The sequence below is a fragment of the Mus caroli genome, unplaced genomic scaffold (genome assembly GCF_978045245.1).
Source record: "Mus caroli unplaced genomic scaffold, Mus_caroli_1 scaffold_4, whole genome shotgun sequence".
Taxonomy (NCBI): Eukaryota; Metazoa; Chordata; class Mammalia; order Rodentia; family Muridae; genus Mus; species Mus caroli.
The window spans coordinates 55,993,851-56,282,208 of NW_028227259.1; the positions used below are offsets into that span (position 1 = coordinate 55,993,851).

General features: G+C 43.7%; 3 protein-coding genes across 6 annotated transcripts; 2 read left to right on the forward strand and 1 right to left on the reverse strand.

The window, feature by feature from the left end:
• Window positions 1–39,317: 39,317 nt before the first annotated feature.
• Rbpj (recombination signal binding protein for immunoglobulin kappa J region) lies at window positions 39,318–228,631 on the forward strand. 4 transcript variants are annotated; one of them, XM_029477020.2, is made up of 11 exons: window positions 39,318–39,399; window positions 200,341–200,379; window positions 207,185–207,280; window positions 213,153–213,318; window positions 217,238–217,412; window positions 220,734–220,871; window positions 221,028–221,140; window positions 222,718–222,858; window positions 223,862–224,017; window positions 224,341–224,444; window positions 224,563–228,631. In XM_029477020.2, the coding sequence occupies exons 1-11, from the start codon at window positions 39,368–39,370 to the stop codon at window positions 224,876–224,878; spliced, it is 1,476 nt and encodes a 491-aa protein (XP_029332880.1). In that variant the 5' UTR covers window positions 39,318–39,367; the 3' UTR covers window positions 224,879–228,631. The 4 variants fall into 4 exon arrangements, with proteins under 4 accessions (XP_029332880.1, XP_029332879.1, XP_021018177.1 ...); XM_029477019.2 differs by lacking the exon at window positions 39,318–39,399 and adding an exon at window positions 163,637–163,788; XM_021162518.3 differs by lacking the exon at window positions 39,318–39,399 and adding an exon at window positions 163,928–164,023.
• LOC110295188 (small ribosomal subunit protein eS21) lies at window positions 48,763–49,108 on the forward strand. The gene has a single exon (XM_021163667.2). The coding sequence runs from the start codon at window positions 48,807–48,809 to the stop codon at window positions 49,056–49,058; it is 252 nt and encodes an 83-aa protein (XP_021019326.1). The 5' UTR covers window positions 48,763–48,806; the 3' UTR covers window positions 49,059–49,108.
• Window positions 228,632–274,436: 45,805 nt separating the features above from the next.
• Cckar (cholecystokinin A receptor) lies at window positions 274,437–283,335 on the reverse strand. The gene is made up of 5 exons (XM_021163581.2): window positions 282,989–283,335; window positions 282,026–282,277; window positions 278,763–279,024; window positions 277,129–277,256; window positions 274,437–276,304 (listed from the first exon to the last, which is right to left on the reverse strand). Exons 1-5 carry the CDS (start codon window positions 283,098–283,100, stop codon window positions 275,760–275,762), a joined length of 1,299 nt encoding a protein of 432 aa, XP_021019240.1. The 5' UTR covers window positions 283,101–283,335; the 3' UTR covers window positions 274,437–275,759.
• Between the last annotated feature and the right edge of the window lie 5,023 nt (window positions 283,336–288,358).

Genomic DNA, 288,358 nt, shown 5'->3' on the forward strand with positions numbered 1-288,358 from the left:
ATGGGCGAGAAAGCTTCCATGAGCTAATAATGTTGGTGCCCACAAGGCACCTTGGTCCTAGAATCAGTACTGGACCATTTTCAGCCCCTTTCTCAGGCCGTTCTTTCTGGGAGGACTTGCTGCTGTGACATTAAACTGAAGTTTCATCCAAAGATTTTGTAAGTTGCTATGGTGGTTTGAATGGAAATGCCCCCCCGCCCCGCCCCTTACAGGCTTAGAGAGTGACACTATTAGAAGTTGTGGCTTTGTTGAAGTAGGTGTGGCCTTGTTGGAGGAGGTGTGCCACTAGGGGTCTGCTTTAAGGTTTCAAGTGCTCAAGTCAGCCGCAGGGACTCTGCCTCGTTGCTTCCTGTGGACCAGGATGTAGTATTCTCAGTTCCTTCTCCAGCATCATGTTGGCCTATGTGCAATGCTCATGGTGTCTCTTCACAGTGATAGAAACCCTAACTAAGACAGTTGTTAATGTCTTTTACGCAATCTCAGTATATTTAGACTGATTGGTAGGGTTCTATCATTAATGGCCAGTAACTCTTACCAAGACAGGCTGCTCACCCCTCCGGGAAGGCTATTATAGAGTTCCCATATTTTTTTTAAATATACTGCCCTGATGACAGACTATTTTATTTATTTATTTATTTATTTATTTATTTATTTATTTATTTATTTATTTTGTTTTTTCGAGACAGGGTTTCTCTGTGTAGCCCTGGCTATCCTGGAACTCACTTTGTAGACCAGGCTGGCCTCGAACTCAGAAATCCGCCGGCCTCTACCTCCCAAGTGCTGGGATTAAAGGCATGTGCCACCACGCCCGGCGAGTTCCCATTTTTAATAAATAAATAAATAAATAAATAAATAAAATTTAAAAAAGACTTCCTTCCAGGGGCAACAACAACAACAACAACACTTGGTTAGATACAACCATTTGCTTTCACTGTTGTCATAGAGAAGACAATTGGTCTAGCTTCACACTTTCAGGTTGTCACACACCAGCACTGTACCCCAAGCTCTAGGAGCATTCTCTGTGCAAGCAGCTTCTCCCATTTTTTTTACCTTCTGTACCCCCATGCCACAAGCACAGAAATTCTTCATACTCCCATAAGGCATGGTCATGTTCTCCATCTTAAATGTTCCCCCAAAGGCTCCTGGGTCGAAGGCTTGGCCCACATGTGGCAGTAATGTTGTGAGGAGGTAGAGATGTCAGGAGGCAGGTCTGAGTGGAAGGAACTAGGTCATCAGAAACACTCCCTTGAAGGAGCTATGGTGGAGTTGGGCCCACAGCTACTGGGCCACCATGTAATGACTGGCTTTCTTTTCCTTTTTTCAAGTGCTTCTTCTTCCATGATGTATGGTCTCACTATGGGCCATATGACAATTGGCTGATAATTTTGAAACTATGAGGCAAATTAAGACATTCCTTCTTTCAAGTGATCTTCTTAGATATCTTATCACAATAGGAAACCGACTACCACAACCCCAGGAATTTCATTCTCCATTGGCTTCCCCACATCTCTTTTCTTTTCCCCTGTAGCCAAGGATGGGCTAAAGTTGGCCAATCAAACATTGTAATTCTATGGCTTATTCTGCAAGGTGGTTTTAGACCTTTGCTGCTAAGTTATCTGATGTGCTAGTCTCAGCTTTGAGGGTTTCTGAAAAAAGCTGTGTGATAGAGTCATACTCTTCTTACCATCCTGTCTAAAATAGACTAGTATTATGATCAGAAATTTTCCTAAGAAAACCATACCAGATGTTAGAGACTTTTTTGTTTGGTTGTTTTGTTTTGTTTTGTTTTGTTTTTTGAGACAGGGTTTCTCTGTGTAGCCCTGGCTGTCCTGGAACTCACTTTGTAGACCAGGCTAGCCTCTAACTCAGAAATTCTCCTGCCTCTGCCTCCCAAGTGCTGGGATTAAAGGTGTGTGCCACCATGCCTGGCTTAGGGTTTTTTTGTTGGTTTGTTTGTCTGCTTTGCATTTTGTTGTTGTTTGTTGGTTAACCTTTTTGTTGAGTTGGTTTTGGTGGCCATCAGAGAGCTGAGGAATGCTGCAAAGATCATACCATGCAACAGACTTCATGCAAGAGATTTATTGGGGCTAAAGGAATATATGAAAGACTGCCTTGCCAGGCATGGTGGCGCACACCTTTAATCCCAGCACTTGGGAGGCAGAGGCAGGTGGATTTTTTAGTTCAAGGATAGCCTGGTCTACAAAGTGAGTTCCAGGACAGCCAGGGCTATACAGAGGAACCCTGTCTCAAAAAAAAGAAAAAGAAAAAAGAAAAAAAAGAAAGAAAGAAAGAAAGAAAGAAAAGAGAAGAGAAGAGAAGAGAAGAGAAGAGAAGAGAAGAGAAGAGAAGAGAAGAGAAAAGAAAAGAAAAGAAAAGAAAAGAAAAGAAAAGAAAAGAAAAGAAAAAAGAAAAGAAAAGAAAGGAAGGAAGGAAGAAAGCCTGCCTCTGAGCAAGGATGAAAGGGAAGGGACAGGCCATGAAGGTGTGGGCTTTAAAAGGGTATAGCACATGTGCATAGGGAGAATACACAACTCAACTTGTGGGGACTGTGGAAATATGTCACATTTAGTGACTGGTAACTCCTGGACAATGAGTTGTATCACTAAAGTTGAGGCTCTGGAATGTGAATGGGTCTCAGTTTTACCAATGCTAGGGCTTAGCAGTTAAGAGCATTTGTTGCTCTTTCAGAGGGCCCAGGTTCAGTTCTCAGCAACCATACAGTGGCTTGCAACCATCAGTAACTTCAGTTCTAGGGTATGTGATGCCCTTTTCTGACCTCTGTGGAGTATGTGAGATATATATGTGTGTGTGTATACACACACACACACACACACACACACACACACACACACACATACATGCAGGCAAAACATTCAGACACATAAAAGTTAAATAGAGCTACAGATAATTTTAATAAATAAAAAGCAGGAGGTGCAGGCGAATTTCTGAGTTCGAGGCCAGCCTGGTCTACAAAGTGAGTTCCAGGACAGCCAGGGCTATACAGAGAAACCCTGTCTTGAAAAACCAAAAAAAAAAAAAAAAAAAAAAAGCAGGAGGTAAAAAAACAAAAAACAAAAAAACCTACATGTTTTTTAAGGAAGAAAGAAAACCATTCCAAAGTTAATTTGTCATTCCGTTTCCATAGTTTCATCAAATTCTCATCCAATAAAACAGAATGAACCAAGATTTCCCACTTGTGCTATCCACACTTTTTAGTTGTACTTTTTAGATATACAGGTTCATGTTGATGGGTTCCATTAGATTGCCTCAGGCAGAAACGTTGACAGTCTGAACTGAGCAGACAGATTGTCATGGCAATGGCTGGGCAGGGACGATTCTGAAAGAGTGTTCTGATACTGTTGCCCACAGCTGTTCCTCATCACATTAATGCCAAGGATGCTGAAAGAAGCTAATAGAAGCAAACCTTTCCAGACTCTTGTCTGTGAGTCAAGCAGTGGGGAGGGCCAGACGTTCCTCTATTGTTTAATTGCATTCCACCATTGTGAGACCCACCAAACAACTGACTTGGTCCTTTATTTGCATAAAGAATTTTTCTACACTGTTCTATAGAATGAAACATTCTTCTAAAAATGGAGATGACAGAAGACATTCTGTTGTTTGTTGACACTCCTGCTCTAGGTGGCTGACATACACATCTCTACAGTCTTTCCTGATCACAAGCTAGAGTACACACAAATCCCTATATTCCAACTTCTGGCCACAGATATCTCATTTTACCCCTTTGAACCCCAAATTCTAGTTTTCTTCCCCATTTCACATGACCTGTAATACTCCTAACAAATCAGGACCTGCCATAGCACATGTTATATTATAGACGATATAGTTCATTTTAGTCAAATTTAAAAGAAAACACAATTCAGCACTACACCTGTATTGGCAACCTAATAGATAACATGTGTTAGGATTGTAAGAGGTAGGACCAATAAGATATCTCAGCAGGGAAAATCATTTGCTTTGAAAGCCAACAACCTGAATTCAATCCCCGGCACGGATAATGGAAGGAGAAACCAGACTCCCAAAAGTTGTCCTCTGGCATGTGGGCAACCTCACCTCATGCATACACACATTAAAAACCACTTGCCACACCAACTGTCATAACCTTATTGATTCCCAGAACCCACATAGAGGTGAAAGGAAAAACAGAGACCACAAGATAACACAAAGTTGTTTTCTGGCCTCCACATGTACACTGTGACACTTTTACTTACACAACAATAATAATAGTGTCCCATCATTTGGAAAAGGGTAGCATGGCCAGAGAATTGGAGGTGCAGACTAGATTCTCATAGTCACCAGCAAACAGATGAATGTCACTTATGTTGACTTATCCTTAACACGGGCTTAAGAGACATGGTCTTATGAAGAGGTATATAGCTATGTGTAATTGTGCCTAACACCTTCAGTATTTATAGTAATCATTATTATTAATGGAGACAGATGTTAGCCTCTGACATGACAAAAGAAATTAGAAATACAACAAAAGTCCAAATCACAACCACATACAAATATATCCTTGTTTAAGCCAGAGCGATATCCACTGCTGAGATTCAAACATGCATCCATCCATATTTATTGATTTGTCTATAATGTACTAGATGCTGTGTTGGACCCGGAGGACAGAGTGAAAAGAAGGGTGCATTAAGTCCCAGCCCTAGACTGATGTGGTGATTCACACATGTAATCTCAGGAGGAGAAAAAGGATGTTTGCCTTGAGTTTGGGATTAGCCTGGGCTACATAATGAGTTCTGGGCCAGTCTGAGCTACAGTGTCTGACTTTCAGGAAAAAGAAAAAAAAAGGAAAGAAACTCAGCCCAGACCTCAAGACACAAAGGGATTAGCCAACAGTTGTCTACTGAATGAGAAACACAGGTCGACCAGATGTTTATTTGTATGGACTAAATCAAGCACCTCTTAGTTCCTTGTTCAGTATTATTCATCTACCAGGTGGAAATAAGCTCCTTCTTTGCCAGTGCTTTGTCACTCCTCAGCCAGCTGTGACCTTGTGAATGGGATCACCTGGTGGAAAACATGGTGGTGGCCTCCTCTGCTGTAGGCAGGCTTACACTCTTGCTCAGTGCTTAGACCGGGCCCACGTGTTGACATAGTTTGACTTGAGTGGGCAGGTGTGAAAGATCGATAGGTGTCAAAGGACAATGTGCTGTGAGGCCCAGGGAACAGAGTGGCCACCTGTGCCAGTCTAAACACAAGGGACTAGATGGAACAGCTGACTGGTCCACTCTTGTAACAATGCCTCTTCTGACCTCTAACAACCTCTAGTTTCCTCTAGTTTGCTCTTGCATCTTGCCTGAGGAAAAGCCATATCAAGCTCACTAGCCAACTCATCCTTCCAAATTTCCTCCCGGGCTATCAAGAAAAAGGAACTCTTTTGATTGACTTCTTCATTTCTTCCTTGCCACTCCTGTGACTCTCCACCATCACCCACTCCGAAAACCTGGAACCTCTCTGAACCTGGAACCTCTCTCTTCCTTGTTAGTTAAGTCAGTTGCCATTAAGACAGACCAGAACAGTCCACTAAGCATGGCTTTGGAGTTCTCTAGTACTGACCACTACCTCCAACCATGTCAATCCATAAACAAGCAAGAGCTTGGTCAGTTTCAGTCTATGAAATGAGTCTAGTACCTGCCGTATACTCTCGCTGTGGATTAAGTAGACTGCTATAAGGAAGTCCCTCAGCTGGAGGCTGGCTGTGCTGAGTGAATCTTCATGAAGCACCAGTAGCTGCCATCTGCCTTTGACAAGTATTTTGCTCCATTGTTTCATTGTGCTTTCTCGGACACACCCTAAAAGTCAATAAGAACCTCCTTGTCTTGCACTGTTTCCGTTCCCAGCTCATGTGATGTGGTCAGCTGTCAAAGGTGCTCTCCCAAGAATACTTGCTGGTCTCTCACAGCCCACATAAGCACATTTTCTTGGCCTTACCAATGCCAACCTAATAAAAGTTCAGACTCTAGCTGTATTTTAATGTCTCAGCTTCCGATGGTGCTTTTCCCTCATCATGAGTGTCTCTGACCTTCCCAAACCAGTTGAATCACTAGCTCCTTCCAAGGCCTCCCAGGCCTGCCCCTTTGTTTAAGGCTTCTCTCTGTCTAGAACATCAGCTTCCTCCTCCTTTTCTGTTAGCGTTTCGTCCTTCTCTCCGTCCTCTCATAGTCGTTTTATTTTCATCTTACCCATGATACGCTTTTGGCTCGATAGTAGGCTTAAGTTTTCTGATTCTCCATAGATTACTGTAGCCCCTCCCCTCACTTGATACTAAGCCAGATGTTGGGTTTTTTCAGGGGTTGGGTGGGTGGGGAGGATGTTCCTTCATTTCTTGTCTCCTTGAAGGAATGAATTCAGTCAGGAGACAGTTAAAGCAGAAGTTTACTTAACAAAGCGGCAGTTTAGTTAAAGCTAAGCAGAACACTCCAGTGAGGGATTACAGCGGGGTTGCCGAAGGCGGGCTTCTTCACAGTGTGCAGATAACATTGTGGGACTCAGCCCTAGTAGGTTCTGCAATATAGACTTTAAAGAAGTTTTATGAATATTTTATGAATATTTAAGGCGCTTTAGGCTGAAAGTAGTGAACTCTGTAGGGAAGCCTGGTCCTATCCCTGCAGCTGCCAGCAGGGAACAAACCTACCTCACTACTTCCCAGGGCCCAAGGCAACCTGAATTATAGTCACACATCAGTCAGCCCTGTTTCCACTCACCTGTTCAGCTTGGCTATCTCATACCCAGCTACAAGCCAACTGATCTACCTTCTTCAGTGTTTCCAACCTTGCTGGTTTTAACCTAACATTTGGGGCTGGCAAGATGGCTTACTGTATAAAAGTGCTTGCCACCAACCCTACTGACTTGAGCTCGATCTCCTGGAACCCACATGGTAGAAGGAAAGAACCAATTTCTACAGCCGTCCTTTGTCTTCCTCGTGTATGCACACAAACACTCTTAGATTTCACAGTACACATTACCTTTATACTGCAGTGGTTTCTCAGTTAAATAACTTTAACTTTGTGATACACAGATTAAATATTAACAATATAAAAAGTACACTGGACTACTAGATACAGCAAGACTTTAGCAGGCCAGAGAGGACTTGGTTTCCTTTCTCCATTGGTAACTTTGCCCTTTTTGAAATGAATGATGCCACTACAGTGGCTGCAAATGACTTTGAGAAGGGCTTTGCCCCTGAGACAAAGACATCTGTTTCCTAGACTGTCTTTTCTAGTAGGTGTGTGTTTGATCCACATGGAACAAGAGTAGTTGGCCTTGTGGGGCAGCAGAGGCCTCTCATCTCAGCACTGTGGAGGCTGAAGTATTTGTGAGAGGCCAACGCAGCTTCACGAAAGGCTTGTGAAAAGACACCATGGGATAGCAGTGCTTCCAACTTTTCAACAGAGACGTAGACAGCTAATGCTTGCAGATGAGCTGTGGTTAAGAAGGAAAATCGTCATTTAGAATTCCTGGGTGTCCTAGCTAGTCTTCTTCGGTCCTTACGGGATTTAGACTGAGAAGAATGAACATAATAGAGATAGAAGTAGAGACAGATGATAGACAGACAGACAGGCAGACAGACAGATGATTGATGCTTGGATGCATGGCTAGTGAAGGAAAGAGAGAAGGAAAAACTCCAAGTATATAGAAATTGATGGAGCAACTTAATAAGGTGACCAACTGCTTCCTAGACAATCTTTCAAAATTCCCAGAAAGTAGACTTCAAGTACTTACTTAGCGTGGTGAGCTCCCTGGACCCATCAGACTTCTTCTGACAACATAATGTGGATCTCCAGCCAGCTGGCTACCCTGACTTTTCACCTCTCAGTTGTATTTCATCAACACATTTCTCCTTCCAAATCTTGGTCTGTTGCCTATCAGTAACTTGAGAGCCAAGCAGACAGAGACCAGTTCACACTCAAACCACTGCAAGCCAGGAGTGAAAAACCTTGCAGGGAGAGAGTCTGCATCCCGAAAGAGAACCTAAACCTTAGCATCCTTGTCTTATTAACTGGATTGTGTTGTTTATGGTCTCATTTTACTAGAGACGGTCTCACTGTGTGGCTCTGTATTCTCTGAAACTTGCTGTGTAGACCAGGCTGACCTCAAATTTGTAGCGAACTTCCAGTCTGCTTGGATTATAGATGTGTACACCTAGCCTTATCCTCCTTTTAGAAGAAGTAAAAGAATCTCAAAAGCTTGAAGTATTTGTTCAAGACCCCCCAGGAGCTAGGGAAAACAGACTTCAAATCCAGGGCTGACCTCTCTTGGCAGCACTTTGTCTGCTGCTACATAGCTTTTTACAATCTGTCATTTGGACAAAGCTGATTACTGACTATATTTCAGTTTTCCAACAGACTTTTAAACTCTCTAATCCATACAGACTCAGTGTTCACTTGGGCACTGTGATATACTGGGTTGGTGTTGTAAAGGAAATGATAATTGTGTAGCACCCAAATCAGAAAACAGAAGTGCATAGCTTTGAAATGCACAGAAGCACTTAAACTCCATGCAAGAACTCAAATTACCTGGAATAACCAGCCATTGTTCTCTGTCTGTCTGTCTGTCTGTCTCTCTCTCTCTCTCTCTCTCTCTCTCTCTCATGTGTGTGTGTTTGTATGTGTGTGTGTGTGCACACGAACGTTCACGCAAGAGGCCAGAGGACAACCACTGGATAGGTGTGGGTCTTCATCTTTTCATCTTATTGAGATAGTGTCTCTGTTCTGTTTAAGCCATGCCTAGGATCATGTCTTCATGTACGTAGTCAGAACTACTACCATGGCCATAATCCAGCCACCAGAAGGGTAAAAGGATTGGGGTAGAGAAGCAAAGAAGAGAAGCCTTCCTTGCTTTCACAGGGGACTGTCAGGAATTTCACACAGAGCTCACACTCACATCCTATTGGCACAACCTTAATCAAATGACCACACTTATTACCTGCCAAAGGATTCTGGGAAATGGAAACTAAGCAATGTGTGGCTGCTGCAAGTTGATGGTGGGCCATCCATACTGCACACGCTGAAGTTAGGCAGTATATCTGAACGTGTCACACTCCTAGGAAGAGAATGAAGGCCGCACTGGAGTGCACTGGTTGGTCTACTCTGACTCAGAAAAGAATTTTAGGTTAACCTTTCCACGGAGGACGTGTGCTGCATGTGTCAGAGACAACAGTCAAGGCAGTATATGAAACTGGGGAGAGCAGCCCCCTCCTTAGGGAGTCCTCAGGCTGGGTCAGAGAGCACTGAGGACACCAGCCTTCTTCTAGTGGCAGAGTAGCAGAGGCTCCCACTGCTGTCTCCTGGACAGCCTGGGGTATGGAGCATAGTCATCATAGACGGATCCCTGGATGTGGATCCTGGCCCCACCTCTAGGCTTTTAAGCCCATTAAGAAGTATTTTAAATCCATTTCTGACTCCTGAAAGAGCAAGCACTACCATCTCTAGATGTGCTTGAGCCTTTGAGCTTCACTGAATCCACCATTCTTAAGTCACAGTGATGCTTCTGTGAAGACCACACACGAGGAATTTGGGATACAAATATTGAAATGTATAGCCTATGTCTTAAAGGGTTTCAGCCTTGGAACGAGACACACAGCAGCAGGTATTCATTGTTGTTTGTTTGTTTGTTTGTTTGTATTTTACCTCTAGCCCCAAAGTCTTCTTCCTCTTAGAATATCATCACCCTCCGTGGGAAAATTTCCCATGGTGTACTTTGAGGTGAGCAGTCATCTCTTTATAGAAGTCAGAGAAACCATAAGCTCCTCCCCCTTTCTCTTTCATTCTTCACAGTGTAGGGGTGGGCACATGGCTTGGCTCAGCCAATCAGATGGTCTCTATGTGCTCTCGATGGGCATATAAAAACCTTAGCCATGGGGCTGGAGAGATGGCTTAGTGGTTAATAGCACTGACTGCTCTTCCAAAGGTCCTGAGTTCAAATCCTAGCAACCACATGGTGGCTCACAACCATCTGTACAGCTACAGTACACTCACATACATTAAATAAGTAAATAAATAAATAAATTCTACAAAAACAAAAACAAAACCCAAAACCTTAGCCATGGCTGTAGGCTATTAGTAACCACAATGATAGTAGTTGGTCAAGATGAGGCCAAGCTCATTTTCCAACACTGCTCTACAGTCTTGCGTTTCTTTCTTTCCCTTAAGATGGCCGGAATTGACTTCTGTACTCAACAACCAAACTCCTTGAATATAGAACTGCTGCTTCAAAATCCAAAGCTAAAAAAATCTTCTCAAGATATCTCATATAAAGGGAGGATTTTTGGTAAAGGACACGGAAAGCATCATGGGAAGCAGAGATATGTAGCGATTTAGATCTGGGTTCTAGGGGACTGAACTTAAACTATAGTTCTGTCCTTTCTGTCCTTTTTTTGGGGGGGGGGCGTGTTTTGTTTGTTTTGTTTTGTTGGCTTTTTTTCGAGACAGGGTTTCTCTGTGTAGCCCTGGCTGTCCTGTAACTCACTTTGTAGACCAGGCTGGCCTCGAACTCAGAAATCTGCCTGCTTCTGCCTCCCAAGTGCTGGGATTAAAGGCATAAGCTACCACTGCCCGGCTCTATAGTTCTGTCTTAAAGAACACATCTGAAGGTAATGGGGGGTGGCGGTTGCCTAATGGTCCTCCAGTCTTGATGAGTACTTCAGCTGATTGTACAAGTTACTCTGAAGCCAAGGCAGTGGCTCAGTACTTTTCAAAAGGGCTAACCCTACTCTGCCAACCAGTTATCAGCCACTGGCTTCCTGGGAAAGACCTATGATGTTTATGAGGCTAAGTTTCCTCAATAGATGCAATTCCCAAAGTGGCTGAGGTTTGAGGGCTGAATCCTAGCTGGTGGGAGAATAAATTCAACACTCCTAGAAGGAACATTCATGAGCAGCACAGTGCAGCTTCTACTTGGGGGGCTTTCTATAGTACTGAACCTCTAAGTCCAGTTCTTATTGCTTAGGGCAGGGGTCATCCAACAGAAATCATTGATGATAAGAGTGTGGTTTGAGCCAGACGTGGTGGCGCACACCTTTAATCCCAGCACTCAGGAGACAGAGGCAGGAGGATTTCTGAGTTCGAGGCCAGCCTGGTCTACAAAGTGAGTTCCAGGACAGCCAGGGCTTATACAGAGAAACCCTGTCTCGAAAAACAGACAAACAACAACAACAAAAAAAAGAGTCTGGTGTTTGGCCTGGCCTTTATCAGTTTATCTGAGATGGCTTGGGAACGTTTCTTGGTTTCGCCCTCAAAAACACCTAAACAACAGTTCTTCATTCAAGAAGCTTGACTGTGAACCATGGAAGGCAGCTCTGGATATCTTAAGAGAATTTGTTTATTAGTATGAGGTGAAAGGTTCTCAAAATCACAGGTCAGCATTATCCAGAGATGAGTTCTCCTATCCTCTCAACTGTGTCTAGAAAGCAAGATCATACAGGAACGACATGTATCTTACACCTACCACTTCACAGGGTCAGTGGTCAAGGGGCCACAGGGATACATCCTGTGTATGACACCTTAGATGACATGTCTGACTTATGCTCAAGCTGGAAATTGTATACACTGGGAAGAGGTGTTTAAGATGGTTTATGTTTATGTTTGGTAAACACACACATACATTTACATATATTCCAGTATGTGTGTTAAGCAAAGCAACTTTGTCTGCCAGAAAGGACCCAAAAAACGTTCCTCATAGATCTAAATTACACCTTGGAGCAAGCAGTCAGAAAAGGGTTGTGCCCACCAGTGAGACAGAGTCAGCTATCGCAAGCAGAAGGAACCACATACGCAAAGGCCAGAGGTGAGAGAGAAGCTGGAGCAACACCAAAGAGCTTGGCCCTCCTGCCACCCTGTGGACTTTTTGCCTCTTACCCAGGTGCCTGGGAGGCATCTTTGGCAGCTGTTCAGAGGGAAACCGGCCAGATGTTGAGTCATCAGAGGCACTCCCAGTCTCCCACCTTTTGTGAGCCAATGCCAGCAGTTCCTCTGGGCCAAGACGGGCCCCACCTGGTCCTGTTTGACTTGTATGCTCTGCCAGGATTTCCACCAGGGGTGGTACAGCCGGGGGCCCCCCAGTGCCTTCCATATGATATAGCAGTGTCCAGGTCAGTACGAAAGGCAGGACCTGTTTCATGCACTTGAGGCTTCCCCTGATGCCAGCCAGTCCCAGGAAACAGGTGGCAGGTGCTTGTTGCTGCCAGTTTGGCTCTGGAACATAGCTCTGCTGGTCCTACTTCAGCATCGAACACGGAAGGTCTCTGAGAGGGATGTGGAGTTTCCACTGACAGTTCAGAGGTGATGAAGTTTGTCGATTTCTAAACCATCACTTGGCAACAATAAGGAAACCATCTAACACAATTTAAAAAACAAAAAAACCAAAAATTTTTCACTTGTAGCATGCAAGTTAACAGGTGCTGGCATTTACTGAACCCTGAGAATGTGCCTAGCCATGGCTTTATAGGAACTAAACCGTGGCATCGATATAAAGACCCTAAAACACAGCCCCCACTGAAGTTAAGTAGTTCAGGCAGTCTCCTCTACTATAATCTCTGCATTAGCCCAGCATGTGGTAATATCTAAAAATGCTCTAGATTCTGTGAGTTGGTGATATCCATCCAAGGGAGGTCTTCTACTTTCAAGTAATTGTCTCAGAAAACATCCTTACAGGAACATTTAGAAGTGAGCCTCACCAATCTCCTAGGTGATTCTAGATCCAGTCAAGTTGACATATGAGAGTTTAGGAAAATATGCAAGAGTAGCAGCATTGTATCAGCTTTGGGGCAACAACAAAGACAGCTAGTCTGGTAGGCTGAATCATGGGCCCTAAAGATGTCAGCTTTTGGTTCTGAGACCTGGTCAATGTTGTTTTCTAAAGTTAAAAAAAAAAAAAAAAAGGCCTTTGCATATGATTATTGAACAATATGAGATGAAGACTGGGTTATCCTGGATTACAGGGTTTGGGGGTATACAATCCCAGATGATCTTATTTTTGCACATGTGTGTATGTTCAGTATATGTGTGTGTATGCATATGTGCATTGTGCATGTGTTTTGTGTGTGTGTGTGTGTGTATGTAGTGTGTGTATGAAGGCCTGAGGTTGACATCAGTGTCTTCTTCAGTACTACTGAGACATGGTCATACTCTGAACTTGAAGCTCAACAGTTCAGCTAATCTAACTAGCCACAGTACCCTAAGGATGCCCTGTCTCTGCCTCTTCTGTATGGGACTATATGTAGGCCACCATGACCACCTAGATTTAATGTGGGCTCCAAATCCTGCTCCTCACACTCACGTGACAAGGTCTTTACTTACTGAGCTATCTCCCCAGTCCTGCGGGCATGCATGTAAAAGAAAGGTGAAGGAAATTAACCCAGGCGGAAGTGTGGCCTGTTGATACCTTGGTATGAGCCCTGTGAATCTGACTTCAGGCTTTTTGCATCTAGAACTGAAAGAATATATTTCTCCTGTTTCAAACCACCAAGTTTGCCATAACGTGTTACAGTATCACAGGAAACTACTACCCCTCCCAGAGGAAGCACTAGGACTTTGTAGAGAGGTGATGTTACGGTGGCAGCTGGCTAAAGTCATTTAACAATCACCTTGGACTCTTTCTGTATTTTCACACCTGGTCCAGCTGTTCTGCTCTGGGCTGGGTGCCCTTCAGTACTGTTTGTGTGTGCACAGCAGTGTATGGAAACCAGGTCACTGTGTGAGATGGATTCCTTCTGTGACTACCCAAAAGAAGGTCAACTGACTCATATAACCTACAGTGTGCTTGGACAAACTCTCTGTTTAGGTCACTAGCACCATGCAAATCCCAAGGTTGAATGTTTTCATGGAGAATCAATGAACACCCAGGATCCGTTTATAAACACAGAAGAGCCTATGGACCCTGGTTTGAGAAACTTGATCGAAACCTTTTCCTTCTAGGCCCTGCCAAGGAACCTGTCTCTTACACCTTAGGTCTGCTCTGTGTGGGCTCATCCCTCATGGGTTGTACCCACCTGTCCTCCCTCCTCCTACTGTTCTTGGCTCTTATTTTCTACCATGGTGCCACCCACACAAGGTTTCAGACTCCCGAGGAACCCACCCTTGGCTGGGCAGGCTGGGATCCACCCTGACCACCGGTCCTCACCCTATATTCCCCTTCTTTCTGCTTCCCAGGCATGAGGCAGAACTCCAGTGAATCCCCAGCCCATTGTGGGCCAGAGTCTCAGAGCACTTGAATTATTCTAAACCTGGGGTCTTAGGGACAATGCTATTTGCTTTTATCTTCTAGTTTTAAAAACAAACCAAATGAGAACACATTCTCTGAGATCTAAAGAGTGTCTTTCTCTGGGACTCATTTTCAGTTCTTCATTACATCTCAGCTCCCACCCCATCCCACTCTGACAAAAAGTTACCCAAATCCTTACCCAACAAGTAAGGGCTGCACTCGCACCTAAAACACTTTAATCTTGACTAAAAACCCTTGTCAGCAGTGAGCCCTTTCTGCCCTGCTCCAATCCAGGTGAGCTGCTTGTTATTAAATGTTGTTATGCCTCTCTTACAGCAGAAGCACCTTGAGCAACGAGCCCCTGATTGCTTCCCAAGCCTTCCCACATATTTCTCACCTCAGGTCACGCCTGATCCAACTCTATCTTGAGTCTACCTGAAGTGGCTTTCCTAAGTCAAAGCCGCTGCATGGCCCAGATATCCTTTCTGGAAAGATCATGTCCTTGCACATGCACCTGCCAAGCACAATAGCGATGAACATTGCCCAAGTGTCTCTACCTCTTCATACGCTTTCATTTACATCTGCTCATCTGATCCTACCAAATCCTTGGGAATTGTTTGTGTTTGCATAATCCCATTTTATAGGTTAAAAATGGCACTCGAGAGTTCAATGGATTCATTATACTTCTGGTGTAGTACATAGAAGAGCTAGCCTTTGGACTCTATTCTCTGACTGCAGACCATATCTACTCTCTACTCCACCTCTGCCTTAGGCTTTCTGTACAGTAAAGCTAAAGTGAAGGAAAGAGAAAAGAGATTCTGTCTGTCTCTCCAACAGGGCTGTCAGCCTGAGTTACGTAAAATCACATTTGCCCTGAAGTTGAATAAGCTTTTACAGCAGACACCCCTCCCTTACGGGTCGATAGCACAGATGAAAGCCTACGCATCCAGAACAGAAGATGGGTTCCTGAGACTATCTCCCCACTACTCTGAGACATCTTAGGTCTTGGCAAGGTTAATGGATGAATTCTGAAACTCTACTATTTAGACTCCAGTCCTATGCATCTCAAAGTCATAAGGTTTGGGGTCAGACACACCCAGATAGCAAACTCATTCACAAGTAGACTGTCCTTTCTGTACGTCTCACCTATTTAGAGGACAAGGAGCCGAGGCATCGTTTTTTCAGGACTCCCTAGTCCAGAAGCTTTGAAAGACTTCAAGATGGCAAAAACAGAACATTAAAGGGGCTTGATGGGTACAGGGGCTTCTGTCCACTTTCTGTACTTTTAATGTGTCCCGAAGGGTTGGTGGGTACAGGGGGTCAATCTTCCCCTTTTGTGACTTCAGTGTGCCATGTGGGTAGACTCAGATTCATGAGCAAAGCTCTCCCAATTACTGAAGGAAAAATGAGCTTTCTCTCACAAGGCTGGGTATCCACACAGCATGGGGTTGGCAAATCCTGCCAACCTCTGAAGAGCTGTCTGCAGTCATCATTTCACTAGACCTCCATTCACTACAGCTCTTAAAGGGGGCATTTGGTCCCCAGGGAGAGATGCTGAGGCTGACTTGTGGTTTTATCACTTGTGGCTTATTCTCATAGGAAGTGGTAGGCAGAAGACTTAAGTACAATCCCACCAGACAGGTGGAAATATTACACAATGGAGGAAGCTCAGATGGGTTAGGCAGTTACCTCTAGTCATAAACGCTGCAAGCAGGTACCTGAAATGTGGTTCCCCAGTGACTTTTCCTTCCCACAGTCCCTCTTCTTGCCTGCCCATGCTTTTCCCTTGACAACAGCTTTGAACTGGGAGCTGAGTTCAGGTATTATTAAGGAAAGCTCCACTGCTTGTTGAATGTTGGTTCCCTATGTGCTGACCATCAAGGTTCCCAAAGGCTGTCAAAGCCTGTGACATAGAAATGGCTCCACCAGCAGATGACCTGAGGTAGAAAGCCCAAGTATGTTAAGCCATGGCCATTCAGAGCCATTCTTTGCAAGTCAGACTTGGGCCACATTTCATAATCCAAGGAGCCAAAGGATGCTCTCCCCTCTCATAGCCTCCCTCCCAACATCCCTCTTACCTCCACCCCATACCTAACCCCACCTCCATGCTTGGCATGCCATCTAGGCTTGTTTGGTAAACCAGTCCCTGTCACTCCCCTATCCTGGCCTCCAAGCCACAGTGAAGAAACCAGAGCACTAATCCTCTTTGAATGCCCCAGAAATGGATGACTCTGGGGACATTTCAATATGTATGGAGGAGGTGACTTTAGAGGACACAGCTGGCTCTCCCAAGGCAAGCCTGTGCCCTGATTGCCAGCATCCTATATTATACCCTCAGACCTGTAAGATTTAAGTGACTTGATTATAAAATTGTGATAATTGGACACGCCGTGGTCATCGTTTTCGTCACAAGCAATGGTGTGTCTGTTCTTAATTTCCTTTTCTTTCTCCCCATTCTCTCTTTCGTTCCTATGGTACAGAAACTCATCTTGCCCTTCATCACTGAGCTTCACCCCAGCCCAACTGTTTTACTTTGGTTTTTAACTGTGATCTTTTGTGCCACGCCCTGCCCCATACATTCTCACACATTACTCTGCTGCTTGAGCCCAGCACATTTAATCTCTTTATCTCTCTTATCCCCACTGCTCCTCAGGGGCTGACTATGGCTCGCTCGTTTTTTAAAGATGAGAAAGCACAGGTTTTGAAACCTAAAATCACTGTATTGGCCAACAAGTCGTGGATTTGAGGTTCCAAACTAAGATCTCTGACCGTCAGAACCATCTTCATACACACACACACACACACATACACACACACATCTGACCGTCAGAACCATCTTCATACACACACACACACACACACACACATACACACACACGGGGGTGGGGGTGGGGGAAGAGAGAGAGAGAAGCCTTTAGAAAGATTTTTTAAAATCTTCATTGCAAATGATCCTGGATGGGGCTGGTGAGATGGCTCAGTGGGTAGGAGCACCCGACTGCTCTTCCGAAGGTCCGGAGTTCAAATCCCAGCAACCACATGGTGGCTCACAACCATCTGTAATGAGATCTGACTCCCTCTTCTGGAGTGTCTGAAGACAGTTACAGTGTACTCACATAGAATAAATAAATAAATAAATCTTAAAAAAAAAAAAAAGAAAAAACAAATGATCCTGGATTACACAAGAACAGTTCCATATTTGCATATATTATATATTAGACACATTTCCTCCTTACCCCTCCCATTTATTAGTTGCTGCAAGGGATGAGATTTCACCTCTACTTTAGGGCTGAGGATATAGCACAGTTGGTAGAATGCTTGACTTGCATAGATGGCTCCATCTCCAACATCACCAAACGAAACTGCCTAGATTTGTGTGGCCGGGAATCTCCTTTCATTCACATTTTTCTATATTAGCTTTTTTTAAATTAATTAATGAAAAATAGTCTAAACATTGTATCTTACAGCAGTGCTCCCATGGACCCACCGGGCACTCCTATTCTCTCTCTCTAGGTCACTGGATAGTAAGGCAGAGGCTGAGAGCACGTCCAGGGCTCAACAGCTCCATGGCAATGCATCCTGACTTAGGGTGTGTGAGTTTGCGTATACTCTTCCTCTCTGTGCCTCTGATTCCCATCTTCACAGACAGTGTTGACATAGATGAATGAAGAGAACCAGAGCCCTCGCAACGGGACTTGGGAAATGTCACACAAGTATGTGCCAACCCAAGTGTCCATGGCCTTGAATCACATTCTCCAGATACTGAAGCTGCTCCAGTATGGAATTAGAGACCTATACAGTTGCTCAGTGGCAGGCACGATGCATGAGTGACCACAGTGTCACTGAAGGGGTACTGTGTGTGGCCTTTCAGTTCCACATGGCAGTAAGCCTGCACCGAACAGACCTTGGCAGAAATGTGATTTTTATAAGGGTGCCTGACTCGAATATGCACGGCCTGGTTCAGGTGGTCACAGGGTGAGATCAGGATCAAACTCATGTTGTCTCTCTAGGATTGGTTGTCTTTCATGTGTTGATTCCACTCCAGGGTTTGTACTCCACTCATGGTCACAAGATGGCTGCCAATAAGTGCCGGAGTTATCTCGTCTTCCCTGGAGGCTCAAAGGCTCCGTCCAATCCAGTCCCATTTCTACTAATTCTATAATTGTCTCCAACATCCTGATTAGCTGGGTGTGTGCCAGCTGCCACCCCTGAAATCTGAAATGAGCCACAGAGTGAAGAGAGTGCTTAAACAGAAGTCGTACTTCTAGTCCCAGCCCCAACTTCCAAAGTTTGCAATGTTTGAAAATGTCCAAGGAACATTATTATACAGAAAGGTCTGTTTACCTCTTCCTAATACCTCTGAATAGCCTGCCTCCTCTTTCTGTCCCAATAATGAGCACCAGGGACCCAAGGCAATGTTGACCCAATGCTCCAGGCTTCAGGCTTCTGTCATCTTGTGTACACACACACACACACACACACACACACACGAGAGAGAGAGAGAGAGAGAGAGAGAGAGAGAGAGAGAGAGAGAGAGTTCCTGACCATGTCTCAATGTGGGAGAAGAAGCTGGGAGCAGAGGCCCAGGAGGGTCCATGTTCACAAGACCTGAGTTTGGGAACTGACCCATGCCCATGATGATGGGAAATGCCTGAGGGGAGCTCTTTTAGACAGCTGACCAGAAAACCAGAGCAGCTTGCCTAGCTCAGAACCCAACTTCCTGTGAGAGGCAGTCAGAAACTCCAACCAAATAAGGCCCCAAGCTGGGTGGGAATTTGATCACCGGGTGTTTATATAGATTAGAAGGTCTCCGTTGACTCTCAGCTTAACTCTCCCAGGCTTTGCAGTTCATCAAAGCTCAATGTTCCGTTTCATGATGTTCCTTGCCCACTGCTGAGAGGCTCTGTCAGCTCTTAGAAGGGAAACTTCCCCTTCAGAGTACGTTTCCCCTGTCCTGAGCCCGAAAGCACCAGTTGCTAGCGGCATCTGCTTAGGAGCGGTGCAGATGTGGAGAGTCACCACATCATCTTTTGTTGCGCTCATCTGCCAGCCAGAGCAGCCAGTTCTTGGAACAGCTGCGGAGCACTCAGGGCTCCCAGCAGGGAGCTAAGAAGAGCCAAATGAAACCCGGAATGATGTGCCAGCACACACAGGCCCCCAGAGGTGGGTCTATTCATGGGAAGTTCAATTCTGTAGCCCCATAACCAGAGTGGACTGGTGGGAACTTCTCACACACTGGTCAGTAGTCTTGGGAACTGCTGGTGAGAGCCAGGGATTGATAGTTTAAAAAAAAATGATCCTAGAGATATGGGTTTTGCCCAGCGCAAGATCACACAAGCAACTTCTACACTGAAGACTTCAAGTTGGGGAAGAGCCAGTGGGTGATGAAGGATAAATCGCAAAGGGCATGCAACTGTCTCATCCCCTTCACAGTTAAAGCGTTTGTGGTTCTCAAAACAACACTAAGGAAAAAGGAAAGACAAACAATAGCCTGAGAGAAAATACTTGCAAATAAAACTCATGGGATCTCGGAGTAAGGGCACACAGGAAGCAACTCGATAAGAAAAAAAATTCATGATAATGAAATGAGCAGTAGAAAGTCAGACTCTGTGGGGTGTCAGCTATCTTAGATAGCATAGTTAGGAAAGAGTCTCCCGTAATAAAGTTATTGTCTGTGAAGCAAGGCCAATCATGAGAGGATCCAAATGGAACGATCTCCATAAAGAAACAACAGCCAGTCAAAGGCCCAGAAGGGGGAACAAGCTTGTGTGCTCAAGACGTGAGCAGTAGCTCTGTCAGAGGAGGCAGGGGCATCACACTTAACGGGAGCTTAAGTCTTGACAGGAGCAGGCCCAGGAGGTCTGGTCCTCTAGGGGACTGTGAGCCAGAGCAGCAGTCTGTGCACAAGCGATTGCATCACGTAAGCATGTGAGAGGCCTGTACTCACTGCCATGCGGAAGGATGAACCACACAGAGTTCTTGGTTGCAAACGGTAAAGCTGAGTCACTGGTTTTGTGGGTCAGCGAGGGGACTCAGTGGGTAAAGGCGCTTGCTGCCAAGCCTGGGGAAACTGAGTTCAATCCCCAGTACCCACACAGACAGAACTGACTCCTCTTGCAAACAGTCCTCTGGCCTCCACAGGCATGCTGTGACAAAAGCCCAAGCGCACACGCATGCGCACAAGCATCCATGCACGCACACAGAGAGTAAGATAAATAATTATAATAACTTCTTCCCCAAATAATATTGGACAGCTCATAGATATTTTGAAGGTTCTGGAAAAACAAAACAAAACAAAAACAATAGAAAACAGCCAAGCAAACAACAGCAAATCCAAGAACTCAGTGTCAAAGGTAAAGCCAATTCCTGAGCAACAGAAGGAAAATCCATTAAAATGTCCCCAGGTAAGTGTGTGTGGAATCTACTCCAGCCTTCCCCAATGACCTCGAAAAGGATTTTACCCAAAAAGTCTATTCTTTTTTAGGTTTCCCTGAAGTGGTCACACACGTGGGAAGGTCCAGCAGGAGGAAAGGAAAGAGAGAAATGATAAACTATAATCCCCCAAAATTAATTTCCAACTAGCCTTTTGCAGTAATTCAAGTGAGAAATGATGGAAGTCCCGATGGGCCCAGACATGCTGCAAGAGAGGGGCTCTCAGAGCAAGGGCCGTGACCGGCAGCTCCCATGGCTTCTGGGAACTGCAAATGTCAGGTGCTAACCTGACCCCACTTAACGCTGACTCTTGGAGAGGAAGGGGCACAGCCAATGTGCCGTGTGTGTGTGTGTGTGTGTGTGTGTGTGTGTGTGTGTGTGTGTGTGTGTGTGTGTGTGTGTTGTCTGTTTGTCTGTCCGCCTGTGTCTCTGTGTGTAGGCCAGTGGTGGATGTTAGGGGTCTTCTTCCAACTCTCCAAGACAGGACAGAAAGGAAAAGGCCTGCAGATGCCTCTCAGCCCAGGAACAGGGGAAATTCCAGCACAACCAACCCCTGGGTGAGGCTCTTCTCCCTTTTCAGTCACAAACCAGCAACTTTCTAGGAATCTCTCTCGGGATACCCCATTTGCATGGCAAGCACCAGTTGTGCTAAACCCCTTGTACAACCCCAAGGATCCTGAGTCACCTTATCAGACCACAACTCCAGCCAGGCATGTCCAGAGCCCCCTCACTTCTCCCACTTTCAAAGAAAAGGTCGAAGGGGGATTCCTTAGCAACCGGCAGAGAAGGAACCTGAGAGCAACCAAACCTGTACCTATGGTTAATGATTAGACGCCAATTGCTCCATGTCCCCTGAGAAGTCTCATGTATCCCTCTCTTTCTTTTCTTCTCTTTCTTCCTTCCTTCCTTCCTTCCTTCCTTCCTTCCTTCCTTCCTTCCTTCCTTCCTTCCTTCCTTCCTTTCTCTCTCTCTCTCTCTCTCTCTCTCTCTCTCTCTCTCTCTCTCTCTCTCTCTCTCTCTCTCTCTCTCTCTCTCTCTCTCTCTTGAATTTTTGGAGACAGGGTTTCTTTGTATAGCCCTGGCTGTCCTGGAACTCACTCTGTAGACCAGGCTGGCCTTGAACTCAGAAATCCGCCTGCCTCTGCCTCCCAAGTGCTGGGATCAAAGGTGTGCACCACCACTGCCTGGCGAGCCTGATGTTTTATATATTCCTATAGCCTATGTTCATTTATCTTTAAATCTCTAATAAAACATCCATCTCTCCTTTACAAAATGGCTAATCCTAAAATTCTTTCAGCAATAAAGCCACCAATCCTGGTGGAGTCTCAGTTGAGGCCCCTTAAATGTCTGGGCAAACTAGTCTGGCTTCCTGTCGTGTCCCATGAAGTGTCTCTGCCTCCTCACAGTTAACACCATCCACCTGATCTGTAAGATGAAGTCTCTCATTGAACCTGTAGCCTACCAGCTTGCCAAGACTGGCCCACTGGGCTTCTGAATCCTTTCCCCTGACTGAGGACCTAAGAGAACCCATCTCCCACAGAAAGAGATGGAGCCCCAAGTTACAGTCTCACCCTGCAGGGAAGGGAGGCTGCCTGCTTCCAGAGAGAAAGCCCTTCTAGAGCAGGCAAACCTGTACTGCCCGCAGAAGATCTTCCCCACAAGCAAGCCACTTCTGTCTCTTGGAGGAAAGAGAAGAATGCAGTAGAAGTAATTTCTTTTCTGCGTATTTCTCTCCTGGGAATTCAATGTCACCAACTTCCCACAAACACATGAAGAAAAGGACACATGCTTTCCTCACAGGCCCCTCCATGAGAGGATCTAGGGAAGGTCTAAAGGGAAGGGAGTCAGGCTATAGAAGGAGATGAGTAACTTTCTCAAAGTCAACGCGATCACATCATGTGAACCTTGGAAAGCTGAGAAAGGACTTGCATCAGAGACCATTCTATTGTGTGAAGTTTGTCCTAACAGGGTCACCATACACCTTTTACGTGTCTTCTAAAAGGTACTCTCGACATAGTAAACAGTCAGCCAGCTTGGTGGCAGTTCTTACACCCTATTCTTACAAAGCTCCAAACTGGACAACCTTAGAGGAAGCTGCTCAGTCTTCCTGTATCTTCCAGGCTGAGGGAAGATAAAATCAACACCTCTGTGACGATTGCCATTGCAGCACATGGTTGACATTAAAGCACTAAAGGCACGCCTGGTAAACAGCAAGTGCCACACGACTTAGTGCTTGCAATGGCAGTGGCAAGGGTAACAACAATGATGGCCTCACCTTAGGGACCGAAGGCTTTCAGGAGGCCATTCTCTTGGTAACTGGCTACAACATCTTGATGTTAGTGTAACAAACCTCATCCTACCCTTGCTCTGAGCCCTGCCAGCTTGCTAAAAGTACACACTGCAAACCCTTGAGATGCTGAGATGTTTCCTACCCCTTCCTTCCAGGCATCCCAACAGCAGACAACTCGTGTTCCCCCTTCTGATCAGCCCTGAGAACAATGCCAACCATTTCCTGTAATGAAAGCAACTAAAAATACTTTTTGATGATGGAGCCGGCAAAGGTTGAGCAACACAGAGTGGAATACGGAAATGATACCGAGAAGCACCCAGCCAACAAATCGTGCAGCCCACCTGGCTTCCATCTCCCAGAATTGAGCAGAGACTAGATACTTGTCTTTCCTTTTCCTGGAGGCTGCACCACATCTCTCTATGTACTCACTCCATCTAATTTTGGAGAGAGAGAGAGAGGAAAAAAAAAAGTAGTCAGCCATGACTAATGGCGAATGGTTACATCAAATGATTGCCAGCAATTTAAGCAGCATAAGAGCATAACTTGCTCTTCTTCATGAGCTTAGGAGACGCTCCAATGACTCAAGGAGTGTTCCACAATCTAGACACTCAACTGTCTCTTTTGTGTTTATGACCAAATTACTATTAATGTTATAATCAGATATATTCCATAATAGTATCAAAGAGAAATACGATGGTTCTATTAAACAAAACTATGCACTAATATATTTTTACTCTTGCAGCCATTATGTGGGACACAGTCATGTCCCCAAACCCCTCTTCAGTTGAAGAAACTGAGGCTCAGAGAGAAGAAGGAACTGTCTGAGATCATGTCGCCAACCAGTAACAGCCTTCCATTCCCCAAGGTCCCACTTGTCCCATGCCATGGTATTCAACACAGTCTCCTTTTAGGGTATGGCCCATCTCCAAAGGAGGCCTCAGCCTTGCCATGAAGAACCCTTTCTTTTTCTTTACAAATAAATTTTTCCTCTTTGCCTGTCTGGAAAAGGTGGCTGGGCAGCCAACTCAGTGAGCAGCTCTATGACAAATATGTAGCCGGCCTGAGTCTCTCCAGATGTTGAGCTAAATAAGTCACAAGAGGACCGCCTGGATCTGACAACTCTTCAAGCCAAACTGGGAGCAGAGGAGACACCAGAACACTCAAGAGGATAAATTCACATTGTTATTCAAGAGCCCCTATCATGTGCCAGAAATCTTACAGAACACAAGAGTCAGGGATAAAGAGCAGACCCACTGTGTGATTAAACATGACCATTTTCTGCTTTTCACTGCCCCACCCTGTAGGAATACTATCTACCCCTGGACTACTGAACTCAAGAGTGGCTATTTGCCTGTGTTGGCTAATAAAATGTAGACAGAGTTGACACATCCCTTCCAGTTTGTGGTGTGCCATGATAGACTGGCAATGCTTCCAAGAGAGGCTGCCCCAGATCTCGGCGATCTAAAGAAGTCAAGCTGAGTGAAAGTGTGATGTGTGAGCTGCTGTTTTCAGATAACTGTTATAACAGCTTAGCCTAGCCTTGCCGCCCAGGGAAGCCTGAAGGACATCCCAGAGCTGATACCAGGTAGAGCCAAAAGGACTCCCCACTAACTCTAACACCGGCTTCACAAGCCCACAGACTATGCAAGTGCTATGCATGTATCATCTCCGCTGCCACAGGGAGCTTGTAACTTCTATATAAAGTTCTTCCCAGCATTTGAATGAAGGGATGGCATAGTCTTGTTTCCTGTTATTTGAACAAAATACCTGAAATCAGACCATCTGGACAGAGCAGAGGCTTAGCTGTCCTATGAATTCAGAGATGGGGAAGCCTGTGAACATGGTACTGCCATATGTCTGGTACCTTGTAGGGACTTCTTGCTGCCCCATAACCTAGTATAGGATGTCACATGGCCAAACGGGGCAAGCGTATTCCCACCCATCTATTATCCCCTCCCTATAAGCCACTAATGCGATGCTGGGGCCCCATCCTCACATCCTCTTCTAATCCTAGAACCCCTGGAAGGGAGGAACCTGGCCATGCCAGGGTACACTTGTGATTCCAGAGATGGGGAGGAAACAGGAAGCAGGAAATAGTCATAGGCAGATGATCCCTGTGGCTCTCCGCTCAGCTAGACAAGCCTAATCATCAAGTTCTAAGTAAAAGTGAGACTCTATCTCAAAACAACAAAGTGGAGATGAGCTACGGGAGACACAGGAGATTAACCTCTGGCCTCCATATGAATGCTCATGCATGCATGTGTACACACACACACAAACACATGCATACACACATACCTGTTTACACATGCATGCAAATAAATGAATAAAGGAAGGAAAAAAAGGAAGGAAGGAAAGGAGGAAGGGAGGGAGAACAAAGATCAATGATTAGAAATCTCGTTGGGATACCGTTGATTCATGCTTTGGAGTGGACTAAATTTGGCAGCACCGGCAAGTTGCTTCTCTCTGCACATCATAATGAGAGAAGTGAGAAAAAAATTTGATGACTCACGTGACTATTTATGAAGGGGAAATGGGATCATTTCAAGTATTGTGTGCATGGCCTAATATTCCACCGGAGCCTGATGAATGTTCCCGGTCTTAGAAACTATTGTGCTTGTCCTTCTGACTTACCTGTCTTGCCTTTGTCCCTACCCACCATGCCCTCCCATGCTCAAGCCAAAGTAACTGCTGGGCCCCTGGAGAGATGTGTTTCCTATCTGACTTTGACCTGAAAACAGGACTTCTTCCTGGGATATGCCTTGGAAACAGAGGTTAGGAGGTTGGAGAACAGGGCCTACATGTGAAGAATATTAAGTGTTAAGAATACCACAGTTTGGGCGGTGGTGGCACACACCTTTAGTCCCAGCACTTGGGAGGCAGAGGCAGGCAGATTTCTGAGTTTGAGGCCAGCCTGGTCTACAAAGTGAGTTCCAGGACAGCCATGGCTATACAGAGAAACCCTGTCTTGTAAAACCAACCAAACAAACAAACAAAAAACCAACCAAACAAAAAAAGAATACCACAGTTACAGACTTGAAAACTAGTGAATTATCTGTTCCAGGAGAAAATGCAAACAGCTTCTGGTGTGCATGTGAGTGGCCATCTTCCAGGATGTCTATTCACCTCACAGTCAGGAGGAAAGACTCCCTAACTTTCCAAGGGCTCATACCCAGCGACCCAAAGCCCCACCCCAGCCAGATCTCCCCTCCTGAAGCTTCTGCTCCCTGTCATCTGTACCACCATGGAGTACAACTGTGTGTGTGTGTGTGTGTGTGTGTGTGTGTGTGGTGTATCTGTTCATGTGTGCAAATATACATGTGTGTACCTAGGTGTGGAGGCCAGAGGCATTCTCATCTTGTAGCCTAGAATGTATATGTTGTGCCTGTCTGTCCTCTTCCCAGTCCTGGGATTTTAAGTGTATGTCATAATGCTCTTCCCCTTTTTGTTGTTGTTCGTTTGTTTGTTTTCTTTTTCTTTTTTCCAAGATCGGGTCTCACTATGTAGCTCTGGCTGTCCTGGAACTCACTGTGTAGACCAGGTTGGCCTTGAACTCACAGAGATGCACCTGCCTCTGCCTCCAGAGTGCTGGGACTAATGGTATGTGCTATGACACCCAGCTTGGCTGTTGATGTTCAAATCAGGCTCCCCAAGTTGCCTGCCAAGTACTTCATCAACTAGCACTGCAATTCTTTTAACACGTGGACCTTTGGGGACTGCTGTCTGTTCTGTGGCAATGGAGGCAGGAAGCTTAACCTGTGGGCTGCAGTTCCTCAACTCCAAAATAGGAGCAGCAATCCTCGCTTGACACTATTGCAAGAATGAGAAATACAGCTCAAGCTCTTCCAGCCAGAAAAGCACCGGGGTAGCTAGGGCGCAGGGTCGGCTGACACTTGCCAGCTACCCACAACACCCGCCACAGGATCTTAAGACTTCTGGAGAGTGGAACACAGCTTCTGCTCCAATCCAATTGCGCGCGGGACCTGAGACTGCATTAGTTAGGGAAGCAGAAAACCGGCCTGAGTAGGACCACAGGCCTCTTCCGGCTGGACCAGCACCGGGGTACTGCCAGCTACCCACGACCCCCGCCACAGGATTTTGAGACTGCTGGTGAGTGGAACACAGCTTCTGCTCCAATCTTTAAACAGTGACAACGGCAACAACTAACCCCAGAGATTACCAGATGGCGAAAGGTAAACGTAATAATCTTACTAACAGAAACCAAGACCACTCACCATCATCAGAACCCAGCACTCCCACTTCGCCCAGTCCAGGGCACCCCAACACACCGGAAAAGCTAGACACGGATCTAAAAGCATATCTCATGATGATGGTTGAGGACTTCAAGAAGGACTTTAATAACACACTTAAAGAAATACAAAGGAACACTGGTAAACAGGTAGAAGACAATAAAGAGGAAGCACAAAAATCCCTTAAAGAATTGCAGGAGAACACTGCTAAAGAGTTACAAATCCTTAAAGAAAAACAGGATAACCTAATCAAACAGGTAGAAGTCCTTAATGAAAAACAGGAAAACACATCCAAACAGATGATGGAAATGAACAAAACCATACTAGACCTAAAAAGGGAAGTAGACACAATAAAGAAAACCCAAAATGAGGCAACACTGGAGATAGAAACCCTAGGAAAGAAATCTGGAACCATACATACGAGCATCAGCAACAGAATACAAGAGGTGGAAGATAGAATCTCAGGTGCAGAAGATTCCATAGAGAACATCGGCACAACAATCAAGGAAAATGTAAAATGCAAAAAGATCCTAACTGAAAACATCCAAGAAATACAGGACACAATGAGAAGACCAAACCTACGGATAATAGGAGTGGATGAGAATGAAGATTTTCAACTCAAAGGACCAGCAAACATCTTCAACAAAATTATAGAAGAAAACTTCCCAAATCTAAAGAAAGAGATGCCCATGAACATACAAGAAGCCTACAGAACTCCAAATACACTGGACCAGAAAAGAAATACCTCCCGACACATAATAATCAGAACAACAAATGCTCTAAATAAAGATAGAATACTAAAAGCAGTAAGAGAAAAAGGCCAAGTAACATATAAAGGCAAGCCTATCAGAATTACACCAGATTTCTCACCAGAGACTATGAAAGCCAGAAGATCCTGGACGGATGTTATACAGACACTAAAAGAACACAAACTCCAGCCCAGGCTACTATACCCAGCCAAACTCTCAATTAACATAGATGGAGAAACCAAAGTATTCCACGACAAAACCAAATTCACACATTATCTCTCCATGAATCCAGCCCTTCAAAGGATAATAACAGAAAAAAACCAATACAAGGACAGGAACCACGCCCTAGAAACAACAAGAAGGTAATCCCTCAACAAACCTAAAAGAAGACAGCCACAAGAACAGAATGCCAACTTTAACAACAAAAATAACAGGAAACAACAATTACTTTTCCTTAATATCTCTTAATATCAATGGACTCAACTCCCCGATAAAAAGACATAGACTAACAAACTGGCTACACAAACAAGACCCAACATTTTGCTGCTTACAGGAAACTCATCTCAGAGAAAAAGATAGACACTACCTCAGAATGAAAGGCTGGAAAACAATTTTCCAAGCAAATGGTATGAGGAAACAAGCTGGAGTAGCCATTCTAATATCTGATAAGATTGACTTCCAACCCAAAGTCATTAAAAAAGACAGGGAGGGACACTTCATACTCATCAAAGGTAAAATCCTCCAAGAGGAACTATCAATCCTGAATATCTATGCTCCAAATACAAAGGCAGCCACATTCATTAAAGAAACTTTAGTAAATCTCAAAGCACACATTGCACCTCATACAATAATAGTGGGAGACTTCAACACACCACTTTCACCAATGGACAGATCATGGAAACAGAAACTAAACAAGGACACAGAGAAACTAAGAGAAATTATGAATCAAATGGATCTGGCAGATATCTACAGAACATTCTATCCTAAAACAAAAGGATATACCTTCTTCTCAGCACCTCATGGTACCTTCTCCAAAATTGACCACATAATTGGTCACAAAACAGGCCTCAACAGATACAAAAATATTGAAATTGTCCCATGCATCCTATCAGATCACCATGGACTAAGGCTGATCTTCAATAACAAAACAAATAATAGAAAGCCAACCTTCACGTGGAAACTGAACAACACTCTTCTCAATGATACCTTGGTCAAGGAAGGAATAAAGAAAGAAATTAAGGACGTTTTAGAGTTCAATGAAAATGAAGCCACAACATACCCAAACTTATGGGACGCAATGAAAGCATTTCTAAGAGGAAAACTCATAGCTCTGAGTGCCTCCAAAAGGAAACTAGAGAGAGCACACATTAGCAGCTTGACAACATACCTAAAAGCACTAGAACAAAAGGAAGCAAATTCACCCAAGAGGAGTAGACGGCAGGAAATGATCAAACTCAGGGGCGAAATCAACCAAGTGGAAACAAGAAAAACTATTCAAAGAATCAACCAATCAAGGAGCTGGTTCTTTGAGAAAATCAACAAGATAGATAAACCCTTAGCCAGACTCACTAGAGGGCACAGGGAAAGCATCCTAATTAACAAAATCAGAAATGAAAAAGGAGACATAACAACAGATCCTGAAGACATCCAAAACACCATCAGATCCTTCTACCAAAGGCTATACTCAACAAAAATGGAGAACCTGGATGAAATGGAGAAGTTCCTAGACAGATACCAGGTACCAAAGTTGAATCAAGATCAGGTTAATGATCTAAACAGCCCTATATCCCCCAAAGAAATAGAAGCAGTCATTAATAGTCTCCCAACTAAAAAAAGCCCTGGACCAGATGGGTTTAGTGCAGAGTTCTATCAGACCTTCAAAGAAGATCTAATCCCAGTTCTTCACAAACTATTCCACAAAATAGAAACAGAAGGTACTCTACCCAACTCATTCTATGAAGCCACAATTACTCTGATACCTAAACCACAAAAAGACCCAACAAAGATAGAAAACTTCAGACCAATATCCCTTATGAATATTGATGCAAAAATCCTCAATAAAGTTCTTGCTAACCGAATCCAAGAACACATCAAAACAATCATCCATCCTGACCAAGTAGGTTTCATCCCAGGGATGCAGGGATGGTTCAATATACGGAAATCCATCAATGTAATCCAGTATATAAACAAACTCAAAGACAAAAACCACATGGTCATCTCGTTAGATGGGGAAAAAGCATTTGACAAGATCCAACACCCATTCATGATAAAAGTCTTGGAAAGATCAGGAATTCAAGGCCCATACCTAAACATGATAAAAGCAATCTACAGCAAACCAGTAGCCAACATCAAAGTAAATGGTGAGAAGCTTGAAGCAATCCCTCTAAAATCAGGGACTAGACAAGGCTGTCCACTTTCTCCATACCTATTCAACATTGTACTTGAAGTCCTAGCCAGAGCAATTCGACAACAAAAGGAGATCAAAGGGATACAAATTGGAAAAGATTAAGTCAAAATATCACTCTTTGCACATGATATGTAAGGGACTAATATCCAATATATATAAAGAACTCAAGAAGGTGGACTCCAGAAAGTCAAATAACCCCATTAAAAAATGGGGCTCAGAACTGAACAAAGAATTCTCACCTGAGGAATACCGAATGGCAGAGAAACACCTGAAAAAATGTTCAACATCCTTAATCATCAGGGAAATGCAAATCAAAACAACCCTGAGATTCCACCTCACACCAGTCAGAATGGCTAAGATCAAAAATTCAGGTGACAGCAGATGCTGGCGAGGATGTGGAGAAAGAGGAACACTCCTCCATTGTTGGTGGGATTGCAAGCTTGTACAACCACTCTGGAAATCAGTCTGGCGGTTCCTCAGAAAATTGGACATAGTACTACCAGAGGATCCAGCAATACCTCTCCTGGGCATATATCCAGAAGATGTCCCAACCGGTAAAAAGGACACATGCTCCACTATGTTCATAGCAGCCCTATTTATAATAGCCAGAAGCTGGAAAGAACCCAGATGTCCCTCAACAGAGGAATGGATACAGAAATTATGGTACATTTACACAATGGAGTACTACTCAGCTATTAAAAAGAATGAATTTATGAAATTCCTAGCCAAATGGATGGACCTGGAGGGCATCATCTTGAGTGAAGTAACACAATCACAAAAGAACTCACACAATATGTATTCATTGATAAGTGGATATTAGCCCAAAACTTAGGATACCCAAGATATAAGATACAATTTGATAAACGCATGAAACTCAAGAAGAATGAAGACCAAAGTGTGGACACTGTGCACCTTCTTAGAATTGGGAACAAAACACCCAGGGAAGGAGTTACAGAGACAAAGTTTGTAGCTGTGATGAAAGGATGGGCCATTTAGAGACTGCCGTATCCAGGGATCCATCACATAATCAGCTTCTAAACGCTGACACCATTGCATACACTAGCAAGATTTTGCTGAAAGGACCCAAATATAGCTGTCTCTTGTGAGACGATGCCGGGGCCTAGCAAACACAGGAGTGGATGTTCACAGTCAGCTATTGGATGTATCAAAGGGCTCCCAATGGAGAAGCTAGAGAAAGTACCCAAGGAGCTAAAGGGATCTGCAACCCTATTGTTGGAACAACATGATGTACTAACCAGAACCCCGGAGCTCTTGTCTCTAGCTGCATATGTATTGAGAGATGGTCTAGTCGGCCATCAATGGAAAGAGAGGCCCATTGGACTTGCAAACTTTATATGCCCCAATAAAGGGGAAAGCCAGGGCCAAAAGAATGGGAATGGGTGGGTAGGGAAGTGGGGGGCGCTATGGGGGACTTTTGGGATAGCATTGGAAATGTAATTGAGGAACATATGTAATAAAAATATTAAAAATTAAAAAAAAAAAAAGAAATACAGCTCAAAAACATTCTACTATGAAGGAAGTAGTCATCCCGTGGTTACTGCTGCCTTTATTGGAGTCCACCACAGTCTGAATGCCAAGTGTCCCTCTAACCCCCCACAGAAACCCATGTGGCCTCCAGCACGCTGCTCTAGGAAGACTAAGAACTTTTACTACATGGGGAAGGGACAGATGAGTGTGCCCTTGATGGGGGCTGTGAGACCTTGGCCCCTCCTGCTGTTGATTCACTTCTCGGCCACAAGATGAGCAGTTTGTTCTACTCCAAGTTCCTGCCGTGTCAAATGCCTTGTCATAGACCCAGAGACCACAGGTCCTACCTTCTAGGACTGAAGTATAGAAAGCCCAATCAACTTCTCTGTGCCAGTCACTTACCTCAGGCATTTGTTCAAATGATGGGCACCTGATTTATCCTAAAACTAAAACTAAGGTGGCATCTGATGCTGTGAATATCAGCTGGGCAAGAGTCACGTTTTGCAGGGCATGGTAGTGTGTGACCTATAGCCTCATCTGAGATGCTGAGGCAGGAGAATTTTCAGTTTAAAGACCGTTGAAGGCAGAAGTAAGAAAGAAAAAAAAAACAGCCAGGCGGTGGTGGTGCATGCCTTAAATCCCAGCACTCGGGAGGCAGAGGCAGGGGGATTTCTGAGTTCGAGGCCAGCCTGGTCTACAGAGTGAGTTCCAGGACAGCTAGGGCTATACAGAGAAACCCTGTCTAGAAAACAAAACAAAACAAAAAAGAAAGAAAGAAACTTCTTAAAATTGGATCTGTGCACTGGAGAGATGCCCCAGCAGTTAAAAACACTTGTTGCTCATGCAGAGGGTCAGGCTTAATCCCCAGCACCCGTATGGGAGCTTACAACCATCAGAAACTCCTACCACTCCTGCAGTATGACTTTATATATTTATAAAGTCTAAAAGATTTTTTTAATTAGACCTAATGCTGTGACCCTTTAATACAGTTACCATGCTGTGGTAATCCCAACCCTGAAATTATTTTTATTCTACTTCACAACTGTTATGTTGCTACGGTTATGAATCATAATGTAAATATCTGATATGCAGGATATCTGATATGTGACCCCCAGTAAAGGGTTTTTTTGACCCCCCAAAAGGGATTGTGAACCACAGGCTGAGAACCACTGCTCTAGATGATATGAAAGGACTCAGTACATGGCTGAGCTTCTCACCTGCAGAGCGCCATGCTGGTCTTGCAGAGGAAGGGAGCAGGAAGCTCAGTCATCATGGGGTGTCCCGTGCAGGAGCCCTTCCAGCCCAAGTTTCTACTCGACTTTTCCCCTCAATCCACAGACTCAGCAACTAGGGAGAGTTCTGCCAACACAGTAGACACTGAATTATTCCTAGTTAGCTTGAATTCTAAAGCCATGTGTCATCTGCTAGGAAAAACCAGTAAGCAGGTCCCACTCTTCACTGCTGCCCTAAAGATATCCAGATGCTGGGGGAAAAAAAAAATGAAGAAGTGAAAGTCGCTTTCCCTGAATATCCCAGAGCACAAAGGACAGTGAATGGTTTTCCTGTGGCTATCGTGTGTGTGTGTGAATTTGATGAAAGTATACGAATGTGTGTGTGTGTGTGTTTGGGTGCAGATGTGTGTTTGTGCGTGTACGTGAGTTCAAGGGATAAGACTTGTGAAATCAGGCTTTCAAACTAAGTGTTTTCACCTGCTAAGCCAACTCACTGGCCTCAGGGTCTGTCTTTTCAGTATTTGCTGCTCCATATATCAGGCTACCTGGTTCACAAGCTTGCAGTGATTCTCCTCTCTCCGTCCCTCATCTTGCCACAGAAATCCTGGAATCCCACGGGCATGCTACTGGAATTCCAGGTTACCCACAGAATACTCTCGCAAGGTCTTTCTGGTGACAATTAGGACTTAGTTTCTCTATCTCTTTTTAAATTTAGTCACTTGCAGACCACAGGTGATAGAAGGGAGAGTGTTTGCTGAACTGAGCTTTGCTTCTGCTGAGAGAGAACCAGTTGAGCAGAACCCTCGGGAGAAGCTCTGTTAGGGTCATGGAGCTCAAATACCAACTGCAAGGAGAAATGAGCAGAGTGGGGAGAAGAAGACAGTAAACCAAGTGCTCCAACCAGAGTCATCTCTACAACCCCCAAACAAACTGATTTTAAACAACAACCATTATGCTTTCTCATGACTCTCTGAGCCAACAATTGGGCTGGGTGCAACTGAGTGGTTCATCTGTCGGTTTCTCTTGGGATCACGGTCCAGGTTGTAGCTATGTGGTTTGTTCTTTTAGCCACTTTCACACGCAAGATCCAAGCAAAAGAACCCTACATTTGTCTTCACTTTGCAAATGGGAAAACAGAGGACTGGAGGGATTGATGGTGATGGCAATGGTCACAGGAGCCTTGATTCAAGTTTACCAGTCTTGTTGCCCAGCTCCTGCTTGATTCCTTCCTTCCTTCCTTCCTTCCTTCCTTCCTTCCTTCCTTCCTTCTTTCCTTCCTTCCTTCTTTCCTTCCTTCCTTCTTTCCTTCCTTCTTTCCTTCTTTCCTTCCTTCCTTTCTTCCTTCCTTCTTTCCTTCATTCCTTCCTTCATTCCTTCTTTCCTTCCTTTCTTCTTTTCTTCCTTCCTTCCTTTCTTCTTTCTTTCTTTCTTTCTTTCTTTCTTTCTTCCTTCCTTCCTTCTTTCCTTCCTTCCTTCCTTCCTTCTTTCCTTCCTTCTTTCCTTCCTTCCTTCTTTCCTTCCTTCCTTCATTCCTTCTTTCCTTCCTTTCTTCTTTTCTTCCTTCCTTCCTTCCTTCCTTTCTTCTTTCTTTCTTTCTTTCTTTCTTTCTTTCTTCCTTCCTTCCTTCCTTCCTTTCTTTCTTTCTTCCTTCCTTCCTCTCTCTCTCTCTCTCTCTCTCTCTCATTTTTAGCTCTTCAGCAGTTTTTCCAAGAAGAAAACAGTAGGAACTGAGTTGGGGTGAGGGTGGAGAGTGTCATGCCCCTTAATAAATAACTCCACGGCTTCCCCAGCTCTCAGGATGTCTCTATTCTAACACCCCCACCAAAGAGAAACGTGAGGAATACTTCCCAACATGTACATCAAAAAAAAAAAAAAAGTTACATACACCCAGGGTGGGGCAGTGGGGGGGACTGTGAGGAGGACAGTCCATCAGTGGGTAAAATTTGAACTGTTTCCTTTCCTGAAGGATGCCTCAGTGTGTTTGCAGAGTGCCATGAACGTCTTGGGGAAGGGTCTATATAGTATGTTATTAGTCAGCCACTGCCCTAGGCCACTGTATTGAAGTGTTCCTAAAGTAGAGAGGTAAAGTGCAGGGTGGAGTTAACTTCTCTTCCATGCATCCAAATTCAGAGCAGTGAATGCAAAGCTGGCAACCTCGCCTCGTATCTTCTAGGCTGGTACTCAGCTCTCACCTTTCTCAGCTGGGGCAAGGTGGCCTAGAGAACACGAAGCAATAGGGCAGCCACTGGCTCTGTGCTCCTTCCACTGGCCTGAGTTTGACCACACAGACTGCTATGGTTTGGACCCATGGCCTGTAATGTTATTCAAGGGTCCATGTGTGAAAAGCTTGTCACTCAGAATGGTGAAGTCGGGAAGTGCTAGGACCGTTAAGAAGTGCGGCTTAGTAGATGTTGGGTCATTGAGGACATTCCCTTGAAAGGTACCGAGGATCTGCTGTATCCTTCTTTATCCCAAGCCATGATGGGGAGAGTTTGATTTGTTTGCTCAGTTATTGCCATCTGGCTCAAAAGCAAAGTGTCCTCCTGATCACCGACTGAAACTCCTACAACTGCGAGCCAGTGTAAACCTTTTTCTCTTCATAATTTGATTACCCGAGGTATTTGTTATGGTAATGAAAAGCAGATCAGCGTCTGGATATAACCAGATACAAGAGAAACTTGGAAAGGAGATCTTTGGTTGGTTATCTAAGTGTCTGGCTAAAACTCTTGAATCAAGACTCCTGTGTTCTGTTATCCAAATTCACAAAGGGAATGCAAAAACCAAGCACCACTTCTCAGTGTTTGCTGCTCCATGTATCAGGCTACCTCAAAAGTATCTCAGAGCTGGGCGGTGATGGCGCACACCTTTAATCCCAGCACTTGGGAGGCAGAGGCAGGCAGATTTTTGAGTTCGAGGCCAGCCTGGTCTACAGAGTGAGTTCCAGGACAGCCAGGGCTACACAGAGAAACCCTGTCTCAGAAAAAAAAAAAAAAAAAGTATCTCAGAAGTGTTTATCTGCAAAAAGTGGTCTTTTTAATATAACATCTCACAGGACTTGTGTCCTATTATATACTGTATATATCAAGCCAGGAGAGTTAATCACACAGTAACAAAACCCCCACCCCCGCCAAATCTAAAACAAAGGCTTAGCAGTTAGGGTCTTATCCATGTCCACAGTAGGACGGAGAAGCTGTCTACCCTTCTCTTTGGGATCAAGTGTGATGATCAAGCTTGAGCCCATCTGCTTGCTGGAGGATGACAGGCCACACAGATTAGACATGAGCCATCCAGCTAAGCTCCTCCAGGATCATCTCTGCCAACCTAGCAGCCAAGTGCAGGCGTGCGATGAACCCAGGCGAGCCCAGCCCAGGCTAATGACTCATCGCTAGGTAAATGCTTGTCTTGCGCTTAAGTTTAGGGTGGCGTAAAGCATGCAAAAGCTGGCAGCGTTAGCATAGTTTTTTAAGCTTAAAGGGGATTTACTAAATGGCTGTATCCTTGAAAGACTCAGACACTCTGTGCCTTTGCCCAAATCGCACCATGGGAACTGCCTTGCCAGATCTACTTACTGTGCCTGCCACTGTGGACAGTACTGCCGCTGCACCTTTACCTGGGCTCTAGCTCCTGCACAGAGGAGCGTGGCCCCGAGAGAGTAGATCAGCTTACTGTTGTGGCCACCTGGCTGCAGAAGCAGAGCATACTAAAGTGAACCATCTTACAAAGTATAAGATACAAAGGCGGGGGCACTGAGCCAACAAAACTGTAGGCCCAGGCTCAGAAGCCCCTCTTTGGTACTCTGCATTCACCCATTCAGGAATGATGAGGAGTTTCAGCCCAGGAATCCTAAGACAAGGGCAACACCAACCCTCATTGTAGCATTTTATTGCTCTAACAACCAATGGCAGTGCACCAGTGTAAGCCAGCTCTCTCTGCTAACTCAGTCTGGTTACAAAATGCAAATATGGATATGGTCTGTCTCCTCTGAGACTTATGTTGCAATTAGACTGCATTAAGAAGGGATGGGGGGGGGGTGAGGGCTCTTTACAAGGGTTGTGGGCCATGAGGAATGACCGAAACCTTTCGAGAGCAGATCAACCAGCGTGACCACTTTGGTAGGAATCGAGGCTGGGCCTCGGGGCTTTGCCTTTTCTTTACCTCTTTTGCCTTTACTTTCTCCTCCAGTATCCACCAGGAATGACGCTCACAATTCTTCATTAGCAGCTGCACAGACACAGACGCGAGCGTCTTGTCCTTGGTGTTCCCAGCCTCCAGAAACATGGGTCGCTCCAGCTCAGATGTTCTGCTACAAATGGGCTTGAGAGGAGAGATTAGAACATCATGTTCAACTTAAGATTAATTATTGTGACAGCTTCCTGGCATCTGGCAGTAATGTCTTGTCTAACAAAATCTATAAGCCACCACAACTTTTTTTTTTTAACAACAAAAAATGGAAGAATGAAAAAAACAAATGATTTGCTCCACCTTAGTACACTGGATGGACTGGGGCTTGGTCACCTTCTTGGGCTAGAGATGAAGATTAAATAAGAGAAGAAGACTAAATAGCGCTAGTGAGGAAGGCTTGAGGAAGAGCTAGCAAAGCAAAGCCATCGGTCTTTTCTGTGACAATCACTGACCTACTCCAAAGTAGTGATGCACAATCCATTCACTCTCTAATGGTCACATGAAGTTAGGAAGCAGCGCTCGAAGGTATGGTCATTAGTGAACCCTGGAAAGGGCAATGACCCCAGAGGCCCCAGGGAACAGTCAACCGAGCATGTCTAGAGTGGGTTTTACAGGGCATGGTATTTGCCACATTACCACTGGCAAAGCCCCAGGAAAACCAAGGCAAACTGGTCACCTATACCAAGGCCGGTAAACACGTGGTCTGTATTATGTTCCTTAGCAGGAGCTACAGAGAACCCAAGAAGTCTGACTGAGGTTGTACTCCTAATTTAGTCATCTCCCTTCTTGAACTAGTCATGTGTGTGAAATCCCTAAGTGTTCCAGCCCTGTGACATGGCCATTGTTGGCTGGGAGAAGAAGATGAAACCATAGTTCACAGTGGTGCTGATGAGAGAGAGCTTGTCATTATCCAGGCCAAGTCTAGGTGCTTTACAAGGATTCGTTTACTTAATCCTTCCCAAACCCTTGGAAAGAGGCATCACCATCATTCCTATCGTACAGAGCAAACTGAGCCACACAGAGATTCAGTAACTTGATAAATGTCACCTCGCTTCTTCACATCACAGCTCTATGCCACTGTGCACAGTTAAGCTCCACATTGTGTGGTTCAGTGGTTACTGCAGAATGCCTGGCCTATGGGTAGAGACTGCACCACAATTTTAACTCCAAAGCCAGCAGACTGCCCCTTCCCATCCCCCACTCCAGATGAAATATCTGTTGTGCCGGCTAGCGAGCTAGAAGCCTGCAGGACTCAGAAAGGAACAACTATGTTGTACCCAGATGCACCTCTGTTTAAGAAGCTAAGTTTGGGGATAGGATACCGTGGGGGATAGCATGCTATAGGTTTAGTGCAACTTCTGAATGTCATGTCACATCACTGTACCTCAGCTACCAGAGCCACAGGCCTGAAAATCATCCCAAATTATGGGTGAGTTTCCAGCTAGGATTTGGAGGACCCAATATTCACTCACCAGTTTCATGTCAACAGAAATAACTGGTTAGAACGTGCAAGGCGACCTCTAAACACAAAAGCAAAGCAGGCTGGCCTGAATGACTTGTAGTACATCTTAGCCTCTTTCTCCCCCCGTAATTTATTTCCTGACTATTAAAACAAAACAAGCCGGGCAGTGGTGGCACATGCCTTTAATCCCAGCACTTGGGAGGCAGAGGCAGGCGGATTTCTGAGTTCAAGGCCAGCCTGGTTTACAGAGTGAGTTCCAAGACAGCCAGGCCTATACAGAGATACCCTGCCTTCAAAAACAAAAACAAAAAACAAAAATACAAAATGCAAAACAAAAACAGGCCTCAGGTTTCAGGATGTACCGAGGGAGGGAAAGCAAGTAAGGGTGACTGAGTCCTGTTTGTCCTTATAGAGACTCCACCATCAAGAAACCTACTTCCTAAGCCTCCAACCCACACTGGGAAAACGGCTTGTGTCTGCACTTTACCCTTACTGGGAATGTTCGGTTTTTCCCCCTCTCGGATGGACGCTTTCACTTCCTTTACTATAAGCCCAGTGTCCCCTACACACGGGTGGACAACACTGCCTCTTTCCAGGGCATCTCAAGACCTGTTTCCAGAGGGGTCTAGGCTGAGAGCTTCTCTTCAAGATGACTGGATTATTTTACCCACAACTGCTGAGGTGAGTGACTACCGGGTCATCTGTGTCATACTGGTCATGGGGGACCTTGCATATGCCTCAGTTCAAGACTTGTATGTGTGGGATACTGGGCCTGGAGCCCAGGGCCCCACACGTGCTAGGTAAGCATTCTGCTGTGAGCGCCTGCCTGCTCTTGGCTCAATAAATAAATAAATAAGTAAATTCTCTTTGGATGCTCCTATCTCAGGATGTGTGGAATAATCATTTCTTTTGCCATGTAAATCTCTGCCTAGAGTGTTCTATCGTCTCTCCTTCTCTCTGATGAGATCATACTTGACACGGCTGAAGATGAAGCATGGTCTGCAATCGCTATCTGTTCTAGGAGCAAGCTCCTCCTCGGGGGCTGCTGAAGCCTCGGCTTCCTTCAGCTCTCCTCACGTTCTGCTTAGCACAGTGCTTCCCTCTACTCAGCCACCCTGACAAGTTTCCTGAAACCAAAGGCATCTATGGTCCCTTGGGATAGTTAAAGTTGTAAATGTTTCTTTTGATATAAGTTTCGCCTCTCGAAATAGATGCTGGGAGATGATGCTGAGGAAGATGGCTATTTGCCTAAAACAGGCCACTTCTTTTTTTTTTTGTTTTTTTTTTGTTTTTTTTTGTTTTAAGCACTGAAGGTTGCTAGGCTAGATCCCAGCAGGGACTCAAAAGAGCCAACCTCAAATCTGCTCTCCTTCAAATGTAAACTACTTGCGAGAGTATAGTATTCATTTGTTCTTTTGTCCATACATACATTCCAGCACTTACTTACAATACTTACAACATACCTACTGTATCCTGAGTATTTAGGAAACAAAGCAAGCATTTTCCCAAGCCCAAGGGAGTATGGGGGTGGGGGGGGAGGGGGTGTTAGAGCACTTGAGAATGAAGAGTGGATTAGACAGACATAGTGGACAAGAGTGAGCCAGGAACAATGGATTATGCCTGCACACAGAATGACCCTGGGCTCTGCAGCCTGTACAGCAGGTGATCGATCGGCTTCTCTCTGGATCATTCTGATCTATTCCAAGGTTGCTGCCTTCGCTCCAAATGCCGATGCTTAGCATTAAAGTGGAGCCGTTTAGGAAAGGTGTGGTGGTGGGGTGTGGGGACAATGTTTTTTTTTTTTTTTTTTTTTTTTTTGGTTTTTCGAGACAGGGTTTCTCTGTGTAGCCCTGGCTGTCCTGGAACTCACTCTGTAGACCAGGCTGGCCTCGAACTCAGAAATCCGCCTGCCTCTGCCTCCCGAGTGCTGGGATTAAAGGCGTGCGCCACCAACGCCCGGCGTGGGGACAATGTTTTAAACCATGGGCAGAAAAGAAAAGTCTAAGTAGCAAAGCAATGCCTCACAGGCAGGAAAGTTCAAGGGTGCTTAGCCGGGTAGCGGTGGTATCCATCTTTCATGCCAGCACTTGGGAGGCAGAGGCAGGTGGATGTTTATGAGTTTGAAGCTATCCTGGTTTACAGAAAGAAACCCTGTCTTGAAAATGAACAGAAAAGTGCTCAAAGAGTTTGAGCAAGGTGGAATTTAGTGAATGTGATTCCGAAGTTGAATTTTTGTTAGCTACATTTTTTTCAATAAACAGTAATGAATGGGACCCTGAAATCTCCTGAAGATTCAAGTATTTGGGTTCTTTGTTTTGCGCGATGTGTGTTTAAGCAAGTGGCTTTCTGAGGAACAGGCTTGCGCCAGGTCTGGGTGGTGCACACCTTTAATCCTCACACTCCGGAAGCAAAGGCAGGCAGGTTTCTGAGTTGAAGAACCATCTGGTCTGCATATCTAGCGCCAGCCAGTGCTGCATAACAAAAGCCTGTCTCTTAGCAGAAACAGAAACAGAAAAACAGATTTGGGATTAAATTTTGCTTTCAGCGCCCGCCCGTAGGGTACAGACAAATTCTTAATGCTTCTTTTCTTTGAGCCTCAGTTATTCCCACACTAAACGGAACATGACACTCTCCACTAGAGCCCAGTTGCTCCGAAGATATGAGACAGTTGTGCATACCTCAGTAGTAAGGTAAATAAATACCTAAATACAAAGGTCCTGCTCGTGGGTCCTGCCTCTTCCTCTTGGCGACGGCATGATATATTTTTTAAGGTTTTTAGGCTCAAAATCCTGAAATGCCTCATAGGTAGCAATGAACATTTTGCTTGCCCCTTCCTAAATTTATTTTGATGTTCACTTAATGGTTTTTAAATGGAAACGCTATATACAAACCAATCACGAAGCCTTTGAGAATTAACCACATAGGATAAAGAGCATTCTTTGCTCTAGACAGTATACACAGGAGGCTGTAACTAATCCGGGGTGGGATGCTCCACACTTTTCAGATTAAGAACAACCACACATATGACACATACACCAAGAATTTTACAGTGAGTATTCGGGGGCGGGGGTGGGGGGGGGTGGGAGAAGGCTCTGCTCTAAGGAGGAAGGACGCTTTGAACAGGCTTACAGCAAACAGTTCCAAGGGCTATACACCCATGGGTGACAGGGAAAAGTATGAACAGACAGATGTTCCAGGTAATTCACCAGAGAGACAGTGGCCGGGGCCCATGAAGGCAGAGGAGGAGTGCATGACTTGATCTGCTCCCTCTGAGCTTGCCAGGCGAGGAAACTGAGGCTGGAGAAGAAAGACTGTTTATCCCCCAAGAACACCCACAGTGAAAATTCACAGGATCAGTCCGTCACCTGCCTTCTGCGGGGGAGGGGGGGACCCTACAACTCCTTGTCTGTACTACTTGGCTCCATCTTTCCCAGGATGCACTGCTTAGCTCTAGGGTCTCTGCAATGCGTGGGTGGGAAGGAACAGAGAGCAAGCTCAACGCTGTCTGCTGGGCCACAAAACAGACGTCTTAGTAAAAGACTGAAAGGCAGCAAGGGTCTGGAACCCAGATCTCAAGGCTCCTCCTATCCTCTGCATTCATGATCCCATGCGCAAAACTTTCAAACATGGATGGAACTAAACATCTTGCTAGGTGGCGGCTTGTGATATATATACAAACAGCCCCTGACTTACAAAGGGAAATGACAGAGAACCCATACATGCAAACAGCTGCCGCCATCCGCCGACCCCCACTACCCTGCAGCTGTTGTGAGCTGTGTGGAGGAAAAAAAAGGAAAGGAAAGAAAGGGACAGGGGGAAAAAAATCTTGGACCACTTGCAGATTCATAAAGTCAAGGCAGAGAAAGAGAGAAAGCTGTGGACACGGGAATTAAAGAAGGGAATGGACTCCCGGGATCCATCTTCAGCCTCAGGTGACTGGGCAGCATCCTTGCTTGGCTCTGAAAGTCACATCATAGGGCCGACCACTCTCCCTCTCCCATCCACACAATCAGACACTCACATCAGGTTGCATACTGGCTTCACAGCAGTTTGAGAAGAAGGAAGGAAGGAACCGATCATAATTTCAAATCTCTTGAAATGTTACTCTCCTTTATGATATTTAGAAATGTATACTTTGTGGTTTGTACCGAATTTAAAAAAAAAAAGAATCCATAAAGGAAAAGTCCTTCACACTCTGACTGATACAGGGTATATTACCAGAGTAACAAAAGCATTATATATATTTTTTTTTTCTTTATAATGATTCCTATTTTACAGATGAGGCTCAAAGAAGTCACATGACTAGACCTTGTAAATTAGAGGTAGAATCAGGTCTCAAATCCTGGTCTGTCTTTAAATCTCACAGCCTTACCAACTATTCCGAAGACTCCTACCCACCTAGCTGAAGTGCAGCTGAAGGGATAGTAGGCAATCGTTAACAAAGTAGCAAGAAGCAATCCCAACAGACCACTTCCCTCCTAAAAGTCAGTAAACTGTGCTCAGCTGTTCTGGGGAAGCAAGAATTCTGTGTAGAGAACAGGGAAAATTCCGGGCTGCAGATCTATAGCAGAATTTCAGCATGAAGCATGGAGACAGCCATGTTCTCGGGTGGGAGGTGTGGGGGATGGGACACAGAGCGGGGAAATCTGAAAGGAACCAGCGCTGAACTCTGTCCCAGGTAAAATTCCATCTAAATTTAACCACACTCCCTGCGTGGGGACTGGAAGAAAAATTCCTGTTGCCCCACCTACTGCTGGCAGCCCAATGCCTCCAGATAACTTATTAGCAGCCTTAGTAGGCTAGGGATGGGTTCCACGCATGTTTGTGAGTTCCAACATGTAGTCATGTGAGAAGCATAATCCTTCCCCTACAGTCTGCAATGAATTTCATCAGAGAAAGAAGCTTCAGGGACCCCACTTGCGGTCCAACACGTATATGTTCTCTGGGCTTCTTTAAATGGGCACCGTCTTGGCGGTTGAAAAAGGCGGGGACCTGCCATGAAGAGAGGTAGCAATCAGTAGACAGCGTGGTGGGTGAGTGTGGGACACTCAGCAACGCAGCTTGGGAAGCCCTGGCGGTGGATGGGTGGGGACTGGAAAACAGCTTAGAAATGAACTCTGGGACTCCAGCGCTTGACTTGTTGGGAACTGCGTTGTGGTAGAAGTCTGGGGAAAGACCAGCTAACCATTCAGTACTAAATGAACTCATTTTTCAACAGATGATTGTTAGCTTTGTTTTCTTTCCTGGCAAGCAGACTCTCCATCTATACCTGCGGTTGCTTTTGTGTCCTCCCCACCCCCACCCCGGAAGGTTTAGTGGGAGTTGGTTGCAAGGACTCTGAATTCCTACAGCTGGGGGGTGAGAGTCTGGTTGTCTGTGACTAAGGATAGGGTCTTCTTTGACCACTAACTCAGGGCTCTCATCTCTATAGTCTTATCTTACAGCTCTCCTAGGAGGATAGAGAGCTCATGAGTCCAAAGTCTATAGTCTCGCAGGACATGGGGGAAACTTTCAAATGTAGCCACTGGTACCTGCATAATAAGCCGGGAAGCTCTGGCCTCAGGGAACTCCAGGCAAAAGAGATGTGTGCTGACCTGCAGCTTCCAGGAACACACCGAGGAGTGTTTTCCAAGCTTGGGTCACGCAAATGCATGGCGGGGACCTGCCATGAAGAGAGGTAGCAATCAGTAGACAGCGTGGTGGGTCTAGAAGCCATGGCAAAGACCAGACAGTTCAGCAAGCCCTGCTCTTTCTTCTAATGTTTTCTTAGGGCAATGAAAGTCCAAGTTTTCATCTCCAACTCAAGGTAAAGACAGCATTTCCTGAGGCCCAAAGTAAAAGCAAAAGCCATCCGAGTCACAGGGAACAATGCCTTCTACAGACCCATGTTTTCTTGGCCCGGTTTTCAGTCCTGGTTGGAAAAAAAAAAAAAAAAAATTCCCTGAGGCTGATGACAGCTGAGCTCCCTGCCTGGAATTCACAAGTGGAGAAGGGAAAAATTACACCCTGAGGCTTGGAGGGCGCCTGCCTGGGCAGCCTTCATTCACACAAAGGCGGGATGGTGGTGGGCCTGCCACCTGTCCACCTCCAGGCTGGAGCCGAGCCTAGGAACTTAAGTGAGAGAGGGGATGTGAGTTCAGGGAGACTGCAAGCCACTGAGAGGAGACACAGGAGACCAGAAAGAGGGCTCTGTGTCAGCTCGTACCCCTGTGCCTGTTCCCCTCACCCTACAGAAAGATCTCTAGGTGACCTTTGTCCCCACCACCCCCCTATCTCTCTCCTCCTCCTCCCTTCAAAAATAACCTTTAGGAAAGTCCCCATGTCTAATAAACCGTTGACCTTTGGGTCTGGTCAAATAGTCATGCCTTGAAGGGGGTTCCCTGGGGTTAGTGTCGCTATCTGAGTTCCTCTTAACCAGCCTACCTTCACTGGCAGGTTTACATAGAGCAAGCCTAGTGTACCTAGATGCACCACAGAACACCGTTTGCTAAGGTCTTCAAGGATGTCCATTATGCAGAAGCTTAGCTGCCAATCCTCCCCCCTCACTTCCTGGGCAAGAGTTCTACCCCCAACAGAGCAACCTCAGTCCCTCCATCCTGAACAAGACTATGGCTTCCTCTGGCCTGAAAGGGAAAGTGTTAGGACCACCCCCTACCCCCACCCCCACCCAGGTGCAGAAAATATGGCAGGCATCACTGTCTCCTTCTCTTCAGCTTCAAGAACAGGCTTGTCTGATCAAATGCAGGACCCCAGTTCAACAGAATGACACAGGGGTAACTTCCCTAGTAGCCTATGTATTCTCTGGGATATACTTACGTATAGTATAATCATACCTGAAGTATTACATGGGATATGCTTTTAATTTCTTCAGATTTATTTATTTTATGTATGTGAATATACTGTCACTCTCTTCCTACACACCAGAAGAGGGCATCGGATCCCATTACAGATGGTTGTAAGCCACCATGTGGTTGCTGGGATTTGAACTCAGGACTTCTGGAAGAGCACTCTTAACCAATGAGCCATCTCTCCAGACCTGGAATATACTTTTTAAAAATGTCATTTCTAGGACACTCCAGTGCCCCTGGGCTTGTATGTTTTATATTTTAGAAATTTAAAAACCATATTTAAGAATAATCCCACACCACTGGCATTCCTGCTTTAAAGGTGGGAAAATGGAATGTGAGATTTTTCCATGCTTCTGGAAACACTGTGATTTGGGGGGGTGGTAAGCAAGGAAGAGCTGAGACATTTCTTGGGAAGCCTTGACTTCAAGAACAGCGATGACTGGACAAAACTAAGGTGTCCTTCCTCTAAGACAGTGATTCTCAGCTTTCCTAATGCTTTGACCTTTTAATCTAGTTCCTTATGTGATCCCCCAGCCATGAAAACATTTTTGTTGCTACTTCATAACTGTAATTTTGCCACTGTTATGAACTGTAATGTAAATATCCGTGCTTTCTGACCAGTCTTAGTTGACCCCTGTGAAAGAGTCATTTCACAACCCACTGGGCTGAGAACCACTGGTCTAAGGAATCTAGGAAGTTCCCTTACACCATGCCTGTAAGTAATGCTGATAATAAATGAGTGAGTTCTCACTGTGCTTGGTTAGCTGGCAAGCTGCTCCCACAAAGACTCAAGCACCTTCCACACCACACTTCTGTGGGACGCGGAGGGAGCACTTCACCCCTGTGGAACGGCAGAGGCAGATGAGGTCACGGCACACAGCTCCAAGAGCAGCTTCGAATCGTATTACATTCATCTAACACATGGAGGAAACCCACAAGGACGGAAGGGGTTGGCTGGCCAGAGAAACCAGACGGGCCTCTCTTGGCTGGCTAGCCTTCCAAGCTTAGCCTGTGCAGCCCCGTCGCCTCGCTTGAACCAGGCTACCTTGCCAGGCCTTACAGATAACATGCTACATGTCCACCAGTGGTGTTTCAGGGGAGTAGGAGCCTTAGGAAGATAGGAGAGAAGGGGCATCCTGTGAGAGCCTCTCAGGGGAACATGAATGACCTGGCAGAGGCAAAGCAACTCCTTACTTTGCTTTTCTTCTCAGCCTGAGGAGAAGTCTGAGTTTGCACACAGAAGGCTGGATGGAGTGTAGACAGCTTACTAACATCCAGGAACCTCTAGGCCCTGAGGAGAAAACTGCTATAGCTCTGGGCACCAGAGAAGGTCTTATTCTCCCTCCCCGCCCCTGTCCCCACCATCCGGACAAGAGAGTGCACTTTTCATGCCAGCCCCCTCCTCTCAGTCAGAGCCAGGGGAAGGCAGAGAGTGGCGAGCAAGTTGATTTCTAAAGAACATGTCAACTGAGAAAGTCGACCACCTTGTAATTATCGTTTCTTTTCGGACCAAGTGATAAATGCTCTCTATAGGAAGCTTTGAGGATCCTGAAAGGTGTAGCTAAAGTGGTGACAACCCATAATTCCACCACACAGAGATAGATACTCTCCTGAGATGATGGTGTACAGCCTAAGAACATACGACGAACTTAATTATTCCCATTCATCATGTGTGGCTTCCCAGTCTGCTTTTCTAAACCTAACATACCATGACACTTCCCTCACATCGGAAAAGGCGCGTCAAAGACTCCATCAGGGACTCCATCTATGTCCTTGACAGACCTTTTGGTACCTGTTGCTGCTTGTATAGAGGCTAACATAAAATGGTATCTGTTCTGACCCAAAGATGCATGTCTTCTCGTGTGTTTAGTCTGGGCTTGCTCTGTAAAAAGCTTCATGGTTTCCAGGAGTTTTTGAAAATGCATAGGTCAAAAGCCTTTGCGGACTCTTCTAGAATGGGGACCTCTCCTCCCCATTTCAACTCCCAGTCAAACAAACAGAGGTACTGCTGTTGCATAGCAGAGTCTCAGGGCTGTCAGGTCCAGGCTGGTGAACTCAGGCTATTGTTGAAGAGACAGAGAAAAAGCCCCAGGGACCAATCTCAGGCATTGTAATATTAGCTGCATCAGGGATAGGATGATACGAGCCGTCGGGATGTTGCTGTTTGGAGTTTTTACAGGACCACCGCTTGCTAATTTAGTTAATGACAGTGTTGGACTCCAAATTCCCTCTAAAAGGCGGTCTTAAGTGTTCTCAAGTTGGACAGGGCTGGCCTTAAAAATAAACAAATAAGTTACATAAGCCCAAATTTTGGAGGCTCGGGTTCTGGAAGCCAAGGCTGGGGTCAGGATGAAAGGAAGCCACGGAGTCATCTTGTGGCTGGGCCTCACGTGCTGTGCGCAGGGTGGAGCAGCAGGGAGATTTGGCTTCTAATTTGAATGGCAACATCCATTGGGTGGGGGTGGGGGCGGGGGAGCAAGCGCGCTGCTGGCAGCGATGCCCATCTTTCTCTTCTTCCCTTCCCTTCCAAGGTTGGATGCTCCAGGAGGTTCTGCGGTTAATTGAGAGCTATCATCTTTGTGCTTCAGAGCTGGCTGACTCAGAGGGAAGTGAGGGGATCGCTCTGAATTACCCTTGTTGAAAGCTTTTAAGGCTTCTCTGGAAAGATAGGCATCAGATGTCTCACAGTCAGCGGTGTGAACGGAGCCCACCTGCTCCTAGTGTTCTGCGAGGGTGCAGAGGATTCAGAGGATTCCTGAACTTCCAGAGTAATGCACACAGTGAAATATCCCCGCAGGCCACTCCTGTGAGAATCTATGCAATGTGAACCCAAAGGTCTCAGGGAAGAGGAAGTACTGAGGCCGGTCACATACCATTTAGGCAACCTTGAGGCTGGGTCTAAAGTGTCCCCCAAAGTCTTACATGTTAAAAACATGGTTAGCAACACAACTGGAAGGTACTAGAATCTTTAGGAGGTGGGAATAGCGGATCACTAAAGGCATACCCTTGAAAGATTAATTGGGACCCTCACCCCTTGCCCTCTTTGCTTCCAGGCTGCTAGGAAGTGAGTGGCTGGAATGCCCACTGCCTTGCCACAGACCCAGAGCAATGAGGCCCAAAATATTAGGGAGCCTGAGGTTAAAAGATGAATTAGGATAGGCCCTGTCCTCAAGTTGCTGATTCTGGTTGAAGAAAATAGATCAAATAACAAATAGCGCAGTGAGCAGGGACGACCTCAGGATGCAGAACGACGCCGGCGAGTTTGTGGACCTGTACGTGCCGCGGAAATGCTCCGCAAGCAACCGCATCATTGCTGCCAAGGACCACGCGTCCATCCAGATGAATGTGGCCGAGGTTGATAGGACCACAGGCCGGTTTAATGGCCACTTTAAAACTTACGGCATCTGCGGGGCCATTCGCAGGATGGGCGAGTCAGATGATTCTATTCTCCGATTGGCTAAGGCTGATGGAATTGTCTCAAAGAACTTTTGAGCAGAAGAAATCGGGAATTTGTTACAAATAATAGTTTTAAGTACCTGTGACAGTTAAAAAAAAAAAAAAAAAACAAATAGCCATAATAACTAGAAAATGCTACTTGTCAGCCCTGCAGCTAGCATCCTGGAACACTGGGCGATTGTGGCCAGGGAGTTAGAGGAGTTTTCCAAAGTCGTAGAGTACAGTGATTTTTAAACTAGTTTCTGGATTTGTATGAAACTATACAACTAAAACTGCAGGCTGGATCAGAGTAAGTCTTTACTGTGAACATCCTAAGGCGACAAGATTTGCCAGTTTATACAGCCAGCTTTTCCCATGGAAAGCACTACACACCAGTGGGTATGCTTAATATAATTCTTTGTGCTTCAAAATCATGTGAGTTTGTACATATGAAAAAATAGAAAGATGTATACACGCATGTTAATAGGGAGTATCCCAGCTGGCAGAATTGTGATATTTTTCCCCTCTTTGCTTTATTCTGCTTTTATGAAGTTTTTTTTCAATAAGTATATATTACTTTAATAATCATAAAAGTTTACGTTTTTATTCTAAAAGATACCCCTGTGTTATTAGATTAGATAAAAGATTGTGAAGAGGAGCCGGGCATGGTGGCACACTCTTTTAATCCCAGCACTTGGGAGGCAGAGGCAGGCAGATTTCTGAGTTCCAGGCCAGCCTGGTCTACAGAGTGAGTTCCAGGACAGCCAGGGCTATACAGAGAAACCCTGTCTCGAAAAGCCAAAAACAGAAGAAGAAAAGATTGTGAAGCTTTGAAAACAAAACAAAAAAACAAGTTAAGAGCTGGATGTAGTGGCTCCTGCCTGCAATGCCAGCATTCAGAGACACTAAGTCAGGATGAGAGCCACAAATGCAAGACCATTCTGGGCCACTGCCCTACACACACAAAGAGAGACAAATGCATGGAAAGAAGAATTGAAAATTTAATTTCAAATGAGATTTGAAACAGCAAGACAATAGTGCTCATTGGCCACAGGCAGTACTGAGGAAGAACACGTATTGTGGTTTCTCAGACATTATTATATTTTCCTTCCCAGTTTTAGTGTAATGAACCTATTATTACCCCAGAGCACCAGGGAAGAAAGAAGGGAACAAGCCAGGCAGTGGTGGTGCACGCCTTTAATCCCAGAACTTGGGAGGCAGAGGCAGGTGGATTTCTGAGTTCGAGGCCAGCCTGGTCTACAGAGTGAATTCCAGGACAGCCAGGGTGTCACAGAGAAAACCTGTCTCAGAAAACAAACAAACAAACAAACAAAAAAACAAAAAAAGAAAAAGAGGGGAACAAAGGTTTAGTGACTTGTCCAAGGTCACACATCGTACATGGAGAAGAACCAGAATTAGGAACCAGGGCATCTGCCTTCTGAGGCTGTATGCAGCGCATCGCAAGAGAGAGAAAGAGAGAAGGGTGGGGGAGAGAGGAGTCAGCACAATGGTGGTGTTGGAGACAGGAAGGAAATACAGCCAAGAAAGAAGCAGTAACAGCCAGGAAGAAGTCCTGGCAAGCTGAGTGATGTTCTCAACACAGTCCCAAAGACATGGGTTAAATAATCTTGATTCAAAAAACAAAAGACTGGAATGGGCATGTAGCTCAGTCGGCAGACTGTTTACCTAGAATGCACAAAGCCCTGGGTTCAGTCCTCAGCACCACATAACCAGGCGTGGCAGTGCAATCCTATAACCCAGCCCTATCTCTATAACAAGCTGAAGACCAGCCCGAGTTGCAGGATGCCCTGTCTCATGGGATACCTGCAACTGTGATTACATGTGGTCCCTTAACCCTATTAAGCATCATCTTTCTTTAAAACAGCCACCACATCATCCTTTTCTCTCCCCAAGAACAACCCAGAAAGCATACCTTAGCTCAGTGCACAGCTCGAATAAAGGAATACATGGGAAGGTGCTGTGAACTATTTGGGGGGGGTGGGGCATGTCTTCACCAGCAATCAGAGTAGCCCTTTGCCAATAGACCTCACTGGTCTGCATGGAGCCAGACCTCAGATGCATGCTAAATGAATAAATGAGGTTTAGGGAAACAACATTTGATGCTGGTATGGAAAGAGGCAGAAAGGGCTTCCTGCCATGGGACCCGGAAGCATTTCAAATATATTTGATTAAGCTAGTTTGTAAAGAAGATTGACCAACTTGTGTCTCCGTTGGATAGCTTTGAACTAACTGAAAAGTAGGATCAGAATAATGTCCGCATCTGGAATGTACACTCATTCCAAAACATTGTGGGTCACAGTCAAACATTGAATGGAGCTTGGTTACCCTTAGGGGAAAGATTGGGGGCCCTGAAGGGGATAGGAACTCCACAGGAAGACCAACAGAGTCAACTAACCTGGACCATTGAGGGCTCTCAGAGACCGAACCACCAACCAAAGAGCATACAGGGCTGGTCTTAGGCTTCCCCAACACATATATAGCAGATGTGCAGCTTGGTCTTCATGTGGGTCTGGAACAACTGGAGCACAGGCTATCCCTAAAGCTGTTGACTGTCTGTGGGATCCATCCTCCTAACTCAACTGTCTTGTTTGGCCTTAGCAGGAGAAGAAGTTCCTAGCCCTGCAAAGGCTTGCTGTGCCAGGGGGAAAAAAAAAAGTGCCTGCCCTACTTGTACTTCTTCATAAACACATACTGAGTGTGTATAACCTGGAATGCTTTGGGATAAGCACTGAGTTTCCCTGGGCTTGTTTGTCTAAACCAGTGCAATGTGGAAACAGCCTGGCATGACTGAATCAATGTGACTGTTAGCACAGGCCAAGGTGGGGTTTGATTGTGGGTACCCTGACCTGATATCCTCTCACCCACAGGCCTCAGTTCCTTAACAGCCTACCAGAGCCAGCAAGCCACCCCTGTCCCCCAAACTCTAAGACATTACCTCTTTTCAGTGGTAGCAAGGATTTACCTGTGCATTTCCAGAAAGACTATATGATCAAGGTTCTTTGAGGTTGGCCTGGCGTTTGCACAAGTTCATATCCAGAAAAGCAGGACAAACAAATTTAAAAAATTAATTGTAATTTCTGATTTATAGCTTGAGGTTTGGAGCTTGTTTGTTTGTTTGTTTGTTTGTTGTACTGGGGATGTAACCTTGGCCTTGGGTCTCCTGGAAAACAGTTCTACAACTGAGTGGAAGCTGCAGCCCATCCATTTCATATCTTTTAAAATTATGGAGGACCTCAACTGATGACCCTCATAGAGTCTGTCTCACGATTAAAACTTCTACTTCACTCTTAGATCACAATGAAGCCCCACCCCCACCCTCCTGCATCCATTCTGCTTCCCTCAGTATCCCAGCTTTTGTGGTTTAATTCCTTTGCACAGGCCAGGGAAGAGGAAACCCTCAGGTTCCAGCACAGCTGTCCCCCTCACCGTATGCAGATGTGTGCCCAGCCTCCACACCACACCACCCCAACCCCTGCCCCCAGCGCTGCTGCTGGACCTGACCTAACTCTGTAAAAACAACCTTTTCCTCTCCAGTTCTGTCTTGTTTTGATTTGATTTGCAGTGCTGAGAACTGACCCCTGGGCCTGCTGTCCTATGCTAGGCAAGTGATCCCTGCACTGAGCCATACATACCCCAGCCCTATCTTTGATCATCCCAACAAATGAGATGCCTGGATGGTAGCAGCTTCAGCTTTGGGGGAGGTGGAGGGGGGATCTTTGTGGAGAAACTTTGTATTAGCATATTCAAATATGCATCATAATGTTTCTTCTGGTGATGCTTTCATTCGAGTATGTAATACCTTTTGATCATACTCAGCCCTGTGATCCTGTCCTCTTCCTTTCCCTCCCATCAAACCTCTTCCTCTTCCCACCTGGTCAATCTTCGACTTTCATTCGTTTATATATTTGTTTATTTTTGATAACCTAAGAGGTTTCGTTGGGGTTGCTTACAGAGTCCTGGGTTAAAGATAATCTGTAGGAGCATCAACTCCTGACGGGTCACTGTCTATGCTACTGAAGAAGATGTCTTTCTCTCTGCTATCACCTACTAACTAGTTATAGATACTCGGGGGGGGGGTGTGGAGCCCATGAGATCCTGCCTGGGGAGAGTTTTAAAACAGGTTTAAGTCTGGTCCAGGGTGGAACAGCACCTGGTCACCGCCAATTTTCTATTTCCTCCTGCCAATGTTACAACGTGTAATGATTTACCCAGACACTTAAGATGATGTGGCAGACTTGGCCATAGAAACAGAGACCCCTGCACTGGGTCCCAAAGCAAGAGCAAGAGGTTGGATGGGACTCTACAAAGTAGAGATTTACAACCAATGAGAGTGGAGTCAGGGACTTCAGAGAGGGAACATCAAAGAATGGCTGCCGTTGTAACAGACTTGGAGAAGCCTTCTCTGAGGGTGGTCAGGCTCCAGGGACCAGAGATTTTGATAAACGGATCTAGCAGGATTCTACAAAGACAGCGAGAAAAGGCCAAGGTCATAGCTCAGCAAGCAGTAGACTGAAAAGAGGCTGAGTAAGGCTTTGCTCAAATGAGAGCATCGTTATCAGTCGAATAGGAGGCTGGTGTGCAAAGGCAGGGCAAGGTTGTGGGGGCTGCTACAATTCTGAAGTGCTCTAGACGATAATGAGTATATTAGAATGCTCCAGGGTCACCTAAAGTCTGTGGTAGCTTCCCAAGAAGAAAGATATCAAGCAAGCTATAAAGGAGCTTTAGAGCAAGAACACATGTTCTTGGGGTGCATGCGTGAGCATGGCAAGGAGTGGGTATATGTTGCAAGAGGTTTGGTTTCCTTCTATAACGCAGCAGGAGCAGGATGCTAAGGATGTCATTCGCAGCCTCTGCCTATGTCAGAGCCTTCAGTGAGGTCATTTGAGAGACAGGGGCACGGAAAAAGCTCCTGTCTTCCACTGGGCTGCCTAGGGCCCACGTTGTTTTCTTTGTTGCTGTAAAGCAAATCTCAAGGGCATTTTTGCTCAGGCCAAACATCTGAAATTAGAATTATGAGGTTTGATGCAGGAGGCCAGGAAAAATCATTTCTTGGGATGGTTTGTTGCTTTCTGGTTTGCAGCTTTTTACCAGCAACCTGTAATAGCAATTACCCAGCCTTCCCCAGTCCCTTCATCTCGCCTTCTGAATAAGCCGTTATGCAATGACTCAGACAGAGGCCATAGCAGCCAGTGTCAAGCAGGTCACTGAATTCAATTCCCTCTCCATCTCAGTACTGGGTTCTTAGCATCCCCACAAGTAAATGCAATCTGCTTCTGAGCTGGACAAGGGCTGGGTATAGAAACAGGAGTGTGAGTTCCGAGGGCACGTTGGGACAGCCAAACGTGATGAGCCTCCGATGAGCGTGAAGAATCTGCTTCCTTGTTCAAAACAGATCCGTACAAAAGGATCCCAGTTCTAGCACATACTGTTTGTGATTCAGGCTTTCCGTACCTTGGCTTCCTCATCTGTTTAATGGGGGCAACACCAGCACCTACCACATGTTTTATGAGGTTTATAGAGTTAAGTATATTACAGATGCTCTATGTGTGTTTAATAAATTACTTGAAGGAAAAAAAAAGACATGTTTCAGAAAATCAAAAGAAGTCATCAAAAGGGCAGTAGTGGCTGGCCATGTCCTACTGAGGTGACCACTCTCTGTCCTGCAGATGGAGCTGAACAGGAGCACTCTGAGGCCAGGGGCAGGGGTCAAAGCATTTGCTTGCACAGACCAGCTAGTATATTTTCCTGGAAACCAAATAAGTAAAATTCGACCATTTTCACATTAATCCTCTCCTTAAAAAGAGGTGTGAAAGCCGTACTTCTCATATGTTCTTAATTTACTTAAGCTTGACTTTATCTTTTCTGTTTCAGATTAAATGCCTTCAAAGATTTAAAATATATTAGGCCATTTGGTAGTTGGAAGGAAAGCAGACTCAAGGATGTTTTAGATGAAGCTGATGGATTTATTGTTTAGGCAACACCCTGGTAATTCACTGCCCACCATGAACCACAACCCTCCCCCAAACCAAAAAACCAAACACATACACACACACACACACACACACGCACACACACACACACTTACAAGCTTTTCTAAGGCAGAACATGTCTGTTCTTGCATCTCCTCATCCATCCTTTCCTTTGTTTTAAGTCTCCCTCAGAATTTTACCCCAACACATGTACTTTTTGTCTTCAGGTCCTTTGCTAATCATCCCAGTTCATTCTAAGATGCACATGTGAGTCTATGGTCTTACCTGTTCCTTCTAATTGTTTACTCAAACAACATTTGTGGGGCAGTCAAGATGACTCATCAGGAAAAGGCACTTGATGCCAAGAGAGATGACCTGAGTTTGATCCCTGGGAGAGAGAGCCACCTCCCACAAGTTGTCCTCTGATCTGCACAAGTGTGCCATGACATGAGCATGTCTGTACACACACACACACACACGCACACACACACACACACACTGGTGTGAATGAACAAAAATATTTTTAAAAATATTTTAAAAAATATTTTTGTAGGTTTAAATAAAATTATTAGTTGTACTCAACTGATTAAAAAAACAGCATGAATATATTTTTTATACACAGCCAGCCATGAATTCTTTATTGATGAGATACTTTTTGAGAAACACATTGTTCAGCAGTGATGACATTGCAACATCAGAGTATCCTTACACAAACATACGTGGTCTAGATCACTATACACCTCAGCTCTATGCCATTCCCTCTTGTTCCTAGGGTGTGAAGTCTCACCGTTCTGCATGCTGTAGCACATAGGTACCTAGGCATCTAAACATCTCTAAGAATGGGCTGGGCACAGGAAGAGCACTAAGTGACAAGGATGTTTCAGATCTCTTCGTAAGCTCAAGAGACTATTGCATATGCAGTCCATGGCCATTACCCAGAGCAAGTGGTACACACTTGAAACTATATTAAAAGCAATCACCTGAGAGACGGATGGAGAGGCATCCTTGAAGGATGCCTTGTGGATCCATGTATCCACAAATGTCAGTGGCTGCCAGGAAGAGCAGTACCTCCTGTCTTCTGTGAGGGGATCGCAGAGACCTCTCAGTCACAGAAGAGGTTGGTGAGACAGGAATGCGTCTTCTTGAATTCCTTCTGCACTACCTGCCCCAAACACAAACACTTCTCAAGGATTAACGAGTTCCGCTGGGTCATTCTCCAACTTTGCTGAAGGCAAAGGCTGGAGCTGTCCACGATTTATTATTAAGTCACGTCCTTCCGGGAAGCCTAGGAAAAGGCCAGGACTTGCTAAGAACTTGATCCTTCTGCTCTGAGACTCCTTGTTGTCTCTGTCTCAAAACCAGTTGAGCAAAGCGAATCCTTTATTTCTGTCCATCTTTTATCAGTGACCCCTACTGGTGCAGATTCTCGTTGTTGTTGTTTTTATTCTTTTTGTTCATGTTACATCTTGGAGCAACAGGTGTCGCTCATTCAACTGATAAATATTCAATCATATGAATTAGTTTTCAGACCAATTGGTCAAATTATACATTAAAATTTAAGTTCATTTCTCAGTGTTTTACTATTCATTTTGAAGAACATTATAGATGCCACTGAGAAAGAAGTTTCAAAATGCACCGTAAGAATAAATGAGCGTCAAGTTCACACTGACAAGGAGCTGATGGAATTGAGCCTGTAAATGTGAAACAGGGCCAGAGCATGGCTTCTTGTTATTTAATTTGGAAAAAAAAAAAAGACACACTATGTTACAGAAGTATGTAGGTGGACTACTTAGAAGCCAGAAATGTCGTAGAAGGCAGAATATTCTGTCCTCAAACTGTGAGTGTCCACATAACTCTGATGGGTAACTTTGGGACTAAGTAGGGATCGTGTTCAAAAGTCAAAAATACTTTCAATTGTTCCAATCCTCAATTTTTTTTTACTTAGTACAGTTATTTAATTTTTAAAAATGAAGTATATGTGCATCATGCTAAGAGTAACTGGGGCAGCATAGATCAGCACTTAAGTTATTAGGAAGAAGTTCAGAATATGTGATTTCATAGATTCAGTCTTAACTAACAGCACACACTATGAAAGACATGACAGAGTTTGTTTGAGAGCCAGTGGCAGGGGAAGGGAGAGAGGTCGGGGTTGAGACACAACTTAGTGGGTAAATCACACAAATTCCCTACACACACACACACACACATGTGTGTGGTATAGGTGGGGGTGCCATTACTAATTAAATTCAACCACAAGAGGAAAAGTCAGTTATATGATATCTGTCCACTAGTCAGTCACATAGTAAGCATCATGTCATAACACGTTTTGTGGTACAGCTACCATAGACCAATTATAACTGCCATAGAGAAGAAACATATTTCTTATAGTCCATGCTAAAAAGTGCAGCCCCAAGATGCCAGCTGTTGAGAGTCTTCTAGCTCTGTCATACAACTTGAGAGTCAGTGGTGCAGAGGAACACGTGTGAGCCAGGGCTGGATCCTGCACTGCAGCCAAGTGCTCTTCTATAATTGATACAAATCCATTCATGAGAACAGAGCTCCAAGATCCTTAGCCCACCCCAACACTGCTGCATTGGGGATTAAGCCTCCAATATATCACATAGGGGGACACTAAATACCAATCCCCCCGACAGAAAAATGTTGAGTCGTTTGCCATGTTGTGCCTAGAAATGACTGCTTCTAGCAATCACTGCTGACTTGGCCAGCTTGGCTTCACTGTCTCACAAATCTCCCTCGAGAACAGCAAACCTTTGGCAGTAATACCAGTTTCCAATCTGTGGCAGCCTTGGGCACCCCCACTCTACTATTTGTGTTCATATAGAATGTCTACTTCACAGGCCAAAGTACAATGCTGGCCGCTAAGGAAACTCAAAAGGGGGCAAACCTGAGTTTTTGGTTTTTTGAGACAGGGTTTCTCTGTGTAGCCCTGGCTGTCCTGGAACTCTCTTTGTAGACCAGGCTAGCCTCGAACTCAGAAATCCACCTGCCTCTCAAACCTGAGTTCTAGACATGTTTATGAGCCCTTATTAATTACATGAGGATTCTCTGAATGGGTAATTCAAATTATGCCTCGGTTCTGTAGCCAGGAGACTGTCACACCATGAAACAATGCACTATGAAGAGGTGGGAAGTGGGCCGAGACCCCTGCCTCCCAAGTACATATAAGAAAAGATGAGGAGATGGGCCTTTCCTTTGGGTCTAGGAACAGGTCTCAGAAAATTGTCCCTACCCAAGCACTTCATGGCCAATTTTTAGTAGGGAAAAGCCATCAGTCCATGTCTAATTTTAATTTTCTTGACTGCAGGAACCCTGGGTTGTTGTTTTGTTTCTCCTCTGTTTTCTTTCTCAGAGAGATAACATTCAAAAGCGTTGTGTAAGGTAGGACACCAAGGGATACCTGTGGTGATGACCTATGACTGAGAGTGTCAGAAGCTTTGCACATCAGCCTTTAAAGAACTAGCACTCATTCAGGAAAGGAGTGAAACGATTCCTGTCAAGTTTACTACTTGGTGACTCTGCTTGGATGTGTCCATACTCAGCTACCAAATCAAAAGAGAGACCGGCCCCAGCTTCACAAAGGATGTTCTTGTGTTCCTTTTCAACCCTTTGTCCATCTCCTGACCCCCTCCCAGGTGACCATCCATGTTGGGGGGAATCCCCCAGACCACGCCCAGTTTGCTGATACATTAGAAGAAAGAACTCGTGGGACCCAGCACAGTCTTAGGTGCGTGACTGTCATTTGTTATGGTGGAATATTGTAAAACAGCATCAACAAGGGAAAGGTTGTTGGGGCAAATTCCTATGAAACCTGTATCCACAAACCAAGTTCCTCCCAGGAGAACCCAGCAAGGCCTGAATAGTCTTCCCCTTAGTGAATGTTGTCTGCTGGAAAAACTCATTAAGATGGAGTCCTGGAGCGTGTGGTGGCAGCACTTGGGAGGCAGAGGCAGGAGGATTTCTGAGTTCAAGTCCAGCCTGGTCTACAAAGTGAGTTCAAGGACAGCCAGGGCTATACAGAGCAACCCTGTCTCGAAAAACAAAAAAAAAAAAAGATAGAGTCCTGGGTTTAATTGGGGTGTGGTCAGACAGGCACCCCTTCCTGCCACCTAGATACTCAGCATAAATGATGTTGTCTATATGCCGTGAACCTCTCCTGTCAGCAAACTGATCACTGGGAATACTGGGATAGCCAGGCTCCCAGATGTTAACAGCTGGAGTGAACTGCCAGGCACAAAGCTGACCCTCATTTGTAAAATTTGGCCTAAAGGTTTTTTCTGTACAGAGTGAACTGTAACCTAAGTTGATGCTCACACAGATTGAGATCAACACTCGTAGAAGGATCCAAATCTAAGCCAGTCACAAGTAGTAAAGTGGACAGTCTGTTTCCAAAGGCTCTGTAGCTCACTCCATTTTTCTATAGCTCACTTCATTTCCTCTGGCTCTAAATATAGATTGTCCACGTGGTCATGCAGAGCATTTTACATTTTTTTTTAAAATCTAAACTGATGCTTGAATCTAGAAACAAAAAGCTAGCTATTGTCTGCTCATCGCTAGCTATAGGAGTTAGGCCAACTTTGTGAGCCAAACTTCATAAGGACACCATCACAGAAGCCTGCTATGTGGCTATGTGAATGGCTTTCTCATATCACCATCCCCAGAATCTCTGTTTCCCACCTTCACGGGCTCTTTTGCAATGCTCTTCTTTCACTTAACACAGTATTATATTTACCCTCATATTTTTCTTAAACATATGAATTCCTTCAACACACTCAAAACGGACATTGCCATTCATCATCAAAATCAACCATAGCAGGGTAAAAGACTATATAAAATCCATCTTTCAGATAATAACGCAATGTTTGGTGAGCTCTAGCATGTGTTAGTTACTATTCAAAGTTACTGACATCACATGTACACATGTGTGTGCCCTTGTATACTATACATGCAAGTAACTGGTCCTCACCATGACTTGATGAGGTGAGTGTGATTACTGCCGCACCACCAGATGAGGAAACAGACACTCAGGAGCCACAGGGCTGGCACTTGGGAAGGGGTAGCATGAAAATCTAATGTGCTTGGCCACAAAGCTTGAGTTTAACCACCACACATATTGCCTCACTGGCTTCTATTCTGTCTGTAATAAGCACAAGCACTGTGGTAGGCAGAATATAGGCCTCCCACTCAGACGCCCACACCCTAACCCCCAGAACCCTAGAACGTGTGACACAAGGACTTGGCAGATGGGGATGTGACTCTTCAGACAATGGCCCTGAGTATCCAGGTCAGCGCAGTAACTCTTGACAGGCTTTATAAATGATGAAAGCGGGAGGCAGGGAGAGCAGAGTCCGAGGATGTAATGACAGAAGCAGATCTCACAGTGAGACAGTTGCTGGCTTCGAAGATGGAGGCAGAGGCCATGAGCCAAGGAATGCAGGCGACCACTAGAACTGGAAAGGGCTAAGCAAGAGATTTTCCCCTAGAGCATTCAGAAAGAAACAAAGCCCTGCAGGCCTGTTAACTGTAGTTCTATAAGACCCAAACCGGGGCTCCTGACCCCCCAAACTGTAAAATACAACTTTCTGTTGATTTAAGCCACTCTATTAATAGCAAGTGACTCCAATAGCAATAGGAAATGAATCCAATCAGCCAAGTGCTAATAGAAGGCATTGATGAGAGAACAGATGAGCTTTCCTGAGACGTTTCAGAGAAGCCAATCAAAACTGTCCACGTGGCCAGGAAACCAGCTGAGAGGATGCAAGGCAGCAAAGGTTCTGGGTTCCATATTCAGAATGGCAATGCCCTGTATCTGAGTGGGTGTGTATGTGCATGTGTGTGTGTGTATGTGTGTGTATATGTGTGTGTATGTGTGTGTGTATGTGTGTGTGTGTATGTGTATGTGTGTGTGCGTATGTGTGTGTGTGTATGTATGTGTGTGTGTGTGTGTATGTATGTGTGTGTGTGTGTGTTTGTGTGTATGTGTATAAGACACTTGAAAGGTTTCAGAGCTTTCCCTTTCTGAACCTGTTCCATAGGAGCCCAGCTCTGCCATCTAGCTCTCTGCACGACATTGGAATCACTATTTTTGTTTGTCTAATAAATCACACAGGAATTACACATGTCTCCTGCATGCTACTTTTCCACCCTTACCTAAGTGCACCGGTTGTTGCTGCCTCAGCCTCACCACAGCCAGAGGAAAGTTTTGGATTAAAACCCTGACCCTGTAGCTCCTACCTTCAGACTCCTCCTCTGGCCCCCTGTGGCTCTCAGATGCTAACCCTGACACAGAGCCTCTTGGGATCAGTTGCCCTGCCTCACCTTCCCAGCCTTACCTCACTCTCTCCCACGCCCAGGTTCTATGTAGCCACTCATTGCTCAAAAACTTGGTAGGTCCCGCTCTGCCCCTGCGTGGTTTGCTTTCTTTACCGCGGGCATCGGCTGATCCCTCTCCAATCACACTGATTCCTGTCGCTCCTTCTTTAGCTCATCGATACAGCTTGTTAAACTGGCAGACAGCCAGAGCACTTGTTAGGCAGCAGGTGTTTGCCTGGAGCATCCTCCTTGCTTACTTTACAACCTACCTCCCTATGTGGTCTTTTTTCTAACTTTTTGGACAGGCATCGACCCATCAAAAGCTCTGTTATCTAGCTCTTTGACGGTGGTCTTTCCTGCCGGACAGTGTGGCCATATCAATCTCCTGAAGCTGGTACTATTCAGTCTCAGGTCAGAGGCCTCTGAGAGTCCTTCCCACAGTCCCTAAAAGGCCCCTGCTAACACATGCAAGTTTAGACACAAGAGAAAATACAGACAGGATCTGATACAGTAACAGGAGCCAAAGAAGGAGCAACCAGAATCAATGTGATTGGATACACTAATGTGTGCTGAGCACCTACCCCATGGCAGACTCTTCTCAGGTACTCTCCAATTCAAAACCTTGCCTGTAAAGCAGGTAGTTTGGTCTCTACTGAGAGATGAGGAAACTGGACTTTTAAAGATGTAATCGTGTGCTTAACACCGCCCAGCCCATTAGTGGCAACATCACTGTATCATATCACATTGGAGAACTGGGAAGAACCGTTAGATTTCATTACTTTTCTCTTGTTTGATGTCTTTTGTTGTCATGCTTCAAAAGCACCTCTCTGAGCTACCAATGTGACCTTGGCATTGAGCGTATTGGTTTCTATAGTGGGAACGCATGTGTCCACCTAGAAGGGAGACTGTGCTCTCATCCCTGAGCACAGAAGAGGACGTCTTCCTGGGACAGTGACAACTACCAGTATCCTCAAGACACATCTGTTGCCCTGGCTGCTAACACCATTTAAACTGCACTTGTGCCTGTGGGTACATCACCAGGAAGCTAGGCACAGAGAGTAAGTTCCCAAGTGACCCTCTTGCCTCGTATTCCTGGTCCAGCTAGGAATTCTCTTTCTGAATTGATTCTAACTGTTGTCTCAGGTTTTTTAAATCATCTCAAGAATATGGGTCAGCTGGGCGTGGTGGTGCACACCTTTAATCCCAGCACTCGGGAGGCAGAGGCAGGCAGATTTCTGAGTTCGAGGCCAGCCTGGTCTACAAAGTGAGTTCTGGGACAGCCAGGGCTACAGAGAAACCCTGTCTCGAAAACAAAACAAAACAAAACAAACAAACAAACAAACAAAAGAATATGGCTCAAGTGGAGAGGGCTTCCTAGCAGTCACAGGCTCTGGGTTCAATCTCCTGTGTCACAACCAAGAAGACAAAAAAAAAAAAAAAGATTAAAAAAAAGTTGGCTTTGATGTCTATATGTCTCACAACATTTAACAAGTGCAGCCTTAAGACAAGAAAGAAAGAAGAGGGAGAGAGGAAGAAGAGAAGGGGAAAAGGAAGAAAGGGAGGGAAAGAAGAAGGGAGGGAGAAAATTTGCATTAAGTAAATGCAAAGATTTATTAAACTCCTGGGAAAGGTGAAAATCCACAAGGATTCAGGAGTGTCAGCTACAAAAAAAAAAAAAAAAAAAAAATCCTATGCCAACATTTGAGAGTTATTCTCTGATGTTCTGTGGCTGATCCATATGATTTTTTGAGAGGGTGGTGTTAGGGAAGACCTGTTCTGTGAAATATTGAGCTATTCCTGTGTGCCCCTGAGTACGGACCCAATAGAAGGGAAATCATCTGCACAAGAAGTTGTACGCAAACGCTTGCCGCAGCCTGACTCGCAGCTACTCCCAACCTGGAAATGACTAAACATTCATCAGGCAGTGAAGGGGGTAGAGATGAGATATAACAACACGACAGAATATTCCTCAGCAAGAAAGAGAGATGGAGCACCCATGTGTGCCCTGGCGTGATGGACCCGGGAAACATGATGCTAAGTGGAAGCAGCCGTTGGCTGAAGGCCCCAAAGTGCGTGACTTGTTCATGTCCAATTCCAGAAGAGGCAAATGCTCAGAGACAGAAAGCAAGTTAGCGTTTGCCTGAGACTGAGGCAAGGAGACATGCGGCTGTGGGTGGGTCTGGTGTCATAGAGACAGTCCTTGATTTATTGTTATAATTTTTCACACTTCTTGAGCATATCAAGATATTGACTTATTAAGATATACACCCATTTACATGCATAGATAGATTGTATAATTACAGTAAATGATAGATGTTGATAGATAAGTAATTGGTGGGTGATATGTAGAGGGATAGATAGGTAGATGGATGGATGAATAGATAGATAGATAATAGACACATACAGCCAGGTGCATATATCAGCTGGGAAATTCTAGTTATCCAAGGGTTATAGCTACATAACATCTCCCCCTTTTAAATAAGGTATGCATCTAGCTTTTCACAGTCTGCTTCATTCCCATAGCCCAACTTACAAACGTGTGCACTTGCTCAAAGAATGTTGATGTTAGAACAGATGTCAGTAGATCACCCAAGCTACCTGAAAAGGTGCCTTCCTGAGACCTGAGACGTTCTGAACATGAACTCTCTCACCCATCACTGCCATGGATGATGTCACTATCACCACTGACCGCATGTATATGACGACTCCAAGATTACGAACTGTTTCAAATACTATCTCTTGGGTGTCATCTACCTGGAAATTACGTATCAAGGCTTGTCCTAGGAGGTAGGATTCAACTCCCATGCTTTCTGTGTAGGAAAGACTTTCAAAAACCACATGGAGTTAAGTCACAAAACAGATACCAGCACTGAGATGCAGTGGGTATGTGGCTGTTCACCAAGTATCTTCAACATCACAGTATCCTCGTTTAGCCTGCGCCAGGCTATGTTATCCTGGACCGGTCACCACATTACTACTCTGTCATGGAAAACCCTTCCTCCTTCATGATAAATCCATGCACAGAAAGATCTCTTGATACACAGGAGCCCCAAGGGGTGATGATTTACATACACACTGATGTTATCTAACTGTCTCTGCAAAGATTCCGTAAGATTTCTTATTTATTTCATTACACAGGAGGATAGAGAATAGCCGTATAAATAAGGTGAACTATAACCTAATTTTCCTTTTGCGATGTATGGTAAAGAGTTTGGTTGTCCCAAGACTGGTTACAACAGTCTCTGCTCAGTAGCTGGAGAGAGAGAGAGAGAGTGAAGTAGTTAGAGCAGGTCTCTGACTCCAGCAGGTCTCTGACTCCAGTGAGGATACGCATGCCTGACCTCTGTTCTAGCGTCTGTACCAGGCAGGCAACCACACAGGATGGACCCTCCATCCTGGCCCAAACTGCTCCAGATGTGCTCCTCCATCCAACCCAGCTAAGGAAGAGTCACCAGAGGCCAGGAAATTCTACTCATTTCACGAGATGAATGTAATCAGGAGAAAGACAGCCGAAGAGCCAGCTCACCGTGACTCATCTGGCTTCAGAGAACATTGTCAGTGGTCCTAGCAACACACTCCACTGCCAAGAGCCATTTCATTTGATCTCTGAACTGATGCTTAAACCACAGATTTCCTGGGCCTGAGGCCTCCCAGGAAATGGAACCAAACAGTGGCTGATTCATGTTTCCTCTGAGGGCAACAGGAAAAGTACCTGCTACAGAAACTGCAGGCTGCCCTGAGCTGTGGCTTAGGCCTCCTCAGCGGGCAGGGGCCCCATTAGTCACAGTCTTCCTCAGAACGAGTAGACTGAGAGGGCAGGCCAGGGGCATCAATGTTCATGATTGGCTGTGTTAAGTCAGCCTCTGACTGTACCAGGAGAAGATTCTCTCTCTCTCTCTCTCTCTCTCTCTCTCTCTCTCTCTCTCTCTCTCTCTCTCTCTCTCTCTCTCTCTCTTGTTCTCTCACTGTTTCTTTTTCTCTTTCTATCCTCCCCTCCTTTCCCTTCCCCTCTCTCTTCCTCCCCCAACCCTGTTTACATGTTTCTGATAAGGCTATAGGTCCTTGTCTTACACACAGCATCAGTGTACTCTGACTGCTGACTAGATCTACAACCCACATTTGCATATTTGTTGTCTGCTCCAGGACAGCAGGACTTTGGACAGATAATAAGTATAGGTGATGCTTCTACCAGATTTTTGACACATTAATTCATTTATTTCTTGCAACCTTATAATGAAGAAACAATAGTTTTCATTTTCCAGGTGACAAAACCTAGGCATAGAGAAAGACTTGGCTTACCCATTTCCCCAAACCCTGGGAGCTGTGCAATCCCAGGCCACCAGCCTCCAGCCTGAACTTTCTTTTTTTTTTTTTTTGTTTTTTTTTTTGTTTGTTTGTTTGTTTTTTGTTTTTCGAGACAGGGTTTCTCTTTATAGCTCTGGCTGTCCTGGAGCTCACTTTGTAGACCAGGCTGGCCTTGAACTCAGAAATCCGCCTGCCTCTGCCTCCCGAGTGCTGGGATTAAAGGCGTGCACCACCACGCCTGGCTCAGCCTGAACTTTCAACCAGAGTGACTGCTCTGGAGCTAATTTTTAAAAATTAATTAAAAGGTCACACTCATTTCACAGAGGACATTCAAATTCTTGCTAAGGTACCCCAACTATAAGACCTTCTAGAATTCAGGGAGCTGCTTAGCCATAAAGCTAGCATAATCATATTACTCCTTAACCTGTTAAAGAAAAAAAATGTATAGCATACAATATGCCATCCTAACTGCTGTGAGGCACACAGTTTGTGACACTAGGCACATGCGCATTGTTGTGCAACCATCATCTCTTCCCTTACCTTTTGACTTTTCAAGGCACAGTTTCTTTGTGTAACTGCCCTGACTGTCCTAGAACTTCCTATGTTGATCAGGCTGACCTTGAACTATATAGAGATCCTCCTATCTCTGATGAGATTAAGACTTATCACATCCAGCTGTAACCATCACCTCTTTAGAATGTTTTCATCTTCCCCAGCTGGAACTCTGTATGCCTTGAACCCCCTATTTCTATAAAATCTAAATAAGGAAAAGAGGGGAAGAATCAACCATGTGGGAGAACTTGAAAGGGTCATGGTAAATCTTGCCTTGGAAATGTGTCCTCTTGTCCTTCTCAGAAAATGGATGTTCTTGTGATGTTGGAAATCTTAGTGTCTTTGAGAACCTAAAGAGAGGGGGAGAGCTTATATTCATTGTGTGTCTTGTTGCCGTAACAGAATACTTGACATAGATTCTCAGTCGTTAGACCAGAAGCCAGGATGCTATGACTGTGAGGTAACCCATGGGCAGTAGAGGTGGGGGAGGGGGTCTCAAGTGGAGCTGTAGGAAACGGGGGAGGCAAGGGATTCCCTGAAAATGAGCTCTTTACTCCAGATCCACAATGCTTATGAATTTCCTGATTATAGATCCTCAATTTCTGCAACAGAAACTCTGCCTCAGACCTGCACCTCCAAAAGCCTGGCAAATGTTTTGTTTTTAAGGTAATGAAGACATTTAGGAATCAGATAGCAGTGCTGGTCATATAGCCTGGGACAGTACGGAAAGCCACAGAACTCTGCGCCCATGGAGAGAGTAATATGTAAACTCATTATCAGAGCCTGTGCCCTGGGAATTAATTCTGCTGCCCACTGGAAACTGGGATGGTGCCTCAGACCCTCCAGCAAATTCCCACATCAACTTTAAGCAGTTCTCCCCTTAAAAGTTTTAAAATTGCATTTATATTTATATTTATTTTTATGTGTGTCTGCACATGTGTACATGCCATGGCATGTGTGTGAGATAAGAGGACAGCCTGTGGTGAGCTATGATCTCCTACCATGTGGGTCCCATGGATCAAACTCAGGTCCGCAGGCATTGCAGCCCATTCCTGTACCTTCTGAGCCATCTTGCCAGTCCATGGTTTTCACTTAAGCCCTGGCACCCTTTCTCTACCTCAAGGGCAGAGCCTATAGATCTGGTGGTGGGTACATTTGCCATCCAGAAGCCTGAGACAGTGCCGGGAAATAGGGTCTGGGATTCGGTAGAAAAGCCCTAGGAAATACATTTTCTAATCACAGTTCTGAAACAGATTTCGAACTTAGGTGGCATCGCTGGCACCTTCCTCAGCTTCCTCGGCCTCTTGGCTATGAGTAGGTTAGTACTTGGTGTGCTGCAGCCTGTTTAGTCCTTGAGACTCCTTGAAATTGGCAGTGTTGTTATTGCGTGAGGATACTGAAGCAGAGGACAGCTAACTCAATGCCCAGAGCTCTTGGAAGCTCCAAGACATAAGCCTTAGCAATTGGCTGCTGATGTCTGTAGGATTCTCCCCTCTCCGTGGTAGGGACACACAAGTCCCTTGACTGTCCTGGCCTTCAGACAATAGCTGAGATGCTGTTTCACTTCAAAAGCCTTCTGACCCTTGATCATGCTGCCTCTCTTTGATCTTCTGGTGCCCGAGTTCCCCCTCTGACATGGTCACAGCAGGAGACATCCTATTTTTCAGCTACGGCTTAGACTGTAAGTGCTGGGAGGAAAGATATCACTCCTATCTCTTCTCAGATACACAAAGTGTTCCAAAATCAAATTGGGCGAATGAATGAATGAATGAATATTACTTGCTATCTTTACTTTCAAGAGCCTTTTCAGTGTCTGTCTATACTATAACTTCAAAAACAATTTTTGGAACCTCATTCAGCTCCTTACCAACAATGTCCAGAGTTTAAAGACCCCCATACCCAAGTAGGCTCTCTTTCCAAATGCCTGGTGCTTTTCTAATTCAGTGACTCAGACTGGTTGGCTGGTTTCTGCCTCTGGGGTCCTGCTTCTGGTTCTAATTGTGGTCCCAACGCTGTAGTGCAATTAGGATGCTGGAGATGGAAAAGGGATGGTGTAACTCGTGCTTCACTGGGTGACATAGCTGGGGAGGTATTTCCTAATTCCCTCTGTGGTACTCAAGGTTCGGGAGCATCTGCTCTTTCCTGACAACTTATTGCCAAAAGCATGTCAGGAACCTCCCTTCACATGTGCCGCAGCCCTCTCCCCTCAAGGTGACGTCAGCAGGACCCTAAGGACTAGGTGGGCTTTGCCTCCAATTCCCACTTTCACTCCCGTAGTTGCTTTGCTCTGAAGTAATTTTCAGTGCAGTGGGCTGACTGCTCTGTGACAGGCAGGCATCACAAAAAGGTAACATTTCCTTCAAGCTCCAAACAAAATCACATTGATCTCAATCCTACAACCCAAAAGGTGAAGAGCTGCCAGGTTGCCCAGATGGCCCGTGCTCAAACAGGGCTTGCACCATTCTGAAATTTGGGAGGGCCGTGACCTCCCACCACAGCCTGTTCTTTCTTTTCATGTTACCAGAGGATTGGTAAACCCCAGTGCTCAGGTTTCTCAGGTGCTCAAATCACCTCAGCGACTTGGTTTCAAGCCCTTCCCGGACAGTTTTCTCTCTTCCTCAGCCTCCCTCTCTTGAGTCACTCCTTTCTGGTCATTTTGTCAGTCGCCCTCCTCATCTCTAAATTGAAGCTTGGGAAACCCTAGGCTTCCATCTTTAGATATCCTATTTTTTTCTCTCGTGGTATCCGTGAGCTGATCTGGATCGCAAGACCAAATGCCAGTTCTAAATCGGTCTCCACCTCCCACTTCTCCCTGAGACTCTGAAGCTGACAGTCTACTGAATAGACACCTCGATGACTTCATGTGATTTGTCCCCTTTGGTGGTATTATCAATTTGCCTAGATGTAGAATAAGCTACAAGACTCATCTCTGGGCGTGTGTGTGAGAGTGTTTCCAGAGAGATTTAACCGAGCAGGGAAGACCCACATGAATATGGGCAGCACTGTCTAATGAGTTGGAGCTCGTACTGAAAATGATTCAAGAGGCCAGTGAGATGGCTCAGCAGGCAATGGCGCTTCCTGCCAAGGCTGGCCTCCTGATTTCAGTTCTCAGAACCTACAAGGCAGAAGGAGAAAGTGGCTTCCACAAGTTGTCTTCTGACTGCCATAGCATCCCAGAGCACTGGAGAAGGACCTTGTGACTATATGTCATGCGGGACTCACTCCAACAGGGAAAGAAGGTTTGATTTATTTTCTTCTAAGGCACAGGTCAGTGTCACACCTGCCATTCCCTCAAAAATGCCTTCATCTCCACAAGGCTAGGGAATGTCGTGCCACAGTGGCAGTGATAGGACAATTTAGGTCACCCTGCCTCCCCCCAAAATTATGTCTCTCTCTTATTACTCCTCATTCTGCCCTCACAGGTCAGTTTGCATCCCTTTGAACAGATGTACTCTATGTGCCAGTCATACAGGTGATGTTCTGGTCTTGAAGTAACCTGTCCCTTGCTGTGTAGCTTTAACTGTGTTATTTAGACATTTTCTCTAAAAATGATCACATTGAGTCAAATATAATGAGGATTCTTTCGTGTCCTGAGAGTCAATGACTAATCTATTCTTTTTGTTGCGGAAACAATCAAAACCACAGTTGTGCTTTGGGAATGATGACGGTCTCAGGAGAAACAATCTGTTCAGAGAAATGAGGCCCTTGAAGGCAGGACATGGGGGCAGGGTCTTGAGTGTTCTGTGGAATAGACTTGAAGAGTTGGAGAATGATTGGCAGAGGAGGCCAGCCCACAGGTCTTGGGACTCGTGAATGAGCAGCATCTGTGCTGGTGACCATGTGTTTATGGGCATGGGAGACTCTGCCAGTCATCCACTAGGGGTGGGACTCTGGGCAATCCTGATAGGGATGGTCTTGAAGAGAGGTAGCACAGTAGGAGAAAGTGACCTGGGAGAGATTCACTGTTGCATCCATGCTAGAAATGGTTCTGCTGTGCCATAAGGACCCACAGCAGAGTCTACAAGGTGTTTCTTCTCGGTTTCTTCAATACAAACACTGTGAGTATGGTTAGATACAGCATACAAAGTTCCTTATGCAAGTATGGCAGACAGTCAGTACTCAATATCAGCAGAAATCATATTTTCTCTCTACCATATGGAGCATAGCACATCCTTACCGAGTAGAGCTAAAAAGTAGTCCCAGACATAACAGCGACATGGTCAGAAAGCTGTGGGAATCTGGCAGGCATGGAGTTGGTCACCTCTGCAAAGGGATGTGCCAAGATCGCAGCCTCACTGTCAGGGGTGTGTTTCTAGTGGCAGTGTGGCAGTGTAACATTGATGCAAAGGCCAAGGGCTCCTGCTGCCCACCAGGAGCCCAAGGATGGAGTCAGCCAACAGACCCTCAGAAGACAGACACATGCAGTGAGAGTTCTTTATTTGGCCTTTCCCAGGCAATGGCAAGGGTGTGCCCAAATGTAGCAAAGACAGCGAGCACTGTGCCAACTGCTGAAGTGTACCACGATGCTCTCATAGTGCTGGTGGGGCAGCACTTAGTTTGTAAGGCAAACAGGTGGGACACACCTTCAGTGATGGGGCCAAAAGCAGAATAGGGATTCCTGTTGAGCTTTTCTTACTAGCCTTCCCCTCCCCAACCTCCTCAGGCCTATGTAACAAAGGAACATCCGCAACTTGGGTCTGCAAAGGCGATTCAACACATAAGTAGATGAGTAGATTTGTTTGTTTTGTTTTGTTTTGTTTTGTTTTGTTTTGTTTTGTTTTTACAAATACACTAGTGGGTGGGTTTGGAAGATAGGTCAGTGAATAAAGTATTACAAGGCAGACAGAAAAGATGGATGCCTGTGGTTCTATGGCAAGCCAGCCAGCCCAGTCTACTTGGAGAGTTTGAGATTAATGACAGACTCTGTCTCAAAAAAAGGGGGGCGGGGTGAAAAGCAACGAAGGTCATCCTCCGGCCTCTACACACACACATACACACACACACACACACACATACACACACACACACACACACACACACACACACTCTTATCCATAGGTAAACATGTGTCAAAGACTTCTGGACTCTGTGTTAAGTCTAAAATGAAACACCAAAAGTTTACTACTGATGTTCCTTAAAGCTTCCACGCCCACTCCCAGTTCCGTGAGACTTAAGACATTCTGACACGTCCGTTGTCTTGACTTCGCAATTCTAAGATGGACTGACTGGATTTGGTTTCTTTTTTTTTTTCACCCTCTGTGGGACAAATCACAGTGGAAGCTGTGTGGGGAGAAGAGCAAGAGCCTTGAGGTGCCCAGGCCCTCACCCTCTCCTCCTCCCTCCCTCCCTTCCAGAAGCTCACCAGGCCAGGATGCTTTCTGAGAGCTCATGTGTAACTTCCTTGACCAGGGAGGCCAGGCTCTAGGCTGACTTCTGGAAGTGTCTTTGGAAACTAATTCCCAGGCAAAATGCCAAGAAAAAGATATGCATGGTGAGGAACTGACATAATTTTTTAACACCACAACCCGCATATTTCTGCGGCAGCAGCCAATACAAGCTGCCAAGACCAATATTGATCTAGTCCTTCATCCAATCAACAAACGCCATTGTTTAGAAGATGTAATTTTTCTTGGTTAAAGTTCAAAGTTAAACTCCAAGGATTTTCAAAACTATAAAAATAAGAGGCTTTCATAGCCTCAAAAAAAAAAAAAAAATCCTGGCCAGTTTTCCTCGTTCATGGGTTTTCATAGTCATTAAAAGAAACTTAACCAAGTAAACATTTTTTTGGTCTTCTGAGTTGTGGTAGTTTTTAAAGCAGGATTATTTTAAATATCCACATAAAAGGCCCCTAAATCTTTATACTTCTCCTGAAAGTCATGGCCATTGGCAACGCCGGCGACCAGGGTTTGCTCTTCTGTCTGAAGGTTGTCCACCTGTGGAGCCCATCGGTCTGCTCATCTTCCTGATGGAGTCTCTCCCCCCCCACTCCTCTTCTTCATGTGGAAATGGCGGAGTCTTTACTAAGACCTTCGGAGGAAGACGAATGGCTCTGTGGTTCCGTTTCTGATTCTGAAATGGAAAACCATAGCAAACAAATGGTCGACATATGGGGCTTTGTAAACCAATCCCTTGTGCTTCTCCGAGATCCAAGAAAGTATTTACTTTGGGGAACTGGAGGAAGCGATGAGTGGGTCAGGTTTAGAAGGTGAGATTAAGGTGGAAAAGTACTGAGATCTCAACTTGGGCTGTTTCTTGGTTGGTTGGTTGGTTGGTTGGTTGGTTGGTGGTTGGTTGGTTGGTTTTTTTTTAAATAAACAGAGATCATACCTTTTCTGTACCTACCTCTCCTCAAAGGCCCTGGCCAAGTTCTATGTACATATGATACTATGTGCTAGCTAATTTATGGGCTGATGTTGCAAAGCTTTTAATAAGAGTGTTTCCCCATAGGCTTTGACCCTTGAATACTTGGTCCCCTGTTGGTGGCACTGTGGAGAATTTAGGAGGTTCCATCTTGCTGGAGGAAGTATGTGGGGGACAGGGGTAGAGCTTTGAGGGTTTAAAAGATTCCCAGCATCCCCAACTTGTTCCCTTCTTCCTGCGTGAGGTTCGAGATGTAAGCTCTCAGCTTCCAGCTGCAGCCAGCATGTGTGCTGCCTGCTGCCATATTCGTCTTACCATTCGGGATCATAACCCTCCGGGAACCATAAGCCTCAAATGAGTCGAGTTGATTTTGGTGCTTTATCACATAATAGCAAAGTAATTAATACAGGTGGGTTCTCTTTAAACATCTGCAGTGTACTGGTTGATCCATGCCTTTTGAGATGTCCTTTGGAGAGGTCTCTCGGTTCACTCCTCTGGTTAGGAGGCAATGCTGGCTAAGGATAAAGACAAGTACCTACCATGCCCTGCTGTAGGTGGGGCTTCTCCTGATCAGGCTGCTGTCTAGACACTTGGGGTGCAAATCTCTGCGGAGCTCGCGCTCTGCAGGGAGAGGAGGGGGTGGATTTAAGCATAGTTTTCCTACTCATGACTCCTTTTTACCTGAGCAATTTTCATAAGATCCTATTTATATAGCCATATTAAAATAGCAGACAAAATCAAATGTTTACTGAGAATCAATCATGAAGAAACTTACTTAAAGCAATTATTTGAGACATAAACCATTCTACCTTTTGTTAAATATTGAGGCAATTTGCATATTAATGAGATGGGTGGACTTGTTTAGCTTTACCTGAAGAGTTTAATGCTGGATACAATTGTTGATGCTGCGAGCCAGAGTACATCTCCAGTGCTTTTAGGAGTTGACTAATATTTTGATTTTGGAATCACCAATGCTGAGAACACATAAATACCTTACAAAAAAAGGGAACAGAAGCATCTTTTTAAAAAAGGTTTTAGAGCTTTATTGTATAAAGGCAGAGAGAAAGAGAGAAGGTAGAAAGAAAGAGAGAGGCCAGCCATGGCCATGTGGAGGGAAAGGGAAAGGGAGGGCTAGAGATGAGAGTAAGAAAGGTGAGAGCTTAAAGAAAAGAGCAGAAGCATCTTTAAGGGCATTGCAGAAACTGTTGGAGGCTCTGTCCTAACATTTTAATGAATTGTTTATAAAGCTTAAGCAACCCAAAGAGCAATCTTTAAAAGCAAACATTCTAACCAATGCAATGCAAAGTTGTAGTCATTGGATATTTACATGTTGAGGGATGGTGATAGGAAAACATCAAGCTTTTGCTTTCTGTAACCAGATTACAGTGTTTCTAGAAGAGCAGATAATATCACATCAGCACACACACACACACACACACACACACACAGCCATTCATAACACACAGCAGTGTGCAGTGTGAGCCAGGGTGTTCCAGGCAGTGTGCACAGGCATCATGTTGCATGATGATGTGTTTAGGGCAAGTGTTGTCACGGACATCTCAGATTCATTACACACTTGATTTCGTACTCGTTTTAGCTGTGCTCAGAAATCTTTCCACTATTGCCAGACTTCTTTCAACCCTCACATTTAGTTATATGAACCCCATATGAGATCTTGACCCAAAGTTTAATAAGCTGGAGGCTAAATTATAAACAGAAAATGAATCCTTTAGATGAGATATTCTATGATGGGCTCTTTGAAGAAACAAGCCAGCCATTACTCCGTGCATTTAGGCACAGAGATGGAGTTCTGGAATGCACAGGGAGGGGCCCATCAAACGTGTAGCCACCATAAGGCTGGCAGCCAGCTTGCTCAGTTCTTGCTCTGACTCTGTAGCTCACACTGGAGAGAATGTTCCAGTTTGCCAAGAGCTTTGCACAGCTAGTTCTCTTCAGTCCTCATGACAGCCCCGCAGGTGAATAGTGGTGACCATTGCAGTCCTGCAAATGAGGAACCAGGGTACGAGATCATACATGACTCCACAAGACCATGCCACATGGCAAGGCCAGCAGACAAGGGCAATACTAATAAATGCTGTGTTTGCTAAATGTGTGACACTCTCCTAACTATCATGTATGAGGGAACACATTTCACTCCTCAAAATATCTCAGTGAGAGGGATATGAAAATCTCCCACCATATTGAAGACAATTAAGCAACAACTCATTGAGTCACTAACAAGTACCAGAGCTCAGACCTAAACTGCCTCACCCAGAGATAGCTGCATTCAAACCTAAACTGCCTCACCCAGCGATAGCTGCAGTCCAAGGACCCAGGACAGCTATCTCTCTTCTTTTCTTGGCAATAAAGAAGACCAATCCATTGATCAAGTGGCAGAAATTCATGAGTAGCTACCCTGACAGAGATGTCACCATCTGCCACAATGAACAATGGGCTTCTGTGCCAATACTACATCCAAGAGTGGGACTGTTATTAAGTAAGAGGGAGCCAAGCTCAAAGGGTTTTTTAATTGTCTAAGGATCCCTTTGCCACAAGCCAAACATCCCATTATGGGAAAACCAGTTATCTCTTACTTCTATCAATTAGCAAGAACCATGATTTGCACAATTTTCCTGCTTAATTTTAGTCACCCTATAATCTGTCTTTCCTCTGAACTCTTGCCATATTCAGTTCATAAGACAATATTACATGGAATTACACGGGCTTTGTGTTCTGACATAATTATTCTGCGCACGCCCATTCTGTCTCCCCAAACAAATCCCGATGCACTCAGCGACCAGGACCGACATCATCAGTCACTCCTGGCTCTTCAGCATCAGCCTAGCGTGGCAGCGACAAGACTGTAGGTACTTAGAATCTGCTGAGGATTTCATGACAGTCCCTGACGTGAGTTCTCAGTTGTTCTTCGCAAGTGCTTGTTCCTAGCCCTTGTTGCTTACTGAGAAATGTTTTGTTTTGTTTCTTGGTTTTTATTGCAGTTAGGGCTGCCAACTGGTAACTATTTAGCAATTAGCAGAGATTTTTTTTAAGGTTTTACAGAATTTTGCAGAATCAATGTGCAGTATTTACCATCACACAATGCTCTCACTTGGCCTGTGACAAGCTACCAGCATGTTGTCAATTGTCTTGCTAAGTTCTGGGAAGTTTAACAATTGGGTATTAAAATGGTGGTCTCGGCTCTAAAGCACTAGGTTTTTCCTCCTAAAATGAATTTTGGGCAGATGCAGTAGTTTTTGGTTTTCTGTCTTAAGAAAATCTTTCTTAGTAGGAAGGAGATTGTTTCCAGGTTGGTCCAAACCGCGAGGCTCTGGATTGTGTTAATGACCGTGTGAAAACAAACCTTACTAACTTAGCCATCATTCACCTGGTCATTCCGAGGGCGAGTTGTAAACAGGGTTTGATGTTCAAATTGATGAAGCTAAAAAATTAACGAAGCTGAAAATACACTACTAAGCCAACCAAAGAAGCAGAGAGTATCCTGTCCTCCCCTCTCTCCTTCCCTCCCTTCCTTTCCCCCACCCCAGCCCCCTTCACCATTTTATCATGCATACTAATCTCACTTGGAGACATTTTCTTCGGGTTCAGAGGATGTCTCTGAGGTTAAAAAAAACAAACAAACCTGTTGAGGCCTAGGACCCGAGCAACCTAAAGCCACGTGACAACTTCCTGGAAGATACAAAACGCTGTGGGAAGAGCTTTCCTGGTGGCCAGCCTTCCAGAAAACCTTTAACCTCCTTCTCCCTTTTTTTTTTTTTTTTTTTTCTGTCAGGGTTTTTAAAGATCATAACGTAGCAGGAAAATGACACCACTTGGCACAGACCTGAGAGTCCAGTCTGCTGGACTGTTCCCTTCCTTGGACTTACAAAATCTTAGCTGCCAGTTTCTTCCCCTCTCCCCCTACCCCCAGGCTACTCTCTCTCTCCTTTATCAAAACCATCATTGTGAGAATTTCTGTTTGGTGTGGAGCCGAGGGTGGGAGAGAATAGAAAAGAACTGTTTGTAGGAATTGGCTCCTCTGAAACAGGCGAATGGAGCCTGACTAGATCTGTAGTGCTACAGAAACACTGCCGTGGATTCGAAACCATTCTGTCCAAAAACCACTGTGAGTATTGTGTACCAGAGGCTGGACGACGTTAGATGTGTCCTAAAGAAACCTAGTAACGCTCATTTTGTAGGGGCTGGAGATGCGGAGCAAAGCTTAAAAGTACTTGTTGCTCTTGCAGAAGACCAAAAGACGGTCCACAACCTTCCGTAAATCCACTTCCAGGGGATCTCATACCTAACTCTGGCCTCTATGTGTGTGCTCACTTGTGATACACATTCATGCAGGCAATCACTCGTACATATAAAATAAATCAATCTTTAAAAAAAAAATAATGTATAGCCAGACAGTTGGGTGGTGCACACCTTTCACACCAGCACTGGGAGGTAGATGCAGGTGGATCTTTGTGAGTTCAAGGTCAACCTAGTCTACAGCGTGAGTTCCAGGACAGCCCAGGCTACACAGAAAAATTCTGTCTCCAGAGGAATAAAAGAGCAGAAATTTTATTTAAAATATCAATGAGACTCCAAATTTTTAAAATTGGAAATTTATATAGAAAGGCCCACTTTTCTCTTGAAACATTATCTCACTTTGTATGCCTAGTTGGTCTGGGAGTTGCTGTGTAGACCAGGCAGGCTTCAAATTTACAATGGTCTCTCTGCCTCTGCTTCTGGGATTAAAGGTATGCACCACCACACCTGACCAAAGCCCACTTTCTATTGATTATATTGATTTCCTTTTTTTTTTTTCCTGATTTCCTTTCTGAGCTAAGGTCCTGCTATGTAGCTTGGGTTGGCCTTGACGTCCTGTTCCTCCCGTGTCAGCCTCCCCATGTGCTGTGACTGAAGGTGGGAGCTCCTTGCTTCACTTCCATCGGCTTCTAACCCCCAAAGCTTGCTTACTTGCTGTCTCTGTCTAATTCAGTGACCAGTGGGGACCCTCGAGAGTAGTACCTTCAACCTGAGAGCTTCTGGTGGCTTTCTCTGCAGCTTCTACTTCTTCCCATCGCTTCCTACTGCCTAGGTTGTTGTTCTGTTTCGCCCCCCCCACCTCCCACTTCAAGTGGATCCTGAGCTCCTTGCAAGCAGAAGCAAAGTGTTTCACTTCCCCATAGGCCCTTGTGCTTTGCAGAGCACAGTTGTGTAGAATCCCATACTCTCCGGAGTAGCAACCCGCACACCGCTACTGTTGTAAGGAGGGACAGTCTTACTCAGGGTGTCTGTAAACAATCCTTCAAATACACAAAAGGTGCTTTCAGCAGTTACTTGTCTGTGGTGATGACAAATTACCCGACTGAAGCAACTCAAGAGTGGAAGGATTTCTTTTTGCTTGTGCCTTAAAGGGCATCAGTGCATCACAGGGGGAAGGAATGAGCAGCTTGAGCTTTGTCAATGGAAGCACAAGGCAGCTGGTTCTTTGGCCTTAGCTCTAGGCAAGCAGTGACGGAGCGCTTGGCACCACGGTAGCTTAACCTTGTGAGGCTATTCCTTAGTGACGTGTTTCCTCCAGTTAGGTCCCCTACCCTAGATTCTACAGTCTCACCAAACAGAACCACCACCTGGGAGCAACTGTTCAGTCGTGGAATGCCTCTCTCCCCGAGTCTGTGGGGGACACTCTATACTCAGTCAGCAGTACTATAGGCAGAGGGTTATGTGTATCTATTGGCATATTTCAGTGATCTGTTTCATAGTGAATACCTTGGATTGGGCAAGTTCATAAGGGAAGACGTTTGTTTTAGCTCTAAAGGTCTCAGGTTTAAGGATCATCCGATGACCTTTTGGTTATATAATCCAAATAAAGTGTGTGTGTGTGTGGGGGGGGTTGTCTCACAGTAAGAGACAGCAAATGCCTAAGTATAAATTCTTAATACCCCTCTCCCTTTTCTTAGAAGGCCTCCACTATTAATCACCAAGTTCCACCACGCTGACCAGATTGCCTACCACTACTCACTCCCCAAAGTCCCACCTCCACATACCAGGGTTAAATTAATACCTTAATATATCAAATGGAGATGACACCTCGACAATTGAGCCCTTGGGAGACCCACTCAAATCACTTGATGTTTATCAAGTTCTTGAAAACGTCGAAGATTTATCAGAGTCAGGATCTCCCGCCCACAACCTCAAAGAATCACCCCCCCCCAAAAAAAGAATGCTGAGCAGTCAGCAAACCTGTGAGAAATTAGGATTGTGACTCAGAAAGGAGGATGAACAATAGTCATTGCATTGGCTGGGATTTCTTGAGAGATTTTATTTAAGGTGCTTTTTACATACCATAAACGTATAGCTCAGTGATGGAGAGGTGGCTCAGCAGTTAAGAGCACTGGCTGCTCTTCCAGAGGACTAGGATTCAATTCCCAGCATCCTCATGGCAGCTCAAAACTGTCTGTAACTCCAGTTCTAGGGAATCTGACATTCTCACACAGTTAGGTAAATGAGATCAACCTGAAACAATGGACTCTCATCCACCATGATGGTGTCTTTATAAAATTGGGGAATTCGAGCACATGGAGAACATTGTGTGAAGGTGAGGGCAGAGGTGGTGACGGAGCAGAAGCCAGGTATTTACACAGATGGCAAGCAAGCAAGCATCAGAATCTAGGAGAAGCACATGAAACACATCTGTCCCTCACCATCCCGAGCGGGCTAACCCTGCCCTTACTGTAGACTTAGACTTCTAATCACCCCTCCTGTGCACTCTAGCAAACTAATACATACCTTTGTTTCAGCTTCCAGGTGGTCAGTGGGAAGTGAAGGTAATCTCTTGTCTTCTATTCTATTCTCTCTCTCTCCATATCCCCATCTCTCTCTTTTTGTGAGACTGAGTCCCACCTAGTGCTGGTTGGCCTCAAACTGAGATTACATATTGAAGAATGATATTGAAATTCTGGTGATCTTGTCTCCACCTCCTAAGTAGTAGTATAAATACCACCACCAAAGTAACTTATAGAAGAAAAAGGATATTTGGACTGAAGGTTCCAGAAAGATTAGGCTTCATCTTAGGAGGGAGGCATGGCAACAGGAGTGATACCAAGGGCATGGAGCCCAAAGCTCACATCTTAAACACAAGCAGAGTTGAGACAGTGAACTGAGCATGACAGGGAGCGATACTCACAAAGCCTGCCACCAGTGGCACGTACTTCCTCCAGCAAGACCACACCTCTTAAACCTTCCTCAGCACTGGTGGGGAAAATGGACCACAGAGAGATAAAGGTGAAAATTTGGGGCAGTACCATTTTTGTGCAAACTGGGTCAAGACCTCCAGGGACTGACCCTATGATCCTGTGACCTTTACAATAAGAATGAATTCTATTGACAGACAGAGCTCAGTCTAGGGCCTACGGAAGTATCTGTGATAAGCATAAGGACAGATTCTATTGGTGGAGGATGCAAAGTACATGGGACTTCTTTTATAGGGGCTTGTTCTAGTCACTTCCGAGACAAAGTTTAGGATTAGGACCTAAATAATGCTCAGGATATTGGGGGATTTAGGAAGGCAGGCTCATAGAATAGCAAGAAGATCATCAGGTTAATTGGCCACTTTACACTCTGGTATTCCAGGCATCATTCATTTCCTTCCGTTGAAGAAAGGGGCCCAAGCAATTGACAATCCTAGTTTCTCCACTGCTTATTCCAAGCTGTGTTCCCTACAGGTAGGGATGAAGAGCTCTAATTCCTCAGCCTGTAGAGGACATTCACATTTAAACCATCACAGCAGGTATGTGCCACCAAACCTAGTTTCTGCTGTACTGGTAACCAAAGCAAGGGATTTGAGCTCACTAGACAAGTATTTGACCAACTGAGCTACATCCCCAACCCTGGAGTTACTTGCAATTTACAAACTGGTTGATGAGTCCTTTCTGAAAAGTGTGGAATAGAACCAACTATGAGAAGGGATCTCTTCAAGTGCTTTTGAAGAGAACATAGCTCTTGCAGATGTCCCTAGAGCAGAGGTCTGAACTTTAAAGGAACAACAGATTGACAGGTGAGGCTACTGTGCAAAGATTACAGAAGAGGCTTTTAGAGATAGAAATATTGCAAATAGAAATATTGGTAGGGGCTAGAGCCACCGTAGCTTGGGAGCCATGGTCATGGGTTTAAGTATATTGAAAATCCATTAAAGGATCTTTTTAAACAGGGCATTGTTGAGATTAGATTTATTTCTGGAAAAATGACTCTGGGTAAGAAGCCATCCATGAGAGGAAGCCGTGGACCAAGAAGGAAGGCTATCCAAGACAGAGGACAACATCCTAGCTTAGGGAGAGGTGTGGAAGTGAGGAAGGTGGGCCACCCGGATGGAGGTTCATTCTGAAAATACAACTAGCAAAGATGGCTGTTGGGAGTGGTGGCAAAGGAGAACAGGAGATTGTTACTTGAATCTTGGACTTTTGCAAAGTCATGTGCTTTATTGAGATAAAAAGACTAGAAATGCACAGATTTCATTGGGGGGAATCAAGGGACTATTCCATTTGTGGAAGGGCCAAAGGGGCTGTTACAGAGCCTGACTGAACCGTGTTTCCAGTTGCATTCTGCCTGATTAAGGTGGAAGTGGATCTCATTTTGCCCTGGGAGCATTTGCATGACATTTAAACACCCCCTGAGATTCTAAGAGTCACATGCTGAGAAAACTGGGGACTGCTTCACTTTGAATATGCTTCCCCCAAAAGCCATGCTTGGGAATCATCCCTGGAGTCCTGTGTTCATGGAATTTGAAAATGGGGTCTTTGGGGGAAGAAAAAGAAATCAGGCCCTTGTGGTGACATTAATAGCTCCATTAGAAGAGTGAGTGTGAGAGTGGCATTAACACACTTAGTCTATCTCCATCCAGGATACCCTCAAGCACCATTCGAATGCACCAAAGAAGATAGTCACTGGGTGCCGAGTCATGTCCCGGACTTCCCCGTGCTCAGAACCATGGGCTAAATAAACGAGTTTTTAAAAAATTGCCTGTACTTAAGCATTTAGGAACGCAAAACACTAAGACGACTTAAATCTTCTGGGAACTTCATGTAAGAGGAGAATGACCCCCATAAATTGCTAGCGCCTATTTGTGCATCTCCCCATGCCCATCTCCCCTCATTAATATCTTTAATGCTATCAGGAAACGGTTGGGCAGTTTGTGGGTTGAGCTGGTGTCACAAGCTGCTCAGTTGAGCATCTTAACAGCGGAAGAAAGGAAAGGAAAGGAAAGGAAAGGAAAGGAAAGGAAAGGAAAGGAAAGGAAAGGAAAGGAAAGGAAAGGAAAGGAAAGGAAAGGAAAGGAAAGGAAAGGAAAGGAAAGGAAAGGAAAGGAAAGGAAAGGAAAGGAAAGGATTCTCTCACAGTTCAGAAAGCCCCTGATCTGAAATCGGGTATCAGCAGGGTTAATTTGCCCCTTTCTCAAGGCTTCTTTCCTGTTTGAGCTTATAGTGGCCCATGCTCCTTTTGCCCATGGCTGCATGGCTCCATTCTCAGCTGCTGTATGCGTACGGCCTCTGCCATGTGTGAGTCCGATCGTTTAGATACTCTGAGAAGGCACCTAACTGTTGGATTTAGGACCTACCTGGCTAATCTCTTCTCAAAATCTTTTTTTTTTTTAAGATTTATTTATTTATTATATGTAAGTACACTGTAGCTGTCTTCAGACACACCAGAAGAGGGAGTCAGATCTCATTACAGATGGTTGTGAGCCACCATGTGGTTGCTGGGATTTGAACTCTGGACCTTTGGAAGAGCAGTCGGGTGCTCTTACCCACTGAGCCATCTCACCAGCCCTCTTCTCAAAATCTTTAAGGTGGGTACTGTTCCAGTTTCATTTGGTTGTCATGGTAAACACTTTGACCAAAGGCGGTTTCAGGGAAGAATGGCTTCATGTCAGCCAATCATCGTTGAGGGAAGCCAGGGCAGGAAGTTAAAGCTGAAACCTTGGAGGAATGCTGCTTTGCTGACTTGTTTACAGGTTCAGCTTAGCTAAACTTCATACACAGCTAAGGTCCACCCGCCCAGGGAATGGTGCTGCCCACAGTGGGTTGCCCCCTTCAACACCAATTAACAATCAAGACAACATAAAGGCGAGTTTGATGTGGAAAGTACTTTAACGGAGACTCCCTTCTCAAAGGACTTTGTCAAGTTGACAGTCAAAGCTAAGTAGGGCAATTATATCTGTCAAAATCTGTTTGTCCAAACCGTGCCATATCTTACAGGTCCTAGATACATATATTTCTGGGGTACTATGGTTCAACTACCCCAAGTGTACATAGGGATCCAATTGCTTTTATTCCGCAATTATTTTCTAACTAGGACATGGAAAATGAGCGTGATTTAGGAAGTAAATGGAATTGAAGGAAAAAAGAGGCAAGTCAGAAGAGAATGCACAGAGCCTCCCAGGACATGTATGAAGATAAGTGGCACACAATAAAGGCTGAACCCTACTGCTGTGGGCCCCCAGGCTCTGGAAAGATGTTTAAACTTGGTAGCAGTGGGAAGTTACTACAGTGTACTAATCTGAAGGAGGTCATAACTGGTGTACATTGGAAGGGGGGGGGGAGGAATGAATGCTTTGTAGAGAACAGAGGAGAGGAGAGAAGTAGGGTTGGACAGGCCAGGTGAAGTGCTCTTTGGAAGTCTGGGGAAACATGGCGTTGGTCTAGACTGGATGAGAAGCAGAGTGATTTTAGAGTAGAATGGGTGGGTCAGAACCGCCAAGCTTTATGGGATCTCCTCTCTCCCAGCCACATATTTAATTAGTCATATTGAGAAAGGCAATACGGAAAGTCCGGGCTTTACTGTGGCCTGAAAAAAAGTCATTTTAAAAAAGAAGTCAACCTTTATAAATTATTCCAAAAGGCTCCAAGGAGGTTTTGTTGAGGAGGAGAAAGGAAACTTACACTGATTGGTGCTGAATCCGCTCTGAAAATATCCCTTCCTTTTCCATTCAGCTCTATGGTCTCGTGGCCTTGAAGAACGGCGCTGGTGTAATTTGGAAGTTTTACTAGCCTCTGCATGGAATATGTGGCTGTGCGGTTATTTCAAGTATTCTCATTCTGTTATTTTTATGGTCTGAGCTATTTTAGCCAACAGTCCAGTGCTAGGAGGACAGAAGCCCAATTAGGGTCTTCAGGAATCTTAGGACCCAGCAACTTGGATGTAACTCACCCTGACCCCAGCCAGAGTTCAGGGCAGAACATCAGTCTTCTATGAATAACTGGGAATGGGCTTCTAAGCCACAGCAGAGAGCCCTTCATCTTGGTGATGCTATTTGCATTCAATGTAAAACTTAAAGTGGATGGAAAATTTGCCTGGCTGGAAAAAAAAAAAAAAACAACAAAAATGCATCCCAAGTATTTGGTATTTTCACCCAATTCCTTCCACTATGACATATAACTTCTGAATTTCCACCTCCCCTCTAAGGGTCTGTCTGCTCCGTGGCCAAACTCCATTCAGGGTTAGCTCTGGGTTGGAACTGACCTTATAGTATTATGGGTTGACCTGATCTGCCCTCACTGTTCCCTCAGAGGACTAAGCTCAGGTCTTTGGATATGTGTGGCTTCTACAGAGCGTTAGTGGTGTTGGGCTTGGTGATCTATTCTATAAATTCTCCTGTGTAGGAGATCTGTGCTCAAAGGCGCTGGGAAAGGCAAGTAAACCAGAACAGGGCAGGCCCTCTCTGCTTCATTAAAAGGCTGCAGGCTCATGCTGATGGAAGTGGGGAACTGGGGAGACATGAGCAAGTCTCACCTCCTGACCTTCAGGGTGGGGGTGTCCCTAGCTCTGGAGCTGGGGCTCAGTTCTGTTTAAGTGAGGATTTATTTGGGTTAGGAGACTCCATGGTAATCAGGATGCCTGTCCCCACCCAGCTACGTGCAGACAGAGCTCCCTACCGCTCATGGGGAAATAACCACAGACGGATTCTGGATGATGTAACCTAGAGAGAATCGAGCAGATGATTCTAGCGACGGAAGTGAAAGTTGATCCCGGCCCTGTGGCCGAGCTTTTGGAAACTCCCTGAGAAGCACCCTGTAGTACTAAGAACCCAAAGGACACATTCCAAGTCCAAGCAAGGTCACAGCACCAGGCTTGGTGAACTCTGCTGTTCTCGGTGCTATTGTCACCGTTTTTAGATGTACAGTTCCCTATGGGCTGAACTTCTCATCACTGTGCAAGCAGTCCCATGTCTTCCCTGTCATGCCCTCAGTCTTTTACACGGTAACCATTTAACAACCCTCATAGCAGAGGGAAAATCAGCTTTTGCTAGGCAAAGGCCCTAGAAGAGTTTCTATATGGGGGTGGGACAAATTGGCCACAGAGATGCCAAGAGATGACACCCTAAGGAGCCACAGACCTTGCAGCACAGAGTCTGATGGCCTGCTTCTGCTCACCAGCCAATGTACTCAGAGTGGGCTCTTGGAGAGCTCAGAAACAGCTGCAGGGTAGGTGTCCCTGCCTCCCCCGCTCTGGCATCTCCATTTCCAACTCTCAACTGGAAAGATACAGAAGTCACGGAGAACTAACCTGATCCCAAAAAGGACTTGGAGAAAATTTCAGAGATAATGGTGTTAGATAAAGTAAATTTAGGAAAAAAATTAAAATAAAGGAAAATAAGGGTGGAAATTCAAGTTGGGGGGTCAAACAGAGAGGGAAGGGATTCTACATTCTTTGTTATGTCACTAGGAGATGGTCCTTATGGCACTGGGAAGCAAGAATTGCTAGTCATCCATCTATAACTATGATAAAATAAAATAGGCAGCTTCAGAAGAGGGAAAGCTTGCTGGCTCTTGGTATCAGAGGAATTATTCCATGTCTACTTCATCCTGTTGTGACTGGGTGTGTGGCAGCACTGTGCATCTGGAAGCAAAATGAGAGGGAGGAAGAAGCTGGGGTCCTATTATCCCCTCTGAGACCTGCCTCCAATGACCCAACTTCCTACCTCTAGACCCTGCCTCCCAAGGTTGCATCTCATCCCATAGTAGCACAAACAGTTTGGTCTAAAACACATCTGTCTGGCAAGAGCAATCCATAGGTGGCCTAAAGTACAAGGGATAGTGACACTTGTGTGTTTCTTTAGCCCCAGAATACTTGGGAAACATAGATGAGGCCAAAAATATGCCCCAGGAAGGGACTATCTTGGTATCCATGATACCCTGAGGTTTGAAGTGTTTCTGCCCACTGAGCACTAGGTGACCAGACAAGAGTCCACATTCCTACTTCTCGTCTGACTATGGATACCGTTATTATTTAAATTTTCTGAGCTTCAGGGATAACATTAAGGGCCATTGTGAGCATCTAACTCCCCAAGAGTAAAATGTGAACATGCGTGACTCCTTATACACCAAGTAATATTCTGACTGCCTACATGTTTTTAAAACTTCTGAAACAGGTAGGGGCTTCTGTGATACATGTTCTGCAAACAAGGAAAATACTGAAGTGTATCTTCTACTGCAGTTTTGATTTTGTAAATTTGAATGCTGACTGAACATAAAGCCACTGGGCATTGCGGAAGGCACTGAGATGCATTAGTGGAAAGAAACAGAGCCTGGGCTTTATCAGAACTTACCTGCAGGGTATTTAGGGGACTTAGTGACAAGTCCAGTGATAGACGGTGGTCACAGTGCCTCCTGCCCTCCCCACCCCACCCCACCCCCGCGCAGGACTGAGAGAAGGAGGGATCAGGTTGAGTTGTCCTTCACTGAGCCACAGGCCCAGGCTTCTGTTACTCCCTGAGAGCCTTCACACACTTAGACAGGAGCACTTAGGACAGCCATCTCCATCATTAGGAAAGAGGAACTCGAGGATGAAGGGGTTAAGGTGTTTCTTCCAGATGGTCCACCCAGTGCTCAGGGACACAGCCAGGAGCTGAGCATCACTGGCCAGTGGTTAGGTCACTAGGAGGAAATTCTTCAGAGGCCCAACGCATATTTTGGCCCTTATTCCTATACTATCTAGCAATTGCATCATCCGCTGGGAACAGTATGCTTGCTTGATTTTGTGTGTGTGTGTGTGTGTGTGTGTGTGTGTGTGTGTGTGTTTGTGTGTGTGTATATACCTTTTTTCATTAATTTTTAACTAATGTATCAAAATTTTTCCCTTTAGAGTCTAGATTGGGAAGATTCTAGTTTTCTGGGTATTCTAAAAAATGACTCATCTAGGGGAACCCTATTAGTAGACAAGTAGAGAAACACTGAAGAGGCCAGGAAGGCTGAAGTATCTTCAGAACTAAGATCAGCATGAGCCCATTACGAGAGGGAATCTTATGATCCCTGGGCTAGAAATCTGCAGTAGATGATGAGATTTAAAGTGAGAGTAGGTCACACTATTGGGCAGTGAGAGACCAACACTGAACAGACTGCCTGGAAGCTGGTAGGTTTCCAGGACATGCTTGCTTATTGGAACGATGAGTGAACCAGTGGATCCAGTAAGAACCCTGCCACCCTGGCAGCAGCTCCTGAAAGCTGCAGAGTAAGAAGCGATCTACAAGAGGCATTGTGGGGCATAAAACATGTTAGCTGTTTCCTGCGCAGACTTAAGCAGTAGGGAACTTGACTAATTCTAGATGGCCGATGTGTTTGTATGAGGTCCACTACATCTTGATGGACAGACACACAGGATGTGAGTGTGTATACATATGTGTGTGTGTGTAGTTCATTCATTTTAACTATGCAAAGTGAAGTATGAAGACAAATGAGGCACACATCATGACACCAAGGCAGTGTCACCCACGGTAAAGTCTGTCTCACTTTGTCAAGAACTGAGAGAGTGGACTAGATCCTCTGAGAAAAGAACTATTTTTACTTCATCTGACAGTCAAAGGAAAGCTGAATCAAAGGGGTGTGTTTGAAAGGAGCATAAGCAGAGAGCACCAGCCTGACAAGGCAGGGACAAAGGGAATAGAAGATTTAGAAAAGCGGAGTTAAAGTAGAGGAGCCAGTGCTAGAGATAGCTGAGCTGGGTGCTAAAGGGATTTGGGCTCTGTCAGAGTTCAATCCTGAATGTCTCCCACTGGCCCCTGTAGTAAAAGCTTCACCCCCCAGCCCATGGCACTGTTCAGGGTGATGGACTCTGTCACTGGTGAATTCCACTGGGAAGAAGTTAAAGCTTTGAACATACTCTTCAACAGGATATGGGGACTCAGTTTCCTTTCTTTCTCTTCCTGGCTGCCTCAAGCTTTCTTTCTCCACTGTGCTATCCTGCTATGATATACTCTACGGTCACCAGCTCAAAGCAACAAGCCACCCTACTGTCAACTGAACCCTCCCAAACTGGCAATACTAACAAACCCTTCTCTTCTCTTCTCTTCTCTTCTCTTCTCTTCTCTTCTCTTCTCTTCTCTTCTCTTCTCTTCTCTTCTCTTCTCTTCCTCTTCCTCTTCCTCTTCCTCTTCCTCTTCCTCTTCCTCTTCCTCTTCTCTCCTCTCCTCTTCCTTTCCTTTCCTTTCTTTCCTTTCCTTTTCCTCTTTCTTTCTTTCTTTCTTTCTTTCTTTCTTTCTTTCTTTCTTTCTTTCTTTCTTTCCTTCCTTCTTCCTTCCTTCCTTCCTTCCTTTTTTTTTTTTTTTTTTTGGTTTTTCGAGACAGGGTTTCTCTGTATAGCCCTGGCTGTCCTGGAACTCACTTTGTAGACCAGGCTGGCCTCGAACTCAGAAATCTGCCTGCCTCTGCCTCCCAAGTTCTGGGATTAAAGGCGTGTGCCACCACGCCCAGCTCCTTCCTTTTTTTTTTTTTGAGTTCATTGTCCACAGCAACTGGGATACAAGACCCAAGAGCTACTTCAGTCTTGGTGCTTTAGGTGATTCAAGCCTCTTGGTACGTGCTTCCTAAAATATTCTCCCAATCAGGACCATAAGGATCATTTTCAGTAAATCAAAAGTAAAACAGTTCTCCAGAAGCAGCCACAGGATGTTGAAGTTCAAAGCTCGGTGCTACCTTCAAGTTGGAAAGTCAACCTCTAAGACATTTCTGGTCCTGTCTGTTACAGTTCTGTTCACTAGACACCCCCCCCCCAAAAGCCCTAGAAAAGTCTCAGCCAAATCTAAAGCAATATGGTATATAAGAAATGGTGGGATATAAAAGCGGTGATGATAATTGAAGAATAGAGATTACCTAAACAATGAGTGACCGTGGTCGAGTACGCTTCAGATATTAAATAAGAAATATGTGTCCCATGAAGAGGCATAAAGTATAAATGAAGTTCTTAATATCAATTTTTTTTAAAGTTGATAAAGCCTCTGAGATGAAAGAAGACAGAATTTCAGAGTACATGCTGTGTGATGGGGAGGTTGCCTGGGTGGTGGGCACTGATGAAATTGCCCTCTTTTGTTTCAGTTACTGTAGTTCTGGGGGATGAACCCAGGACCTTGTGCATGCTAGGCAAGTGCTCTGCCACCGAAATACACCCCAGCCATGGGACTTTATTGATATAAGCTGTATGTTGACATGTTTGCTTAAAAGACATGAAGAAATTTTCATTGCATTTAGCTAAGTGGGGGCACTAATGCAGCAGATCTATGTGGTCTGTGATGTTAATTCCATGGCAGGCTGGAAAAGGCAATACTATGGAGACCATTGAGAGGTATCTATTTTCTGAGATAGGAACAGGGAAAGGCAGGAGCACAGAGGATTTTCAGGACAATGAAAATGTTCATTATGATACTGCAGTGGTGTCCTTACAGTGTTGATGTGATAAAATACTCTGATCAATATATATATCAGGAAAAGGAGTTTATATCAGCTCACAGTTCCACTTACAGGATAGAGTCCATCACTGGGGGAAAGTCAAGAAGGAACTTTAAGCAGCTGATCACATTATATCTAAGAACATCTCAAGAGCAGAGAGAGAATGAATGAACACATTCTCATGTACATGTTTCTGCTCAGCATAATTTCTCTATGCTTATACCTTTCAAGACCCAAGGCCTAGGACATGTTGCTACCCCCAGTGGACTGGGTCTTCCTAATCATGAAGACAATCTCACATAGACATGCCAGTGTAGGCTAGGCCAATGTAGACACTTCCTCACTGGACTTGGTTCCCAGGTGATCATAAGCTATGTTTGACTGGCAATTTGGCATATACACGCATTTGTGACCCAGGAACTATACAACACAAAGAGTGAACCTTACTATAACCACAGGATTGTAGTTTATCATAATGTATCAATAACATTCCATCAGTTGAAAGATCTAGACATCAATATTAGTAATAAGAGAAACCAGGGAGAGGTGCACAGAAAACTGCAGAAACCAGTGGCCGCTTAATTTCTCTACAAGCCTAAACCTCCTATAAAGATTGTTTATTACTTTAAAATAATCAAATACTAAAATTGGAAATCAGTTATTTTCAACAGTCACGCCAGTTCCTGAGAGCAAAAAGAATAAAACGAAAAGTTTTGAGCAGGCCAATAAAACCTGGGAGAAGAGGGTGCTCAGAGGAGTTTACCACCCAACCTCTGTGGCTCTAAAGTGAGGAAATGGAGATTCCAAACGGCTCTGTAGTGATCATCCGCCTGATACGTGGGCCAGCCCTACAGGCATGCAATTTCCAAAATAGGCATGAAAAAAAAAAAAACAAAACCCTACTACTCTGCTTCTGTCTATGGTTAGCTCCTTTATCTAGAATGTCAGGCACAGAGTGGTCTGGTTAATGTCATATTCTGTTTAAATGAGGGTTGTCATGGCTACCCAGCATAGGCATCTAGTTTTCTCAGAATTAGGATGCATGCAATAGAAGTGGTTTAATGAAAAAAATTTTACTAGGCTGAATGAAATTTAAATCTATTTGATCATAGATCCTGAGTAATGCGGAAGGCATGCCAGGACTCAGCACACATCAACTGAGTATCTTTTCAGATAGTATCTCTGGTCGAGAGAGGCAGAGACACAGGGTCAAGAGCGGTAGAGGTACTTATCCTTGGTGACCATGGCAACACCCCAGGTGTGGCTTTTTTCTTGACTCCCAGGCTGTCACCTGTGCTGCTCTTTGAGGTGAAACCTTCTGGGTGTTTACAGAGCAGCATAAGAATACAAACCCAGCCTGGTGTGGTGGCGCACACCTTTAATCCCAGCACTTGGGAGGCAGAGGCAGGCGGATTTCTGAGTTCGAGGCCAGCCTGGTCTACAAAGTGAGTTCCAGGACAGCCAGAGCTATACAGAGAAACCCTGTCTCGAAAAACCAAAAAAAAAAAAAAAAAAAAAAAAAAAGAATACAAACCCTTGGCTGCAGTTACTAGTGATTAGGTCAGTGTAATCAGCAGCCATGTAATTTGACTTGGTTGCTTTTCCTGTATCCTTTGTCATCACAAAGACTTGGGGAGTTTCCTAAGTCATGAAGAATCCAGGACCTCAGTCTTTTACAGGACTGTTAAGGAGATCCTATGGTAAAGAGAACTGCTGCTTAGGTCCAGTCCTGCCAGGTTCTAGCTTTTGTGACTTGGCTAACGGCTGGACATCTATGGATCGTAGATGGCTCTTTTTTTGTTTGTTTGTTTTTTGGTTTGGGGGGGGGTTGAGATAGGGTTTCCCCGGCTGTCCTGGAACTCACTCTGTAGATCAGGCTAGCCTCAAACTCAGAAATCTGCCCTGCCTCTGCCCCCAAGTGCTGGGATTAAAGATGTGCACCACCATTGCCCAGCAAGATAGATCTTTTTAATGGCTACTTTATAGGAGAGTTGAGAGGAATGACCATGAACACACACATAACAAGCCAGACATGGTAGCATGTGCCTGCAATCCCAGCACTTGGGAAGCTGAGGCAAGGCTGTTGCCATGAGTTGAGTTGCCAGACTGAGCAACAGTGAGTTCCAGGCTGATCTACGTTGTCATAGGAGACTGTCTAGAAAACAGAACAACAAGAAAGAAAAGAAAAGAAAAGAAAAGAAAAGAAAAGAAAAGAAAAGAAAAGAAAAGGGGAGAAGAGAAGTGAGAAGATAATAAAAGAAACAAAAGCTAATAAAGAAGGGAAAGAAGGGAGAGTGGGATGGAGGGAGAGAAGGGGAGGAAGGAAGGAAGAAAGGAGGAAAGAAGGGGAAAAGGAAGGAAGGAAGGAAGGAAGGAAGGAAGGAAGGAAGGAAGGAAGGAAGGAACATTGGTATTACTGAAAGGGCTCAAGATGTGAGTCCACCAGGATCTAAGAGAGGTTGAGATTCTGTTCTCCGTGACGGAGGGGAGCTTCATCCATCCTGAATGCAGCGTCCACTCCTTTGCTGCAGCTGCTGCTTCAGGACATCTGCGTGGTAAAGCCCCAGCATGTGAGCTCATGCGCCCATCACTCAGCCTCTGCAGCTTTCCATGTGGAGATTCATCTGTGGGAAGCTTTGGTCACAGCACACACGTGCAGGCCACACACATGCTGGTGTCTCCTTGCTGGCTGCTTTCATTTCTTGCTGCCTTAAATACATCACTCTCAAGGGGAAGACTCCATAGCATCCCTGTTCCTGCCTGCTTCTATCTCTCAGCCTTGTAGGAGGTCTAACTCCTGAGTCACTCTGAGCAGGATGAGCTATCCCTTGTGCCTCCCCAAGACAGTTCAATGTTTATCCTGTCCTTGTGTCCCGCAAGATACTGGTCCCCCCACCCCTCCTCCTCCTCCTCCTCCTCCTCCTCCCTTCCTCCCTCTCCCTCTCTCCCTTCCTCATTTTTCATCTGGAAGAAGGTCTTGACAGTACCTCAGGCGTATGCTTGTAGAAGAAATCCTGACACTGCGCTCAGCAATCTGGCTGCAGTTTCAGCTGGGCTTGGCACTTCCATCGATCCTCATTTGCCATGTTCCCTGGTTACTGCTCTGCAGACCATCTCTTTCTGGTAGGGTTATTCTTTTTAAAAAGAGGCACACAAGCATGCATCTGTGTACACTCATCCCACACGCAGAGACTCTCAGCCTCTCTTCAGCGTGGAATTCTAGGAACTCTGTATGGCCATTTTTATTGCCGCGAGCATCTGTCATTAACTGTTGCTTTGTTTTGGAACTCTGTGATTTACACAGCTTTCAGCGTTCCTTCCAGCTCATATTTTGTTCCGTGTTTCAGAAAGTTCCCATTTCCAGCATCTCTTTTCTGATTAGCATCCTGTTTTCAAGTCCCGGTCATCTTTCATTTTGGAAAGCAAGAGAAGACAAACAGCACCCAGAAGCACACACTATTACCAAATCAATATAATTCTAGGTAAGACTCAAGTCTAAACAATGAAATTGGACAACATTCAAGGAACTGTCCATCCCAGGAGACTTCTGGGAGGGTAAGCCATGAACACTCATCTTTCTCCCTTTGCTGAGTCTCGGACTAGTTTGACTGCTTGGTTGTAGACTGTTCTCCGTTGACTGACAGTGAACATGGCCCAGCAGGACTTGCTACAGAAACTACTGTTACCTTTATATTTTGAATACCACATCTGAATGGCTCCTTGTTTGAGCCTGATTTTTTCCCCACCTTCATTAACTCAGCTCCACGGGAGGGAATCAGCACTTAATAAAACAACTATTGGCCAATGGTCCAAGTCACGGGAGCCACAGAGCTAGCTCTTCTTGACTTTGTTTTTCTAAAAAGTACCCGTGACTGTGGCCAAGCAAATCAGCAAATACCCATGGACTCCCTCAGGAGGAATTAAAACGAGTTAGGCAGCAGGGTGGAGAGCAGGCAGGGAGCCTGAAAGAAATTTAATAAAATAAGCCTATGCCTCTCTTCTCTTTCCTTTTGGCTAGATTTTTCCATAATGTAGTGGGATGTTCTATGGTATCTGTGGTAGGCCGATTGCCCCCTTGGCTGAGTTGGGGGGGGGGGCGAGGGACGAGCTGGAAAGAGGGTGTACCTTGAGCTTGTGGGGGTGCTTCTGGATTACAGCGCCAGAGCCTGTCATGAATGAACACTTCCACTTGCATGGCTTCTGTCTTCCACCATAGACTCCTGCCCTCTTCCAGTAAGGCCAGTACTAACTGCAGGTTTGAAACAAGGGCACTCCCACCCCAGTGACTCTCAGCAAGAGGTGTTTACTTTCTTAGTGCTTCTCTTTTTACTCAGCTTACTAGGAGGCAAAATATAAATGTGAAGAAAGACACAGGGCTGGATGTGACTGGACACGGGTTCATATCCCAGCTTGGTCACTCTCTTCCTCTGTGAAGAGTGAATCTCTAGCCACATAAAGACTGTATGGGTTTAAAGAGTAGAGTAAAAGGAGTGATAAGTGTTCTCAGACAGCTGGACTGTGGGGTCCACATTTGACAGCTTTGCTATGCCACTTCATGTGCATGTTCACAGCATTCTATTCTCCATTGCTGAAGGCTCGAAACAAACTGGTTAACTGGCTTTCCTAAAGTCCTATGTATCATATTTCAGGGGGATTTTTTTTTAATGCAGAATTTCATTTAACCAGGGTGGCCTTGAATTCCCTATGTAGGCGATATGACCTTGACCTTGTTTCTTGTGTCCCTACTTCCTGAATGCTGGGATTACAGATGTAAGCCCCCATGCCTGGTTTATACAAATGCCAGAGATTCAGTTCTAGGCTCTCTGCATGCTAGCTACACACACTCCAAACTGATCGACATCCTCAGCCCATTTTCGCTCATTTGTTTTAAAAATCATACCTCCTGGCTGGTAGTCTGCCAAATGTTAGAAGCATAGAGTCCATTGGGCACCTGCTAGGGTTTCCAGCTTCTTCTGTCCTGACACAAAGACTGAGATCAGAGGAACATGGACAGTAAAATGGAGAGATGTCTTTAATCGAGTGCTTCCAGGGAAGGAAGTGTGGAAAGTGTGACCTTTCTGAGCGCTGGGAAAGGTCAGCACAGTGGTCAGCATTTTGTTTCTAACTCGTGTGCACATAAATGTAATGTCCATAACAATAAGAATATATAACTAACACATGAAATGGTTCATGGCATGTGCTGGGTGTTTGCATGTACTAATGGCTTAAATAGTCATCCAATTCTGTATGCTGGGCAGTGCTTTTGTTCCTGTGTAGAGATGAAGAAATAAGCCTGGTGAGTTTAGTAATACCTTTATTCATGCATAACGAATAAGTGACGGCCAGAGGTTGAAATTGAAAGGCTCCAAAGAGTCCTGCTCCAGCCACTAGACTGCTCTGCCCACGCATAACTGATCCATTACCTACAGTCCTTTGTTTCATTAAAGGCTTTTGATTTTGCATGCAACCAATAGCATATTTTAATTTCCTTATAAATAAATTCCATTCATTTCTCTTCTCATTTTCTCTCCCCTGCTAATATCCATTGGCTCCTATACTTTTTTTCCAAACATCAAAATAGTCCGTGAACATAATTCATAATTAAAAAAAAACAAAACAGAAAACATGGCTTTTGGAGATTTTTGGTGCCTTGTAACAAACTATTGGTATGTTTGAATTGCTCGAGTAAAGTGCTTCATTTGGCTGCCATATTTATTATGTCTCCCAGAGATGGTAGAATGTAACCCTGCCCCAGGCTCTCTGGTAATGGCTGAAAGGAAACCACCTGTCAATCAGCTCCGTAAACCTCAGCAAAAGTGATGGAGCATTTCAGAGTGGCAGTGAGTCTCTGGTGTCACGTCTACCATTGAGTGGCTGTGGAAAATGACTTGGATCTCTGCGCTCGGTTCTCTCCTTTGTAATTTATGATTCTGCCATCGTCGGACTATTGTCAGGATTAGAACTTAGGCACATAAAGAGTTAAAAGTGAACCTGGCCTCATTTGTCTGTCTGTAAGGTCCCAGGCATCATCTAAGGTCTGTATTATTGCCTCTGCCTTAGTTAAAGGAAGTAAGGCTTACAATGGCAAACGGTTTGATCAAGGTCTTATGCAGAGAGAAACCTCTGCTGTCCCTCATCAGCACACCTGGGTCCTGTAGTAGAAAGAATGAGGACAGTGCTCTCAACTGTATCTAACATCTTGAAGTGTTGATGAGCCTGACTAGCTGCCACTTGATGGGAATAAAGCATCCGCAGGATCACGCTTGAAAACTGTCGCTGAGATAATGCATGGAGCAATGAACGGAAAGATCGCAAGTGAACGGCGAATCAGGATGCGCACGTGTCAGCAAACCCTGAATCAGGATGCACTCGTGCCATTATCCTATCTGCCTTTGTACCCCCATCTGAACAAGCTCTTAGGAGTGGCTGTTCTCATCCACTTATCGTTGGGTCCAGTTGACCTTCAGGAATGACCCTCTCTGCCTTCCCCAACCCTCAGCTTCATTATTAGTATGGTGCCTTGTCTCCATCCCCTGCGTGTCACATTAACTCAGCTGCGGCCACCGTCTTCTGGCCTTGACTTTCCGTTCAATTTTCAAACCACCATTGTCCTCGGAGCCTAGAGGATCCTCTGCCTCTGCGGTGTTGTAACTTCTTTTCATTTTCAATCTCTCTCTTCAAAACAAAAGTCAGAGCAAATAAAATAAGTACGAGTTATATCTTCTAATGAAAAGCGCTAAGATCAAGCAAGGTCAAGGTTTCATTGAGAGCGAAAGCAAGAATCCTGTTCTAAAAGGAAATTGGAAAGCAGAGCTGTGAGCTGTGAAGCATATTTTTTTTTCTTCTTTTTTTTTCTTTTCTAACTCAAAGAAGGACAAGTTATGAGACATGGACTGTTCTGTCCCTATGTACTCAGGACACCTTCATACTAGGTCACATAGAATATTATTAAAAATAAAAAGATATCTCTAGGATAGGCAAGAGATTGTGTCAAAGGATGTCAGCTCTTCTAGTCCCAAAAGAGCATAATTGCTAAAACTAATGGTGGGCTCCAATCTGGGATTTGGAGGTGAATAAATACAGTTTAGAGGCTGTAGAGGCTTCCTGCTTTGAATTTAAGAAAAGCCAGGACATTTGCAAATATTTTTAGCTGTGATGTTTATGGAGGGCTAAGAATATTAGCCCAGAATGTTGGGTTCTGCAACTAACTGTTGGTTTGTACACTGTAAGTAATTTAGGCTATTGGATAGAACCCTGATCTACTGCAGTTTCTTCCTTCGTTTCTTGCCTTAAAAGGGCAATAGTGAGGAAAATCACTTTAACCAGAATGATCTACAAGCACTTAGTAAAAACGTGTGGCACAAGACCGTGGTGCCAAAGGCATTTATAGTGTACCCAAAGGAAGCAGAAGATAAAACAGACACATGTGACAATTTAGTACATCACAGAAGAAGAATCCATCAAACGGAAGGCAGGAGACCCAGAGACTAACTCCAGCCATACAACAGCTTTTTTTTTTTTTTTTTTTTGGTTTTTTCGAGACAGGGTTTCTCTGTATAGCTCTGGCTGTCCTGGAACTCACTTTGTAGACCAGGCTGGCCTCGAACTCAGAAATCCGCCTGCCTCTGCCTCCCAAGTGCTGGGATTAAAGGCGTGCGCCACCACGCCCGGCCATACAACAGCTTTATGCTCATGTCCTTACGCCTCCTGGATCTGGGAAAGTGTTATCTCTCCAGGGAGATTGTTCCTACACAAACTGGATCAGTGTTTCCCCCCCTACATTGCGTCTTAGCTTAACATGTAATTTAATTTATCATCTATCATGAACTGAATGCCACCTTCCATCTACCACGAGTCAAGCCTTCTTAAAGTCAGAGAGTCTTGCATTTCATCTATTACCAACTCCTTAACAACTAGGACAGTGTTTTTAGCACATACTAGGTATTCAAGAAAATTTGGTTGGTGAAGTGCTGAAGTGAATAGTATTATATGCTATCAATAGTCAGAATATCTATTAACATGAACAATTCAAACTAGGTAATAAGAAAATTCTTCTTGGGGCTGGAGAGATGGCTCAGTGGTTAAGAGCACTGACTGCTCTTCGGAAGGTCCTTAGTTTAAATCCCAGCAACCACATGGTGGCTCACAACCATCTGTAATGAGATCTGATGCCTTCTTCTGGTGTGTCTGAGAACAGCTACAGTGTACTGGCATATATAGTAATACAGTGTATACATAGTAATAAATACATTTTTAAAGATATTTTCTTTATTTACATTTCAAATGTTATCCCCTTTCCTAGTTTCCCCTCTGAAAATCCCCTATCCCCTCCCTCTCCCACTGATCACCAACCCACCCACTCCCGCTTCCTGGCCCTGGCATTCCCCTATACTGAGGCATAGTACCTTCACAGGACCACGGGCCTCTCCTCCCATTGATGACTGACAAGGCCATCCTCAATAAATAAATCTTTAAAAGAGAAAAGAAAAAAAAGAAAGAAAAGAAAAGTCTTCTTGGAATATGTGAGGTGATTGGTTTTCAAACCAAAACAAATTGATCTAATCAAATATAGCAATAACAACACTGGTTTTGAATTTTAGGCTGAATCTTACTTCCATTTAACTTAGTGACTAGATCAAGACATTAACTTTGGTTTACATGGATGTCTTAAAGTACTGATTCCAGGGGCCAAAGATGCATCTCTAAATGAGTTTAAATAATTAAAACATACCTACTGGAGTGCATTGGTTACTTCGTGTTCTCGTGACAGTGCCTGATAGGAACAAGGGAAGTGTATTCTCTTCTAACTCAGGGTCTCAGAGGCCTCAGTCCATCGCCACAGCAAGTCAGAAAGGATAGCCCACTTCGTGGTAGCAGGACTGAGTGCTGGAAGCTGTCCATACCTCAAGAGACCAGAAACCAGAGAGCAAGGAGGGCATACAATGACCAAGGTCCACCCCTAATGACTTATCTCCACCAGCAAGTTTCCAGAGTCTCCCACAATAGTGCCAGAGCTAAGGAACGGACATTCAAAACGTAAGCCCACAAAAAGCTGTTTCAATTCAACCCACAGCATTTTCTACACTCTTCTCTTGGTCCCTCCTAGCCGAACCTGAAGCGTGGGGAGGATGCTTAGCACAAAGGCACAAAGTCATCTATGTTAATAGGATGTGGTAGGGTAACCTTGCCATTGCTAGGGAACCCTCTCTCTGTCTTTATCTCTGTCTCTGTGTGTGTCTCTGTCTCTCTCTCCTGCTCACTCTTGCTCTCTTTCTCTCTGGACTCTCAAATACTATTAAGAAAAGCTCAGTGGGGCACCCAGCCAAGCCTGCCTGCTCCCAGTGTAACACACACTCAGAAATTATGTCTTTCTGTCCTTTGCTCTTCAAGCAAAGAGTCTGCCTCCTCAGCCTCCTGCCAGCTAGGACTGGATCCTGATGAGCTAATTCCCTTCAGGGTGGGAATGACAGATTGTTGGCTAGGCTGGCCTTCTGTTTTCTTTACCACCAGTGTGAGGCCCCAGTTAGGGAAAATTGGGAGAGAAGAGAACTTCCAAATAGCCAGTGCCTAGAATCTGCCTGAACGTTTAATGTATTAAACAATGTCAACTCCAAGCAGGTAGATGCTATCACTCCCTAAAGAGCTGAAGTTTATGAGAGATAAGTACAGACAGGCTCAAAAACCTTTCTGTATTATCGTGTCGTTCCACGACTAGATAAGACCAGAGATAGAATTCTGGAGACTGATGCAGGATTTCCAGAGCAGAATTTTGTAGCACAGAAAGAAAAGACCTCTCTATGCCCTGTGAGCTTAAGGAGGTCCGCTCCTCCTTACAATTTCCATTTCCTCATTTGCAAAAGGAGAGAGTATAATGGCATCAGTACTCCTAATTTCCTGCTAGAAAATCACTCTGATACTCAGTTGCTTAGAACAGTGGTCATCCCTCCAGACCAGGAAGTTAGGAACAGCTTTGGTTGGGAAACCGTCACTGGGGTCCTTTATGAGGTCTCAATCAGATGTCAGCTGGTGTTTGCCCTCCTCTGAAAGTCTATTTAGAGCAGCAGGACCCCGTTTAAGATTGTCCACCTACACACAACCTAACTTCTCTCCAATGGCCGGTGTGCATATTAAGAAAATGGTACCATCTTCACCCAGCCAGCAACTCCAAGAGACCAAGATAGCAGCTGCAGGGGCTTTACACCTAAGTGCAGCCCCCAATTCTTTGCTGGGAGGGACCACATCAGGACCTCTTTAGAGATGTCTATATGAGTGCTTACAGTTGTAGGACAGAGCAAGTGAAACACTTGTGTTAAGTGAAGTAATGAAAAACCACTAAATGATAGTTACCAACCTGTGTTATCTGCCTGCGAGGTCTCAGGTTGGTGCTCTCTCCTAGTTCTCTTTTATTGGGTTTTAACAAGATCCTACCTTGTGAAATACTCAAGCTCCCATTAGAAACCGGCAATAAGAAACCCCAAATCCACAAAGTTGAGACAGAGTAGCAAACACCAGTGCAGGCAGCTCTTCCAGCTAATTGCTCCTGGCTACTGGGTTGCTTGGTGCTGAGTAGATTGCACAATTTACCAGCCTCAGAAACTCCTGGAAACCTTGTTACTACCTGGGAACTCCTACAGCCGCAGTAACAAGGAATGTCCCTTTCGTAGTCACCAGCACGTTACCAAAGGTGTTCAGTTTATATTCTGCAAATGGTTCTGAGTTTATACTTTGCAAAATGCTACTGCAAAAAGAAAAACAAAGCAGTAATAACTATATATATATATATATATATATGTTGCATTGTTTTGTTTTGTTTAAAACTTTATAGCCAAATAAAATTTCAAGAGACTGCCTAGTAAGCCCTTTTCTGAAGACTGCCAGTGCCCACAGAGTCCCGTGTTAAAGGCTCTAAGAAGTCCTACGATTTGAAGCAAACATTCATGTTTAGTGGGATTGGGGTCAGCGTTTTGCTGCTTCTTAGAGCCTCACACACCCGTTCCTCCACCTCAGGACAAGTGACAGTCAACCTTCCTCCATGGAAGGGGACAGCGCTCCATGGGGCTGAATCCAACCTCCCACCAAGATCTGAACGTTTCACCCACGGGAAGAGTTTACCTCTGTGATCTGCTGCCTCGGCCTCGTATCACAATGTGCATTGTGTTGGGCCATTGAGAGAGTTAAGTAAGGAAGCTCTCTAGGCTTATGTGTAGATCACATGCCAGGCTGAGAGGAGCAGGGAGTGGGAGGGAGGTGTGAGCAGAGGCAGGCAAATCTCTGAGTTTGAGGCCAGCCTGGTTTACAGAACAAGTTCCAGGATAGCTGAGGCTTCACAGAAAAACCCTGTCCAAAAAAAAAAAAAGAGAGAGAGAGAGATATTCTGGACGCTCAGCTTGACCCTTTGGGTCTGATCTTATTAGCTTTATCATTGAGGAGCAAATATATTTGATCTTTTTCACGTTCCTTAGCTTCCCAGCCTCTGCTTTCTTGTTTGTGGAACAAGGAGGGTGACTGTGTATCTCATAGCTTTCACATGGGGTTAAAACAAAATTAGCCATGTCCGGTGTGGGATACAGGCTTTGCACACCGCAAGAACTCTGAGCATTGTTCAGACTGCTGGGGCCAGAGGTTACTGAGCTGCTAAGTGACAATGTCAGTAAATGGCAAGCTGACTCTGGTCAAATGCATGCTTTCCGCTTGTACAGAAAAATGAGATGCAGGCATTTTTGTTGCAGCTTGGGAGAGCCCATTGTGGCAGCAGTTGGAGGCCCGTGGGTGGGGTTACAGGGAGATATTTAAAGACAAGGAGGCAGGTGGCTGGGCAGATGGGGGCGGCAGGGTTTATACACTCAGGACAGCCGGGGACAACGAGTGGCAGCGGCTGCAAGACGCCAGCTTTGTCCCCACAAAGCAGCAGGTGAAGCCACAGAGCGTCCACACTCCAGATACCCAGAGAGAGCCCAGCCAGAAGCAAACACTTGGCAGGGATGGGCGGCCACATTTGCCTTTTTCAATCAATCAGCCAACAATTGAGGACAGTCCTTGAAGCAAATCTTCGCCTCCTGCCCGTCCGCCATGAGCACACAGATAATAGTCTCACTTCGGAGACTCTTCCATCCTCCCAAAGCCAGCGGCAGGGCCGTGCTCAGTCACACAGAAATGCATTTGCCTGTGGGACTCCTATTTCTCCTTTGCCATCAGGGCAGATCCGCTTGGGGTTTGTGTACCAGCCAAGTACTTACCATATTTTCCACATCACTCAAAAGTCTGTATCTGCTGCCTGGAGCAGGTTTAAGGAACAATCTGAGATTTCTTTCTGAATAAGCACTTAGTTGTACTTTGTTTTTTTTTTTTTTTTTTGCTTTTCTTGGTTACTGAAGAGAAACAGTGACATACAGCAAACGCTGGTAACACTTTGTGCAGAGCTGCACAAATAATAGTTACATTGTTAGGTCACAAAAGTCTCATTGAGGAGATCTGTACCTGGACTAGTAACAGGTTGATACTTTAGGCTCAGCTTAATTGAGGAAAAATCCTTAGAAATTTGGCCCAAAGTGACTTGGATCTCCAGTAAAAGCCAGTGCCAAGCATCGCTCCCAGGTTGGGAGAGACAGAGACCAGACAAAAAAAGCAGAGGGCATAGACAAGACCTGAGAAGGGAAACCTGGAGAGAGGAGAACTTTGTTTATGGGAAAATCTCAGCTTAACTGTCTCCCTGATAGTGTTATAATGTTTCAATCTACATTTCCATCCTGGTGCCCTTAAAAGGCAAGCAATTTTTTTTAAGGAAATGTAAAATGTAGTTTACAGCTGTGCAATATTTTTCTTGTAAAGGATGTTATCCTAAGGAAAATCAAATCCCCTCAGCAGAAATTTAAGTGACTGAATACAGAGTTCCCATGAGCCTTTCCTGTGAGCCTTGGCAAGTGACAGTGTGGGCAAAGCCTGTCTATCCTTTCCTTCTTGGAGCTGCCAGATTTAGCAAATAAAAAGATGGGACAAAAGAAAGCAAGAGAGCAAAAAGAAAGGAGAGCCTGACCTAGGTTGTGCTTCAGATGAATTATCAATAATTCTTATATGACTGTCCCCAAAGCACTGCATGGGACCTGTTCGTTTATCTGAAATGCAGCTATCACTCAGCTTTTTTTTTTTTTTTTTTCCTGTCTGACACCATTACCCCTTTCCTTTCCTCTCCTGGGACATTCATTGCTTTTTGTCACTCAGAGACCTGGCTCATCCCCGTTTTCAAAATTACTTTATGTACCAAACTTCTGCCTCTGAACCTTAGGCAGACATGAGAAGAACTCCAGTCAGGTGGGTTTAGGATTACTGAATAAGTGCCAATTGAAGTGTGAGAGTTAGTGCTGGGATAGTTAGCCCCCAGGAGCTATGTAAGCAAGGAAGGGCACATAGAAGAGGTAGTTGAGAGGTGTTTAGGTTGTGGCTTAGTGGTAGGGTTCTTACCCAGCATACGTGAGGTTCTGGGTTCAGTTCCCAGCCCTGGAGTAGAGGAAGGGAGAAAAAAATCTTAAGACCTCTGAAAGGTTGAGAGATCTGAAATCATCTTTCATGATGATTTCTTGAGCAAGGGCCTAGGCTCACAATGCTACCATCAATTAATTGATTGATTGATTAAAGTGATTAGGACAGAGCATGTTGGAATGGGTTCAGCCTTGAGTGTTTGCGTGTAGCACACTGATGATATAAGTTCCAGAAACATCTGTTAAAGCCTGCTGTATTTCTAGACTGGGCCTTTTGCCCAATCTCACTGGTCCTCTTCTTGAAGTTTTCACACAGGGTATGAATTAGTGCGGGGCTGTAGTACTGTTGTCGATTGGGTCTCCGATGTCTTCAGAGGCCCATGTTTTTAGAAGTAGGGTCCAGGGTGGTGCCACTGGCATTGACAAAGTAACAGTAGGCATGTAATTTGTCTGACTGCAACACATGTAGCCACAGAGCTGTGGGAAAAGCAGAACCCCAAGAAAAAATGTATGGGCCCTTCTGTCCTGTAATTGCTGGGTCCTCACAAACAGGAATGGTGCCCTTGCACCGTATTCTTTCTCTAAATCACAGTGTAGCACCTATGTGTGTTGTCTGACCCTCTCTCTGACTAGAGGGAAGAAAGAATGGGATAGCTCAGGGCCACAAAGATGATGCTCAAAGGGGAATCCTTTAGGAGTGCCTGGTCTCTGAAATTGTCCAGTTATTATCTACTACCTATGGGGCAAACTTTGTCTGAGATAGCATCTCCTGTAGCTCAGGCTGGTCTCTCCCACATGATCTTCTTGCCTCCCTCTCCTGGATACAGTCATTAGGCTCTCGGTTGCCTAATTCCTCTGCTATTTGTATTACAGACACTTCACAGTGCATTTTAAAAATAAATGGTAAGGCCAGCTGTCCTTATTAATCTTTTCTGATGCAGAAAAATTTACTCCAAGTAGAAACTTCTAATAAATAAGTTTTACGAATACATACAACATTGTACTAAACGTCTGCTACAAAGAATACGATGCCATATGGATACAGAAATATGATTATAAAGTATATTAAATGTAAAAGCAAGATGCTCTCAAGAAAATTGTTGGGATTATTGGTCCCAGTGGTTGAGAAACATTTTTCCCACCAGACTGTATACTGAGTTTTTATAAAGAAAAATATATGTAGATTAAGAAAGAAAATGATGGGATAAAAACTAACCTGATGAATAGCAGCCCAGAGGCTGCAGCTCACTGCCCTTCGCTGCACGGGGAGTATTTGTTTCGGATTTATTATTTTGTTCAACATTCTCTTGACAACTTTTGAGCTAGCTTGCTTGCTTGCTTTCTTTCTTTCTTTCTTTCTTTCTTTCTTTCTTTCTTTTTCCTTTTCATTTACCAGATCCTCAGTGGGATCTTTTTACTTGATTCAATAACATTTCTCTATTAAATGGGGAAAGATTTTATTTCCATGGTATTTTTCCAGCCCAGCATTTTGGAATGTGTATCCAGTTATTCAGAATAGGCTTCATTTCCCACAATGAAATTTTACTGCTTTCTTCAGACAGAGCCTAGGCTTTTCTTATTAAATGTTGTCATAATGCTATTTTAGAGCATTTTTAATAATTTCGATGTATAACTGTTACTCACATAAGAATTTGTTGATTTAAAAAATATTTATCTCGCCGGGCGTGGTGGCGCACGCCTTTAATCCCAGCACTCGGGAGGCAGAGGCAGGCGGATTTCTGAGTTCGAGGCCAGCCTGGTCTACAAAGTGAGTTCCAGGACAGCCAGGGCTGTACAGAGAAACCCTGTCTCGAAAAACCAAAAAAAAAAAAAAAAAAAAAAAAAAAAAAATATTTATCTCACCAGGCGTGGTGGCACACACCTTTAATCCCAGCACTCGGGAGGCAGAGGCAGGCAGACTTTTGAGTTCGAGGCCAGCCTGATCTACAAAGTGAGCTCCGGGACAGCCAGGGCTACACAGAGAAACCCTGTCTCGAACCCCTCCCCCCCAAAAAAAATTTATCTCGTTCTCGCTCTGCCAAGCCTGCTATTGGCTCCAGCATTTTTAATTGGGTCACTTAAGATTTCTAACTTAGTCGAGTACTAGTAACATCCCTCTTCTTTTCCTTCTTTCTTTCTTGGTGGGGGGACTTGTCATAGTGCACAGGTGGTGGTCAGAGGACTGTGAATGGACACTGGTTCTTTCCTTCTGTTCCATGGGTTCTAGGGAGCAGGGGTCAGGCCTGGTAGCAAGAGCCTTTACCCACTGAGCCACCTCACCAGCTTGTCTTTTCTTTTTCCATGTTGAAATTCCAATTTACTTTTCTTGCCTTATTACATAGGCAGTTCCTCCCCGTAAGGCAGAATGGTAGTGGTGGTATTTGTTTACCTGTTATTGAAGTCAGAAATGTTCTCGAGGGCTGGTGAGATGGCTCAGTGGGTAAGAGCACCCGACTACTCTTCCAAAGGTCCAGAGTTCAAATCCCAGCAACCACATGGTGGCTCACAACCATCCGTAATGAGATCTGACTCCCTCTTCTGGAGTGTCTGAAGACAGCTACAGTGTACTTACATATAATCAATAAATAAATCTTTAAAAAAAAAAAGAAAAGAAATGTTCTCGAAGATTTGTAACTCAATACAAATGTTATCTATACAAAAAGGAGAAAGCAAACTTTATTGTGTCGGGATGTAACAATACTCATATTTAGAATGTATGGTAGTGAATGGTGCCCATGAACTACACATAGAGATTTAACAAATTTTCCTTTTCTTGCACTCTTAAGGAAATGATGGGCGAAGGGAGCCAGGAAGAATCCAATGTATCCAAAATGGCAGATTGAGAGTTCAAAGATTAAGAGCAGCTGGGGAAAGCAAGAGACCAGAGATCAACAAGTAGGATTTTCTTGGGTTAAAGCCAGAAACACCAGCTGGGAGGTAACCACTATGTCAAAACAGTTTCCTGCAGAAGCCAAAGAGGGAATGTGAAGCCCTGATAGGAAGGAGCCTTGGGGATTCATAGAAAGCTGTGACAGTTTCTAGATAGTTCTCCAAGGCTTCAAAATAGCTGTCCTACAGGGAAGGTAGATTCTGTTACCTGGATGCTTTGTAGCAGGATTTCAATACATTTTTAAATAAAGAAGAGCAGAGATGAGAGCTATGGGCCCTTAGGGATTCTCAGGGACTAAAGAGACTAAAGAAAACCAGCAAAGTCTCACATCAAAACAAATGATTTTTAAATGTCCTTTTAAAATAGTCATTTTATTGAATTGTAACCTGCATGTAGAATAGTGCTCAAATGACACAGATCAGCAAATCATTTCTCATATGTTCTATCTCCCCCTTAAAAGAGTAGCCATATAGGAACACCAAAAGATAGTTCTTAACTACATTTAAACTCTGTATAATCGAAATTGTGTAGTGTATATATATATATATTTTTTTTTTGCCTCCAGTTTCTTTTGTTCAACAAAATGTTGACCAACTTTGTGGGCTTCCTCCTTGTTGTCTTGTGGAACATTAGCCGTTTGTTTCTTACCCTACATGGTATTCAGGCCTGCGAATATGCCACAGTTTATTTATGCATTGCTGCCCATCGGGTTGCTGGTGGGCTCTAGGGCATCCCCTGCTCTAAGCAGTTTTATGTGCTTTAGGGGGAACCTGGAGAATGTGTCTGTCCCTTTAAGAATGACATTGGTAAGCCGGGCGTGGTGGCGCACGCCTTTAATCCCAGCACTCGGGAGGCAGAGGCAGGCGGATTTCTGAGTTCGAGGCCAGCCTGGTCTACAAAGTGAGTTCCAGGAGAGCCAGGGCTATACAGAGAAACCCTGTCTCGAAAAAGAATGGCATTGGTGCAGGCTGGTGGTAGAACACGCCTTTAATCCCAGCAGCTGGGAGAGAGAGAATGGTGGAGCTCTGATTTTGAGGACAGCCTGGTCTACAGAGTAAGTTTGAGAAATCCTGTCTCTAAAAAAGAAAAATAAAAAAGTGGGGGGTGGGGATGGTGAGACACTAGTGTTTTTGTGCTCAGTGTTCTCAGCATCATTGGCTCCCTGGTGATCACACATATCTGTTTATGGATCCAGTGCAGGACAGTCCCCCTCCAGTGCATGGGGATTCCAGCTCTTCTGCCTTCCCACTAACCTCGGTTGGTCCTCTGCATTTAGCCATTCTGACAGATGCATAGTGCTATCACGTTGCGGATTTATTTTTCTTATTGTAGAAAAGACTTGTGCCACTGTGCTTGGTAGAGGTCAGAGGACAATTTTGCAGAGTTGAGAAATCCCCTTCCACGTTTACGTAGGGGTTGGGGATGAAACTCAGGTCACAGGCTTGCTCCGTAACTGAGCCATTTCAGCAGCCCTTATGTCGAAGCGTGAACTTTCACGTCCTTGTGAGTTTTAGAGGAGCTAGAAGAAGAAAACATATCCACTATTCAACACCCAATAACACAAATGTAAGCAAAAAATAAAGCCCACGATGTTGATTTCCTAGGGCTCTTCCAGCACAGTATCCCAGAACAGGCAACTTATAAAAACAGATAGAGCCGGGCGTGGTGGCGCACGCCTTTGATCACAGCACTCGGGAGGCAGAGGCAGGCGGATTTCTGAATTCGAGACCAGCCTGGTCTACAAAGTGAGTTCCAGGACAGCCAGGGCTACACAGAGAAACCCCGTCTCGAAAAACAAAACAACAACAACAACAAAACAACAACAACAACAAAACAGACACTTGTTCAGTAGCTCATGGTTCTGAACCTTAGAAAGCTGAAATCCCTGGCAATAGGACCACTCTCAGGCAGCCTTTCCTTGCTCTGCCTGGTTTAGGGAGAACTTCTGACAACCCTGGACCTTCCTCTGTTTATTAATACAACACCTTGCTTCCTCATCATCTCAACTGTCTTTCAACTCTCATGGTCATGTTTTCTTACAGACAGAGGCCATCCTGAAATACAGACCTATTCAATCCCAGAGTGAACTCATAAGTAACATACAGGCACATTTGGTGAGGGATTATTTATCTAGGGTTGTCTGTAGAGGAAAGTCTTTTTTGTTGATTTGTTTGTTTGAGCCAGATTTTCTCTGTACAGCTCTAGCTGTCCTGAAACCTTGCTCTGTAGACCAGACTGTCCTTAAACTCATAGAGATCCAAATGCCTATGGTTCCCAAGTGCTGGGGGTTAAAGGCCTGTGCCACCACCACCTGGATGAAGAAAGTCTCAAGACTTTGTGGGTTCCATTGTGGATGGCATCACCCCCTAAGGAGGGCTCCTGAATCAAATAATAGTGGACAGATAAAGCTGATCATATGCAAGCAAGCACAAAGCATGCATGCGTGTATATCTCGTCACTCTTGGCTGTGGATGTGACAGGACTGGCTGCTCTGAGCTTCTGCTACTGTGACTTTCCTGCTGTGGTGAGCTGTATGAACAGTGAGTAGAAATAAGGCCCTCTTCCCCTAGGTTGTTTTATCAGGGTATTTTATCACTGCAACAGAAATGAAACCAGGACAGAGGTTATTATACCTTTGCTATCTTAGAGGTGTGGATTCAACTGCTAGCATCCTCTTTCACTCCTTAGCAAACGAGAATATACCCCACAGAAATTTTCCTATACATTCACTAATGTATATGTGTAATTTGCACACACTGAAGACACACACACACATACACACACATGTAAATATCTATTGCTCCATTTCTCCTCATAACGTTTTATTGTGGTAAACTATATCAAGCTATATCAGATTTATCATTTTAAGTGTTTTTGTGTGGACAGCTCAGTGATGTTTATCATATCTATAATATGATATAAGTTTTCTCCAGTCCTTCCAAATGTCTTTATTATCACAAACAGAAACTCTATACCCACTAAGCAGTAACTGCCAGTTCTCCTCGGCTCTCAGTAGTGTCTATACTGTTTTTGTTTCTGTAAATCTAACAGTTCTATATACCTCATAGAAGTGGATGCATGTGGTCTTTGCTATCTGTATGCCTTATTCCACTTAGCCTGGTATTCAAGGCTCGTCCTTATTATGGCTGATTGATATTCCATTGTGTGTGTAGGCCACATTTTGTTTATCCGTTCATTTGGTGATGGGCATTTGGGTCGCTTCCAGCTTTCAGGTCCAATGAACTAGGCTGCTGTGAACAACGGTAGGCAAGGAGTTGTTGGAGTCCTGTTGCTGATTCCGATGTGTGCCTTTTGCCCCTTAGTAGATGTTGGTATCTTTCCAAACCAATGCAAATAAGATTAATGTATTCTTTGAGCTAATTGTTTTGTGCTCCATGCTATGGTATGAGGGAGACATTCCATGGAAGAAAACCATCTCTTCCTTAAACCTGAGACTATTTAGCACAACAGCAACTTTTCCCTAAATGGAGTTTGTTAAATACATAGTAACCTAGATGTGTAGCTCAACAAACTGTCTTCATAAAATGAAATTTATTTTTGTTTTCATTCTTGAGATATCTAAGATACAGTTGCCAGTGTTGACTAGATCAGCTGAATGACCAGGCACTAGTTAACCTGGTTAACCAGTCTTGGTACGACCGTTTGCTGCTCTGAGTTTTTGTCTCAACTTGTTTTTGTTGTTGTTGTTGTTTTTTGGTTTTGTTTTTGTTTTTGCCTACTCATGGGGGTAACACATGAAAACACACAAAAGAATGGTGTCAAATAATAAGTCTGAGTTGTTTCAGACCAAATGGTACTACACTAGACATTGGGATAAAACTTTGTAGGTAGAAAGAAGGGGAAAAAATGGTGGTGGAGCTGCATCACAGGAGCCAAATGGGAAACCCTTGTAATGATGCTTGCCTCCCACGCATGACACCCAAGGTCTCCAACACCCCCCAAAACAAATAAGAGGAGCAGGGAAAGGAAAGAGGGAGAGAGGGAGGGAGGAAAAGAAAGAAAACACTAGGTGAGGAAGATGGGTTGGTGGGTAAAGGCTTGGTGTGCAGGCATGAGGATCTGAGTTCTGATTGCCAGTGCCCACATACAAGTCAGGAGCGGTAGTGCAAGGCTGTAACCCTAACACCAGTGGGAGTGGGGATGGGTGACCCTCGCAGATGCAGATCACCAGGTTGAGCTGGCCAGCCAGTCTAGCCATAGAAGGTTATGTTCCAGAATCAGTATGAATCATAAGTCAAAGAGGGTGACAGAGGAAGACACCCAAAAGTGGTCTCCAATATCAGTACATAAACACTCAAGAAGGCACGCACGTAAAAGTGAGCGCGCACACACACACACACACACACCACACACACACACACACACACACACACACACACACACATTAAAAACAAGCGAACCAGAAGCCCTGTGTTACAGAAAAGTCAGTGGGCTAAAGAGATGGCTCAGCAGTTAAGGGCACTGACTGCTCTTCCAAAGTCCTGAGTTCAAATCTCTGCAACCACATGGTGTGGCTCAAAACTATCTGTAACGAGATCTGACACCCTCTTCTGGATGACAGCTATAGTGTACTTACATATAATAAATAAATAAATAAATAAATCTTTTTTAAAAAAGAAAAGTCAGTAATGTCCACACAGGGTCACAGACTCTATAGAAGGACCACAGTGAGGACACAGAAGTCCTGTAGATATTGTTTGTTTGTTTGTTTATTTGGTTTTTTTGTTTTTTTCCATACAGGGTTTCTCTGTGTAACCCTGACTATCCTGGAACTCTCTCTCTCTGTAGACCAAGCTGGCCTCAAACTCAGAGACTGGTCTGCATCTGCCTCTCTAATGCTGAGATTAAAGGTGTTCACCACCACCCAGCATATTTTAATACTTCTGCAAACATTTTGTTTGTCTCTAATACTGCCTGGTTTAAAAGCATAAGGAATTTATTGATATTGTGCTTACTTATTTCAAAGTTAAATTCTGTGAAGACATACTCAACTTTTTTTAACCTTTTTGTTTGTTTTGGGGTTTGTTTTTGTTTTTCATTGAAGAGTTTCAGGCATTGCTCAGTCTAAGAGACACCAGGTTAATGCAGAAAGTTTACTCCACGGTCATCAAGATGGAAAAGTGTCAGCACGAGCAGACAGAGAGCAAATCAGGTTTTAGACTGAAGTGTGAATTCATATACAAATGTCTCTCCCCACCAAAGTCAGTCATGCCCAGGTCATAAAAGCTGGCACACTGAAAAGACGGAACCTCAGTGCTAGGCTTGGTTTGTCTCCTGCCTTGGATATTCTAGCTGTGGCTACAGTGGCTGCATTTTCTCTAGAACTTGATAACAAAGCCGAGCACGCACGTTTGCTACGAGGATTACGTTTGACATATTTAAAGCATCGGGGACAAGTTGGGAGTATACAGTGACAGCCACTGATGTTACAGGGAGATTTGAGCTGGAAGTTCTTGGCATGTTCCCTGAGTTTTATGTCATGCTTAATACTTTTCCACATTTGGGGAAATGTTCTGAGCTGGATAAGTCAGGACAGCACATGGAATCACAGCGCCTGTCGCCAAACTGCAAATGAAACAAAATTCAGACGCTCAGATGAGGCTCCAGCCCACCGAATGTTTATCAGGGATTTCTGCTTAGTTAAAAATATGAGAGCAGCTATTGCAGCCTTCAACGTGGAAAGTATTTTTTCCAATTTTTCTGCTTCATTTTTATAGAGTATATTTCGTTGATTGGAGTCCACATCCTTGGTTATGATGGAAAAAAAAAAACTGGAATGTGCCCATGTGTGGAGAAGTAAGCGTGGTGACTATACATGAAACTGAACTAAGTCTATACTGACTTCAGAGCACACACTGAAAGCTGGTCGTTGAGTTTTATGAAAATGATGAAATATCTTGTTTTCTTGTAATTTTTTTTCTACTCAAAGTGTGATAACGTGAGAGATAAGAGGACCTCAGAATTTACAAACGGGAATTCTATTTTAAGCAGACACATGGCCTAAAACAATATTAATATAAAAATTATTATAATTAGGTTTAAAAGGCCTTGGAAATCTGTTTTCTCTATGAAACCCACACTTACCCCCAGAGCAGAAACATCAAGTCTCAAGACTGGGGGCATGGTACCTGTGCCTTCCTTGAACACTGGAATCTGCCTCCTTCTCCCCACCTCTCCCACAGTAGTGCTACATGTACACACTATAAGCAGGCCTTGCTGGCCTCCCTGCTTCTATTCCAGAACTTTCTAGTCCATTCTCCACACAATATTTAAGATCAGGCTTGTGTGTTCAAAACTCTCTGGTGGCCTCCACAGCATGAGGAGCAAAACCCATGACTGCTACAGTGTGTGCACCCAGAAGATCTGGGCCACCTATGTCTTCTTCTCTCACCTCTGTCCAAATCACTGTCATTCTTCCACAGCACTTCACAGACATGTTCTCTTCAAACACTCCAAATACGTTCCCACAACAGACGCCCCATTTTGCCACGGCCTCTGCCCAGAAGGCTCTGTGTTTTCCAGCCTTTGCAAAGGAGCTTCCTGTCATGGCTCCTTTGGTTCCTCAGAGAAGCCTTTATTCCCTCCATAGATCATGCAGCGCATGCTATAGCTCTGCCCCTACCCCATCCCCCACACCCCCTTTGGATCCAGGCTACAGGTATGTCAAGTCAATCAGCGCCTTGACACCTGCTGAGAACATTCTTTCAAACTTTGCTTTGGAGAATGAGTGAGCAGAAGGTTCAGAAACCAACTTGAGTATTAGCAGACAAACGTCTCACAAGTACTTAGCCTTCCCAAGCCTCAGTTTCTCTTATGAACAGTGACAGTCAGCTAGACTCGCTAGTCTTTAGGAACTCTTCTTATTTTATATTCCATGCTTTGTATTCCTCTCTCTCTCCTCATCTCATGAATAGCTCTAAACCAGTTAGAAATATTTTCTGCATAAACATGGAGATCCTAAGGATGTGTGATGGTCTCTGGATGCTGTACTGTCATCAAAACCACATGTTGCAGTGTTTATTTTCCCTTGCTTGGCCAACCCCGTTGAAACCACACCCTCCACTGCCAAAGCCGCAGCCCAACCCTGCTTTTGGAAGTAAAAAGGGGACAGAAGGATCTCTGACTGCTGAAAATTTATAAATAAATAGATAGATAAATAAATAGATGAAGGAAGGAAGGAAGGAAGGAAGGAAGGGAGGGAGGGAGGGAGGGAGGGAGGGAGGGAGGGAGGGAGGGGAGGGGAGGGGAGGGGAGGGGAGGGGAGGGGAGGGGAGGGGAGGGGAGGGGAGGGGAGAGAGAGAGGAGAGAGAGAGAGAGAGAGAGAGAGAGAGAGAGCTGGCTGCCCAGATTCTTGACTAAGCCTTGTTTCTGGAGAAATTGGGGTATGATTGACAGGATTGATGAGATGCCTTCGTGCGGAAAAGTTTCTGAAAGATAATAGGAAAAAGTGCTATGGAATTTTAGAGACAGTAGTTCTCTGCTTATCTGGGGTTTTGCTTTCCAGGGTTCCAGTCACTTACAGTCAACCACAGACTGAAAACTATCAAGTGGAAAATTCCAGAAACAAAGAATTTATATGTATCAGATTTTTGAACTACCCTGAGTAGCGTGATGCAATCTTGCACCTCACGACTCCATCTTGCCTAGGGAATGAATTCTCTTTGTCAGTGTGTTCGGGCCATATATGCTACCCTCCTATTAGTAGCTATCCCAGTTTTCAGGTGGATATTTTGTGCTGTCAGAGCACTGGTGTTAAGGTTACCCCTAAGCCACTTCAAATGGTCCTACAAGAGCAATAAGACAAAGAGGGCCCAAGGGACATACAGCAGGGAAAAAAAAAGCTAACTGCTACCATGTGGCAATGCTAAGGGTATATAGACTCTCAGGGAAAACAAAGAGGAGACCAGACCAGGGGCCATCTGCCACCTGCACGACCTAAATTGTCTGAGATTTGATTTTGATATATTTGACTCTGATGTGGTTAACAGGTTATGGATACAGATTGGTATGCAAAGATAATCTGAATTCTTTACAAGAGCAGCAGAGACATGTTCATGTGATAGGTTGGCGTGGAAGTGAGGAAGCACAGGCCACACCACCAGGCCCTAGGACAGCCTGTTTTCCTTCGTGTTGCTGTTCTATGATAGCTCTAGTCATTCATCCCATGCAGGTCTCGTTGTCTACCTCACTAGGACTTGGCTTCTCCTCCTACCTCTTAGCTTTCAACATCAATTGGCTTCTTCCTCTTTTCCCCTTTTCTTCCTCTTCCTCCCCCTCCTCCTCCTCTTCCTCTATTTCCCCTGCCCCCTTCCTTCCACACTTGTCTCTCTTCTTCACCCACGCTCTTTTCTGTACGACTCACCATCCAATTCTACTACAAAGATAGGATCTATCTGGGTACACAATTATCCTGGTTCACCAATTAGACTTTGCTCCCACAGGGAGCACTCTCCTGTCTGGCTGTCTCATCCTTCTCAGAAGGATGCCTTTCCTTCTGTTTCCGGAAGAAAAAACAAACATTCCAGGTCCCTTCCTGTGGCTAAGGATCGTATAGAGCAAAGTGTAACCTTTATGTTCAAAAGTGAACCTTGAGTGTGTAGGTGCTTTGTGGAGTTTTTCTGCATAAATACCACTCTGCTCAGTTTTAATAGACCGACCCCGTCTTATTGAGAAATTAAGCTTGAGGGTAAAACTTTAAAATAAAGGTACGTCTAACTCTTCTATCGTTATAGATGTTATCCATGCAACTTGTTCGGCAATTGTCTCCTCCATCCTCTTACTGAATCAAGGCTTACTATGTTAGCTGACTGGTTCCCATAACAGTTGAGAGGAGCCTGTCTCTCTCTGTTGCCTGCCAATGGCTCCCTTTCCCCTGACTGGACTACCCGGTCAGGTCTCAGTGGGAGACAATTAGTCTCCTTAGTGCTTAGTCTTGCTGTGACTGGATGTCCTGGAGTGGGGATGGTACCCAAGGGGGACTTACCCTTCTCTGAGGAGAAGGGGAGGGGGAAGTGGGGGGAGGGATTTGTAGAGTGGATCTGGGAGGGGACCAGGATGCAAAAATGAATAAATACATAAATTAATAAATAAATATTTAGTTGCCCAAAGAGTACAGAAAGAAACCACTACGGTCACACAGCAGCTCGGATAAATTGTCCAGTCAGTGCGGTTGTCTGAAGTTGCTTGTTGAAAATGGTGGTGGTTTGCAAATCAATAGAAATAGCTCCACCTCCTTTGGCTTTGAAAAATGTTTCTCCTTAAATTACTATTACCTTCTTATACCTTTGCATTTCCATGGGACTTCTTTCTTGTCTCTTCACCTTCTCCAGGGATCCTCCCTGGTTCCTCAAATCTACCCCTCCTTTGGGAAAACCCACCACCACTTCTTGTCTGTGTCAATGTTTGTTTGGTTTGTTTGTTTGTTTGTTTTTTGGTTTTCTGAGACAGGATTTCTCTATATAGCCCTGGCTGTCCTGGAACTCACTTTGTAAACCAGGCTGGCCTAGAACTCAGAAATCCGCCTGCCTCTGCCTCCCGAGTGCTGGGATTAAAGGTGTGTGCCACCACGCCCAGCATTGTCTGTGTCAATGTATACACACCTGCTCACTATGACCATTTTTTTTTTTAGGAAAACTTCATATTTTATCTATCTTTGATGCACATGTCTTCTTCCTTTAATGATTCAAGGTGGTGTCTTAGACAGAATGGTAAGAGGAAACAAGGAAGGAGTTCTACCGGGGGAGACATTGTCACACTCACCTTAAACACACAGTACTTGGAAAGTGAAGAAAATATTAGGTGGCATTGTACCCTGGGGGAAACAGTAAAAAGGGAGACTGTTTTAAAGGCAGAAGTACATGGAAATTAGCAATGAGAAAATAAACCACGAAGGAATAAGACAAGGCCAAGCAGGGGAAATAGACTCCTTGGTAGGAAATGTGCTGAGATAAACAGAGAATCAAAAAGGGGTTTTAGTTGTTCTTTTTGTATGGTTTAGTTTTGTGTTTTAAGGGAGAGGGAATGAAAGGCAGAAGAAATGGCCAGGGAAGCATTTTTATAATCCCCTTAAGTCAATATGCTATGCCAACCAGAAGTACTAATTTGGACTTTGGGAAGTGGAGAATGGGGAAGCTCAACCCATGGCCAAAGGTAAGAGAACTGAGAAAAATGAATAGCGGGTAAAGAGGAAGAAGTGAGGGAAGTGGCCGGATCCTTTTTTGGTTATTGAAATGATTCCAAACGCAATCAGTTTTCAACAACTTTGCAGAATCAAAGGGGATGGAGGAAACCGCAGCGAAGGGAACTTGGAGTGCAAATGATATTTGTGTCGCTAGCTACAATGGAATATTTGACTCTGTTCTCCAGTTCCTTCCACTTTCTGCCTTACCCTAATGGCAGCACAGACCCAAACAGCACCTGAAGACACGTGAGGCACCAGGCACTGGGTGCAAAGGCACAGGCAAAGCTGGAAGCACTGCCCCGGGCTGGGGGCGGGGGCCGGGGGGCGTGTCTGGTACAGAGGAGGCTACAAGCTCCAGCCCCAGCACTGTTTAAAAAAGAAAAGGGGAAAGTACAGAGTGGACAGTTTTAGCCAGAATTTGTAAAGGTGTCATCGTGTAAGAACTTCTCAACCTGAACTTGCATGCGACCAATCTAGCAATGTCTGTGACCACCCTCAGCTTTTTCCACCCCATTATCCTTCCTCTTCTTCAAAAATGTCACAGACACATTGGCTCCCCCCCCCCCCCCCCCCCCCCCCGAGACAGGGTTTCTCTGTGTAGTCCCTGGCTGTCCTGGAACTCACTTTGTAGACCAGGCTGTCCTGGAACTCAGAAATCCATCTGCCTCTGCCTCCCGAGTGCTGGGATTAAAGGTGTGCGCCACTATGCCCAGCATTGTCTGTGCATGGTGGCACACACCTTTAATCCCGGCTTTTTTTTTTTTTTTTTTTTTTTAACATTCGCTCTTCTTTTACCTAGATTAAGACGGCGAGTTGAGGTGTGTGCAGCTTCTTTCTCTTGGCCTTTAGATCTTCCTTCTCAGCCAGTTCTCTCTGGCTCCTTCTGAGCTTTCACTGAAAATTTCTTTCTAGATCCTTCTCTTGAATTGGCATTCAGTGGGAGTCCATTCTGCACTCACTTCTTGAAATGTCACTATTTCCTCAGAGCTCTCTCTCTCTCTCTCTCTCTCTCTCTCTCCTCTCTCTGCTCTCACTGCCTTCTCCTCAACGTGTTTCCCAGAATCCTCTAGGGCATCTTTAATTTCTCCTTCAAACACACATCAAGTTGTCTTTTTCCAGCTTCTCCTTGTTAGGAATTTCTTGTTCTTGACCTGTCTAGTATTTATTTATTTTTTTTTTTAGAATTTTTATTTATTTTATGTATTCTTTTATTTTAGTAGAAGTATACTGTAGCTGTCTTCGGACACACCAAAAGAGGGCATCAGATCCCATTAGACATGGTTGAGAGTCACCATGTGATTGCTGGGAATTGAACTCAAGACCTCTGGAAGAACAATCAGTGGTTTTACCCACTGAGCCATCTCTCCAGCCCTGCCCTATCTACTTTTTTTTGATTCCAGTGAAGTGCTATTTATGTTCAGAATTCCCAAGAGAATTTGTTCTGAGTTTGTTTCCTCAGATTATGTCAGGTTCCCCGATTTTGTGCCTTTTTAAAAAAAAAAAATCTGTGCTTCACTTTTGTGACATATATGTGTGTGTGTTATTTATATAACATATATGTTGATGACGAGCAAAGCTGACATGACAAACATGTGACATCCAGACCATAGTTGCTCATCTAACAGCCTGCTGCTAATGCTTCACTTCTCTGCTAAACCTTCCTCCACAGACACAGGGCCCAGGCTCTTCCCAGACCAAAACCCTACTGCAACACCGGCTGAGAAATGTAGTCCAGCTTTCTACCTGAGCCAAGAAACAAGCAGATGTTGCTGGGAAGCAATTTCTGCCTCTCAGAATCAGGGATGGCTGCATTTTCTATTTATTTGTAACACTGTATCATTAATGTCCCGCCTAAACTCTGCGGACATCTGTGGTTTTATTCACAGTCTGGTCTCAGTAAGGTTCAATGCATCTGTGTTTAGTTCATCAATGATACTGTTATGCTGTGCTTGAGAGTGGGGATAGAAGACAGAATGGTCTTCCTACTCAAATGCAGTTTTCTCAAATGCCAGTGTTCCTGGCTTTGGGGTAGCCTGTCCTGAGGCCATCAAGAGATGCATGCATAGATGCATAACATTCGGGAGAGTGAGAGCAGAGGGCACTGAGTTCAAGGTCAGGTATCCCCAGAGGCATCTGCTAAGGAAACCGATGGATTGTGATTCTTAGGTCAGATTCTACCAAGGAATCTCAAGGGCATGTCTTAGATTCCTCAGATTCCTTCCGTAATCTGAATCTCTTAATCCGCTCTTGCAGAAGTCCTGTGGCCTTAAGCTGGATGCTTTCTGATAACATAGATAGCAATTATCTCTACTTTCAGAAGCTCAAGGGAGAGCTGAAAATGGGGTATGCTCTCTTCCCAGACTTCAGTAGGATTCAATGGAGCTTTAGATCAACCTAGTGAGTCTGTCTGTCTGTCTCAGTAGCCTGACTAACAGACTCCTAGAATCTGCCTTGTGGGGTCTGTCAGAATAATTCCTATGTTCTTTCAAATGTCTTTAATGCAAAGAATTTAACATACATTGTGTAGAAGTATCAGTACTCTAACATTACCTAGCTGTTGGGTCTTAAATAGCTAATTGAGGTACGTATTAACATATCGAAACAGATCCAATCTGCCAGTCCCCTTCAGCATCCCCAGACCTATTGCAGAGCTAAGTCAACTCGTGTACCCTGACCCCTACCCTAAACTCCCCGCCCCAGGGACTAGACTGGATTTCCCTTACCCTGATTTCTATGTAAGTCAGCCATTTTGGCTATGCTGGTTTCTTGGCCTCTTTGCCTCTTGATCTGAGTCTCATCTCTCATCCCTCCTTTCTCTCTCCCCCCCGTCCTTCCCCAGCCTTGAACTCCTCCATGGCCCAGTTCACTCTGGACTCTTCCCCACACCTCTGCTTATACTCCCCCTTAAAGCTATAATAAAGACCTCAACCCCCTAGGAAGAGTCATGCCTTCCTTTTAGTTCTTCTTTTCATTCACTGAGCAAGAACAAAAAACTTTGAGTGCGTCCTATTCTTGGAGGTAGAGGAATGGACTTCCTGAAGCACGCACGGCATTATGGGGGGGACCTATGATTTCAAGAGAGGAGTAATAGCTGCTTGCAAAAGTCAAAGTGAAAAGGTCTTCCAACCCCATAATAACAAAAACAAACCTCAGAAATGATAAGCTTCTAAAACACCACATCATATTCCAAGAACTTTGGGAGATCTGAATATGCTAGCACACATACAGAGAGGGATAGGGACAGAAAAACACGTTAGGATCCGGCTTGAACTTCTTTCTTCTCTTATTGTCTGCCCAGTGAGCAAACAAGTCTTGTTCCCTTGCTCCTTTATCCCCCTCCCCACCCCACCCCCCTGAATACCATTCTTTCCTGGGGAAGGTTAGGGACCAAAATCATCAGTATTGGAAATTGTTCTGTTTTGCTTCATTTCTGGGCCCTGAGTCATTCTCCCCAACACCAGGACGCCCTAAGGGAAGAGTCAGAGGAAATGATGTCACTCTCTTCAGTCTCTTTTTTGAGCTTTTTCTTTGGGCCAAAACTTTAACAAATCTGTTTTCTAATTAGCCAGCAATGAGTACAGGGAAATGAAGCATGTGCCCTCTGCTTTTCTTCTCTGTCAAGGCTGCAGAGGTGACTACTCCACAGGAACTCATATGTGAATCTCAATGTCTTATCAAACAGCTGGAAGCCTCTTGTTTGCTATTATTGAGTTGTTTGTTTTTGAAGACAGGCTTTCTTTCATTATAGACTAGCCTCAATTCACCAGGTGGCCAAGGGTGACCTTGAACTCCTGATCCTCCAGCCTCTACATCTCCATAGTGCTGACATTATAGGTATGTATCTTCCACCATGTCTGGCTTACAAGTCTTTCTTATAATTTTCTTTCTTGGGAGTTAAGAAACCAAAACACCAGAGTGTCTTATCCAGTCTATCTGAGCTGAAAAAAAGGAGCCAGCAGCCAGGTAGGGGGGTGGGGCCAGGCAGAGGATGGGACCATGAAGGGATTAGGGCCATGCAAAGAATGTGAGCATGCATGTAAGGAAGGGGTGGGGCCATGCAGGTAAGTGGACTCACGTCTGTTGTTTCCTCCATTAAATAAAGCCCTTCCTATGCAAATAAGTAAAGCAAATCTCTACCTTTGGGAATTGTGCCTGTGGCAGGTTTCCTATATTTGCTTGATGACTGTATGTCCAGTCCTTGGACATTTTAAACATGACCATTTCAGCTCTGCGTCAGTCAGGTTTTGCTTCCCACCCACCACCCACCACCCGTGATATTCAACTTCTAGAAGCTCATCAGTCCTTGGAGAATTAACTGTGGCCTTGTGGATGAAGGTTGGAAGTAGGGCGCTTTGGGAGACCCTTTCCTGGGAGCACCCTGGCCCAGGCAGCTGGTGTGAAGATCCCATACCTCAGTCATGGCGGGGGACAGATGGCATGTGGCTTCCTGCTAGAAAGTCACTGCCTGTCTTGCTCCCTCCTCAACCAGACCTCAGGGAAGTTTCCTTCAGGATAATGACTCTGTCTTAAGCTACATTAATGTAACTGATGCTTACTCTTAGGAGGGACCCAGAGCTTCAGCAGGGAAAGACATACTTGCCGTAGGATAGTCTAAGCATTGCATGGGAAGAGGACCATACTGAATGCTGCCGCTCCTCGGCCTACACAAAGCCTGGGATGGCTATTAAAATCTCCAACCATTTCATACTCTACTTAGGCAACTGACTCAGAAACTTCAGAGTGGGACCTCTGAGATTATAAATAAATAAATAAATAAATAAATAAATTCCGGACACTAGACTCTGCAAACAATGACCTTGTCCTTTCTGAGCACATGTTATATCCTCTTATCACACCTAGGAAGAATCGGTGTGGGATCTTTTATCTAAAACCTGGTACCCTTTGTGAAAGCCAGACTCTTCAATTTGGAAAAGCCTGGGAGAGACTGCAACACACAAATCTAGGAGTCCTCTCATTTACTCTGAATGATCCTGCTGCCGTACAACGTGAAACCGCGTGCGTATACATAAACACAGGCACAATGGGCATTTGCCTATGGCTGTGCACACATGCCCACAGCAGATTCCAGGTCCCTGTGCTGTTAGTGTCGGGAATCATTTGCTTTGATCCTTAGGATGTTTCCTGACTTAAGTCATCCCTAGCCAGTCCTGAGTCTAGGAAGTAGAAGGACCAATAAGGCAGGGGCTTCCAGGGCAAAAATAAAAACCAGAACAAACAAACAGAAAAAAAACTGAAACCACATGAGAGAAGTTTTTCTTTAAATGTGTGTGTTTAGTTATATATGTGCTTGTTATGGTATATGTGTGTATATGCACATGCATGTGCAGTGGCCAGAAGTTGATACTGGGTGTCTTCCTCTGTGAAGCTCCAGTTTATTAGTTCTCACTTTCTGTCAGGATGTGCTGCATGCATGTATGCGTGCTCAGGTGTGTAAGTGCAGGCACACATGTGCTGAGAAAATAGGTGATGAGGTGAAAACCTTGGGTATTGGTCCTCACCTTCCACTTTGTTGAAGACAGCATCTCATTTTGTTGTTTGTTTGTTTCTTGTTGTTGTTCTGAATCAGGTCCAAGTACTCCCACAGGACTCTCATGTCTCTGCTCCTATCTGTCCATAGAAGCACTAAGATTACAGATGTTCAGGCTGGAGAAATGACTCCGAGGTTGAGAGCACTGTCTGCTCTTCCAGTGTCCTGAGTTCAATCCCCAGAAACCACATGGTGGCTCACAACCATCTATAATGAGATCTGGTATCCTCTATTGGTGTGCAGGCATACATGCAGACAGAATATTGTATATATAATAACTAAATAAAATTTTAAAACAGATTACAGATAGATGTCCACACTATATTTCTGACTTTTCTGTCCCTCTGGGGTCCTCACTCAGGTCTTCACACTTGCACAGCAACCATTTCTACCCAATTTTTTTTTTTTTTTTTTTTTTTTTGGTTTTTCGAGACAGGGTTTCTCTGTGTAGCCCTGGCTGTCCTGGCACTCACTTTGTAGACCAGGCTGGCCTCGAACTCAGAAATCCGCCTGCCTCTGCCTCCCGAGTGCTGGGATTAAAGGCGTGCGCCACCACGCCCGGCTCCAATTTTTAAAGACAGGATCTCACTATATAGCCTGACTAGCCTGGAACTTGTTATACAGATCAGGCTGACCTTGAACTCATAGAGATCCACCTGCCTCTGCTTCCCACAGGCTGGGATTAAATGCATATGCTACCATAACTAGCATATCTATTATATTATGAGACAGAGATTCTCACTGAACCAGGCCTTGCAAAGTTGGTGAGACTGGCTTGGTCAGGCAATCCCCAGGAATCTTCCTGCCCCTGCTTCCTAGTGCTGGGGTCACAGGCATCAGTCACCACAACCAGTTTCTATGCAGATGCTCAGGATCCAAGTTCAGATCTTCATGTTTGCACAGCAAGCCCGTTATCCACTGAATCAGTTCCCCAAACCCTTTTGGGACAAAATTGCTTGTACTGAATTCTGTTTCTAGGTAAAATGAAGAGATATTATTAGTCAGGAAGAAAATGAAAATGAAAAAAAGCTAATTTTGTTTTCTACAACCCCTTTCTGATTTGGTAACAGATAAATCTGTGGCTTGCCTCCATTTTTTTTTTTTTTCTCAAAATGATTCATTCGGCTCAGTTCCTCAACCCACCACTTTAGAAACAGGGCTTTCTTTCCTGTTCTTACAGCATGGCAGCCATTTTGAAACCACGAGGTAGGCCTAATATCAGGAGAAAGGTGATGGATGAGGCAGGCCTAAAACCGAGAGAAAGGCGATGGGTGGATAGCCTGTGCAGTATCTACACAATAAAGTCATTGTGTAAAACCGTGCATTGCACAGCAAGCTTCAGGTAGATTTGTGGTGTAAAGTAGGGAGTCCACCAACCCCAAGAGAACAAGTCCTGTGCCGATGCCTGCCATAGAAGGTAGCATGCTGGGTAAAAGCTTAGTGGTCCCTTTCTTAAGGACTTCATTAAGCTTGAGATTTTTTTTTTTTCCATTTAAGTTTTTCAAAGCAACCTACCATCAAAAGGAAGTGTCGACCAGCAAACCATATATGAAATGAAAGTCAGCCTGGCTTTTCCAAGTTCCCTCATGTGCAGGGCTGCCTTTACTCTCTCCCTCTTCCCCTCTTGTCCGTTGCCTCAGTCCCTTTTTTTTTTTTCTTAAGTTCCCCGTCTGTTAATTCACATTTCCTGATTTGGCAAACCCCCAACTCCCACCCCCTTTTTCTTGGGTAAAACTTCCTGAGTTGACAGTCAAGAGAATTCTTACCTCATCGGAGCTCTGTGGGGGTAAAACAGCATTTAGGTTTAATTACACAAAGCCCCACGGTAGTTACCACTTTATAAAAGTCAAGTGACTTTTCCCACCAAGTCCCTTGCTTACCAAGGTTGGCTAGAGACCTTGGGGGGGGGGGGGTAACAGCAAGCAGAGGGCCTCTTGTCCTTGACTGTGCTAGAAGCAGAAGCACATGCCTTTGCAGGCCCAGTAGTAGAAAAGAAGCTTAGAGCAGAGAGAGGTGATGATCTCCAAGACCATTTCAAACATGAAAATAAAAAAGGCTTAACTGACATTAGCCCAGGGTTCTAGTTTCATATCTGTTGCTGTGATAAAATGTCCTAACAAGCTGGGTGGCAGTGGCACATGCCTTTGATCTCAACACTCAGGAAAAAGAGGCAAGTGGATATCTGTGAGTTTGAGGCCAGCCCAGTCTACAGGGTGTGTTTCAGGACAGCCAAAACTAAAAAATGAACGAACAAAACCAACCAACCAACCAAACAAACAAACAAACAAACAAAAACTATTTTGAAAACAAAACCAATCAAACAAAAAAAAATTTATCCTAGCAAAAGCCAACTTAGGGGAGAAAGGGTTTAGCTTTAGCTCACAATTTTCAGTTACAGCTGATCATTGCAAAGACTTTAAGGTGGCAAGAACTTAAAACAGCTAGCTATAGAACGGCACAGTCAAGGGCAGAGAGAAAGGACATGTTCACTTGCGCTGAGATTGATTTCTCTACTCCTTCATGATCTCGGACCTTTGGCCCAGGGAATGGCGCCACCCACAGTGGTCTGGGGCTTCCCACATCTAAAAACTCAACTAAGACAAGCCCCCTACCCTAGACATGCCCACAGGGCAATCCCTCACTGAGACTCTATTCCCAGGTAACTCTGCAAGGTTGACAAAGAAAGCTAAGTTCAAGGAAGTCCTCTGAAGCCAATCTATTCCTGGAATGGTCCATTCTTTTACATAAGAGTTCACAGGAGCCTAGCGTGGCAGCTCTTCAGACAGCTGTCTCCCTGCCTCCCCTGCTGTCTCCCTGCCTCCCCTGCTTTCAGGGAGACTGGGAAGTGGACAGGCTCAAGGGTCACAACCGCAGCCTCTCAGAGCTTGGTCCACCAATAGTTCTCGCCTTCGTGGCAACTAGGCGCAGTCCAGACAGAGCTTGCCATTTATATTTTCCCTGGACTCTATCCCACCTTCTCTTCTCTTGTGAATGAAGGGATGCACATTTCTTCTCGGTCCACTCCTCTGACATCCGTGGGTCTTTCTACTCACACACAGCCCCATCCCAACTCTCTCCTATGCTTCTTCTCGGCTTTACTTTCCTATAATTGTTCATGTCTCCTAACTTTCTTTCTCTCTACACGCGTTACGAGTCTCTTCGTGTCTTCTGTGCCCTGCCTTACTTACCCTATACATAAACTCAGGAACAGGAATGTGGATGACTTTGGTCATCGCTGCACTCCTAACACCTAGAAGAGGTGCGTCATAGGACTGTGTCGGTATTTGTTGGACAATGGAGAAAACTGGGGACCAAATCAAAGAAGAAGATAAGAAAAGGTTTTGTTAGTGGTTGTGGTGGTTTTTTGTTTGTTTGTTCTTGGAAAGGGGGGCATTTCTAAAGCACTAAAACGGGTGGAGGAGAAGGCAGGATGATGGGGAGACAGTCAAGCTGCCATTTAATACGTACAATTAACCAATTAGTTAGGCGCCTTCACTGATATTCACTGGGAGAAACTGAGAAAGTTCAATTCACATAACTTACTCAAGAACAAAAAACAGGCGGGCGACAGGTGATCTCAGGTATGGCTGCCTGGAGCATCCTTCTTCCTATAGCCAAATCCCTGTGTGACTTGTGGGGAGAAGGGCTGCTGCTTTGGCCGTCCTAAACAGAATCTGTTGAAATGCTTAAGACTTGGCCTGCCATGACAGTGTACACCTGTAATTTCAGGATTCAGGAGGCTGAGGCAGGAGGATTATAAGGTTCAGACAAGCTTGAGACAAAGGCAAACCTTGTCTCAACTAAGAAGATGGAAGGAAAATGGATGGAACAGATGGAACGGACACACTCAAATCCCAGGGCTCCAGTCATTGACAGGTTGAGAGCAGGCAGGGTTCTCTTTTTCCTAGGGATGGCATGTAGCTTTCTAGAGCTGTGCTTCCTCCCCCCCACAGCCTGGCAAGGTAGGGGAACTGTGTTCATGATTCTGAGGAAGGGATTAGAACCAGGAGAATGAGGATTTGTCATGAGGTTAAGCAACAAGGCAAATCAGAGGAAAACCACCCAGGCAGGAGGTGTCTTGATACATGACAGATGTCACCTACTCTTCAAAACATGGTTCACATGATCCCAAAGAGATGCTGAGAGCAGCACACACATTCAAAGGCTGTTGTTAATTTGAAGAATGTACTTTGGGGTCTGGGTACATGTAGCTCAGTGGTAGGTATATGCTTAGTTCAGTATCCACAAAGGTCTGGGTTCAAATCCCGGCATTAATAATAACAACAAAGGTCAACAACTAAAGTTCTGTGCTCAAACAATCCTTTTCCTTCAAGTGACAGAAACAAGGCTCTAGAAATCAGGAGATGCCATGTGAGGCCTTCTGTGTCCCTGCTCAGGCCAAGTTGTCTGGGTGTGAGTAGAGATGCTATATCTTTCGTGAAATTGACTCCCCAAAGCAACACAATCTACAGGAATCTATAAAAGACTACCTATGGGTAGCCCACTGTGATGGGGGTTCCAGACTCATACCTGCTTTGTTTTTAACATATTGAAACTCTGTCATTCCTGCTCCTCACCCCCTATCACAACCATAGGCTTGATGACTAAGAAACAGAATAACTGTTTTTTGTTTTTTTTGTTTGTTTGTTTGTTGTTTTTTTGTTTGTTTGTTTGTTTGTTTTTTGGTTTATTGAGACAGGGTTTTTCTGTGTAGTCCTGGCTGTCCTGGAACTCACTCTGTAGACCAGGCTGGCCTCGAACTCAGAAATCTGCCTGCCTCTGCCTCCCAATTGCTGGGATTAAAGGTGTGCGCCACCATGCCCAGCAAGAAACAGAATAACTTAAGTGGAAAAAAAATACTTGTCTTTGCCTCATCATAACTTCATATACACATAGGCATTTGATTGCTCTTTATAGATGTGGTGGTTTGAACAAGAATGGCCTCCAAGGGCTAATAGATTTAAATACTTGGTATCTAGGGCATGACACTGTTTGAAAGGATTAGGAACATTTGGCCTTATTGGAGTAGGTGTGGCCTTTTTGAAGGAGTTAGTGAGGGTAGGCTTTGGGGTTTCAGAAGCCCAAGCCAGTCCTAGTAGTTCTCTCTCTCTCTCTCTCTCTCTCTCTCTCTCTCTCTCTCTCTCTCTCTCTCTCTCTCTCTCTCTCTCTCCTCTGTCTGTGGATCAGATATATAGTTCTCAGGTCCTTCTCCAGCGCCATGTCTGCCAGCCTGCTGTCATGCGTCCTGTCATTCTGATAATGGACTAAACCTCTGGAACTGTAGACAAGCCCAAATTAAATACTTTCCTTTACAAGGGTTGCAGTGATCATGGTGTGGTGTCTCTCCACAGCAATGCAGCATTGACTAAGACAACTCTATGAGTAGTGGAAGGAAACTTGGGGTTTGCAGATATAGCTCAGTTAGCAGGGTGCTGGCCTAGCAAAAAAAAATCTAGTACCAAGATTCCACTCACAGCACATGATGACATGTATCTGTGATCCCAGCACTCTAGAGGTGGAGGCAGGAGAGTCACAAGTTCAAGGTCATCCTGGGTTATATTGAAAGTTTAAGACCAGCCTATTCTACACAAACCTCTAGTAAAAACAAAACAAAACTCTAAAATGCCAACAAGATGTTAGGCTTTGTGTCCCTGTTGTGTCTTTAAAGAAAACTCCTTGCCTTTGTACTGAAAATGGTCCTATAACCCTGTCTTTCTTCAGTCTATGAAACTGGGTATGATTTATCTTCCTAGTTGGTGTCCTGTTTTTGATGGTACACCATTTTTGGCAGAAGCCATATCTGACAATATTTTGTTCCTAGTCCCTCTCTGTGATGTTCACATTCATGAAAACCCAACACTGATGGAATTGAAAAGTTTATGATTTCGTAATTTCTACCAGGCTGCCTAACCCAAGCCTCTCTCCTCTCCTGGGACCAGTCTTGGGCTTTAAGCCTCAGGACTCTGGGCCAAGGCTCTCCAATAGTTGGCCTTTGTGGGTTTCCCCTGAGAGTTGTGAAGGTAAATTGCCAGCCTGGCCAAGCTATGGGTTCCCAAGAAAGTCAGGCCCACTCTGTGGAAAATGTGATGTGTGAGCACGTGCAGCCTTAAAGGACACAGGAGGCCTGTCCTCCTCCACAGGGACTAACGCTATCTGGACGGCAGTGACAGAGGAAGGACCAGGCAAGGTCGGTGTGTTTATCCTTACCATCTCTTGCTTCTCCCCTCAGAGACATGCCCTCCTGGCCCTCGCTTCCAAAGCCCAGAGAAGGCCTTTGAAGACATCATTGGTCTTTGTGAATGTAGTCTTTTCCCCAAAGGCTTCCATCATGCTTTTAAAAGTTGGAGTCAGCTTGGGTGATAACTTTCTAAGTTGTTTTCATGTGATGTCTTCATGGGTTTTTTTCCCCCTCTAGTTGCTGCATATTCCTCAGTGGGGAGTGGTGTGTGTCTGTGTGCCTGTGCACATACATACTCACATGCCCAGTTGTCTGTCTGTCTGTCTTGGTTTCCAACTGAGCTTCTTTGCAGACTACCTGCTGAGCACCGTTGAGTGCTAGTGACTGGAAATAGCATAATGAATGAGACCATCACAATACCAAGATTCTAAACAGGAATTCCAAAGATTCCACCCTATTTACCCTCTCCTGCTGCCCTGGCTGTCTGGGTATTTTACTTCATATGCTTTACAGCTTCTGATTCATCTTCAGTTTTTCCTCTAAGGGCAGGGTGATAAATCCAATATTCAAAAAGTAAAATCAAAACTCTCTCACAAATATCAAGATGAGCTTGCACCAAAGACCTTACTCAGCTCACTCATTCAGGAGCACCCCAGCAACACTGGAGGACATTGTGCAGATCAGATGTGTTTGCATGAAGTCGGAAATGCTGAAAGGAAGAGTTTAAGGGATCCATGAAACATTGGCTAAAAGCACACAGAGTGAAATGTCTCAAATCATCTAACCCAAAACAATACGATGAAATGCATGTGTGCTTCCAGAACAAGAGGCATAGAGAGAGCTGTGGACAGAATTTGTCTGAACTGTTAGTAGTGGTTTACAATTTAAGTTTATCCCTAAAAAGTATTTAAACACACACACACACACACAAGCAACCCCCCCCAAAACAAACAACTAAACAAAAAAACAAAAAAAACACCACAACAATCTACCCAAGACAATCAAAGGATACACTCTCATAGAGTCAAAAAATTCTCAGGAAGTCTATGCCATAGCACATGTGACTCCACTGAAGGACACACAGCCAAGGTTTCCTGGAGCTTTTTCCAAGTCTTGGTTAATTTTCATGATGGGTTTTACAAAGAGAAAGTTCCTCTCTATTCTTGTTAGCTTCCAGGGGCCTGTAGGTATTAGGCACATACCCTATCACTGAGCTACATCCTCCAGCCCCTCTCCTGTTCCCCTCCTCCTCCTTATTTTCTTCCTCCTCCTCCTCTTCCTCCTCTTCTTCTTTTCTATTTATTTTTAAGGCAGAATCTCAATAAATTGTTTGAGATTAGGCCTGAACTTATTTTTAAGTCTGGACCAGGATTGAATTTCCTGTAGGTAGAATTACAGGCCTAAGCCCCCAGGTCCACCTGTTTCTATCTTTAAAGAGTCTCTTTTGGGAGCCTCATTTACAGGACAACCAGTAGACACCAGGAAATTTGGAGTATGGGGTCAGTATATAATCTCCACTATAGAACTCTGGTTCTAGGGATACCAACCAGTTCTTGGAAGCAGGTCAGCTGTCTACCTGTTTGTCGTTAGCTTTCTATGACACAGTGTCCTTTAAAAAAAGAAAAAGTGTGTATCAAGCTGGGGTGGAGGTGGCACACACCATTCATTTCAGTACACCAGTGGCAGGCAGAGCTCTGTGAGTCTGAGGCTTTGAGGCCAGCCTGCTCTACAGAGGGAGTTCCAAGACAGCCAGGGCTACCTAGAGAAACACTGTTTTGAAAAACAAAAAAAGGAGAGAGAGAGAGAGAGAGAGAGAGAGAGAGAGAGAGAGAGAGAGAGAGAGAGAGAGAGAAATAGAGCGAGAGAATGGGGTGCATGCCTGCCCGTGTCAGTGGAGGTCAGAGAATAACTTCTGGAGAGATGGTTCTCTTGTGGATGGATTCTGGACGTCAGACTCAGGTGACGGTCAGGCCCGGTTACATTTACCAGATAAGTCATCTGACCAGCCTCCACCCACAGGGCCTTAGCAAACTTTATACACAGTCACCAAACAAGGGTTCTACAAGGTATACATAAGCACCTTCATCCTACTCTTCCTTTGCCTTTACTCCCCAATGGAATTTCTACCTATGACTCACCTAAAACGGAGTTGTCAAGGGACCGGAGGCTCATGGCACTGAGAGAGATAAAGCCTTGGGAAGAAACATGCTTGAGTCTGGTGAGTTTGCTTCTTCTAGAATAAACTTTTGAGCCAGGACCAAAATCCTCCTGCCACTGAAGTCACACTTGAATTTTAAGTTCTATCTTAAAAGACAGTTTGTTTGTTTGTTTGTTTGCTTGCTTTGTTTTAAATCATGGACTGCTACTTTTTTTTTTTTTTTTTTTTTTTTGGTTTTTCGAGACAGGGTTTCTCTGTGTAGCCCTGGCTGTCCTGGAACTCACTCTGTAGACCAGGCTGGCCTCGAACTCAGAAATCCACCTGCCTCTGCTTCCCAAGTGCTGGGATTTCAGGCATGCACCACCTGCATTTTCAATTCAAACAAGCCTTTAAGAAATTTAAATTATTCTGGGCGTGGTGGTGCATATGCTTTAGTTCCAGCATTCTTTGGAAGATAAAGGCAGTTGGATCTAGGCCAGTCTAGGCTACATAGTAAGTTCCAGGACAGCCAGAGGTATGTAGAGAGACCCTAACTCAAACCACCTTACCCACCCACCCTCAAACATTTTAAATTATAATGTATTATAATGAACTTTATAGGATATGTTTTGTATAAGAATGGACTAGGTTGTTTTCAAAATACAAATTCCTTTTCTTCTTTTTTTAGTTTTTATTTTTATTTTGTTTTTTATTTTTTTAAGACAGGGTTTCTCTGTGTGGCATTGGCTATCCTGGAACTGGCTTTGTAGACCAGGCTGACCTCGAACTCATAGAGATCTGCCTGCCTCTGCCTTCATCCTGCTGAGATTAAAGGCATGCACAACCATGGCCCTCTTTTTTTGTCTTTCCAAAGACATGTTTTTACCCACAGGTTTTCTTTGTACATTTTAATGCATGTTGAGAGGACCTAAATCACTTCATTTTAGAACAGGCAGCCATGCTAGGCCTTAAGCTTCAATTTCTGAGGATAGCCCAGGCTTCTCTGAAAAATTGCAAAAAAATGGGCAGTCAATCAATCAGCAACTGCCCAGACATCTGGCCCTCGGCTTACAACAGATATGGAAAAAGTCCCTATAAGGTAATCCTCTTCCTTGAGGAACCAATATGAAGTGTACAAATAGCACACGTAGCTCAAACAGTCCTGATGAAGGTGAACCAACCGCAACTGGAAAACCGCTAACTGGTTTTAAAGGGGCCAGCTTCCCATGTGATCACTATTTTGCTTGAATAGTCGATCCCTGATTTCAGGCTGTTTCTGCAGAATAAACACTATCTTTCCATACTACTCAAGTCTAGGGTCTTCTTTCCATGATTCCCGGGCCTTTATGGTGTGTGTGTGTGTGTGTGTGTGTGTGTGTGTGTGTTCACACTTGTAATGGTCAGAGAGGTGGTTCTCTCTATGCTGGGCAGAAACTTGCAAACCTCCTGCCTCAGCTTTGTAAGGAACTGGATTGCATGCAGCCTTATGCCTGCCTCTCTTCCTAGTTAACTTTGTGTTGCAGTGATAAAAACACCATGACCAAACTTGGGATGTAAAGTGTTTATATGGCTTACACTTCATCTGAGTTCGCGAGTATAACCATCCCCCAACCTGGTCACTCAATGAGTATTGTTTAGACCCGTCTGCCCTACAGGTACTAACTACCAATTCCGGAACAATCTGGCTCATCCCTCCAGTAGGGAGTCAGTGGCATTAGCATCTCCATTCAGAAAGAGGAAATGGAATCCCGTGACTTTCCCTCAAGATACCCAGCAAATTGAGTCTGGGTCCCACTCTGTAGCTCCGGCTGCTGTGGAATTTACAGCATAGCCCAGAACTCGAGGCGTCTGCCTAACTCGGCTTCTCAAATGTTGGCCTATAGGTAAGACTCAGTACATCTGACTTATTCATTGGAATTTGTATTTCCAACTTCTAAAACAGCGGTTCTCAACCTGTAGGTTGTAACCCCTTTGGGGAGTGGCCTGTCAGATATCCTGTATATCAGATATTAACATTACGATTCATAATGGTGGCAAAACTAGTTATGAAGTGGAATTGGTGGTGGTGGTGGGTCACCAAAAGTACTTGGGATGGTTTATTAGCCTTTAATTATCAAGTGGGAAGAGCTTCCGGGCTCACGTTGATCGGCCGCGCGTTGATCAGATCACAAAACTGGGCCATGAATTTGGTTCCCATTTTGTCCTGGCTGTGAGGGTGGAGAAAGGAGCTGTGACTCCTGTCAGGGATTTCGATTTCACTTTTTGTTTTGTTTTTGGCTTATTTTCTTTCAATAGATAGGGTTTCTCTGTGTAGCGTTGGCTGTCCTGGTACTTACTCTGTAGACCAGACTGGTGTCAAAAATCACAGCGCTCAGCCTGCCTCTGCCTCCCAAGCGCAGGGGTTAGAGGTGTAGGCTACCGCGGCTTTTTTGGGGTGTTTCACTTTCTTAAACTGTGAGCAGCATACTACTGACCTTGCCTGGATCCAGAGTTAACAGGAGCCCCATGGCCGGGATCAGTGTGGTGACAGTAGCGATTGACATTGGGGTCACTCTCTTCAGTCATGTTTATACCAATCCGTACGCCATTCTGATGCCAATCCCGAATATTAACATTGGAGAAGGTGCTTTTGTGGATAAACTTGAGCAAGAGACTAAGGAAATACAGCCTGGACCCTCGTCTTGCTTTGTGAATTGAGAAATAGATTGAGAGGATACGTCTGAATGAGTGGTTAGTCTATCTGCTGGACCATCCCAAGTAATAGAGAGAGTCTGGATGAACTGTTGGATCTCATTTATTTGACTTGGCATTCTCTATTAGAAACCTCTAATTCAAATGTTCTCTATCACCCATTTAATTGATGGCTTTGGATATCTGGTCTCACAGAGCAAGGAAGACTAGGGTAATGTTATAGGCAAATGTCAAATTATAATATTATATATATATATATATATATATATATATATATATATGTGTGTGTGTGTGTGTGTGTGTGTATTAGAAATTTTGTATATATATATATACACAAATGTGTATGTGTTCATTTGCAGAGAAACAAATGAACGCATATGGGAAAGGCAGAAGATGAATGTGAATCTTTCTGGAACAATCCAGATTATTCTGGATTATTCCAGAGCTGATGTGGATAGGCCCTGTGTTCCAACTCTTGTCCGGGTTGTGGGTTAGTGCACTGCTAACAGACTTGTTCAATATGATCGCTGTTGTTGTTTCGAGACAGGGTTTCTCTGTGTAGCCCTGGCTGTCCTGGAACTCACTCTGTAGACCAGGCTGGCCTCAAACTCAGAAATCTGCCTGCCTCTGCCTCCCAAGTGCTGGGATTAAAGGCGTGTGCTACCACTGTCTGGCTCAATGTGATTGTTTAAAAATTATTTATTCTTTCTCAATTTCATTCATGTGTGTAATGTACTTTGCAACACCCACATTAACCTCTATCATTTATCTTTGTAATGTGTATATTTGCACAAACATATGTCTCATATATGTGAGTGCATGCATACACGTGCTATGATTTTGCATCTGTAAGAATGAAACACCAGGATACCCTTTTACTTCGGCCTACTTTACACTGCTGTGAGAAGCAATGTTATACAAAAGCTTTGGCCAATTTCTCCCCTTAAAAGGAATTTCAAGTCTATCCAAGCTTCTGTGCTAGTGACTACTTGAAACCAAAGCTTTCTGTCACATGGCCTAGGATCCTGGAATAGATAATGCTAGCCCGAAAACAAAGGAAGGCAGGTGCAAACAGCTGTCCCATTCTGCCACGAAACAACTCAGATTTAGCTCCAGAAGCCCTACGCCCTCTCTGAAACACCCACCTCTGTCAGGCTCTCTCCAGTTCACCAAAAAGCACACCCTAGATAGAGATCCTTAAAAATGGACGATTTAATATATTTTCATTTAGATATTATGGAAACTACAAATATTCCTATTTATTTTGGAATCTCCTTTGCTCAGAATAGAATTCTAAATGAAAAACATAAATATTGGCAGCCTTTATTTCTGTTTGAGGCCAGCTGGACTTCTTCCACGGATGCAGAGAGATAGTAAGGAAAGTCGCCCTTCATTAGAAACCAAACCCCAGCAGAAGACATTTCCCCTGGACACTGTTTATTTGTCTTGAGCAAACGCTCATGAGGCGTTGCGTTCTGCTTACTACTTACGTGCTGATGGAATGGGGTGAAGGAGTGTTGCAGAGAAACAAATGAATGCATACGGAAAAGGCAGAAAATGAACGTGAATCTTTCTGGACTAATCCAGAAAGCAATCAGGGTGGAGAAGCTGATGTGGACAGGCACTGTGTTCCAACTCTCGTCAGGGTGGTGGGTTAGTGTACGGCTAGCGAACTTGTTCAATGTGAGTTTTAAAAAAATTATCTATTTATTCTTTCTCAATTTCATTCGTGTGTGTGTGTGTGTGTGTGTGTGTGTGTGTGTGTGTGTGTGTGTGTGTGTGTATAATGCACTTTGATCAAACACCCATATCAACCTCTCTCATTCCCTTTTCCCTTCAGTGGACCCTCTCTTCTTTCCAACAAGTCTCTTTCCTAGTTTCCTGTGCCCTGGTGTATTTAATTTGGGCTCTACTGTATTTAACTGGGGTTGCTTGATAAGTTGAGCATGGGTTGGGGTTATTTACTGAGCAAGGATAACTAACTTACCAATGACTAAGCCAGGAAGCCCCATCTCCTAGCCACCATTAAGCCATTAATTGCCTGTAGCTCTGCCTCATGAACCCTTCCTCCATCAACGGTGGAGTGTTGTTGGACTCAGTCTAGTGCAGCTTGTGTATAGTAACTACTGCTGCCCTGAGTTCTGGTTTGCAAAAGCCATGTCCTGTCCAAAGGACAGTTTCACAGCCTTTCCCACTTGGCCTCTTCCATTCAGAGACCACCCAAATCTGTGGTAGTCTCTGAACCTTGGGTGGGTTGGTACTAACGCTCCATTAGGGTTGAACACTCAACAGACACTTCTTCTCAGCCCTGTGACCAGGTGTGAGTCTCTGCACTGTCACCCATCACAAATAGAAGCTTCTATGGTGGAGGCCATGAGCTGCACAGATATCTGGTTCACTATACACACACACACACACACACACACACACACACACACGTGCTCAGAATTGCCAACATTGATTTTTCACTGCATGTAGAAAAACTGCAAACGTTACAAAGGCTGCTGAAAGATGTTGTGGCAAAGTTGTCATTTAAAAATCAAACATGCTTTTATTTAGCTCCTGTACTAGCCTCAGGGCTGGGGGTTGTGGTTCAATAGCAGTGTTTGTGGATTCGATACTTTTAAAAATGTATAAACTTCAGTATAAAGGGGGAGAATTAAGAAATCAACTGTGGTGGGAAACTGTATCCTGGGGAACTGTGTGGATTGACAAGCTGCCCCAGGTCCTCATTCAGAGAAAACGGACGGTAGAATGCCTAGGTTCTTCCCTCTAGGTATGTTCTGTCTCCAGGGATCCCACATCTAGGGATTGAGGTCTTGTGGTTTGTTTTTTCCTTATTTGGTTGGTTGGGTTTTCAAGACAGGGTTTTTCTGTGTAGCCTAGAACTCACACTGTAGACCGGACTGGCCTCTAATGTACAGAGATCTGCCTGCCTTTGTCTCCTAAGCCCTGGGATTAAAGGCATCCACCACCACCCAGCTTGCTTTGTTTTTTAAGGTTTTACTTTTTTTTTTTTTTTTTCGAGACAGGGTTTCTCTGTGTAGCCCTGGCTGTCCTGGAACTCACTTTGTAGACCAGGCTGGCCTCGAACTCAGAAATCCGCCTGCCTCTGCCTCCCAAGTGCTGGGATTAAAGGCGTGCGCCACCACTGCCCGGCTTACTTTTTTTTTTTAATCTACCCTTGTTGAGAGAAAATTGGCAACTTGCACAATTTTAATGTACAATGAGACGGTTTGTTTGTGCATGAACAGTGTGAAATGATTACCATAGTTAGCTAACGGATCTGTCACTTCACAGAGTGGTTTCTATGTGCGTGTGTGCATGTGTGCGTGGTCACTGATGACAACTCTATGTTCTTAGCAGGTTTCAGGTTCACAACACTGTGTTTAGTTATGGTTACCATGTTGTACCTTAGACCTCAAGAACTTGTCGGTTTTCTTTTCTGCTTGTTTTTTGTTGCTGCTGAGTTGGTTTTTGCTTTATCTTTGAGATTGTAATGTAATTGAAACATTTCTCCATTCCTTTACATCCTGCAAACCCTCCCGTATATACCCACTCCCCAACCCTCCCATTCCCATTGCACCCTCCATGTCTCTTTTTCCATTAATTCTTGTGTCTACTGGAAAGTGTGTGCCTTCCAGCCCTTCCCACCACTGTATTACCCTCTGCTTCTCTGAGGGTCCAGCCTTTTAGATTCCCCATGGAAATGCCAGTTCAATGGCATTTTCTCTCCTCTGTCCCATTATTTAGTTAGTTGGTTAGTTATTGTTGTTTTGGATGTAGGGTCTTGTGTAGGCTGGCCTTTATCTCCTGATCCTTCTGCCTCTGACTCCTGAGTGGTGAGATTAGAGGATGTGCTACCATTCACTCAGTATGATGCTGTCAAGGTTTATCTCTGTCATTTCAAATGCCAGGATCTACTAATTGTTTGTTATAGTTTATTTTTTATTTATTTTTTGTATGTTTTTGATGCAGAACCTCACTCTTTAGCCCAGTCTCACCTGGATCTTACTATAGGCTGGCCTTGGAGTTTAGAATAATGCTCTTCCTTCTGCCTCCTAAGCCCTGGGATTACAGGCATAAGACAGTCATGTCCTGAGTTTTATAGAGAAATAATATTCTACTGTGTGTGCCTGTATCTCTCTCTATATAAAGACTTGTATATAAGATAGAGAAGTAATGTACAGTTGTTTGGTTTGGTGTGTGTTTGACTTGCTGTGGGTTGAACCCAGGGCTTCATGTGTGTTAGGTGAGCTCCCCTCTCATTAACTACTTCCCCAGTTGATACGGCACAATTCCTTTCTTTATTCTTCAACAACATTGTTCCTATATCTTTGACTACTGTGGACCATACATCAGAGGATGTGGACGAGCAGCTGCGGCTTAAATACTGGGTTTGCTTCCTTGGAATACATATTGGAATAGGATTCTGGGTATTTGGCTGGGACATAAGCTACAAGGAGGAGAGTGAAAGAGGGGCCAGAGGCTGAAGAGGTGGCCAGAAACTACACGTTGAAGGGGCCTCAAAGGCCTGGTATAGCCGTCTTCAGGGGCTCCTCAGGCACCAGTCGGATCTCCGGTCTGAACAGTCTCCTTTCCTGGCCACAGATACCCAGGCTGCTCAGTTTCCGCTCAGCCAGCTGTCGTGATCCACCCTATCTCTGGCATCTGGGAGTGTGCCCTGGGCTCCCAGGCTCTTTGTTTCTTGTAAGATTGCACATGACTTTTTTGTTAGCAGATTTTCAATGCTAATTATGATGGCACAATGCTTGAGAGATGACAAAAATAATAGGCAAGAGTATGGGAAGTTTTAAATCTCAGTGTAACATAAATCTGATGTCTCTTTCTATCTCTCTGTCTCTCTGTCTTTCTGTGTCTCTGCCTCTATCTCTGTCTCTGTCTCTCTTTGTCTCTCTCTCTGACTCTTTCTATTTGTCTCGTGTGTGTGTGTGTGTGTGTGTGTGTGTGTGTGTGTGTGTGTTGGACTTCACTGTGAAATCTGGGCAATCAGATTCCCTACATTCTGTTTCAGCTGAAGACATCGCTCCTCCTTTCAAGCTTTTTCTGGGGATAGTGGTCCAGACAGTGTAACTCTTGAAGGACATGCCAACTATAAACTCTGCCATCCTATTGATGCACCAAATACATGGTCAAACTTGGCAATATGTTTGAGATAGTTTGTATTAAGGGCAAAGTCAGTCCCAACATCAAAAGAGTGGATGTCACTGTTAAATTCTCAGGATACAACATGATTCTTAGTGTAGACCAGTGTGCCCTTTAGAAGACCTTTCCATGCAGGGTTTCTCTGTGTAGCCTTGGCTGTCCTGGAACTCACTATGTAGACCAGGCTGGCCTCGAACTCAGAAATCCGCCTGCCTCTGCCTCTTAAGTGCTGGGATCAAAAGCATGTGCCACAGTTGCCTGGCTAGATTTGTATTTTATGTGCATATGAGTCTTGACTGTATGTATGAGCACTACATGCATGTTTGTGTTCAAGGAGGCCAGAGGAGAGCATCAGATTTCCTAGAACTGAAGCTTCAGATGGTTGTGAATCACCGTTGGGCACTGGGAATCAAACCCAGGTCCTCTGGAAGAGCAGCCAGTGCTCTTAACTTCTAAGCCACCACTCCAGCCATGCCACTACCTTTTTAAAAAGCTTAGTCCAGATGTCAGGTGAGATCCACAAGTGGCCTGTTCAGAGTTTATTATTGAGCTCAGGGATCACCTGGCTCCCAGGCTAGTTAGTGCCAGCAGCTGCCAGAATGATGCTCTAGTCCCTTCCATTGAGTCACCTACAGTCTTCTAAGGACCAGTTGATATCTTACACCATGGTCATGAATTCCTCATGATGCCAAAACTGTCATTGATGACTAAAATGCTAAGCAATTGGTGGTGCAAAAAGCACTGTTGGTGGTCACACATTTTAGATATGGGCATCAATCAGCTTAGGGGCAGAAATGCTGGACCTTTGGGTCCATGCTTTCAAGTGAGTCCAGCTTTCTCGGCTGTAGTAGAAATGCCAGAGATCCCGCCAATGTATTCAGCACTGGCATCCTCCCATTTGATGAAGGCAGGGCCTTCTTAAAGATAATTATAAGTTTTCTTTTCTTTTCTTTTTTTTTTTTTAAAGATTTATTTATTTATTATATGTAAGTGTACTGTAGCTGTCTTCAGACAGACCAGAAGAGGGCGTCAGATCTCATTACGGATGGTTGTGAGCCACCATGTGGTTGCTGGGATTTGAACTCTGGACCTTCGGAAGAGCAGTCGGGTGCTCTTACCCACTGAGCCATCTCACCAGCCCCAATTATAAGTTTTCTATTGACAGCCAGGCATGGTGGCGCACACCTTTAATCCCAGTACTCGGGAGGCAGAGGCAGGTGGATTTCTGAGTTCGAGGCCAGCCTGGTCTACAAAGTGAGTTCCAGGACAGCCAGGGCTACTCAGAGAAACCCTGTCTGGAAAAAACAAACAAACAAAAAGTTTTCTACGGACGAGATAGACGTCCCATTCTCAGCTTTGGCTGTGCCGTTACACTCACTATTGGTGGAATCACCCTAGAATAGTATATCATGCAATTGATATCAATTAAAGGCCACTGATGACCACAATATCTCCTGGTAACCAACCCCCGTTCTGGACAAATCAACTGCTCTGAGCTTGGAAGAAAGGTGCATGACGTGAAAAGATGTGATTGTCAACCAGGGCATGGTGGTGAGGTGTGACTCATATTTTTGAAAGATCATCCCAGATGACCCGGTGATCTGGGATAGTTGACACACACACACACACACACACACACACACACACACACACACACCTATGATCCCAGAACTAGAGAAGCTGAGGTCAGAGCATTGAGAGTTTCAGGCTAAGCTGGGTTATCAGTAAGGCCCTATTTCCAAAAGACCAAACAAGCAGACAAAAGCAGATGCACTTTGAAAGGTGGACTGCAGGAGAAGAAGATAGAAGACCAGAGTGGAAGGGTAAGGGCTGCTCAACCAGGTCTACACCCAAGGCATGATGCTGCAGAGCTTTGCCCATGGCGTGAAACTAGAAGGACGGCATAATTACATAATGACAGTAGCTCATTGCACTCCCAAAATGCTTATCAGACGAGGATAATTGAGAAAATGGCTTCTTCCCACTTAGCACCATTATCAGAGCACCTGAATTAACGAGCCCAGGAAGTCCAGAAAGACAAATGGAGCCAGCGCTCCTTCCTCCAGGAAAGTCTTTTCCAATGCATTGAAGGCTGCTTTTACAGGAACTGTCTGAGCCCTAGAATTGGCAGTTTCAGTAACTCCACCCGTAGACCAGAAAAAGTGAGTAATATTTAGCAAAGTTATAGGAATGCAAGGTTGTCAAGTCCTACCTGCCTGGCTTCTGGAAGTGCTGCTACTCCCAACCCCCTTTATTTAGAGCTGAGAGGAGACCTTACCATAAAACTCCACTGTTGAAGCTAAGCCTGGGATTGCTGCTGGTGTTCTTATTTTAGGACTGCGTTAAGCTCAAAACTAGTCAATAGTTTAGCAAAGAAGGGTAGTATTTATTTCCTAATGTTTTATAAAGGCTTTGAGGATTCTTGTCAGAGATAAACAGCTAAATATGTCCACCTGATATGATAGCAAATGTCTTATTTTATTAAACATAAAATTGTTTTATTATTTTATTGTTTTTATCCTATATTTTTTTCTAAGTAGAGCATTTTCCTTTGTACCTAAGATGAACAGTATTTGCAGTGGTCCCCTACAACACCGTCTCTGATGATCAAGGTCAACAATCAAATAAGCCCTTAATTCGGAGGCTGTAACTCATTCTGTTAACAAGAAACAGCCATTGCAAAGCACTCTGTCGCTTTCCAGGTTGGAGTATCAGTCAGACAGAGACTCAATGCAATCGCTTCTTGGCGGACTCTGCTGCCCGAATGTAAGCTGTGTTCTGTGGGCAACCGTCTGCTTATTTTCTTTTCTAGACAAGTGGTTAGCCCATGTTGGATATCCTGTGTTTATGGAATTCCAGAAAGGCTATGTCATAGAAATCGCTGGTGCGCGCGTGCGAACATACGTCCGATTTATGGAGAGAAGAAAGTAAACCGAAACAGCTTGCAGAGAAATCCACCCGAAAGCGGTGGCCGAGGAGCTCCTCAGACGGGGGCCTTCATTTCCAAGGGCTTTATCCACTATGGTACCTTACCTCATAAGTACCAGGAAGTAAACAAAAGATCCAAACGTCAAAGGCTGAGGTGCCCAGCAGAAAAATCATGAAAGCCAGACACATCACTTTATTGTCTATCATTCATAACACACACACACACACACACACACACACACACACAAACTTCAAGTTGTACTTAAACACAAGAAAACTTAATTTATATTTAAAAGTTGAAATTTTCCCTTAAAATCTCAGACGGTTCCCAAATTAGCATCAGCTTAGAAAATAAACAAAGACCATAAGGGACAAGCCTAGAATTGAATAGAAAAGAAAGAATCCTAGAAAAGCTTTTATAATTTAGGTTTTCTTTTCCAACTTCTGAATGAGTTCTGTTCCACTGTTCATTTCAATAAGCTTGACTTTGTGTGAGGAGAGAGATGCAATCTTGGAGTTCAGGAGTTTTGTCTGTGATTTTAACGCCACGATTCACACAGGCACTAAAGAAACTGTTTGTTCTGGTTCCTATAAACTCACTTAATGTTTTAATTCACCTGAACCAACAACCGAATGCCACAGGCCATTTCGAAACAACTTTCCCTAATCATTCAAGGTAGCATGTGCTTCTCATATTCTTTCAAATACTGATCCCTGAAACAAAACCAAAAACATATCTTTGCCCTGTTTTCTATTCACTGTTCACTGCTGTAATGTAAGTAAGTCCTCTTTGGGGGGGGGGGGGGGAATGCAAAAATGAAGTTTAACCCACAATTGAGTCTTACATCCTGTGGTCTTGGAATTTTAAAATTTCATTCAAAACACACATTATAAACAAACTCTCCCAAATGACCATCTAGAGAGGAATGTGGCAGAAATCCAGAAACAATTGTAATATTTGGACCAAGCATGAGCATAAATAGCCAGTGTGTGTTTTCATGAGGGGGATTATGGCTTGTTGTCTCACAAACCCTACAGGGGATTTGTAGATGGGCAGAGCTCAATTCCATGTCGGTTGAGTGTCTCCAGAAGAAAACAATCCCTTGACAGTCAGTGAAGATGAGCTATTAAAAAGGCTCTCTTTGTTTGTTGGAAGCAGTGGGGTGTGTGTGTGTGTGTGTGCATGGGTGTGTGTGAAATTCATGCCAGGAGCCTTTCACATGCTAGGTAAACACCCTACCACTGAACCCCAGCCCCAGCCCCCAAATATCTTTTTAAACTACTCCTATCTGTTGACTACACACATTGGAAGGAAACTTTCTGGCCTATAAATAAATGCCTATAACCTCAAGCTCAAAGTTGTATCCGGGGCACCTGATCTTTAGGCTAATGGTGGAGACCGATTCAAGGTGGGCGGGTGCTAGAGAAAGGAACACAAGCAATCTTATGTCTTTTTGTCAGGAATATCCAACCAGTGGAGTCAGTGAGATGCCACCAGGCAGTATCCAGGGGATGGATGATTTAAAGGAGGAGGGAGTCCAGTTGTGCTGCAGGGTCAAAGTTCAAAGAGATAAGGTAGGATGAGGAAGCTGTAGAGAGCCTCCTAGTGTGTGCACTAGCCTATGCGAATAGTTCATCTCTCTCCCAGAAAAGCGCGCGCGCACACACACACACACACACACACACACACACACACACGTTGGCATGAGAGTGAAGAACAATTAAGTTAGAGAGTCATTTCAAAACAGTTCTTGGCTTCTTACCTCCGCAGCAAAGTTTAACGTGAAGACACCTTGTTATTTCTTCTTTTAGCCCTCAGTAAATTTTAATGGTCTACAAATCCATTATTTCTTCAAAATTTGTTTAGGAGAACAGCATTATCTAGAGATCTACCTTGAATCTCATGCCTATTTTTAATAGCACCAACACTCAGAATAGCTCTACAGGAACTGGCAGGGTCACCTACTCTAATGAGTCGACTTTCCCACCTCCATGATGTTTCAGTTTCAATTTTAACACACGATTCTGAGAAGCCTGGGTGGACTAATATAGTATCGTAGGCTGCTGGGGGGTTTTAATCATCGTGAAAATGCATCACCTCTCTGGGAGGGACAAAGGAAAGTAGAGGTTCTTCTTAGGAACCCATGTGAAGCTCGCCAGGCCCAAGCAGGAAACATCGAGCAGCTTCTCAGAAGACAGAGCCAAGGCTGCGTTAGAATAATCTGGTACCCATCAGCATCATGGGCTGATAATTAATCTCTGAGGGTTAGTTAGCATGGGCAATGTGTGATCTGCAAGGCAAAAGTGGGGCCCCAGGACTCTCAAGTTTGTACCAGAGTGAAGCGGTTATGTCCAAGTTCCTTACCATACCCAACTCCTTGTGCCATGCTTAACTCCCTTTTAAAATCGATTCTACAATGCAAAAGCAGGGTTGGGCAAACAGTGGAGGTGGTACAGACAGGTTTGGGCTCAGGGAGGAGATAACCATCTTTAGCATCTGTTTCTGTCCTTCCCTCTTCCTGCTACCCCTTGTCTCTTCTCTGAAGTCCCTGAGCTTGAGCCCAGGACCTCATGCCGTACCAAGGAGCCAGCTCTGCGCAGAGCCGTTAGATAATCGCCAGCCTTGATTTTTGTCTGCATCTGACCTGGGTATCCTAGGATAAATCAGTTGAATTTTGGATTCGCATTTCACCTCTCAATAGGGATAAAAAGCACCCGATGCTTGCAGAGCCGAGGGCGTGTATGCACATTCAATCAAAGGAGTCTGTAATACCAAAGCTAACGATTGGTATCAAGACACACTGCACTTCTTACCTTTCCCACGTAGCTTTCACCAAGGAACAGTAGAAAGAGCCAAACCTATAAACTCTGAAAGAGTGCTGGAGTTGATCAAGTGAACTCCAAATTGAGGGTTATTGTTTTCTGCTCATGTGCCTGACAACCTTTCTATTGGAGTGCAGACTTAAAGTACTTTGATTATCTTGTTTTGTTTTGTTTTTGTTTTTCAATACAGGGTTTCTCTGTGTAGCCCTGGCTGTCCTGGAACTCACTTTGTAGACCAGGCTGGTCTTGAACTGCCTGCCTCTGCCTCCCAAGTGCTGGGATTAAAGGTGTGCGCCACCATGCCCGGCTTACTTTGATCATCTTAACTGAGTCAAATTCACTAGTAGGTAAAAGAAAGTTTTATTATGAGGCCAGTTGGCCTGTGTGAAGTGAGGTTCCCTTTCTTCCCCAGCGTCGATAACTTCTGCTTAATTTCTTACATGGCTTTATCATCACTGAAAATCCCTTACATATGTCATATATTGTTCTTGGTGTCCTGGAATTTTGTAGACCAGGCTTACCTGTAATTCACAGAGATCTGCCTACCTGCCCCTCTGAAGTGCTGGGATGAAAGTCATGCACCACCACACCCAGCCCCATATTTGAATTCTTAATACAAATTTCCCAAGAACAGCCCCACTTCCAGTTCAGCCCTGTTACCCAGTTCCTGTCTCATAGTAAGCATTCAACAAATATTATTTTTGAGTTAATAAATGTCGGGGTGAAAGTTAGTAAGAGGAAAGGGAGGTGAGCTAAATGAGACCATCGGATTCTTGAAAGACTGACGTGCGTTCTTGGTAAAACTGCCTGATGGTAAATTCAGAAGGTTGTTTTGAGATAGTGAGTCTATCTGGCCTTTGGTCCTAGGCAGAGATCTTCACCGATAACCTTTAAAGAAAATCACCCTAAAGCAGCCAGACACAAAGGGATCCCATATCTACTGATCTACAGCCTGACCTTAAGAGTGAGTTCCAGGCTTTCCCTGGAAACCACAATCTTTTTTTTTTTTTTTTTTTCTTCCCAAAGACAGGGTTTCTCTGTATAGCCCCAGCTGTCCTGGAACTCACTCTGTAGATCAGGCTGGCCTTGAACTCAGAAATCTGCCTGCCTCTGCCTCCCAAGTGCTGGGATTAAAGGTGGCACCACCACTGCCCGGCCCTGCATTACAAGCTTATGTTAAAGCAACATTATTTTTCTCCTTCAGATTTTTTGATTACTATAAGTGGAAGGTTATTCTGTCCTGGGTCTGATAACTTTGATTGCTAGAAACCAAAGTTCGTTATAGAATATTCCTGAAAGCCAGATGTGGTGGCTTACACCTTTAATCCTAGCACTTGGGAGGCAGAGTGAGGTGAATCTCTGAGTCTGAGGCCAACCTGGTCTACAGAGCGAGTTCCAGAATGGCCAGTTCTATATAGAGAAATGTGTCTTGAAAAACCAAAGACAGGGTGGGGTCGGGGGGTGGGGCAGAACATTCCGGGAAGATTACTCACAAAACTGATAATAGAATTTTCTTTTTCTGAGGCCGAACAAGACCAGAGAGAGTCTGGCTTTTCTGTTCATGGAGTGTTGCCAGATAAAGGATAATATTAAACCTTGATTTCAACTGTTGGGAGGTGTAGTTCAATGGTAGAGTCCTTGAGCAACCTGTGAGGTCCTAGGTTTCAACCCTTGGTTGTGAATACACAAATGAATGAATAAATGTGAGACAAACAGTTAATAACTTTAGTTTAAGTATACACCAACTAACACATGGGATAAATGCATATCATCTAGGAAGAAACGATTTAAAATGGGAGAACTTTGATTCTGGGCACTTAAAATGAAGTTAAGCTAACCAGATCCCAAAATTTTCTGCATATGAACCTTTGACCTGAGCTATAGACAACTTCTCCTCACATGCCAGTTGACCTTTGAAATGTTGTTAACCTCTCCACACCATTTGCATATGAAACCCCATACCCAACTCCTCAAAATCTAAAACCATAGTCAATCCCTTTCTTGGAAGACAGCTTGGCTTCTGTCAGCACCAAGCAGAGTCTCCAGCCCCTTAGGACTTACACACCAGGTGTGAGCTCTGCTACCTCTTTGGAAAGAAAGCCTCGGGCACATTTTAAAAGTAGGTTTAAGTCTTTCCCAAATTACAACCTCAATTATTCCCAAATCAAAGAAAATGTCTTTGATCTCAACTATGTTGATCATGTTCTAGGTAAAACCAATACAAAACCAAACAAACAAAAAAACCCAAAAAACCACCTCACTAAAGGTACACAATGATGTTTACTGAAATTACATCTTGTACTTTTATTTGCTAAACCTGGCAAATATAAATATTCTTTTCTATAAATTTAAATTTTTGTTCCATATGCACATATTGCCCATTTAAAATGTAATTGTGATTTTTAAAATGTTGGAGTTTTTTTCCCCCCTGTAACGGAAGCATTGTTAGAAGCAACTTTGGGATAGGACTGGGACTCAATGGAATGCGCTGAAGTTAAAGGCTAATTTAAAAAGCAAGATTAAAGGAATGCACTTGCAGAGATGACTTTTAAAAGACATGTACAATGGTAGAGGGAATAGCAAAGAGGAGAGAATTGGACAATATCCTTCCTGGGGAAATTGTAGTCAATAAAGCTCTCAGAGTTCTCCTTGGGCCTGGAGCAAGGCTATGCCAAGAGCGCAATGCAAAGGTGTCTGGATTCCAGAGTAACTCAAGTTCCAGGTACAACCTTAAACGCACTCTTCCCTTCATTCCCCCTCCTGCCTTTCACTTTTTTTTTTTTTTAAAGACTTCCATTTCCCATACTGTTTTTATGCCATTCCTCTCTAGTTCCCTGATTTCCGGAAACACCCACTCTCGGGAATTGCCTAGACTTGGTCTTCAAGGTAACCTTAGCCTTGTAATTGCCCTTCAAATCCCCTTCTCCTACCCCCAGCCCTGGGCTATAATAAAGGGTGGGGGTGAGAGAAGGCCACCAGCTGGGCACCCCTTGTGCAGGCTATAGAGAAAGACTGGGGTGGGACCCAGCATTCAAGCTGGAACTATCTGGAACCATTTGTGTGAGTTTAGGAAAGTTACTTCATGTCTCTGGGTCATAACTTCCTTCCTAATTTCTCTGAGCCATAACTTCCTTAAAAGGGGGCACAGACTTTATAGGAATAAAGGAGCCACAAAGATTATGTCCTATAAAACCACTTAAGTTAATGCTTAATAATTCCCACCCATTAATTTTTTTCTTTTTAAAGATAAGCTGGGGAAATGGTTCAGTCAAGAAAGCACTTGCCAAGAAAGCTGGAGGACTTTAATTCTCTCCCAAGCAGCTACATAAGAAAGCCAGGTGCCGTGGTGCTTGGCCCACACCTGTAATTCCACAGCTGGGAGGCAGATGAGGGTGGATCCCTGGGGTTTGAAGACCAGCAGGTCTATCCCAATCAGTGAGCTCCAGGTTCAGTGAGAGACTGTCTGAGAAAATGAGATAGAGAATGACTGAGAAAGATGCCTGAGGTCAACCTCCAGCTCCACCTACCTGTGCGTGCATGTCCAGGCACATACACCACTAAGGTCACGCCACGTAAGAAATGTTAAAGAGCAATCTCAATTTTAGTGTGAGAATCAGGGATGGATCAACAAAGTGATGACTGTTCATGGGTTTTCTGTGGAGTTCACTCCTTTATTTATTTCTTTATCTATCTATCTATCTATCTATCTATCTATCTATCTATCTATCTATCTATCTATCTATCTATCTATCTTTCGTCCCATCGAGGCAAACCTCATATCAACATTTTTAAATCATTTAACTGAATGAAGTATAACTATTCACTCCTTCCTCTCCTTCTTCTTTCTTCTTCTTCTTCTTCTTCTTCTTCTTCTTCTTCTTCTTCTTCTTCTTCTTCTTCTTCTTCTTCTTCTTCCTTACCTCCTCCTCCTCCTTCATCTGTCTGTCTTCTTAACAACTTTAGTGGGGTCTGTTCCCAAAGCTATATAATTTAATAATTTAAAGTGAATGTTCAGGGCTAGGGTATAGCTCACTCGGTAGAGTGCTCACTCAGCATGCACAAAACCCAAGGTTCAATCCCAGCACTGCATACAAAAGGGACCACAGTGCATATTTGGTGATTTTTTTTTCACACACTTGTATACTTGTCACCACAGTCAATTTATATTATTCCCAACTCAAGCCCTGTACCACGAGGCAGCTATCATTTCTATCTAATCTAATCTATTGATTGATCCACCTGTCCATCCATCCTATCCATCATCCATCCATCCATCCATCCATCCACCCATTCATTCTATCTCTATGTCTATGTCTAAGTCTATGTCTACTTCTACATCTATCTCTATATATCCCTCTGGTCTAGACAGCCAGTCTTCCATCTCTATATTAATCTACTGTCTGTACAGACTTGTATTTTCCAGACATTAGAGTCATACTATACAGTATCTTCTTGTAATTTGCTTCTTACATATAGAGCAGTTTTAGGAGTTTGTAATGGCTATCAGTAATTAACTTTTTTGTAGCCTAATACTCCATTTTCTGGACACATTGCACTTGATTTATGGATTCATCAGTGAGCATGCATTTACAGTTTCAGATTTTTAGACGTTATTAATAGTACTGCCAAAATTTATGCTTTTGTACGGACATATATTTCATATTTTCGGTTCTCTTTGGTTTCATACCTGAGCATGAACTCCATGAGTCATTTAGAAAGTCTGTCTTAGCCTTTTGAGGAACTGCCAATGTGTTTTCAAACTGGCTACACTGCTCTGTATCCCTGTCAGCTGAGTATGGGCTTTCAAGCCTTGTCAGTCTTTGGTCCTTGTCTTTATCTCTTTTTCATTGTTGCCTTCTTAGAAGGTATGAAGTGGTCTTTCACTAATGATGCTGCTGATGCCATTGAACACTTAAAAATATCTTTAATGGATAATTGCATATTCGGGGCAGGGGAAGAATATCTAGTTGCATCCTTTTGTTTTGAGGTGCTAGGAATTAAATGTAAGGCCTTGCACACTCAGCAAGGGTTCTATCACCAGTCATACCTCCAGCTTACCGTCCTCTTCCTTCTCTGGTTTTCTCCTCCTCTCCTTCCTTCTTTCCTGCATGCTATTTCCCTTGGCCTTCTTTGCCCATTTTAAAGTTGAATTGTCTTTTAAAAAATGTGTGTGTGTGTGTGTGTGCGCGCGTGCGCGCGCGCGCACCACAGCACAAATGTAGAGGTCAGAGGAGAGCTTGAGGGAGTCAGACCACCCCTTCTATTAGGCGAGCACTGAAAGTTGGACCCAGGCCTTCAGGCTTGGTGGCAGGTGCCTTTACTCACTGGGCTAGGTCACCTGTTGGAGTTATTTGTCTTTATATTATTCAGTTTTAAGAATTTTTTCCCTATTCTCTATGCTAGGCTCATATCAAATGAATTGTTTGCAAATATCTCCCTTCATTCTGTGAGATGTCTTTTTCACCTTTGTGTGCAGTATGTGCATGTGTGTGGGTGCACTGGTGTGTGAAGCCCAGAGAAGTCATGTGTCTTCTTCAGTATCCCTCCACCTTTTTCCTAATGTGTACCTAAAAATGTTGACGCATTTATTTTGTGCTAGCATAGCTCTTAGAGTTAAAATAGAATAAATAGTACTGGTATGATTTTGGCACACTATAAACTTGAGGGTCTTTAAAATTCATTTTTATTATATTTTGATATTATAACATAATTACATCATTCCCCTCCCTTCCCTTTCTTCCCTCCAACATCTCCCACTTTTCTCTCTTTCCTTTTCTATTATTACACACACAGAAACACACACACACACACACACACGTTACTATATAAATAAATACAACCTGCTCAGTCCATATATTTGTATTCATATGACTTCATAGCTGACCACTTGGGGCTTTTTTCTGGGAAAGACTCTTTCTCTTGCTCTAACACTCCTTAGTTGCCTGTAGTTAGGACCGAGGCCTCGTGAGCGTCCCCCCTTCCATGTTAACATGTCCCTAAATGTCACTCTGTTCATGTCATGTTTAGGCAGTCCTGTTGATAACATTTCATGAGTGTAGTTGCCACCTTATTTTTTGGACAGGCTTTCGCTGAAATGGAGTTTGCTATTTTCAGGCAGACTGGCTGGCCAGTGAGTCCCCAGAGCCAACCTGTGCTGGGGTTACAGACTCCTGGCTTGTCACAGGGATGCCAAGCCTGGAGTCGGGTTCTCAGGCTTGCTTTAGGAAGCAGTTTAAAAACTGAGCCTCCTACCTAACCCTCCTTTTACTGTCTTGAGAGTATCCTTTGAAGCTCAGAAGATTTTAATTAGGATGAAATCCAATTTATTTTTGTTTTTCATTGTTATGCTTGGTTTCTGTTTTTGAGATATGTTCTCACATAACACAGGTTGGTTATGTCCTATGTATCCAAGGGTGGCTCTGAACTCCTGATTTCTCTTCTCTTACCTCCTAGGATCTGGAAGTGCAGCTATGTGCTGCCTTTCCCTGATGCATTGTTTAAATGCTTCCACACCATAGCTATGAAACCATTGCTAATCCAGACTTCTAAGGATTTTCCTTATGCTTTCTTTGATGAGTTGCAGTTTGGGATTTTTATGTTGACATATGATCTAATTTTTGTTTGTTTGTTTGTTTTCGAAACAGAGTTTCTCTGTATAGCTCTGGCTGTCCTGGAACTCATTTTGTAGATCAGGCTGGCCTCGAACTCAGAAATCTGCCTGCCTCTGCCTCCTGAGTGCTGGGATTAAAGGTGTGCGCCACCATGCCCGGCTACATGATCTAATTTTTAAGACTCATTTTTATTTATGTGTGTCTATATCTCTGTGTATATGCATGCTGTGTGTATGTGTATATGTGTGAGAGGGACAGAGACAGAGACAGAGAAACACACACACACACAGATACACACACACACACACACACACACACACACACACACAGAGCGCAGAGGCCAGACAGAGGGCATTGGATGCCTAAGAGCTGGAGTCACAGGTGCTTCTGAGCCAGCCCACATGAGAGCTAGGAACTGAACTTGGTCCTCAATAACCGTTGAGTCACCTCTCCAGCCCTCAGTTTCACTCTTTAGCATGTAAATACCCAATTATCCCTGGGCCTCGCTGTTTCTCCTTGAAGTCTTTCTCAAGATCAAACAAATGTAAATGTGAGGGCTGACCTCTGGACTTCGGATTTGCTTTCTGCATGTCTGTTCTCACGCCAGGGCCACACAGACTCAATTACTGCAGTTTTGTATGTTTGAAATGAGATCATGTCAGTCTAACTTCTTTTTAAAGATTTTTTTTTGTGGGTTTTGAAATTTCCTTGTCAATTTTTGCAAAGCATATGCTTAGGACTGCATTGAACCTGTAGCTCAGTGGAGAGTGTTGCCACCTGGATGACAGCATTCTGTGATCCCTGAACACAGCATGACTTTCTACTTGGCTCTTTTGGAGTTTTATTCAGTGATGTTTTGTAGTTTTCAGATTACAAGCCTTATACTTTAAAAAAAAATGTTCCTGAGTATTTTATTCTTTTTGATGCTGTTACAATTTGAATGGATTTATTTATTTACTTTGAGACAGTCTCCCTAAGTAGTCAAGGCTTTTACTTCAAATTCAAGATCCTTCTGTCTCAGCCTTGTAAATGTTGCAATCACAGGCATAGATTAGTATACTTGTCTTAGATTATTTCCTTAATTACATTCACAGTGTTCGCTGACTGAGGAATCCACTGACTAAGCCAGATAGTGGTGGTACATGCCTTTAATCCCAGCACATGGGAGGCAGAGGCAGGAGGATCTTTGAGTTAGAGGAAGATCGAGACTATAGATTGAGTTTCAGAACAACCAGAGACTACACAGAGAAACCTTGTCTTGAACCCCCCACAGCCACCCCAACCCTCAAATACATCGACTACATTTGACTGTTGTATAGTGGTCTTGTTTCCAGCACATCATCCCAATGTGCCATATGCTCGTTTCTCACCTAATTGCTTTGGGTAGAGCATTCTGTACAATGTTGGGTGGACTGGTAAGAGTATTCCCTACTTGTTTTACTGGTGTTACAGAGAACACCCCAGTTTTCTACCTGCAAGCATGAGCTTGGCTGTTGGTTTCTTCTAGAGGTCATTTTGTAGGTTGAAGACAGACAAATTTCTACCTACTCTATTGGTGCTTGCTAGTATTTTGCTGAGAACTTCCTTCCTTCCTTCCTTCCTTCCTTCCTTCCTTCCTTCCTTCCTTCCTTCTCTTTCTTTCTTTCTTTCTTTCTTTCTTTCTTTCTTTTTCTTTCTTTCTTTCTTTCTTTCTTTTTCTTTCTTCCTTTCCTTTCCTTTCCTTTCCTTTCCTTTCCTTTCCTTTCCTTTCCTTTCCTTTCCTTTCCTTTCCTTTCCTTTCCTTTCCTTTCCTTTCCTTCTTTCCTAGAGCTATTGTTATGTAGTTTATATGTTTATAAATTATTTATAAGAGCTTTTTTGTCCTTATTTATAAGAGCTATTATTACATATTTTTCCTCATGATGATATTTGGGAAATATTTTCTTTAAATAACTAACATAGTAAAAAACAAAACCACAACAAAACCCCCTAAATGGGCATTAGACCTGTGTTCTTCCTTTAGCTGTCAGACATCCCAGTTTCTCAGTGTTACTAGTTCAAATATTTAAAACAAATGCAAGAGCTAATTTAAAAAAATACACGTCCTGCCTCCCCTTATTATTTGTACTTCTGTATGTAATTTGTTAAAATGACAGTTTGGGGATGGTGAGATGGCTCAGCATGAGAAACATGCTTGCTTCAAACCTGATTTCAATCCCTGATACCCATGGAGACTAGCCGGATGCAGTGGTATGCATCTGTTGTCCCAGAAAGTCTACCATGAGGTAGGAGATGGAGACAGGAAAGTCACATGGAAGCTTATGGGCCAGTAGCCTTGAGTAAGCAGTGCAGCAGAAACAGCAAGGTGGAGGGGGAGAGAACTAACCCCTGAAAGATGTCCTCTGACCTCCATGAGTTCACTATGGTATATGTGTGCCTGTGCACACATAGAGCAAATAAATACATATTATAATCCGATAACGAAATATTGACATTAAATATTCCTACTAGTTTATAATAAAATAATGTACATATCTATAGTTCCTAAATAAAGACTTGTCCTTGGATCATCGATTCTACTTCTAAGAGTATAATGAGCATGAATCACCTTTTCTGAGAGTTTTCTGTGAAAATGGAGGAAGCTCCTTATTCTCAGCACTGTCCCGAGGATCAACAGAGATGATGGATGTTCCTTTGAGAGCCTAGGGCAGTGAAGACGCAGTGATGCTTATCGAGCTCACAGATTATAAATCGCAGCTTGCATTCCTTCCTTCTTTATTGCACTGCTGAGGATTAAGCCCAGGGCCTCATACATACCTAGGCAAGAGCTCTACCACCACCCAGCCACATTCCCAGCCCTAGCATCTTTTAGAACAGAAAACAGTTGCAGGTTTGGCACACACCCTTTTGGAAACCCTCTGCTGCATATAACAAAATACTTGTGCACGGAACCCGTTCTTCAGAAGTTATCTTTCGGTTTTCACGTCCTTCTCTTCTTGCCGTAGAGTCTATGATTATTGCTTATTTCGGGAACTTGGAAAGTACCATGCAAATATAGATATAGCCATGCTAGTTAAAAATAAAAGACTTAGATTTGCTGGTGAAGGAAAATATGATGCTCTCTGTAGGTATAACTGCTTGATGAACACCAGATTTGCATTTCATAAGAACATTACTGGAGAAATTGAGAGTACATTGAAAACTGGGAGCCAAATGCTTTTCCCAGACGGTAATTTATAACTCTCAGTGAAGTCAAAAGTAATTCTGAGGGTAGAATTTAGGCCACGTGTTTGGAAAACTGGAAGAAAAAAAAAAAAGGCATGAATAAATTTCCAAATCTTTCCAAAGTACTTAGAAGGGAGGCAATTTGTAGTTATGAGCTTAAGAAATGTTTTTTCCACTGGTGGAATATTCCTTCCACTTCAGTATAATGTATTTTACCTATTACAGGATGCTAATCATGATACAATTTAAATAATCATTTAAGCAGCAAAAAATTATATAGGGTCGTATCAGTTATAAATCCCAACACAGTCCTTAAGTCAGTTCTTTAATACATTTTCTAGTGACCAGGTCATTAGATGTAGCTGAAGCTTTTCAAGCATACGATGTATCAGAATGTCTGTGCTCATGATTTATCCATAGTTCAATTGAAAATTACCAGAGGCTTTTACTTATTTTCTTTCTTTTCATTTCATTTCCTTCCTTTTCCTTCCTTTTTCCTCCCTCCCTCCCTCCCTCCCTCCCTCCCTCCCTCCCTCCCTCCCTCCCTCCCTCCCTCTTTCCTTCCTTTCTTCTTCCCTCCTTCCTATTTCCTTCCTTTCTTCTTCCTTCCTTCCTTCCTTCCTTCCTTCCTTCCTTCCTTCCTTCCTTCCTTCCTTCCTTCCTTCCTTCCTTCCCTTTTCAAAGGTTTCAAGAGCTCCTTTTAAAAATCCCTACATGGGGGCTGGTGACAGTGCTTAAGAGCATGTACCACTCTTCCAGAGGAACCGAGTTTAATTCCAAGCACCCACATCAGGCAGCTTGCAACTGCCTGTTACTCAGGTCCAAGGGGCAATCTGACACTCCTGGCCCATAGGAAAACCTATATACACATACATAATTTTAAAAATAATAAAAATATATCTTTAAGAATTCCTACATGTAGGTGTGATGGTGCATGCTTTAATCCCACCAACTCTGGAGGCAGAGTCAGGTGTACAGATCTTTGAGGCCAGCTTGGTCTACAGAGTGAGTTTCAAGCACAGAGAATCCCTAACTTGAAGAACCAAAACCAGATAACCAATTGTCATTACATGTTGTGGCTGGAGAGATGGCTCAGATGTTAGGAGCACTTGTTCTCCTGTGGGCACTGGACATGTTCATGGTGCATAGACATACACCCTTACAGGCAAAACACCCTTACACATAAAATAAAAATAAATACAAAAATAATTTTTAAAAACCCCTACCTATTGATATCATGACAAGTTAATGTGGTTCGTATCTGAAATTGCATAATGTCAACAGCTCCTATTGAAGGTGACAAAACACAACTCTGGCAGTGACGCTGTAGGAGACCAGCTAGGGAGCTGACAGTTATTTGTTATTTCTTGAATAGATGTTTCTGAGATTAAGCTTTTTATTGCTCAGTCCGTTTTGGACAAAGATGCTGGCCACAAAGTTCTCGCTGCAGGTTGATGGTCCTTATTTTGATACGATGTACAAGGCCTAAATCCTTTCTGGAAGGCTTGCCATGAAATTGTGAGAAAGACCATCCTCGTGTTCGAGATAGAATCACCCTCTATTGTTCTTCTACAATCTTCCTTGAGGCAGACTCTATGAATCAAACCCAGAGCTCACCAATATGGCCAATCTCCTAGCCAGCTTGCTTTGCCTTCAAAAGCTAGGATTACAGATGGACCAGGCATTTGCATGGCTTTGTGGGAATCAGAACTCAGATCCTCATACTTTCTTGACAAGCACTTAACCGCTGAGCCAATACCCTAGCCCAACAGTTGCCTTTTCAAAAGCAAATGTGCCTACTGAAAATTAAATGCCACTGGGCAGTGGTAGCACATGCCTTTAATCCCAGCACTTGGTAGGCAGAGGCAGGCAGATTTCTGAGTTCGAGGCTAGCCTGGTCTACAGAGTGAGTTCCAGGACAGCCAGGGCTACACAGAGAAACCTTGTCTAGACAAACCAAAAGAGAAAAAAGAAAAAGAAAATTAAATGCCATGGCCTTACTTAAGGACAGTTGTTTCTCTTTAATTGCTTTCAGTGCTCTAAGTTGGATGCATGCTATAAAACACAATGGCGGTGATAGTCCATCAAAGGGTTCGGAAAACTGAATGGGTTGTGGGGTGGGGGTGAGGTGAAAAGCTTCCTGAGTACCTGGTAATTCATGTAATATTTCCAATTCCATGTTCCTCATTTGCAGAAAAAAAAATGAACCTGTTTATAGTGGACCAGTTGTTTCTTTAAGCTGTGGACATTTAACACAGACATAATGCAAACCCCGAAACTGGTGCACTATGTGATACAGGACAAAAAGGGGGAAGCTGAGGAAGCTGGAATTTAAATATATGCCTCTATGAGTGGATAGCTAGAACTTTATGATTCCCATGGCAGTACTTTTTAGTGTTTTTAGCCTTTATATCATTTATGTTATGAAAAGAATAAAATGTATCAATCATGTGTGGAAACATTTTCTTCCTATCGATTTGCTGTTAAAAGCCTCTGACAGCTGATTAGGCTCACTCGCATGCTTTGCACCGAGTGCACGCTGATCCCATTCATGCTGCCCTTAGCTAGAGCAACTGGCCTGCTTACTTATTTTGCCTCCTAGCATTGCTGAACCTCAGCAAGCTAAGCAGAAAGTAAACCAGGCCCACAAAAGAGTCAACTTGCTAGGGCCAAAGAATCTTGTGAAAACTCAAATGTAGCTGGAAAGTTAGGGTGGGTATCTGTTTTCTTTTCTCAAGTTCACCTGAAGTCTGTCTCTCAAGCTCGTTCATTTTGTGACTCACTTCCAGTGATCTCCTTGTTCTGTTCTAGTCTTGGAGTTAGAACTCACATTCCTTACAGAATTGCATGGTCTAAAAACATCCTCCGTACTTTCAACCTTTGGTAAATTTGATTAACATACACTTGGATACAATAGAGATGATGCTATAAATACAAGGGAGGTGTGAGGATGAATGGGAACTCGGCGATGTGTGTACATGCTTGTGTGTGCATGTGTGCACATGTAGAAGCCAGCGCTTGGCATTAGATATCTTCCTCAGTTGTTTCTCATCCTGTATTTCTCTTTCTGAACGTGGGACTTGCAGAGTCCCTTAAAGTGGCTAGGAATCATCCTCCGTCTCTTCCCTCCCAGGTCGGATTACGTGTGTGTGTGTGTGTGTGTGTGTGTGTGTGTGTGTGTGTGTTTGGGGGGATGCCTAGATTTTACACGGGTACTGGAGCATTAACCTCAGATCCTCATGATAGTCTGGTATGCATTCTAACTGATGTATCCCCTACCCTTCAGGAAGTCTGTTAGGTACCCATTCCATGTGATTGGTGGTAGGATTCTCTACTTCATATACTCACTATGTACTAGTCATCTACAGTGGGTTTTCTCAATTGAGGCATGTGAGCCATTTCGAAATTAAATAATACTTAACTTAATAATATTATTAAATAACTGCCATTTCCGAATGGGATATGCTAAAGAGATACATGAACACTTATCTGGATATTTGGCTATCTAAAGATGGGCTTTTTGAGATTCTCAGAATGCGTCCTGCTTTAGAAGGATGTTGGCAAGGATGCAAGCCTTGGACTTAGTGACTTGATCTCATGGTATTATCCTCATATAGTAACACTTTGATTCTCAGGAGAACAGCTCTATGAATTGGGCACCATCACCTACATCTTACAGGGAGAGACAGGCCTTAGGGGTTAAAACCATTGTCTACTCGCTTATAGCTACAAAAGCTCAGTGTTGGGTATGGCTCATTGGGGGAAGCTCTCTCTCTCTCTCTCCCTTTCTTTCTTTCTTTCTTTCTTTCTTTCTTTCTTTCTTTCTTTCTTTCTTTCTTTCTTATTTTTTAAGGTACATAAAGGCAGGTTTATTGGGGGTAGCTCTCCGGTGGGTTCTCTGACCTCACAACGGGTCAGTGGAGTCTCCATGGAGAGGGAGGCAGAGGGGAGGAGGAAGAGAAAGACCTTGTGCACATCAGGAGAGAGAAAATGCAGAGAGAGGAAGAGAGGAGAGAGAGACAGTGAGATAATAATATGGGAATCTTGATATGACTTGATTGTAGGATAAAAGCAACATTAGCCTCACTGGGAGGCAAAAGTAGGCTTTTCAGAAGTTCAAAAGCAGCTTGGTTTACAGTGAATTCCAGTCAGCCAGGCCTCCATAGTGACACCCTACTGAGACAGAGAGAATGAATAAAAGCAGCACTGAATGTTGCATGTGTTAATGAGCCACCAACTGTTTTGCTTGCCCACTGGACAACTGGACACATGTTCAGAGACTTCCAAACTCATACCTTTCCTATTTAAATATTTCATTTATTGGGTTATAAAAAGAAACAATATGCCATCACTCCTGAAATGAAAACTTGTGGGGAAAGGTGATCCTCCTGCTGTACTAGAAACTCTGCAAGCCTGGACCAGGCCACTGCATCAGCACACTTCACACCTCTGATAGTCCGCCACACATACCTGCTCCTTGGCACAGGCTGCTCTCTCACTTGCTCATCACTCACTCGCTCACTCATCACTCACTCACTCACTCAGAATTTTAGTGACTTTTTTTTAACCGTGTGTGGGTAGTTTGCCTGCATGCATATAGATACACCATTTGTGAGCCTTGTGCCTCTGTACGCCAGAAGGCAGCAGCACTGGATCTTCTAGAGCTGGAGTCATAGAAAGTTGCAAGCAATCACGTGAGTGTGAGGAAGCCAGCTCCTCTGGAAGAACAGCCAGTGCTCCTAAACCCTGAGACATTTCTCCAGCCCCCATCCTTTCCTTTTACAATGAAAACATCTTAATTTTCAAGCAGACAATATTGGGTTCCATGACAGCGTTTTCAAACAAAATTTATTTTTGCTAATTAATTCTTCTGTCCTGCCCCCTCCCCCATGACCTCGCAGTTCTTAGCCACCTTTCCACTTTGATGTCACATGTGTCTTATTTCCTGCTTCACTCTGTTTCAGCTTCCCTGTTTCTCATCTGGTCTCCTTTCTAGTTTCATATTGCGTGCCCACACGTATACCCACTTATATGCATATGTATAAATGTAAGCTAGGAGTCATATATGAGACATTTGATATTTGTCTTTCTGAGTTGGGGTTACCTCACTTAATCTATTTTCCAGACCTATTCATTTTCCTGCATATTTAATGACTTCCTTTTTTTTTTTTATGACTGAACAAATTCCATTGTATATATGGGCCAGAATTTCATTATCCACTCATCTAGTGATGGACATCTAGGCTGGTTCCATTTCCTTCCTGTTATGCAATAATGCAGAATTAACATGGACGTACAAGTATGTCTGATGGAATTCATGTTTGTGGGTTGTAGTTGTCCTAGGTCTCTGCTTATTGGTCCTTCGTGGATGTAGGACATTGCGTCTATGTGTATTGGTCTTCTAACTGGAGTTCTCCTCAATGCAAGTCTCCTCACACCTCAGAGCTTGCTGTGTACTGTGCTTATATACTTCTGTCTCTTCCTACTTCTTTCAAACGGTGAGACACAACTCAATGGTTATCTCTACAGAGGCAAGAGGTAGATCTTCTTCCATCCTGCTCCAAGCCTGGTAATCCAGGCTTGCTCTCCAGTACTGATTTGTCTGTACATTCTGCTACTTGGGGCAGGAGCGGAGTGGGGCAGGGCAAGGGAGGGGAGGGGAGGAGGAGGCTGAAGTCCCTTTGTGTCAGCCATTTTTGTAAAACACTTGACTTGAGCCAAGTGGACCAAAAGTTCTTCCATTTTAATTCCACTGAGATGCCACATCACATGCCTAACATCTATTGGAAAAGGATTCCAATGAAGTAAACAGAAAAACAAATCTGCTCTCTCTCTTTCTCTCTCTCTCTCTCTGCTTATTGAACATTCATTACATTTTCTTTTATTTTCCTCTGTTTTAGATTTCTAGTAGACAATTTATGCATTAGGCACAAATTCAAAGGATCCAAGAGAGACATGAAATAGAAACAAATAGGCTACTAAGTGTACATTTATGTATCACTGTTTGCCTGTTGTTGAAACTATGTGATTCTACCACAGAAGTATATAAAAAGTATTTCTGACTTAGCAGACACATACATTGTTCCTAGAATAATTTTCTATAGTACAAGCAAATGTATACATAGTATCTAGCACTATTTGCTTGTTATTGAAACTTCTCCCTAAGTACCTAAAGAGTAAGTTTTACTTAAAAAGAGATACATACTATTACAGTCCTCAATTTTCCTTGATTTAAAATAAAGCAAACCCTGGGTTGAGAGAGAAGACTCAGTGAATAGAAACATTTGCTAGATGAGGACCTGAGTCCAATGTCCCCAAACCCATATTAAACCAGGTTCCTACACAGAGCACCTATAACCCCAGTGCTCTTATGGGAAAATGGGAGGCAGAGACAAAATAATCCTGAATGCTCTCTGGTCAGTTTGCTTGGAATATGCAAGAGAAAAACAAGAGATGCTGTCTCAGGCTGGGCAGTGGTGGTGCACGCCTTTAATCCCAGCACTTGGGAGGTAGCCTGGTCTACAGAGTGAGTTTCAGGACAGCCAGGACTGCACAGAGAAACCCTTCTCGACAAACCAAACCAAAACCAAAAACGACGCAGTCTCAAACTAAGTGACAAGTGAGCATGACAAGTGACAAGGTTGTCCTCTGACCTCCATGCCCATGCATTCAGACACACAAATACAGGAAAACTAACAAGAAAAAGACATTTCTTACTGATATGCAGGAGGTTCCCAGTATTTTCTTTGACCATCACAAGTGCTGAAACATACAGGTAACTCAACAAATAGGTTAGTACACTTATAGCACAAACCACACCGAGTTGTATGATTAACACACAGTGACAAATTCCCACAATTTCCACAAAGACTGTATTTTTAAACCCACAAGCCACCCATGAAAGTATCTATTTCTATATTGTCCACTAGAAAAAATTTTCTTTCCTGAGGGGCTCACATGGAGAGCAGGAAAACTCTTAAAAGTAGAGCCCCACTTACTGGTCCAATTCTAAATGGGCTCCCCCCATCTTTCCCTCCTGCCACTTCCAAATATTCTTCCTTCCATCCTTTAAAATCATCTCTATTCTGCCCTAAGAGCTTCTCTATCTTCTCTCCATTCTCCCTGCAAGTAATGACTACCTACCTCACATCAGGCAATGGTCCAGGAACTGAAGCTTGAAGATAGAAAGAAACAAGGCATGTAAGAAGAAAGAGGCATGGGAGTCACTCTAGGGAAGGGTGGCCAGAAAATGGCCAGGGTATATGACATTTACCCAAAGACTTCAAAAGACTTCCTCCTATATGGGTGTGGGGAGAGCGCTGCAAGTCATGGAGAGGGCACAGGCTTGGTGTTAAGAGTGCTTATTGTGCCCTCTGAGCTTCAAGAAGGGCAGCAGGCTAGCTAGAGCTTCAAGTAAAGGAAGGGGAGGAACTTTGGGAGTCAGAGAGGTCAGGAGAGTCTGGCAGCAAGCCAAATGGTAAGTTCTTGTAGGGAAATGGAAAAACCAGTGGAATCTCTGAGGATGAGGAGGCGGGGTCCCACGAGAAGAGCCTCAGGCTGGGTAGCAGTGGGGTGGAAGGAAGGAAGATCACTTAGGAGTCAACCTGTAGGCTAGGTGGGGAAACAGACGGGTTAGATGAAGCTAGTTGCTGGGGAGGTAGAAACGATTAGGATCTAGGTCTACTTTGAAGGTATAGTACGTGGTTTGAAACTAGTTCCCTTGTGATCCAAGGTTCTTGCACAATCTTGGAGCCCAAAGTAGTAACGTGAGAAGTGGTGGGATTCAAAGAAGTTGGGCCCAGTGGCCGATATTCAGGGCATCAAATTTGGCAACCAGAGATTGATCCCTGGAACCCACCTAGTAGGTGAGAATAAACTCTGCAAGTTGTTCTTTGACCTCCACGTGTGCCATGGCCTGTGCAGACCCACACATATTTAAAAAAAAGAAAGAAAAGATAACTTGATCATTAAAAGAAAAAAAAAGTCATTCTAAAAAGAATAAACCTGGCTCCCGTTCTACCTCTAGTTTTCGATCTTCCAGTCTATGTGACCTATCCGTGTGCACATACTTCTATTATTGTGACACCATCTGTTAAGGAGGACTTGCGACAGCCAAACAGATGTTAGCATCATTTGCTCCTGCACCCTCCAAAGCTGGGAGGAATATTAGCTTTCTTTCCTTACATATTACAGATTAGAAAATAGACCAATAGATCTGACTAGCATGATTTTTCTTGCTGGTGCAATCCTGAATGTGTGATATATAAAAAAAGCAAAAGTAATTCCGAGGTCCTCTTAAGTGAGGGCAAAGGAATTGGCATTACTGAGAAAGGAAAACACAGTAGGTGGAGCTTTTGAATTGAGATTAGTTTTATGACTATCAAGGCTTTCCAAGGTCTCATGGCCTTCTGTCCAACATTAGTGTCACAAACTGTCACACTAGGCCTAAAAATCCTTGAGGAAATGTTTAAAGGCATTTTACCTCTGCAGCACTCTCTTGTTCTGGATGAGACATGTTTTGACATAGCGTATTAAAGGGGCATACGTCCTTTTAAAAATGGGAAGTAAATAAAGCAATAGTCAAACGAATATCGTATACCCTTACAAACCTTCAGTTAGCAAATCTTTATTTCAACCAGGAGACATTAGCTATTAGAGGGTTCACTGTCCTTTAAATGTCAAAACCCAGTCTTCATTTGTGGGTGCATGATGCCAGCAAGACACTAGTCCTACACAGCACCACGCCAATCTGAAAAGTGGCAGAGTGAAGAAGGGTTCTGACAGCTCTTGGGCAAGTAAATGAATTCAAAAAGGGTGCGTGGGGAACAGCAGCCACTAACGTATCTGATGAAACAGTACCTAGAACAGAGTGCTTACTACAAAAGTATAGAAAGAGGAAGGAAACCTAACTGGCGTTTTAAGTCATCTGGGGGAGAGGGGAGACAGAAACTGGTATGTATGTAGGATTCCTTTAAAGGTTAGGAACAGACTAAGGGGAAGCTATTTAAATTGTGCAAACGTTTGAGATCGCTAAGCTCAGCTTTCCCGGAGCCTTGCCGGCTCACAAAGCCATCGAAGACACTATAAAGGAAAAACAAAACAAACAAACAAACAAAAAACCAAAAACACCCATTGCTACAATAGTTAAGGGAATCCAAACTTGTTGTAGAGCAAGTGAAGTGGAGGCCAGACTAGGTGACTCAGATGCATGACTCAAAGCCGACACGGGCCTGGCTGACAGCTCCCGGAGGCGGGGGGGCACCACGTCTGTCACATTTCAGGAAAGTACCAGGCTCGGGAGGGCGACAGGAAGCCTCCCCGGCGCGTGCGTGAGTGTGCCGGGGCGGCCTCCGCCCGCCGCTCCCCGCCACGCGCCCACCGCCCCGCCTCGCCTCGCGGGCGCCGGTCGGACCGTGCCTTCCGCGCCCCGGGAGCCGCACGGGACGAACACCTGTCGGGGCCCCCGCTCCGCGCGATGTAGGGCGCACGCCCAGCCGCCCGCGGGGTGGGTAGGCGAGCGCGTTCTCGCGAGGCTTAGGAAATTTCCCACGGCCCGTGTTGTGTCTGAGCCGAGCGGTGGAAGGCGCTCGGGAGGAGGTGTAGCGTGAGACTCGGGCTGCCCGCATTGTGCACATGCGCAGTGGCGCGAGCGCGCCGCGCCAATCCTGCGGCGCTCCGGAGCGGGTCTCGGGCGGGCTGATCCAGTTCTCCGGGTTTTTTGTGGCTCCCTGCGGGAGGCAGGCAATGCAGGAGCTGGGAAATCTTTTGGAAAGCAAAGGGCCGGGAGGGGGGCGGGGGGAGAGCAGGGAGGATCGCAGGTAGGGGACGGGAGACACCTGCCGAGAGGTGTCCTAGGCAAGACTAGCATCGGGCGGGCGCCAGCATCGGGCCACCGCCGGAGGAGCTGCTTCTAGGCAGTCACCTACACGTCTGCACCCACACCTACATCCTGCAAGCTGGCTGCTGCCATGAGTTCCCCAGGCAGCCGGAGCTCGGCGGGTAGCTCGCTCCCAAGTGCCCGGGCTTGTAGTGGTGGCTCTGGGGACAACCATTCGGGGCTCTGACGTGTGGGTGCAAAGTGAACATCGGGGGTTTGGGGGGGATGCCTTTGCGCGAGGCTGACCTCGGGATGACCCCAGCTCGCATGGGGAGAAGCGGCGAAAGGCACAGAGCTTAACTCCCAATGCTTTTCCCCTGCAGAGCTCTTGGGAAGGGTCAGGTCACGCGGCGATCACGCCTGTCTCGCCGCGTGTGCGGGTCGTGCGGGAGCAAATGAATGAAGACAGTCGCTGGCAGGTCACGGGGTACCGGGGCTCTGTCCCGATCTCCGCCGCTCCGGCACCTGATACTGAGATTAGCATAAGGGAGGCGTCCAGTGAACGTCTGAATGAATGAAAAAGGCTGGGAACCCGCGGCGAGCGGGAAGCCACTTGGAAAACACCCACTCGAGGAGGCGTCTCCTCTAGGCCTGTGAGACGCTCGCATTTTCCCAGGACCCCTCCTCCCGGCCCCGGGGCCCCGCCTCCTGACCCCTCCAGTCCCGGTCCCCGTAGTAATGCCCTCCGGTTTTCCTCAGTCTCCACGTACGTCCCCGAGGGCGCGTCCCAAAACCCGGATAACCGGAGCGCTCCCCATGGACTACTTGGAGGGCTCGTCCGCGGAGGAGCGGCCTGCGCATGCTCCATCGGCGGGGTAGGTTTCCAGGGAAAGGCAGTGAGCAGATCCCTTAGTCCGCGGGCGGCGCGAGGCGGCTGGCTCCCGGCGGCGGCGGCGAAGCGGGGAAAGACGGCGCGGGGGCCGGGTGGCAGCGATCGGCGAGGCCGAGGGAAGGGGCGGGGGAGAGGAGCAGGGAAAGGCGGCGGGGGGAATCTCGCGAGGGTTGGAGTTTTGGCGAGAGTTTGTGGAAGATGGCGCCTGTTGTGACAGGGTAAGTCTGAGGGGGCAGCGAGTGCTGGGAACCGGGAAAGTTGCGGGCGTCTGACCGCCGGCGGCAGGCGGCGGGCCGGGGCCGCGCGGCGCGCCGGGGCCTCGGGAGGCGGCGCGGGGCGGCGACGCGGTGGCGCGGGCCGGTGCGGGGCTCGCCCGTGCGCCGCGGTGGAGCGGGCTCCGGGCGCGTGAGGGCGGGCGGTGGCGAGGCCGGCGGCTGCGGGCGGAGTGCGGCCGGCGCGCGGGGCCGTGGGCACCGTGCCCGGCGCGCGCCCCCCTCGGCGGGCCTGGCGGGGATCCCGGCGCAGCTTTGTTCCCCGTGCGTGGCCCGCGTCGCCTGTCCTCCCAGCCGCTGCCCTGGGCGCCGGAGCGCTTTGTCTGTGCGCGCTGCCCCCCGCGATTCTGCCCCCAGCCCTTTGTTTCGCCGCCTTAGGCTCTCTGTGGGAGCCGCTGCGCGCCCCGCATCCCGTCTGCACCTCCACTCCGCTCGCTGTCCCTCCTCCCGTGCCCCTTTGTTGTATCCCTCTCTTCAGTAGCCGGGTGACCTGCCACAGCCCTGGCACCAGATTACTGCCGTTCTCTTTCTTCCATTGTCTTTCTCGTGTGTATCCCCTCTTACCTTTTTCTCTTTGGTCCTCACCCCCCACCCCCAGAGGCTTTGTCTCCCCTATGTAGTGTCTCATTCTCTTAGCATCCCCTTCCCCTCGCGTCACTGCCTGCCTGATTTATCCGCTGCCCACTGTGTCTGTCTGTTGAACTGTCTCAACCCCGGGGACTCCATCTGGTGCTTCTAAGTGCGCACAGACTCTAGGGTTTGCTTTTGTTGTTTGAGTATGGGAGATGCTTGGGATACTTAAGTTTGCTCCTTCCGCGCACCTCCTTTCCTTCGCACCCATTTCTCTCGGGATCACACCCCTACCCTACCCCTATGCGCCTCTCTCTTGGGATCAAAACGACTCCACTTTTCTTTGCCATCTTTCTGGGCCCGTGATTGTTTTGCTTGGTAAGAGTAGCGCTGGAAAAGGATCTCGATTTCTTGATGGTTATTGCTGTCCCATCATTGGCTTCTGATGGCCCAGGCCAAGTGCATCCGCAGGAGCCTTGCACCTGGGTTACTAGAGGGCTAATGGAAGGGTATATTTTAAGAATGTTAGAAGTAGGCTCAAAGGTACTTCCCCCCACCCCCGTTGGTGATGGAGAATAGTTTCTGATATTCGCAGTGGATGTGCGTTTGATGTGAATAGGAGGTGAGTGAATTTTGATGTTGAAAACTTGTGAATGTTGGGGTGAAGAAATTTATCGGTCCCCCCCCCCCCTTGGAATTTGTAGCTACAGTTTTAATTACTTTTCGGAGACATCTGTTTTGGGAATTTGATCAATGGCTTGCTTCTTTATAATTTAAATGAGTTTACCATTTATGGTTGTTTGAATTTGCAGTTTGAGTATGTAGTTTGTGATTTTTACATCTGTGGATGTGTGGCAACTCCTATTCCGACGTTGGGAATCAGGTGCCAAAGAGCAGAGTGTAGTTTTGGTTTGATGAATACTGCTTTGAGGATCTTTGTGGAATACATTAATTACAGGCAGTCTAAAGACTGGTAGCTTTTAGTTTGGTTATCTTAAGGTACTTCCTTGTGTTACATGAGCATTAAGTTGTTTTCAGCTCTTATTGTTATGGTAATGTTAAAAGCTTGGGTGAAGTCTGGGGGTGTGGTGTAGGATATTGTATACTAATGGCCTGAATTACTGCATCAGGGTTGAAATAACTCAGGGTTGTTAATACTGAATGTATTGTTCAGAAATATTCTTCCACTAGTTGATCGCTACTTTTAGAAGATACATTACCCATAAAGTCATATGCAGCTTCTTCTCTATATAAAGTTGGACACAAAGAGTTGTTGATGAGGACATAGAAGATGAGGTCTAAGGAATGTTGGCACTTTGGGAAGCTTTTTAAAAACGTGGTTATTAGAATTTTTAGGTGGAATACTTGCAGTGTAAGCCACACTTTATGAGCATACATGAAATTGTGAGAATTTGCATTTGTTTCATACTTAGTGCATAACTCGAGGTTAAAATTGGGCACACGCTGGTTCTGATCGTGAGCACAGTGCAAATTCTGTATAGTAATGCAATGTAGTTTGTTTTGATTTATGCATTTGAGAATGATCACAAAGACACCACACTTTACAACTTGAGGTGGGTTGTTTCTAAGCATGTGAGACTTTTATACTTTTAGCCCAAAGGCCGAGGAGTGAAATAAAAATGGTGCCTTAACTTAGACAGTGGGCATTTGGATATATAATGAACAGTGGCTGGGAACCTTTCTGAGTATTATTTCAGCTTTAAACTTATTACCCTGACATGTTTGTAGGGAATCGTTCTATGACATACGTCTAGGCAGTCAGTTTTAAAAAGTTTGATGTGTACTCACAGACTTCTATGATCTCTTAAGTGGGTAAAATATAAAAGTAAAAAGCTGCTATGGCCAGATGTGATTCCTTAGATAATCTTTGGCATTATGGATGGGTCCAGCGTTAGAAGGAAATGGTTATGTTCTAAAGGTCTTACATGTCTTAATTCTGAGGTTTACTTACTTTTTGAAATAAGACTTGGCTTGAAAGCAAGCACTATTTTGCATTTTGCTTCCTCCTAATACTAGATTCATGTTATTTCAGCTAGGGGCAGTATTTTCTCATGGATTGACTAAAAATTGTTATTTTTGGCGTTTGGCTTTGTGATTATTTCCAAGATATGTTGTTTCCTCTGCCAGCTTCCTAACTGTGCAGAATGGGAATGGAATAACTTGCCACATCTGTAGAGGTGCAGCCTTACCCTAGGTAGAGCCCCCTTGGATGAACAGTGTGCTTAAGGTCTAGGAGTTGTTACTGGAATGAGCTGATGTGAAGTAGGTCATTTTATAGGAAGTCAAGTAGGAGCTTATGAACTAAGTTCTTGACAAGTAAAGGAGTGACAGTGAAATGAAAGAAAAAAACCCAACTATGTGTTATTGAAGTTTGTATAAAAGATATAAATTTAGAGGGAGAGGGTCAAGCAGAAACAAAGAGATGGAAGGTATATCAGACTAACACGTTGTAAAATTATGGAATGCCCTTTATTGATTTCTGTATGTAGTAATACTTAATTTTTTATATATTTTAATTTTTAAAAATTTATTGTAGTAATACTTTTAAAAGGATAGTACAAAGTAATTTTTTTTTTGCACTCTTAGCCTGAAAAGTTTTATATCTGTCTTATATTTTTTGATGTTTTGAAGAATGTTTTCTGATCACTAGGCATGGGTTTAGACTTGGCTCTTGGTTTCAGGGGAAGTTTTTTTGCACTTGACATGCTGTAGATATTTCCTGATGAAACCCATTGTTCCTTTATTTTGGTAGTTGATAGTCTGGTGTCATCTAGTTCCCCAGTCTAAGTTTTGGGCTTCCTCTCTCACTAACTCTTTTCCTTCTGAACCTTTGAGACAGGTTGCACCATGCAGCCCGGGCCACCCTGGTACGCCTCTCAATGCTGGGATGACATGTGTGCTCATAGCTGAGCCTTTACTGTTTTTCTAATTACTAAGAACTGGTCCTTTTCCCTTCTAAGGAACCCCTTTAATCTGTAATGACACAGTGCATGCTGACGTTGCTTCTCACCTACTTTACCACAGGACCCTTTCCCCTTCTAGATTCACCTCTAGATTCTGCAGCTTCTCCATGGCAACAGCGGTGTTTCTGAGCAGTGAATCAATCACTCTAGTTCAAAAAGCTTTCAATGGCTCCCCCTACAGTCTTCACTAGGAGAGGCAGCAGGCTAGAGGGCTTTAAAGTTCTGTTTGCTCTGTGCTGGGTTCCAATTCTATTTTTCTTTCCACTTAAATCTTTGTAATATTATCAGGCTGGCCTATCCTTTTCTCTCCCAACAGTTGGAAGATAATTATTCCCATGTTAAAGGGTTGTGAGAGTTACATGAAATCATAGGCGACTGTTTAGTAGATTCAACGCACATACTTAGTGTTTTAGAAAAATTTTTTTGCTATCGTAGCAGGTTCTTCATAGCTATTTCATGGTTCCTTCTTCAACTAAATTGTCCTTCTTTCATCTTAATGCTCATATTTAAGAACTTTGAGTTCCAACCAAAATAGGCCTAGCAGTTTAATGCCTCCCCGAGTTTGGAAAAAAAAAAAAATACAGGCTATTCTTTGAGGCTGAGGTCAAGGAATAGTCTAATCAGATATGTCAGGCTAAGTTCCATGCTGTTGGTATGTGTCATTCTCTTTTATTTTAATTTTTGTATTTTATTTATTTTGGTGCTTTTTAAAATTTTACTTTTGTTCTATGTGTATCAGGGTTTTGCCTTGCATATATGTCTGTGTGGCAGTCAGATCTACATGGGAGCTACACACAGTTGTAAGCTGCCATGTGTGTGCTAGGAATTGAACCTGGATCCTCTAGGAAGAGCAGTCAGCATCCCAATGAGCCATCTGTTCAGCCCCCGGTATAATTCTCTAGGAATTTTGCTACTAAATTGTACTGTAATTAGTATACTCAAACCATTCCTTTTAATCATTTATATATTATATTCACAAGTGTGCCCAGTACTTGATAAGGAGTCAGAAAAAAAATTTTAAACAGGTTTACATTTCTTTAAAACATGAATTAACTTGGCTATATAGTCTGAATTTAGTATATAAAGTTATTCTTGTAATAGATACTCTTGGGACTGGAGAGATGGCTCAGTGGTTAAGAGAATGACTGCTCTTCCAGAGGTCCTGAGTTCAATTCCCAGCAACCACCTGGTGGCTCATCTCATAACCATCTCTAATGGGATCAGATGCCCTCTTCTGGTGTGTCTGAAGAGAGTGACAGTGTACTCACAATAAATAAATAAACAAATAAATAAGTCTTTTTTTTGAAGAAAAAAATGCTCATGTATCTCTATAGTTTATGACTCTGTCAGGAAACTGCTGCTGGTGTCCCCAGAGGAGTTGATGTTGTCAGCCTCAGGCTGTCACATAGTATTAGAAAACATAGTGAGGTTCATAAAAATGTGTGTTAAGACGATAGGAAATACTGCCGTGCATCGTTTGTTCAGTAATGACAAGTGCACATTTCACATTGTGGTTCTGTGTGCTTGGTTATCAAGTAGCTCTTGAGAGGTTATTTACTTATTTACTCAAAGACAAGACTTTCGGCCTGAGAGATAGCTCAGATTTTAGTGGGGAGGTTGAGACAGTAGATCCTTGGAGCTCTATTCGCCAATCATCCTAGTCACCTTGGTGAGAGGTTTCAGGCCAGAAAGAGAGGGAGAGGGAGAGGGAGAGACAGGCAGACAGACCCCTGACCCTGTCTTTTAAAAAAGAAAAAAAGGATAGTGTCTGAAGAATGACACCGGAAGTTGTCCGTTGACCTCCTCACATAGTTACACGTAGGAAGGCACACATTTGTCTGTAGCCCAAGCTGGCTTAAAGTCATGATCTGCTGGCATTATAGATGTGTTACCACCAAGCCCAGCTAGTTCCATTTTTAAGTGTTTCAATCCTTGGATACATAAAAATGTACATGAAACCTTAGGGCACTGTGTACTGCTTTGTTTTTTTTATCCATACCACAGACTCAAATTAATGATCTATAGGGAAATTCATCTTTAGGAAAGATTGCTCACTGGTAATTTCCTCATCATTAATTGTAAAATAGGGAATTATGCTTTCATTGTATTTACCTGCCAGGTACATTGTAACTGTTTTACCGGTGAAATTATAAAGGTCTAATAAAACAAGATGTGAGTGATTTGTAAATAGTAAAATATGGAGCTATTTTACTTAGTTTCCTTGATATCCCTCCATGCACAAAGCTCACGATATACTTTCTGTTGCATCCTGTGGTTGTGGGTCATGTTTTAAGAATGCAGTAGTGTGTTAGTGCGTTTAGTACATAGGTCTGCAACCCTTAAGATAGGGCTTTGACATTTTGAGCAGGCATATTTTGTAAATTACCAATCCACCAGGGGTGTTGTCATTGAGTCACCCCCAACTTTGGGGTTTAATTCTTGCTGCTCATGGATCTGCTTGGACAGCCACAATAATAAAGGAATGTTGACTGCCCAGCTGCTACTACCTTTCAGATGCTCTGTTGGCAGTTCTGGATGCCTCTTAGAGTCTGGCCTTACATCGTGATGTTGCTCATGCCTCATTAGGCCTGCTGCTGCTTTGGTGAATGAAATGATAGTCTAATGGTCTGAAAAATGTATTTTTCAAGCATACATAACAGATCCATGGGGACGGGAGAAATATAAGTGGCAGTAATTGTCTATCTGTGTAAATATTTGTGTAAATTTGTTAGGTTGACGAAATGCGCAGAGGTCCACACAGCATCTGTTCAGTCAGATTGGCGAGCTCTCAGGCAGTATTGGGTATAGTTAAACTATTTTAAGCTTACATATAAAAGGAAAAGACAAACCGTTTCTTATGCATTGTAAGTTTCAAGGCATGAATTGAAAGTGCTGTCTGCATCGGATCTATGTGAGATAGAATACATTAACACTAGAAAAATCACTAATAAGAACCTCTCTATTCCTATAGTATGTTTTGTTGGCACTAGCGCTAATTTGCATTGTTAACTAGATGATAGTCTAAATTGCTAAAATAGTTTCTCATAAAAGTCTCCTGTGAAAGTATTACTTTCTGAATGTGTTAGAGAGTATAATAGAAACAGACTGCATTATGAAGTGTGGAGCTGGTGTTATAGGGCCTTGTAAAATAGCAGATATACTAGCTTCAGGCTGGTTTGCATTAGAAGAAAGGCATTGTCCTCCTTTTCTGCAAGCTCATGAAGGTTGAATGCAGGCATATTTACTCAAATCCTATTTTTGGTTCTAGGTGTGAGAATAGTTTCCATGCCAAAAACCCAGTTATTCTGTACCAAGTTCCTAATCCTTAAACCAGTTGAAGTAAGCAGAAATATGGAGGTCCCAAGACATGACAAGTAACTAGGGAAATGAAACAAGGCTCTTCCCTTAATATATTTCATTAACAAGTGTAGGAAAGAGACAGTTCAGATTGAAACTTCTAAGTAAAGAACCCCACTGTGACAGTCTCCTAAAAGTGTCCAGCATGCTGTGTTGGACACGATTTAGTGGGAAGTATTCAGATAATTACAGTTAAGAGAAATGGTGGTCAAGACTGAGATGCATGTCTATGTATAGTGTTGGTAGGGACACTAGTAGCATTGATTGAGAGGTGTTTATATTAAAGATGGATAGTAATGGGGAGTTTTAATTAAGCTAGAAGTGTAGTTTGGGCTCTTTGAGGAAACTTGTCAAGCCAAGTAAGGGATTGGTGCAGATTTTAGTTGATCCTTGCAAGGCTGGTTGTAAATTGTAAAGCAGGTTGGAATTGGTGGTGATGATAAGGAGAACATAAGGCAAAGCAGCCTTCGTTCTAAGGCGGTGTAGTATAGGGAACTGTGGGGTCAGTGTGCTGTGTGTCACTAAAGTAGATCATAATGAACATGTTAAGTCTTTGTTGTGTTGGTGTGAGTATTAAATACAGCAAGGAATAGAAAATATCTTGTTCAGTTTTGAAAGTAGATGTTTAAGAAATAGTTTAATTTCCCCCTTTTTGTAATGTGGGATTTTTTCATTTGAGAGGGGGATATGGAATGTCAAAATGTTAAGAAATATCAAAACATTCACTTATGCTTGTCTCTTGCTGTGACAGTTAACATTGTTCTGCAGGTATAGATTTGTTTGTCTGTCTAATCTTTCTCTGACCTCCCAAGGGACTGGAGATGTTTTAATATGTCTCTAATAACATAGTTCATCTCCCAGATTACCAGCTATATGAATGGCCATGCCTGAAAAAGATTTAATAATATGTAACACTTGCCACTAGGTGGCACTTGGTCTAAGTGATAAAACTGGAATTCTACAGAGTCAATTTTCTACTTAAATGATACATGTATAAACTTACTCTTGGATTATATTCACCATTTTGCATTTCTGGACTGTACTGTTTAAAATGGAACATGAAACTTATCAAATAAAAAACCCTGAGTGTTAAAAAGTAGAAAATGGAACAGTTAAGACTATGTTCCACAGCCTTTTGCAGGAGGCTTTTTGTTGTTGTTGTTGGGTAGACTGTGGATTGCTTTAAAGGAGGAGAGTGAGCTAGCGTGTTTCTTAGAGAATTAGTTGGAAGGTGAAGAAGTGTGGCCTGCTTGAACATTGGGGTACGATTTTTTTTTTTGACCCATCTCCTTACCCCAGTTCTGTATTCTCATCACTGTTTTAGTCTCTGTGTTGTTCAGTTATATGCCTCATGATGCTAACTGCATCCTGAGTTGTATACATTGTATATAGAACCCATTAGATTGATTCAGGGACTTAAGAACTGGAAAAGATCTTACTAATTTCATGTTCCAAAATCCCCATTCATTTTTTTTCAGCCACAGGCAGATTAGATAGTTGACTTGTGGTTAGGTTGAGAGGTTCATGACTGAGATCCTTCTCTTTGGGGTGTGTGTGTGTGTGTGTTTGTGTGTTTGTGTTTGTGTGGCGGGGTGAGGTATATGCTTGTGCTTTCAATTTTTTTTTTTTTTTTTTTTAATTCATGCCATTAGTGATCTGTTACTGTGTCAGGTCCTTTATGCAAATGAGTTCTTCAGACCAAGTGGAGCGACACTGCGCGAACTACTATGCAGTTGTCCAGACTTCCTTTGCTGTCATCCTGTTTTTATTTTTGATTTTATTTTTATTTTTTCTTTTGAAATAAGGTCTCAATGTGATGTCCAAGTTGGCCTTGAATTGATTATTTATCTCAGGATGTCTCAGATTCGCTGCAGTCCATCTACCTGAGCCTCCCTCTTGCTAGCATTACAGTCCTGTACTGCCATATCTTGTTTTTGTACTTGGAGACAGCAGTTTACAATGTAGGTTTGGCTGGCTGTGAATTGCTACTGTAGCACAGACTGGTCTCTGACTTAGCCTCCTGCCTTAGTTTTTCCCAAAAGCAGGTTTATAGTCATGAATCCCACATCCAACTGGAGGTCTTTTAGTCTTGATACTACTTAGGGTGCATTTTCTATTTCTGACTCTTAGGAGTATGGCCTCCTTACTGCATACCTTCTTACCCACGGAGGACTTAATTCCGCCCACCTCATTCCTTTCCTCTCTACCATCTTAGTTTGCACTTGGTTGTCCCTAGAAGAAGATAGAAGGGCAGAGGGTGAAAGAGAGACTTTTGCACATGGAAAAACACTATAACTTTACATTTTATGCTGAAAAGCTTACTGACTTATAAACATGATGGTGAACATGCACCCATTATCTGGTGTATATGCTAAGGTACTACTCTTAACTGTGGAGCTATTAAATCTTTTGTGTCTGTCATCTCTGCTTATGCAGATGTCAAGAAAGTGAATTAAATTGATTCTGGCATTCAAAAATAGTGGTGAGAGGATTTGGTAAATCACTTAACAATCTAATAATGACTGCCATTTGACTAAATGGATTGCTGTTCACTGGTGTAGTTTACTGTTTTTGTCCCTTGCCAGGGTTATTTCATGAACATTGGCATCCATTCTTTAACTTGGTCTTCTCTATTATATTCAGTGTACATTTTGCACACAATTTAGTGATATGTCATTTATTTAAACATGTGGTTTCTTAGTTGTAACTCCTGGAGATTGTCAGTGGTAACTTAGGTAATTGTTAAATTACATAAGCACTCACTCTGTAGGCCATGTTGGCTTGAACTCAGAGATTCACCTGCATCTGCCTTTTGAGTCCTGGGACTGAAGGTGTGGGCTGAATTTAAACCTAGATTTATCTGTTACTTGTGTCTTGGCTCTTTCCATAGTTACTTTGTGTAGCTGAACCTTTCTTTTTCTTTCACGCTCCTGGCCTTGTGCCCTTGAGGCAAGCATTCTACAGATTACATACTTCTGGAAGTTTTTCTTAAGGACTAGTGTTACATACGTGCTCTATTCTTTTGCTGATTGGAAAGATTTTACAAAAAATTAAAAATTAATATAAATATATCTTATAGAGTGAACCATTATAGTTTTATAGCAAGAAATAACTTAATATTTGTGAGTATATTCTTTTTTTAATAGATACAAGAATTAACATTTTATTTTATATTAAAAATGTCAGCAGATAGCCATCAATATTAAAAAGATAGGGGGCAGGCTGGATAGATGGTTCAGTCATTAAGAACACTTGTTATTGCTTTGGACCTGGGCTTGATTCCCAGCATCCATTGGGTAGCTCACAAATATCTGTAAATTCAGTTCTGGAGGTCAGTGTCCTCTTTGGCCTTCATTTGCACCAGATACAAGTGATACACTGGCATACGTGTAGGCAAAACATCTAAACAGTGCAGTAAAATAGTAGTAAAAAGGTCAGAGAATTGACAGAGTCCTCAATACAGTCCTTAGTTACAGGACTATCTATCTCTGTCTCATGGAGAGTTGAAGGCCAGAGTATTTTAGCCTCACCTACTTCTGCCTGTTGGGTTGCATTTCCCGACCCTGTACTGTGACTGCCTTGTACTTGTCTTTCCATTTGAGTGCTTTCATGCTGCTTGTAGGGACAAGAAGTTCTGGGTTTAAGTAAATTTGATTAGAATACTTTAAGGAATGACTATAATTCTTTTCTATTTGATTGCTGTGAAAGTAAACCTTTCCGACTGGAGAGATGGCTCAGTGGTTAAGAGGACTGCTCTTCCAGAGGTCCTGAGTTCAATTCCCAGCAACCACATGGTGGCTTACAACCATCTGTCATGGGATCCTGTGCCCTCCTCTGGTGTGTCTAAAGACAGTGACGGTGTACCCACAAACATAAAATAAGTAATTAAAAGTAAACCTTTCTAGAAATGCAGTTAAAGTTATCTTTGGTCACATAGTGTTTATAATCAAAGAGTTCTGAAATAACAGTTTATATTTAAACTTTCTGTGGAAAAAAAGCTCAAGATGTCAGTGCAGGCACTCCAGACATGCTGCTTCTTTAGGCAACGCTTTTCCACTCTGTTTTCAGTTTCATCCCCTCTCTCCCTCCCTCCAAATCCCGAAATAATTTTCTGCCTACAGACAAATTTCAGGTCTTGTAATTATTGAGTGTAGCTATAGGATGGCCTTGCGTAAGAGTGACTGACTTGCTTTGCAACTTAAATGTTCCCTCTTGGGAGACAGAGAAAGCAAGTTCTTGTGAGAACCAAACGCTGCAAAGAGCCTGCAACATGAGGCTGGCTCTATGGAATCAGCCGCTTATGTCCACTTTTTCACCTTTTATTTCAGCTGCAACAGCTGCTGCCCTCCCCTTTCAGCGTGGTCTCTTTTATAGTCCCTGCTTATTAGGTGTCAAGATCCAGGGATACATGCATGTGTGTGGGCGCGTGCATGTGCGCACGTGCGTGTTGATTGCTTTTATTGACTACAATGTCTTCATATCCTTGACCGACTGCAGCAAATGCTACCACTTGCTTGTACATGAGCTTTCCTTTGATATTTCTCTATTGTCAAAAATGTTAGTTTTCCTTGTCTCCTCTTTGCTTTATTTATTACTCTCTGTTACTACTTTTGGTGCTAGAGCTGTATTTTTAAACCTCCTGCTGTCTGCTCTGCAAAATGAGTTTGTCGTCCACCAGCTATCTGCTCCATACCTGCATCCATGCCCACCATCTGTACGCTTCATACCTGCTTCTGCCCCCTGCCCCCACGTCCCTGGGAAGCATTGTCTGCTGTCTTTATGTCTCTCTTACTTCCTTCTGTTCTCTTTCTTTCTTGTTTCATTGATGACCTGATCTTATTCTTCCAGGTGTCTTACTCCTTGGTTACTGCAACTTGTAGTCTTATAATATTGAGGGCTGCCTCATCCTGCAGTTAGACTGTCACCATCCCTCCACTGCCATCCCAAGTTAGTTCATCGTGTAGTCTGTGGCTCCTGGTATTTTGTTCCTCTGTTAGCATTTTTGGGGGTTATAGGGATACTTGGTAACCTGGTTTTATTGTGAATTATATACGTGGATTTTGATTTGTCTAGTCTATTGCTGCCTCCTCTTTTGAGAGATTATAAAATTATATGGCTGTCATTTCTATCCTAAAGTTTTGTTTTGAGTTTTTAAAAGACATCAGACATATATATATATATATATATATATATATATATAAACTATAAACCAAGTTGCTGTGAAGTATGTAGTTTCTCTACACATGTAAGTCCCAACCCTCAGAGTTAATATGCTAAATGTCAGGGGGTAAGTTTCTTTCCAACCTGGAATTATTTCTTTATTATTATTATTTTTTGAAATATTTTTGATGGATCTAGTTCTGTTGTTATTATCATTATTATTATTATTATTATTATTATTATTATTATTATTATTATTGAGACAGTGTCCTCCTCTAGCTCAGGCAGATCTGAAGCTAATTTGTTGTCTATAATATAGTGGTTTTGAACTGGCCTCAGTACTTCCCCATTGCTGTAATTACAGGGTGTTTTTTGACTCTTAAAAGTTTGAGTATACTTGTGTGTTGAATGAGTTCAGCATATCTGGTATTCATAATACTACAAAACTAACAAAATGCAACCAAGAAAAGTCATAGTCCTAAATTAAACACAAGTAACATTTAAATGTGTATTTTCCTTTCAAACTTAAACCATTGAAGTTTCCAGTTCCCCCTGGTAATACATGTACTGAAAAGTCAATGAACTGCAGCTGTAGAGTGGCTCTGTGTAGATGGCTTTTGCTTACAGTTTGATGATGCAGTCTTCTAGACTCTATAGCATGTATTGATATGCATAGGTGATCTTCTCATGATGTGGTGTGTTAGTCCTCACTTGTGTTGCATAGACTGGACAGTAGTAATTAAGCAGCACATTGTTCGTCCACTTGGGTCATTAAGCACTATTCTGTGTGTGGCTGTGGGTGTGTGGGGGCTGTGGGTGCCCACTGTTCAGACTGGCTGCTCGGAGGTGCGTTCTGGAAATGAAAAGATAGATATTTTAAGGTGGAATTTCTGTTTTTAAACTGTAGTTATTGTCCATGTACATTTTATTTATGAGTTGCATTTATAAATGTATTTTTCTGTTGAAGTTTGGTTTTTTCCCCTCAGTTTGTTTAAGACTTTTTGTACTTTTTAACTGTTAAATTACTGTAAGTATTAGAAATTAGGACTCCATACTTAGTTTGACTTTCTAGATTTTAAGATAAAATTTGTAACATATAAAATAAAAACTTTCTATCTTTTCTTTGTAGCTATTTCCATCAGTTTTTTAAAACTTTTTAAATTGAAAACATTTTTTCATACGGTATTTTTGATGTTTTCCTCTCCCCCAGTCCTTCCCAGATCTTTCCTATATCTCTACCTACCCAACTTTATATTTGTTCTCTTTCTCTCTTTAAAACAACAAAAACAAATACACAGAATTCCACAAATACGAAAATGAAAACAAACATGCAATAAGACAAAACAAAACAAAAAAACCGAACAAAGCAAAATAAAATAAAACGTTTTTAAAATACCATCTAGTCCATTTGATGTCAGCTAGTGCACTCTGTGGCCCCTGGCGAAAACGGCTTTTCCCCTTTTCTCCTCTGGGTAGCAGTCGTACACAGCCTTTTGGTGAGGGACAGAAGCCCACGTCTACCCCTTCCCAGTGCTGGGACCCCTTCTGGCTTGAGCTTGTGCAAATTTTGTGCATGGTGCCTCAGTCTCTTAAGTTTATCTCCGCGTCAGTCCTGTGTCGAGAAGACTCTATTTCTTTGGGACACTCATCCTTTCTGGCTCTTCTTCCGCAGGGATCTCTGAACCTTGAGAGGAAGGGTTTGATGAAGGTATCTCATTTAGGACTGTGCTTCAAAGTCTTTCATTCTCTCATTGTCCACTTGTGGGTCTCTGTGTTGGTTCTCATAAAGATTTATTTTTACTCATATGGGTGTGTAGAGACGAGTGAGGGGGGGGGATGTTCGCGCGTGCGTGTGTGTGCGCGCGCGCGCCTGTGCGCAGATACCTGAGGAGTCCAGAAGAGGGTGTTAGAGTCCCTGAACAGTTTTAAACCACCTGACAAGGGTGCTGGGAACTGAATTTGAGTCTTCTGCAAGGGTCGTCTATGTCCCTAATCATTGAGCCATCTTTCCAATCGCTCTGGTAATTTTTTAGTTTTGCACCTCAGTATGTGTTTGGGAGGCCGTTTGTGGAAAGAACATAGGCTAATAGTCACGAGAACTATTCTGCTCACCCCTGTTGGTTATAGCATGCTAAGAAGCCAGAAGGTGCTTCTACCAGCATATAAACTAAAGGCATTGCTATGAAGAATCATTCAGTATTCTCATAGTTTTGTACCTTAGGTGCCATTAATTACTTGTTTTCAGACAGGGGTGGGGATCTTTAATGTAGTTCATCTTGGCCACAGAGTTATGTGCCCCCATACCCAATTGTACTCTTGGTTACACTGAAGCAGGCTTAATGTCAGTTTTACCTAAAACTGTTTTATGGCATTTTAAAGTCGAACTTGGTTGGTTTTTATAAGACAGCAGCTGTGGGTGTGGCTTAGAAACTGATGCGCCTCTATAGTGATAAGCTGCTGTGGAGCTGTGAAAGGCTCCTTACAAACTGTAGCCGCAGCTGCCGTGAATGCTGTGTTTGTGGTTTTGGAGGGGACACAAATCAAGTGAGTGTTTCTGCCTTGGTCATCTTAATGCTGACCCTTTCTTTGCCTTTGAAGGGTTTGGAACATTTGCTTGAATGTTTTCATGCTTCTCTCTCTCTCTCTCTATAGATATAGTCTGATGTGAAGGTGAGAGACATTTTGTGGGAATTGTTTCTGTCATCTAGTCGTGATACTCAGCTGCCTTTTGTGACACCATTGTGTCCACTGTGCAGCGCTATAAACATTGAGCTATTTGGAACAGAATCTTTTTCTATTTAAAAAAAAAATCATTGTAATGGCTAAGATAACTTGTTTTGCCTCAAAGATTGAAAGATTGGAGTTTTACAATGATTTTTTTTAAATGAAAGTAATATTTACTTTATATCTATCTTATCTGTCTGTTTATCTATCTATCTATCTTCTATTTATGTCAAAATAGACAGTTTTCCCAAACAAAAAGAATCTTAGTGCTTGCCTTTAATCCCAGCTCTTGGGTTGCAGAGGCAGGGGGATCTCTGTGAGTTTGAGGCCAGTTTAGGTCTACAGAGGGAGTTCTAGGACAGCCAAGGATACTTAGAGAAACCTTGTTTTGAAAAAAACCAAAACAAACAAGACTCCTTGACTTGAAACGATGTATCTATCAACATGCATGTCTGTCTGTCTATTTGTCTATGTGTCATCTCTCTGTTTTTTGAGACAGGACTGACCTGGAACTCACTATGTAGTCCAGGCTGGTCTCTGTCTCTGCCTCTAGAGTGCTGAGATCAAAAGTGTGTGCAGCCATACTATCCACCCTTCTAGAAAAGGCACACACATGCACACACAGTGCTGTGCTTGCTGTTTGTGAAAAACTTAGACCATATGTAAAGTCGGAGCTTACCATGATTTCATACTGTGAAACCTTCAGTACTGAATATATTTCAAAAACAGGAAAATAGAAATGATAATTACCTAAATAGCTAACTTAATCTTTGGTATGCCTGGCCTTGAACCTATTACCTTGCACATGCTAGGCAAGCACTCTTGTCATTAAACTGTACGTGCAGCTCTTCTCACCACCACCCACCCCCTTTTAAAAAGATTTATTTATTTATTTATTTCATGTACTAGAGTACACTGCCGCTGTCTTAAGACACACCAGAAGAGGGCATCGGACATCCATTACAGATGGTTGGAAGCCACCATGTGGTTGCTGGGAATTGAACTCAGGACCTCTGGAAGAGCAGTCAGTGCTCTTAGTGGCTGAGCCATCTCTCCAGCCCTCCCTTTTCTTTCTAAGTAACTAAAAAACATCTCTGTTTTAGTTTTATACTTTCCTAGTAGTTTAAACTGTCCAGACAGAGACTAACATTTGATGTTTCATTATATGGGACATATTTCCAAAAGGATTTTTATTCCTTATAAAAAGAACAATTTCTGTGAATTGTAGTTATTAACCATAACTTTAGATACAAAAGAATTCCCAGTGAGTGGTATGATTCATTATGAAATTTTAACAACGGTTGTAGACTAGCAATGAGAATAATTAGCCAGAAAATATTAGCAGGGTAGAGATCCTTTTGTGTAACATTTCCTGGCCAGTTTATATGAATAATTAAAACCTCTAAAGCATTTGGGATGTGCTGTTGTGGTTGATTCCCTGAGCTCACGGGGGAAGTTGAAATATGATTTCCAGCAAGCAGATGGCTTTCCTGTTGCTGTTCTTGAGCAGTACCTCCTGAAGTTTGTGTTTGAGTTGGGTGATTTCCTAGTCATACCAACTCCGTACTTTGGAATGCCCAGTAACGGAATATGATGTAGATGAGTGCTTCTCACAGTTGGAGCTGTGTATGCTTAATCACGCTTCAACTAATGGCCAAATACCCTTCTTCAGTCTCGGGATATTTATTCTTTCTCCCCCCTCATCCTTTGAGGAGTTTCTTAGCTGCTTGTTCAACCTTTTTACTTTCACCAACTTCCCCTCCCCCAATACTATTTTAGACAGGGTCTTCCAATTAATTAACCTCAGGTAGACTTTGAATCTGGGAGCCTCTTACTACCTCAGCTGGGATTAGAGACCCATTGCTGTCAGTGTGCTATTTTCATTTCCACTGAGTCAGATGACAACTTCTATTTAGTGCTCTGAGGGTGGTGTGTGACAGAATTAAGGCAGGCTTCATTGTGCTGGGGAGGCTTTCAGAATGTAGCCATGCTGGGGTTTACAACTACAAAACCATCTTCTTTTCAGTTCATAGTGAAGCTTTTGGTTTTGGACTTTTTTTTTTTTTAAGTGGGGTTTCTCTGTGTAGCCCTGGCCATCCTGGAACTCTCTGTAGACCAGGCTGGCTTTGAACTCAGATTTGCCTACCTCTGCCTCCTGAACACTGTTATTAAAGTTGTGTGCCACCACTGGCTTATAGTGAAGCTTTGATGAAGATTTTTACTTGCTAATAATAGGGTTACTTTCCCTAGTTTTCAGTGTACTTGATTTCTCCCATTGGAAAAATGTAAAAACCAGAAGTTTGGAATATCTGTATATATTTGTGCTCTTAAAAATCACTAAGATTCTAAAAACATTTTAGACTTGATAGTTGAAATAGCCAGACATTTTCAGTCTACTTGTAAGTCTTTTCTTGATTATGTATGAAAGCAATCCAGTGATGCTTTGAGATAGTACAAAGATGAGTTGTATCTTGGGGAGAGAGGGTAGGGTTTTATTTTTCTGACATAATTAATTGGGCCAGTTCAGAGAGTGAGTAGAGTTAAATTTGCCAAGAAGGGGGGAAATTCCAATGTTTTATATGGATTGCAAGGGCTCATTGGTGTCATTTACTGGGTAGGTGGCACTGACATAAATGGACAGTAGAGGAGGAGTTCAATTACTGCCGGGAGAAGCTGTGGGTCAGTTGACTCAAGAACTGGAGAATTAATTGAAGGCTGATTCAGGAGAGCTAGGTGAAGGTACCCAGTGACCCGTTATCAGTTCTGTATGGGATTCCAGCTCAAGAGGGAGGTCAGGATTTGACAAAGCTACTGGAAGACTAGTAGGTAGTAATTAGACCAAGATCCTGTGGAGAACTAAGCAGAAACAGCTGGGAAGCAGCAGCATGCAAGGAGTGAGGAGAAACTGGTACGGACCGCAGGGCAAGGCCTCAACAGTGCAGCAGCATCCAGAAGTGAGCAGAGGACCTGGTCACTGGGTCACACACATACTGACTGCAAAGAGCAGGTGAGAAGCTCACTGCCCATCACATTTAGGCTTCTAAGAACCCAGAACCTGACAAGACAGTTATGGTAAAACGGTGACAACTATGATTTGTGCAAGTTGAGGAATTGAGTCACAGGAAGTAAACAGTAATGGCTCTGAGTATGGAAAAAAGGCCAACCTCAGCAATTTACTGAGACCTTGATTTGGGGGGGGGGGGGAATTAAAGACTGGAAATGTAGCTCAGTAGTAGAGAACCTGCTTTGTGTACCCCAAGTTCAATCCCTAACACTGCATTGTGGGAGAATTCAGAACCCCACTTTTTGTGGGGTATGTATGTGTGTTTGGCTTTGATTTTTTTTTTTTTTTTTGAGACAGTATCTTAGTAGCTCAGGCTGACCTAGAACATAACTAATTAGCCTATGCATAGCCCAGGCTAGCCTTGAACCTATGAGATCTTTTTGTTCACCTTTTGAGTTCCAAGATTACAGGCATTCTTAGTTTAATTTTTATCATGTGATCTGTGATTTACTTTAGGGAATGTGTAGTATACATGTTCTTGGTATGTAGCCTTGGTAGGCTTCAGAGATGAGAACCTCTTGTCTCAGCTTCTCTCTTGCTAAGATACAGTAATGTGCCCAGCTCTATCACCTCTAATTTTAGAGCTCTAAGGAATGTTTTGATATCCATGGTGGTTGAAGAGTAAAGAATAACATTTGAAAGAAATTTTTTTTAAATTAGAAATAAGAGGTGAGTTCTTACTTGTGTAGTATTTTCTGACCTTAGTTGCTTGCTTTAGTAGTTAAATATTTTTGTTCTTTTACAAAGAAAAATATGGTTAAAGGACAAAAATTGAATTTTACTGCCTTAGACAGTCTATATTTTAAATAAATCCATAGCCTATACATATGTCAGTGTGCTATGTTGGGATGTGATGTATACTTAGAACTTCTGTGTCCATTTAAAAATAATCCAGTTGGGCCAGCATGGTAGGTAGCACATGCCTTTAGTCCAGTCACTTCTGGAAGTCGAAGACCTTGCTTCCCTGCTCTGAATTTATAGGTTATTTGCTATCACTCTGTGTCTGCTTGTGTGTGTGTGTGTGTGTGTGTGTGTGTGTGTGTGTAAAATCCTGTTTCTCCTGTGAGCATTACTTTTACCCCAGGTTTTCAGAAGGATACAGTATGGTCCATAAAAGGTGACTTAAGTACTAGAGGCTCCTTAGCTTACTGCAGTCTTGTGTGGAAGGTCGGGGACTCAGTCTCAGTCTGCTCTTGAGAGGCCATTTTTGTAGTTATTTTCATGCAACTCTGACGTCTTCTGGCTGAGTGCTGGAGGTATAGGTATAAATAACCCGAGGTGTGTCTTAATCTCATGGAACTTAAATGTATTTATTTGTATTTATAAATGCATTATAATTTTTATTCTAGATAAAGTTTAAATAGTATACATACTTTGGAAAAACTCTAGCATATTGCTATGTTAATGTCATTATTACTTAAAAACTACTTTCATCATGGGTGTACCATAATTTAAGCAATCCCCTTTTGCTGGCAGGAATTTCCCACGCCTTTTCTAGTCAGTAGCAGTGAATGTGGAACACCTTGCCTTCATATTACTATGTGGGGTTTGATGAAATCATAAACGTTTCAAATTTTTGATATCTGATTTTACTTGGATACCTAAAATTTATACTTTAGCAGTAGCTTGTTGTCTTCATAACCTCTGTGTTGTATATTGTCTTTATAATTATTGTGTGTTATAAATTCAATCGTCAAAACTAAACCAAACAAAATACAATTGTCCTGCAGTATTTGGTTCCAGGATCTCTCTTAGATGCCAGAATTCATGGAGTCACAAGTTTTTATAGTTACTGGGTATAGTTGTATCTGATCTACATATACTACTACATACTAAAGGTCATCTCTAGCTTACAACAGCTATGTGGTGTAAAGCTATCAAGTGTGGTCACACTGTATTGTTTCTTGTTTTTTTAAGATTTATTTATTTATTTTATGTATGTGAGTACACTGTAGCTGTACAGATGGTTGTGAGCCTTCACGTGGTTGTTGGGAATTGAATTTTACGATCTCAACTTGCTCCAGTCAACCCCGCTCACTCAGTCCCTGCTCCCTCTGGCCCAAAGATTTATTTATTATTATACATAAATATACTGTAACTGTCAGATCTTATTACAGGTGGTTGTGAGCCACCATGTGGTTGCTGGGATTTGAACTTATCCTTTGGAAGAGCAGTCAGTGCTCTTACCTGCTGAGCCATCTTGCTAGCCCCAATGTATTGTTTTAAAAGACAAGTCTGGATATAGTAAATACAGACTAAATATTCCTCATATTTAAAAGATTCTGTTCTTCATTCAAATTATGTGTAGTGTGTACACAGGCATGTGCACACGAGTGCTGGATCCCTTGGAACTGGATGCCCTGTGTGTACTGGAGGTTAAACCTCTGAGCCACACTTCCAGTTCCATGCTAGAATATCTTTTATCCTGATAGGTTAGTTCTCATGTGCTGACATGGAACCCTCAGACACAGAGGGTCATTTGTAACCAAAATTCAGTTGTCAAGAAGGATGCCTTATTTATTGATCTAATTTTCTTTTTAAATTGTTGCTGTCCTGATATTTTCATCACAGAATGTCTTCATGTATACAAAGTTGTTCATTATAAATATGTATCTGTACATATTTATATCCATACATAAGCATAACCTCCAAGATTCCCAATATCCTGAGTTAATTTATTTTTTATTTTTATATTTTGGTTTTTTTGAGACAGGGTTTCTCTGTGTTGTCCTAGCTGTCCTGGAACTCACTCTGTAGACTAAGATGGCCTCGAACTCAGAAATCCACCTGCCTCTGCCTCCCAAGTGCTGGGATTAAAGAATGTAAAAGTGGATATGCCAGCTATATTTTAGAGTCCTAATATCTTTTGGCAATGTTTTTTTTCCCCATCCCACCTAGAAGAGTCATTGATAAATATTTTCATTCATGTTGAAGAGATACTTGTGCCTACTGTATTTTAGAGCATGCCACACATGCTCTGCATCATTTAGCTGACATTCATGTGTTCAGAATAAACATGCTATGCCACATTATCACTTGGTATTTATTAGTGCTTGCTGTATTTTAGACATTGTTAAAGAACAGGTTTATGAAAGTAAAATCAAAAGTAGGATGTAAAAACTGTCATGAAAATGTGTTTCTGTATCTCCTGAAAGAAGATGAAGTGAAACATCACATAGACATTTGCATAGGCTCTTTCATATTTATTAATATTACAATAAAATTGTTACAACTAAGGGTGAGAATTTTTTTATGAATATTCTTGTTACTGTCTGCTATTGTGGATTTGACTTTTACAGTGAGTTTTGCCTAAGACATGTTGTTTTTTGTTAAGTATTTTGTTTTTTCAGACAGTCTGGTTGTAGCTCTGGTTGGCCTGGAATTTAGAGATTCTGCCTATGCCTCCCGACTGCTGGGATTAAAGGTGTGCATCGCCAAGCCTGCCTTGGGGAAGATATTTTAAAATGACCTTTTTATTTTCTTGTAGATTTTTTAAACCCTTGATTGCAATAATTCTGTGAGAAATTTTCAGCTGTAATGAAGACAGCATTGAGTGTCTTGGTTTCTTGTTTGTATTGTCCCGTTTGTTACCAAACATTGGCATAATTAATTTTTTTTTTAATCCTGCCAGTGGTTTTGGAATAAGTAGAGTTTCTGCTCTGCTCTTGAATTGCCTCGGTGTTCCCTGGACTGAATGTGTGAGGTTTTTGCTGATTAATGCATGTGGTCTTCTTTTAGTGTCCTCACTATCAGAGGCTCTGTTTGTCCCCACTTTGTCATCTCTGTAACTTAAGAGCATAGCTTCACCGTTCACATTGATTTTCCTTGCAAGGATAGGATTTGACCATTAGACAAGCTGAGGAAATGTCTCTGCATCTGCCTTTCACTTTTTTGGGAAGGGTGTTCATGTTCACTTTTGATTGGACAGCTACCATTTAGCAAAAGCTACCTGATTTAAACTTTTTCATATTCATTTTTATTATTTTATATGTATGAATGTCTTGCCCATATATTTGTGTATGGGTACCATGTGTATTCCTGGTGCCTGTGTTGGTTAGAAGCAGGCATTAGTTCTCCTGGGACCGGAGTTACAATTGTGAGCTGCCATTTGGGTGCTGAGAGTCAAGCCCAGATCCTCTTGTTGCAAAATCAACAAGTGTTCTTAACCATTGAACCAGCTTTTTAGTCCCCAAGTCAGATAGTTTAAAGCAACGATAAAAGGTCAAGTGTATCACTTCATGAGAAAATTGGATTTCATTAGTAGGCACCAAGCTTCTGACTTAATTAAATATAATTGCTGTCATTCTACTGGTTTATTAAATATGCATACAGACTCTTGGTAACATACAAGCTATTTATATGATTTTAAGTATAAAACTGATCAACCTTCACATGAGAAGCAATTATATAATTACATTATATAACCATATCATTATTACCATTTTTTGAGAAATAAATTTATTTTGTTGACTTGGTTTCTTCTAGTTATTTCTAGGAGAAAATTACTGTATCAATGCTAGGATGGGTTTTATATTTGGGAATTAGATCAATGACTGTCCTGTAAGACTCAGCAGCTGTGTGGGTTAACAAATTAAAGATGGCATCAGAGAACACCCAACTGTGTTGATGATGCATTAAGGGATGAAAACACAATACTTACTCTTAGATTAGTTTGATTAAAAAAATGAGCCCAAGTCTGAATTCTCCATGTGAGTCCTGTATCTTCTGCCTATCTGCAGTGTGTGTTTACTTATCTCTCTGGAATCTTTTTTGCTGTGTCTGTGCTTGCCTTGATGTCTAACTGTCCCTGTGTCTATGTCCATGTGTCCTCACTGCTGTCCCTCACAAAGGGCTTTGCCCTGAACTTGTTGAACAGTACAGAAAGCATGCAAAGAAAAGGGATGAGGAGTTCTTTATAGAAATCTTGAACAGAGCTTTATAAGGGAAGAAACTTTTCTCCCAAACTGACCAGGAAGCACTTAGAAAAATGAAACACCTATAAACACATTTTTAAGTTACATCCAGAAGTTGCTTACAACATGGATGACCAGTAATTGTTGTTTAAGATTACTTCCAACATGTAAGCTGCTTTCAGCAAATGATCACCACACACACACACACACACACACACACACACACACACAATTGTGGGTTGGGGGCATAGAAGAGTACATAATTTAAGATGGAAGATATGCATTAGCTGAGGTTATAGTAAAGGTATAGTAATGTGTCCCCCACCCCCACTCCCTCTGACTTCCGATTAGTTCTGGCTGTAATGGAACTCCCTTTGTAGACCCCACCAGTTCATCCTCTGGGATCAAGAAGTATTCTTATGAAATTGTATCACTACAGGCAGCTCAACTACATCTCTTTGGGTCCTAGTTTCTTACCTGTCCAAGGAGGGGTCAGGATGTTGTGCAGTGCCATTAAGTGTTTAGCATTGTACTGAAAAGCACACCAGCTCTAGAGTTGCTCTCTGCAGGATTGCACAACAGCTTTGCAATTTAGTTGGGACATTCTGAAATTCTAGCTATAAATTCAATGTAATTTCTACATGTGTTTTCTTTAGGCCAGTCATTTGAGTACAGATGCTGCATCTTTAAAACTGGGCTCTTCTATAAAATGAGGCAGTGAGGAAGTCCAGTAGACCTATACTTTTATTCTTTGTTCTCTGGTGGACTTATATTTTTGCTGACTTGGCCAGTGGCTTACTCCCCCTTCTCAGTGGAAGAGGAACTGTGTCAGCAGCATTCACCTGGTACCTTGCCTGTAGGATGCATTTATTTGCAGGAACACAGTATAGGAAACAGTACAGCATTCTTCCAGGAGGGAACACACACGTGCACATAAGCACCCATACTAGCTTGTTCTGAGCAGGAGTGGGAGGCCCTAGAGGCCACTAACACCGTAAAATCATTAGTTTGAAAAGATGCTGTGGTTGCAGACAGGAATTGCATTGGACCAGGTCCTTTGGCTCTGTGTTTTTCATTAGTTTGTTTTACCCTGGTTGAGATCTTTCTTATATGTACTGCATTATCAGCTTTCTATAGAATAACTACATTGTAATCTGTGTTTTTGCAAAAATATAAATCTTAGAAATGTGTCATTACCTGAGACTGGACTTGGAATATTTTCAAACAGGAGTAGATTCACTTTCTCCTTAGCATAGACTTAGCCCAGCTCCATCCTTCACCGGGCCTTCATATGCCCAGAGTCTTAACAGCCTTTCTCATTTACTTTCTTCAGAAACTTGCTTTATGGCCTAGTTTCATTAAAAGTTTCCTGACTGATCATCCTAAAATAACTTAAATTGCTTCATGACAGTAAATGTGTATATTCATTGATATGTTATCATTATTTTGTGCAATACAAGTTGCAGTATTCTTTTATGAAGTATTTGTTTTGTATTTTAAAAGGTAGGTCAGAGTGAATACAAAGGCCAGATGTCTGCCAGGGTGCTCACAGAGCAACACTAAAGCCATTCTGAGGTGTAGATTTCTCTTTATTTTACAACACCTGACAAAGACTTCTGTGAACACAAGCCCCATCTACACACAAGCCCACTTCTACACAAGCCCGACCTCCACACAAGCAAGCAAGCAGATAGTTTCTATCCACCTGGCTGCTCGTTCAGTCTGTTCTGATACTTCCTTTCCCAGAAGTAGTAGTGTTATAGGACACAGTTTGAGGACACAGCCTCCAAGACTGCTCCTTCCCCTTCAGACTCCAGGCATACACTCTGGGTTGTTACCTATGCTTATGATAGACAAACTGATCAGCAGAGCTCCCATGATCCTCTCTGAGTACATTAGTGTTCAAGAGCAACATTAGTGTTACCAGGACTGTGTGTGGGCAGCACTAAATAGTGCTCATTGGTTGATTATTAAGGGTTTTTACAAAGACTATTGATGACTAAGATGAAGAGATGAATATGACAATAGGTAGAGGAAGCAGACACAAATTTGTGCTGGGCAATGGTGGCGCATGCCTTTAATCCCAGCACTATCCCAGCACTTGGGAGGAAGAGGCAGGCAGATTTCTGAGTTTGAGATCAGCCTGGTCTACAGAGTGAGTTCCAGCCAGAACTATACAGAGAAACCCTGCCTGGGGGGGTCCGGGGGGAGACAGACACAAATTGTAGGACTGTTAGAGAAACATCTATATAAAGCAAGTGCTGCAGTGACTCCTTGCCTTTCTAATTCATAGAAAACACAGTTTTAACACAACAGTTAACAGTGCACTACACTTAAGTCCTTACTTATTTTTTGTTTTTAAGTTATTGAAATTATGAGACTATCAATTCAAATGGATGCATTATATATAGTTCTTCGGCACCATTATGATCTCACAACGAAAGGAGAATGATACAGATACACTGTCTGAGGTGTTTTGAGGTGCTTCGAAGTGTTTCAAGCTGTTGACTTACCTTAACATGTTCTTGAAGTACCATGGCATGCTTTTAGCTTCTCTCAGTGACCCAGTGGTTATGGGCATAATCAACACTTAATTCTTTACTTTTTTATATTTTAAAATACTATAATATTTCGATCACAGGTATGTTTATGGATTTTTAGTGTGGTTTTGCTGTTAGAATCACAAACTTTATGACCGACTGTTTTTTCCCCTTCTTTGAAATAAGTTTGTGGAGGACAGGGTAGATGCTCTCTTTAGGTATTTGTAAAAGCTATAAGTTCTTTCATCAAATAGTTTAGAGACAATAGAACCTTTTTTTTTTTTTCCTAGTTTTTCCTTTCTTTTTTTATTGATTATTTGGGATCTCACGTCATGCACTCTGAGCATAGTCTTCTCCCAGGCTCCCTCCCATGTCCACCCCTTCTCATGTGTCACCCCCTCCCCAAAAGAAAAGGGAGAAAAAGTCTGTTTTGTGTTGTCCATATACTCACCAGAGCATGGTCAAACTCCTAGTGACCATCCCCCCAAGGGAAGGCTAGTCTTTCCCTACCTGTATCCCTGCCAGAACCCATCGACTGGAGACTTGTGTGTATGTGTACATTGTGGGGTGTGGGGGTGTGGCAATGGTCAGGGGCAGCTCTCCTGCCCAAGCACCATGCTGGGCACATAATTAATCTTAGTTATGTTTTAGTCTATAATTATCCTAAAACTACTATCATAGACTAGTTCTCTACAATGCTGTCATTAAACAGTTTGTAAGTTCTTCATTTAGGGTATTAATGTTACCAAATTTTGTAGAACAGTATTACCCTTTATGGAAGGGAAAAATTATTTAGAGGAAAATGAATGATTTAAAAAAATAATATTGTGAGTTCATGAATGTAAGAATGCAGCTAATCATACATATGTTCATAATATGTAGTCTTGTAATTACTTATGGTTACTAGGAGTGGTAAGTACCTACTTACCTACTTTTTCCTTAAGGGTCTTTATGGTTTTTATGTTCATAAAATTTTATTTATTCATGATGTAAAATTTATGTCATTATTTTAAATCTTGGAATCTAGTTTTTTTTGTGCTGTGGTTGGTTGCTCATGAGTTTATTTTGTATATTGCAGTGAAGGAATTTGGGGGGCAGCACTGAGTTTATTAATGTTTTATCAGATTTAGAATTGTTTGTCTTTTCCAACATGAAGGAAAATGTGTAGACCATTGGAAAGATAAAGGTATAAACCAAGGACCAACAGGTTGAATGGAAACACACTGATGATACAGGCCATGGCTTCATTGGGCTGCATATGCAGGATCCTCTGGTATGTTAGTTGCTAAGGTACTATGGGAATTTCCTTCTTGGAGCCAGGACAACTGCTTCATATTAAAGTCTAGTTGGTGATGCCAGTGATCAAATCATGATCCAAGGTAGAGTCATCTGGTTATGAGCCAAGGTGGTCATTCATTTGAAGCCACAAGTTCATGTCTGATGGCAAACATTATCACTTATCTACCTTCCACAAGATGCTCCCTCCATGGTGCTTTCAAGATGGTACTCATTACCTTGTTTACAAAATAGGTTTCTCTATGAATGAACCTTGCTATTCTAAGTCAAAGTTTTATTTCTGGCTTGCCCTAGGACTCCATTTGTTGTTTTGTTTGAAGTTGCGAGAGGATCTTAGTGCTCTGGCAAAGATGGCAGTTTTTCTTCCTGGTAGAAAACTGGTGGGTTACGGCTTTAAGTACTTTGGTGTCTGTTCTCCTAAGTTTCATATTGAGATTTCCTTGTTGGCAGGTTATAAAAATAATCTGAAAAAACCCACAAATTTACATATTAAAGTATATATAGCTATGTCGTATAATTTACATTTCATATTTAAATGATTGCATGCATATGAAGGGTTGGCCAGTAAGAATCAATGGCAGAGAGAGAATTATTAAATGTGAAATCAACACTTGAGGTACAATTTTCTATTTTCTTCTGAATCTTTTGTAGTTTTTCCAGTGACCTTCCTACAGCTAAAAGCCATCATTGATTGGTGTTTCAATTTGAGCTTTTTCTTGTTTGGCCCTGAAGCCACCAGGGACTGGTAAATTGTCTGTGATGCACTTACTTTGCTATGGTAACTTTGATGTTCTCTGAAGTTCTGTGTTTTAAATTGTGAGTTTCAGCCTGTTTATTAGTTGGTCAAGAAACCCATAAGTGAGTTATGACCATTATTGAAAAAATACCGTATGGCAAAAATAAGGAGCCTATTGAATAAAGAAAAGGACTTACTCCCGTTTTAAAAATTATATTTCAATTCTTAAAATGTCAGTAAAAACTATATACACACCTATGTTTTTGTGGTCTTTCTTAAGCTTTAGTTGTATTCTTCTTTAGCCATAAAATCCTTATGAGTGGTATTGTTTATGCATGGTCTTGCTTTGCTGAAAAGAAATGAGCAGAGTATGTTTGTCTGCCTGGGGCTTTTAGTGATCTGTATGCCATACCCTCCACATTGCCTGTAGGGATCCCCTTACATACATGTGTTGTATAAGTAAGATATAGGAGCCTGTAGGGAGTAGAAGGGAATGGGAAAACAGTGCAGCGGTGGGTCTTGATGGTGTTAGCCAAGCCTGTTTTATCAGCTACAGCTGTTTGGGGGCTGCCCCCATTCCTGTAAGTCACCCCGTGCCCATGCTTTATAAGTAAGCTCAAGAAACTCACTGGTTTGCCAAGCTGGACTGTGGAAGAATCAAGTTTTGGACTGCCATTGGTTCCCTTTCTGGTAGGAATAGATCTTTGTTAATTATCTCTACAGCTGTTATCTATAGATATGTGCAGACATGTTGTTTAGTAGGGAGTGTTGTATGGTGAAAGCATGTGAATTTGGGGTTTGGAAGCGTTGGATTTCTTTATTACTTTCCTCCTTGTCTCCAGACAATGCCGCCGATTTCTGTCTTCAGTCGCATTGCTTAGCTGTCATCATGAAGAAGGTTGATTTCCCTACTTTGCCAGGTTTACCACTTTCAGCATCCATGCTGCTGGGAGCCGTGGCATTTACTTCTTCAGAGATGCGTTCCTTTTCTTTGGTGTCACAAATGCACCGTAACATCTTGTCTATTTGGTGAGTTTTTTTTTTCTTCCCAGCTCACAGCTGAGGACAGAATAATCTGGTTTAGTGGTGGATTCTGTGACTAGAATTACCTTATCTCTAAAAGGAGCATATTGAAAGTTAATTAAGGCACTCATTACTAGATATGATTTCTGTATGCTTTTATTTATTAAAAAAAAAACATGTCAGAAGGGGCTGGAGAGATGACTCAGTGATTAATAGCACTGGCCGCTCTTTCTGCATTAGATTCCCAGCACCTACGTGGCAGTTCACAACTGACTGTAATTCTAGTTTCGTGGGATCACATGCCCTCTTTTGGCTTCTGTGAGCACCAGGCATGCAGGCAGGCAACACACTCATAAAACAAACAAAGATTTTTTTTTTAAAGTTAGAATCATCTCTAAAAATGAGAATTAACTGTTGCAAGAGTTTTGATAAACCTTTTAAAAGTACTTAAAATATTCTTTTTAAGGTAACACAACTTGTACAGTATTCTGAGCAAGTGATGACACTGTCATTAAGCACAGTGTTGACTTTGTGCTGTATTTCATTACTTTTACAAATACTACTATTTTGGATGTTTGTGCAATGTAGGATAGCTCCAGAAAAAGTACTTCATAACTCATCTCAAGTATGAACCTAGTTGAGAAAATGAATTTTGTTGGGTCAGGTCAGTTCCTGGGAGGAAAATGGGGGAATTAGGAAAATTGACCTTTTTGAAAAATTCATTGAAGCCATCTTTCTGTGCACCACAGAACTGCTAGGACATCGTTAGCTCTTACAGGGAGCCAGAGGCCTCAAGTGCCACGAGGCTTTCTGTAGCCCATTATGGGAATGCTGTGCAACGTCAGGTGCCTTAACATCTCTGTGTTAATGTGGAGTCTTTAAAAGTTGTGGCTGTAAGCATGCAACATTGACAGATGGTTCGGAAGAGCACAGCTAGGAATCCTGGGCAGAAAGACAAGACAGATTCTGCGAGGCAGGGCTTACTTTGAGGGCCAAAGGGTTTTGCCTGTCACAGTAATGGTGACAGAGGTGAGGATAGCAGTTGACCCACTGAGCTAACTATAAATTAATTTAGCTTTATTAAGATTCCTGTGGTGACTGAGAGTTCTGGCTGCGGTTAGTTGACAGGACAGAGGCAGACAACATCCACGCACATCCTTAACAAGGTGAGATGGGGCATGTAGATCCACAGAAAGCATTCTCCTTTCAGATTTTCACTAGCTCCTTCAGGAAGCACACTTTTAATCCTAGCCTGTTTTCCCAATGGATTCCATATACCCATCAACACATCTTATTCTGTTCGTCCCTGTAGTCCTGTTTCTGGCGAGTAAGTGTTTACAAAATGAGTACTTTTTTAAAATGAAGCTTGAGTTTTTAAGATAAACACATATCTTGTCGTGGGATGAATCCATACTCTTCTTCGCTTGATGTTTGATTTACAAATAGAACGGCAAAGTACTCTAAAGGATTTTTGTTTGTTTTATTTTTGAAACAATCTATGTCACTACAAATAACATTAGTTTTGTGAGTCGGATACTAGTGGGCCTAAAGAAGCAGTTCTCAACCTGCCTGGGGCTTGAACAACCCTTTCACAGGAGTTGCCTAAGGCCATCAGAAGACTCCAATATTTACAATTATGATTTATAAGAGTAGCAAAATTACTGCTATGAAGTAGCAGTGAAAATAATTTTATGGTTAGGGCCACCACAACATGAAGAGCTGTATAAAAGGGTCACTGCATTAGGATGGTTGAGAGTCACTGCTCTAAAGGCTAGGAAGGCTTCAGTGTGCTACTGTGCTGACAGAGAGCAGCGTGTTCCTTGCTAAGTGCTTTGCACTCATTAGCCATGCTTTAACTGGGCCCAGCATTCCCGTTTCACAGGTGTGGAGGCTGAAGCTAGAGACTGACTGAAAAAGCACTGGAAAAACGGGCTTTACTGGAGCAGAACTTGAAAGTAGCTCCGTTAATAATTGGAGCCTTTTCTTGAAGTGAAATGAGATTATTTATAGGGAAACTGATTGTGATCTTTTTCACATCCCACAGAAGAAAAGTTGTATCCAACTAAAACATTTCCATATTTGGGATTGACCAGATTTGGTTTGTTGGGAGATGGACAATTGCCCTTTTACAGCTACCGAATTCTCCATCACTCTTGCTTCCTTTGGTTCTGACACTCCCTAAAACAGTCTTTTTCTCCTCTCTCTTTGTTGCTGCTCTTCCTGGCTCCAGTGTCTCTGACTCCTTCCCTTATCTTTTTGTACTCTCCAGTCCCATCCCACCTCCCATTATTTGCAGTTTAAACAAACAAAAGGCTGCTCTGTATTTTTCCTGTAGAGTAATATTGTGAACATTGACTGAGATCAACCTTTGTGTCTCAGACAAGGCAAGTCAAACAAGAAGTGAGTAGACCAACAAGAGTGAGTCACAAGGATGCTAGGAAAATACCATAAATTTTAAATCCTAGAAGATTGACCCACCACAAAATACCTCCTTCAGAATAAGCTTGCTGGCCTGTTGGTACTTCTTTTACCACAGGCTCTCTTGGTCTGTCGTTTGCCACACTCTGTACAAAAAGAGGAAACTTAAAAAATTCACCTCCTCTGAGCCCTTATGTCTGGTCTGTTTGAATAGGAAGAACACAAATGGGCTTCTTCAGCTATACCAGAACCAAACCAAGGGAATGTCTTGGTCCATTTTAGATGTTTTAACATTATTTCAGTCAATGTTTAATGTGTCTAGAACAATCTTACAATGCTGTCCGTGTGTATGTTTGCCATAAAATTTGGCCAGCATAAAAGGATAGCCTAAAATGCCAGTCTGGCTCATTGTGGAAACTGTTTCTAGGTTACTTATACTTGTTTATATCTGTATTTGACTAACTCTTAGAGCCATTACCACAGTCTTATTTTTTCTGGCTTATTTAACTATATTCCAGTCTTCATATTTTCTGGTTGGGTTACGATAGCATTTGATCATTAGAATGTAATTTTCATTTACTGATAAATACTTTATTGAAGAGCTTTCCCCCAGAAAGATTAAATATGGTACAATGGGAGAGGCAAATGAGTATTATCACAAAGAAGAAAAGGGCATTTTAGGGCAGGAAAGCGAGGAGATACTAAAAATAAAATTATCGTGTCCTTATAGGTTTTTTAATGGTGTTTTCTCATTGTTTTTGCATGATCGGTATGTAATTAGAAGTTAAGGGATGGCTGGGCTGGAGAGATGTCTCAGTGGTTAGGAATATTTGCTGCCTTTGTAGAACACACTTGGTTCCCATTGGGTGGCTCACAGCTGCTGACAACGCCAGCTTAGGGGATTTGATGCCCTCTAGGCCTCTTTGGTACACATGGTGCACATACATGCACACATACAAACACTCATACACTTAAATTAAAAGTAAGTCTTTAGGAAAAATGTAGGAGAAAGCTATGCCTTTGTGAGTCAGAAATACCACCAACTTTGAGGACTGTTGATAAAGCTGTGGAGAAAGAGAATCACTTGGTTTGGGAGTCAGATTTGAACCATGTCCCCTGTCTACAACTTTTTAGCTCTGTGGAGTTAGACCAGGTTTCCGATTGCTCTGTTTTCTCTTTTCTTTAGAATGAAATTCTGGCTTTTTAAAGTGTCTTAGTCAGTGTTCTATTGCTGTGAAGAGATTCCATGACCAAAGCAACATTATAAAGGAAAGACAGTTGGGGACTGGCTTACAGTTTCAGAGGGTTAGTCATTAGTTTCAGAGGGTTAGTCTTTAACATCTAGGAGAGCATGGCAGCACACGTGCCACTGATGTAGTACTTGAGAGCTACATCCTGATCCATGGGCTTTTGAAACCTCACAGCCCACCCCCAGTGACACACTTCCTCCAAGAAGGCCACACCTACTCAGACAAGGTCCCACCACCTAATCCTTCTAATCCTTTCAAACAGTGCCAGTGCCTGCTGACAAAGCATTCAAATATATGAGTCTATGGGGATATTCTTATTCAGACCACCACAGAAAGCTAATGTGTCCAATAAACAGCCATCTCTATATTTTATTTGCAATGATGAATTATCAGTTGTGCAGATGAGACCGCATGGTCCTTGTCTTTCATTTGACATCTGTTTTTGCATTCCTTGGTACCACTTATTTATAGCATGATAATAGGGTTGGAAAGAATTTATTGTCTTAATTGCCATAAGATGTATTTTATAGAAGCTGTTGTATTCAAGAAATATGCATCAAACATTTATAAAGTGTCTTCTGACCACAGGCACATGTGTTCCTTACAGTCACAATTTTGCTTTCTCTCTCACTGTGAATTTTATTACTCTGGGGATCCCAATACTACTTGTCAACTTTTATGTGTGGCATTTCTTCAAGGTTCATGCATGTAGTATATGCCAGTATTATCTTCCTGTAGGCTGAGTAATACCTCTTTGTATAGAACACATTTTGTTTCTCCACCTAATTGTCAAGGGGTATTGCGGAATTTTTCCACTTTTTAAGTTGTGAGTAATGCTGCGGTGTGGTGAATGTCCCCTCTGGGTGTTTGCTTTCACTTGTTTTGAGTATGTGCCCGAAAGAGGGATTGTACTGTGGGTCACGTAGTAACTCTCCTTCCTGTTTTGATAAATCGTACTGTTGTGTATGGCTGCTGTGATATTTTACATTCTTACTTGTATGTTTTTTATTAGCCATCCTAATGGGTATGTAGTGTTACCTCATTGTGGCTTTGATTTGTATTTCCTTTCGTAGAGACTTAGGACATATTTTCAGAGTATATTGCTCATTTGTTTACCTTATAGAGAAATGTCTCTATGTACTTTTTCATTGGGCTTTTAGTTGAGATATAGGAATTTGTTGTGTATTCTGGATGTTAATCCATATGTAGTGGATATTCTTGGTTGTCAATTTGACTTCATCTGGAATTACCTGAAAACCCAGGCTTCTGGGCACACCTATGAGAGATTTTTAATTAGATCATTTGAGGCAGGAAGACCCACCTGAAATCTATATCACTTAAGGTCATAGTATAAGACCTACCTCTAACCTGGCCACACCTTCTTGCAGCAGTCTAATAAGGATAAGGAAGAAAGAAGCTGTTGCTCTAGTCAGCTTGTCCCTGCTCTTTCACTCTCAGAGCCTCCTTCTTTGGGATTCTAACATACTGAAGACCAGCTGAGGCCACCACCTTATGGACTGAACAACTGCTAGATTCTTGCACTTTCTTTTGGGAGACAGCTATTATTGTTGGATTAACTGAATATAACGCCTGTAATTCTAGCAAGTTGGAAGGCTGGGCCATTATTGGTGCTTGTGAGGCTAGTTGTGGCTGTCGGTGGTACACACAGGATTTGTTGGAGGAGTTGTGTCACTGGAGTTGTGTCACTAGAAAGCTCATGCCAAGCCCAGTGTCTGCCGGCTGCCTATGGCACTGGGTGTAAAGCTCTCAGCGACTGCTCCAGCATCATGCCTGTTTGTCTCCTGCCACAATGATGATGCGTAACCCCCTGAAACTGTGAGCAAGCCCCCAGTTGAGTGCATTCTGCTTGAGTTGTTGCCTTGGTCATGGTGTCTCATCACAGCAATAGAACAGTCATGCTACTAGTTTGTATTAGAGTAAGAGTCAGTGCTCTCCGCACAGAGCCCTTCCCATGACTGACTGTTACCTCATCACGTGGCACTCTCTGAAATGAAGTTTCTGAAAAAGTTATTAACAAGTTATGATCAGAGACTCTTTAATGGTATTTAAGAGGCTTTGGAAGTGTAAGTTGTCCTTAAAAAAGGACTAGCATGTTGTTCTTGGAGTCTACAAATCTCTTGAGAATGGTTTTAGAGTAACTTTCATTTCGCTGGATACATCTACAAAACTGAAGAAATAATGAGGAAAGTCTTACATTCTCTGTAATGCATTATAGAACAAAATGGAATTTTTATCATCAACACTGGTAATTATGTGAATGAAAGTCATGTAGGTGTGTTACATCTGTATTCACAGACTGATTGAAAAATGTGCACTTCAAAAATGTGCACCTCATTCAGAATTAATGTTCTACATTGTATGTACAGTAATACATGGGAGCTGTTGTATAACCAATGGATTTCTCATTATATGTGTAGTTTGGAGAGTCTTATTGCTATAGATGGTGTTTGATTGAACATCTTTAAGAATGTCTTTACATAGGTCAAATTAGCAACCTGTATGTAAATTACTAGCATTGAAAGACCAAAGATACACACATCTTGAATTAGAATAGGCATTGTTAAGTTGTCTTTCAAAGGATTATCTAAATGCCTAACAGTGTATGACAGTTTGCTTCTCCGCATGTATCTTTTACCTGGGTATTAAGCTCTTAATCTACAGCTCTTACTGCATAATTGAGCTGATAGTATAAAAGCTGTGCCAAGAAGCTGGCCACAGGCCTGCTATATTACCATTTCCCTGAATGGTTTTTGATAGTTTTCACCACCAAGTTCTGCAGTTAGCAGAGTCAGACCAAAGACTTGATGAAGAACTGATTATTTATTTCCCTGGGCCGGGCCTTTTGTTGTGTTGTGATGCCAGTTTCTGGAATAGTCACCCAGATACCTCAAGTGAGAACACTGACCACATTTATATTATCCCTGTGTATATGTGTCTACACATACATATGACGAACACACACATGATTCTTTATCTTTGATGCATTCGAAGATAAAATGCCAGCATCAGGTTTTTCTCCAAGCAACACAGTGAGTATTTCTAGAAGGAAGAACAGTAATTGAAATTAGGAAATCTGATCTGTTTTATTCCGATACTGTTAATTTTATAATGTCTTCTACAACTGAAAACATCCTAAACCATATGTTACATGATGATGTTGGGTTTTGGGTTTTTTGTTGTTGTTTTCGAGACAGGGTTTTTCTGTATCCCTGGCTGTCCTGGAACTCACTTTGTAGACCAGGTTGGCCTCGAACTCAAATCTGCCTGTCTCTGCCTCCCAAGTGCTGGGATTAAAGGCGTGCGCCACCACCGCCTGGCTTTTGTTTGTTTTGGTTTTTGGTTTTTGTGTCTTTAACTGGGTCAGTTTCTTATTTTGTTTGTTTCACAGTTTGAATTTGTTCCTCACGTTTAAATTCACAGTCTACATTTTTACCATAATGTAATAAAAGTGACACTGTGCCTTACTGCATTGTATAAGTGGCATTCAGTAAATATGATTCAACTCAGACCCATTCCATGTCCCTATTGCCTTACTTTATGGGGACTGGGATTCCTGCAGACGAACCCAGGGCTCGGTTCACGTGCTACCACGGAGCAGTTAGTGTTTTCTTTTCCACCTTTTCCTTTGAGTAGCTCACTGGTATTGCTTTTTAATCCCATTTCAAGATGATGGAGAAAATTTGTAAAAGTAGGAAAAGTAGAATTGCTTTAAGCTCTGACCCCATTGACAGATTTCTTCCATGTTTTGTGCCTGTTTTTCAGTTCATTAATGTGCTTCCAAAACCCGAGTGCTGTTGTGCAACAGCAGCGGCAGAGAGTGGCCGTGCTTCTCTCTGGCTTAGGTGTGGGTACCAAGTTGTTCTGTCCTCGCAGCACTCGCTCTGGTCACCCCCTGTCTTCTTTGGGTATTTGAATTGGTTGTTTTAGTTAGGTGGCATGCAGTTACAGTTGATTGTGAGCTGTAGGTGCTAGGGATTGAATGCAAGTGTTCTTACTGCTGAGCCATCTCTGGCCCCACTGCCTTGGGTTTTAAGAGCTCTCTGTATTTTATATTTGTTATTTTGGGGCACAAATGATTGCTGGGGGATTTTTCTTTGATTGTTGATAATTAAGATTGACAAGTCATAGGAACATGTTATAATGCCTTATAGTTTACTGTGGTGTTTATCTGACAGCTTATTTACTTTATTTCTTTAATTTTTTCCAGGAAGTTTGGTGAGCGGCCTCCACCCAAACGACTCACTAGGTAAGCATTATACTAGCCACTTAAACATTGACTGTGCATATAGAGCCTATCATTTTAGACAGTAACATGAACTGCTCTAAGAAAATCAGATATTGATAATACATCTGGAGCCCCTCCATTTCCTTTACACCTAAAAGGTGCAGGGGTGGGGGTAGGGTAGAAATAAAAGGATATACTTTAAAAATGAAATATTTTTAGAAACTCAGTAACAGCTGCAACTATGTTTAGCCAGTCAGACTTTGATGTGTAAGGGAAAGACTTAATAGATAGATGCTTTTTAAAATGATTATTCAAATACTTTTCCCCTATCATTTTAAAAGAAAACCTAAGGTTTACTCACTTTTATGGTGATATATAGTGTTCTCATTATGTAAAGTTAATTTTACAGTCTATATTCTTAATATATATCAAAGAATTAACTTAAAAATTATAAAATAAAGAAACCAGTGGTTTTACAGTTTCATTCCTCGACATTGACCTTTTCTTTTTTAAATTCATTTTCCAAGGGGAGGGAGGGAGGGAGGAGAGAGAGAGAGAGAGTGTGTGTGTGTGTGTGTGTGTGTGTGTGAGAGAGAGAGAGAGAGAGAGAGAGAGAGAGAGAGAGAGAGAGTGAGTTTCTTTTTCTTTAGAGGACTGGGATCTAACTGTACTGTTGTCCTGCATTCTTTAAGCCCACGATGTAGTTATATATTGCCTTAGACTTGCAGAGTTCTCTGTAGTAGCTCTGTGGTGTTCTGTTGTATTCACATTCTTCTTGGTTCATATTGATGGCTGCTTAGGCTACTATCAAGTAATTACCCCTACTAAGACATTTATTGAAGACAGTTGTGGGTTGCCACATGGTAGTGCACACCTTTATTTAATACTATATTCAGGAGGAAGAAGCAGACAGAGCTCTGTGTGTTCAAGGTCAACCTGAACTACAAAGTGAGTCTCAGACCACCCAAGGCTGCATAATGACATCAAAGAAAGAAAGGAAGGATTGAGGGAAGAAAAAAAGAAAAGAAAATTGTATTAAAAGTTGTAATAAATTGTATTAAACCACAGAAGATGGTTTGAAGACAAATTTGGGACATGTTAATCAAATAATGATGATACAAAATATTAAAACCCTAAAATCAGTCTTTATACAATGAACATTCATAATCTGAAAATCCGAAGTCTGATATGCCCTAGAACCCCCCCCTTTTTTTTTTTGATTTATTTTATTAATATATGTAAGTACACTGTAGCTCTCTCCAGAAGAGGGAGTCAGATCTTGTTGCGGATGGTTGTGAGCCACCATGTGGTTGCTGGGATTTGAACTCTGGACCTTCAGAAGAGCAGTCGGGTGCTCTTACCCACTGAGCCATCTCACCAGCCCCCTAGAACCCCTTTTTAAGTTCCAAAATAATGGCTTAAAAAGTTTCAGATTTTGGAACATGGATTTAGGATGCTCAAATATTAACATCTATGAAAATGTTCCAAAATATAAAAACAATAAAATCCTCTATAATCTGAAATACTTCTGGTCCCAAGAACTTTGGAAAAGAGATAACTTATATTGAGATAGTTGTTTTGTCTATCTCAGTGTTTATACTTATCTAAGTATCACAGAACTGTTATTGAGGAGGTAACAAGGGGGTGGAACTCAGTGAATGTGTGTCTCTTTCCTGAAGACCTCAAGAATGGGACAACAGCGCAGATCTGCAGAACAATCTTCGCTAGTTTTCTGTGCATACACACACACACACACACACGTGTAAGAAAGCTACCCACAACTGAGGGGGGAAAACTGGAAACAAACTGCATTTAAAGGCTATGAATTGTGCCTGCTTTCAGTAGTCAGAATAAAAATCCCACAATCAAGTCTGTCTTGGTAGAATAATCCCCAGACTAAATTGTGCTTTGGTTTCATCTAACTGTCACAGAATAGAGAGTCAAAGACTGAAACTTCCAAGAAACTCAGTTTAAAAAAAAAAGTTCAAGAGCAGAGGAGTAAGCTCTGAGCTCCATCAACTACACAGGTCAGTAGAAGAGCAAGAACTGTGTGGGGTGCTGGAAACAGCAGGGCTCTATCGGCCACACAGAGAAGCTGCACCTATAATCTTCAGTGAGAAGAAAACCAATCCAGACTAACCCAGAAGTATCTATTGCAAGAGCTAAGACTCAGCTGGATTCAATGCTGGGTTCTACAGAGTGCTAAAGGAAGAAGCCTTTAGATACCATTCAATCTGAGGACAGAATGCTGTTACCTGAGGATGGCAATGCTCATAGGCTACTAAAACACAGAAAGCATAACTATAGACTACTCCATGTGAACAAAGATGTCTGTTCAGAAGTTCAAAAAAAGACTGAACTCTGCATACACAAGTTCTAGAAGATAGCTGCTCTTGCTGACAGGGTACATATGAGTACTGTTGTTTCCCGGGATGGGAAAAAGCAGAAGGGATTGCAGAGACCCAGAAGAACAGCTTTGGGGAACTGAGAATATCCTGTTGTTGCAGTGTAGTAGAGTGTGCTGGTGCTAAAGCCACCACATGGTAGGCCACCTAGATCTCATTAAAACTCTTAACATTTTAGTAATCTCTTTACATCAGAGATAACTTGGGAGACTAGCATATCTGCTTCGGGAAAATTCGGTTAACCTTTGTTTTCTCTTAAAAGAAAGCACACTGCAGATGTCTTCATTGCCTATGCAGACTTAGCAGATGTGTCTAATGGCAAATGTAAATTGAAAACTAATAACCAATTCTGTGGTAAAATTAGTTTTAATTAAATACAAACTTGAAATTAGGATATTTTCTTAATAATTTCTATACCAAATTTAGTACAGTCTAATACCAACTTTGAAGTCTTACTCTCCTCTGAAGTGATTCTGCTTTAGGAAAACAATGTCTTATTTGGCAAAAAAAAATATTTTAAGAGGTTTGTTTCCACTGTGTTGTAGGGATAGTATAATGTGGGGGCCATGTCTTCTCTTTTAAGGAATGTTCAAAGCCTACCCTGCCTTGCTCTGTCTTATATTTCCCAAAGTAAGCAGTATTGGTGGGAGAGTCTCTAATGAGGCCTGGGGAAATTTTTTTTTTTTAAAGATTTATTTATTTACTTTGTGGGTCATATGGTTGCTGGGAATTGAACTCAGGCCCTTTGGAAGAGCAATCAATGAGTCATCTCTCCAGCACTGCCTGAGGAATTCTTTACATATGACTTAAATTTTTAGTTAAAAGCACAAATAAATGGAGTAAAGACTACACTATTCAACACAACCGGATTTGCTTTTTAAGAATTGTATGTGTGTGTGTGTGTGAGACGCTACACTGTGTGTGTGGAAGTCAGAAGACAGTTTGAAAAAAGGGAATCATCTCACCTTCCATGGGCGGCCCCAGAGATCGAAGCCTACACGCTCTTTCAGAGATAGCTTTGTTATTTTTCCTCCCTCTAGAACTGCAAGCCAGGAGCTGCTAACTAATGCTCTTGCTAAAACTTGTTGAGTAGCAGAGGATTTTCCTTGTGAGGTTTACCATGATTTTATTTTGTGTAATTGATAGAATAATTATATATTCTCTTGTTCAAAATATCGTCTTTCTGTTATTGGGAGTAATACTTTTCACAGAGCCTGTCTCTTTCATGGAGACATCTCTCTGCTCTTAAAATCCTGTGCCTGAGACACATGAACCATGTATTTATGTTGACCTAAGCAAGGTTTATGTTTGAACAGTGTTTAGTAGCTCTCTTTCTCTCTCTCTCTCTCCCCTCCCTCCCTCCCTCCCTCCCTCCCTCCCTCCCTCCCTCCCTCCCTCCCTCCTTGGTGGTGGGGGCACACGTCAGTGGCTGTGTCTGGAGATCAGAGGACAACTTTCAGGAATTAGGTTATCTCTTTCACAGTTGTCAGGTTTGCACCACCAGCACCTCTCATTGCTGAGTCACCTCACCTGCCTGGCCCCCATCTCTGTAGTAAGATGCTGTTCTTATGTTTTAATCCGTTCATTCTCATATGAAGTAAGACAAGCATTGTAAATGTGCTTATAGATTTGGTAGATGAGCTGTACAGAGTTGAATGAAAGGTTTAACCTATAGCAAAATATAAGTGACCATGGTCCAGAAACAGTCATTGAGGTTTCTCCAGATACACTTTCGAAGCACTTTCATGGAATTTTTATGCTAACAGAACAAAGAAAGTTATAAATCAAGAGATTTAGAAAATACATAGTTACATCAGGGAAGCAGGTTACAGCGGGATAGGAGATAGGCTGCCTTGTATGCCATCTGACAACATTTGTGGTCTTTTGATTGGTGAAAAATTGAGGTTTTGATAAGTTAATACATTGTAAATCTAGTAGCAGGAGCCGGCACAAAGGTGTTGGTGGGGATATGATCACGTAGTAGACTAATGATAGCCCCAAATAGATTGTAACTGGACTCTGAAACAGCAACATTTCAACCTCCCCATGTTTTTGGATTGGACAGTCAGCCTGGGCAGACAAATTCTTCCCAAAAACCTCTTGCTCACAGTGCATTGAGGCTTAAGTCAGAAGCCTAAGGCAGTGTGCATCCCCAGGGCTTAGCAACATGCCTACAAAGCTTTCATGGGACCCCATGCTCACTGTCTCCTGCAGCGTGTGTGTATAGTTAAGACCTTGGAATGGCTCTTAACATTGACAACAGTAATGATACCTATAGCTTGCTCACAGGACCTCCTTGTCGGGAGTGGGGGTAACTGGCATTTAGGTGTTTTGTTTTTTATTTTTTCTCTTTTCCAGTAACTTCACGGAGGAGAGAAACCTCAGATTCAAAAGTAACAGTTAAGATTTAGACCCTGTTTCATAGCCGAACTGTGGCTTAGCCATTGTACTACCAGTGGTACAACTTTGTCCTTGAGATAGCTAAACTTTGATCCCTGCCTCTTCTGTATCATTTCAGGAAAGTAACTTAACTGTGTGTGCTTATGTCACCTCAAGGCTGCTGGCTATATCAATATGCTTGTGCAGAAAAGTTAACTAGCACAGCCTCATTTCACAGTTTCAGTCTTTTTTTTTTTTTTTTTTAAACATTCCAAATGTTGTCTCCCCCACACCCTCCATCCCCAGGAGTTCTATTCCTCCCTCCCTTCCTAGCAGCATCCATCAGTTCTCTGCAAGATGAGCTGCGTCTCCCACTGGGCCTGGGCCCTCAATCCAGCCTGGGTATCAAGTACAAGAACCGAGGCAGAGCTCTTTTACTTGAAGCCTGTTGTGTGTCTGGGAAGATAAGAAAAGCAAACACATAACCTGATAAACATATAAACAAATAATTACTAAGTGACATGGCAGAGATCATACTCTTAGTAGAATGTAATTTAGACAATGTGCTTGCAGTTAAAACTTCAAGTTCCATGACTGGGACTTGTGTACAAATTTTGACAGGGTGTTGGACTTCTCTCGACTTTTGTTTTTATCTTGTTTTGATTTTTCCTTTTTTTCATGTGTATTATGGAATCTTCCTCAATCTCTCTTCCACTTTCACCATGCCCGTATACCTGGTCTTGCTCCAGGGATCTCCTGGCTCTGCCTTCAAGGCAGGAATTACAGGTGGGTCGCCATGCTCACCTGGCATTTTGATGAGGTCTGGGAATCTGGCCCTCTTGTAAAAGTTTTAGCCACCAAGCCATATCCTCAGCTGCTGTTTTTTATTTTATAATCTCCACCCCCATCTTATTCTCTGAGCTGTCACTCACCTCCAATAGTTATGCCCCAGTGCCCTTGCTATTGGCAGTCTGTTCAATACTGAGAGAAATCTTGTGCATGGTCCTCTGTCCCCTACTCCCTGACCTAGGTAGACACCTGTTTCAGCACTGGCCCTTCCTAGGAGTGCACTGCTCCATTCTGTTCTGTGCCTTCGGTGGAAGAGGTCCAGACTCTCTGCCTGCACTGTGTATCACTTTTCCATGCCTTGCAGCTAAAACATTTTTCTCAGTAAGAATAAATGTCATTTCGGTTTTCTCATTAGACCCCTTTAGCCACCCTGAACCAGGTGGCTGTGTTAGCTCCTGTATTCAGATTCTGAAAGTAAAAGCTGGGTGAGGCTCTGTGGTTTATCCAGGGAGTTTAGTGTAAAAGTGACACAAATCTATAATTCCCTACATTTAATGACTTTATGACAGCTGACAGTTTTGACTGTCATTTGGATTGTCTTTATGTATAAGTTAAATATAATTCAAATTTATTAAAAATATTCATTGATTATCCTGACTTTAATTTTGTGATGTGTAAAATATTTCAAGACTTGATATTCTACCAACTTGTAGAGTTTTTTTTTTTTCCTCCTGTGTGGCACTTAACTTAGGTAAATAAATATATATACATTGAAATTTTTATAAAACATTTACTTAATAAGCATGTGGCAGTTTTCATTTGATATAATGTTGAATTTTTTGAAGGTTTAATATGTTCCAAAATTTTCAATTAGCATCTTTTTAATATATGTAACCAAATTCTTTTGGGAGACTGTAGTTTTGGGTGAGGCAGTAGAAGTTTGGGTGATTTGATGTTTGGCTGTGACTTAAGGGAGAAGGTAGAGGAGCAAGATAAGCTGTAGAGAAAATCAGTTAACTATGTTACCAGTGTAAATGTTAATTGTATTTTAGCAGCCAAAATGCAGAGTGAAAGTGGGTATGTATTTTCTTAGCACAGGGTCTTTTAAGGAAGCTCATGCAATTGTTTCTGGTTTTCTGTCTAGGTTTGTTTGTTTAAGAAATGTTCATAAGCATTCCTCTCATCTGCTAGGGTGAAAGAAGATTTTGACAAAAACACCGTCCCTACAATAGTAATTTTATATCTGATTACAGGGAAGCTATGCGAAATTATTTAAAAGAACGAGGGGATCAAACCGTGCTCATTCTTCATGCAAAAGTTGCACAGAAGTCTTACGGGAATGAAAAACGGTAAGATGATTGAACATTTGGGGCAAATAATGCTTATTTTATAATTTGCATATGATTTACATTTATGTTTGAGGCTTGTTTCTATTCCTTGGTTCATTTGCATAGTAGAAAAGAAAAGTAGGGCAAGTGAGATGGCTCAGCGAGTAAGAGGTCCTGAGTTCGAATCCCAGCACCCACATGGTGGCTCACAACCACCCTTAATGAAATCTGATGCCCTCTTTTGGTGCATCTGAAGTCAGCTACAGTGTACTTACTTATAAATAAATAAAAATGTAGGTAAGAGGGGGTGGAGTGGGTAGTAGGAGTAGAATCTTGGGCCTTTCTCTTATTAAAATGTTCTTTAATGAGCTCCAACCCATCCCTATTTTGTTTTACTTGACACGTGAAACTTGATTACTGATTTTTAGTTAAACATAGAAGTTGATGTGAAAAACCAACTCTTTTTGTTCATTATGTTGGCCCTCGATGAATTTCTAGGTTTGGGATTTTAAATAAGAAAATTTAGTGTATGTGTGTAGTGTATTCTCAATTCTAGAGCTAAGTGCAAATGGTCATGGCTTAGGAACACAGATGTAGGTCACCTCAAATGCTGTGTTGTTATGTGAATATGGTTTGTAAAGTTATAGAACAGAAAGTTGTAAATCAAGAAACCTTTCTTGGTTAGTGGGTTACAGCTAAGGAAGGGTTATACTGCTGTCAGATGACATCCTTGGCTGTTCAGTTGGTGAAAGCTGGTAGTCTGATAATACCTCTAGAAGATTTTATGTGATAGCCACAAGGCTCTTAGGTCAGGCACAGGTGAATGACTGTTGAGACTAAAGATAGCCCAAGAGAATTTAGCCCTGAGTTTGCAACATTCCAACTCTCCACAGTTGTGGCATTATAATCAGTCAGTCAGCCTTGGTGACATGGGTGTGACCTTTTTCTGGGAACTTGAGTTCACACTAGTCAGTTGTTTTCTAAGCAAAACAGGAATGCTTCTCACCACTGAAGAATGCTGTTTAAGGCCAATTATGCTTTTTGAGGTGAAATAGAGAGAATTGCCTAGCAACTCTGGTCTTGAACCAGGGAAGTACTCTACCAGTATTAGGGTTTTAATATGGGAGATGAAGATAAGAAACTCTAAACATATGTACGTGCCTTGGCTTCAATTGGTTGTTATCCTTGGTACCAGCATTGGGACTCCTACAACTAATTCCAGGGTTTTAAAATTCTTTTATTTTTGTAGCTTCAAAAAAAATAGAAAGTCACATTAAGCTACTTCTGTGAAGTGAAATCCCGCAGGCATGTGTTGTCTCCTGCGTGTAGTGTTGATGCTGCCTTATTTTTTACTGCCTTCTGTGGGTTAGCAACAGCAGGATGTCAGGGCCGAGGAATTAAAGGTGCCTCAAAAAGCATAGTCCTTGTGAACCTCACTCAGTCTCTTCCCATCCTTCCTTGGCTAGGTGAGACCAGCCAGGCTAGCCCTCACTGAATCATGGCATGGGGCAAACACACTAGTCACTTGGGTTCAAGCACAGGCAGTGCTAGCTCTGCTTTTCAGTCTCTGGAGTTTTGACAAAGCCTCTTATCAGTTAGATTATTTTCTTCACTTATTCCCCTTTTAAATTATGTTAGTTGCTAGTGGCTAATTAGTTAGACCTATACAAAGTCACATGGCATTTAGTTTTATGTCGGATGGCTGAGGCCCTCTGAAGTTATAAGGGTTTGCTAGTTATTGTAAGAAATACAGGACCACAGGGCTGCAGTGGCTTATCAAGAATTATAAACGTTTTAATGATTGTCTTTATTGTGGCAGCCTGTTGTTTGTTTGTTTTTTAACCTTCTATTATTTAGGTATGGCTTAGTCGATCCATAACCCCATTAAATACTTGAAGAGTTTTAGGTTTTAGCCTCCAAGAAAAAGAATGAAGATGTTACAGTAACTACTTTCCTCTGTCTTTTGTCTTTTGAATCATGTGTATTAAAATGCTTCCAAGGAGGGTAAATATGTGTGCGTGCTTGTCTGTGTGTGTGTGAGAGAGAGACAGAGACAGAGACAGAGGTGTGACTGGATAGTTTTCCTGAAGCTTCCTTGAGGATTAAAGAGGTGATGAATCTGCTCTCCATTTTCTGGAAAGAGGAGGAAAGTCTGTCTTCCTTGATGATATTGGTTCAGGCTGTTTTAAAGAGTTGCTGAGGTATGAGTGAGGCATGAAGTAACCTTGGGACATGGCCACAGACACTTTGGCCATGTCTGTCATAAAAAGTAATTCCAGTAAATAATGCTAAAATTATCTGGCCAGGAAATTTCACTTAAAAGGCGTAAATTATTCTTGGTATTGATAGCTGTGCCATAGTCAGATAGATTAGGTAGGTAGGTAGGTAGGTAGATGGGTAGGTGGATAGGTGGATAGGTAGACTGATATGACATTAGTGTTCAGTATTGTGAGCAATACTGGTGAACAGTTATATGAGAGGTGCTCTTGGGACAGTTACTGACACTAGTAAGTGTTAACTGGGGTAATGGATGGACCGGGAACTCCCAGGTGTTCCTTCGGTGGTGACAAGTTTGGATTTCGTCTAACCAAACTTAATTGTCATACCAAGCTAAATAAAAGCCCTTTTTTAACCTATTGGATTTTCCCCCCATGTATGTTCACAGGACTTGAGGGGAAGGGATTGTTGTTAAATCATTCACTTAATGACTAAATTTTGCAATGAGTAAAATCTTAAATGTGCACATATCGCCACCAAGTGGAGAGAATAGCATTGCTTGTCAGCTAAAAGATGCCAAAAGAAAAGAAAGTAAAAAGGAGACATTGTTTGATAGGACAGTTAAAAGTCAGTTTCAAACACAGAAATGCATTTTAATTGTTGCTTGTTTAATTATAATATGGAATTTTATTCCATAGACAATTGGAACGTCTATTTTTATTGTATTCTTAAAAAATTTTCAAGGTAGAATCTTGATCAGTGTGTTTTTTGTTTTTGTTTTGTCAGAATATATCCCTAGCCTTGTTTATGCTGTTCTGGAACTCACTGAATAGACTAGGCTGGCCTCAAACTCACAGAGATCTGCCTTCCTTGCCTGTGAGTGCTAGGTTTAAAGGCATGTACCACTAATGCCTGGCTTCTATCAGAGGTTTTTGTTTGTTTGTTTGTGGTGTGTATGTGTATGTGTATGTGTTTTCGAGACAGGGTTTCTCTGTGTAGTCCTGTAGCCCTGGCTGTGCTGGACCTCAGCCTGTAGACCAGACTGGCTTCAAACTCAGAAATCCACCTGCCTCTGCCTCCCAAGTGCTGGGATTGAAGGTGTATACCACCATTGTTGGGCTCCGTCAGAGTTTTATATAGATACCTTTTAGTCTGTTTGACTAAAATTAGTCAATTTTATGCTGTTAATTTTCTGTGATTTTATTTTAATCACATTTTCATAAATACTCCAAATATTCATTCCTTTATCATTTCTGTGTGCATATAGCCTTCAGATGTGAAATAAAAGTACTTTGTGATAATGTATTAATCATTACTAATATCAAATCATTCAGATTTGATAACACCAATTCACCAAGGAGTTGTAATATTCAGTGTCCAATAAAATACTAACGTGGGATGAAGTTCCTGAGAGTTGTATTAGCCTGGGTTCTTGAGATGTGTCTTGCTATGCATTTGGTAGCCTCTGCCATTAAAAGCCTGAAAGATCCCTGGCATAGAAGTACAAGCATTGCTAAAGCAGTTATAAAATTATAAATTATAAACTAAACCAATTATAAAACATGCCCAGCCAGTATAAGCATCTCTACAAACTTGGAGTGACATGGACCTGGGCCCAGTACCTGGGCCATGACCTTGATATCCTTGTCCCCAAGTGTGAGCATGCAAGCTTGAAAGCTCCTCTTGTTTTGTGTTGCTTAATTAGGTATTACAAAAACACCCAGAGGCTTCCTACTCTATACTCCACACTCTCCTCTCCAGGACACAGTTGGGCTACTCAGCCTTTTTGCCCCCAACTTCCTCTCCATGGTTGATCCCCCTCTTCTAACCAGCCACTGCTTCTAACCAGCCATGGCTTCTGTATGCTTTCTCTTCTTTTATTTTAAATGATGCAAAGTTTTCCCTGGCTGCCTCAGACAGTCCATATTTTTGCCACCCTACCCTGGCTTTATTTTGTAAGTACTTCCTACTAGCTAACAGAGTCTCTATATTAACTTCACACCCATCCTTCCCGCCCCCCCCCCCCCCCCCCCCAGAGTGTAAGTTCCATGAGGATAGTGACTTTGTTTGATTTTGTTGTTTTTATACCCGGGGCTATATTAAGTATTTGAAGAACTAATAAATACTAAATAATCTCAGCCCACTTCTTGTACTGTTTGGTTTATAGTAGGATTAGCACCTGACCAGGGCTGAGAAAAGAAGGTGCCAGTACATTTGGAGGCTGCTAAGTAAATGCTATTCTCGGTTTGCTGAAGAGGAAGCAAACAGCTCACCTCCTCATAGACCCGAGACTTTATGCACAGGCGCATATTTTATTTGTTCGCTTGTGTTATTTATTTATTTACTTATTTATTTATCTTATCGATCTCTATGTAGTTCTGACTATCCTGGAACTCAATGTGTAGACCAGACTAGCCTCAAATTCACAGAGATCCGCCTGCCTCTGCATTCAAAGTACTGGGATTAAAGGTGTGTACCACTATGCTCAGCAATACAATTTACTTTTCTTAGTCTGAGTTCCAGGTAAACTTGATTCCCAGTGTCAGTTGACTAGAAGATGTTACTGGCCAGTGGGAGGCCTGTGTGCTCGTAGCTCAGCAGTGTTAGTACAGAGCCACATGCTTGGTCATCTTCCCCTGTTGCTTTCTTTTGATTGGAACTTGGCACAGGTAGTTGATTATTGTTACAGTGAGGCTGTTTTGCTTATAGCAGGATTAGCAGAATCAAGAAACACTTTTCTGTATTCATAGCTATACAAAAAGTAGGAATCACCATGAGGGCCTTTTGTTTTAAGAAAGAGGGAAGGAAGGTAGTTCTTTGTGCAAGATACTCCTACATGTTAACTACAGACCTACCTAGTTCATCATTTACACTGCTTGCCTGGTTACTAGTCATTTGAGTTTCAGGCCTCTTTAAAAAGGTACAGGACACACATTCTAAGGTATGTACATATCAGTGGCTATCATTAGGCAAAAGTACATTATATATCATTGGGGAACAATAAGAGATAAATTCATAGTTTGATTGTTAGGTTATGACAGAGTCATTGTATGTGGAGAGAACTTGGGAAGGTGCTTTTTGGCATACAGAAGAGCAAATCTTTTAGTAATCCTGAGCAGAGACAATACAGTGTATTTTTCTTTCAATCCTGAAACCAGGTGTTCAGGAGCTAATGTACATAGACACTGACTCTGTAGAACTCAGATCAAGCATCTGGTTTGTCGTCTTCCTTAGTTGCCTTACTTGGGGTGTTACTTTAATGCTATTTTCCAGGTAAATTGCCAAATAAAGTTAAATGTAACAAGAGTAGCATTAAAATTAATGATGCTGTTGTCTTGGCTAGAACTTAGTAATCACAGATTCTGTATTGATTTATTATGTCTTGTGTCTTGTTTGCCAAATTCCAGTAGAGTCGTTTAGAGCCTTGAGCTATGAGAATTCACAGTTCTGCTTAAAGCAGGACCAATCTAACTGATGGTATAAGTAAGTCCTCAGATTGTATTAGAACAGATAAGAAAGTCTTTATATCAGTCCTTTTGACTTGACAATTTGCTTTATAAATGAACAACGTGCTATGTTAGGAACCAATTTAGTACATTGAAGTATGATTTTGAATTCATATATTAAAAAATGAAATATGATCTTGAATTTAATTCTGCCACTTTTTTTTTTCCAGATTTTTTTGCCCTCCTCCTTGTGTGTATCTTATGGGCAGTGGTTGGAAGAAAAAAAAAGAGCAAATGGAACGAGATGGTTGTTCTGAACAAGAGTCTCAACCCTGTGCATTTATTGGAATAGGAAACAGTGACCAAGAAATGCAGCAGCTGAACTTGGAAGGGAAGGTAAATTCAAAATGTATACTCTGCCTTCATTCTTGCAGTGTTTGTTTATCTTAGTCTTTTCCATACCAGTGCTTATTGCACTTATTTTTTAAGTGCTTTTAACAGCAACTGTTTAAATGTGTAAATCAGAATCACAAGTATACATTCAGGACAGCTATGGCCTGGTGGCTCATAGAGTGTGTGGGTTAGCATTTAAAGGCAGCACCAGGAGGCCTCTCCAGCTTCCTGGCTGTCTTAATTGCAAGTCAGATTTCTATTGGGAGACCAATCCCTCATTTTCTGCCTGGCAGTATTGCAATACTCAGATAGTTATGAAAATGTGTCTCTCAGCTTTGGTTTATTCTGTCCTCCTATCATCATCTCCTACTGGGAAGTAGCTGCTAACACATGATAAAGCCTTGTGGCCTTGGCTAACCAACACCAGTCCAGAACACAAGTTACACAGAGAATGCTCTGTCTATGGCTTTCTGTATGTATACTACTTTAATTCAGAAGAACAGTTTGTTCATTTATTAATAATTCAGTGGTTTTTTTCTGTTTTTGTTTGTTTGTTTGTTTGTTTTTTCGAGACAGGGTTTCTCTGTGCGGTCCTAGCTGTCCTGGAACTCACTCTGTAGACCAGGCTGGCCTCGAACTCAGAAATTCGCCTGCCTCTGCCTCCCAAGTGCTGGGATTAAAGGCATGTGCCACCATGCCCGGCTAATTCAGTGTTTTATCTTAATATTAAAGTTTTGAAAATGATTCTAATCTCAATGACTACATAGCACCCAAAGTATCATATAAAAGCTATTTCCTTATTTAGTAACTTTTAGCTGGCTATTCTGATATTTATGTTTTGTATTTGTCACAAGGATAGGAGTGTTGAGGGGGTAAGCTAGGGGTTAGCATTCTTAATCATATTTAATCATGTTTAAGAAGACCCTAAACCTAACCTTCAAATCTGTATATTTTTCATTAGGTCTTTATAGTTTTTAGTCAATAACGTGGATTTTAGATAAGGTTTGGTGTAATGTTTATTACAATAGTAAATGCTTGTTGTAAAAGAGAGCAGAGCAGTAAACCACTTTAAATTATGACCTTTGAACTTTAAAATAATACAGTCGATTTATTCTCCTGTTAAATAATTTCTGGAGTTACATACAGCACACTGCACACCTAGACATCCAGTTCTTTAATGAGTAGATGTAATCAATTGTGACTGTGTTGGCTGAATATATTCTCATTTTAACCAGTTCTAGCTTCCAGTCATTTACCTTCCAGTGAAGTAATACCAAAGCCACCCAATCGATAGCATCATTAATTGTCCCTCCCCGGATCCTAGTACTAAGTTCTGTGGGGGCTATCTCTGCATGAAGCCCTCCCCTCTGTCGGTGTTAGAACTTATTATGTAAGTCCTGGATGTTGACAGGATACAAATGCACATGCACATGTGAGGAAGTGAAGGACTCCCCAAAGGAGTGTGTGTGTCCTCACCATGTAAGCAAGACCTGGAGTGATCTGAAAGCTGGCAGCAAGTGCCTTCCAGTGAGCTATCTCAGCAGCCCTTGTTCATGTTTTACATATGCCGGACAGCATCTTCTCTTTCTTGACACAGATTATACCCAATAATGTTAGTGCTCAGAATTAACTGATCTGATCTTAGGCCTGTCTTCCCGTTAGGGTGAAGTTCCCTTGTTTAAATACAAATCTTAGTTTTGTTCTGGGACTGTCTGCTTTAGTACATTGACTTTGTCCTATCTTCCAAAGCAGAACAGTTCCAGTTTTGACCTTTAGCTAGTGTTTTAAAAATATGATAGAACTATCTATGTATGCATATATGCCATATCTAAGTGTGTAAGAGTACCACCACTGCAAAGGATAGTTTATTGTATTTAGCTTTTATTGTTATTATCTTATTTTGCCTTCTGCACAGCAAGGCCTTTCAAAATTTAGAATGTTCAAAATCACATTTAAATTTTCTTATGCAACTTTGTTATAGAGACAAACTATTGCAGTATATCTATTACTAACACTCTGTATTGGTAAAATTTTAAGAACAAAGGCCTAGAGTTCACTAGCTACTTTCTAATGAATAAATGGTACTTGTTCTGCATTTTAAAAGGAGCACACAGGGGGCTGGAGAGATGGCTCAGCGGTTAAAAGCACTGACTGCTCTTCCAAAGGTCCTGAGTTCAAATCCCAGCAACCACATGGTGGCTCACAACCATCTGAAATGAGATCTGACACCCTCTTCTGGTGTGTCTGAAGATAGCTACAGTGTACTAATATAATACTATAATAACAAATAAATAATAATATAATAAATGATTTAAAAAACAGGAGCACACAGAAGAAGTAGTTCAAATAAAATTTAGACATTGCTGGGAGGGGTGGTGCACGCCTTTAATCCCAGCACTTGGGAGGCAGAGGCAGGTAGATTTCTGAGTTCAAGGACAGCCAGGGCTACACAGAGAAACCCTATCCTGGGGGGGAAAAAAAACAGAAAAAAATAAAACTTAGACATCATCTACTCTGTTTGGTAAAAGAAGTCAGTATCTTGGCCCAGCCCCTTAGTTCACAGTGATTAAGAAAATAGGGGGAGTTTTAGAGCTGTTACCTACAGGTGAAGTTGTAGCATTTTAGATATTTCCACAAATGATGTTTTCTTTTGTACTCTTCGACTTGATTCTTTTGGAGAGTGTGTGAGTAAACCCACTAAACAAAGTTAATCTATTGTTAAAATAGCTCTTTAGTATACCCTGAAAAACTTCCAGAACGTTTTATGTCCCCGTGCAGTCTAACATTGTTTTCCTCGGTTTCATAAGTGGCGACCATAGTGTTCAGCCATATAAACAGAAGCATTTTATGAGCTATTTTGAAACTGCAACCAGTAGGGTTTTTTTTTTTACATAGTTTACTAAATTATGATAAACTTATTACTTTTGTTGAAGGTAGTCATCAATTTTTCACTACAAAAATCAAATTGCTGTAACATTGAGTAGTGATTCTGTGAAATGTAAAACTATATAAAGTAATATGGATCATAGAGGGTTTTTTAAAAGATATATTTATTTAATGTATATGAGTGCTCTGTGTGTGCACCTGCGTGCCAGAAGATGGCATCAGATCACACTATAGATGGTTATGAGCCACCATGTGAGCGCTGGGATTGAACTCAGGTCAGGGCCTCTGGAAGAGTGGGCAGTGCTCTTAAGAGCTAAGCCATTTCTCCAGCCCAGGGTTTTGGTTTTTAAAGCAAACGTTGTAGTCATTTTTGTATATAACTAAAACTCAAGGCATTCAAATTAATGCCTTTGCTGGTAAGCAGCTTGTAGACACCTGTAAGATTCTGAGCCTGCAGTTCTTGTTCTGCTGCCCTCTGTCCAGACAGACTTCTAGAAGCCAGTGCACCCATCCCCAAGGGTTCTTGCCCACAGCCAGCAGAGCTTGGCTCCTAGATACTTGGATTATTTTCTGTGCAGCTCTTTTGAGTTGACTTAGACAGTGCTTCCAACTGGGCTTTTCTTCTGTATTCTGTACCAGGTAGACTTAAATTTGGGGAGAAAAAATTAAGCTGAGGAACTGGAATAATAAATATAATAGTTTCCTAACCACCCTAAGGGCAGCTTTGTTAATGATTGTGATGTTCAGCTCTCACAGTTGAACATTGAGGTCCAGATGTGGCACCATCTCCAGCAGTGTGTGGGGGTTCTAGACTTAAGTCCAGCTTTCTGGACTACATTTCCCCCTCTTGGCACGTGAGCTGAGTTGATTTGCCGCTGCTGGCCTCTTGTGAGCCTGTCATCCACTCCTCGTTTCTTTAGAGAGCAGTGTTGATAGCGTTCATGTCTGGTCAGATGTAGCTGCACCATTCTGAGATGAAGGTGCGTGACCATTGAGGAGTTCCTGCTGTTGTTACCACTTTGTTTTTCTTCCACAGAACTACTGTACAGCCAAAACATTGTACATATCTGATTCAGACAAGAGAAAACATTTCATGTTGTCTGTAAAGATGTTCTATGGCAACAGTGATGACATCGGTGTGTTCCTCAGCAAGCGGATAAAGGTCATCTCCAAACCCTCCAAAAAGAAGCAGTCACTGAAGAATGCCGACTGTACGTATGCTCGTATGCTCACATGTCCTTCTTTGTTCCCAACTCTCACATGACTTGAATGAGACAAACATTTTAAAATGTAAAGGTTGTTCTGTCAGAAGCCAGTTCATTGTTAACTACTAGTTTTTGGCCTTGTTTTGAATTTGAGTATAAATGGGTGTTGTCTGGCCTAATGAAGTAAGTGAGTCTCAACTATAGTGTTCTGAGAATCTCAGTTACTTTATTAGGATTGCTTTAGAGTGGTTTCTTACTGTTTCCAGGAGCATTTGGGGAACCAGAGTGGGTTTTGCTCTTTTTGTCAGAGACTAGGTAGGAAGATAATGCTTTGAGCCAGTGATGCTAAATGTCCTACAATGCCCAAGATTCCAAAAGCATCAATCCTTTCAGAATGACAGAAATACTCACTTTAAAAGTGTGCTCTGAGAAACCAGGTAAGCCACTAAACCAAATATCTAAAGGGCCCCAAGGCAGAAACTGCGGTTTCACTGGCAGATAACTATCAATGTTGTGTTCTGTCTGTGTGAGTCTATGTTTTTTTTAAATTATTTATTTTATGTGTATGAATATACATTGTAGTTATCTTAAGACACACCAGAAGAAGGCATCAGATCCCATCACAGATGGTTGTGAGCCACCATGTAGTTGCTGGGAATTGAACTCAGGACCTCTCTGGAAGAGCAGTCAATGCTCTTAACCACTGAGCCATCTCTCCAGCCCAGTGAGTCTACATTTCAACACGCTTGAACTTGGTTGTTTGGCTTTCTTCTCTTACATTTGTCATTGAATAAACATTGAAATGTATATATAAGGAAGAGGGCAGCCTGATGCAGCGATCTCCCCTCCCGCAGCAGTTTCACAACTCTGTTCTGTGGTCTCCGACACCAGCAGCGTCCTCCCCACCCCCACCCCCCCTTTTGGTTTTTCGAGACAGGGTTTCTCTGTATAGCCCTGGCTGTCCTGGAACTCACTCTGTAGACCAGGCTGGCCTTAAACTCAGAAATCCCCCTGCCTCTGCCTCCCAAGTGCTGGGATCAAAGGCGTGCGCCACCACGCCTGATGTCCCTTTCCTTAGTAACAGCTGCACTGAGTGCATGACAATTGTCAGCTTCCTGTCCTTTCAACTCATTTCTGTAGTAGTGACTCTTAATGCATGGCTTTTGGCTTTTAAGCATCATATCTCACAAAGTTGACATCCCTTTAATGTCATTTAATATTTATTCCATGAGTAGATTAATCATATCTCAGCAATGGCTTTTTTATAATTGCTGTAATGTTTTGTTCCATTTGTAGTACATGTGTTCAAACATAAAATTAAAACTTGTAGGTTTTAGTCTGTGATAGTTTTTCTGTTCTTGCCTCCCTACCCCCTTTGATATCAGTTACTAGTTGAAGAAACAAGGTCATTTTCAATCTGGCGAATTTCCATATTCTGGACTTGACTGTTTCCATGTCTCTCTGCCTCAGTTTTTCCATGGCCTGGTGACTGGTCAGTTAGAAACCATACATAGAGCATCTGGTTGCGCCTTCTTTTTCTCATATTAAGACTGTCCTTAAGTTCAGCAGTTTGTTTAATTTACTCCTAAAGGCTCCTGAGCAACTTGTAAGCCAGTGTGTAGTGACTGTGACTTCATTAAGGTACACCTAGTACTGAGTGTCTACTTCTGTTTCTAATTCCCACATACTTAGTCGGAGGGTCTCAGTCAAGAACTTCAACATACAACGACTTGATTGAAGTGTAGCCAACCCACAGGCTAGATAAACGATTGATTGATTGGCTAATAATTTGCAGAATAATATTTGTATTATTATAATTTGTATTATTACATTGTAATTTACAGAATAATATTTGTGTTGTATAAGTCAATAGTATTTGATAGTAACCAGTGATATTAGAAAAGGTCATTTCTTGACCTTTATAGTCAACCAGATAAGCTTGTGTACTTTTATGGTGTACGCATACACAAACACACAGACACACACACATTTCCACTCAGTCTTTATAGATGTGTACTTCTTATAATAGGAGGAAAAGCAAACAGAATTCTCAGTAAGTTACTGAGGAAAAGCAAACAGAATTCTCACTAACTTGAGTAGTGACCCTAATTTCAGACCAGTCTTATTTCATCATAAGCTAATTGTCAGCGCAGTCCGCTTGCCTTTGTACTTAGTTTTAGGTTGATGTAATCCCAGACATTTTGCATCATGTGTAAATACTACTGTGTCTATAATAAAATAATGGAATGGGAGGCTCTTTATTTTTTTTTAAGTTCTTTGATTTTGTTTGTGTTGATAGTTTGTATTGCAAAGAACTTGTTGCATGTTTAGGATATTTTCTTATGTAGATGCATTTTTCACATCTAAAGTACATCTTTATTTTAAAATGTTACTTATAAATTATAAAACAAGTATTACTTTTGGGAGATAGCAGAATTTCCTAAAATCATAATGCAGTGGCACTTGCTATGTGCTTTGGTAAATGTCCTTCTAGAGACCTTTCTACACATATTTCCCAGGATTGGATGATAGCACATGGGGGCACTCTTGCATTGTTGCTTAGTAGGATCACAGTGTGTAGAATGTCTCAGAGCTGGCCTTTTCATTCAGCAATATGGCAGGAATTTATGCAAACATAATTTAAATGGTTGAGTGTTACTTTAAGCATGTGTTGTTCTTTAAGGTAATTTTCCATCTAGTAATTATGACTATGTTAAATGTCCTGTGTTGCTCTCTGAGTGAGTGAGATGAGATGTTGACATCTGAGAAGGCTGGGTGACTAGTACAGGAAAGTTCTTTGTATTATTTTTCTTTTAATTTATGCCTTTTGGAAAGCCTAAACTAGCTTAAAATGGAATTAATTAAAAAGGTGGCGCACGCCTTTAATCCCCAGCACTTGGGAGGCAGAGGCAGGTGGATTTCTGAGTTCGAGGCCAGCCTGGTCTACAGAGTGAGTTCCAGAACAGCCAGGACTACACAGAGAAACCCTGTCTCAAAAAATAAACCAAAAAAAAAAAAAAAAAAAAGAAGAAAAGAAAAAGAAATAAAACTAGTAAGAAAAACCACTTAAAACCCCTTTTTATGTCATTATCTTGATAATTCTGTAAAGAGGTGGACCTTGGTTTGTTGTTTTTTTGTTTGTTTGTTTTTGTTTTGTTTTTTTAACTATCTCCTATCTTGAAAGGCTAAAATGTTTGCCACCAGAATCTGTTTGTTATTTGCATTACTGTAAAAAATATATATATATATAATTTGCCAAGCCAAAGCTCCTTTCTTTGTGAGTGCCTCCCCGCCATTACCATCTAAAGAGGATCCTCCTTCTTTCAGTGTGCATTGCTTCAGGAACGAAGGTGGCGCTGTTCAATCGCCTTCGGTCCCAGACAGTTAGTACCAGGTACCTGCATGTAGAAGGAGGGAATTTCCACGCCAGTTCACAACAGTGGGGAGCATTTTACATCCATCTCTGTGAGTATAAAATGTACATTTGGTATTTTTAGTGTGAAAATAGTATGTTCTCCTTCTTGGGGTAATAAAACATGTGACTATATTAAGTCGTTATTTCCCTAAGGATATGCTAAATCTTAAAGGATAACCATTGGTCTGTTTCCACACCCTCTGCAGTGGACGACGACGAGTCAGAAGGAGAGGAGTTCACAGTTAGAGATGGCTACATCCATTACGGGCAGACTGTCAAGCTTGTGTGCTCAGTGACTGGCATGGCACTCCCAAGATTGGTAAGACTTGACTCCGCTTTGATGAATATGAGATAGAAACAATCAAAGAGAGGTAGAAAAATGTAGCTCAGTTTTTATGCTTTTTCATGTGAAAATGCAATGTCCCTCTTATTCCTATTAGCTACTGGCTCAGTCCAGAAGTGCTCGTACGTAAAAAATTAGTCTGTGTTACAAGCAAATTGCTGATGTCCATCTCCTACACAATTTTAATGAATTTGGTGTGGGTTTCTTTTTGGTTGCGTGTTTGTCATTTGTTTCTTTATGATGATGCAGGTAATATACTATATTTGTGTGTTACTGGCTATGTCTGAATCAAAGACCAAGTTTTCAATAGCCTTGAAATACAAGCATCATTCTATTATGTCATTTGAATGAGACATTTGTTTAAACTTAGGTAGGAGCGTTGGTATTTCTCACTTTAGGACAGTGCACAGGACGGGCCTTCTTGCTCATCAGTAGTGAAACTGTAAGGCATTATTTCTCCCGTAAGTTGAAAAGATTCCAAACTTGCACTTTTCATAAGGTAAGCTTAAGATACACACTCAGTATCATCATGGGAATGAGAGTAGGTGTGACATGTGAGGGCACTGTGAAGCTTTGTTAGAGCAGACGTAGCAGCTCCAGGAAGAACAGCAGAGTCAGCCCTTCATGAGCTCTGAAATACTGCAGAGAAGAAATGCAGGAGGCTCACCTACCTGGAGGTTCGTGGTGGCCTTGGAAAGCAGTTACAAAGGAGACTTTGGGACAAAAGGTCATAGGGCAGTGGTTCTTAACCTGTTGGTTGAAACCCCTTTGGAGGGTTGGTTGAACACCAGATTATCTTGCATGTCAGATATTTGTATTACGGCTTATAACTAGCAAAATTATAGCTACAAAGTACCAACGGAAAATAACTTTACGATTGGGAGTTGAGAGCCACTGGTCTAGATTCTAAACGTTGTGGAGCGTTGGAAGGGTGATCTAGGCTTGTCTCTCAGCTGTTCACATCTCTAAGGGCTTTGCCACTTCCCTGATCCCATTTTCCGAAGAGCATGTTGGTTTTGAGTATTTAATCCCATTATAATTTCTGCTCTGACCAGCACACTCAATTGTTGCCTGCTGTGGATGTTTTCCTATGGTATTTAATTTGTATATTAATGAAGAGATCGTCAGAACCTGCCCATCAAAATACTTCTGTTTGTTAGCAGCATTCACAGCACTAAACAATTTCTTAGCAATACAGAACATCAAGCCTCAAGCAAATCATGGTGGATAAGGCATTTTCAGTCAAGAACTCAGACAATGCTTGTGTGCATTAATATTTAAAAAGCATTAGTCTAGACAACAAATAACTGCCTCCCCTATTTTTTAAAATGTGTTCTTTGAAGGGGGGGTGTTATAATACTTTTATACATGTAATATATGTTTATAAAATATAGAAAGACTTATTTCTAACATTGTTTATAAATGTTTCTTAATGTATTGGTATAGGACAAATGACTAATATGTTGTTACATAGTATATACTATGGACTGTAGCAGTGTACAAAATAAAGACTGCATGTGGATAACTGACTTTTTTAAATTGTTGAAATACAGATAATTAGGAAAGTTGATAAGCAGACGGCATTACTGGATGCAGACGACCCTGTATCACAACTCCACAAATGTGCGTTTTACCTTAAGGATACAGAAAGAATGTACTTGTGCCTTTCTCAAGAAAGAATAATCCAATTTCAGGTATGTTATAAAATGACCACTGGATGGCCTCTGTTCCGTCCATAGCACCGCACAGTAGTAACAACTGATGAAAATGTACTGAGAAAGTAATTATGTCCCATGCAGGAAGCTGGGTTCATATGTTAACTTAGGTTCTTTGGTTTGTAACACACACTGCCCTCAAGCATGCCCATGGTCCTGCATCAGAGAACACAAGATAATGAGAGTATTCTTAGAGGAGTTGTTTACAGCAAGTTCGGGATTCTTAATCTGGCATTCAGAGCGCCTTGGAACACGGTGGAACACTCCAAAATCGTGTGTGTGTGTGTGTGTGTGTGTGTGTGTGTGCATGTATGTATAATAGAAAAAGCATTCAACAAGAGGGTTCAAGTCTTCACCCGCTTTATCGCTGGGGTCCCCAGTAGTAACTTAACACTGACATGGTTTAAGTGCTAATATCCAACTATTTACTCAGATGCTTTCAAGAGGACATTTATAACATGGATTGATGCTGTGGTAGGATTGCTGTGGGTTCATGATGAACTCTTTATAAACTGCTGTTGGAGAGGCATAGCGCTCTGTACCACACTAGTGAACTTAGATCCCAGGTCAGGGTTTGGGGCTTCCGGTTCAGCCTTTGTTTTCTCCTGGAAGTGACAAAGCGCCTACTAGTTCTGCAGACTTGGGTCTCTGGTAATTCTTTCTTCTTGAGTCCATTTGCATCTCACATCACAAGTACTGACCTGCTAATGAAATATAGCAGAAATACTACACTATGAGCGATGGCTGTGAGGGGTGATTGAATGTATCACGGAAGTGTTTCTGTTCTAGCAGAAACTACCACCTGTGGACTTCATAACAACACCACTCGCATCTGCATTCGGGTAGGGATTGAGCGCATTAGGATGTCCCCAGGTTGTTCTAAGTTTTCTCCTCCTTAACTCAAGTAGGTGAGTGTCACATAGTAAATTCTCTTGCTGCAATGTTTATAAAACTCAATATATGGACATTTGTTTTTCTTAAGGCCACTCCATGTCCAAAAGAACAAAATAAAGAAATGATAAACGATGGAGCTTCCTGGACAATCATTAGCACAGATAAGGCAGAGTATACGTTCTATGAGGGGATGGGCCCCGTCCTTGCCCCAGTCACTCCTGTGCCTGTCGTAGAAAGTCTTCAGGTGAGATTGTTTAGTCTTTATTGCTGTTCTTAGCTATAACTTGCCATAAATTTACTTTCTGTGATACTGATTTTTTTTTAATGTTACAGTTTGGGTTCTTATTATATGTACTATTCGTAGAAAATAAAAATAGAAGCAGTATGTTTACATTGAAGGAAGCTTAAATCACATTGAATGTTAGCTTGAAATGGTTTTGTAGTCATGTTATTTAACAGAGATGTTTTATAAATCTGAACTTGTTAACCTTCGTGAAATTATAGCTCAAGCTCTGTTCTTCAGTGAAGAGTGAAAGTCTGTCTTAATGTGGTTTCTCTAAATTGCAGTTGAATGGCGGCGGGGACGTAGCAATGCTTGAACTTACAGGACAAAACTTTACTCCAAATTTACGAGTGTGGTTTGGGGATGTAGAAGCCGAAACAATGTACAGGTACTGATAGAGCCTGTTCTGTCACCCAGGGTTGGGGAAGGTGTAAGCCCTGAGACTGTCCATGCAGAGCTGTGTTTGCTTTGAAAATGCTTCTAAATGGTGTGTGTTTCCTCCTTAGATGTGGAGAGAGCATGCTCTGTGTGGTCCCAGACATTTCTGCATTCCGAGAAGGTTGGAGATGGGTCCGGCAGCCAGTCCAGGTTCCAGTAACTTTGGTCCGCAATGACGGGGTCATTTACTCCACCAGCCTTACCTTCACCTATACACCAGAGCCAGGGCCGAGGCCACACTGCAGTGCTGCAGGAGCGATTCTCAGAGCCAACTCCAGCCAAGTGCCCACCAATGAGTCAAACACAAACAGCGAGGGGAATTACACAAATGCCAGCACAAATTCTACCAGTGTCACATCGTCCACAGCAACCGTGGTGTCCTAACTACCGTCTTTTTGCTGGGACTTAAACTGACTTGAATGCGGCAAAAAGTTGACAGAGAAAGGCAAGGATAAAGTGAACAATCTTTTGTGGTTTCTTGGGGAAACGTTTCGTACCAGGTGATCTATTCAAAACTGCAAGTGCAGATGTGAAATGCAGAAGCCACAGTACAATGAACAACATCAAAATGCACAGGCTGTTGGAAATCCAGGTTTTCAGCTGTCCCTCTCACACACACCCCTTTTTGTTTCTTTTGGTTTGGTTTTGATTTAATGGTCAGGAAACAGATATGTGGCTGGAGCACAGGCTAAGCTAGAAGACACAAACCTAACATAGACTTATGGACCAAGGGACTCGCATAAGCTTTAGTAAAAGGTACCTTTTCACCATGCCTTTTTATATCACAGTGTGTACTATACCTTGTTACCAAACAGGTTGCGCTCCCCACCCTTTGAGGGTTGGCTCTAAAGTACATTCAGGTTCGAGCCTCACCATGTTTGTTCGGTCTGAACACTGAACACTTCCAGGTTCCTGTGGTCTAAGGCTGGAACTTTTTTAAGCTGAAGTCTTATGACTTTTTCATAAGTTGGAATTATTTTGATTTCAGCAAGTCAAATTTTGTAAAGGCCTGCATATTTTTTTTAAGATTATATGAAGTCTGCAAAAGCTTTAAAAATGCCTCTGCCTTGCCTGCAATACATGCAATGTGTGTTAACTGAGTCTGTTCTCAGAATCTGTTGGTAGTTATTTCTGTGTTTTCCCTTTTTTAAAGAAATGTATTTATAGTGGTAATCTAAGAGATGCTAACAGCTCCGTGTGGCCATTTAGTCCTCTCTGAGTTCATGGCAGTGAGCACCGCCATTCGAAGGCTGTGCGCCTCTGCCTGTTCACCAGTTCATCTGTGTTCCAGGATTTGTTCAGGTTTCCCCTTCCCCCAAATCTTGTACATAACTTGTATTATGTGTAAGTTAAACATTTTATCTTTACTTGGAATGTTCCCAGTGATTACATTTAACAGGGTGTTTCCCACCTTGTTGGCAAATGACAAAAAATATCATGCAAATTATTTGCTACCAAGATGGTGCCCGTAGGGTAAAATGAGGAACGTCTCTGCAGGATGATTTATTGTGTGTTTTCCTTTTTTTTAGCCTAGCCAGAACATCATTATAATTTTAAAGACCATAAGATGGCTTTTATTAGATGATAACTAAATAAACTGAACTAAGTAGCCAGAAGACAGTACCTTAGAGACAGATAGTTGTAAGTTTATAAAAATACAAATGTAACTTATATTTCCATTTTCCTCTTTGCCCCTTTGTTTATTTTTCCCCAGTAGAAATGTTCTGTCCAGATTTTCCCCCCCTTTTTAGCTAAGCCTTGCTTGCATTCAGGCTTGTGTGTCAGCCTGTGTGCCAATATGCCAGATTTATTTTGTTTCCATCCCTGCACTTTTGTAATGCCTCATTCAGTTTCTTGGGAATTGCAGCAGACTCATTGGGCTACATTTAGTACAAGAACCACATGTGTGATGTTAAAGGACACAGTCTAGTGATGCCATCATCCTTGAGTAAAAACTACCTCTAGATTGTGGTAAGCTTTTACTGTCCCTTAAAACAGGAGCCACTAGTACCTTACGAATGCAGACTGTAACTTCTATGGCATTTTCTGGTGTCTTTCTGGCTCTCTGGGCTTCTGAAAGTTTTCACGTAGACCCTTAGACTCCTCTGTCAGGACCATTGCTTTCCAGCGTTGCTGCTTTCACTCGCTGTCTCGCAGACTGTACCACTGTAAGTGCCACTCCAGACATCTTTAAACGGCCTCCTCCTTGGCTTGTCGAGGGGAAGGCCACCTGTAAAGTGTGGTGGTGACAGCCTTCCTCTCCACCCCAGGCTGTTCTGTACCAGCTGTTCTAGCCGGTTCTCTTCAGAACAGCTGCAGCCCACCTCCGCCCCGCCCCGCCTCACCCCTCCAGGCTGTCTCTGTGGTCCAGGGCAGAGCTCACTGTGGCCTTACCGATCTATCTCTGCAGTAACTGTTCTCAAGGTTTCCCAAACACCACTCCTCAGTTGCGATGAAAGCAGGCCCCTGCGATCTGTTCAGAGCCTGAGCAGTTTGCAGTCCCGTTGTGCTTTCTGAGGTCCTAGATTCAGGATGTAGTTAAGTCGTTAACTGAGAACAGATGAGATGCTTTTGAAGAACAAACCCTTCCTTACCCAGCTTTGTAGCTTAAAGTAAGTTTTCAAGTTCATGGCTTTATTAAAATGAACTTTGACTTTTTAAAATGCTTATATCTCATTTCGGTTTTTTTGTTTATTTTAGTAAGAATTGAAACAGTTAGACTATAAGTAGTTTTCCTGTTTGTTTGTTTGTTTGTTTGTTTTTTTACAAAGTTCAAGAATGTAACAATAAAGGCATTTTGCTATGGTTCTATGTCAGACTCCTACCACAGAATAGTGTGAACAGATATGTCTCCTTTACCATGTTATTGATAGTTCTTTTGTCAGCTGCTTTTATTAAAAGTCCTTTTTGTGGATTTGTAAATCAATTTCAATATATGATGTACAGGAGTCTTGTCCCTAGTTTGTGGAATGTTCCCTCCCTGTTGATGCTGGTCCTTTATCCTTTTATCTTCTTAGAACCGGGAATTCTTGTTGTGGTGTGTGGCTGTATTTTTCTATTCTGTTTACAGTGCGTCTACACAGCTTCTTAAAACATGTCTAAATGCAGAGTCCAAGATCCACCATGTATTTTAGCCCCTTGAATCTGTCAAGAGATTGGAAGGAAGGCCAAAACCTGAAAATGTGGGGTGCCCTTTGTACAATTGCAGAGTCAAGCACTAGTGGGGGTTTGAACTGGCTACTGACCACTCTTAAACTGTGGCAGTGTCCTTGGGTACAGTTAACTAGCAGAACTCTTCCTGCCACCATCTTAACCTTGACAGTTTTGTTTCTTTTCTGTGTGGTGCTGGGGTCAAATCCAGGGCCTCAGGCTTGCTAAGGCTTTTTGTTTAATTTTCCTTGAGACAAGGGTCTCACCCATGGAGCCCCTCGGCATTCTTGAAAGTCCCTGCCTTAGCCTCCAGGTCCTGGGGTGCCAGGTGTGGCAGGATGCCTTTGTCATTAGAGAAACTGGTCTGTGTCCGTCCAACCACAGAAAAATTCCAATGTAATTTTTAATAATTAATCCACTAGTTATTTAATCAAAGTCTTCTTGTAGGGAGAGATTCCTGTCTGAAAGAAAATGCTATTTGATTATTAACCAAGTTACAGACACTGCTTTTCAAAGCAGCTGTGTTTCTGGTGAGTACTGAACAAATGTGTGACTTTCTGTGCCGCCTTTGCTTTATTTTCCAAGCACTGTTACTCGGGATGGATGGTTGGAAACATAATATTTTAGTGTTTCTACTTAACCCTTTCAGGACTGAGCTGTATCGCCTTTCTGTTAATTTCTCCCTGTGTTGTGATAAATGTTTGCCAGTGTTCAGTCCTGTGCCAGTGCAGACGTAGGTTTGTGTAAAAGCTCAGTTGTAGCTTATTTCTTGTACCTTGCAGCATGTTCTACGCATCCAGTCCTTAAGGGGTTTACTCTACAAACTGTGCACCTGCGTATAAGGGTCATTAGCAATAAGATAGAAAAATTGAGCAAGTTTATATACCATAATTTTGTAGAAAAAGGAATCTGCTCAATTCCATATTTCATCCATGAAAACTCTGCAATACGGGCAGTTTCTAGGAATAAATAAAAAGGAAATGTAAACCATTGTAGATGTCTTCTGTGGGATGTGCCCGATGCATGTATCATCGTCTTTGATTTCAGATACTTCATAAAGATAAAATTAAATTCTATATTACAGTTTGTGGACTAGAATTTTACCTTGTGTTTTACATGGCATTGAAGTAATAATGATGCTAAATTAGTTTCCTTTTGAGTGTTTTTAAAAAATGATTTTCTTTTCTTGACAGTGTTAATGATTGGGAGTTGTTACTAACAGGGTACATCTCCCTAGCCAGCCCCAGCAAAACTGGAGACTGCTTTTTAGCAAAGGCTTGCTTTTCTAGTACAGGGTTGTCTTTTTGTCTAGAATACCAAAGAATAAACATAACAGCAGTTTATGCCTTTAGGGGACTCCCCAGAATAGGACTGATTATACTTCATGTAATATTAAGACAAATATAAAGGAAGGAATTACACAGTTTCAAATCTCAGGCTTAGTGTTTCCCTCACTTCCAAAAAGAGCTGTGAGGAGTTGGGCTAAAGTAGTGTGCTTTCTCTTCCGAAGCAGTCGTAGCAAGGGCTGCTTTTAATTCATTGTGTCTGTGACTACAACAGTGCAGGAGGCACGCCAGCCTAGATACTTTCCTCATACAGGAAGTAACATGAGTAGTCACAGAGGGAAGTCTCAGCAAATGGACAGACACCATATAAATGTCCGCCACAAAAGAATTCCTTAAAAACAAGTTTAGTACAGAAAACAGCTGAGAGATAAAGACAACACTGTTAACATAAAAATGTCCACAAGGTGGCTGGCTCACCCCAGCCTGGGCTAGGACCTAGGGCAGAGTCAAGAGAGCTGTGAGAAAAAGTCCCAGGAACCCTGTTGGATTGTGCGCAGCACACAAGACTCTTGGCTAGGGCCAGGATCACTGATACTCCTGAAGTAGACATCCTCAATCCAGACTAAGGTGCTGCTGTGTCTGTGGATGGAGGAAACACGCCAGGTCTTGGCTTCTTAACCTACTAAGTCGTAAAACATGAAAAGGTTCTATAAGTAACGTGCATACTAAATGCAAATAGGTTATCATGCAGCCATTGGAATTAGTGTTGATGCTCTGTGAACATTTATTGCATATATTTGAGTGGGAGGCAGGTGCAGCGTTTTTCTGGCTCAATTACTTTGGCCCGTGTTTACCGCCCACTATGCACCCAGTTATATTTTTCTAGCAGTGCTGACCAGAGGATGTGTCCAGGTTGTTACAGTGCCCTCTTGAACTGATTTCTCCTGTCACAAATTCTCAACATGGAATGTGTCCTTTCAGAGGCCTAGTGAAGTTTGGAGAAATAATTGGAAGTCTGAGGACAGTTGGCACTGAGACAGACAGATGCTCTGGCTACTCTTAGGATTTACTGTCCTGAGAGAGCAGCCAGTTCATGAGTTGTAAGTGTGCTGGTGGCTGATGGTGGTGTCCTTGGGAAGAGCATCAGCAAAGGGGGCGTTGTATTTACTTAGAGGTGTGGGTATTAATTTCCCCCCCTGTTGATGTATTTCATTTGGCTTTGACTAGTCTCTAACGTACTATGTAGTTGAGGATGGGCTTAAAGGCCTGACCCTTCTGCTAAGTGTAATATTACAGGCTTATGCTGGCATGCCTGACTTCCAGGTGTTAATTAAGATTTATCTTCCAGTAACTAGGAAGTTAGACTTGGTTAGGATAAGACTGGGGTCTTTCAATGTTCTATACTGTTCAGGCTCAGAGCTCAGCTAGGGTTCAGTCACCCCCAGAAACTACAAGAATGCTGCTACCATGACAGATTCTGAGTGACAGCCAGCCAGCCATGACATCGACTGAGTAGCAGTGTTGGAGAGTGGTTCTCACAGCTCTGGAAGTGAACAATCCAAGCGCAAGGAGCCAGTACAGTAGATTCTGGTGAGGTGTCTTTCTGGCTTGCAGATACCCAATTTGACAGTGTTCTCATACCAGAGAACAGTCGTAGGCACCATCCATAGGGTCTCATTTGACTATAATTTCTTCTGAAGGCTCTTGCCTCCAGATACACATTTAGTTGTTTAAATAAATTATCTGTCTGCTCATGCCATTTGTTTCCTGTATTTTAAATACTGGTTGATGTTTCTCATAGTACTTTAAGATGATGTGTGAACTTGGGCCAAAGGGAAGAAAAGCAGGAATGAGGGGAAGGGTAGGGACTCAGCTCAGTAATAGAATGCTTCACTAGTCAGTGTGCTTGATGCCTGGCACACACTAGCGGGGCGGGGGGTGGGGGGGAGTTGCCTGGGAACTGTGAAGAAATTTGCTCAAGGTCATATTTAAGTTAGCTGGGGTGTCAGATTTGCATCAAGATCTTCCAGAGACACCCTCCTAAATAACACACTAGGTTTTTCCCATCATAACTGTCAGAGCAAGGGACCTAGGGCTTGACCCCAGATGGAGTTGTGTCTTCTTTATGGAGATCTCCTGTCCTGTTTCAACCTTCACATCTCACAGGTGAGCAAACTGGCCTCAACAAGCTAAAGTGTGCTTCGTCATCATTGCAGGTTCAAAACTGCGTTGTAACCAAAAAAGCGCTGGTCAGTTGTGGTGCCCTGGACTGTTAATATTTAGTCCCCTGTCCATGTCATATCCATAAATGCATGTTGCACACATTAGAGAGACTGGTCTTGGGCATCTCAGCACAGTCTCTGTCCTCTGAAGAGAGCAGGCATTCGTCAGCTACTAACTTGGGGTAGGTATGTTATGTGTCTGCACCTCATGTTAGCTTTAGGAAAACCAGGACTCAGTGAGCTAGAGTATGAAATAATATCACCTTTGTGCTCAAGAAAAACACAGCCATTCTGCCATTGTTTATTTTCTGCCATTCATCCAACAGATGAGTCTTAGCTTAGTGTTCCTCTAACTGTGGTGGAGGTTGAGGGCTGTGTGGTTCCTAGGAGAGAGAATGCACTGAATGATCATGGCCTGTCCCTCTTGCATGCTTTACCCTCAGCCTAGAACCTGCTCTGGCTGTTGGGTTCAAGGCTGTCTGGCTTCTATCTTCCAGGGTAGTGTGGCTTTATAGCTCAGGGCAGATGTCTGCTTCTCCCCACCCCCAGCTGTGAGAAAAGAAAGATATATTGGTTTTGCATATGCTACTACGGATTTTTAAAAATTTCCTCTCAGGATTCACTGAGCAGGCAGGTAGAGAGAGGGGGTGAATGTGCCTCCAGGAGCTGACTGGTTGCTTTCAGAGGCTCGAGTCTGCAGTAGGTGGAGGGAGAACACTGAAGTTGCTAAGAGACTGGGTATGCTTCGTGTTCAAGTTCTTGAAAACCAGTAGACCAGGTAGCATATACTGAAACAATGCCCATGCCTTCCATGGCTCTGACGTGCACTCTCCCCAGTATAGCTGGTAGATTGCCACCATTGAGTGACTAGCCAGGAACAAATTGGCCTTGTTTTTAACAGATGAGCTGGACTCAGAAACATGTCACAATAAGAATGAACAGTGGGCCCTGGAAAAATGGCTCGGTGGTTAAGAGCTCTGACTGCTCTTCCAGAGGTCCTGAGTTCAATTCCCAGCAACCACATGGTGGCTCACCGCCATCTGTAATGGGATCCAGTGCCCTCTTCTGGTGTGTCTGAAGACAGCTACAGTGTGCTCATATGAATAAAGTAAATAAATGTTTAAAAAAAGAATAAGCGACAATGGAGAGCCACCATGCCATTTATAAACCCCTGTCCGAGGCTCTGCTGCCAGTCCGTAGGAGACTTTTACAGTGTGAGCTTACATTCTCCCATCTACACAGCATAAATGGCTGTTTATAGAACTGGCTTATTTCTAAGTAGTACCACCACCAGGTACTTCAGATCTAGCCAGCAGTACAGTAGATCCTTAATTGACATGGTTGTCTGTCTCCTGCAGAAACAGGCAAGGTGTTTGTACTGGAAAAAGGCAGCACATAACTTAAGTGCTGCAGTCGCTTATAAAGAAGAAATGATAATATTGCACTATCAAGGTCTTCCAGGGGGGCTGGAGAGAAGGCTCAGGGCTTAAGAGCACTGACTGTTCTTCCAGAGGTCCTGGATTCAGTTCAATTCCTAGCAACTACATGGTACCTCATAATCATCTATAATGAGATCTGGTGGAGTCTTCTGACTTGCAGGCATACATATAGGCAGAACACTGTATATACATAGTAAATAAATCTCTAGGAAAAAGATTTAAAAAAACAAAGGTCTTCTAGCACCTTGGGGTAGATGTGGCTGGGAATTCCTGTTGTCTGCTGGTTTGCGGATAAGGAGAAGATGGGAGAAACCAGTTTCTGAGTGAGGGAAGTGAGCTCAGAGCAGGTTGGACAACAGCAGGAAGGAAGACTTGAAGTTTAACAACTCGTAGGCAGTTGGATTTGAGCTCCGATGCCTGCTGGCATGTACAGTGGGATGTGGTCACCTCTGGGCAGCGTTTGAAGCCGTAATTCTGATGGGACTGGAGAAAGAGGTTCTAGTTTGAGCCCTGCATTGTCTGTCCAGAAAAGACTTCTCCAGTGTTGTGTAAAGGAACCTCCAGGAGGAAACAATTCAGTGCAGGCTCTCAGCAAGAAAAGACCTAGCGGTCCTAGACAGTTACAGGAGTGATTGACAGAAGGAAATGGAAAGTGCTTCACTGTCTAATAGTTTTAAATAACACTTTCAAATCACTGCAAATGTGCTAACATCCATTTTGGAATGAAGTTTCTCTTTATACCAAGGAAGGCCTCATATCTAATCACAGCTAGTCCAACTCTGGAGCTGTGAAGGGTGCATGTCTAAAATTGTGCATTCTCACACATAACCAAGAGTCGGGACACCCACAGCTGTTCAGCCTCCTAAATGAAAGTATCCGCAAGTTAGAGGTGCTTTGTAAATCTTTGTCTTGAAAGCAAAACACCATCTCTGTTGTAGTTGCCTTCCTTTTTCAAGAGAGAAGTCTTTACTAATACACAGTCTAATGTGGGGGTAGGGGGGCAGCAATGAGCAGTATACATGATTTGTTCACAGGCTGAACTCCTGTCCTAGTCAGGGTTACTGTTGCTGTGAGAAAACACCATCACCCAAGCAACTTGAAGAGGAAAAGAAAGGTTTATCTGACTTAGTAAGTTCATCATTGAAGGAAGTCAAGACAGGAACTCAAGCAGGGCAGGAATCAGGAGGCAGGAGCTGATGCAGAGGCCATGGAGGGGTGCTGCTTAACTGAGTTCCTCTGGCTTACTTGGCCTGCTTTCTTAAAGGATCAGGACTGCCAGCCCAGGGATGGCACAACTCACAGTGGATTGGTCCCTCTGCTGTCAATCACCGCTTAAAATGCCCTACAGGCTTCCCCTTGGAAGTGTTTTCTTAGTTGAAGTTTCTTCCTCCAAAATGACTTACACTTATTTATGTCAAGTTGACATAGAACTAGCCAGAACAGCTGTCTGATGCAGGGTGAAGTTGGAGTTGGGACTGGACAGGATGCCCCCCCCCCCACACCCCCCCCCCCCCCCCGGCAGCCTGGCCCCTCTTCTCACAGTAACTGGCTATGTAGATGGCAGCAGATGACAAGGACCTTCTTAACGTATGTTGTAGATGCCTGGTGAGCCAAAAAGCAGAATTCCAGAGGTGGTAAAAGGGTTGAGGGAAGGAGACTGAGTTGGAAAATACAGAAACCTGCACACACAGGGCACACTCCTGCACTATGGCATGCTTTGGAGCCTTGCTCTGAGCATGAACAGAGCCAGGGGGTCTTTTGGAATGGGATGTTGGTATTTTCCATTATGCAGTTCTCCATTATGCCTTCTCACCGTGGACCAGCAGTAAGAATGATGCTGCCTGCTGACGCTCAGGGTACCTGAACTGCCACTTTTGTATTGTTTCCATTTTAACATTTATAATAAAGGTATTTTTAAAGATTGAAAGCATATTAAAGTATGTGTACTTTATGGTTTTGAAGTAGCTGGGGGTGGGGAGGGTGGAGGAAGTTGCAAACCCCTCATAGTATAGCTAATACTGTGACGTATTACAGACACAGTTTAATGTTCCATGATTTGTCTGGGGATTCCCTGTGATGCACATCCCCACCACTCCCAACACTCGGGAGCCATTTGCTTTTGGCTCCTGGGATACTGAATTTCCTGGCTCCATTCACCGCCTTTCCACCTTTGATTCCCGAACTGTCTTTTTTTCTCCTGCTCCCCAGCAACATTGCCTCCAGGTTGTCTCCTCTCTGCTTGACCTACGGAAACACCATTCGTATGGGAGAGTCTCTGAAGTTCATGGGTTCTGCCCAGGTGCCATTGCTCTGAGGTGCAGTGTCGCCCAACAAAACTCCAATGCCTGTGGGTCAATAAAGGGCCTGGAGATGAAGCGCTCCAGAGATGGTTTCAGGGTACAGCATCTGCTTTATTGTGAACAACTACGTGGTGGAAGCCTATCAGCTGTGAGTAGTTATCTGTGATTAGCACACTACCTCGGACAGTGAATGCTCACACCACCAGGAGCTCTGTGCAGAAGAAACATGTCAAAGGAGACATGGAGAATGAAGACACATCAGCAGGCCAGCCAACAGCAGTTCTCAGTTCAGAACGCCATGTTATGACTTCTGGGAATACTCAAGAGCCTGGTGTGCCGTGCTTCTCACTTAAAAGAGCAGTGTTCCAGGTAGGCTGGCTGCCAGGTCATGCCTGCATCTTCTACACCCAGGCTTTGGGCTTGAACCACACAGATGTAGATGTAACTGCTAACCCAGTTTCTCTTCATTAACGCTTCATTTTTTTCCCTAGCTACTATCTTTCTACCCAAGCTACTCAAGCAGTTGGGTAAACGATAACCTCTGAACTTTGAATTTCTGGGGAAAAGGCTTCATCTTAGTTTTCTATTACTGTTAAGGAAATGACCTGAGATAATGAACTTAGAAAAAGAGAAGTTGGTTTGGGCACAGTTTAGAAGGCTTCTGTGCATGTCACTGGTTCCTTTTGCTGTAATGATACAGGACATCATGGCAGAGCAGCTCACCAAATGGTGGCAAAGAAGCAACGGGACCAAGAGACTAGCCCCCACAATCCCCTTCAAGGGCACACCCCTATGATCCAAACACCCCCATCTAAGCTTCATCTCTTAAAAGTTCATCCACCCTCTTAAGTTGAGGGACCAGCTTTTTTGCATAAGTGCCTTAAGGGTGACTACAGGAACTCTGAAGACAAACAGGCTCCTCTTTCTCCAGTCCCACCTCAGCCCATCAGGGAAGCCAGCAGACTCCTCTTTCTCCAGTCCCACCTCAGCCCATCAGGGAAGCCAGCAGACTCCTCTTTCTCCAGTCCCACCTCAGCCCATCAGGGAAGCCAGCAGACTCCTCTTTCTCCAGTCCCACCTCAGCCCATCAGGGAAGCCAGCAGACTCCTCTTTCTCCAGTCCCACCTCAGCCCATCAGGGAAGCCAGCAGACTCCTTCAGAATATGAATGAAAACCAACCACATATGAATGGTAGGAAGTAAAACCACCAGAGACCAAAGGGCTATGAGCCCTCACACAGTAATCACCCTTCTTTCTAGCTGTTACTCCCAGCATCCTCCCTGGCTCTCAGTCTCTCCACAGCAGCCAGGGGAGGGGACCTCTGCTGCTTGATGGCTTCTAAGTCTCCCCTTGCTGACAGTGTCAGTTACTTTGCTAGTCACTGTGATAGAATGCCTGAAGTAAACGACTTAGAAGAACCACATTTATTTGAGTTCATTGTTAGAGGTATTGCTGTCCCTCAGCCTTGGCCTTGTTGATTTTATGTCCATGTTGAAGCAGCATGGTGGGAGTAAGTTTGGTGGAACAGGCAAACTGGAAGCAGAAGGGAATGCCTGCTCTCTTACTCAGGGCTCCCAGCTTGTGGACTGGTGATACCCATATTTAGGGACTCCTACCCCTACCCCAAACAGCCTCAGACTTTCTTTACCAGTCCACAGTTTTCTCCAAGCTGACATCAACCTTTGCCATCCCATCTAGTTCTTCCACAGGCTTCTCACCCTAGCTAAGTCCCCCAGCTTCTCAGTTCTCACTTCCCACCTGCTCCCCATGTTGACTAAACTCTGGGTATGCTGACTGGTATCTTCCCTTGAATTCGCCAAACACACTTTCACTTGGTTCCTCTGCTTTCACTTGGTTCCTCTGCCGTCTGTCTGTTGTGTCCTATGTCTGGGACACTTCCTGTGACAGTCCCAAGTCTGTGACAAAGTTCTCTTTTCACACCTTCCAGTCCCTGTCTGCACCCTTGACCTGATTTCTCATGGCGTCTGCTGCACCTGACCTTATTTGTGTTCACTTGGACTGTATTTTCTCCTCCAACCAGCGTGAGAGCTTCTTGGGACTGACTGGAGACATCATTTTGTTCCTTGTGTCTCCAGTCTCCAGCACAGAATATAGTCCATGGCATGTACCATGAAGCTCACACCAACTTCTTGAGCACACATGTCCAGGATTGTAGGGTCCATCAGATGTAATGACGAAATGTATTCTTTCTCAATAAAGAAATAATTCAGAAATACGTATTTGTGTCACCAATCTCACAAGCTCCAGAAGACATAACAGACACACAGGGACATAATATGGGAGTGAAGGGTTTCTTGTCAATTTGGTGGTTGCGGCAGTAAGAATGTCTGAGTTAAGTGAGAACTATGCAGGAGTCCCCATACTTGGAGGAATAGCTGGCTTAATTCTATTGGCGTAATTCTTTCCTAAGTAATTTCTAGGAAAGCAAGTAGGATTTGTGGATGTTTACAGAGAAGCCAGACACTATTGGACAGGGCTTTCTACATCTGCAGAACTAATGAATATATGTAATAAAAGAATGTATTAGGTTGACTTACCCAGGGGCAGAGCCCAACAATGGGCTGGAGAGTCAGAGAATCCAGCGGCTCCTCCACTCAGGAGGCTAAATGCCCTGCACACACACGTGCACAGATCCACACACAGACATATACATCAATAATACATTATTGTTTAAGATTCTTTTTCGTTTGTTGTTACACAGTAATATACATCATATGTGCTTCTGTGCATCCCGCTCCCAACACACATGACCAGGTAGTTACTGGGGGTGTGAGAATACCTCCCAGTGATGGAACCTCATTGCTCTTCTCTCTGGGATTCCCACCAGTCGGACCCCTCCCCCACCCTCCATCCCAGGTCCGCTCTTTAATTTTCTCCTCTTCATCATAGTCATCCTTTCCCTTTTTGTTCCATGTTCGACGATTTTCCTTTAACCGTTTTTGGACACCACCCCCTTCCGTTTTTCACCTGTCTCTTCTATTTATATGGGCTTGATTTATTGAAGCCCGCCTGGATTTACTAACTGGCGGGGATGGGGAGCTGGGGACCCTGCTTCCGGTGTCCACTGGAACAAACAGGAGCCTTGCGTTTGCTCACTCAGGGAGGCACTCCGTGGGAGGAAGGTCATCCTAGGATTGTGGCCCGGAGTGGTCAGAAACTGAGTGTTTGCTCAGCTCCAGACAGGCCAGTGGGAGGTGTCAGGGAGAAGAGAGTGGAGCGGTGCCTGGATAAGGGTTGGCTCAGGTACAGCCTGTATCCCTTCATCTAACCTTTGTTGATAGCCTCACTTCTCCGTGCCTCTTTAAACCTTTAGTTTCACAAGTGACTGGGAAAAAGTATATTTTAAATAAGTCAAAGATTTGGGGGAGACAGAAAACTTTGAGTGGACCCAGTCCTGAGGTAAAGGACTTGGCCCTGCATGCATTTCTTCTAGGTTCCGCCCAGCAGTTACCTACCATCAGCCAGGTGTGAGCCTGGCTTGCAAAAGGACTGTTCGCCTTCCCTGTCTTCTCTCTTCTCTTCTTCCCCCTCCACCTTCCTCTTCTTCCTCTCCTCTCTCTCCTCTTCCTCCTCCACTCCGTCTCTCTGTCCTCCCTCCATGTTCCTGCCTGGCTCCCCCCCCTCCCTTTCTCTCTCTCTTTCTCTTTCTGTGCTCTGTCCCCTTGCTTTCTCTGCCTCCACTCAATTCTCACCCCCCTTCTCGTGCCCCAAATAAACTTCATTTTATACTAGACCAGTCGTATGGCTGGTACCTGAGGGTGGGATCCTCAGCATGGGCACCCTCCCCCATATGGCTAAGATGCCACCTCATTACAAAACACCAGAAAGTATCGAGAAATGAATGGCTCTCTCTCTCTCTCTCTCATATTTAAAACCTTACATTCCATTAATTTCTTTCCACCTTAATGAAATAACGAAATCTTTTTTTCGTTACCCCCCCCCCCCCAGTCAGGGTTTCTCTGTGTAGCCCTGGCTATCCTGGAACTCACTTTGTAGACCAGGTTGGCCTCGAACTCAGAAACCTGCCTGCCTCTGCCTCCCAAGTGCTGGGATTAAAGGCGTGTGCCACCACTTGCCCATCAAAATCTTTTTCCTCAGTGATCCTGCTTGAGAAGTAAGGGTCCACGATTGACTGAAGAATGATACCCAGTTTTAAATAGTATGTAAATGCAAAGAGTGTTTTTAATCTGCAGAAGTCCAGTATGCTGGGGTCTCCCATTACCAAGATAGAGAGGCATCCTCACCCCCCCAAGTGAGCTTGCAGGCCCAGTTTATAGCACATTAGGGGAATTCTGTGAAGGCTTTGTCTTATTTTATCTCTAGGCATTCCGAAACCATTACCAGGGGCGCGGTGACTGCGAGCTGTTTCCGAGGAATCCCTGGGTTGGTGGGCTTTGTCTTGCTTCAACTCTAAGGACATTCCATTCCCCGGGTGTGGAGGCTGGAAGCTGCTGGACCTTTGTCCTTGCTGGAGGTCAAGTGATGGGGCAGTTTCTGATTAGCAGTCTGGAGCCAGGATTTTTAGGGCTGGAATCAGCCTAGCTTTCTCAGAGGTTTGATTGACAAGAAACAGGGCTCACCTGGAGCAGCAGAGCACTGTCCCGAGGATTAGGCTTGGTCGGAGCTCCAGATGCTGTCCCCCTCAAGCCCCTGGGCAGCACCTGGAACCAGGAGCTTCTAATTTGAATAAGGAAAAGAGATGCCTTAGTAACTTCTGGCTGGCCAGCTAGTCCCAGGAATCCCTCTTGTCTCTGCCTCCCCAGTACTAAGATTGTAGTCATGTGCCCAAGACTACATATTTGTTTGTTCATTCATTCATGTATTCATTCGTTCATTTTTCTTTTTGTGTGAGTGGTGGGATTGAGTCAGGTCCTCGTGGTTGTGTGGTTAACACTTTATTAACTAATCCACCTCCCCCGACCCTACCATGTTTTCATCCTATCATCGGAGAGAACCACTGCTTCGTGAGACTGGAGGCTCCCCAAGACCTCTGACAATTCCTAATTTCTGCTTGCAACCCAACCTTACCTTGCCAGGGCAAGTTGCCCTCTAGGTTTATGCTCATTCCAAAGTTCTGCTGTGTTGGGATGGAAACCTGGATCCCAAGGAGAGTCATCAAATCCCTGTACAGGGCTGGAATCTTGAGCACAGCTTCTGAAGTGACACCAGTTTGCAGGGTGATGGAGTCCAGGCGGGGTCTTCTTGCTCTGTGTGGACTCGCATGTGACTCTCTGCTGCCTCCCTGTGGTCAGTAGTGGGGAAGGTCGTCCATGTGCTGTGCTAACCCAGTTTCAGAACTGGAGTGTCACAAACCATCACAGACTCTACTTTTGAGTGTGAAATGGACAGGTTAGGCACAGAGAACAGATGTTTGGACCCACCTGCCTTATAGCGATAATTATCTGGATATATCTTTATATATCTATATATTGATATCTATATACATATATATGTCTTACCTGAAGACTCACCTGAGGGTTTCTGGGCTTCACTCCCACAGTATCTGAATCAGGAAGACTGTGTTGGGCTTAATAAGTGACATTTTATAGATGTTCCAGGTGGTGGTGATGCTGACCCAAGATCCCCACACACACACACTCACACCCACACCTCCACCCTGTGTCTCCGGGGACTGACCTGTGTCACCATCTCTAAAGTCTCTCAGTTGTGATTTGACACTCTCCCTCTCACAAGAAAATACCTACAACGAGTGTAAGGGGCTTGCCATTGAAATGGTTCTTTTCCTTTCAAAGGTTCGCACTAGTCAGTGTGAAAAGTGTGCCACTGCATCTTCACACATGCGTGTCATTGGACTCTGTTCTCATTTATCTCCTTCCATTGCCTGCACCTGTCTCCCCCCGCCCCCCCCAACCTAGTGCCTTTCCAGTTAGCCTCCCCGTCTACTTTAGCACCTCTCTAGGCTCTCTCCTCCTGTCTCATGATACATCCTGCCCTGACTAGTTCTTTGTCAGCTTGACAGAGGCTAGAGTTATGTGGGAAGAGACCCTCAGTTGAGAAAAGTCCTCTATCCGATTGTTCATGGACAAGGTTGTGAGGGTTTTCTTTTTTCTGATTGATTGATTGATTGATTGATTGATTGATTGATTTAGACAGGGTTTCTCTGTGTAGCTCTGGCTGTCCCGGAACTCACTCTTTAGACCAGGCTGGCCTCAAACTCAAGAGTTCTGCCTGCCTCTGCCTCCTGAGTTCTGGGATTAAGGGTGTGCACCACCACCATCCAGCATTCTTGCAGTTCTTTGTATATCTGGACACTTGTCCCCTGGCGGGTTGCTTCCCTTCCTGTGAGCCGTCTCTTCCCTCTGATGATGGCGTCCTTTGCGGTGCAGATGCTTAAAGTCAACTGGAACGAGCCTGGCTCTCGTCTTGAAAAAGCATGAGCATAGGAAGACCTGTGTTTCAGACCCAATCCTTCACCAGTGTTGCTTCTTGACTCGAGAAAGTTCAAGAAGTAGGGAATTTAAAGGCTGGGCTCAGGGGAAGTAGGATAGGCGTGCCCTCTCTGTTGTGGAAAGACGCAGCTCTTGCGCTGAGTCATGTAATTAACACCTGACTCCTAGATTAGAGTTTATCCTTCCCCGGATTTCTGACTCCATTGACAGCTAAGGTAACTGTAGCTTGAGAGCTAGAAAAACAGACCTCGCTCCTTACCCTGAGATAATCCACCACTGTGTTTGCTCATTAGTAAATTTGTTTACTAGCTAAGACTGCCAGATTTCTTATCAAAGACGGATAGGTTTTCCTTGCTCACAGGCTTCACGATAAACGATGCACAAGTTCAGATATAAGCTTTCACAGATGTAACCTGTTACTTCCTTACCTAAACTCAGTGACTAAATGCTTCATATTTCCTCTCCTTGCTATGCCACTGGCCTAACCTAGTGCTTATAAGTTAGCCTAACTCTAAGAAAATATTCCACTCTATGATCCAACTGTGCGATCACAAGCTCAAATATAAGTTTCCTTTGATTGCCTTTTAACTATAGACTTGAGGTATTTCTCACGATAAACTATATCATCAACTATATTCATAAGGTCAAGGTTTCAAATTTCCTTTGTCTCTCAAATGTAAACTTAAAATTGTTTCTCATTTTGCTAAATTTATATATATCCAGTTTCTTAGACAGAAGAAAAAAAGCCTTCTTGCTTCTTCTGCTCCATGAAAGGTTTTTGTCTTCCCTAAGCTCATCTGAAAGACTGTTCATGCTGTTCACAAATTTATCTCTTTTGTAAACGTATAAGCTCCAGGAAACCCACTCAGATCCACCTCTCATGGACCAAATAGACTCCTCCCAGATAAGTACACCTGCCTATTCCAGAGGGTGAGATTCCTGTCCTAGGCCCTTGAATTTGGACTCACCTAGTCCCCCAACACCCCCAGACCTAAGGGTTTCAAATGTACACCTAAAAAATTTTCTCCCAAACGTACTTAACTTTATTCTCTACCTATAATGTGTGTGTGTGTGTGTTTCAGCATCTTGTCAAGCCCAGACTTTTGCTACATCCAGGATAGCTCCAGAGAAGCAACCCACAGATGCTCCAATCTTTTGCACAGACACAGACGCTTCAACAGGACCTGCTCCTTCCTGTCTGCCCACAGACCACAGATGGTTCTATAGGCCCTGGACAGCAAGAAAAAGGTCCTGAGACTCTCCTGAGACTGGACCGACATCCCCATACCCATTTTCCTAGGTTTCCCAGAGCCATGTCAGCCCAGAGTCATCAGGAAGTAACTAATGATTATGATGACCCTATTCCTGTCCCACCATCACCTCTTTCTAATTTTGCCATTTTTAATTAAACCAAAAGGGGGAATGTTGGCGTTTAGACTAGGCTCTGCCCCACAGTTATCTGACAAAAGTCAGGTGTGCCTGACTCACAATAAAAGGGGCTGCTTGGCCCCTCTTTGCTCTCTTGTCTTCTTGCTCTTGACCCCGTCCTCTTGCTCCTAACCCCCCTCCCCATTTCCCTCCCCTCCTCTCTCCAAGTGCTTATGGCCTGCCTCTAGTCCTATTCTCTCTCTCTCCCTTTCTCTGCCTCTACTCCCTCAACTCCCCTCCCCATACTGTGAATAAACTCTATTCTATACTATACTGTCTATAAATAAACTCTATTCTATACTATACTGTGTGGCTGTTCCCTCAGGAGCAAGGGATGCCTCAGCATGGACCTGCAGAGACACCCCCTTCCCCCACACCTGACTATACCTCCACCAAACATATCCCTTCTCTCCCTTATATTTTGATAAAACACAACACTGAGATTTTGCATTTCTGTATAACAATGCAAATCTCCCCCCACAGATGCTCCTCAGTGGAAGTCTTTTGTGGAGGAAATGAGGCCTGGGGTCTGGGGGTGGGGTAAGATATGAAGCAGAACCTTCAATCCCATGCAGCCCAGAGTTACTGCAATTGACCAAGGACACACAATGTCCAAAGTCCTGGAGTCATTAAGGAGAAGAGGAGACGGGAAACTGTCTACAGCCCCTGTCTTTTGACAAGAGCCTTCCACCTAGAGGGAAGGAGACCCCCTTCCCAGTGTTACAGGTGAGGTGACCTGCAGCCACTTAAACAACACTCTCATTGGCTTCATCACCTGGAGCGCCAAGGCGTGCTCGCCCACTTGAGATAAGCCCATCGTGAGGGCACACAGGTGTGCAGGATCTCACAGATGCAACAGTAAAGCATTCAGGCCCTGCATGCGGTGGTTCCCACACAGGGCAAAGCCTTGAGAGGCAAACAGTGACAGAGATAAATTTTCAAAAGAGTTCAGCAAACAAATATTGACCTTAGTCAGACTCCTTTGAACTAACAGGAGGACGTGTGCAGCCAAACACACACGTTCCACAACGTGCCGGGCATCCGTAGAGATTAGACATATTGATTGCTCATTTATTTACTTAAAAAAAAGAAGATAATCAGGTCACAGGTTGATCATAAATTTCATCTCAGTGAGCAGAGCCTTAAGTCTGAGGGGGGATGAGGAGTTGAAGTTTGTAACATGGGTACCGGAGACTGTAAGGAGAGGAGAAACATCTTAATTGTATCCTGTAGTTCCTGGACCAGATAGTCTAGCATCCAGGAAAATGCTGTCTTACAGTCCTAGAGCCTCTGTGCGTGCCACATCTTAAGGGCCAGCATCCTCCCCTGTGAGGTGCTTTCTTGAGCTGCCACAAATAGTCCAACCCTGTTGCTTCGAGGTACCAATGCAGGCTGTACCGGGAGGCAGGAGTAAAAGCATTTCGGGACCTGCTGTACCTGCATGGCCATTCTGTTGAGCTGTCTCCTGAGCTTTGCTTGTCTCTGCCTCTGGCATTCTTTCCATGGTCCCTAGCATCCAAGCCTCTGTCACTCTTGCATGGGTTTCTCTTGTCTTCTCTTTGCCTAGTATCCCCTCATACATCCTGGTTTTCCATGTAAACCAATGGGATGTCCTAAATTTAAAGTGGTATCACAGCTTTCTCTTAATCCTGTTGCCCATGGCTGGGCAAAGAGGCTCAGATGACAAGGATGCTTGTCTCAGGGACTGCCCCTTGAATTCAATCCCTGCAATCAGCATGGTGGGCAGAGAGAAACAACTCCCAAAAGTTGTCCTCTGACCTCCACATGCATATGGTGACACATAACACACCCCAGCCCTCCCCCTCTACCATAATTTTTTTTTTTTAATTATAAACCTATTCTGTGGAACCTAAAATTTCTAGCCCCATAAAAGCTACTATAATTAGTAAATGTAAGTTGATAGTCTACTTAAATGATCAAATCCTTTAATGTGTTCAGGAATATATTTTAAAAGCCGGGCGTGGTGGTGCACACCTTTAATCCCAGCACTTGGGAGGCAGAGGCAGGCGGATTTCTGAGTTCGAGGCCAGCCTGGTCTACAGAGTGAGTTCCAGGACAGCTAGGACTACGCAGAGAAACCCTGTCTCGAAAAACCAAGCCAAAAAAAAAAAAAAAAAAAAAAAGAGAGAGAGAGAGAGAGAAAGAAATATATTTTAAGTCGTGCAAAGAACTGATGCGGTGAATTACAAGATTAAGCCAACACATTCCCCGTGGCTGAGTCAACTGTCAGAGCTCTAGTGGAATAGGCAAACATTTTGAGTGTAGCCAGGGAAGTCTGGCATATTCAGTCCTGCCCTCCCATTATCTCCTCTTTCCTCCCTCCTTTCTGTCTCTGCATCCCCTGCCTGCTCCTCCCTCTCCCCCATCAGCTCTTGCTTCTATCTGTTGTGTTGAAAGCCTTGTCCTTTGCTTCTGTCAGGAATACCTTTTCCCCCAACCCTGTCATCTTTAATCCAGCATGATCTATTGAGCTAGACCCAAATGTCACATCCTCTGCAGACCCCTTGGCTGCATCCCTCAAGCCCAGTGTCACTCCGTGTCTCCTGTTCTTTCCCTACTCGCCTTCCCCTCGGTGGATTCTTCATTTCTGATTCGTGAGAGTCTCATCTGCATATGAGAAAGGGCAGGCATCTTGGAGGAAAGGGGTGGTCCTGGGAGACCGTAGACCTTCTCTTTTCAGAGCTTTAGGGCTTGCAAGTCGGATTAAGTTATATTTGGTAATTACTCAAATAGGTGTTAGTGGAGAGGCGGGCAGGGAATGAGTGTGCATCTTGCCTGCTTGCCTGCGGCCGGCAGCACAGCAGCTCCAAGACGCAGAAAATAAGCAGAAAAGCATCACCCAGCTGAGCTGCTTTCCCCAAGCTTGCCTAGTACCCACCTGATGCCTGGAGATACCTCGGCCAAGGAGAACTCAATCCAGGGAGCCACAGAACTTGCCTGGATTATAGGGACCCTTGGTCCTTACACACTCTTAAGACATCCAGCGAGGGAAGCTGGCAAAACACGCAAAGTGCCACAAAATACGGTCACCGAAGGCTCCTTTTGCCAAACAAGCTAAGGCAGGAGATATGACAGAGACTACAGAGACTAGAAATGTCTAGAACTTCTGTCCAAGGTAAAAGATTAAGAAAAAAAAGCCTCTGCTCCAAGGTGGGCAGGAGTCCAATTTGTTGGTTGTTGACGCCCCTTCATTTTTCTGCTTATGACAGGATGTGGCTTTGTAAACAAGCTGGGGCGGAGCTCTCCATTCTCCTACCTCAGCACCTCCCCCACTTGACCCCCCCATCCCCCGCCCCCAACCCACTGCTGGCTCTCACACCTGGCTCAGGAGTGAATGTTTCTTCCAGTTCTCACCACCACTCCTTTTCTTCCCTTTACAAGTAAACAAAACAAAACCCAACCATGTGGCATGAACTGTGAGCTATTCTCAGAGGATGAAGAACCAATTCGTATTATCTTCCCATAAGTCAGCTGCTTTAAAAAGCATCCCGCTGATGTAACAAAAAAAGACAATCAACCTAAAGAGAAAAGATGAACTTTGGTTCATACTGTTGAAGGCTTGAGACCATAGCTGGTTAGCCCCCCTGAACCTGGGATGGGGTAGCTCATCATGGTCGAAGCATGAGGCAGGCACAGAAAGCCTGATCACGGGGGCTGGAGAGATGGCTCAGCGGTTAAGAGCTTCGACTGCTCTTTTAAAGGTCCCGAGCTAGAGTGTACTTACATATAATAATAAATAAATAAATCTTAAAAAAAAAAAAAAAAGCCTGACCACCCCATGGCTACCTCATGGTAAACGATGGGAAAAGTAGAGAAAAGAGTCAGAGCCCCAGTAGTCCCTTCAAAGGCCCAATCCTCAAGGACTTACAGCTTCCCACATAGGGCCTCACCCTTTAAAAGCTTCACCACCTCCCACGGTATCTCCGTCTGGTGACTAATCCTCTAGCACATGGGCGCTTGAGGACCATCTACCCACCAAGGAAGGCTCTCTCCTGCAGCCCGTGACAGACTGACTCTGGCCCTGCCGTCTTTACAGAGCCTCCTCCTCCAGCTGTGTGTGTGCTTACTGCCTTTCTCTTCCACTGGGAGACCTAATAGATGGCACCATCTCTCTCTCCTACCACAGTACAGTCCCGGGACTCAGAACCTTGTCTGTCAAGGCTCCAAGTAAGCTCCTAGGGTGGCTCTAGTTGTCAAATAAAGACCGTGAAGTGCATGTCCCCTGAACGGTCTCTCATGTGCTCATTCCCCACAGACTTTACATCAAGTTTTTTGTTTGTTTGTTTGTTTTTGCTTTTTGTTTTTTTTTTGTTGTTGTTGTTGTTGTTTTTTTTTTTCGAGACAGGGTTTCTCTGTGTAGCCCTGGCTGTCCTGGAACTCACTCTGTAGACCAGGCTGGCCTCGAACTCAGAAATCCGCATGCCGCTGCCTCCCCGAGTGCTGGGATTAAAGGCATGCGCCACCACACCCGGTTTACATCAAGTTTTAAGGTGGGAGGATGTTACCTGGACCCTAGCGCAGTGTGCCTGCCTGTCCCTGGCCAGAGAGGATTTTCTGTGGGTCTGCAAACACAATAACAGCTAGAATAACCTGACAGGTATAGACCCTATTTGCATGAAAACCAGAGCTCCTTTCCGAACTGTTAATTCTAAATCAGCATTCCTGAACTGCTCAATTCTCCAGAGACTCTGTCATGAAAGCTTTCTCTCTCTCTCTCTCTCTCTCTCTCTCTCTCTCTCTCTTCCTTTCCCATTCTCTGTCTCCCTTCCCCTTCTCTCTCTCCCTTCCCCACCCTCTCTCTCTCTTCCCCACTCTCTCTCTCTTCCCCATTCTCTCTCTCCATTCCCCCTTCGTCCCTTTCTCGATCCCCTTCCCTCTTTCCCTCCCTCCCTCTCCGTCTCACTTTCTCCCTCTGTCTCTCTCTCTGTCTCTCTGTCTCTCTGTCTCTCTGTCTCTGTCTTTGTCTCTCTCTGTGTGTTTTGTTTCTGGTGAAGTAAAACTAGACTAGACTAACCTTTGAAGGGGAGGCAGTATGAACTGAGCTGTTTCTCTGCTTTCTCTCTCTCTCTCTCTCTCTCTCTCTCTCTCTCTCTCACACACACACACACACACACACATACACACTCACTCACAGGCACTGTCTTTTTGGTGGGGACTGGGTCCTCTTAGCAAACTCTGCTAAGTTACAAAGTTGTACCTGCTTGTTTGAATTGATTAGATTTGAGCATCACCAGAAGGTTGCCTCTATAACCAGGCTTTTGGCTACTTTATTGGTTCCTATTTCTCTACCTACCCTTCTGCACCCTTATCCCTCCCAACCCCTCAACAATACCTAGGAGAGAAAGAAGGCTAGAGGGGAAAGGGGTCTTCGATATTGTTAGACTACTTCCTGCTGATTAGACATGTTGAGCTCCTTTGGGCAATTTCGATCTTCATAGCTCCAACCAGAAGGAGCAGGGGTAAGGAGCAGCCGCAGGGGGCCAGCAGTGGTCACAGCCCCTCTTAGGGGCTCTAGCATTTTTATACCCTCTCAAGAGTCCCCAGAATTCCAAACATTATACACTTGCAGAAACTATCTGCAGTGCCAAAATCATGCCCCTGACAGAGCACAAGGCAAATCATAGTCAGTTGCTGTGGACAATCTGAAGCAGCCTTAAGTCCCACACCTGGGATTAAAAAACAAAACAAAACATATTCACATAGCATGTCTGTGTTAATGAAACCACTAAACATGTCTCTGTGGTTTTTTTTGTTTCTTTGTTTGTGTGTGTGGGTTTTTTTGTTTGTTTTTGTTTTTTTTGTTTTTTTTTTGTTTTTTTTTTTTTTTTTTTTGAGACAGGGTATCTCTGTATAGACCTGGCTGGCCTGGAACTCACTCTGTAGACCAGGCTGGCCTCAAACTCAGAAATCCGCCTGCCTCTGCCTCCCAAGTGCTGGGATTAAAGTCTCTGTGTTTTTAATTCCTTTTTGAGACAAGACTAGCCCAGGCTGGTTTCAAACTCTCTATGTAGTGTAAGAGGATCTTGAACTGAGTTCTCACCTCCAACTCTAGTGTGGGCATTATAGGAGTGCACCAGTCAGCATACCTGGCTTTGTTTGGTGCTGGGGATGAAAACCACAGTTTGATGAATGCTAGACCAACTGAGCCACATCCCTGGTCATGTCTTCTGTCATTTGTCTGTGTCTTCATAGACTAACAGATCCAAAGGAGTGCTATACACCCTAGCGACAGGTTCAGCGGTGAGTGTCAACCATCTGTTATTGTTTTCTTTGTTGTTATTTTTTTTATTATTATTATCCATCATCATTGTTGTTGGTTTTCCAGACAGGGTTTCTCTGTGTATCCCTGGCTGACCTGGAACTCACTCTGTAGACCAGGCTGGCTTTAAAATCAGAGATCTGCCTACCTCTGCCTCCCAAGTGCTGGGATTAAAGGAGTGTACCACTGCTGCCTGACCATCATTTATTGACTGGAGATTCTTTGAGCTCTAATTTATTTGTTTTTATTTTTATTTTTATTTATTTATTTTATTTTTTTTTTTGGTTTTTTTGAGACAGGGTTTCTCTGTGTAGACCGAGCTGTCCTGGAACTCACTTTGTAGACCAAGCTGGCCTCGAACTCAGAAATCCGCCTGCCTCTGCCTCTCGAGTGCTGGGATTAAAGGCATGCGCCACCACGCCCGGCTAGAGCTCTAATTTATAATATAAACTTAGAAAAACATTATAAACCCAACATTGCAGTTCGTGTTCATCTTTTGGGAAATCGAATACGGTAAGTCTGTGGGAGCCTATGGTGCTGTAACTGCTTTGAATGCTTTTATGCTTCACTCGTTTAAAGTGGAGCCAGGTACAGCTCGCTGTGTTGGCCAGAAGATGGCAGCAAACTTGAACTTGACCTGGAATGTAGATTTGGGGGTGGTGGTGGTGGTGGTTTCAAGACAGGGTTTCTCTGTGTAGTCCTGGCTGCCCTGGAACTCACTTTGTAGACCAGGCTGGCCTCAAACTCAAATCCACCCTCCTCTGCCTCCCAAGTGCTGGGATTAAAGGCATGCGCCACCACATCCGGCTTATTTATTTATTTTTTATTCTTTTATCTTTTTTTTTTTCTTGCATTTCTAGCATATGAGTCAGCCCCAGTCCTGTAAAGATAGAAAGGTTAGCCAGGACTGGAGGTGCAGGCCTGTATACCCTGTTTGGGTTGCTGAGACAGGGTATTAAACCATAAACTCAAGTCCTACACGGGCTACAGAGTTCAAGACTTGCCTGAGAAACTTGGTGAGATCCTGTCTCAAAATACAAAGGAAAGGGAGGAGTGAAGCTGCGGCCCAGTGGGAAAGGGCTTCCCTGTCCCCGGCACCACACCGGAGGACACAGTTTGAATGAAGCCGATAGGCAGTGGCTGCCAGTTCTCAGCATTGTGGTTTCTCTGTGAAGTCCATGCATTTGAAAACTCTGCCGCTGTGATGCAAAATACTGCTTCTCTTGCGTTAAGTGGATTATCTCAGTAGTTTGAAAGCTGACTAGCACACCCACCTTGTTCAGGGTAGAATGCTAATAGCAGACGATCAATGCCTATATCAGTCAGGATTCTCTAGAGTCACAGAACTCATGGGATATCTCTATATAGTAAGGGAAATTATCATAATGATTTACAGTCTAACTAACAATGGGCAGCTGTGAGCGGGAAGTCCAAGAATCTAGTAGCTGCTCAGTCCCACGAGGCTAGTTGTTTCAGCTGGTCTTCTGTATAAGATGGAATCCTGAAGAGACAGGTTCCAACAGATGTGCTGGAAAGAAAGTGCAAGCAGGCAAAGAAGAGTGAGTCTTTCTTCTTCCAGTGTCCTTATGTAGGTCTTCAGCAGAAAATGTGACTCAGATTATAGGTGTATACCACCACGCCTAGATTTGGAACTTGCTTTGTCCCAGGCTGGCCTTGAACTCAGAGATCTGCCTGCCTCAGTCTCCTGGGATTAAAGGAATGTACTACCTTGCCTGGGCCTAAGCTTTTAATAGCCACTATGCCTCAAGATCTCCATGTCAAGTTCTGGGTCAGAAGCCTGTATCTTCCAGCCTCAAGATCTGGATCACAGGTGTGCCCTCCGTTTCTGGATTGTAGTTCATTCCAGATGTTGTCAAGTTGACAACCAGGAATAGCCATCATGAGCATTTGAAAGTTAGTTGTCGTCCCTGGGCAAGGAAGCCTATCAAAGCAGGCACACTGAGCTGTAAAGCAGAGGTGTTACAGAAAGATGTTTGATGTGTTCTTAGCTTGCCCTTCTCACCAGCACAAACGGGAAATAGAAAGCAGGCTCCATGCCTCACAGGAGAGATTTTTGTGCCAACTCAGAAAAGAAAATTCCATTTCTGGGAGTTCTATCATAGAAATGAAGAAACAACGTGCTATTGTTTCTTTAGCTCAGAATAGACAAGTGACTATAGACAGGCCTAAGGTGTGGTGAGCTAAGAAGGATCTGTCCTTGCTCATGCCACTGCCTTCATGTTTGTGGGCTTGTGGCTGGGCTGCTTGGTTTTAACTGTCAACTTGTTATAACCTAGAGTCACCTGGGAAGAGAGACTCAATTCAGGAATCTAGCTAGACCATGCCTCTGGGCATGTCTGTGAGGGGTTGTCTTGACTGTTAATGGATGTTGGAAAACCTGGCTCATTTTAAGTAGCATTGTTTCTAAGTCAGGGGTCTGAACTATGCAGGACAGGAGAAAACTAGATGAGAGCAAGCAAGGCTATGTTTGCTATGGCTTTGTTCTTGACTATGGTCATGACTGTGTGACTCTTGACTGTGGCTAGCTGCTTGAGCTCCTGCCTCTGTGACTTCCCTTCAATGACTGAGATGTAAGCCAATAAACCCTTTCTCTCCGTGGTACTTTTGGTCAAGGTGGGTTGTTGTTATTGTTTTTTTCTTGTTGTTAGATTTGCTTGTTTGTTTTTTTGAGATAGGGTCTCTACATAGCTTGGCTGTCTGGCTGTTCTGGAACCCTAGTCTAGGCTGGCCTTGAACTCATAGAGAACCACTTGCCTCTACCTTCTAAGTGCTGGGATTAAAGGTGTGATCAAGGTGTTTCGTCATGGCAACTGAAATGAAACTAGGGCAGTGGCACAGAAAGGAGCCCCTGGCCACAGTCAGGCCGCTGCTTTGTAGATTTTCCAGTCATAGCAACCAGGCCAGGAGGATAGCCAGTAGGAGAAGACATGCTCCAGGAATTGGAGTGCATTGCTATCCCTGTGCACTATGCTCTTGGACCTTCCTGGAGCCCGCTGACTAGTCTGTGTGGATATCTAATGTGAGGCTGTCAGAAGTTATCAGGACTCCACTTCAAGTGCCAGGTGTCTAAGGCATGGCCGCTGGATGGGGACTGATGTATGAAGCATGGAGGGCTGGGGTTCAAGTGCAAAGGACAGTGCTTGGGATAAGGGGCCCTGAGCCAGAACAGGCTCAACCCTACTCAGCTTTTTTTGTTTTGTTTGAGATGACCTCACTACTATATAGCCCAAGCTAGCCTTTAACTCACAATCCTCCTGCTTCAGCTTCCTGAATGCTGCAATTACAGATGTGAGCCACCATGCCAAACCTTAAACTTCCTTTTTGATGATAAGAATGATGTGGAGAGAGGAGAGGGGTTCACACAGCCTACAGATCCAGGGATTTTCCTTACAACCCCTGTTTCGGTGTGTTTGTGCATAGAATTGGGTTTGATTCTAGTTCCTATCTCCTTCAAGATTCCGTGGAGCTGGTCACTGGACAGCATTTTGAATAGCAAGGCATGCTGTCCTTCTCAACTCTTAATTCTATAGCGGGGTCTGTCATTGCACTGATGGAGGATTTGCTTGCAGTGGAGAAAAAAATAATTGAGATTTTCACTGGATCTTCCCTGTGTTAGCCTCGCCCTTGACTCTTATCATAAGTTATTCCATTTATGATAACCTCTCCACAGACAACTTTGTGGGATTGTCCTTTTTCTCCATTGTACATAAAATAAAAACCAGGATCAGAGAAGCCAAGTGACTTCCCCTGGGTCGAACAATTAACAAGTGAAGGATTTGGTATTCAAGCCAAGAGCCAGCTGGCACAATGCTCATTAATTAGTTATCTAACTAATCATCCCCAAGAGAATTAAAGGCTGCTCCCAGAAGCCATGAGTTTTCAAATGAAAATCCCAGTGCCAGGTATGGGATACTTCATTATAACTTGTTGGCCAGGGAGCCCCAGACACTCCCTAAACAATTCAGGCTATTGCTGTTACTCTTGGATACATACCAGAACTAGAAGGTAAGACTGATGACTAAAGACGTGACACAATTTGGATAACAGAACACAGAAAAGTCAAGCTGGCACTGAGCTGGTTCTCCCTTCCTGCTGGTTAGCTTTCGTAATATCAGAGGTGCTATAGAAGCTGCTGTGTGAGAAAAGTTATCAACAGTCAATCCCCAGCTGTAGACCCTGATACTATGTTATGGACCTGCCAATCAACTGCCATCTCCAGCTGAAGACTGTTTACTGTATAATGGACCCATCAATCAACAGTAATCCCCAGCTGTAGACCCTGATACTATATTATGGACCTGCCAATCAACCGTCTTCCCCAGCTGTAGACCCTGATACTATATGATGGGCCTGCCAGTCAAGATATGGAAACAGGTGCAACTGTGGTGTGAACTGTTTGGGTAGTTAACCAATTACTTTCTACCTGGATTTGAAGCTGATTACTATAAATCTGCTAAGGAATAAATACCAGCCACTGTAAACCAGCCATTGTAAACCAGGTAAAAAATCCGTGACTGGAGAGCTCACAGCTTCCCCTCCTAGTGGGGAGAAATTCTACTATTGATTTTGATAAATAGACATGATATTAAGTTGTCTTCTAAGTCTTTATGTTCCTATCCACAAACTAGTGCTACTTTCAGCCTTGGTCAGAATGGCTTCTTGCAGAGGGCTGGGATTAATGCAGAGACTCAGTTGGTCAAAGTCTCGAGAAAAGGTGATTGCTGTGTGATCATCCTGTCCCTAAATAGGACATCCATTCCACCCTATCCAAGGTCCAGGGAAAGGGTCAAAAAAGAGTTTGAGAGCTGGAAACTGGAAGGTGGGGAGGAGTCCTATGGAGTGCTCCCTTCTGGACATGTTGTGATTGTTGCAGTCATGGGCACACAGCAGCTGAGGCTACCTGCATGAGATCTGTACATACACACATACACACAGAGGAGGGAGGGAGGGAGGGAGAGGGAGAGAGGGAGAGAGGGAGAGAGAGAGAAGAGGAGTGAAGGTAAGAGGGAGGGTTGTTGGGCAGAAGTGGGTCAGTAGGGTGGAAGGGGTAAGAAAGTAAGTCGGGGTGAATATGACCACAGAGTGTCACATACATACGTGAATTCATGTATGAATATAAATATGACCACAGTGCATCATATAATGTGTGAATACACATACGAAATTGCCAAAGACAAAAGAATTAAAACCCTAAAAAAGGACAAATTCATGAACTTTGCACTGTTCGTTAGCACTGAGGCAAGTAAAAAGGTGAACTTGAGTCCTATGGGGTCATTAGTTAAACAGGAAAAGGCAAAAGTGAAAACCGTTCCTTCGTCTGCCACTTCCTGTTGCTCCCGATGCTAGCCCCTGACCCACGACACCTCGTCTCTTGCCTAAGGATTGAAATATCTTCTTGTTTCTACAACACTCTCTCCTGGACCTTCACATGGCTGCTGCCTTCCTGCTGCCTGCTTCTGCTCTAGTCTCCGTGGCTCCTTGAGGTAGGACAGAGCCCGGAAGATAAGAGGGTGGCTGGTGGCCACAGTACCTTGACTGGCCTTCCAGTTCCTCGTCTGTTATTGCTGATACAGATAAAGTTACCTAACCTGTGTGTCCGTGTCCTCAGTTGTAAAAGAGCAGTTAAGAGTCCCTACATGTATGACAGACATGTATCATGTCTGTTAGATCATTAACTGCATGTAACATCTGCCTGCTTCTCCTTGCCTTCCTCACCTCAATGGGATATGGAAAGGAACCATCTCACCACATTCTATGTTCTTTCTAGATTGTCAACAGGCTGCCCACTAACACATCAGTGTTTTCTGAGCCAGGAGACATAGGGCATTGTCAAGTACCCATGTATAATAGCCTTTTGCTACTTACAACGGGCTTGAATAGAGGCACGTGAGAATTCTAGGGGCTATAGGTAAACATACTGAGCCTCTCTAGGCTGGGCCCTTGCCTGGTGCGCAGTGGTGACCCTGCCACAAAAGCCACAACCTCTGCCTCTGCCATTAGTAACGGTTGATGGACAGAAATGGATGGCTCTGTTGGACAGTGCTGACCTCGTCTCTAGGATTCTGGGCCTTTCAGGGGGAAAAATATTTGTCAGAGGCTTTAAGCCTGCAAGTCAAAGCTTGAAGAATACCTAGTTATTCAAGGTTAAGGCTGACAGTCTGCTTTGGATCCTGTTGGTCTGTGTCATACCCTTGACATTATATTTAAACATGGTTTTCTTGATTTAATAAACAGAAGGGCCCTGAGAGGTTCTCTGGAGTCTTCTGTGAACATTAATCTCCTCCCTGAATGCATTCTGCCATTTGGACTGGGAAGCTGGCCAGAGCTGGAGCGGGGATGGGAGGAGTCTTTAACCACCAGCTGCGGTTGCCACCATCCCCATCGTCTCCCAGCAAACAAGACGGTGAGAAAGATGCATGGCCTTTGCTGAGCTCCCCTTGCAGTATTTTGAGCCTTCCTGGGAAAGGAGAGAGAGAGAGAGAGAGAGAGAGAGAGAGAGAGAGAGAGAGAGAGAGAGAGAGAGAGAGATCATGTATGCACTGGAGTTTGCCTTGCCCTAGGCTGTGAGGAATGGGAAATCAAGAGACCCAAGAAAAATGCCTGGATATGTCCAGTCTCATCCACTCGAGGATTCCTAAGAGTCTAACAGTAATGTCTTTCTGCAGAGACTAGAGGCCTGAAGAATGTTTGGAAGGAGAAGTCTACAGTTGAAATTCACTCCAAGAGTTACAGGGTTGGTCCAAGATGTTTAAGCAGAAAGGTTTGGATAGGAAGTAGAGAAAAAAAAGGATGGAATCACATATAGATGGTAGGAAACAAAGACTGTGTACCAAGCAGCTACTGTTACTACATAACAAAGCATAGCGTTGAGCGGTGGGGGTAAGCTTAGATTTCTCCCTTGTGTGTCTCTCAATGAACCTTAGTTCAGCAGACCCGTGGGAAGCTCCATGGCAGCGCCGTTGGCCCAGAGCTGCCCTGCTTGTTTTTCATTCTAGGACCAGCTTTTACCGGTGGAAGTTCACAAAGCCTCTCCTCTTGTCAGTTATAAACTCGCCCAGTGCAACTTTCACCCTGTTCTTTGGGCTACACCGTCAGGTGCAATATTGATGGGGTAGGAAATACGCCCCTCCCCCACATAAACACACACAGAGGTGGTAGTGGGGATGTCTAGATACAATTTATGTGCCAAATGATACCAGAAAATTCCATAGGCAGCCTGGAGCTCAGAGACCATCTCTAATGTCAGCACATGTTTCAGATTCTTCTAGCCCTTCCCTACTTTCCTGGGTCCTACGGGGAGTTAAGACAATGACCCTCAAGACTTCAGGGCCTCCAGGTCCCAACTCCCTGCTCCTGCAACAGAATTTTATTCCTCAAAGGATTTTGTGTTCCCTGGCCCCACCTCTGCCCCACTCCCTCCCCCTGTTGGTGGTGGTAGAGATTGAGCCAGGATCTTGTGAATGCTTGGGCATGGATCACCTACTGAGCCACAAACATCACAATAACCAAGAGAAGGTGCAATGTAACCCCCACTACCCCAATTATGCACTTGGGTTTCCTGCATCTGACAAAATCTTAGGGGTCAGCACATTCACTCAGAGTCAATGTTTGTGCCTCACCCTGAGAAAACCAACTTCACCATCAGCCTCTCTCTCTGGTCTTAAATGCTCCACCACTTTCTATACCCTGCTAGCTCCACTATGCTAACGCCCATCAGGTTCCCCCTTTTCCTTTTTTTTTTTTTTTTTTTTTTTGGTTTTTCGAGACAGGGTTTCTCTGTATAGCCCTGGCTGTCCTGGAACTCACTCTGTAGACCAGGCTGGCCTCGAACTCAGAAATCCACCTGCCTCTGCCTCCCGAGTGCTGGGATTAATGGCGTGCACCACCACGCCCGGCTTCCCCCTTTTCCTGTCAGGAGTTTTATGCTCTTGACTTGCTTCCTGAGGCCAACGCTCTTCTTGTAAGATACCCAGCTGTCCTCCAGCGATGCTGCATTTTTCTAAAACTCCAGTTGTATACGCAAGGGGGCAGAGTTTCAGAATCACCTTAATAAGGTTATATTTCCCACTAGATACTCAATAACCATGGCAATTTTCATAGCTAAATAAGCATATTCTGCTTTTGCAAAGCTAAAAATGAGACTTTGACAGACTGAATCGGACAGTGAGGAAGCCAAACCCCATTTTATTTGATGAGTCCTCTGTGCACATGCGCAGAACCTCTTGCCTTCTGAGTTCATCTTGCCTTTTGACAGTCGCGGAGGTCACATGGACCACATGGCCGCTTGCATAAAGAGAGAAAGCCCTAGAGTGGGAACCAAGAACAGGCAAGGAGAGAGACTTTAAGAAGCTTTTCTCTAATTTGGTGGCAGCTCGTTCACAATTACAGCTGGTGCAGACAGGCAACTACTGTCAGCCTCCGTGCGGCAGGAACTGCACCGGATGGATGTACCCGTCCAGAAAGGCAGGCAGTTCTTGTTGGTTTGCCAGTGGACTCCTGAGTCCAGCTTCAGAGAGAGGACCTGAGGCATATGCTAGGATGGTCACATGACATTACACACCCATGTTATTCCCAGGCCATGTAACATGTCTCCTGTTCCATGATGTTCTCAGAACAGAAAGGTTGATTTTCTTCCCTGTGCTTGACAACTCTTGTTTGGTGACAGCCTCTTTCTCAGTTATTTCTCCAGTGGTCCACAAGCAGGGGCATTAGTGAGGTCTGTGATCCTGCCATCCTTGTCTTGGGAAAAGGGGAGTCAAACCACTAACAAATAATAAGTTCAATTGTAGAGATTCTGAAAACCCAGTTGGTGATTCACCTGCCTAAATATCACCCCAGGGGAGTTGGTAACAAGAAGTTTCTCTGAGCCTCACTTGAGACTCTTGGCTAAAGCCTTAGTTTCTGAAATCTTATTAAACTCTTTCTATATTCTGCTGTATGCTGCTTGGGAATGCGATCCCCCCACTTCCTTCCACAGAGAATTCTTGAAACGATGCTAGTCACATTGACAGACCCAGACTTATACAAAGGCCGGTAGTGTGACATCTTGGGAGCCAACTCCTAGCAGAAAGCAGCTATCATCTCTGCAGCCGTCTCGAGCTATTTACTTACAGGTGGGACTTTCCCACCCTGATGAAAGACTTGTTTTCCTAGCATGATGTTTTTGCAAGAAGCCCACCACAGCTAAACACACTCTGATAACATCTTGTTTTTCTCCTATACATCCTGGACCTGTGGTTAAGTGTCTCCAGCTGCACTCCCCAGCTTGTGCTTATATACCCATAGATGCCTTTCAATAAATGAGACTTGATACTTGATCAGATAGCCTGTCTTGTTTCCATTCTTCGAGTCTCTTGCCCCTCAGTCCCTACTCTCTCTCTCTCTCTCTTGCAGACCCTGTTGACTGACCTACCCAAAATGCTAAATGTCACACTGTCTGACCCAAGAACAGCCTTCCCTTCTCCAGGTATATCTTTAGAGTTCTGTCACAGAGCTGGCCTCCCTGGCTACTCACACTTCCCAAGTGCTTTACTGTCAGCTGTTCCCTGACAGGACATCTTGTACCTTAGTGAACTCACTGGAAGCATGCTGAGTCTGATCAGTGCCCCACAGGGGCCTTAGCTCCTTACTAGGGGACATCTTTTGTTGATTTAAGACCCGAGTCTCGCTCACTCATCCTTCTTAGGAGGAGGCCGGTGCACATGTATCTGAAACGTGCGCCTTTCTGCTCTGTCCTCATTCTACCCCACTGTAGCGTGGCTTTGGGCCTGGAGCTCATCTCCTAAAGTCTGTGCTGTAAACTGAGGCCTGCATTTACCTCCAAAAGCTGTGAACTTCTTTGGAGCAATGTCCATCTGATCTGGGCTAAGCATGCAAGGGGTCACCTGCAATTTGAAGGACCTGCATCATCTACTCACTGAGATCACAGGTACCTTTGTGTGTGTATGGTGGCTTGTGCCTATTTCATAGGAAGCGGGAAAATGTAGAAACTCTTTAACTTCCTAAGAGATGGCTTTGGGGCTCAATTGTGTCTCTTCAAACCCCATTCTGAAGTCTTTAACAATGGCTCTATTTAAAGATAGTTTTTACAGGTGTCACTGGCTCATTAGGGTGGCCCTAATTAATCTAAGGTGACCCGAGGCCTTATAGAGAGACATGCACAGAGAAGGACAGACAGGCATCTGGAGCATTGGTGAGGAGGTGCTTCCACAAATCAAAGAACTCTACCTCCAGGCCCCGAGCAGCTTCTCCCTCCCTAGCCCTTGGGAGGAAGCAGGCAGCTGATTCATTTTCATCTTGCCTTCCCAGCTTCAGAAATGCAAGGCATATTTCTCCACGTTAAGCTACCCAGTTGGTGGCCCTTAGTTATGGCAGCCACAGAAGCCTCATACAGGCACAGAGATTCATGAAGGATGTTTCCCTACCTCCCGCGGGCATCTACAGATAGGAGTGTGGCTGAGAGGCTGCAGGGCTGGTGGCCACTCTGGAATTCTTGTCTGGAGAGAAAGTATCCTGTACTGTCTGGCAAAGCTAAGTGAAACTTTGCAAGCATGCTGGAGTTAGTTCCTAGGGGACTAGAAATGTCTCCCCAGGACCCACAGTCCTGTCTGACTTTTGGAGGGTGCACCAGTTGAGTGTTATCTACGAATTCTAACTGCAAATTTATATTTCTTCTTTTAATGTCAACTCCCTACCTTAAGTCTCTTAAGACCTCAACCTCCAAAACTTAGAACCTTGCTTTGCCTGCACTGACCTAGTTACCAGGAACTCTAGTCAAACCCTATTTCCCCCCCTCACAGTAGCCATGACATAGCAACAGGTATCCCAAGGGAGAAAAGCCATAGTGGGCAGACTAATGGGCCCTCACAGGTGTAGCTGTGTCCTGACTGCAAGATCATGTGATTAGGGTACGCCATTCAAGTGAGCTGATGTTGTTAACAGGGAGTCTTATAAACGAGGGGCAGGAGAGTCCATCAGAGAAGGGATGGGTGATAGAGAGAAAACTAGATCAACACAGAGACTTGGAGAGAGGACAAAATAGTGAGAGATCAGGAGACAGTTGAAGATGCTCCAGTGTGGGCCTTGGAGATGGAGAAAGAGGCCAAGAGCCAGAGCATGCAGGCAGCCTTGGGAAACCAGAAAAGGGAAGAGTGTACTCTCCCCTAGAATTTCTTACTGACTCTTTTATTCTTAGTCTGATTTCCAAGAGCACAAGATAAGGAATTCATGCTGTCTTTTTTTTTTTTTTTTTTAACTTTATCTGTATTTATTTTATGCTGAATTTATTCCCGGGCCATGAGTTTTTGTTTCTTCAGTTTCTTCTGGGATATCTTTTTCTTCTGTGCAACCTCCTCTTCTGGCTTTGGAACGATCTGTTCCTTCTCAGTGAGGATCATCTCAATGTGGCAGGGGGAGCTCATGTATGGGTTAATCCGGCCATGAGCTCTGTAGGTTCGTCGGCGCATCTTAGGTGCCTTGTTCACCTGGATGTGTTCAATGACTAGAGAATCTACGTCTAAACCCTTAAGTTCAGCGTTACTCTCAGCATTTTTAAGCATGTGCAGCAAAAATTCAGCACTCTTTTTTGGCCACCGACCCTGTGTCCAGCCCCACTGTTTGGCCTGGGCGCACCTACCGACTCCACCATTATACCGCCGGAATGGCACACACTGCTTCTTTAAAGTGACATCCTTCAGATACTTGGTGGCTTTGCGGATGGATATGCATACCCTTGATGGCCTGGGCGGTTTCCCGGGTGTTCTTAAAGTGAACACGAAGGTTTGACCCTCTTGATTTGCATGATTTTGTGGGGTTTTCTGGGTCAAGAGAGTAGCGAACCATCTTGGCAGGTGACCTCTGGCCGCTTACAGGAAGAGGAAGCGCGAAGGCTACTTCATGCTGTCTTGATGCACCACTGTGGCGAATCTCTGGGGCAGCCATATAAATAGAAGTCTGAGATTCTCTCACTGGACTCCAAATGAGGGCAATGGGCCTGGATGGTGGCTGAGACTTACGGCCCCTGAGACAGTCCTTTCCTTCCTTGACAACTGGCACGGTGAGTGGCAGTGTCTATTGTCCTCTGTGTGCCTGTAGCCATCGGGACAATGCCTGGTCACATTTGCTTTATCTCAGTTCACTCTCTCCACTGCTTATGATAACCCACCGAGAATCCCTTGCTAGGCCTGCAGACTGGGCAAATAAAGACACCCTGCGCAGGACATGCCATAACAAAGCTATCACTCGCCGTTTATCAGGATCTCATACTAGCGACATTTTGTGTTTCATCTGGCAACGCTACCCCTGTTCCAGGGAAGTGCCTGCTGCTTTAGGCTCTGGACCGGATCCATCGGCTCCATCCCTAGAGCTGCATTCGACTCAGCTGAACCCCACTTTGAATTCTCACTTAGTGAATTGTTAATTGGCTGGTCTGCCCCTGAGGGGTGTTGCTGAGATGGAGAGCAGACAGGAAACACAGGCAACTGAAGGAGGAGGGGGCTTGGAACGGGTGTGAGGTTCAGCATCACAGCTCAGGTTATGCATTGCAAGAGTTCTCACTGAGCTGCCATCTTCTCTGACCACTGGGGGCTGGCTGTAAGCACTCTATCCTTCAAGGTGGGGAGGAATCGTGTCTTGCTAAAACCAAGTCTCACAGACCAAGGGGCTTAAGTAGCAGAAGTTTGTTTCCTGTCACTCGAGTGGCTGTAAGTTCAAGGTCAGTGTGTTGGCATCTTGCCTCTTGTAAGGGTTCTCTGCCTGGGTGGTTCTCTTGAAGTGTCCTATTCTTAAAAAAACGTTGGCGACATTGTGTTAGGGTCAACAGAATGGCCTTATTACACCCTAGTGTTTTGCAAAGCTCTATTTCCAAATAGAGTCCGTGTCGGTTGTTCTGACCTGAGCATGTGAACAATACAAAAGCATTTCAGTCCATATCAGGAAACTGGCTGGACAACCTATCCCGGTGTCCTTCAGAGCACAGGACTGTGGCCCCAGGGGAGGAGTTCACAGAGGCTTTCTGCAAACTTCTACCCTGGCCAAGGAATCATAATGGCAGGAAGTTGGGAGAGAGCTCGGGTCAGAGGCACTTAACCCACCCAGAGGAAGTTTGACAACTGAGAAATCACAGTCCTTCAGAGCAGGGCAGAGCCCAGGTTAGGACCTTGTTTTTTTCTTTTTAATTTAGTAGTTTTACTCAGAAAGACTAATGACTCCAGCTACTACAGCTGGCTTGATGTCTTCCTGGTGTCAGGGCATCATTCTGGCAATTGTGTTGAACAAGACCAAGCTCCTAACCAGCTAGCACTGGACCAATGCAAGAAAAGTCTTGTTCCAATGCCAAGAGGGCAGGCATGATGCATTGAGAGTCTGATCATTAAACTCTAATGGAAGGTGGCTCTCTCACCTTCAGCAGGATCAAGGGTGGAGCATGTCTGGAAATCATGTGGCAAAGCCTAATTGAAGGCACTGGCTACTGCTGGCAGAGGCTGGTATTGCAGGCCCTAGAGTCACAGATTATGGGTGCCAATCTGCATTCATGGCCTTCAAAGTGTCCTGTAGAACCCAGGAGTCTCTCCTGAGGATTTCAGAGTAAACGTAAGTCCCCATTCTTCCTCTTAGGCAACTATACCGCTCTTCCCCATTTTGGAACTCCATTCAGAACTGCTTTGAGGAAAGAGAGAGCTCCCTTACATAAAAATGTGAAGACTACGAAACTAGTTCAAATGCTTTGTATATGAAGGGTTTGTTCTTCAAACAAGCTTGGAGCTCTCTGACTTCTGGGACAGTGCTAGACCTGGAGGTGTTTGTTACTGAAGCACAGTGCCACAGACACTGACCAATAAATCCAGAAGTTGCCAGGTTCTGCTCCACACACTTCATGTTACCTTATACTGCCTTGCAAATGACAGTTCTTTGTCCTTCTAGAGACTTGGTAATGAATACTCAAAATGTTCGGCTTCCTGGGAGTTGGAGATATGGCTCATTCATCTCATTCGATCTTACAAAACCCACAAGTTCTGCCCATTTGGGGGTCCCACAACTAGTTAGCTATGAATTCAAGTCTAATGCCTAAGTTTGAGTTCTTCCTGATTATTGATTTTTCAGGAATGACGTAGACCTTGAGCTTGAGAATATGGGAGATGGGAGAAGGTGGCCAAAGGTTGGAACATCATTAGCAATTAGGGAAATATCAGAGAAAGAAGGCGCTTGGGACATGGCAAGGTTCTCCACTGTAAACCCCCTAGGTCTGAGGTTGTGCTGGACCCAGGCATCCTCCTAACTCCCTTTGACAGCCATTCCTCATGTCACTGGGAAAGGGGGACTTGGCAAAAGGCAACACATGGAAGAGAGAGCAGGAGGCTTTACTCTGATGGCTGATTTATGGCTGATGGGAACTTGGGCCCATATTTATCTTCGTTCTAGTGAAACCAAGAAAACAGATCTGTTTTAATATAATGCTGGTATTTGCCAGAGGCAAAAAAACTCATTTACCTATACCTTCTCTTGGCTTTTTAAAAAATTTTTAATATTTTTATTACATATTTTCCTCAATTACATTTCCAATGCTATCCCAAAAGTCCCCCATAGCGCCCCCCACTTCCCTACCCACCCATTCCCATTCTTTTGGCCCTGGCATTCCCCTATATTGGGGCATATAAAGTTTGCAAGTTCAATGGGCCTCTCTTTCCAGTGATGGCCGACTAGGCCATCTTTCGATACATATGCAGCTAGAGACAAGAGCTCCGGGGTACTGGTTAGTACATCATGTTGTTCCAACAATAGGGTTGCAGATCCCTTTAGCTCCTTGGGTACTTTCTCTAGCTTCTCCATTGGGAGCCCTGTGATACATCCAATAGCTGACTGTGAGCATCCACTCCTGTGTTTGCTAGGCCCCGGCATCGTCTCACAAGAGACAGCTATATTTGGGTCCTTTCAGCAAAATCTTGCTAGTGTATGCAATGGTGTCAGCGTTTAGAAGCTGATTATGGGATGGATCCCTGGATACGGCAGTCTCTAAATGGTCCATCCTTTCATCACAGCTACAAACTTTGTCTCTGTAACTCCTTCCCTGGGTGTTTTGTTCCCAATTCTAAGAAGGGGCACAGTGTCCACACTTTGGTCTTCATTCTTCTTGAGTTTCATGCGTTTAGTAAATTGTATCTTATATCTTGGGTATCCTAAGTTTTGGGCTAATATCCACTTATCAGTGAATACATATTGTGTGAGTTCTTTTGTGATTGTGTTACCTCACTCAAGATGATGTCCTCCAGGTCCATCCATTTGACTAGGAATTTCATAAATTCATTCTTTTTAATAGCTGAGTAGTACTCCATTGTGTAAATGTACCATAATTTCTGTATCCATTCCTCTGTTGAGGGACATCTGGGTTCTTTCCAGCTTCTGGCTATTATAAATAGGGCTGCTATGAACATAGTGGAGCATGTGTCCTTTTTACCGGTTGGGACATCTTCTGGATATATGCCCAGGAGAGGTATTGCTGGATCCTCCGGTAGTACTATGTCCAATTTTCTGAGGAACTGCCAGACTGATTTCCAGAGTGGTTGTACAAGCTTGCAATCCCACCAACAATGGAGGAGTGTTCCTCTTTCTCCACATCCTCGCCAGCATCTGCTGTCACCTGAATTTTTGATCTTAGCCATTCTGACTGGTGTGAGGTGGAATCTCAGGGTTGTTTTGATTTGCATTTCCCTGATGATTAAGGATGTTGAACATTTTTTCAGGTGCTTCTCTGCCATTCGGTATTCCTCAGGTGAGAATTCTTTGTTCAGTTCTGAGCCCCATTTTTTAATGGGGTTATTTGACTTTCTGGAGTCCACCTTCTTGAGTTCTTTATATATATTGGATATTAGTCCCTTATCTGATTTAGGATAGGTGAAGATCCTTTCCCAATCTGTTGGTGGTTTTTTTTGTCTTATTGATGGTGTCTTTTGCCTTGCAGAAGCTTTGCAGTTTCATGAGGTCCCACTTGTCAATTCTCGATCTTACAGCACAAGCCATTGCTGTTCTATTCAAGAATTTTTCTCCTGTGCCCATATCTTCAAGGCTTTTCCCCACTTACTCCTCTATAAGTTTCAGTGTCTCTGGTTTTATGTGAAGTTCCTTGATCCACTTAGACTTGACCTTAGTACAAGGAGATAGGAATGGATCGATTCACATTCTTCTACATGTTAACAACCAGTTGTGCCAGCACCATTTGTTGAAAATGCTGTCTTTCTTCCACTGGATGTTTTTAGCTCCCTTGTCGAAGATCAAGTGACCGTAGGTGTGTGGGTTCATTTCTGGGTCTTCAATTCTATTCCATTGGTCTATTTGTCTGTCACTATACCAGTACCATGCAGTTTTTATCACAATTGCTCTGTAGTAGAGCTTTAGGTTTGGCATGGTGATTCCACCAGAGGTTCTTTTATCCTTGAGAAGAGTTTTTGCTATCCTAGGTTTTTTGTTATTCCAGATGAATTTGCAGATTGCACTTTCTAATTCGTTGAAGAATTGATTTGGAATTTTGATGGGGATTGCATTGAATCTGTAGATTGCTTTTGGCAAGATAGCCATTTTTACAATGTTGATCCTGCCAATCCATGAGCATGGGAGATCTTTCCATCTTCTGAGATCTTCTATAATTTCTTTCTTCAGAGACTTGAAGTTTTTATTATACAGATCTTTCACTTCCTTAGTTAGAGTCACGCCAAGATATTTTATATTATTTGTGACTATTGAGAAGGGTGTTGTTTCCCTAATTTCTTTCTCAGCCTGTTTATTCTTTGTGTAGAGAAAGGCCATTGATTTGTTTGAGTTAATTTTATATCCAGCTACTTCACCGAAGCTGTTTATCAGGCTTAGGAGTTCTCTGGTGGAATTTTTAGGGTCACTTATATATCATATCATCTGCAAAAAGTGATATTTTGACTTCATCTTTTCCAATTTGTATCCCTTTGATCTCCTTTTGTTGTCGAATTGCTCTGGCTAGGACTTCAAGTACAATGTTGAATAGGTATGGAGAAAGTGGACAGCCTTGTCTAGTCCCTGATTTTAGAGGGACTGCTTCAAGCTTCTCACCATTTACTTTGATGTTGGCTACTGGTTTGCTGTAGATTGCTTTTATCATGTTTAGGTATGGGCCTTGAATTCCTGATCTTTCCAAGACTTTTATCATGAATGGGTGTTGGATCTTGTCAAATGCTTTTTCCGCATCTAACGAGATGACCACGTGGTTTTTGTCTTTGAGTTTGTTTATATACTGGATTACGTTGATGGATTTCCGTATATTGAACCATCCCTGCATCCCTGGGATGAAACCTATTTGGTCAGGATGGATGATTGTTTTGATGTGTTCTTGGATTCGGTTAGCAAGAACTTTATTGAGGATTTTTGCATCAATATTCATAAGGGATATTGGTCTGAAGTTTTCTATCTTTGTTGGGTCTTTTTGTGGTTTAGGTATCAGAGTAATTGTGGCTTCATAGAATGAGTTGGGTAGAGTACCTTCTGTTTCTATTTTGTGGAATAGTTTGTGAAGAACTGGGATTAGATCTTCTTTGAAGGTCTGATAGAACTCTGCACTAAACCCATCTGGTCCTGGGCTTTTTTTAGTTGGGAGACTATTAATGACTGCTTCTATTTCTTTGGGGGATATAGGGCTGTTTAGATCATTAACCTGATCTTGATTCAACTTTGGTACCTGGTATCTGTCTAGGAACTTCTCCATTTCATCCAGGTTCTCCAGTTTTGTTGAGTATAGCCTTTGGTAGAAGGATCTGATGGTGTTTTGGATGTCTTCAGGATCTGTTGTTATGTCTCCTTTTTCATTTCTGATTTTGTTAATTAGGATGCTTTCCCTGTGCCCTCTAGTGAGTCTGGCTAAGGGTTTATCTATCTTGTTGATTTTATCAAAGAACCAGATCCTTTATTGGTTGATTCTTTGAATAGTTCTTCTTGTTTCCACTTGGTTGATTTCGCCCCTGAGTTTGATTATTTCCTGCCTTCTACTCCTCTTGGGTGAATTTGCTTCCTTTTGTTCTAGTGCTTTGAGGTATGTTGTCAAGCTGCTAATGTGTGCTCTCTCTAGTTTCCTTTTGGAGGCACTCAGAGCTATGAGTTTCCCTCTTAGAAATGCTTTCATTGCGTCCCATAAGTTTGGGTATGTTGTGGCTTCATTTTCATTGAACTCTAAAAAGTCCTTAATTTCTTTCTTTATTCCTTCCTTGACCAAGGTATCATTGAGAAAAGTGTTGTTCAGTTTCCACATGAAGGTTGGCTTTCTATTATTTATTTTGTTATTGAAGATCAGCCTTAGTCCATGGTGATCTGATAGGATGCATGGGACAATTTCAATATTTTTGTATCTGTTGAGGCCTGTTTTGTGACCAATTATGTGGTCAATTTTGGAGAAGGTACCATGAGGTGCTGAGAAGAAGGTATATCCTTTTGTTTTAGGATAGAATGTTCTGTAGATATCTGCCAGATCCATTTGATTCATAATTTCTGTTAGTTTCACTGTGTCCCTGTTTAGTTTCTGTTTCCATGTTCTGTCCATTGGTGAAAGTGGTGTGTTGAAGTCTCCCACTATTACTGTATGAGGTGCAATGTGTGCTTTGAGATTCACTAAAGTTTCTTTAAAGAATGTGGCTGCCTTTGTATTTGGAGCATAGATATTCAGGATTGATAGTTCCTCTTGGAGGATTTTACCTTTGATGAGTATGAAGTGTCCCTCCCTGTCTTTTTTAATGACTTTGGGTTGGAAGTCAATCTTATCAGATATTAGAATGGCTACTCCAGCTTGTTTCTTCATACCATTTACTTGGAAAATTGTTTTCCAGCCTTTCATTCTGAGGTAGTGTCTATCTTTTTCTCTGAGATGGGTTTCCTGTAAGTAGCAAAATGTTGGGTCTTGTTTGTGTAGCCAGTTTGTTAGTCTATGTCTTTTTATCGGGGAGTTGAGTCCATTGATACTAAGAGATATTAAAGAAAAGTAATTGTTTCCTGTTAATTTTGATGTTAAAGTTGGCATTCTGTTCTTGTGGCTGTCTTCTTTTAGGTTTGTTGAGGGATTACCTTCTTGTTGTTTCTAGGGCGTGGTTCCTGTCCTTGTATTGGTTTTTTTCTGTTATTATCCTTTGAAGGGCTGGATTCGTGGAGAGATAATGTGTGAATTTGGTTTTGTCGTGGAATACTTTGGTTTCTCCATCTATGTTAATTGAGAGTTTGGCTGGGTATAGTAGCCTGGGCTGGAATTTGTGTTCTTTTAGTGTCTGTATAACATCCGTCCAGGATCTTCTGGCTTTCATAGTCTCTGGTGAAAAATCTGGTGTAATTCTGATAGGCTTGCCTTTATATGTTACTTGGCCTTTTTCTCTTACTGCTTTTAGTATTCTATCTTTATTTAGAGCATTTGTTGTTCTGATTATTATGTGTCGGGAGGTATTTCTTTTCTGGTCCAGTCTATTTGGAGTTCTGTAGGCTTCTTGTATGTTCATGGGCATCTCTTTCTTTAGATTTGGGAAGTTTTCTTCTATAATTTTGTTGAAGATGTTTGCTGGTCCTTTGAGTTGAAAATCTTCATTCTCATCCACTCCTATTATCCGTAGGTTTGGTCTTCTCATTGTGTCCTGTATTTCTTGGATGTTTTGAGTTAGGATCTTTTTGCGTTTTACATTTTCCTTGATTGTTGTGCCGATGTTCTCTATGGAATCTTCTGCACCTGAGATTCTCTCTTCCATCTCTTGTATTCTGTTGCTGATGCTCGTATCTATGGTTCCAGATTTCTTTCCTAGGGTTTCTATCTCCAGTGTTGCCTCATTTTGGGTTTTCTTTATTGTGTCTACTTCCCTTTTTAGGTCTAGTATAGTTTTGTTCATTTCCATCATCTGTCTGGATGTGTTTTCCTGTTTTTCTTTAAGGACTTCTACCTGTTTGATTATGTTATCCTGTTTTTCTTTAAGGATTTGTAACTCTTTAGCAGTATTCTCCTGCAATTCTTTAAGGGATTTTTGTGCTTCCTCTTTACTGTCTTCTACCTGTTTACCAGTGTTCCTTTGTATTTCTTTAAGTGTGTTATTAAAGTCCTTCTTGAAGTCCTCTACCATTATCATGAGATATGCTTTTAGATCCGTGTCTAGCTTTTCCGGTGTGTTGGGGTGCCCTGGACTGGGCGAAGTGGGAGTGCTGGGTTCTGATGATGGTGAGTGGTCTTGGTTTCTGTTAGTAAGATTATTACGTTTACCTTTCGCCATCTGGTAATCTCTGGGGTTAGTTGTTGTCGTTGTCACTGTTTAAAGATTGGAGCAGAAGCTGTGTTCCACTCACCAGAAGTATCAAAATCCTGTGGCGGGGGTGGTGGGTAGCTGGCGGGTGTCAGCCGACCCTGTGCCCTAGCTACCTCAGTGCTTTTCTGACCAGAAGAGGCTTGTGGCCCTACTCAGGCCGGATTTCTGCCTCCCCAACCAAAGCAGTCTCAGGTCCCGCGTGATTGGACTGGAGCAGAAGCTGTGTTCCACTCACCAGCAGTCTCAAAATCCTGTGGTGGGGGTCGTGGGTAGCTGGCGGGTGTCAGCCGACACCGGTGCTGGTCCGGCCGGAAGAGCGGCTTTTTTTTTTTTTTTTTTTTTTTTTGTGCGTGTGTGTGTGTGTGTGTGGGGGGGGGGTGTATTTTACTTCTAAAAACAAACATGGGTCTGGATGTATTCAAGGCAGAAGTGTGAAGAACCAGTTTTCAAATCCTTCTTCAAGCAGGAGGCTCAACGTGAGGCCTATGTCCACAGGGAGGCAGGAGAAGGACACAGACAGGCCCTTGCTTTCCGGGTGGAGGTTTTAGCATAAGGACTACAAACTGGGCTGCATTTCCGAGATGAAATTATTGGCTATTGAGTATTTAGAAAGGTGACTGTCACCCAATCCCAATAACAGCCTGGTGGAATGAACACCTTTTTGTTTGTTTGTATTGTGTGTGTGTGCATCTGTGGAGGTCAAAGGACAATTTGTTGCAATCAGTTTTCTCCTTCTGCAATGTGTGTCCTGGGGACAGAACTCGGTGATCAGGCTTAGCAAGCAGCAAGTGCCTTTACATGTTAAACTGTTTTGCTAACCCATGATGGAATTAAAATAAGAATGAGCTTTGTCATTTGTTAGCTGTCTGATTTAGTGCATGTTACCTGCCCTTCGATTTCTGTTGAATTACTTAATGATAATTAAGTTTATGCTATCTGCCCCAAAGGTTTACATTCCGAAATGAAACACACACACACAAACACACACACACACAACATTTATATTTTGATATGCCTTAAACAGCTCAATAGCTGGGCCATTTCCTAACCTCCACATGGTTAATCCACCTCCCAATAATAATCCGGAGTTATTCCTTACTAAACTCTATATTCTATCTTGGCTCCTCTGGACACAGAGGGCTGCCCAACTGGACTATGCTCTGGGCTACACTCTCCTAGCTCCTTCACATGACGACCTTGCCTCTCTGATCTGCACTCTTCTCAGACATTGCATCTCTCCACTTCCCCCATACTCCACCAGCATGGCGGATCTCCTTCTCCTTCCTCTCTCCCAGTCCCAAACCTGGAAAATCCTAAAAGTCCCTCCTCTATCTGCCCTGCCCAACCATTGGCTGTCAGTATTTTTATTTACCAATCAGAACTAACTGGGGGCAGAGTGCCTCAGTGTCTTACTTGCAGACGTGTGGAGTCTCTTGTGCAAACAATTTTGGGGACCCAAATTAACATTGGAATACAAGCAGCATTAGGCCAAACCCACTACAAATGTCTTCACTTTGATATGTGGGGAATGATGCACCTCACATGTTGTTTGGAGATGTAATTAAGAAGCTATATGTTGCAAGTGATCGTTTGTCCCTTGCAGTGTTTATTGTCCCCCACACCACCAGTGAAAGTGCACATCTCCTATGTGGAGCAAGGTTCAATAACCACAGTAGCTCAGTCCACCCCAGGCAAGATTTATTTTGAAAGTATTGTGTTCTGTCCGAATTTCCACTGGAATAGGCTGACGTTCTAGGGATGGGTCGTCTACAAGTTGCTCTAGGAAGGGAGGCTTACAAGTGGCTGAGAGCTTGGAGACTCCTCTCTTGTTTTCTTTCTTTCCCCAGAGACAATTATATGCTTAGGTACCAAGAAGTTTTCCTGTTGTAAAGGCAGTGGGAAGCCATTGAAATTACGTGAGGCCATTGGATGTGATAAAGATAGACCCTTACCTTATCTACTGAGTCATACATTATCACGTGTGGAGCCATGGCCCCTCAAGAGGAATTGACCTCCTGAGAAATAGGTATGGCTTGCTTAGGGTCACACAGCAAGCTAGGAATAGCCACTAAGTCTGGCTACAGATCTCCTGGCCTTATCTTCATTACTCCAGAAGCTTTTAATGGTCAGTGAGCTTAGAAGCTGATTTCCTGGACATTATGTACAACTGAAAACAGACCTTGACATCCCAGGCAGCTTCATCTAGGATCCAATGAGAGTGCTTCTCTGCAGCCACCTGATTGTGAAGGTAGAGCTTCTCAAAGGGACCAGGGAAGGACTGACATTGATTCAAGACTCCATTCAAACCCACCCATCCATCCATCCATCTACCCACCCATCCATCAACCCACCCATCCACCCATCCATCCACCCACCCACCCATCCACCCACCCATCCATCCACCCACCCACCCATCCACCCACCCATCCATCCACCCACCCACCCATCCACCCACCCATCCATCTACCCACCCATCCACCCACCCATCCATCCATCCACCCATCTATCCTTCCACCTACCCATCCATCCACCCACCCATCCACCCACCCATCCATCTATCCATCCATCCACCCACCCACCCATCCATCCACCCACCCACCCATCCATCCACCCACCCACCCACCCATCCACTCATCCATCCATCCATCCATCCACCCACCCACCCATCCATCCATCCATCCTTCCACCTACCCATCCATCCATCCATCCATCCATCCATCCATCCATCCATCTATCTATCCATCCATCCATCCCACCCATCCATTCCTCAGAAGAGTTGCTGGGCCTTGAACTGTGCTGTGAACGATAGCATGTAGTGGTGTTAAGTGTTCTTCATCTTCTGTTAGTGATCTCTGAGACTGTAAATGGTTTGTGTGGGTAGTTACACTTGCTCTGTTCAGTATGGCAACGACTATCATGTGCCAGAAGGAAGGGCATGGCATATATGCCCCAGTCTGACTTCTCCTCCTGTGCAAGAAGGGCACGTGTCCTACCCACACTATGTTTTAAAGAGCTGGGAAGAGTGTGGAGTGGTGAATCTGGTTCTGGTCTGTGAATGCAACTGTTGGGAACTAGGAAGATGTGTTCATCTGAGAGGCAACAGGATGCTAGAGAGAGGTCAAAGACAATCAAGCCCAAAGAGAGGGAAGTAGTGCTTTTAGAGGCAAGAGCCAGGGAGCAGCATGGGTTGGGGTGGATCCACGAGGCTCCCACTGGGGTTCTGCTGGAGAACAAATGGATGGGGGAACAGCAAGGGTCCATGGGAGTTCTGATGACGGGCATGAGTTGAGCTCTTTAGCAAGAGTGAGAAATGTGTGCAAGGGGTTTGGTTGTTCTTCTCAAAAGAAATGAGAGCCAGGGGAGCTATGGTGAGGGATGTTAGGGACCAGTGGTGACAGGTAACCCAGCCTTTGTTACCTGTATCTCAATACTGTTTCTAGGCAGGATGCCTAGTTTCTCATTCGGTGTGATGGAAAGTCAGTCAGTGTTTATTAAGCATTTGTGGTGTGTGGGTTGCTAGGCAAAACACAGCAGGACCAGACAGTGGAGACCCAACAGCTGTTTCTCACTTAACTCAGATGACATTTTGCTTAAGCAGAGAAGCACCTGTTAAGCATACAGGGACACATGCAACCAAACCCTAGAGACTCAGGGACTGCTCGAATGCATGAGGAGCCCTTACCATGCTGACTGGGGCAGAAGAAGCCGAGAGCCAGCTCTCCATTCCAATGCTCATATGTATTATGCTGAAGGGATGCTACTGGAAGACACCAGAAAGTACCAGAAAATCTGGATATTTGTTCTCTTAACTCGAATTCATGTTCAAATCAGTAATCTTATGTGTAATAAGAAAAAGTTAATCATTAAAAATCAGACCTTTCCAAAAGCTTGTCACAGATTCTGAAAGTTAATGGCCCTCCACACCTGTCTCTCAGCTGCCAGTAGGTGGCTTTCCTATACATTAAATCAGAAGAGGCATTTTATTACTGTGAATGTAGGAAATCCTGTTTATGTTTTTACCTGTTTTAAAATATTTTGAAATAGAGTTGGTAGATAAAATATAGGATGTCTTTTAGGATGCACTCAATCTAAAAATTATTACTTATAACATTGTTTTTCAATCTGTGGGCTATGGCCCCTCTGGGGATGACCAATCCTTCCACAGGGGTCACCTAAAACCATCAGAAAACACATAATCATGTTACAATTTATAACAGTCACAAAAATCACAGTTATAAAGTAGCAACAAAAATAAATTTATGGTTAGGGTCACCACAACATGAGGAACTGTATGAAAGGGACTCAGCATTAGGAAGGTTGAGAACCGTGGTCCAGTGGCTTACTTGGAATTCCACTTAGGTTGCATATCTGTATTTTTTTTTTTTTTTACTAAATCCTGGAACATTGTCTTTAAGTTAATAAATCTTGACAGACTCCAGCAGTTCCTAGTAATAGAGGGGCTCTTAATTTTCTTCATTTATTTCCTAATACTGTCAAAGGGTCAGAGGGAATGATCCGGTCTTTATTTTAGGCAGGAAAGGTATGTAAGATCTACTCAAATATCAAAGGCACTTATATCCCCTACATCTTTGGTCCTTTCAGTTTGAACTCTGCGTTTTGGCTCTAAAACTGTTGACAGTGAGGCTGGTGCCAGCCACTCCTCTAAGACTGAAGTCTGAGGGACGCAGGGCTGGCCTGGCTTGACACGCTGGGGGCATGGGCAGCTCAGCAGCTGCTCCTCAGTATGCTCCCTCAGACCCGACCATCACTGTAAGATGCACGTCTTTTCAAATCTAGAACCCGAGAAGGCAGTCTTATCATTTCTCGCTACTCCCTGTTTTCCTCTTCCACAGGAAGGTTTGGGGTTGATTGAGAGTGTAGGGCCTGGATCAGTGCACGGTTATGGCCCCACGGAAAGGAGAAGACGAATGTCCACTCTTTGGATAGCTGACAGCTCATAGCAGTGAACTTTACTTTCCTTGAATCTTTTTCTTTGCATAATTGTTACTTTCTACATGTGCATACAAACTTGTTTCTGTTGAAAAGGTTCATACTAACTTTTTTAAGTAGACAAGACAATATTGTTCAAGGGGGGGGAAAGGAAAAGAAAGGCGGGCGGGAGGGAGACAATGTGTGTGTTTGATACACTGGATCAGTATATGCTATCTAGAAATGGTCTTTCACTGTATAATTTATTTCTATTTTTAAGCAGAGTTCTTAGCGTTAAGTGTTTTCAACACTAATTTTGCAAAGAAATTCTAAAAGAGCGGTAACACTTTAATTTTGCAAAGAAATGAAGCTCACACAATACTCCAACTTTTATGGAAGAATGATAACACTTGTTGAGTTCCAATATCCACTTGCAAGTTGTTAACACACAGATAATGTAGCCGTATGTTCAGTTTACGCACACGTACACACACACACACACACACACACACACACACACACACACACAGTGAGCCAATTATCAAGAGCTACATCGATGGTATTTAAAAGCATACATAGTTTTGGCATTCAAAGCTAGGTATTGAGTCCCACATGCTAGTTTTCCTTGGGGATTGACTACATATGTTACCACCCTTGCCCAGGTAAGGACCTCTCCCTTCTTACCCAGAGGTATTTCTGGAAAGGAGGAACTACAGGTGAACAGAAGAAAGTAAGTTGAGGTTTAAAAAAAAAAAGGTTGTGGGGATTAGCTACAGAGGAGAGATTATACTGTAGAGATCAACCTCTGTTCTGCAGCTTGACATTGCTGACAGAAAACAGTTCTAGCTACTGGCCTCGCACACCCTTTCCTCTGTAGAAATAAAAATTCTAACACCTGTTTTTTAGACACATTCTTCATGTATTTCTGATGACAACCTCAACCTTTCACCCCTGAGTGTACTTGTACAACCTCAAGCTTTTAAAATTTGTCAGACTTCTCCCTTATTCAGAAGAGGCCAGAGGAGGTGTGTGCGCGGGCGTGGTCACATGTCCTTAGTGGCGATGAGAAGGTGTGTAGCTGTAGTATGTGTGAGAAGTAGGCATGGGGAGGACCAGAATTCTTCAGGAGCAGAAGAAACCAGAGCAGAGCAGTGTGTCACTATGGAGAGACGTCACCTGGGCGTTCCAGAAAATTCTAACGCTCATCAAGGTCTACACCCCTATTTTGAACGTGGACTTGGCAGTGACATTTGTAGCACGAGCCCAGTGGGGTCCCTATCACTGGCCTGCTGAGGTTTCTTCCATGGTAAACAATATGGAAAATGTCTTAGCATTTTCGTGACCCCGCCTTAAGTTCCTTCTGGAACTTTGTGAAGGGTGAAAAGCAGACATCGAAGAGTCCTCGTGAGAAATGGGTCTTCCTTCTCCTTCCCTGCCACTTCTCTTCCTCCTTGCTCCTGGTCCCCTCCTTCCTGCTGCCCGCAGCGAACCAGGTATAGCTCAGGGGGGTGGGGCAGAGGTGCTCATGTGGCTGTAGGAATACCGGGACAGGGATGCCCTTATGGTCCTCCCATCCTCCTCCTCTCCCACTTCTCCTCTCACCCCGGTGGGACCAGGATTCGGGCAACAGGGGAAGGTGGCCATGAAGCCCAGGCGAAAGCGTTTGTTCATGAAGCAGTAGATAATGGGGTTCACACAGGAGGAGGTGTAGGAGAGGAGGAGGATGAAGGAGATGGGGGTCCCTGAGAGGTGTTTCTCAGCAGAAACCGTGTCATATGCCCGCCAGGCATTGGCACTGAAGATGGGCATCCAGCACAGGAAGAAGAGGACCACAATGACAATGAGCATGCGGATCACGCGCTTCTTGGCGATCAGGTTGGCAGCAGAACCACTGCTCCTGATCCGGTTGATTCTGCCACCACTGCTGCTGGTTGACAGCTGCTGCAGCTCTAGCTTCCTTGGAGGCCTGGATTTCTGTAAGTAACAGCCATCACTATCCTCATATCGGCTGCTGCTGCTACCGCCGCCGCTGCTTAGCCTCTTCTCTGGATGGGAAAGTGACATCATTTTTAGTGTTCAGGACAAGTCATGCCAGAGAGAAGACATAAAGCCCCTGACTCTCCCCAAATCCAGGTGGCTAAGCTGAACTTGAACTGGAGAAATGGACAGGCAGCCTGGCTTGTACTGATTGAAATTAGTATTGGTCTGCACTAGTTCTGTGAAATATAAACCATGTATAGATGATGATGATGGTGGTGGTGGTGATGATGATCCAATCCTATACACAAAGGCTGGAAAGCTGAAAGTTATTACAAAATAAATATTTACACTCTTCTCAGCTTTCTTTCGTGTTTGCTTGCTGAGTTTTTAGATTACTTTTATCTTGAGGACTCCAAGTAATGAGAGAAAGTCAATAGAAGCCAGAGAGACTGCATTATCTACATGGTGAAGAACGGAGAGAGGGGGGCAGAGCAAGAAGGAAAAAGTTGTGTCAACACAGGTGTCGGGGACAGGTTCAGCGGGCTGAGGGAGGAGGGAGGTGAGGGAGAAAGGCAGAGGGTGGGAAATGAGCAGCCAAAAGCCCAGCTTGTAGGCCAGGGATCTAATGTCTCTTAATGGAGTGTATGGGACAGAATCCCCAGGAGCTGTCAACTAATACTACATGACAGCAAGCCTCGGGGACAGGAATATCTCCTCCTTTTATACGTGTAGATTTGGAAAGTCTGGGTCTGCAGACTGCCCTGTGACCCAGAGTCTCAGAAAGAAATACCCCAGCATGTGCTCCCCATGTCCTGAGTACCTGCAGCTAACTTACGAAGCGAGCTTCCGAGCTCTTCTGGAATAAACATCCAGCCCAAAGAATCAGTACCTTTAGCAGATTTCTTCTGGCTGGCATCAAACTTGATTCCTCGGTAGAGTTCCAGAGAGATCAGCCCGTAAGCCACCACCATCACAATCCCGGGGATAAGGAAGAGTATGAGTAGCAGGAATGTCTGCCTAATACAATGAAAAGAAACCTAATTACCAGTGACTCTGGAGCTTCGAGTTCTGATGGGCAGGAATGACGAGGGCGAACCGGTCTGAGCAGACACCATGTTAGTTTCTAGCATCTGGCATCTTTAAAAAGTCCACGTCTGGAGGTTTGGTCGTTAGAACTTGTTTGCTTCTCTTTGAAGTGTTTCTGAAAGACTGCTTACAGTGTAGAAACGTGGAACCATTCTAAGCCCCAAAGCAACTAACACGTTAAAGGATAACAGGAAAGCTGGGAATGTGGTGTGTACGTAAAGCTCTTGATCTTCAGGAGGCGGAGGCAGGAGGATTGCTCAAGTCTAAGAGTTTGAGACTGGACTGGGTGACATAGTGAGACCCTGCTTCAAGCATGAATGGCAAGAACAATAAATAGATAAAGAAATCCTTAAAAAAATAATAGGAGTATGTGGATTATATGTCCAAGTTGTTGAAATAATGTGAAAATAGTTTCTATCTTTTGAGGACTAGTGCTGGGTACTACAGGTGAGAGCAAGCTTTCTGCATATGTGTCTTAGCGTAATTCACAGAAGAACCTTTTTTTTTTTTTTTTTTTTTTCTCGAGACAGGGTTTCTCTGTATAGCCTTGGCTATCCTGGAACTCACTCTGTAGACCAGGCTGGCCTTCAACTCAGAGATCCACCTCCCAAGTGCTGGGATTAAAGGCGTGTGCCACTGCGCCCGTCTCACAGAAGAACCTTTGATAACAGGTTCTTATAGCTGCTCTTATTTGAACACTTAATGTAGAGATGAGAATATTGAGTCTTGAAGAGATTAAATGTGCCCCAAATCATACTGCTAGTAGGAGAGGTGAGATTTGAAACCCAATGGCGTGCATCAGGGTACCCAACATGTTGACCCTCCAATAAGAGCTATTAAACGTTTCGATCAGAATCTTGGAAAACCGTTCAGATTTACCAAATGTGCCAGTTGCTCCCCATAAATCTCTTCAAGTACCCATGCTCTGTCACCCCGTGAAGCCGATTTGCTCGTGCCAAAGTCTTGTGCCTGGCAGGATTGAGCTATGCTTTCTCTAAACACAGTGGATGGTTGAGAATTCACAGCCTCCTGCTCTGTGAGTCTGGCCCCTAAATCACTTTTGTAGTCTGGCGTGTGTAGGTTACAGATTAAACCATACAATTGTCAGAGGCAAACAGTGGCTAGGCCATTTCTCATTGCACATGGACATGTTTTGATAAATCTTGTCTCTCTTTCTAGTGTAATGCTTTTTTGTGTGTGTTCAAGCTACTTGGTTGAATGAGAAGAAATACAGCAACGGAACATGATCTGGGTTTTTAGCCACTTCTGAGTGTCTAGTCCCTGCTTCTAAAACAGTCCTATAATTAGTAAATGTAACCCTCCTTAGAAAGCCTTTATGGTATCTGTCCCGTAGTCATCTGGCAAGGCTTTCCGGTCCCTCACATTGCTAACTTAGACTTAACCGTGTCAGAAAAGATGAGCGAAGCACTGCCTTACCAGGACTGCTGCATAGCGTCACTTGGCAACAGGAAGCGGCACATGTTTGCCGTCTGGTTATTGTTTTTAGTAAAAGGCACCAAGTTGCTGTAAATGGGGTACGGAGTCATGATGGTAAAGGAGAGGCACCAGGTGGCAGCGATGACCTTCAAAGCATGGGACTTTGTTTGCCAGACGCGGGATTGTAGGGGTCTGCAGATGGCGCCGTATCTCTCCAGAGAGATGGCTACCAGGTTGAAGGTGGAAACACTCACGGAAGTGCCTGGGAGGAACAAAGAGGGCCGTGCTCAGGTGTTGATTTGTACATTAGCTTAAGTGTATTCGAGCTTCAGTTTAGAATCGCAGGAGAACGCACAAGGGGTAAAGAGAGACTATGTACAGTTTAAAAGGACGATTTAGTCCCAGCTTTGTACTGAAATGGACTTAAGGCAGTTAAGCATCGCCAAAACATCTCATCGCCAATTTTCGGGTAAGTTTATTGAGCTTTGGTTGCAGTCTAACTCCAGCTTGGACTGAAGGTACTCATTAATTAATAAACAAGGGGCTAAAAATAAGTTGCCATCCCACAGAAGGGTTTTCTGGAAACCTTGGAAGAGCTCTAATTTTGATCAGGAGCCTGTGGTCAAATTGACATTAAAAGGCAGAAATTCTTCAGGACTCCATGCTGCCAAAGGTCACTGGGTTCTGAGCCTGAAGCGCTGACTTGACCAAAATTTCTAATACACAATTTAAAAGAGGGAAACTTCCTTAAATTTAAAACATCTGCTGAAAAAAAAATGCCCAGTCCAAAAAAAAAAATAGTGACAGAGAAAAGGTTCTAGAGTGATCTAAAGGTTTCTCGGTGGGGGAGAAGCAGGGTCTTGCCCTTCTGCCTCTGTAAGAAAGTGACCATGTATCCTGACTAGAGTGGGAGAGACACGCTACATCTCTGCAGCGTCTGCCTGCAGACACTAAAAAGGAGTCTCTCCTCCCGGTTGTGCTGGGTGTGTATGCTAATTATGTCTTATGCTTTATGCTCTCCTTAGAACTTTCAGGTCCGAGAACCATTACTCACCAACGAGTTGTTACCCACGGATCGGGGAACAGATTTTCTAAGCTTAGCATCCCAAACCACCACTCCTTACCAGGATAGAGACAGAGAGGCAGTAACTCCCTAAAAGCCATGTATAATCTTATTCTAAAACCTTTAAGTAAAAACTGTTTTATCCCTTTCCTTCCTTCCTTCCTTCCTTCCTTCCTTCCTTCCTTCCTTCCTTCCTTCTCTGTCTCTCTCTTCCTTCCTTCCTTCCTTCCTTCCTCTCTTTTCTTAGGTAGAATCACTGTGTTTTACTGGACTTCACCCTAAAGAGCCTACAACATAGAATTCAAAGGCTAGCTTTAAATTCCACTGAGATTCTCCTGTGCAATGGGTCCACAATCACTGTAAACCCACATTCAGACCAGCACACCACCACCCCCCCCAACCCCCACACAAGATTAGGTATCTGATGAGTGTTGTTAGAGTCGTATTGGGGAGACCACAACATAGACCAAAGGCTCTAAATCACCAGGATGAGAAATTTAACAAAGCCCCGGACGTGGTGGGGCTTGCCGACCTAAGCTATACAGTAACTTGCCAGGTCAGTCAAGGCTACCTTCAGAACCCTGCCCCAAATAAACAATCAAAAAACAAAACCAATGCCAAACAACAAGAAAAGGGAATTTAAAAAAGTAAGCTATTACAACATTCTAAGTAACTCCGGAATGATTTTGCTGTTTAATTTTCGCTATTAAAACTGTTCTGCGGTGAAATTCACACAGCATAGAACTAGGCACCTTAAAGCAGACAGTTCCAAGGCCTTCAGAGCTGGGTGACTGTTCACAGATGATGGGAGTCCTATGTTAATTCTCCTCTCTGCTCTGGCTAAGATGCTGGAGTGTTGTACCTGTGAGACACCTGGGAGGGCCTCAGAAGGTAAAGAGCTCTCAGTGATGCTTCGGTAGCTAACAGGGAACCTTCTCATTTTTTAGGCTTTACAATACATTTGGGAGACCCCCAACACAGAGGACATGTTCTTGGTTACTTATCTCAGGGCACGAAGGTCATGGATTCATCAGCATTGTGTCTTGTGTTGGAATCTGCACATTCCGCTGGGAAAAATTAAAGCTTTCTGGTCCTCAGAAGACTGCCCTAGACCAACTCAGTGCTGTCTGTTTTATACAGGCCAGTCAGAACCAAACATCCAAACATCCCCCTTACACACACACACACACACTTCTCACCTCTCTTTCCTAGTTGGTTCTGAGAATGGGCAAGGGATAAGGCAATATGACAGACAAAGAGGACCGAGGACCATGTTTCTGTTCAGGGTTCGGGGAACCACAGCAGCTGGCATATTGAGGCATTCGCTCACCACTGTGATGCCTGCTAATCCAAGCTCAGATCCTGGCCACCACAGTTCCCACTCATGCACGTGCTTGGTGAGCCCCGGAAGCATTAGTGATAGTTACTCACCAGGCGGTTGGGAGACAAGATCATGGGAGTAAATGTGCTCAGCAAAATACCTGGTGCATAAAAAGCTCTTAAAAAAAAAAAGCTTTGTTTTAATATTTGTTGATTTTTCCCAGTTTAAAACCATCATTGTGTTTGATATAAGCAGTAAGCTACACAGCTCATTCAATCAGGGGCTACTTCATAGTTCATGGTCCCTAGGAACATATTCAGCTTCTTATTACACACACACACACTCCTAGTCTAAGACGCCCCCAAGCTTTGACAGAACAGTCTGGAAAGTGCATCCTGAGAAGAGAAGCTATACTTCAATAAAATAGTTAAAAATAGCCTGCATTTCTCTCAGAACAAAAAACACAACACTAAAGAGCTCTGATCCCATGAACCCTCTCTATTCCAAGAAACCCTGATCCAACTTGGGAGTTAATATGAAAACTGCCACCAGAGCCATGGAGTAACTTGAAGTCACCTATAACTTTTTGTCCCTCCGCAAAGCCTACTCAATCTCTACCATAGTTTTATACCAATTTCACAGACACACAGATACACAGACACACACAGACACACACACACACACACACATGCACACACTTCCTAGCATGTGGAGGACTGACGTGCTGTGAAGAAAACACCTGTGTGCTTGCACCCAGGCCCAGACAGCCAGATGCTTGGTATTTCGGAACCCAGCAGGGCCTCTCTGCTGTGACTGTCAAGGGGCTGACAAAGGGAGGGTGTGGGATAAGCCCCTTCAGCAGACACCTGCAGGACTCACCCATGAAATAGGTGGTAGTCTTGCACACGGCACTTCCAAAGATGAAATCCTTGAGCAGGTTGGGGATGAGGTTGAACGGCATGCAGAAGAGGCAAAGCATGAGATCACTGACAGCCAGGGACAGCAGGAAGATGTTGGTGACAGTCCGCATCCTCTTGTTTCGAATCAGCACCGTGATAACCAGTGTGTTCCCCAGCACACTGAGAAGGAATATGAAGGAGTACAGGAGAATCTGCACTGCAGACTGCCATTCTGCATTGAAAAGGGAAGAGTTGGAGGGAGGGGGGTTTAGAGGGCAGAATGATAAAAACCTTAGGCCCCCAGGGGAGAGGTTAGTTCCTGATGAAGTCCCCAAGGGTATGCATCACTGAACCCAAGTATTCCTGAACTAGCTCTATCATACAGAAACAAGCCCAGGAAAGCACGGGGCAATCCGATTGCTTTTTAAAGGTTGGGATGTTAACGGGATCCGTCAGGAAAGCAGCTTTTCCAGAGGACAGTGCTTCCGAAGGCTTCTGGCTTGCTTTCCCTGAGGCTAAACATTTATTTTGCTCTAATTACTTCTCCATGCTGGGTTTCCCCTAAGAAAAAACAACCTCTGCCCTGTGACAGTGCCTTTTCTGTACTGCTTCTAAGTTCAGACGTCCACACTTGACACCCCTTTCTTCCTGCGACTCTTCAGTGCTTTTATCACCTCCCCCCAAATCCTGCATGAACCCCCACTCTCCCATGTGAATAATAAAAATATTTGACTGTAGATTTCCTCTTACTCTTTTATTCAAACTTCTGAACATACAACTTCATTTATCTTTGTCTCACGGGGACTTTGCACACACACACACACACAAACACACACACACCCTGCATGATATATTTCATGTATATTTCAATTAGCCTTGCTGTTGCTATATCTCCCTTACCTTGGTAGTTTTCTGAATTCTAACCATAGCCTCTGGCACCTACCTTTTGAAGGCTGAGGTTGATCCAGGCAGAAAAGCGTCTCATTTTCCAGCCCGAGTTCACAGGGGGGAGTGATGTTGCTCCCATTCATAAGAAGGCTGTCGACCACATCCATCCTGCCGCTTCCTACCAAGTGCTGGCGAGCTAGTGAATGGCTCACTCCTGTCTCTTTCCTCTAATGATCATAGAGTCTCCCAAATGCAACCTGCCGTGGAGGAGCAGGGAGGGGAGAGATCCAGGTGTGGGCTCTGCAGCCATTCCTAAAGGCAACTTGAGTTCAGCATTCTCAGACCATCTGGGCAAGCATTTGTACTCCTGTGGGGAGAAGGCAGCGGTGCAAGTCAAGCCTGCTCCACTCCACCTTCCAGGCCCACCCCTCCCACTCCTGGGCCAGTCTGAGGCCCTGAGCAGTGGCAGCCTGGCTGCGTATTAACCCTTCCCAGAATGGGAACACATCTACACACATACACACAGAATGTACACAGAGTGTGTGTGTGTGTGTGGAGAGAGAGAGAGAGAGAGAGAGAGAGAGAGAGAGAGAGAGAGAGAGAGAGAGAGAGAGACTCCAATTATTACCTCTCCTCTCTGCCTGTCATTGTCCCAGACATATTCAGGGTGAAGCCTGAACTGTGTGAGACAGCATCAATTAACATGGTAACAGATCCGATAATGCAGACCATCGGACTAAGGGACACAGAAGGACTGCATTCCTATCTCCTTATATAAAAGCAATTAGTGCCTTTTAGCTTTGGAGCCTTGCCCAGCGGTGTATATGGAGAGCTGCCGGTGGTTGTTAAGGTGTTACTAAGCGCAGTGCTATGGCTTGTGGTCTCTGCCCTTGTTAACCAGACTGGGGACTCTTCCGAATACAGATTCCTAGGTCCTTAGTACTATAGAAGTCAGCAATATTTGTGTTTCCTTGTTTATTTTGTTTGCTTGTCTTTGCTTTGTCCACTCAGCCCAGAACTGTTCACTGAGAGTCAACCATTTGTTGAGCACTTTTCAAGCATTCCAGGAAATAATAAGACCACCCCAGAGGCTGTTCAGCGTGGAAAGACAGGAGGAAAGGATCGCCCTGGTAGGGGTCTGGACCTGAAATGTCTGTAAGAAAGCATCCAAGTAGGAGACACAACATGCTTTGTAGAGGTCACAGCTGGTACAAAGGGCTGTAGGCAGTAATGAGCTTGGCCTATTTGAACAACAGAAGTAGGAATAAGTTAGGGAATGTCAGGGGACAGGGGTGGGGGAAGTTAGTGTGAGAGACCTGTTTAGGGGCCTGGATTTTTTTTTTTTTTAGAAAGTTACACACCATTTAAAAGCCCCTCGCTGTTCACTGTACAACTGGTCTCAGTTTGAATATCTGAGAAACAGGCAACACATTAGCATCTGTGTTTTTGACTGGTTTGTCCCACTGTCCTATGACCTGACCAATTTGCTAGGTAACCCTGGCACCTCTTGTGCCCATGTGTCCCACTGACAGAATCAAGTACTGACTTTTCCTGGCCCAAGAATGAACTGGCACTCTTCACACAGAAGCTTAGGATGAGCGGCTGTGAGGACAGTGGTAAAATGTCTTTTCCTGTTTGGGGCAAGGAGTCATAGAAATCAGATGGGCGGGGCAGAAACCAGAGGAAAGGTGCGTAGGTATTAGCAAGACAAACCTTGGTATCACCTGGATCAGGGATTAAATTCTGGCTTCACTGGGTACGTGTTGGAAAGAGCCATGCACAGTTTGTGACTTTACCAGTGTTCTTTCTTCATCAGGTGGCGATCAAAACGGCTTCATAGCCTTTGTGGCAGAGATAGGCTGGTCCATGAAGGTGCAGTAAATAGCAGAAGGCAGGATGCAAGGCTTTCACAGATAACATTACCGGGGTATGATGGGTTTCAACATCAACTTGCCACACTTAGAATCACCTGTGTAGGGAGCCTCAACTGAAGAATTGACCTGATGGCTTTACTGGATATGCGAAGATCCACCTCCAGTGTTGGCTGCATCTTCTGGTAGCAGCCCTGATAAAGATTCAGGGGAAGCGAGATAACTGGCCTTTTGCTCACTCTTCACAGAGTCAATTCATTCTGTTGTTGCTACAGCTGTTATTGCTTCACTGATAGAGAGCCAGAGTCTCCAGGCTTCCAAGGCAGACCCAGGAAAGCCTTCAGTCTTTAGTGTTAGACTGAGAGTTCTAAGACCCTCAGCCTTCTGTGCTGAACAATGACTGTGGCCACTGACTCTCTGCTGTGAGCAGTCACTGTGGGACTCCTCTGACAGTTGAGGGGCTCCTGAGATCAGAGCAACCACTAGGCTCTTAGCTTCTCTGGTGTGAGATAGTTGTTACTATTTCAGCAAAAGTTGATTTTAATTGTGTGTGTATGTGCGCGCGCATATGTATGTATGAAATTAAAGATGGATATATATATATGTATATATATATATATATATATATATATATATATATATTCTCTGTTCTTTTCCTCTAGAGAACCCTGACTAACAAAATGGTTATTCTTTTTAGAATTATGAACACCAACCCCATGGACTCATGACTTGCTGGTGATGACAGTCACCACCCCTTACCCAACTCACCTACGACCTGCCAGCTCTAAACTCAGGCCCCTTCCTGTACCTCGAAATGTCTTGGGTAGTCTAGTATTGGCGACTGAGTACCAACTTTGCTAGCTGGGGGCAATAAGGGATCCCATGTTACAATGTCCCAGTTGGTTGGGAAAAGCCTTGTTTTAAAGCCTGGCCATAACTGTCACATCTCCACTGGTTCTTAAGGTTGACTCAGGTATGACCTGCTATGGAGGAGCTTCTTGTTGGGGTTCATGGGGCTATCAGCCCTGCTGAGGGTCACATGCTAAAGAGCTGAGGGCATGGGTTAAACCTGCTCTGAGCCAAAGTGGAGCCCAGTTTGGCTAGGTTCTGCATTTGCTTCTTCCTTCCTCTCTTCCTTTCCTTTCTTCTTTCCTCTCTGGAAGGAAGCAGGGAGGGAGTACTAGAAACTCCACAGACCCCCAGCAAGGCTTGTCACACATCTGAATGCTGTGTTCTGGAAACTTCAGGACACTTCCCAACAACCAGGCTTAGTGGTTGAATGATGGGGGACTTAACAGCCTCCTTTCCATTCTTCAGCCCTGGCCAAGGACTCTGCATTCCCATCTAGTATCCCCAAGTGGATCAGAGGCCAGTTGGCTTGGGGTCGTCTGTGGGAGTTTCCCAGAAGCCAGTGAGGGCATGAGAACCAGCTCAGACTCAAGGACTGGAGCCTGGCACTCACACCGGCAGTCCATAGAACCTGAGTTCACCCATATGTAAACAGGATAAACGACACCACCTATGAACAGAAACACACACAGAAAACATGTATAACAAGGCCTGGATTCTAGTTGTGATTAATAACTGATAAGGTTAACTCTAGGGGCGCTGTCTTTATCCCCATTATCATGGCTAGATTAAGGGTCTATCTGCCCAGTGTCCCCACACAGCATGTGGAATATAAACAGGGGATTAATAGGAATGCACAAACAGTGAGCAGGAAGGGGAGCCAACATTTTGTTGCTTGTTAACCCTTTCTCTAACTTGGTAACTAACGTGGCTGCTGTCCTGGCCATCTCTGGATTTTTCACTCTCAGTTTGTGAGCCAGTGATATTTAACTGTTACATAAAAGCAAAGCCCACTGCGAGCGAGGAGGGAGCAGGGTATCTGATGCACTCCCAGCATGCTTAGCCCTCCTTCAAGCCCACAGTATACATGTGGGGTGTGTACAAACACAGTTGTGTGAGTGCAGACCCGTGTGTGCCACCCTGAGTGTTTGATGGACAGAAAACAATCTCAGGCTTTGGTCCTTATCTTCCACCTTGTTTGACGGGGTTTTAGGAGTGGTTCACTGCTGTGTAGGCTGGGATCCTGTGAATCAATGGGTTTCTCCTGTCTATGTTCTACCCCACCCCAGGAGTGCTGGGATTACAGACATATGCCACTGTGTCAGCTTTACATGGGCACTGAGCACCCAAATTCGAGTTCTTACTGTTTCCCCAATGTACTTTTATCAAACGCCCTCATGGGACATCTCCTGAGCTGGATGCAAATGTGAGCCAAATGGTTGGAATTTCCATCCTCAGGCATGCTCAGTCCCCTGAAGAGATCACTGGGAAGGGTGGTGGGCAAGCTAGAAATACCACTTGCTTTGATTGGTAGCAGTTCCAGGTGAATTGACGACAATTGTCCAAATTGAATAAGAATGGTTTAAGTGTCTCTCAGTTCTCAGAGATATACAATAGCAGGTAGGGCTGAGCCTGAGCACTCCCTCCATTTGAATAGCCTTTTGGATTTCAGGGTCTTTACTGCGGAAGACTGAACCACAGGAGATGATGAGCAATTTCAGTGGGGTCATGGGTGATGAGATTATTACTGGCTGCTCAAGCTCATTTCTGTTTTAGGAACCAATCCTTTTTAAAACACCAACAAGATTGGCGTGAGCCACTTCCTTCATTATATAACATTAAATGCGGGCAAAAAACATTAGTGGGCAAAAGGTATATTTAAGTTTCAGGGCCCCACAGGATTGCTTTTCTAATCTGAAGCCATTTGAGAGAAACACCTCTGATCGCCAGGCGCTGTTAATGATGATTGCCGGTGTGAAGACCCAATTCACAGACAGGGCAGTGTGACATTTCTCAAAGCCTGGCTGCTCAGAAAGTAACCATCTAAATTCCTCATTGTTCAGTGTCTTTCATCGAATGGCTCAGCCTTCTGTAAGGGACAGAGTGGGATCTCCCTTCTTTCTCACTGTGTGCTGGGCAAGATGGATCCCGTCGGGGAACGGAGGGTGGTTGTCTGATGTCTGTGTGCTCCTTCCCGACCACCATTTTGGAGAAGTCACAGTGGATTCCCACTGCAGAAAAAACAACCCTGTGCCTTCCTACAGGGAAAAGCAAGTCTTTTGGATGAGATTGTTGTTTAACAAGCGGGGTGGGAGCCGTAGCTCTGCCAGTAGAGTGCTTGCTTCTTAAGCAGGGGGAACGGAGTTTGGAATTTTAGCACCCAGATAGGTTGAACGGGTGACGCCTCTCTGTAACCCTAGTGCAGGGGATAGAGATATGAGGGTCCCTGGTGTTTGGTGGTTTCTAGCCTAGCCAAATCTGTGAATTGAAAGTTCAGTGAGAGTCCTTGCCTTAAAAAATCAGGTGGAGAGTGATCCAGGAAGAGACCCAGTGACCTTTGACCTCCACATGCTTGTGTGCCATTGCAGAGCCCTTGGGATTTAGCATTGACTCACTTGAGTTTCTATTACTTCACCTGTAAAATGGGTTCACGTTGGTGACACTTACCTCAGAGAGCTGCTAGCATGTTCTCCATCACAGTGTGT

What these genes read in the sequence shown, in the direction of transcription:
- LOC110295188 (XM_021163667.2), top strand. Translation starts at nt 48,807, where the DNA reads ATGCAGAACGACGCCGGCGAGTTTGTGGACCTGTACGTGCCGCGGAAA.
- Rbpj (XM_029477019.2), top strand. Translation starts at nt 163,652, where the DNA reads ATGCCCTCCGGTTTTCCTCAGTCTCCACGTACGTCCCCGAGGGCGCGT. An exon ending in AGCATTTTACATCCATCTCT is followed by an intron (nt 220,872 to 221,027) that starts GTGAGTATAAAA and finishes CACCCTCTGCAG; the next exon opens with TGGACGACGACGAGTCAGAA. An exon ending in AAAGAATAATCCAATTTCAG is followed by an intron (nt 222,859 to 223,861) that starts GTATGTTATAAA and finishes GTTTTTCTTAAG; the next exon opens with GCCACTCCATGTCCAAAAGA.
- Cckar (XM_021163581.2), bottom strand. Translation starts at nt 283,100, where the DNA reads ATGGATGTGGTCGACAGCCTTCTTATGAATGGGAGCAACATCACTCCC. An exon ending in TCAACCTCAGCCTTCAAAAG is followed by an intron (nt 282,278 to 282,988) that starts GTAGGTGCCAGA and finishes TTTTCAATGCAG; the next exon opens with AATGGCAGTCTGCAGTGCAG. An exon ending in GACTACCACCTATTTCATGG is followed by an intron (nt 279,025 to 282,025) that starts GTGAGTCCTGCA and finishes TGTTCCTCCCAG; the next exon opens with GCACTTCCGTGAGTGTTTCC.